Here is a 269,235-nt window from a genome sequence, read left to right as displayed (position 1 = left end):
AAATAGGAATATATCATGCCTCTTTAGGATGGACATTTTGGTTTGCGATCAAAACTGTTCATAAAGCGAGTCATCTATAATAACCAGTCATGAATAAAAACGAAAAGTATTTTATTGAGAAAACATATACAATTAATGGCCGCATTTTTAATTAAATTTGTTATTAAAAACTGCCGAGCTGCCGATGCTACCCCCTTCTCCATGAATCCGTCGACCCGGAATGTCATGTCTATTCTTAAATCTTGTCAGCCATCCTTTTCAGTAGCTGAAGTCAGTAATGCCTAGACAGAGCGTAAAATAATTTTTCTCAGTAAAAATCACCCTGTTTTACTGAACAAAACTTCCGTAAGTCATCACAGGTAAAACCTATCAAGACGGAGGAGAAGGAACGGTACGCACCCATAATGTTGCCTAGGCAGCGAGCCTTCTGTTCAAACATTTCGTCGCTCACGACAGCACCATTCGCACGCCCATTCCCGAAACACATTAACGAGGCTGACTCCATTCCTTCGAAATGTGCTGGGCGCTGTCGGACTGTGGCTGACGCTGCGATGCCGCCGTTGAGCCATTTATCGGAGTCCTGTAGTATCGATGCTACCGTCGACCTGGCGAGGCTGAGGCCTAGTTGAACTTTGGTCCAGTCCCTCACGGCTTGGATTGACTGAGATGACTTTTGCCGCGTGTATTCAAGCAGCATCCACGCCCACGTGTTTGCATTTCTCCAAAGCAGGTTCTACAATGGGATCGTTTAGGCCTGCAGTGGTAGGTGGACCGCATTTGTCAATGATTCCACGGACATGGGTTAACCACTTTTCTAATTGCTTTATATTATTAAAGTTTATTCCCTCTCTCAAAGTTTGTAAACATGAGGTACATTGGTAGCACCGACGTAAGCAGCCAACAGCTTCCGCGCACCTATAGAGGGCAATCGTCTAACAGCGATTGTACTGTTTTTAAATAAGCTCAGTTAGCAGCACGAGTATTAATAATGAGAAGCATTTTGAGCGTTCGGTGTACCGTACTGATTGATATTCGAAAATTTCAGAAGCCTAATCTAATATCCTTCTATTCGATTATTGGAATTAACCGAAATATATATATATATATATATATATATATATATATATATATATATATATATATATATATATATATATATATATATATATTGAAAGAAGTCTTGAAAGAAATACAGAGAACTGTTGTCGAGCACTGGGTATACAGGCTTCATATGTGTAGATGACTATTACAAGTACATGACCGCATTGTGTCTCACCAGCCGCCCCGTGAACCAACCTCACGGATACTCGAGAGCAAGGTGCGCGCCCCCGGCTCCGGTCAAACCCAAAATCTATCTGCCGCGATGGCGGGAGAGCACCACGCGCAACCCCCCGCCTGACCCCCCCCCCCCCCCCCCCATCCACACACACACACACACCCACATAGGTGAATGATTCCCAAGCCCCACTGACCGCGAGCATCAAGGGTTTCGTCAAAAAAGATTTGCGGGCATTGCTTTACCTCTCTCCCGAACGGCCCCGTCCCCAGTACCGTGTACACCGTTTAAACACAGTCACGGACGGCCAGCCGCAGCGCAGACCTACACGCACCCTCCAGGCACACAATATGCTGAAATACATTCCCAGACGCTGATGACATACGTGTGCGCAGGCACATAGCATTGTCTGTACCGCGGCACGCCGCGGGGTTCCGGCCTTGTCGAAGAAAAGAAGCTTTCGTTAACTGCTAACGCACCCTCCTCGGGCTTGACACTTCAAAGAAGACCGCGAAGCACGAATGTCGCCTTCCTCTCGCTCTGCATCGGACATCTGGGAGATCCAAATTGCGACCTCACTGCGACCGATCGACACAGCGCAATCTGCGACCGAGGGCCGGAACGCGACCGTCAAGGGACAAATGATCCTGTTCGTTCTTTTTGGCTCGTAAAAAAAAAAAAAAAAAACACTGTAACTATCTTTTTACAGAAACAACGAGTGCTGCCCGGACGAAGATGCCCGACACCCTCGCGACGCCGGTTAAAGCAGACACAGGCAAATGCACGACGCCAAACCTTAGAGCTCAAAGCGTGGACTACAAGCAGGCCTAATTCAGTGAACTCTGCCTTGATTCTCAGTTTTGGAGGTGAGGCTTAAATAACTATCTTCCTCCTGCTCCTTTTCTCGTACAACGTGACGTTCATATAGTCAACTTATTGAATTTGTGTTGCGGCCCGTTATTGGATATGTGTTGTGTCTTTTAAAAGATATAACAACCTTCGCTGTTTAGGCGGCGTAAACGCAGCGCTGCCGCTAAATATTCAGTGTTCAGCACTCACTCGTTTTGCATGAATAATCGCAAAGGTACAGCGAATATTAGAACAAATGTTCAATCCGATTCAGAGGAACGATGTTGGCTTTCGCGGATACAGTGACGATGCTCTTAATGATAAATAGCTTTATTTTTTTATGTTGCGTACAACACCGACTACGATGTCAAAGGGCCACGTTTTCATAAGAACAAAACGTCATTTACACCCTAGCTATAAGTAACAAAACAAGAACTGAAATTCGTAGAGGTTAAATCGATTATAGTGCGAAAACACAGGAAGCTACAGCTTCAGCTCTACCTCTGGCGCCATCTGGGAGCCTTCACGTCAAATGGCGGATGTTTAACCCTACTTATTAATGAACGAATACTTAAATTGCTTTCGGGACCGCCCTGTAGGCCATAGTACAAAAATGCGTTGCGATTTTTTACGCGCTCCAAGCTGAATTTCAGGAGTTTTGGGTCAGCGTCACCCACTCGCCCAATGATCCAAGGGGCGAAAGGGCTCTGCTCATGCACACTTGCACACTTCCACTCCTCTATTTTCCTATCCCCCTAATCGATAGCGTCTCCATATCCTAAAGCGCCTTATAAAAGAACAGACTCTCACTTGTTGCGTGGGGCTATGCTTTAGCAAGCCAATGCTGAGTATTGGGAGACAGCGAATAGTATATTTACTTGCCATAATAATATAACGCTTGCCAGGCACCTTCAGAAATTGTGAACAGATTTTCAGGCCAATTAATGCTTTCTGGGCGCTCGGCGTCTATACCAAGCCGAAGTTTTCGTCCCGACCATAACTACACAGCGGCTGTCCGAGCGCCACTCAAGCAAAGTAATATACTCCAGAGGGGACAATTCCATGGCCTTAGCAGTGTGGTTTGTCTTTTTTTGTTCTATGCTTTTGAGAGCATCCTAACTCTTAACCGCCGGCTCTAGTACACAGCACCTGAGTCGCAGGTCAACATGTCACTTTATTCAACCGTGATGGCACTTGAATTCACGTTCTAGAGTTGAGGTCCTGATAAAGTCACTGAGCCAATCAGACGAACAAAAAGTACCGATTCCTTCTGCGACATCTCTGGTTGTTGGTTGCCTTCTTGAAAAAAAAAAGGAGTTTTAGGCTCAATTTCCCCTCCCCCCCCCCCCCCCCCACACACACACACACTCGGTCCAGCTTGTCGGTATCCTTGTCTCATGATTGCTGCGTTCACCCAGAGCCACACGATGCTCGCTGTCTCCAGTCTCTTCCCATTCTCATTTCAGTCGCTCTTTTTTCGTTCTCGGGGGGGGCCAGCGGGTAAGTGGCTTGAGCTTTTCTCTTTCGGCTGGATCACCATCTTCGGTTCCTTCATTCACGGACTCTTGACCAGGCTCCACACGTGCTGGCCGGTTGACAATCTGCGCGCCACATTGGAAACAACTTTTGGTGGGAGCCAGACGAGCCGGTACTTCAGGATGTTTGTTTAGCTGAGCCACCGGCAGACTCTCCGTTAAGCGATCTTGTATTTCGAGGCTTTTAAACATGGCTACAAAATTCTCGTCACAACCATTGCCTGTCATTGAAGCGGTGAGATCAGGTAGGCCTCTACCAACACCAGTCATCGCAGTGCATCGGCTGCATCTCACTTTGGGAGGCATTGGAGTGCTCTCTAAGGCTTGCATTTCATTCTGAGCGTTGCCGTCAGGTTTTTCAGATTCTCGCTGAGATGTTGATTTCCGGATTGCACGGCCAGTGATAAGCAACTGCTCCAATTCTGGCGCTTGTACAGCCGTTTTGCGAGCTCGACCGGCTGCGCTGATCACCCGACGAAAAGCAAGCATGTCTTCCTCGGCGGAAAAAGCCACGTCGCCTCCGGCGTAGCTTTCGATGACTGTAGTTGGATAACAAAGACGGTGATCGTTGCAATGCTGCCAGGTATCTGGTCCACCGACATCCCCAAAAGTCAAGGGCCCTTCATACGGGCCTGTCGTGTTTTCGACTCGTGCGTGATCTCCAGGATGATGCATGCGCACAGTTGGTAGCGGACATGTGGAGTTTCCTCCAGTGGTCGTATCCGATGTGCCTTCAGAAGCCATACCAGTTGACATATACAATGCACCTCCTGCGGTGGCTCTGGGTACAGTTGTAATCCCATCTAATGGTTGGGAGCCGGCTGCGTTTGAAGTTGCCGTAGACAAGACATCTCCTGCGCTGAATTGAGGCGCAGTGGCAATCCCGGATAACGCTGTGGAAGCTATGTCAGAAGCGCTGTCATTGCTTGTTTGGTCTTTGCATGCCGTTTCTAATTGCCCTTCGTCCATACTGGCAATGTACGAAGCGTTCGATAAGCTCCTTCGGGAACAGGCCGACATGATATCTTCACCTTGAGTAGCTGTACTCCTCTTACTTTCAAGTAGCGTACCTTCGCATGTGGGCTACTCTGGGTGATGCTTCCTCCCCTCTTCGGAAGACGCAGTCACATCCTCAGCTGCGTCCCTTGGATGCTCTAGCTTCACAGACACGGTCACGGATGGCGGCGTCGAGATTTGACCGAGGCAAGCAGCCGCCGAGGCCTCCATGTCCGTAGCCTCGCAGCCTGTGCTGTCGGCGGGGGAAGTTGTAGGAGCAGGGGCCACGCCGACATGGCTTTGCGTAGGGTCAGAACTGGGCTGCTCAGCCATCTCAGCCACCAGATAACCGTCATTGGCCTCCTCTGATGTTTGTGAACTGCACTTTCTTTTTCCTTTCCCATGCCCTTCCAGTGAATGTGCATGGATATACGTTATGCCTGGGAACCAAAGATACACGTAAAGAAAAAAAAAAGGAAAGCGACCGGTTTTAAGAAAGAACTAATACATTATTGGCGACCGTGTGAAAAGCAAGCCTTTTACAGCATTTGTTCTTAGAGGCGGTCAGCGGAAACTAACCAACTCTTGGGTTCCTAATGACTCCAACTGTGGGCTTACAGGGAAGCAGCAGAATCACTGCTCCTCTTCCGAAGGTACGGTAAACGTTATTCAAGATAAGCGAGTCTGGGACCACATGAACAAGAATTAAACAAACTCGTGGCGAATTGTCTTATACGACGCCGATTATTGTGACGGTCCAGTTAATCTGTACATAGCTGTTGTTTATATCGTAGCAGCTGAGATAGTTCTTATGTACTACTCTATGCTCAAAGAGACATTTATGACAACTCTAATGACAATTGTTATATTAGCAAAATCCGACAGTATACAATATTTTGCGACATGTTTTCACACGTGCAGCAGCAAAAATGTATTTATGGCGTAGAAACTTTGCTTCAAAATTGAAGAAAGTTTTGTGTGATTCAACATCAATTTTCCTCTACGGAACCATGGGAGAAAATTTATGCAAACTCCGACATAAACGTGGACTCCGTGATCGCTGGTGCGCGGCTAGCGGTGCATTACAGCAGCAGACAAAAATAAAGCCACCGCTGGCCAGGGCTGTAGCGTCGTTTTCGCCAGTCATTGCACTTGTTCCCGAGGTTAAGAAACGCAACAACGTCTTGTACCGGCGAACGACTGCCTGTGCTGCAGTGACCTCCACCCACAGAGCGCACCATGCATGCTTTCTATAGGGCTGAGGCAGTATATCAAAAGTCTATCAAGAATGTCCGAGCGGCGATGAGGCAAGTGTCGGTTGCAAGTGAAGCTATGGGTGCGACCGCTGGCATCGTCGAACCAGTGTCAGTTCTAGCGAGTAAATACTGCTACGTACAGGCATTTCTAAATAGCAGAAAAGAGGTAAACCAAATGTTAGAACAGAAAAAAAAGAATGAGTACAAGACCTGTTTTGAGCAATTTCTTTCCTTTCCTTTTGCTGTTGCTGTTTATTAAATAGACAGTCTACTCACTTTTTCAACAATTTTTGCTTGCTTCATCCGCACGCTCCATCCCCCTATTAACGATTACCTGGCAGTGGAGCGGACAAACACGGCAGAAGTATTTAAAACAATGTTTCCATATGGTAGTCTATTTTTCTCAGTGGTAGCCCGCGTCTGCAAACATCGACGTCGAGGATATGATATACATTTAGTATAGTAACTCTATGTAGCTCTATGAACACAACTAGAGCCTCACCGCCTAAATGGCGTGCAGAACGTGTCATTAACAAAGATGGACAGATTTTCCTAAAACCGTAATTAAGAATGCTCAATTAGCTTTCAAAAGAATGAAATCAATAAATAAGGTAAGAAAACACGGATGAAATCTACCGCAGATATCAACAACCGTTTCTGCCTGTAGTAGCTCTGCTGCAGGCAGCGCCACTACAAGTTTTGCGGCATCTTGGTTGTGTGAATTTCTTTCTTGAACGCATTTTAAAAGCGAATCAAGCAAGAATAAAGTGTAAAACTAGCTGTAATTTATTAAAAGGGAACAATTTTGGCTTTCTTAAGTTGACATGAACCTGCCACAACATCATACTTGTCTGCATGACGCTGTTAGACATAGGTGGGCATTTTACCTAAAAAACCTCGACCTCACCTCAAGCTCAAAAAATATTCGGCGACCTCACTCAACCTGAACCTCATAATGAACGCATTTTAAAAGCGAATCAAGCAAGAATAAAGTGTAAAACTAGCTGTAATTTATTAAAAGGGAACAATTTTGGCTTTCTTAAGTTGACGTGAACCTGCCACAACATCATACTTGTCTGCATGACGCTGTTAGACATAGGTGGGCATTTTACCTAAAAAACCTCGACCTCACCTCAAGCTCAAAAAATATTCGGCGACCTCACTCAACCTGAACCTCATAAATTGAGGTTGAGGTCCCCCAAGCGCCCTCACCTCAGTTTTCAGGTGACCATTGGCAACCTCACTCAACCTCACCTCAAACGCAAAATGTGAAGTTGAGGTCGGGCGCTTGACCTAAAAAAAAAGAATCATTAAATTAAACCGTAACTTAAAGCAAATATGCATTTCTCGGTAATCCTGGTACATATGGGGAAGCCAGAATTTTGTCGTCTGAAGGTTGTATTTTACTTTTAATTTTATATAAAAATTTTTATCCCGGATAAAAACAGAAAAGCTCCGGAGACTTCATGTCTAACTCTGCACTAAACTAGTAATCCTCTCCCCCTCCTCGCCTACCCTTTTTTGGTCGGTTTCATTCTAAGGCCTACATGGGTACCGCATTACTACGCATATGCCTATAATCCAATACAAAGATTTTATATCCTATTCGACCCAAGTGAACAAGATTCGTATTAGAAATAAAACAAGCCAGTTCAGTTCAGTTCACTTTATTTTTTCCTTTCAAGGGAAAGTGGAAGACAAGGCAGAAGGCGTGTAACCTGACATGGCCTCGTCTCCCATGTGCAGCTCGCAACAGGCTATATACTGTATATAGTATTCTTACTATATACTGAAAGCACAAATGCTGCTGACCCTAGTGATGCTGATAACAATGACGATATGCTCTTTTACGTAATTCGAAAAAAAAAATTGATTGCCAAGTCTTTTTTAATGCACTGTACATTATCTTCCTACCGAATATATCAAATTAGGAAAAAAATAGAAATATAGTCGTGCCTTGTTAGTATGGACATTTTGGTTTGCGTTTAAAACTGTTCATAAAGCGAGTCATCTATAATAACGAGTCATGAATAAAAACGAAAAGTATTTTATTGAGAAAACATATACAATTAATGGCCGCATTTTTAATTAAATTTGTTATTAAAAATAGCCGAGCTGCCGATGCTACCCCCTTCTCCATGAATCCGTCGACCCGGAATGTCATGTCTATTCTTAAACCTTGTCAGCCAACCTCTTCAGTAGCTGAAGTCAGTAATGCCTAGACAGAGCGTAAAATAATTTTTCTCAGTAAACATCACCCTGTTTTACTGAACAAAAGTTGCGTAAGTGATCACAGGTAAAACCTATCAAGACGGAGGAGAAGGAACGATACGCACCCATAATATTGTCGAGGCAGCGAGCCTTCTCTTCAAGCATTTCATCGCTCACGACAGCACCATTCGCACGCCCATTCCCGAACCACATTAACGAGGCTGATTCCATTCCTTCGAAATGTGCTGGGCGCTGTTGGACTGTGGCTGACACTGCGGTGCCGCCGTTGAGCCATTTATCGGAGTCCTGTAGTATCGATGCTACCGTCGACCTGGCGAGGCTGAGGCCTAGTTGAACTTTGGTCCAGTGAGCGGGGAGTCGCGATGTGGCCGTCCCGTCGACGAGCGCCGCTCCCTCGCCGATCAGTGGGCTTGCCGAACAGCGGGCTGACCCCTGGAGTCAAGAAGTAGCAGGGTAGCACTTGATATCTCGCTTCAACACTCGTTGCAACACTGGCTAACTTGCCGAAGCGACGAGACCTCAATTTATAAAGGCGCGACGCGTCTGTCTGTTAGAATGGGACCATACTGTTAAGTCACGCCAAGGCAGGCGCGTACTGAAGACATCCATTGCTTCTCCGCCGGGTGAGTCGGGGTGATACCTCATGGTGAATTCCAATCGCAGAGCAGGAGCACTTCCAGAGCAACGTTTTCTGCTCCTTTCGGAGCAATTGTCTTCCAAACGCAGATCCGGAACACGGATCGCGTCTTCCAAACGCAGAACGGGAGCAATTGCCGAGCAAGGGTCGCTCCGCGGAGCAGTCAAAACTGCTCCGCCGAAATCGGGGGAACCGACCGGAAGTTTGCGTGACGTGATTTTCCGAGCGACGCTTGCGCATGCGCTAGCTAGCGCATCCATTTCCGGTGGTACCGGTGGCTCGCCGCGTTGGCTTCTGGTCTCTGCAACGCGCCACTCCATAGCAGACGATCAGTATTTGCCGCCGCCATGGATGGTGATTTGCGTCGCGCTCTTGCGCTCGCTGTGCTTGAGGACAGCGAGTCGGAGAGCAGCAGTTCCGACTCATCTGTCGAAGAATCAAGAATCAACTATTTATATGTCCATCGTCCGTGTAAACTCAAAGCCGCGCACGTTATAGCTCGGCTCTGGAAGACTGCAAACATTCGGTACGTGAACCGAAGTTTTCTTCCATATTAAAGTGCTGAAGGAGTCTTACCGTGTGTGTCCGCGCTCGGCTCTTCGAGCAAGGAGGATATAATTGCGTAAAGGGCTGGTGTAACCTCCATATCAAAGGGAAGAAAGGCTGCACGCTTGCAAAGCAGACGACGCGAGCACACGAAAAGCGCGAGCAAGTGCAAGGAATGATGGGTACTTTCTCCGTCTCCGTTTGCTCGCGAGCGCCACCTACTTGCTCCGGCCAGAGCAAGAGTATTCGAAACGCAGAGTCTGGGAGCGTGCTCTCCGGCGGATTGAGGCGTTCTGTGATGGAGCGTGCGCGCTGCTCCAGTTCTGCGATTGGAATTCGCCATCAGTCACACAAGCAAGTTCAGTGACACTTTCACGAAGTGCACTTACATAGGAAAATTGACACTTTCGGTGCTCGCTGTCACACGGCAAAATGAAGTGTCATTTTGAAATGACGGCAATGCCGATTCGGATGCTGCAGCCCTATGTGGAAATAATTGTTTTCATGAAAATATCTTAAAACTCAATTTTATTGCAAGCGCAATGACCCCAAGCTAATATTCAGTTTATTTGTGCATTTGAGTACGTCTTCACAGCGTTTGCTTGCCGTTCACAACTTCGAAAAAGGTCCGGTTTCCGCAGTATCACGAAAGTAGGCGACACGCTCGCAGCGTTAACAGCACTGGATGCTACTAGCTTTCCGCTGTAGTACCGCCCATCGAACGCCCGTGAACGGCAGAGCGCGCGGTGCAAGTAGCTCTTGGCCGTGCGCTGCTCCGTGGTCGTCGCTAGGCCTTTAGTTTGTTTCGTATCGAAGTATCAGTGGGCGGCGCTTTCGTATGGCCAGCTTAATAGAATATATGGCTCACTCGTGGCACTGCCTTATTGTCAACCTTGCTGTCTGTTCATAATAAGTGACAGGTGCAATTCAAATCGACGACTTAGATAGGGTAGCGTATACGTGTACTGCAAAGGTGAGCTGTGCCGCGCCGCCGGCGACGATGGATATATGAAGCTGTGAGCAGAAATTTGCTTGTGTCGCAGCAATTACACCCAGAGGTGGGCAACCTCATGAGGTTTCGACCTCAACCTCACGAAGTGAGGTGAGGTTGAGGTGAGGTCGGTGACAGCTTGAAATGTTTTGAGTGAGGTCACGAAATTGGACCTCAACCTCACGCGTGAGTTTGAGGTTGAGTGAGGTCGTCATTGTGTGAGGTCGAAATTGTGAGGTCCAGGCTTTTTGCTGTTGCCGCGGCTTTCTTTGAAGAGCGCCCCTTTTGACGCGGAGCTCGAGCGTACTGCCGCGGTGTGCCCGCCGACTCTCGGTGTTTGGTTACCCCCCAATCGGACGACCGGATGCGGCAGCCCCTGCCCAGCTTTCGGCATTCCACCGTAATGTCCGCAGCCCGAGACCGCTTCCCTCTGGTCTACTTGGAAGGAGATAGTTTTTTTTTTTACTTCACGAGCTCCTCATGCCCCCCGCCAGCCACCCCCGTTTTCTCTGACTTGTTTGTGCCGATGCTTGCCGCAGGCTCAAACACCCAGGAGCGCGCAAAGCACATAACTCACGTTGACCTGCGGTGCTTTTGTCAGAGGCCGCAAAGAAAGCAGCAAACTAAAAAGCGAAGCAAATTGTCTTTGCGCAGACGGCGCGGAGCAGAACTGTGTCTTGTGCATACCCGTTTCCAGGCGCTAACGTCACGGCTGCTGCCTTACATTCGATAAAGGACCCCGCTGTACATTACACGGAAACTTAACAGAAAATGGTGCAGCGAAATTGTTAGGGGACGTGATACTGAGAGATAAAAAAAAAAACATGAACAAACCAGAAAAACCGGCACAATACCATCTGGGCATTTTATCGAAGTCCTCCCTTTCGAATTGTACGTCATCGTTCTATATTTCGGTCCTGTAAATTTATATTCTAGTATTTTCCGGAACAACCTCTCATTGGTCTTGTGCTGCTTGTTTCTTATACAGATTCACAGGTGGCCCCGAACAACTGCAATGGGATGAAGGTGCTAGTGTAACGGTAAAACATGCAACAGGATGAAATGGACGGCACAGCTTATAAGACGCAACTGATATACAGGAAAAAGCCTGCGCATGTTAACCATTTGCCGAGATAGAAGAGGCAAAAAAATATATGGGGATGTATGCAGTCAAGCGCAATGAAAAAAAAAAAAATGATTTCGCTCCGCTAAGGCCCCTTATTTCTCTCTCAAATTCTATTGAAATCAAGCAATGCAGGAGGAAGGGGGAGAGTAAGGGATTCTACACTTCATAATATCAGGTTTCTCTTGAAATCTCTTATTCAGGCGCAGAAAAAAAAAAAGCGAACAGCATTCTCCTACATGTTTTTATGAGCTAGAAAGTATTGAGATGGTTTCCGGCTCGACATTTTGGTGTCTAGACGGGCGAATTGGTGTGGCGAACTGAACGTGTCTTTTGTGCTCCCTTCCGTCTGCTCGAGACGGACAAATCAATCGGATGAAAATTTTTGTGGCCAGATGTCGGAATAATTTTTTCAGATATTTGTTTTTTTCTTTAAAAATCAATTTTAATGTACGTGACATGAAGCCAATTACATGCTAGCACTGAGGAATGCCGTATTAAGTCGATGTTTCAAACCTTCTATAAGCTCTGGGAAGCGCAGTTCTCTTCTGTTTTTAGTGTGCGATATTTGTTATTACTTTCGTCAACATGGTATTTATTTATATATATTTTCTTGTATGTCAATTAAGTTCGTACACTGCCGAAAAGAGAACAGGCTTCTTCCCTCACATTAGGCTCTTTTTCAGAGGCCCATAGCCCAACCCTCCTTTCCACTTACCCGCGCGGTCATTTAGTTTTTTTTTTTCTTTTGCAAGTATTGGAAAGCGCGATCTAGTCTCTGAAAGTAGAGCTGGCACACATAGCCACTGCCGTTTGGTGTGTATTGGTGACAGTTGGGCATTCACCGCATGAGCAAAACCAGATGCCTACATAGTACAGACGGACGGCGAAGGGAGGAGCGCGTGCACAGCGGGGGGCGCGGTCCCTCCGGGCTGCTTGCTCGCCTCCTTTCTGTTGTTCTTGTCTTTATTTTACGTGTATGTGCTGTAACTACACGACACAAACGGGGAAAGGGTTTCTCTAGATTCACCTACGGTGCATGCGGCGAAGCAGCTTCGGAGACACCACCGTGAAATTTATTAGTTCAGTCTTCAAAGGAAAACAAGTGAATACCACAAAGAAGCTCGTCTCAGAATTGTTGGCGAAATGGCATCCAGTATTTGGTTCGGACGTACAAGTATTTATTTCGTGTGTGTGTGTGTGTGTGTGTGTGTGTGTGTGTGTGTGTGTGTGTGTGTGTGTGTGTGTGTGTGTGTGTGTGTGTGTGTGTGTGTGTGTGTGTGTGTGTGTGTGTGTGTGTGTGTGTGTGTGTGTGTGTGTGTGTGTGTGTGTGTGTGTGTGTGTGTGTGTGTGTGTGTGTGTGTGTGTGTGTGTGTGTGTGTGTGTGTGTGTGTGTGTGTGTGTGTGTGTGTGTGTGTGTGTGTGTGTGTGTGTGTGTGTGTGTGTGTGTGTGTGTGTGTGTGTGTGTGTGTGTGTGTGTGTGTGTGTGTGTGTGTGTGTGTGTGTGTGTGTGTGTGTGTGTGTGTGTGTGTGTGTGTGTGTGTGTGTGTGTGTGTGTGTGTGTGTGTGTGTGTGTGTGTGTGTGTGTGTGTGTGTGTGTGTGTGTGTGTGTGTGTGTGTGTGTGTGTGTGTGTGTGTGTGTGTGTGTGTGTGTGTGTGTGTGTGTGTGTGTGTGTGTGTGTGTGTGTGTGTGTGTGTGTGTGTGTGTGTGTGTGTGTGTGTGTGTGTGTGTGTGTGTGTGTGTGTGTGTGTGTGTGTGTGTGTGTGTGTGTGGGTGTGTGTGTGGGTGTGTGTGTGTGTGTGTGTGTGTGTGTGTGTGTGTGTGTGTGTGTGTGTGTGTGTGTGTGTGTGTGTGTGTGTGTGTGTGTGTGTGTGTGTGTGTGTGTGTGTGTGTGTGTGTGTGTGTGTGTGTGTGTGTGTGTGTGTGTGTGTGTGTGTGTGTGTGTGTGTGTGTGTGTGTGTGTGTGTGTGTGGGTGTGTGTGTGTGGGTGTGTGTGTGTGTGGGTGGGTGGGTGCGTGCGTGCGTGCGTGCGTGCGTGCGTGCGTGCGCGTGCGTGCGTGCGTGCGTGCGTGCGTGCGTGCGTGCGTGCGTGCGTGCGTGCGTGTGTGTGTGCGTGCGTGTGTGTGTGTGTGTGTGTGTGTGTGTGTGTGTGTGTGTGTGTGTGTGTGTGTGTGTGTGTGTGTGTGTGTGTGTGTGTGTGTGTGTGTGTGTGTGTGTGTTTTTTAGGTGGGTTGGAGTTGGACATTTTGCTCCGTCGAAGTTTGACGGGCGAGCCGATGTTCGCGACAGCAAAGGGGTTCACGTTTACCCTTTTTCCTAGCAGTTCCGACCCTTGTAATTTTTTAATTTAAGCGTGGTGTTCGAAGAAGCAATTTCGCCAATTCTTGCAATACGCCACGGGATCACAGAATTATAAACTAACGCCCAGGATTGGCCGGTTGGGACCTCATAAGATAAACAGCATTCCTCTTCGAAATTTTTTGAAGGTTTATGCGGCGTTGGCCGAGTTTTGTGATTAATTGGTGTTTTGCTGTCTTTTCCTCCTTTGTTTGTTTTGTTGGGGATTTAGTCTTCACAAGTCGTTTCATGAGTGGCTTTTATGGAAAATTTGTGCCCCGTTAATATGACATCCGTTAATATGGAGGACCCGAATTATGGACAGTTTTTCTAGGGGCGAAGATTTTGCAATGTATTTATGTCTCGTTAATATAGAAACTCGCTCTCTGAACAATGGAGATGGAATGAATGCACACAGCCTATTCTGCCCATGTATTTTTGTCTCGTTAATATGGACATCGTTTGAAAAAAGCAGAAGAGTCCGAACGCAAGTTAAAGAAGGGTGCGCAAGCCGGGAACCTATGCGACAGCCGATACTGTCGGATGCCTGAACGAGTCCTGTGGAGTTGGAAAGAACCAAAGCGGGCGTGTCGTCGTTTTAGGAGGGAGGGGGGGGGGGGGAAGCAAGAGCGGAAAGGAAGGGAGGAGGAGGAGAAAAGGAGGGTGGATGACAGGGACCGTACACAGCAAACCGAGGGTCAGCTAACTAAGAAAGACCCCAAACGGAGGGAACCGGGAGATTTCTGGGTGCAGCGGCAGCACCGCAACTAGAGGCCGCAGTCGGGAAAACAGCAACATGTGGTCGCAATAAATTCTGCTGAACGTGAACAGAAGAGAGGCCGGTAAAAGCGTAAGAAAGAAACAATAAGAGGAAAGACAAGCGCCAAAATTGGGGGTGGGAACTGAAGTTTTTCTATCCCAGAACACAAGGACAAAATGGGGGGGTTCCATGAAGCCGTTAACGCTTTTCGGTTAGGGTTAAGACACACTCACGAAGTAGAGCGACAAAAGAAACACGATGACCACGCAACCAGGACCGGGCGTCCCGTCCTGGACGCCCTTCCTTATGCTCCTGGTTTTCGTCACTGTTGCGCTGCCGAACTACCACATTTTGCACCACAGCGACCCGCATGGTGGCTTCGCCTTGAGTCAACGATGCGGCCTTGACAAGGTCTGAGCTCTTCGTAGTCGGCTAGTCGTCATTCTAAAGTGTACTTCAGCTTGCAGTGTTTGTTTCATAGGAACACATACAAACGGCACAGGAAAGGGCTGTTTGATAGCCCTGTGTATAGTAGCCTGCCAACTTGACTCCCTCGCTTCCTTACAAAAACAGTACAAGGAAAGAAAGAGAATCAGAAGAACGGAAAGTCAGGGAGGTTAACTAGGGAGAAAGAGTGCAAAGAAGCAGGAGCCTGTAACTCTCAACTTTAGTCTGACTTTTGGCATGGTTGGAGTTAAACGCAAAAGAATGGAGCTGAACTTAGGCGCGAAGCGGAAATTCTGTGAATACAAGCGGCAAAAGCAATCTAAGTCAATCCAAGCCGTGAAAGACTGGACCCAAGTTCAACTAGGCCTCAGCCTCGTCAGGTCGACGGTATACCATCTATATATACTACCGGACTCCGATAAATGGCTCAACGTCGGCATCACAGCGTAAGCCACAGTCCGACAGCGCCCAGCACAGTTCGAAGAAATGGAGTCAGCCTTGTTAATGTGGTTCCGAAATGTGCACGCGAATGGTGCTGTCGTGAGCGACGAAATGTTTCAAGAGAAGGCTCGCTGCCTTGGCAACATTATGGGCGCTTCTTCTCCTGCGTCTTGATAGGTTTTACCTGTGATGACTTACGGAATTTTTGTTCAGTAAAGCAGGGAGATGTTTACTGAGAAATATTATTCTACACTCTGTCTAGGCGTTACTGCCTTCAGCTGCTCAAGAGGATGGCTGACAAGGTTTAAGAAGAAGGTTTAAGAGGGTAGCATCGACATCTCGGCTGTGTTTATATACCCAAATTAATTAAAACAGCAGCCATTAATTATAAATTTTTTCTCAATTATATACTTTTCGTTTTTATTCATGACTCGTTATTATGGATGACTCGCTTTATTGACAGTTTTGGTCGGAAACCAAAGCGTCCATACTAACGAGGCACGACTGTATTCCTATTTTTTCTTAATTTAATGTATTCTGTCGCAAAACAATGTACAGTGTACTAAAAAAAAGCTCGGCAATCATCAATTTTTTTTTCGAATTAAGAAAAAGAGCAAGGATGAAAGCTTGGGCGCGTTGGTGTCGGTTTTCTTGCCTCATAGCGCTAAACAGACAGGGACACAGCCAGACATACGGGACGGGCGATAAAAAAAGTGCCCGTCCCGTGTGTCTCGCTGTATCCTTGTCTGTTTAGCGCTATGTGGCAAGAAAAGAAAAAGAGCATCGTCATTGTTGTCGTCGTCACTAGGGTCAACAGCATTTGTCTTTTCAATTTATAGTAAGAACTGGCTTGTTTTATTTCTAATACGAATCTTATTCACGTGGGTCAGATGGGATAAACTCTTTGTATTGCATTATGGGCCTATGCGTAGTAACGTGGTACCCATGTAGGCCTTAGATTAAAACCGACCACAAAAGAGTAGGCGAGGAGGGGGAGAAGATTGCCACTTTAGTGCAGAGTTGGACATGTAGTGTCCAGAGTTTCTCTGCTTTTATCCAGGATATTAATTGTAGTATAAAATTAGGAGTAAAATACAGCCTTCATACGACAAAATTCTGGCTAGCCTATATATACCCCAGGATTACCGAGAAATGTATATTTGCTTTAAGTTACGGTTTAATTTAATGATTCTTTTTTTTTTTTTTGAGGTCGAGCGCCCGACCTCAACCTCACATTTTGAGTTTGAGGTGAGGTTGAGTGAGGTCGCCAATGGTCACCTGAACAGTGAGGTGAGGTCGTCTGGGGGACCTCAACCTCAATTGATGAGGTTGAGGTTGAGTGAGGTCGCCAAATATTTTTTGAGTTTGAGGTGAGGTCGAAATTTTTGAGGTCAAATGCCCACCTCTGATTACACCTACTAGCGACTCGGTATAGGTCAACGATCCCCAAGAAGGATTAATTACTGACATTGCTTTACTTCAGGGATCATTACGGGAAAAACCAATTCTCGCACACTTTTCTGACGCCGGTGACAGCGGGGCAGGATGCGCCGTAAAGATGCTGGCGGTGCTGGCTTGGCGCTGGCGGCTTGCGGGAGGAAAAGCGGCGGTGTCTCCGGCCGGCGCTTGAGCGAAATGCTGCCTGTCAAGTGACGACTTTCTAGAGATTGGGTTACAAAGAACTCCAACTTCGTTGATGCAGCTTGAGATACCGCATACCATCAAAGTGCAGCAGCAGACGAACGCCTTCGCGTTAGCGCAAGCACTGAGAGCGAGGGTAGCTATTCATGTGTACGCATCGTTTTCAGTTGGTGACAGCTTAAATTTCTTGCCTATTAATAGATACGCTCATGAAATTACGATAAACATTTCAAAACATTGTAATTCTCAAAACATGTATGAGTGATATGTCACTGTCCTGCTGTCGAGACTACACACTCGCCTGCCGGACAAAGTGCAGTGAGTTCGCCAAACTCACTTCCCGCCGAGTGTGTTCGGCGGCGAGTGTCATTAAAGTTCATCGTGTGACACGATGCGAATGACACTAAACGCGAGTGCACTCGTTGAAAGTGACACTAAACTTGCTCGTCTGACCGGGGTATGAGTCATCGTCGCCGCCGAGTGATGAGGAGGGGTGACGCCGATGCACGCAAGGCTACGCGCTCTCCTCGCGGGAAAAGGAGACATTTCTCTATCTTTTGGAACACTCTACGCGACGCCACGCACGCGCTTCTTTCGCGCCGATTTCATTGCACCGGGATTCTGATGTGCGGTCTTATTTTCATGGAAGCAGGAGAGGAATGCATTAAGCATGGCGTGATCATGTAGCGATGAAGGTGGCGCTGATGAACTCTGGTAAGGTTCGGTTAAAATCAGCATTAGAAAGGTGAAGGTTGGACAGCCGTTGCAGCCGTCGCTGTAGCTCAGTTGATAAGAGCACCGGCCGCTATATTCAGAGTACGGATCATATACTAGTGGCGCGTTTTTTTTTCTGCTTTGAATTCAATTATCTCTCTTCCTAAGATGATTACAGTACTAACTCCAGAACGGAAACTAAAAAAATGCGAATAAACAATCCCTAAGCTTTCCTTGGGCTCACCGACTGTTGGCTTATTTCATTCCGCTGACACACCAAGTAATTCGCGATAGTCAGGGGGATTCGCCGCGGTGGAGATCAATGGAGAAATTACTGTTTAGCATCGCTAATACGAGCGTAGTCATATGGTAAAGTAAATTTAAGTTGCCCGATATTCTGAAAACCTTTGTAGATTACGTATGTTCTCGTGTCCGGGGCTCGAACGCAGGGTCCGTATTCCGAGTTTGCGTCGTTATCGAAAGTGTCGCTATCTCCCCGAACGCGTCATCTGATTGGTGGAAACGCCGGAACATGATGCTGCCACCTCCTCCGGTTTTGTAGTGGCAACACCCGGTTGCGGCGTTTCGACCAATCAAATGACTCGAGGTCGCGTGAGATAGCGACACTTCGATAACGACGCATACTCGGAATACGGGCCCAGGACAACCACTTTTCTGGCTCAGTCGCGGTAGCAACTGAGCTAAACAAGACGGCAAACAGATGGCAGGGCCTGAAACTATGTGGGGAATTTTCCCATGGGGAAAATGAACGGCAGTGCAACACGGGCACAGACAAGAAAAGGACACCACATGCGCACACTACCAACAATTTATTTAACGGAAAAGTGGCATATATACAAACGTACAGCTCAAGCATGAGACTCATTGCCAAATAACCGCTGCGAACCAAATAAGTGGAAGCCAGGCGGCAACATCAAGATACCAGACAAGATATCTCTAACCCCAGCAGATAAACTAACAGAAACTTAAAAAAAATTGAAACGGAAGGCAGGCCAGCTCTTAGCAAAAGCAGTGTGGACCATTCGTAGCAGCAGCAAAGTAAGACATGAGAAGCCAACCAGTCCAGACCCTAAAAAAACGAAAAAACAAAAACCCCCGAGAAAACAATCGTAAATCGTACCAAAAGCAGAGTCAAAAAGGTATGAGAAGCAAACCAGTCCAGACCCTAAAAAAACGAAAAAACAAAACCCCCGAGAAAACAATCGTCCCAAAAGCAGAGTCAAAAAGGTGAAGCAAAAGCAGTCAGAAACCTAAACAAACAGCAACACACGTACCTCAAGCAGATTCCACATGTTGGTTTCGCAACGATTATTTGGTGATGAATCTCATGCTTGAGCTAGACGTACATATATATATATATATATATATATATATATATATATGCCACATTTCTGTTCAATAAATTGTTGGTAGTGCGTGCATGTGGTGTCCCTTTCTTGCCTGTGTCCGTGTTGCGCCGCCGTTCATTTTTATTATGCACCAACTCGCCCCCCAGGCCGTTATTCCAATGTGGAGTGCATCTCTTTACGCATCCAAGGGGTACCGCTCGGGTAGAGTTCCCATGAGCACTCGTTCAGTTGCTTGGGAATTTCACTAATTAACCGGTTCTGGACTCATTTCGTCCTGGACATACACGGCTGCCCGCCACTTCAACGCGGATACCTGTTCTTTGATTTGGTGTAACGCTTTCACGTGCAGCGAGTTCAATGCCTTCCCCTCTTGCTCTGTGGTATGTCCGCAGCGTGGTGACTGGCGCCCATATCTCTCGCACATTCAAGAATGTGCCTTTCAGACTGATCGGCCGCACCGCTTGCATGCGCATGTCATCGTCATTGTCAGCTTCGTGTCTGGTGAGGTGCGTCAGGCAAAGCTCTGGTACTCTTTGTTTTTCTGAGCACTTTCGGGCTCCCGCGAGCTAGTCCCTTCGCGAGCATGCTTATCTAGTGCTGCATCGGCGCTCTTTCAGCGCATATCTTCTCTATGCCAGATAAACAACATCTTAAGAAAACGATAAAAGTAAAAAGGAGTTCATTGCTGAATTGTTTAAGCATTGGCATTAAAGTTGAAATGATTCAGTAAGGTACAGGTTACCCTGCAGTAAGGTAGAAAGTTGGGTCGGAGTTGGTACAGATACATGATTGAAATAATGCACTACGCTAAAACAGACGAAGACTAAAGACGTACTGTTCATTACGTGTTTAGTCTTCGTCTTTTTTAGCGCAGAGCGTTTTTCAAGCAGTTTACCTTGGCCACGCATATCTTGGAATAAGCAATTTTCGGGGCGATATTTTAGAGAAATTAGTACCATATGCCGCAAAACATTATCCGTGACTATATTCGTGCCATATGATATTAGCGGTTCGTGCCTGCCCGCAATCAAGCCCATCCAGGTGCGCTGATCTGCTCCACTCCTTTCCGGGAGAAAGGCGTACGGCTGCCCGGAGTAGCCTCCTTTAATTATCGACTACCTGTCGCACATATGGGCGACACTATTGCATAGGATGAAATAGGTTTAAGCTCCACATTCAGGAAGTGGTCGAAATTATTCCCACGCATCCCAGCTTCACGGATTTCGACACTTCAGCTTGAGACTCGGCGTCGGTCACGTGCCGAGTGCGGCAGCGTTGCAGAGTAAACTTGTGCACGCCGGCACAGCTACACTGTGTACCTACTACTGCGTACACTGTACTGTAGTATACTGTGTACAGTATCAAGTATACAGATATACGTAGACACCTGTGTAAGCCTGTAGATACCTACAGGCTTGCGCCTACCGACCACCAGCCCCCTATATCGGAGCTCTGCTTTGAGCTGAGCGCAAGACATGTTCACTGCAGAAAATAAAGAGAGCCCAAATAAAGTGCCGCGAGGGCAGTGTCCCCAACATTGAGCTCGCCATGCATCTCTCGAGAGTCCGGTACCTCACCTCGCAGGCTGCATTGGAGCTCTGCTCTGAAGTAGGCGACCAGCAGTACATCACGTCGTACTTTGTGTTATTACGTTCGGTTCTCGTCTTCTCTTTTCTTGCTTTTTTTTTTGTTTTCTTCAGGGAAAGCCTAGTTCAGCGTATAGTATACGCAAAGAAGGCACGAATGTTGTAACCGGCTCCATTTTTCACTTTGCCCGTAGGTTCCCAACACCAACGGGGAAACACAGCGGCGCGTCTATTCGGCTGTCCCCCTTGCACCTCCAGGGCGCACCGGCGAGGATGAGAAGGTGCGCCGACTCGTGCACACCGCGGCGCCCAGAGGACGACCACCGGGCGGGGTATTCCTTCGCTGTGCAGCAATCTTATGCAAGAAATACGGCCCGACAGTGGCGCGACAACCGCATACGCAGCTACAGCCGCCAACTTCGCGTGATAGGCATCGGCCCGGCAGCCGTGTTTTCTCCAGCCTTTTTGCCTGCGATTCAGACTCAAAAAAAGACAAGAAGCAAGGAAGCGAGACCCAATTATGATCCCGTGGGAAATCATGTTGTTCTTGCGAAATGTTCGTTCGGGGGCTTCCCCTCTCGAAAACTATAAGCGGCAGCCGGCGTGGTCAGTTTAAACGACCTGCTCTACCGACGAGACAGTACAAAAAAAAAAAAAGTAAGGTTGCGAGTCCGAGCGTGCTTCTTTACTTCCAAATTACGTACTGGTGGCGAGTGAGGATGAATGTCTATAGTATGCAGAATTGATGGTGCGTGGAATAAAAGCTCCCAGGCCCGGATGCGCGTGACGCTCGTGCCCTTCCGCACACCAGTGAATATATTAGAGGCATGGGCGGTACGGCGACTCCGCTGTTGTTCTTGTCACGAAGCAGCGCAAGCCTGCAACTTTCGTACCACGCCCATTTCTTGGACGGCCATCCAACTGCCGATATATCTCTGTCACGACGGATTGTCTCGCCTTTGACGGTCAAGTAACTAGACACAGCTTTCCGAACTCAGGCTGGAACGAGGCATTATTGCAGATGCGCCTATAGTATGAGCCTTAAATTTACTTATGTGTTTCGTTACCGGCAATTATGCCTTTTTCTGCTTAGCGTGCTAAGGGCCACACAATTTTTCCCACGAGGCTCCATTTGCACATATACCTGGCATGCTGAAACCCCTGAATGAATGAATGAATGAATGAATGAATGAATGAATGAATGAATGAATGAATGAATGAATGAATGAATGAATGAATGAATGAATGAATGAATGAATGAATGAGCGGTTGCTGGCCTCACATATGATCTCCTCTTACTGTGCGCGGGGCGAGGCACCACGCAAAGGCATGTCGAATCCTATTAGTAGCTTTCGGCAGGCGACATATCCTCGTCAAGTTCTGTTTCATAATTACCTTGTCTCCTGTAAATTTCGCCGCTACATATCAGAAGAGGATATCAACAAAACAATAAGAAAAAAAAAAAGGTTGCGGCTGGTTCTCAGGGAGCAATTACTCATTAGCATTCACTCAAGCGCAGCCTTGGTTGGATGCTAATGAGCAATTACTCCCTTACTACACATGTTCTCAACGTTAGGGGATTCCCCTAAATATTTAACCAAGATTAGGAGTGTAAAACCCTTATATCGTAGTGACGCAGTGAATATAAAATGTTATCTGTCCTTCTCGTACTGTCATGGACAAAACTCGAAAGAAGGTGAGATAATTTCTGGGTTCCGTCAAAGTGTCCCCACCGAGGAGCATCTTTGCTATCTCCTTCAGGGGCAGGTTCAAATTTCCTATTGCAGGAAGCTCATATGTACCATAAAATAAGTTGTGCACTAAAAAAGGAGGAGCAAGCTGCTATAATGCAGAAACTGGTCGCCCACTCCGCAAAAAAGCATATCCTAGCCATGATATATATTGAACTCAGATACATCAAACTGCGCCATGAACGAAACAAGTGTTTGAGGAAGTCAGGCTCAGCTTCCTTGGACGTTAAGCGGCTGCATCTACTTCGGAAGCGAATTGTTCTTAGTTTTATTAATTCTTCGCGATTTTAACATACTAAACCGACCTTTGGGGCGCTTGGCATCGTCTTCGTTCCCCAGCTGTGTGAGACCGTACTTTTTAGGCGATACAAGACTAGTATTTTAAAACATATAGCTCATTCATAACGCAACTGTCCCTTTTAAAAGCGAAAGACCAGTAGTCTTCTACTGGCGCTCGATTCATATGGACTGTGCCTAAAAGTAAAACCAACTACAGTCGCCAAATGCTGCGCCATACTCTTCCTTGTTTGCTAAATAGTGTATCGAACTGATGCATACCGAAGCATTACCAACACTGTTGTTTCACAGTGATTTGTATTCGTTGTGTGTGTGTGTGTGTGTGTGTGTGTGTGTGTGTGTGTGTGTGTGTGTGTGTGTGTGTGTGTGTGTGTGTGTGTGTGTGTGTGTGTGTGTGTGTGTGTGTGTGTGTGTGTGTGTGTGTGTGTGTGTGTGTGTGTGTGTGTGTGTGTGTGTGTGTGTGTGTGTGTGTGTGTGTGTGTGTGTGTGTGTGTGTGTGTGTGTGTGTGTGTGTGTGTGTGTGTGTGTGTGTGTGTGTGTGTGTGTGTGTGTGTGTGTGTGTGTGTGTGTGTGTGTGTGTGTGTGTGTGTGTGTGTGGTGTGTGGTGTGTGTGTGTGTGTGTGTGTGTGTGTGTGTGTGTGCGTGCGTGTGTGTGTGCGTGTGTGTGTGTGTGTGTGTGTGTGTGTGTGTGCGTGCGCGCGCGCGCGCGTGTGTGTGTGTGTGTGTGTGTGTGTGTGCGCGCGTTATTGATATTTTTAGTGTTTAGCGCGCTGTTTGATGCCGTATTCAAATATGCAATTGCTATTATTGTAATGAATAGACTGTTACTGCACATGTAACTAATATTATGATGAATTATTTATTCATACTGCTGTCAACTCTCTGTAGGGTGCGTCGACCTCTGTCAAGCCTTTCTGCTGGTTTTTTGTCGGCGCACCCAACATCTTCATGTTGAATAAACTGAATTGAATTGATATCAAGATTCACGTTATAAAGTTTGATCAGTGACTCTGTGGACGTCCAACAACTAGAGCCTTTTGTTCGCCACAAGCGGTTAACACCGATTAACTGAGAGAAAGAGAGAGAGAGAGAGACCTTTATTGAGAGCAGGCGTTAAATATTCGCCCCAGGTGGGCAGCCTATTCAGTCCAGGAAGCCGTGGATCCGAGCCATCTCTCTAATGGTAGAAGCTGTCAGGTTATTTAGTGGTGGTCATTGTGGTTGACAGCGTTTAGACACACGGACAGAGCAGAGAAAACTGAAATGACGACGGCAAAGGCGCTGACCAAGATACTTTGCCGTCGTCATTTTTGCTTTGATATGCTGACCATCAGCATATCAAAGGCGCTGAACTTCAATTTTATTCCAGAACTGCTGAAACACTGTTTATTTACCTCAAAACAGCACCGACTAGCAGCGATTGACGCTCGTGGCGACAAATAAGTGATATGACAAGTGCGCTTCTCTATTTTGTTCTTACCTTGTCCGGGTTTTTATCTCTTCCGGTTGTATATTTTTGGTTTTTTTAATTTTTACTTTTCCACTTGTCACGTCACTTTTTGTTGCCACGAGCGTCAAAAATCCCCGCTAGTCGGTGCTGTTTTTGGGTATATAAGCAGTGCTTCGGCGCTTCTGGAATAAAATTGAAGTTCAGCACCTGTGTCCTCGTCATTTCTGTTTTCGCTGCTCTGTCCGTGTGTCCTAAGCGCTTTCAACTACAATCCATCGCCCTAGCCCGGACGACGAGACTACACTGGTCATCCAGGGTGGGTATTGACGGCTGGGTCTCCCACTGCCCTTCCGTTAGGTCCCCGATGGTTGTGGTACCATTTGGTCCCTAGCAACATTATGGCTTTGCGGATGACTCCCTTCATGGGCAGCTTTTCTCGGGAACCAACATTTCTATTTAAGAGGCGGGAGTGTTTCAAGTCTCAACAGAGCTAAAATGTATGGAATGAACTACACTCCGCGGGCAGTATTTTCCGAGTTCCGACGATGACATTCGGAGTGTGAGACAGCTTTCGAACGCTTAATGATCACGGACGTGATCAGTGTCGTTCTAAAAAAATAAAAAAAAAAAATAAGTAGTTTGCACAACGCCCAGGGACCTGGCCTGGCATTCTTTTCGCAGCGAACTCGTTCCAGCTTTACTTCGTAGGAACCGATACGACTCTGCTCGACTTTTCATGGGCCCTCATTGTTCGAGAGGTGCGTCACCCTACTGGATGTCGATGTGAAGAAAGAGGGCAACTGTTTTGCTTGCCTCCCCCTTCCAGAGCTGCGATTTCGGTATAAACGAAACGAAATTTCTTGTTAACCACGTATTAAGAGTGGTTCATTTCTTAATGAAATTGAAATTTCTTTTATAGCACACTTTCTTCCTCTATTTCGGTTCAACGAAAAAAAGTCGACGGACGCACTTTCCTCCTTTTGTCACTTATTTTGCTGTCTGCCAGCATGGAGGTCCGCGGTGCCACGCTCGGCAGCCGCATATGACGTTTCTTCATAGAGCGAAACTCCGCAGAATTTTCGTTCAAAACAAACCTCGTTAATTTAACATTTTGTCGCTTTGTTGGCGTATGTCCGGCACCAAAACCCGTGTATATCGCCGAGAAGTTTAATACTTCAACTCGGAATATTTTTTCTCGACGTCAAACTTCCGTTTTCAGCAACTGTTGCCTCTGCCTCTAGAACGCGGCAATAAATCGTTGGACCAAGTTGAGCTTGTTCTCGGAGACCCTGCAAAACACACTGAGACGCAGGAATGCAGCCGCCGGGTACCGCAGCACGAGGCGCCGTGTTCGACGGAGCATGGAAGGAAGCCAGCTCACGGGGGCAGCTCGACGGGAGCACAATGCACCGTTTCTCGCTGTGACAGAGACAAGAAATAATGAAGGACTCGCGTCTTGACTCTGGCCAGGGCACAATAGAAGCGTTTATTCATTTAAATTAGAGCGTCACATGTACACTGCTTCGACACAACGTCAGATATTGTCTTTGAAGCTTTCGGCGCCACCGCGACAAGGGTGATAATACGTACGCTGTATTTTACACGCAATAATCGCACGGCCGGCGTCACGGAAGCTACGCGTCCCAAAGAGGGTGACTCGATGTGATCGGACTCCCTTGTTACTCTCGTGTCTGGACAGTATCTTCTTTTTTTTTTTTTTTACATGTGGATGATTTCAGTCGAGCCACTGACAGCGCGAATGCACAAAGTTACAACACAACTGTTGGAAATGTGGAGGCAGAAAGGAAGGAAACAACAAAAAAGCAACGATATGAGAAGCAGACATATCAATGTACAGCACCAAGAGATAGGGTCGAGGTAGACGGCGCGAGAGACAGAAAAAACAAAAACAAAAAAGAAAACAACGTGCGATCTGCAGAGGCCAATGCGGATGACGCTCTGAAAAAAAAAAAAAAAAAAAAAAAAAAAACTCGAAATGTGGCACTGTGATTCACGGACTCGGAGAACGTTCTGTCAGTTCGCCATGAGGTACTTGGAGAAATACACCACGAGGCACTCTGAAGGCTGTTCTCCGTGCATTTTTTTTTTTTTTTTGCGCTACAAGGGGCGAGCTCGGGAGCGCCCCACGGGGCAGGGTTCCCGAAGCGGACAACACATCAACTACACAAGGCGGAACAAAGCAAATATAAACGTACACACATACTAGGCGCGCACCCACTGCCGACATGAATTGACATGGCGATTCAAGCACTTGAGGGTCAATGCTTTGGTCAGTTGACTAAAACGCAGAAGACGAAAAAAATAACAAATGAGCACCACTCATGCGTCCAAACAGCAACTACACAATGCCAGCGAGGAAATATTCTTCTGTCGTGACAGTAGTTAGGCAAGGAGAAGGAGCATATATGCAAAGGTAACTCGGCCTAAAGCGTGTCTCATTTTTTTTTCTTCTTTTTATCAGCTTTAAAACTACTAAACTACGCGGAGATTCTGGCGGCAGTGACTTTCTTTCATAACAGTCGCCCGATCGACGCGCATGCATACAGAATGGTTGGCGATATCCTAAGCCAATAACTGCGGTTGACAGTCATCGCGAAACTAAAACGTTGTCGCGAAGCCAGTCACTGCAAGTACCACGGCTGTTTGCGGGTAATTATCAAGGCTTGAAAAATTATATCGACGAAACAACTTCAGTTAGAGGCAGACTCGGTGTTCAAGCAAAGTTGAAAGTTAAGACCGCCACATAGCCGAGCGTGTTCAAAAATGAAGCCAACACTGGAACGATGTTCGAACGTGGTGCCTCAAGTATGTGCAAGGAAAATTACGCTCCGAATATTAAAAAATATATATATATATATCTTTTTTTTTCTATTTCATTTTATAGGGTTTGTGTCACTACGCCGGTACTAGCTAATGTCGGTTATTTTTTTATTCTCATCCGCTGAAGGCTTCAGTGTGTGCACGTGTAACTACCTCTCCGAGGACTGTAGCCAATAGTTCGGCAATGATGAATATACAAATGAATAAACATAAAAAAGACGAAAAGCTTTCCCAAGTAATTTCAAAATTTCGGCGGCGCGTTCATCGCTTAACGTTGTTCTCGCAGGTTCCGGCTATCGTGCCAGCATATCTTAAATAAAGTCAAACTATACAGCTGCGAAGCGAGTTTGGTTGCCTGACACGAAGACAATATTCAAAGCAAACTGAATCCACGCCTAGCCTTTCACGTGCGCTGCTTCAAAGGCTGCATTTGAGAACGACATCTGGAACGGTATTCATGGGCGGTGCTGTGGTTTCCCCTTTTGGCTGGCGCTTTTGATTGCGACGCGATCAGACGTGACTAGAAATCGGCGTCCACACTGCCAGTTTCCCCCACGCGTGCGGCGGCCGACCGGCTGCAAGGGCAGGTGACTAGCACTGGGCGTAATTTCCCGCGCGTAACATTACAAGAGCGAGATAGGCAATCCTGGATTTGCTTTGCGTCGAAGCTGCGGTGCCACCGTCGAGACGCGCTGAGCGCACATCCGACTACGCGTGCTCACTGCCTCTGGTTACAGTGGCTAGATACTCTCGTGAAAAACGACTCGGTTATAACAGTGCCAATCAAACAGCAAAGGTATAGACTGCTGTTTCATATACCTGCTCTGAACGGCTTCGAAGCTCACCCTGTATCTGGCATGAAGAATATGTGGTCTCCTTCATTTAAAGAACAGTGCCTGAAACCAAAAATTTAAAAGGTAAACAATGCGCAATAAAGCTTTCTAGCAAGTTTTGTGCGAGTATGACCAATATAATCCAAAGCGACTAGAAAATGCAGTGATGCACTGAAAATATATTCAGGGCCCGTATTCCGAGTTTTCGTCGTTATTGAAGTGTCGCTATCTCACGTGATCTCGAGTCGTTTGATTGGTCGAAACGCCGGAATCGGATGTTGCCATTACGGAACCGGATAAGGTGGCAACATCATGTTCCGGCGTTTCCACCAATCAGATGACTCGCGGTCAGGAAGATAGCGACACTTTAGATAACGACGCAAACTCGGAATATGGACCTAGGTGACTGAATGCGGCTGTTAAAAGATCGCTAAAATGAAATGGTGCTGTCGCGAATGTGCTGCGAAACAATGCTATGGAGTCTGAGTACTACTGGCTGAAGCGTCACTGAGAGGGGAAATGCGGAAGCTGTACTGCAGTCAGAGCAAGTAATTTAAACGCCGGAAGTCGGTGCAGCATATATACGGCTTAACTGAAGTGGTGAAGGTAAGAGGACGCTCGATTTTTTTTTTGTGTGTTAATTTCCAATCTTAATGCTGTAATTTTGACGTGCGAGATCGTGGAAAAAATTAATAAAAAATAGAATAAATGTTGAACTAATGAGCGTGGCGAATTGAACGAACATTGAAGTGTATAAGCAATATGTCCTCTATAATGGGTTCCGCATGAAGGTTTTTTGGTATTTTGCTATGTGAAAGGAGACACGTCTGGTCAGAGTGATAACACGATACAGAGAGTATCCGGCCTAGGAATCAAGCTATGGACATTCACACTAGAACAGATTCACCTGTCTTTCACGGATGCGTTCACGGATGTGGTAAAAGGGAAAGGTACTGCGGGCTTCTCGGCCCGCTCGCCTGGCGCTACGCATCGACTAGTCTCGGCATCAGCGAGCGGTAGCCAAATCCCGCATCTTTCCACTAAACTCCCATAACAACTGCGTAAGGTGGTACTTGGGGAAAACCGTAATAAGCCGAGAGAGTCGGGGATGCAAAACCCACTAAACACTTGCTCTTTTTTTTTTTTTCCGCCATAGAAAACAGCAGCGGTATGCAAGAAACAAGGCTCCAAGCAGTTTAAAGTTTTGCGCAGTGAGGGCGAGCAAAGTGATGCAGTTGTACGCCTCGTCTTCCATTCTGAAGCACGCAGTGAGACTCTCGATCCACAGAAAACATCAAGGGCACACGTCAACAACTACGGGTAGAAGAATGAGCATCGCGCGGTGCTTACGCCGACGCGAATTTCGTACGTCTATGTGTATGTCTGTATATATATGTATATATATATATAATATATATATATTAGACATTCCCTCATTTCGCATCGGCCAGGCGCGCGCCCACTAAGACCTCAGGCGCTGCTCGTACAGGTAGGAAGCAGCGGCCAGGCTCAAATGTGAAACAAGCACAGTTCGGAGCGAAGGAACCGAGCAGGCACACCACAACAGGCGCCGGCGCACGTATGCACACACATCGGTTGACAGGCCAGCGCCAGCAGGCGGCGAAGTCTCAAGGAGAGCGGCGGCTTGCCAATGAGCGTCGCTAGCCGAGCAGAGCATCCACACCGACGAACGCAGTCACCCGCCGGATTCCACGGTACAAGTCGACGCGCTAGCGCTGACCGTCGTGCTTGAGGACGTCGTCCTCGCGCTTCAACCGGCCGGCCGCCGCCCACAGTGCGTGCAGACCGAAAGGGTTGGAAGCTTCTCGCGCTCAGTTCTGTCTTACGGCAGGACTCTGCAGATGACCACACACTGTCACCGGTCGCACTATAGGGCACAGGCTGACTGTTGAATCTCCTGACGTCCCAGAGAAGTAGCCAGAGTCCAGTGCTCAGCTATTTGTACAGCGTTCTTTTTTTTTTTTTTCTAGAAACAACTCTGTAAACAGATCCTTCGTATACAAGCTGGCACAGTGCGCATTCTTTCGGCCAGTGAAACGGGAAACATTCAATTGCACACCGCCGGTGGCACACAGCGGTGTTTCAGCGTTAGCCAGAAGAACCAACTGCCTCTCAAGCACCAGAAACACTATACTATACAGCACTGCATCGCACGTAGTAAACGTCAAAACTAATAATCTCGAAAGCAATCACATGTTCCATGCACCACAGACCACGCATATAAGATCTGGTCGCCAAAATCAAATTGTCTCGTTTCTAGCTAATTCGGCCTTATATATGCTGCTTCAGAATTGATTTAAAGTGACAAATAAAGCTTTTTAAGGGCGAAAGTGTATTACATTGATCTGAAAAGGGTGCACGACGATAGTACCCTGCTGACTACCCTGGTGGCTCTCCGGCCAGCTGTAGTCACCCTCTATCGAAGCAAACTTTTACACTCTGCATACCATTACAAGACAAGTCAGTGATGTGCGAAGGCTGATGTAGCTAGTGATGTGGTTGTCTAAGAAACTGCGCTCAAAGTAATGTAACTGCCTTTTTTTTTCTTTAATAATCAAGCACCTCTGAAAACATTCCTCGGTAACGCTCCGCCGCGGCAGCTGGGTGCTTATGGCGCTCAACTACTGAGCTTAGGCGGCCCGTATTCGATCCCGCGGCCGCGTTTCATTGGAGGCGAAACTCAAGGCGTCCGTGTGCTGTGCGGTGTCAGAGCACATTAAAGAGGTCGAGGCGGTTGAAATTATCCAGAGACCTTTACTTTAGCGCCCCTCATAACGCGAGTTAATTCGGAATGTTAAACCTCATAAAACCAAACATTCTTAGTAATAGTAATCACCGCTTGACTGCAATTTGTCCTGCCAGAAAGTTTCTCCTGAGGTCAATTCCATCCTGACTTCACACATACATTACATCTCGCTTGTCATACACATTTATTTTAATCAAGAAGTTGGTGTTGATACATGGTTATCAAAGATATGCTCATCACCTCGCGTCCACCATCTTATCTTGCAGGATACTGTGAAATAGAGGTGCATTAAATTGCATATTTTAGAGCTCTTTCTTCTCAATTACAATGAATTGCATGCAATATATTCTTGTCATGTAAAAGGAATTTTATTCAGGCTGCCTTTAATAGCACAATGCACATCATTAGCTATGATTGTGTCTGATGATGTGTAAAAGTGGTCATGCCATACTGCACAAGTCAAGCATGTGCAGGTCACTGTCATGTACTTAGCTTCTGCAAGTGTCGACAACCTTGGTGGCCCAGCATGAATATGCAAGTGGCTGAGAACACTGACACCTCCTGTACGGACCCTGCCGAATGACCGCATAAGGTTTACATAATAACCAAAGTAGAGAAACTATTTTGACGCTTAGTCACCCGTGACTTTCTGTCTACTTCGGAGCATGTCTCCTTAAAATACCCGCTAAAGAATCTGGGTTGTTGGGTTGTCAGTCTGCATTGAATGTGCTGCTAAGAGAAAACAACGTAGAGAGCCAGGTCTAATCTAAATCTAAAAAAGAAAGGACATTGCCTTAGCCTACTGGGCAGAATTCTTTAGGTATAGTTTCTTGTAAATCTTGTCTTACTAATACATATGGTGCAAAATGATGCACATCAGCTCCTAATGAGTCTCGTGCCAACGCTTCTTTCCTTGTGGGTCAAATGGAAAGCAGAAACGTTTGTCCTGTAGCGAAATGCGTGTCTTATGATGCAGGAAACTTGCGATGTTGCTTAAACATGACAATAAAATGATCAAAGTCAAGTAATATGCCAGGAATCTCAAGGCCGACTAGAATACACACGCACACATATCGGAACGAAGCATCGATGAAAATCTTCCCAGAGCCCATGGCCAAAGTCATCGCATTTTTCAGGCAAAAGTCATTTGTCAGCATATGCATTCCAGATTTCAAGTAAACTGAAAGAGGGAAATATGTCTTCCGCAACTCTAACAACAGCAACGTGCATGCTTTTACGCTGCCCCAAACATTGAACAATGTTTTATAATTACTTTCTTACTGGTCTGGACTAGATGAAGTGAATAAAAGAAAAGTTTGAAAAGAATGTGTTGCAGTAATTCTCTTCCAATCGTCGCCATTTCCTGTGCCGAAAGTGGAAGTCAGTAAGGACATAAGATCTTAGGCTGAAAATAAACTATATCACAATGCCCATGCTCCTATTTTATTTAAAACAGAAATGAGGAGATTGATATGGCTATAATTGAGTTCCTTAGGTGAGCATGGTAATCAATGTGGGATGCTAAAAGTGTCGCACACATAGCACTGAAAACATCCACATGCATTTTGAAGCAACACGAATGCGTAAGGTATTTGTAAGTGCACAGCAAAGGAAGAAAAAAAGGTGAAAAAGACAACAACTTGCAAAGATGTTTAGGGACTGCAGTGTATACATAACGTTACAACAAAAACGTGCTCTTTAAAGGTTCCTGAAAGCATCTGTAACAATCATGGCTGTGGTTTGACTAGCTCTCGTGTCTTTTTCGTGACGTAGATGTATTCGGGAACATGCAGACGAGGATGAGCGGGCGCAATGAACGAGTCTTGCTCCCAGCTCCACATTTACAATGCAACATTCTATGGCGCCGGCTCTCCCATTTGGCTCATGTATCACTGCGAGTAGGTGAAGTGTACAGATAACTAGCAGCAAATGCGGCATACTTTGCATAAACGTGTACCCAGATCATCATGAACAAGAGTGATCCCTGTACCAAAAGCGGCCTAGACATCAGTGGTAGCTGGTCGGGCAAGGTGGGGACAGGGGCGGAGGGGGGGTCTGCAAGCACATTTCAGGGCAGCTGGTGGAGGGGGGGGGGGGGGCAACCCCCGAACGCCGCGAGCAAAGCTGTTCTGAACAGTTCATGGTTCGCGATCACTGATGTGGGAAGGGCCTCAAGATGATGCATGGCAGACCTCAGCTAAACTGCCTTCACCCATCCTCTAGGTTCGAGTAGTGATGTAGAAGAGGGACACGCTGGCAGTCAGTGTATGCATGATGCTTCATGACGATAACAGAATAAACTTATTCACTGGTCGAGCAGCCGTTTCGCCGCACATCACCACAGCTTCCCCTCTCTTGTTGAATAGTAGTGGACTGTTGATGGTGGCAATTCGGTCAACTCAACAAACACATAAAACACTTGTCATGGCTACTCGAAACAGAATGTGCTTGCTTGATGCCGTTTTCGTCACGACAGCCGCGATGACCTTATCGCCGTTGAAGTGAAGGTCATGAGTGGTTTGATTAAAACAAGAAGGACCACTTTGAAATGCTACGACTGTTGCAGCATACTTGGTGTGCTTCCTGAAAATGAGATTCAGCAAATGTAGTGCACTAAAGGACCTAATTTCTTGCAATGTCAGCATTGTAATCAAGCAAAACGTTCCCCTGCATTGAGCTGACTTGGTGGCACTTTGGCAAAATGAAAAAAAAAAAAAACAATGTCTCAATCAATGCAAGCATGAGCACAGCTGTCTTTAGTTTGCAAACGTATATGAAGAATGGCAGAAAGGGTCACCAGTCTGCCAGCGCTGCACAGTCTTTTTCTTTTTTTTTTCTGCAGCGTTGGCAGCGGTCACTGGTATGCAGAGCACAGTTAATAGAACTGCCGAGGAGCAGACGATCCACACAAGATTCTCGAGGCAAGCCGGGCTCTTCAGCGTGTGCCCCGCTGGCGTCTTGGGTGCGATGGCTAGCTCGAAGCCGCGTGAGCCAGGAATATGGTGCGAACGACGAAGGACCAGATAGGTGCGGCTAGTGACGGGCGTCCACCTTGCCCTCTAGCCTTCGGGGAGGTGTGGGGCTGCGTTTGCCGACAGGGCCGCCGCTGCTGCTGGGGCTGGAGGATGGCTGGCCGCATACCCGGTGGTGGTTCTCCCAGTCCTTATGCTGGCAGAAAGCGCCGCAGTAGCGCGCCACGTTGCATCCACTGCAAGTCTCGTTGGCCTTGCGTCCGCAGTTCCAGCAGTTCTGCTTTAAGGGGGCGAGACACGAGTGGACCAGGTCAGAGAATTATTCCGAAGGAGTGTGCACGCGTCATTCAGCGGCGGCTCACCTCGGTGGAGTCCTCCTGGTGGTTGACAGCGGCCAGTGCCTCCTCGGCGGCCTGGCGTCGCGCCTCGCTCAGCAGCCGCTCCATCTTGGTGCGCTCGGCTGCCACAAGCTCGCTGGCCTTGGACTCTGCGGCGGATACGGCCTTCTGCAGCTCGGCCACCGCCTGCCGCTTCACCTCGTTCACCGCCTCCTCTGCGCGCGCGGCGGCAGCATTTTAAGTCTCATCCTTCCCGCTAAGCCTTCATTGTTTGCTCAATGAACGCCTGTCTGTCGCTATGCAAGTGGGCAATTATATAGTTGATCTAGCTACCGTAAAATTCCGAGCAAACGCCCCCCCCCCCCCTCACTCGTCAAAATTACCTGAGAAGTGGAGGGGGGTGCTTTTCTGAAACGGCACCGAAATTCAAGATGGCGACGACAAAACTTTTTCAGTCAGAAAAACATGCCGCGCAGTGCACATGGATTTAAAACTTTATCTCTGGTCGGGTCGATCGGGCTAATAAGTGTGCGCGCCGCCGCCAAATATTCTCGCTACGCCGCCGCCGCCTTTTTCTCTCTGCGCGCATTTAAATATGTTACCGACTGTCTTATTCCATTTCGACACCAGCTCCCGCCTAGAGAGCGGCCATATGATCTTAGGCTCGCGTACAAAGGATGTATCGCTTGCGGCGGTCATCCGACGTCAACCGTCACCCTTTGTATGTGCGCGTCCGGGCGAGTCAGCGCTGTGAGGGTGCCAGTTTTGTTTGTGATGTTTTTGAGAGCTAAGATTGGATTGAATTCTTCGACTGGATAGGGCTAGTAGTTCTGCATGGGTGAGGCGAATGCTGAAGGCAGGGAAAGTTATTGCGCGTTAGACGCGGAGGGAGGGGGGGAGGGGGGGGGGGCGCTTGCATGGGTGGTGCGTTTGGTCAGAATTTTATGGCAGCCATCCCGCATGACATGATTCTTGATTCTTTTCTTTTTTTTCTAGTAGGCAACAAATACGCCAAGCTGACCTGTTTTACAAATGTTACGGGGTAGGGAAACGTTGGCCTACAACAGTGAAGAACATGAACGATCAGTAAAAATTCAGATCGCTTTTAACGATTCACCGAGACTTGCCCGCTGCGACAAACGCGGACGCACTGGCTTATTACGCCCAACTTTTCTGTTTTAAAACCAGGCGGCACGTGCGGTCGCTACCGCAGATGTTTCATCCAAAGGAGGCGGAAAAGAGTTGCCTGTTTTAGCCTCAATTTGTGAAATTTAACAGTTCTTGAATATCTTCCAGTGGCCTACCCAGCTTTTGTGAATTAAAGCCTAGATCAACGCAACTGTAAGCCTAAAACCGGAGGCATACTCAGTGTTCCAAAGTCACAATTGTATGTTACTAACTTGTCATATAGGTTTCTTTGGTTTTGCAAACACCACACGTAAGCATGGACGAAGTGTCGAAATTATGTGTGCTTCAATGACATACCTCAAAGCTCTCATTCCAATGCCCGCTGCTCAACCACCAGATGCTATAGGTTCGTCACAAGCACTTTTACCTCGTAATGTCTGAGCGATGAAAACGGCCAAAAGTGTGTGAGCTTCCATCACTTTGTTTTAAAAGAACTCTGGATTACGAAAATATTGATATATCGTACATTTTATGAGAAAAAAAAGCAGGACTACTGCGAATTTAAAACGAGAAAATCGTGAAAATTTTTAAACGCCCAAGAATGATAAAACTGCGCATGCATACTGAACCTCATACGACAGATAATAGTAATTAATATACATTTTTGCATGAGTATTCAGTTTAGCAAAATCAGGTTCAGATTTTTGGTTTTGCCGTCGGGGATCGCTTTTGCAGCGACTCAACATCGCAGCAAGCCTCCGGCATCTTCGACAGAAAATGTTTTGGCTCCGCACTGAGAATGTGCTAGGAAATGTTGCTTGTGCAGTGCAGTGAGGTTCTGGTAGACTTATGCGAGCATAAGCGAAAACTGGTAGATTTCACAGTCCTTAGCACACGTGCAACGCCGGACATTACGGGATTAACGTGGAGTCTAGTGTTTTTAGGACAGACAATTACGAGGAGCTCCTATACAAATGTTCCACGAGAAGAAAACAGCCATGCAATCAGCTAGCATTAAAAAAAAAGCCTCATTTTCCTTAAAAAAGAATGAAAAGTACCGACGGTTTTGACTCAGAGACTCTTGAAGAGAATAGGAAAGCCGCAACAAAGCAGGAAAGGAGGGAGGCACGGGTCGAAAGAAACTTACATGTACAGGCACACTTGCGCTTGTGCAAGTTCGGAGAATCTCGTTTCGTATTTGCAAAACATGTCCCAACCTCGCTAATTATGTTAAGTGAACTCCACGCCTTTCAATCGTAAGAACAATCATACGGACTCTCGCCTCCCGTTGCCCTTTCTTTCGCATTTTGGCTTGCGTCCTACGCCCGACTTCTTTGCAACGAACACAGCCATTCTATCAAAAATGGCGCGTCCGTCAGCATGTCTAGTGTCTCGCAATCGGGTAATTTGTTGTAAGCAGCTCCCCAGTGTTATAATGCCATCCTTTGAAGCAATACTTGGGACATCGTCGGTGGAATGACGCCAAGTCGTCGGCCAACGATAGCCCGCGTTGTTTTAGGCACCGACGAGTACGATATACATTACGCCAATGAAAGCTCAATATGTCTCCGGCATCGAGCGCTTGCGAACGTCCTCTTTCCCTTTCCCGCGGCATGCGACCATCAAGCTCACGCGGCTTACCTGCACGACGCCGGACCTCGGAGACCCTGTCGATTTCAGCAGCCGACTTGTAGTGGGCCATGAGGTCCCGCTTCTTGAGGTCGTAGTCGACGTCCAGGTGGCGCCGGCTGCCCGTCCACACGGACGCCGAGAAGTCTGGTCGCTCCGCTTGACTGCGGTGCTGCAGAATGGCGATGGCGCGCTTCGTCTTCTCCACCATACCCAGGATGCAGTTCAGCATCTGGACAGCCAATAGCATTGCGAGAAAGTTGAGCAGGTCAGTCCGAAGAAATCGGACTTGCTTTAGTGCGTCTGCGTTGCTGCGGCCACGGTGTGTCCGGACAGCTCGTAAGAACAGAATGTAAAGAGAGTTGGTATTGAATGAATGTGAAAGTCACGAGTAATGATCGCTGGTTGCGCATTATTTCACCTGACTGTAAATATATTCGGGCAGTAAGCACTAAATAATAGATCGCTTTCTTCTTTTGGCAACTAATATGTTAAGTTGCGAAAGGCACACGGGACGAAGTACGCATGCAGAACAAGGGTTGCCGGAACAGAACCACTTTACGCTGTACCAGTTTACACTAATTCCCCATTACACAGTATCACTTTACAATCATAATTACACATCTTCAGTAAAAGCCCCTCCGAAGTGGCTGAGCAGTTACGGCGCCCGACTGCTGAATCCAAATAAAGACGCGGGATCAACTCCCGGCCGCAGTGGCCGCTTTTCCATGAAGGCGAAAAGCAGGCACCCGTGTGCTGTGCGATGTCAGTTCACGTTAAAGAATCCGAGACGGTCGAAATTTCCGGGGCCCTTCACTACGGCTTCCCGCGTAGCCCGAGTCGCTTTCCAAAGTTAAACCCTCTAAACTAAACGAAACCAAACCAGCATCTTTAGTAAAAGTTGTTAGACGTTAATAAAATCCGCGTGTTAGTACAGGCCGGGGAGGTGTGACGATATTTGATAAAATTCAAAACTTGCTTTTAGCTTTTATCCTTTTTGGAAGGAAGGAAGAAAAAACAAACAAATAAAAACATCGTTTGGCACGCACGAGGTTGCCACTATTGACAAAAATCGCGAATTGACCACGAAATTTTGAATTTTGCGCGGAAATACTTTCAAAGAAAAATTATGCAATCTTGAGAGGCACGATCACTCAACACTATTCGCCTTGAGAATGAAAGCAAAATGAAAAATTACGTTCACACTGAAGAACCGCATAAAAAAAAATAAAATGCGGTCAGAAAATTGCGAAATCCGCTTTGTTCACTGCTTGCGGTGCACGATTTATAACCCTTGTGAGCTCGGACGCACTGCTAGCCGAGCGTATATCAGTACAAAAATGAGGTACGCACGGTGTTGATGTTCTTCCACTCGTCTTCCATGTCTCGCTCCTCGGGGTAGTCCCTGTGCAGCATTCCTGTGAAAGAAGAGAGCGGGGCGATTCGCACGGCGACGATCGTCGGACACGGCTTATCGTGACAAATTCGCGACAACGGCTTATCGTGAAAGCGCAGGCGGCCTGTAATGGCGAAGCGAGAGCACGGTTTATTAAAGATGATGGGTCGCAGAGAATCCGTTGTATTCGTCGCCTGGAAGCTTCAACGGCCCGGAAGTTTGCAGTTTGATGACGATCAAACCAAGCGCACTTACAGCATCAGCACGTTTGCTCTAAGTAAACATTTAGGCTATATACAGAAAGAAATCAATAAAAGACGCAACCTCACAGTCGATAACAATAGTTTTGTAAAGAAGAGAACGCAAAACGTTGCCGCGATAGCCCACTGTTTGAGCAATCCTACCTTCCCTGCAATCCTACCTTCCCTAATTTTTTTTTTTTTTTTCCCCTTTGCCGTTTGGTCCGCTTTTGCAGCGCAAGGCCGAGGTCGCTCGCCAGATGGCGACGCCATTCAGCTGCAAAAGTATGCGCAGGCTCTGCTCGCTGTATAAGCGGCCACCGAGATTGCGGTGATTCGATGAAGCATTTTCGGGAACCCATTGATTCAAAAATAGTGCGTTCTAATATTCCACAGCATAGGTCTACTTAGCCGTCTAGCCGGGAAGCCGCCTTCTTGGGACGTGTTCTCTTTCCCCGCGAAGCTGTACAAGAGGACTGCTTCGACGTATTTAGACTTCCTTTAAAGGGCCACTGTCCAGGGAAGGCCCTTTTAAGCAAAGGAGCCCAGTGTTTCGATCAGGTACCGGAGATAGTCTGTGCAAAATGCTACAGTGACACGCGCGCAGCAAAGCATCGAAAATACAATTCAAAGCTCTCTCATGCTCTCCTCCGGGAAGCCAGCTTCCCCGTTTCCTGCGCTGGCCCGATGAGCCACAGTAATGACGTACGTACCGCGAACGACGTCCATTGGTCCGTCTCGCTGACTGACGGGAGAAGGATGGGTCGCTGCGCGCTTTTCCCTTGCCACGGCCAGACTGAATCCAGCGGCGCGCGCTCCCTCGGCCGTTGTTTTTTTTTTTTTTTTTTCTTTTTTTTTTTTTTTTTTTTGCGCTCGCGGAGAGCCACGCCCCACCTCCCGCCAAACGCGGAGGAGGAAGGGGAATTTGTATTGCGGAGGCTAGACGACCTCAGGCAGGAGAGTGAAAAACCTTTGCGAGGGAACGGAAGGAGAGAGGCATGACAGAATCGGGTGATTGCGGTGGCTATAACTGCGTTATCAGTTACTCTTTTCAAAAACATTTTGCGGCCTTGCGTTCTAGGGGCGAAGTCTCACAGTCACCGGGGAAGAAAATATTTTCGACCGGAGGGTGGACAGTGGGCCTTTAAGAGAGATGGTAAAACCGTGCTCTTCGCGGGTATTCTAGTTCACTATAGCGGGGGCCGAAGCACCACCCTCCAAATCTGTCTCATTCGTACGTAAAGTAGTGGCTAATTAACCAGTCTTTAGGGACGTGCGGCTCCTAGCACTGCAAACTCGTGAATCATGCAGAAGGAAAACCATGCGGTTACAAGCGTTGCTAAAGCTGTGGTGCTGTGCGTCCGTATAATGTAAGGTCTGTAGGTTCGTTTAATTTTACAGGCAAGTTCCAACATGTAGACGTCTATCCGTCTTCTATAGACGTCACAGTAGACGTCTGGACGTGGAGAAAATTTGAACGCGCCCGAAAGTAGTGGACATGGTGCGAGGTACGCACCGTAGCAGGGTCTGTAGAAGTCCCTGTCGAGCCTGTCGTAACGGTCGTATCGGTCCCTGAAGAGCGGCGCCGAGCTGTCCTCAAACCGGAAGGCGGCCGGAGGTGGGTGAGCTGAGTGTCCTCCCACTCCGGGACTCAGCCGTGCTGCTCCGGGGCTGCTGGAGAGCGGCTGATGGCGTTTGGCTGCCGGAGGACCGCCTTCGTCCAGGGCCACCGCTGCGCCGGCGACGACCGCGGATGTCGCGTGGCCGTTCTCCTTCGGCCGGCTGCGGCGAGACAACCCAGGTGTCAGACGCTGCGCTCGAATGCTACGAGCAGCTTGTCAGCCATAAGGCCAATCGGGCAACAAAGGGACGCGAGCAGGTGGTAGCTGGCAAGTTACGTAGCCGCGCATTGACTAATGGTTTGGTTGTATAACGTCACAGCCGCGTTGGTAACGACATGACCGCGTTGGTGGGCGCTGCCAACTTGGGTTTCGCCTTGGAGATAAGAGAGCGAGATCTGAATGTAGCAGGCCAGAACCCTTAGTCCTGGAGGGCTACATTCCAAGTCAGACACGCTGCAAGTAGGCCACGCAGACACGTTCGCACAGCTTGGTGAAAGTAGAGCTTATTACCTACGTCATGTGTATTTTGGATAATGTGGAAGCATACGACTGTGGACTAATCGATATGTGTTGGATAATAGAGACAAATTGTGAGACTAGTGATTAAGCGAGTATCAAAGTCATCATCACCATCATCAGCCTGACTATACCCACTGCAGGGCGAAGGCCTCTCCCATATTTCTCCAATTAACCCGGTTCTGTGCTAGCTGCATCCACTTGACCCCTGCGAACTTCTTAACCTCATCCGCCACCTAATTTTCTTCCGCCCCCTGCAACGCTTTCCTTCCCTTGGAATCCAGTTTGTTAACCTAGGCGACCGTCGGTTATCCTCTCTTCGCACTAAATGTCCTGCCCATGCCCATTTCTCCTTCTTAATTTCCACTAGAATGTCGGTAACTTGAGTTATTTCTCTGACCCACTCTGCACGCTTCCTAACTCCTAATGTTACCCCTACCATTTTTCGTTCCATAGCCCTTAGGGTTGTCCTCAACTTAAGTCGAACTCTTTCGGTTAGCCTCCACGTTTCAGCCCCATAGGTGATCACAGGTAAGATGCAACTGCTATATACTTTCCTCTTTAGTGATACCGGTAAGCTGCTAGTCATAGTCTGTGAGTGCTTGCCAAATGCACTCCATCCCCATCTTATTCTTCTTCTTGTTTCCTTTTCGTGGCCCGGATCTGCGGTTACTACCTGCCCTAAGTAGACATATTCGCCTACTACTTCCAGTGCTTCGCTATCTAACGTAAACTGCTGTTCCTTCCCGAGGCTGTTGAGCATTACCTTAGTCTTCTGCATATTGATTTTCAAGCCTACCTTTCTACTTTTTCTGTCTAGGTCATCAATCATTATTTGCAGTTCATCCCCCGAGTTGCTTAGCAAGGCAATGTCATCAGCAAATCGCAGATTACTGAGGTATTCCCCATCTACCCTTATCCCTAACTGCTCCCATACCAAGTCTCTGAATACTTCCTCTAAGCAAGCTGTGAATAGTACTGGGGAGATCGTGTCTCCTTGCCTAACACCTTTCTTTATAAGAAAGGGGTTAGGCAAGGTGTATCAAAGTGCATGTAGACAAATGAAGCTTTGTAAAGGGAAGCCCCTAAACGGGAGCCATTGCATGCTGTGCTGTCATAGCCTTAAAGTCGGAGCTTAAGTGTCCCTCGATGTTTTTTTCTTGTATTTTGCTTTGCAATCAACCATACTTGCTCATACCGGTCCCCGCTGAGTTGACTGCACGTTTCCACTGGCTGGTAGAGCACAGACTAGCACATTAGCTGCTCATGAAAAGTCTGCGTCACGCAACCAACCAACCAACCAACCAACCAGCCAACCAACCAATCGGGGGCGCATGTGGCGAAAGTTAAGGAGCCGTGCTGGCGAAAGCTGGCCTGAAACGTATTGACATGCGTGTATTGCTTGGTGCAGCCAACCGCGGAACAGAAGCCGGCCGGAACGAAATTCGAAGGACAGGGTGTCAACTAGTGCTTAGAGGGTTTTCAGATACTGCTTGTGTAATTCACTTTGCGAATTCGGGCCACCCGTTTTTCAGGATCTGCATGCCGCATTTTGTGGCAACATTTGCACACAAAAGCGTGTCTGGCTGACAATCGAGGCTCAGGTTCGTCTGAATAACACTTCGAGGCCGCTAATGCCGCTATAAGCGCGCACTGTGCAGGCAGTCGCGTGATAGACCGCCCATGTTTTTCTAGTGAGTAGCAAACGGAGAAGATGGCAGCCTAGAATCAATAAATGCGCTTCTTCTAAGGGCAAACGGTGGGAACACGCATCTGCAGTAGTTGTGCAGCCAGCGTTTCACGTGTGTGTTTATGTGCATAAAAACTTATTTTACTTATCTGCATAAATAAGCTTACGTGTATGTATTTTTCCTTTCATTAGAAAGGAAGGGAGGAGGGTTGGCCAACCTAACCAAGCACCAGCGTCGGAGCTCATCTGTACGCCTTTTCATAAGTGGTTTTCTTTGCATAGCAAATAGGCCGTCGGCGAAGACGAATTGCAAGTTCTCCGACCCACGATCTTTTGCCACTTCATTCTGAGTAGGTGTAGCAGGGAGAAAAAGCGACGCTTGCACGCAACAACCGGGGAGACTGCTTACCCGTCCGGGGGCGTCCTCCGCTTGAGGGGGGCGCCCTCCTTGGCGTCCGGCTGAAAGATCTCGAACGGCTCGCCACCCGGCTGATCCAGCACCATCTGCTCGTGCTGGCGCAGGTATTGCGCGGGGCTCTGCTTGGCAGCGCGCGCGTAGTGCACCAGCTCCGTCTGCAGCAGCGGAAGGTGCGACTGCGCGCACAAGCGGCCCGCTCAAACGCACGCCTCACGTGCACGGCTGTTGAGCGCCCTTCAACAGCTCATCAAAGAGTGAAATGGTTCGAACGTTAACTTCGTTTTTCGGCCGTCAGGAAAGGTGAGTTGGCCGCGATGCCGAAAAAGAGGCTCGATCGCTTACAATCGCAGCGAAAGTAGAGACTGGGTTGTCAGCATCGCAAGCCGTTGAGGGTGCAAGCGAGGTATCGCGAAGTTGTGTCTGCGGGTTGCCCCGCGTATATAACAAACAAGTGTATCATCATTCATAAAGCCCACTTTTACATTCTCACCCACTGCCAAACATTTTGAGCTCGAAGTGTTCTAAGACCAAAAATTACAATGGGAAACATTCGCATTTCTTAACCAGCACAGCGTCAAATGCATATGCCAGCGTTATATAGACCGATGACATTTACCCTTCCCATGAGGCAAGTGATCGCAGCGCCCCGACAGTCCAATTCTGTGGTCACTCCCGTGCGCCGACAGCGTATGCCGGGTGCGAGCACATGCTGGTCCAGCAAGTTCTCGCTTATCGTGCAAAGCTTCTAAACTGGACTGTTTAATACCGTGTGAGTGAGAAAGAAACACTTTCCAAATTATGTTTCATATTTGCTTGTAGAATCATGAGGTTTTGTGTGCAGCCTACAAAATTTTTTTTTCCAAATTTTGCTTACGATATTATAATTAATTTAAATTATCCAACCTGGACCAGTAATGTAAACAGTGGGATGTGCGAAACAGTCAGAGAAGAGAATGAGGTTCTGTTGGGCGGACTGGCCTTTTATGTGAACACACGGTTTCACGGCATAGTCTGTGCCCATCTTAAAGCACACAGCTCGACCACAGCCAGACCACGCATTTTGTTCGACATAATTTTTGCTACCTTCGAGACGTGTAGCAACGCATGCGTTCTTTATCCCGCCAAAACCGCGTGTAACGCTGATCCCGAGGTCTTATTTTTTAATCATTCCCGAAACAAACAACAGTGAACAATACACATCTCCGATCGCGCACTAACAATACGCAGGCACAAATGCCGCCAGCCACACAGGTGCGTTCCAAAGCGGTTGTAGACCTTGCCCGACCGGCTGTCAGGATTGCACACATAGCGTTTGTTTCGCGCAAAGAAAAAAGCGAACTTTGTTCTTTCGCACATAGTACGCCTGGCTTCCGTGAAAAAGCTGCGCTCGTTGCAACATGTAAATGATACAGACTTTCGTACAGGCGCGACCAGATACAGCAGCTGCAGCGGCATATTCACCCAAAATCGCAATGCCAGCAACGTTTGTGCGCATAATTATGAGCGTGGGCATACGCTTAAAACTTGAGAGAAAAAAAAGACGAATAACTATTGTTAATTAATCTTCATTCAGCAATGAACAAAAAGTAACGAACGATCAATGCGATTGGTGCGGGGACATATGCATTGGCATAGGCGGTTCCTACTGTATGATCAATTATTGCTGAATTGATTTCCCTCATTGAATTCATTTTAGAAGCTTCCCAGGGTTATCCCACAGCCGCTTTTTGTAGTTGAACAACGCGATCGGCTTCCTTCGTCCCTATTGGTAACGCACTAGAACGCCAGGACCTTTGCCACAGCGGAGCAGCGCGTTTTGGCGCCACCTTATCATCTTTGAGACGTTTTCTTCTATCGCGGCGCAGTTGATGTGTCCACTGAGACATACTGTGCCTGCCCTTTTCTCCCCCCGAGGCGTCAAGCAAACGATGGTCAATATTGCCACAGTGAAGGCAGTAATGCTAACTCATTAACAAAAAAGTGCGTATCCACGATGTGACACTTGTGCAGGCCCGGTGTAGTGTTTAAGCTTGAAACCAAATATGCTAGCACTGTTCTCAATTAGTCCTCAGTACACACGTACAAGCACGTTCGAAACGACGCGTAAAGCGCTACGGCATCACGTGAGTCATTTTTGTCGTGAAAACACTTGGGCGCCGATTAACGTCTTTGACACGTACTCCATCAACCGTTGACAATGCCCTAATACCCTCCAGTATTTCTTATATCTCCAGGAGAGCGGTGACGCGAGAACTTGATGTATGCCGTGACGTGATAATCCAGATGCTGAGCTGCGCGCTTACGCCAACTGGTATCTCCCTAGCGAAAAGAAGGCAGCACTCGAAGTTCGCGCAAGAAAAGTGGCTGCCCACGCACGAAACATGGCTCCAAATGTTGATGCTACTACGCAGATAAAAGTTTCTGCAAGGATATGCGGTTGCGTTGCCGCAGAAGCGATATTGCACAGCATCATAAAAAAAAAAAAAAGGTATCCGAACCCCCAACGTGGCTACCTAAATTAAGACAAGCAAGCAAGCATGGAAAGTTACCTTGAGGAACGGAACCACGAAGGGACGAAGTGGGTAGTTTGTGATGTCTTGGATGCTGTGATGGAAATCTTCGATGGATATTGTCGAACTCTGCGGGAAAAAGCAAGGACACCATGTTTCTTAGCGCATGCACAATCTTTACACAGAAAGCTTCGCTATTCAAGTTCGTTAACAGGATAAATGTAGAAGCCACTGGCTTCGCAAAAAAAAAAAAAAGAAAAAAAGAAGAACAAAATAGGCATCAAGGACCTCCTGTCAGTTACGCTGCTGTTGTATTGAAAGCACATTTTTGGTTTAGGAATTTATTTTCTTTTTTTTTTTTAGTAACGGCAAGAAAAGAATGAAGAGTGTGCGAGGCACGATAATGAAAGGCCAACTGGAAGCAGAAAACAGCCTGGTCCGGATGTGCCTCGTACAAAGTTAGAATCAATGACATCTTTACGATGAAGGAAAACGCTGAGGCTGTTTACATGGCTCGAGTTGCTCGAGCACTTCACTTACGACAAGTCCGAGAATGAGTCCGTGAACCCGCTCCCCAACGTCCGGTGAAACATCGCTCGCAAACTGCTGCAAAGTGGTCAGAAACCTTTTCACTTTGCTCAGCTGCCGTGCGCCTGGACAGAACAGAAAAAAAAAAAAAAAGAACGAAAGGGCATTAGCCGTACTCGTCCCGAACCTTTGCTCGCTTGCTCCTCCCCACCGCTCAGCATCTCTTTCCTTGTGTTCTCTACAATATTTATAATAACCCGCACGCGACCAGGACTGTGCTCTACTTGGAATGACTTTGGGTAAAAGCAGTTCAATTTTACGCCCTGTGAACGCAGCCTCCTTACCACGCTCACAAACCCGACGCGCTCATGCGCACGGATGGGTATTCGAGTCGCGCCTGAAACAATAGAAGCTTTTGGCATAGCGGAGTAGACGTATACCAGATTCCCCATTCCGGCACCCTATTCTCGCAACTGCACGTGCGCTTGTGTGTTCCCTCATTTGTGTCCTGGTCTTCTTTGCGCTATGTTTCCGTAATTCAAACGCACAACCTCGCCCATTTTAGCATTCTTGCGCGCAGGAGTCGACCGAGTCTACGCTGTGCTGAACGTGTCCAACGGCAGAACCTTACCTACTGCGCTCCGGAGCAATCATGCATAGAATGTCCGAGCTTTGAACCGGTCGCTGGTCATGTCATTCCAAACTACTGGAAGACGCGTGCTTTCTTGGAGCATTCGATAGACTGGTTTTCATGCTACAAACCTATCCTGCGAGCTTTGAGGCACGATCGAATAGAACAACGTCGGAGTAATTCCGACGACAGAGGGCTCTACACCAAAATGTTTCTGCACACGTGCGCTGCTTTGACGTCGCCTCAACCGAAATGCAGCCACAGCTACGAACCCGCGGCCTTGGGCTGAACGGGCGCCTGATATCCACGCAAGGGAATTTGCACGACTGAAAAACCGGAAATAACCTTCTTTCTGAAAGCAGACGAAAAGCCCCGCCACTCCGCACAGAAACCACCAGTTCTTGACACGAATTTCATGAAACGAAATGCGGCAACGCGTTGTGAACAGAGAACTCCGAGCCGGCTCGTGTGTGCTGGAACGCGCCTGTCACCCGAAGCGTTCCACTCAAAATTTATGGGCGCACTTACCGAGCACGACGCCAGATGGGGCTTCCACGAGGCCACTGACCGAAGCGATGTTGGCGGAGCCACCGGACACGTTGGATGCAGCCGTCGACGAGGAGACACCCGTGGAACCAGACCCGTGGTTCGAGTCAGACGGCGGTGACAGCGACCTCACGGCCGCCGGGTTTGGGCAAACCGGCACCGGGTTGCCAGCGTTGCAAGGCGGCGAATGGGCTCCGTTGACGCCTGAGAAACAGCGGGGAATCAACTCCACGGGCACAGAGCTCTCTCCTGATTTGCTCTTTGTTTTTAAACTAACTTCGTGACGGCAGCCCTATTTTCTTTATTTTTTTTTTGCACATATCCATGCTGAAAATATCAAAACCGAGTCAAATTGAATGTGAGGCAGAACCCAACCCCAAGTTCAGTACTACCGTTCAAGAAGCACAGTTTACGCTTCCTCCTTTAAACCGGAAAGCACGCGCAGCTTCCAGGACATCTAATGCTAATACGCAGTGCTGCGAAAATAATACCAGTGAAAACAACACGCTAGCCTTCTGTCGAAAGAGCGCGTTGCTTCGTTTCTCGACGCCTGATGGCGATCAGCAAAACTGAGCGATAGGTATCTCCTTCCGCAGGCTGCACGGACAGTGTCGGTCTCTTAGAGGCGGCGGCGAACGATGGTGAGTGTGAAAGATGCTGTGAAATGTAACCCTGGACTCATATCCTGACGAGTAATAAAGACAGCTGCCAATAAGAATGAATACGCCTGTGCTCACGCACCTGAACTGCTTCGATCTATTTGACTGCGAAAATGGCAGAGATCCTAGCGCACTCGCGTTTCAGCGTAGCCCCGCCCTTCCTCATGAGGCTCCCCTTGCAAGCGCACTATTCCCAGAGGCACCACGTGCGTACAGACGTGAAAAAAAAAAATATTTCACACAGCGAGTACTGCGCACGCGCAAAGCTTACCGGCAGTACTGCTAGGCAGTTGTATAGTAGTGACAAGTGCCATGTGCTCCCGTGTTCAACGTCAAGATAAGCTACAGACCGAAAACGAATACCTATAGGCACCTCATCTCCAAACCTATACATAAACCCGTCTGGCATGAGAGAGCAATTGAGCTCGTCTTTGTGCAGTTCGAGAAATGACCGCTTTACTCAGGCCGCAACAGATCCATCCCAGAATGGAAGTCTGTGTGCGGCTTCAGTGCAGGTTCTGTACACGTTGGCAATTAGGTCAACTGTCCACCTCAACTGATATTACAGCCAAGCGCACGGCTGGCTGCATGAACGCATTCATCTTGCAACTCGGCACCGCGCTATTTGAGGCTTTACTTAAGGAACGACTTCACACGTGCTCAAACAATCAAATTTCCCTTATCCCACGCGTACAATCATCAATATAAGTTCCGAGAAGTTTTGTATAATGTGAAGATCAAATTGCCAATAAAAAAAAAAAAAAAAACTCCAGCCGGCAGAACATCGCGGGGCGTCATGTAAAGTGACATGAAATAAATCCGCTTTATTGTTATCTTCAACGTACTTGTCGCAGAATGCGTGAACGAGCACGTGCGTTTATGTACTCAGCAGATGCTATAGGTTATTCGGAGCACGTGCGACTCAGCATATCACTTCTTCAGTGAGACTCACCACTCATGGGACAATGCAACTCAAAGCTACTGCCAAGCAGCAAAGCACTGATCATGACGTTAGCGCTCCATTATTCATTCTGACGGAAACGCACGACTAACGTATGCAGCTCACATTAGTCAGGCAAAACCAACTGTGATTAGGTCTGATATTTCTGGTTCCGTAAACTGCGCACAATATGCGTGACCGCCTGTAATTTCCTCATAATGGCTGACCTATACATTCCGTGCAGTGTCAGGTCAGGTACTATCCACACCTTCCCCTCGAGCTCGCGTCGCTCTCTCTAATTCCCCTTGTAACGCTTCATGCACTGACTGGCCCGCTCCAGGCTGCCAGCGCTGTGAAGCCCGCTTACAACAAAGCGATGAACGCGAGAAATGTTTGTGCGACTTGCCAAGAAGTCCGCTACAAGAGAAACCGCGCATAATAATCCTTTGGAAAGTTCGATAATCCGGTGTGCGCCGCATCACCCAAGATAAAGAATGTTCGCTAAAACGAAGCATTGAATGAGAATACACTAGACGTCTTTCACACTACTTCTGAGCCGCAGGTAATTTTTCCTTTCGTTTAAAGGAAGGGTGAAGCGAATGTAGGAGGGGGGGGGGGGGGGGGCGCAACCTGGAAAGAACTCAGATTAGAAGTAGCTTGGCCGCCACAGCAAAGCAGGTATATTGTCACTTATTCAGACAGCTTATGTAGGGTGTCACCGGGCCTGTTTCCTGGCACAGTTCGACGTGCCCAGTCACTAGTGTGGTGAGAGAAATATAGTGCACTGCATAAATTGCACAGACGCGGGTTTTTGATATTGGCATTTCTTTCGCTATATCCGAATTCGTTAAAAGCGGTTTCCGAGGTGCTTGTTTAGCTTTATATGCGTGCTTGCCAGCGCGAAAGGAGACAACGTAATTAACAGAAGATTAATTGGGCTGTCGCAAACTTTTCTAGACGTGCGTACTGCTGTTGTAGCAGCAGGCGCAAACAAAAATGTCTTAAGTCCGGCAGCGCACGTCTCGAGCCTACTGAACGCTACTTTCGTCCCAGGTTTGCTATAAATATACTGCGACATTAATGTCATTATTGCTACATTTTGTCGTCCGTGTCCTTGGGTAAGATGATAAGTCGATCCTTTCTAGACTCCTTCTCAGTGATGGTTAATGCTCCGCAATGTAAACAGTGTAACCTGGCAAAAAAAAATAATAAACAAGCCCCTCTCCACATCGAGAAAATTGCACGGTGGGGATATGCTGAGCCCTGATACCCAGAAATTTTTGGACAATGATATTTTCCAGCGGGAAGTTGTTTATGAATTGAATATTTTTTGGCTTATAGCGAAATTTTCCACGTAACAGTTATTACATGCGCTGTTCTATCCTCGGTAGGATCGTAGTTATTTTCTATTAACGCTTCTGCTACCGCCAAAAGCGCTTTCTATTGGTTTTCAATTGCATTCTCAAGTACTCGATGAGCGCGAAGGTCGAAGTTAAAGAAATTTTGCAGCGGATCCCCAAGATAATACTATTCCATGCAATATTCCCATAACAATATACTTTGTGATGTATTACGCAGTTTCCTGCCAATTAAAACTTACGTCTAAGAAAGCTGGACATGGACAGCCCGTTTGTTGGAGTGCGAGGGGCATTGCAGTCGAGGAGCATGTTAATAAGCCGGGCTCATTCTGGGGTCACTTCGGTGCGAAGCCAGCATGCACAGAAGCTGGAAAAGTTCCCTCTGCCGAGAGACAGACGCGAGTGCGTACACAGCTGATGCTGGGGCCTTGAGTGCGCGAGCGGCACCTGTTGAAACGAAGCGTGCAACTGGCGCCTGAGCGCTCGGAGTGGGAAAATGACATTTTCTACGGTGAAAACTTAATACTACAAGAAACAGCTGTCGTAGCTTCCGAAAGAAAAACAAAAGCAAAAGAAGAGAGTAAAAGAAAGCAGACTTCTTTCGCCCTTATCCACGATCTCTCCTGCGAAGTGAAGTTCGGTCGCGGTTCCGAGCTCGACGCAGAAGGCTTCAAAGAACAGCTGTGCAACTCGCCGCAGTGACTCCCGAGTCGTGAAAGAACTTCAACTTTTGAGAACATTCGACACGATACTCAACAGTCAGCTGTGCATTGGTTCTAAACCCGTGATGTTACATAGCATCCGTGGGTTGGCGCTAACATCCGGTGAAGGCGAAAACACAACGCTGTTGTATGAGAAGTCTTGCACTGGTTACTAGGCATAGCCTCATGTTGCACGTATTCACTGTGGTAGTTATTAAAGTGTCACGAGTCGCAGCTCCGCCTGCTTTGGTAAAGATGGACTGGATTAAGCGATATATACACTAGCTACTGTATATCATGTCTTCTGAGACATCATAAAAACTGAGATATCATATCGTCATGTTCACCAATGAACTTGAAGAAAACGTATCTCAACTTTGCCGAACTGGATTTTTCTTCCCGCTCTAAAGCTTCCGAATGGTCGCAATGGGAAGACGGCGTCAGGGGTTTTTAACCATAACAACCAATATTTGAATCCGAAGTAAATTTATTGCAGAGCTGTTTTCTGCACTCCTTGAAGATATCCGCATAAATGTGTGTTCTTGTTAGAAAAAGACGCACTAAGTTCAAAAATGACTTTTTCACAATAATTTAATGCCGTCATACTTCGAACGAAAGCTTCTTTTTTTTTTTTTTTCGTCATCACTGCTTTACATCGATGGGGCATGGACTCGCGCCAGAGCGTCGTCTGCTCGAGTGCTCCTACGGGATATGGTTTGCTAATACGCGTCCGGGAAACTGACGTCGAGTGCCACCCTACCAGCAGCCGGTCATACTTTTTGGTGTTGTTGGTTGCTTGTTCCCCCGACGACGCGCGAAGTGCATGCAAAGATTTTCACATCTATTATCCTTAGAAGACCGACTTGCCTATTAGATCAACCTTGCTCTATAGCCTCCATATCAGTTTCGCCGTTCTGTTTAAAAACATATCCAAAGCCCGTGTCCTTGGGTACTTATATAATCACAGCCTTTCCAAAACTCCTGTGGTCAATTTACTAGCTCATTTTACCTTGATTTACCGTAACGATACCATCTGTATCGTTTAATGAGGAAAGTTAATAATGAGGTTCATATAAAGCTCGTTGGAGCAACGTATACGACGAATTCAATCATCACCAGACGACAAAAACCTCGATTCGTCTAAGCAAATATTAACATTGGTATCCTATAGGGGGTATTCACTGACGCGCTGTGCGCAGTGCATTGTGGGTAATTGAGGCGCAGTCGGCCATTTTTGTGTCCACGGAACGAATAAGGCGAACGTACGTATCAAGTGCTGTCGTGCGGTTCTACAATCACTGGCATCCGCAGCAATATGTTGTTGATTGAGCTATCGTAGACTGTAAGAGACGCGCGCACAGTGTAAACAAAGGAAGCTGAAGAGCTGCGCGAACGACCTCGGCATTTTAAGGTTCCGGAAGTACACACGAACTCCACCCAAACGAGATACCTCACCGAGATGCGACGTCACGTTTGGCTGGCACGGCTCAACCGCACAAGTATCATGGAATATGAGAAATGTATGTCAAAATGGGCTGGACTGGAATCTTCCGGATGTGCCCCAACAGCCAGCTCTTGTCACTGTTCGTGCACGACTGTTCTTCACGTACTCGGAAGACACATTCCCGGTAAAAGAGCAGCGCGGTATCGCTTCTAGTCATGCGCATGCATGCGGCGCGCCGCCAACACCTCCTCGCCGTGTTTTGCTGCAATAAAATCCTTCAAAGACGGCTCGCTAAACTTTGTGTTTGTCGTGCTTGCCTCATTCGATCAGAAGAAGTCGGATGTTCGCATCGTCTGTGTCGTCTGCTAATCAAAGCAGACCGCATGCAGATTCGGCGAAGGAACGTAGGCGGGCAGAGTTGTTTGCAGAAGGTTTGAAGAACTTTGCAAACTTATTTATCTCTAATAACAAATCAAGTTTAGCTTGGCCAAAACTGCGCTGTATTTCAAGAGTTTTGTTGCAAAAAGATATTTCGAGCCCGTTAGGCAACAAGGTGGCGCCACCGGTGTCATCGCTGTGGCCTGTGGCAGCGGTTTCTTTTGCTTCCTTACCGCCACAGACGATGCAAACATCCGACTTCTTCTGATCAGTTGAGGCAAGTACACCAAACAAGCTTTGTATAAAAGATACTGACTACCAAATGTCATTTCTATGCAGAATATCAGCTACAAAAACTCAGCGGTTTAGTTGCTATAAACGTTGGACGGCACGCACGTAATTACACAAAGAGCGAGTTCGTCTGCTTCAACCGCGGTTCTTAACCCAGCCGCTTGTAACGTAGTTGCATTCTTCGAGTGGTCAGTAGGCTTGCGATTGGTTTCTTGTGACGAAGCTCGTCCGTAGGACAAGGAATTCATGAATGTCGCACATATCTATGCGTGGGCACAGGCCGACGCTTACCGTGCAGTTGCGCATATCGACTGCACACGGGTAGGTACCAAAGTTTTGTTTCGTACAGGTCTCTCTCCGCATCGCGCACACTTTGCTTATAAATCAAACTGTCACTCATAATACCGATTGAGTTTTCATAACAACGGTACTGGCATGAGGCAGAGTGGCAGAGCAAACGGACGCGCACGAACAGCTAAGCTAACCGCCGCCCCGTACCAGTACTAGTCCGAACAGGACACAAATATGGCATCGACTGCATACTGACGTCAGCTGTGACGTCACGTGAATACCCCCTATATCCACATCAGTTGTTCATTTGCCTAATTCATTCTTGAAGGCCAATTATTTCGTAGATGAGCGCGCATCTTTCTGGAATCCAGTCGTTCAGCTCAGCACATTCATTCAACAACATGAATCACGTTACAGTCATCGGCCATCTTCACTCGGTTCTGTGTTCAATCGGCTTGCCGCCCCGTGACAATATCACGGAAGCGCCGACCAGACGGTCGTTCAGCGTCCTATGCAGAAGCGCAGAGACAAACACGGGCGAGAGGAGGCGCATGCGCACGAAGCGTTTGTCAGTTGCAGTATCGTCTGCTCGAACGTTCTGCTGACGTGACACAACCCCTCTGGTCGCCTGCTCGCGTGCGCATGCGCGTACTCTCGTCTAATTCATCCCTGCGCTCCTGCCTGGAACGCATAACGACTGTTCCGGCTCTTTTGATAATTTTTTTTTTTTTTTTTTAGAATACCGCAGCCATAGAAAAGTGTCATTTCATGGAAGTCTAATCGCTCCGTCAAGGACTGAAGGGTGGGCCCTACACTTCGCTTCGAGAGCTGCGCAGTGTCTCCCTCATTTTCAGGTCACGTCTTCAAAAATTTGGCTTTTCGAAAGTCTCCGTTTTACCCAAACTTGTGTGCGTACAGTCGAGCGCGATTTGAAGGTTATCGCGCTAGCGCCGACTGAGAACATTAACAGCGCCATGGCACAGAATTCTCTGCCGAGGCGAGGATGGTATCAGGCCAGCTTCCCTTACTCTTTTTGCTGTTCCTTCAGCAGCCGTCACCCCATGTTGGGCTATCAGTTTCTTTCTTTTTTTTTTTTTATTCTGCGAACAGGCAGTGATCGTAGTGCGCACGACGTATTCTTTGGTATTAGTATCTGAAATTGGACACTTTATCGCAATAAATGGAAAGCTCAGAATAGAGAGAAAGGTCGGTGAGTTTGTCGCGGGGGTGAATATTGTTGTTTGGAACAGCAAACGAGGGAGAGAAGAGTGCGAAATCATGATTTTTTCTGTTCCGAACCCGGCCGCCAGGTGCCTGGAGTGCTAGGCTGGTCGACGCTCGCGCGATAACGTTCAAATCGCGCTCGACTGTACCTGTAAAGGGCCTGTCACACTAGCACGACATGACGCCGATTTGGTCTGCCAACAGCGCGTCTTCCTGATGTCTGCGTCTATGTCACACTGCGCCGACGGAAACAGTCGGCCGACAGTCGGTGTCGGCGCCGCGTCGCTCGCAAGACGGCTGTCGGCCGACGGTCGCCCAACTCCTATGTCACACTAGCCAGACAACGTGGGAAACCTCCCCACCGACCAGGCCCTCTCATTCTCACTCTCTTCTCGTGTCATTATACGTTCATTTTCTTAATCCTTTTATTTTTTTTTCTACCATGCAAAATTCTCCTTTCTGTAGCTACTCCCTATATTATTTTTCATGGTTTATTCTCGTAACAACTTAAGGAACGCTTAATTTTAATTCTATTTCATGTATTCGACCATACCAAAACATGCGTCTCAACAGTCGTGATTATGGGCCGAGACTGAATAGTGCCCAGTATTTTACGGCTCAGGTTGCTGGATCAGAACGACGTTAGTGTTCGAAAAACAAACGCTGTCCACGGCGAATAAGAGACAGTGTATATTAAAAGGTGAAAAAAAAAAAGGAAAAAAAAAACTCTACCCTTGGGATCGAACTCACGACCTCCTGTTTGATAGCCAGCTGCGCTAACCACTGCACCACGAAAGTTAAGCCTAACCGGCCCTTTCAGAGGCTGAGATATATGGTTCCAGCTAATACGCTGTCTTGCAGTGCGAAAGTCGCGAAGGTAGTAGGAGCGTTTACCGCTTAACTGACTGTCCAGCTTGCTGAGAGTAAACTGCAGATAGTTTGAATCATGCCATGTTGTGCAGTAAAAGGTAAAACTTTCGGCAGATTTTCTAAAACCTTAGGCGCATTTCACAGGGCCGGCCGCGGGACCACGACTGCTGTTGGTTCTGTTGTAAAGTTTAAACGCAAGTTCTGCGCTTTTTGCGCACACAATTCTTGAAACACATTGAATTATGCAACAAAAAATTATTGCGTGATGCGTAACATAGCGTTGAAATTGGGTTGCGAAGTAGCGACGCAGCGGCTAGACGTTAAACACAATGATCGAAGTGCGCAGGAGGATCGGCATCTCTGCTGGCTTCAGGAAAATAATCGCTTCTTTTCATCATTTCTTTGTCACGTACTATGTTCATTTTGCATTATTCTGTGCAGTTCGGAAAAGCGGAAAGATTGCTCACGGTCCCAACGAGCGCCACAAATCTATGCGCCCCGAATTCACTCGCCCCGAAAAGAAAACGCTGCCGTTGATATTCCACACGCATTCGGCGGCCTCGAGTATTTTGGCGGCTCACGCTCGCGTTTCGGTGACGGATTATGCATTGATTCTACTTTTTTTACGTATATTAGTGCTGAAAGGTATTCGCTGTCGACGAGGTGTACTGAGTCGGTTTTGCGTTTCGAGAAAGTTTTTGCTCGGCGGCCGATCTCTCGAAGACTCGGCCACCGACAGTCGGCAGACTGGTTTTGTCGGTGTCCCCGGCCTCAAAGCCTGTCACACTGGGAAGACATTTGGTTTTCGGTCGTGTTGGTGTCGTTGTCGGCCTAGTGTGACAGCTTGGTCGGCCGCAGACATGGTCGGCCGACGAGTTGGCCGACTGTCGGTGTCGTTGTCGGGTCTGCGTCGGTGTCGTGTCGTGCTAGTGTGACAGGCCCTTAAGTGCACGACGTTTCCGAACTCAAATGTGAAGTCGCTACAAGTCGGGCACACTTCTGGGCTGCAGTTGATGGAAGCAAGAGACCGATGAGTAGAGCGACAGTTTAGTCTGAGGTGAGACGCTGTCATTTTTCTGTCCTTTGCAGATTCGTATGTTCTGCTCAAAACATGTTTAGCGTCAACTATTCCTCGATAGCATTCGGGGTAATGATGCATGGTATCAGTCACCAAGATCTCGTGCGGGCAGTAAGCGTAGTGAATTTTAAGAGCAAATAGGTTAGGGGGGTACTTACACAGCCCCCTGCGTGCATGCTTTTTGGGAAAAGGCGGTGTCCGTTTTTTGCAGACGAAACCCTGAAGCACTTTCAATGGCCATATTGCACTCAATTCAGACTGAGGGCTTGCATGCAGAAACAACGACCGCTCCCAAGGAAAATAAAGATCCAGTTTGAGAGCGTTGGCTCAATAGTATTCGAACAGATGCTGTCAGATTGGCGATAATAGGAAAAAGGTAGAGACCACGAAGGCAGCAGAGAAGGCTTATAGGAAGTCTCCTGCGGAAGGCCTCGCCGGAAAGGAGGGCAGTTCATTTGCATGCTCTGTAGTATCCGGCAGCTACACACAATTATAGACAAAACACGGCCCGAGTGTCTTTCTTGTGAAGCCACCACGCGTCCTCCACAACAATCTCTTTATAACGGTATTCGATAGCGCCTCTTAGTGCAAATCTTCTTATTTGGCGGTACTGGAGTACTCACTGTATAGTAGTTAGGTGATGCCACAGTCTCAAAATGATGCGCCTTAGTGTTCATAAGGACCGTGGGACAAAAATCAGTGGCAGATGATGCTTTTTTCATCCGACTCAGGCTGCTGCGCGTCAAGGAGGCTCGCTTTGAGTAATGAAAAATAAAAATCGCTCACCTTGCATGGATGAGACTTTGGGCAGTTGAGTCGGGCTCAAGGGTTTGATGTCCTGAGGTGAGTCCGGCATTTTGCAGCCCTGGTGCTGCAACGACGGGCCGCCACTGCCCAGAGACGGCGTGGTGGCTGCGGCCAGATCTGCAAACACAATAGAGGGGTGCTTGTGACTAAAAATGTTATATATAGTGGGACGAAGACTTGGCCCCTTACACAATTCAGTGCAGCGCGACGAGGACGAAACGGTTAAGCCGGGAACCTGCGTAAATACTCTACTCAGCCCGTGGATCCGCGCAGTCGGCGTCAGCGCGTGTCGCGAGCGGACGCGGCGCAACAAAATGTTGTGCCGCTACAGGGTGATGACGTCTAATCGAATACGTCAGCCGCTACCAGATCATTACGAGACCGCACAGAGGTGCCGTCAGTAACTCCGCTAGTGCGCAAACTGTGTCAACCCGGGTTCAATCCAGCAAATATGGTTTGGTTTAGTTTATGGGGTTTAACGTCCCAAAGCGACCCAGGCTATTAGAGACGCCGTAGTGGAGGGCTCCGGATTAATTTCGACTACCTGGGAATCTTTAACGTGCACTGACTTCGCACAGCACACGGGCGCTTTGCTTTTCGCGTCTAGCGAAAAGCGGCCGCCGCGGCCGGGATGAGCAAATATGGATGCACGTCTGAAGTATACACCATACTATTCCAAGTTTTCGCTGTGGAAAAGGTACAACGCCGAAAGTGAAAGAAAAACAAACAAAAAAATACAGCAATAATAATTCGTCATTACATTATTTTCAACCAACAAAGCGAGAGGCTCATGTTTTGATGTTCAAGAACCACTATGGAGGTGTGCAGAGAAAGAAAGTGGACACTTGTTCACGAGTCAAGAAACACTGGCAGCTGACAAGCGAGGCGCTCCTACAGAATCTGCTCAGAGACGTTCACACGGGGCATGTGAGGTCGGGCAGCTTCTTAGATAGCGAAACGTGCGAGCATCACGCACAAGCGTGACAAGCGGCACGTCTCGCGCCATGGGGCGTACACACCGACCTAGCAGCAGACTCGATATTACGGCGGGATGAGGTTAAAGCAGAAAATATCGGGCACAAAATAGCGATAATCAAACGCGATGAAGGCCCATATGCCCGTCGGAGCAGGCCGAAAAACGCCATGCAATGTAAACAATTCCCAGCGCCTGCTTACCTCAAAAGCCAATCCGCAAATGAAATATGGAACGTGAAATGTAGAAAAGCGCAGTGCGGCATTGCGCCGATCTCGCAGTCTTGTGCCTTCCATGATGTAATATACTCAGGGTATATTAGGTAAATAAATAAATAGATAAATAAATAAAAATGAGAAGGGTTCAACGCTGCTGAACCGAATATGGAGCGAAAGCCTTAGCTGTGGGTGACCGAGCGTTCTTCTTCTTCTTCGCGGCTGTTCAAGGTCATTCGTGACTGCGGCCACAGACTACGCGACGGGTCGAAACCTGGCGTAGTATTGCTTTCTCAATAATAAACTTACCCGCTTCGGAAACTTTAGATCTGCAGATTAATGCAGCGATCTGAATTGCGTTATCGTCGGTGAATTCATAGCATCAACTGCGGCTTCACAAGATGCGGCCACATGTTCACACTCGTTCAAGTCATGTACATATGTAAAAAAAAAAAAATGAATACGCGTCCTGTCCGAAATATGATATGCAAATCGAAAATACCGCAACTTTCAACTTTATCCAGGAAGCACATGAAGTGAGAACGATCGACGACAACGCAGATGCTAAGCAATCATGTTTGCATTCCTTACCATGGTTTCGACCAAGCACCTCCGCAAACGTGACGCCGAAAGAGTGCTGTGTACCCGCAGATTTGCACGGGCGATGACGGTGTGATGTAGAGCATTTATGCTCAACACCCTCTCCCAGCGTGCTCCCGGTGAGAAGCATGTGCTTTCAACATAGTTTATCCCCGAATAAGCAACCCTGACAACAGACTTCAAGCAGAAAAAAGCCTGCAACAGAATTCCGAGAAATCTGTATCGGCCACCTGCGCGAAGGGAGATGTCGTGTCAATTGCATTTATCATTCAACAGCCCACTGTGAAGCCCGCGCGGCTGCGTGCCATTTGGTCCGACTTCCAAAGTCCATGCAAAGCAGGTTCTGGTCGCGTGCCAATAACTATACGGAACAATAGCGTAACTTGTCTCGCACGTATAGCGAGAAGTTTTGGACAATGAAAACTAAAGAGAGGGATTTTGTCCTTAAAAATAATGGCAAAAGCTCCTCACAGTTACACCTGTGAATGCGACCTAAAGCCACAACAGCTGCGTCTGCACAGCCATCTGGATATTGCTGCGATAAAAAAAAAATGAAAAAGGAGAAGACATCGTGCCGGCTGAGGCACCTTTATGTTACATCGTCGCTTCGCAGTTTCGTGCGAAGAAAGAAAAAAAAAAAACTAAATTTCAGCAAGACATTTCCTGAACAGACGTGGATGCGCTCTTTAAACAGTGGCGTCATTTTTTTTTTTTTCCGCGTGAGTATAGAATGGCCCACCACGCATTAACTGCGCCAGTAACCAGATATTTTTCACTTCATAAATGGAATTCGCAGCCGCACTTAGAAATCAGCTTCACGTATAGATTTGCTTTGCTGTACAGGCTAGAACCGATTATGCGCGCTAAGTTTCCTTTTATTTAGGATGTGGCAATTTTCCGCACAAAAATATTGTGTGACCGGCATTTGCAGCTTGTGATGCTGCAGCCACTTGCAAATAGCTCGGTGTTTTCGTGCATCTTCCAAAGCGTTCGCCTACTATATGGGAGCCTAGCTACTAGTACAAGTCGTGCAAAGGACAAAACGGCGCCAACGTTCCCCGTTTTGAACGCCACTGTGCAAATGTGAAGTGGCGATATGATTCCAGTCATGATTGAAGCCAATACCAGATTAGCTTTAGCACACGTGGTAGTGTGTGCATCTAAAAGCTCTCCGCTGCTTCTCCACCTCAGATACACTTTTTATGCCGACGATCTCATTCTGTGGTGCACGCAGGGCTCACAGGGTGAGATCTAGGGCATGCGTCCCCACAGTCGAATCTCGTCTCGCTGCTATGGACCTCATTCCTACTGCAGGCAAATCAATTATGTATGCTCTCCCGCCAAAAATATCAGCGCAACATATACACATCCACCCCGCAATGGAAGCTATCGAGATCGCTCGCGTACCCACATGTCGGCTGCTTGAAATTCAGTTGCACATATTAACCTTTCAGCGGACTGTCGCAGCAACCATAGAAGCCTGTCAGGACCTCACCAACATGGCCAGGTGCGTTGTAAAATGATATGCGGAGCTCCGTAATGGTCAGACGAAACGAATTATGCAGTACTAGCTAGATTTAAGCCAAACATCTGATGATGCCATCAGGCAGAGTACTCAAGCGGAATCAGTATTAAGCACGTTATACAAGGCATCACTTCACATGCCACTCCATACCTGTATACAACCGGACTTTTTCTTACAATTTCAGAATTCTTCAAACAACACTCGTAGCGACAGATTTCCCGCATCTCGCAGGGTTGCCGCAGGGTCGATGGCTTCTCGAGCTAGCGGGCTTTTCCCCTTTCGATCTCTCCTCTGTCGTATAGGCACGACCCGCCCTTTTCCCTACTTGCATTTCGCTCCTATACCGAACAATCTCGCCCGCCATCTAAAGAGACGCCGGCATTGGTACCCGGATAATCATCGTGCCATATCCGAACAGCACGTGATCATATTACTATCATATTAAACAGATGCGAGTCATGCGACACTTACAGAGGTTGGCCGTTATCTTTCTCTATCGCTTCACCTTGCAAGTCTCTAAAACAGGCCGTCATCTTCCAAACCTACTCTTCGACATCATGAACACCTACCCTGGCGATATTGCTAATAATGCTTGGCACGCAGCAGCTTGCGTTGATACTTCATGCTGCTATCACGTGCACTATCTTCACGGATTAGTTACTCTAGCCCTTCAGCACGACCAGCGATGAATCAGTACCATGTGTATTCCCTGCAACACCGCCATGATCAGGCGCGCTCCTGGCCCTGCCGGCAATGAACGCAACGAGTTGGTAGACCAGCCAGTCCAAGATACGCTGCAAAGGGCCCGTGAAATCCCCTTGTCATACCCCCGTCAGGGTGGATGCGATACAGTGCCTGTAGAGAAGGTATCTCCTTCCCTTTTGACAACTTCCGCGAAAACAAGATAACTGTTTGCGCTCATCGCTTCTCTCCACTCGCTCCGTCCATTGGGCTCCTTAAACATACTACGTCCCCTGCACAAAACAATTTCCCTGAACCATGCACCGGTTTTGGCCCGTTGCCTATAGAATGGCCCATAGCCATTATCAATCTCATCAGCACCCATTCAGTGAAGTACCCGAGTCACCTCGGATCAGATGTAAGACCAGCTATAGCTCTCGTGCGCCGGGCCCGCTGCTATCATGGTGCATGATTTTGAACGACCAGATAAAGTGATTCTACTGCTACTGATTCCATTGCTATACTTATGAGCGGAGAGATCGCCATGCGCTACGCGATACACCATTCCCCACTCCAGCCAACTGTTGCTGAACGTTGCGTTACACATGTGTGATAACAGTCGACGCGGGATATATATATCTTTTTGTCACTGTAAAACGCCTGCGTTCTGTAAAACATCTGTGTCTAAAAAATGAGGGGGGGGGGGGGGGGAGTCAAAGCGTTTCGTAGTTATGTGGTAACGACAGAGTTTTCTCCGGTATTTTGTTTTTATACGGTTCTGCCGCTACGCCGAGAAAAAAAAAAAATATTCTACAGAAAGTTCCTATTACTACAAATTCATGACCACAAATGATACAAAAATGTGTTGCAAGGACAGAAAATTTCCTGCTGTGTTTCATGATAAGGATGAAGGAGCACCACATGATCGATATTAATCGGGAGCCTCTCGGAATCCTTCGGGAAGCTTTGGGACGTTAAGCACCAGATCGGGTAATGCGATCAATGAAGCACTTAAAACTGAATTTGAAGGGTCCAGCTCTTTCCTGTTTTTCTAGCGCGTAACATTTCTGGCCGCATTTACGGAATTCGCTGGCGCCGGTCCGACGCCTGCTCTCTCACTCTCGCTCTGGCCAATTGTGTCACGTGAGTCACCCAGGAGTAAACGGTCCACGATTTTCCGTTCAAGTTAAAATCACGCATTCTGAACTGGAAATAAGAAAACAATAATTGTCCACGTAAAAGGGCACTGGCGCCTACTACCAGTTCGCCCATACCACGACTGCTGGTTTTAATTATTCAACGCATGAAAAATTTTAGAAGGAAGTGTGCTCCGTTTACTTTTGTCCGCAGGGGTACGTGCATGGAGGGTACGTGGTGCTCGCTACAGAGACGAGGAGAAGCTTGTAGCGGCATCCCAGCAGATGCACACGCCGGCGAGGAGAAAAGGGTAGTCACCGCACTGAGCATGCGCGCGCCTCCGTAGAGAGCTGACCGAGTGGAGCGGGAAAGCGTCTGTTGGCATCCCATGCGCAGGGCATAAAAGTAGGTTCTGCAGAGATCGCCGGTGAACTTCGATGCGTTCAACGGAACGTTGGTTGTGTTCGATGGAACGCTCGGTCGCCCAGAGCCAAAGCTTTAGCTCCACACTCGGTTCAGCAGCGCCGAATGCTTATGAAAGTATAATAGTGATTAACTATGCAAATCTGCTGTGTTTTTTTGTCTTTGCGGAACAGCAGAGAGCTTAGTATACAAATTCCTCAATTTCGCAGCGGTTTTATTACAAACACCGCCGATGATTTTTACTCAGAACATTTAGATCAATGTCCCGGTGCTAGAAATCATGATCGAGAGCGATTACACGGCGGTAAGAGTGGTTTATTAATTAGAAAAATACAGTCATCGGTCCAGACTAATCAGACACATTTAAAATAACGCAGCGTCCACTAATGCTGCATGTCGCAAACCTATTTTGGCACGCTCACATCGTTACCGCTTCTACTAAAAATGGAAAAAAAAAAAAAAAACTGCGGCGCCATTGATAGTTCAAACCACTTCATGGCCGCTTCGAAGAGAGCCTCACGGCCCCAATGGCAATGGGGTTCCATCTCCGGCAACGACACCGACTGCCCAACACGACGGGGCAATGCACATTGGCCACAATGATGCACCTTTTGTTTGTAGTGAAAGCTACACTTGGCTAGCAGAAGCACATTCGCCGTTACCATGACAACCGGTTGCGCCGAGTCGCGCCAATTTCCTCGCGGCGCCCGGGCGTGACGTCACGTTCCGCTATGCTCATCATCGTATTCATCGTGATCATCGTGATCGTGATGTGTCTTCTGCGCAGCTGACATTATAAGCCGCGGCGCGAGCGCTCTCTAGATAGACGCGCAATGGATCAAGAGGCGTCGACGTATCCAGAAATCATGTCCCGAGGCCGCCCGACAACATGCGAATGAAGCAAGGAAGGTTAAGCGAGCGTCGGAAAAGCCTGAAGAGCGGGAAGAACGTCTTGCTAAGCTGCGGCGCCACATTTCAGATCGGCAAAGACGCCGAGTCGCAGCCGAACTACAAGGAGAAAACCGTCCAGCGGTACAAAAAGAAGTCGAAGCTTAGCGAGTTTATGAAGGTGAAGTTCGACTTTAGTTTGGCGTCGGATCCTCACGTTCACATTACCCAATGGGGTTCACCATTGATCTTGTGTGTCAAAGAGAGACCATCACGTCTAAATACTGTGTATCCAAAATTGAGACGGTGGCAAACTACGGACCACCGATCGGTTATCGTGTCCACAAAGCGTAACATTGAATAAACATGTGTTTTTACACACATAAAAAACCGCGACAGTGTCTCCATTGTTTAACTGGTGCAGCCTAACATATCGGATAACCAAGCTCAGCCAATCCAGGGTTGGCGTAGCGGTCTCGAAACAATGGGTCGCGATCGCTATGGATACAGCCGTGGCATCAACACGGACGCTGCAACCCATACCAACCATTACCAAACAAATCTTGGACACAAGCATTTGACGATCACATAGGCCGAATTTGCCATTGAAAGACTTCCCCCACACGCCAGCAATTCAGCCATTACAAACACGCAACAAAAGATTTCCGCGCCTGACCGTCACCTGTTTTGAATCTCCTTACGCCCTCTCGGGTTTGCTTCGGGACCTGGCCCCAACGTTATCCCTCCGATCCCTTCGGGATCGACTAGCCCAAGCCCTCGTTCGCAAGGCGCTAGCCTCTTACGTACACACTGGACATCCAGAGTCGAACCAGGATCGGCTGCCTCAGCACTGCGACTTTCCGTGTCCTCTACACCACTGCCCTTTACAACAGACATACGGAGACCAGGCAGCCCCAGTGACGACGCCAAGCACGAGTTCAGTGCCAAAACGTTTTTCGATCCTGGCGCTCTTGCCTACACCTAACCTTCCATTTCCCCCGCTTAGATATCAGGTCATTCTTATCACCAAAAATGAATGGATGAATGAGAAGGTGCGCTGCTTTACACCACAGAGGCACAGGAGAGGGCGTAAACTATAAGAGAATATTACAAAAAAAAAAAAAGAGAAAGAATAAAAATGTACTTAACAAATCAAGAATATTTTAGTGTGATGTGATTTGGGGGGGGGGGGGATGTGGTGGGAGGCACTAATAATTGTAGAGTTTCACCGCAAAATGCCGCTTCAGCTTGTATTAAGCACTTATAAAAAAACAAACAAGTATGAATAGTCGTCTCTGAGAGACTAATTCTTATGATTACTCTGTGAAGTAAGATTTTTTTTTTTTTCTAATTCGCACCGCAATCTCTGGCGCATTTGGGTTAGCTGTCAGCCCTTCAGGGCTGAAATGCCCTTCTGAGAGTGACTTCAAATGTGTGCATATGCACAGAGACCTTCACTGAGCGTGCATGCCACACAGCATTCTTCGCAATCTAGAATCGTTCAGAATCACTGAGGTAGTGGTGCGATTACATGGCTGCGACAAAAGTCCATTCAGTGGTTGTTGCTTGGTTTGGTATAGAGTTTAACGTTCCAGAGCAACTCAGGCAAGGGCTGTAGTGGAGGGCTCCGGAAATTTCGACACCGTGCATTGACATCGCTCAGCCCACGGGAGCCTTGCTTTTCGCTTCCATCGAAAGCGGCCGCAGCGATAAGCCACTCGTTTTATATTGTGTAGCATCGTAACATCGTAACTCATGCAATAGTGGTTCTGCCCTGAATCGGAAAGTAGAAGTTGAGGCTTGGCCCCTTTCGCTCCAGGCTACAGCATTTTGAGGCCTCTCGCAGGCTTCGTCAGCTCACGCTTCAGAAAACTCCCACACCATTTTTTTTTTTTTTCGAAATAGCAGGGCCGTCTTAGCTGCAGGTGCAACGCCTCCGCAGCGGTTACCCAGCGAACTGAGCCGTCTACGTGGCCTCAACCTAGGAAAGTCAGCTTTGCTGAGACTCAGTCGCAACCACGCACCCTCCGTTGTGGTCAGCGATCAATTTTTTCGTGATCGGACAGGTGTATCAGGGAAGGGGGCGAAGGCGATGACCGGTTTTAATCACTGCTATTTTCAAGAGGTGCACGCGACAGTAAATACTTTAGATGGTCGACTGAATATATTATATGCTGCGCCTTCGAGGCGTCCTGCATTTGAAAGAGAAGAACGAGGTGGTTGTGCGAGGACTGGTGCTTGGACAAGCCTAACTGTGACTGTACCTGGCCTTCATGCTTTCCCCGCATATTTTGTAAATATTGCACATGTATGTATGTATGTATGTATGTATGTATGTATGTATGTATGTATGTATGTATGTATGTATGTATGTATGTATGTATGTATGTATGTATGTATGTATGTATGTATGTATGTATGTATGTATGTATGTATGTATGTATGTATGTATGTATGTATGTATGTATGTATGTATGTATGTATGTATGTATGTATGTATGTATGTATGTATGTATGTATGTATGTATGTATGTATGTATGTATGTATGTATGTATGTATGTATGTATGTATGTATGTATGTATGTATGTATGTATGTATGTATGTATGTATGTATGTATGTATTTCAGCATTATATTTCAGCATTAGTTACTCTAGGTTTACGCTATTTCAGGTAAGGGGGTATATCAATATTGAACATAAAGAACACGAGTTAGGCAATCAGAGGAGATGCAATCATCGAGCCAGTTTTCAGCTGCCCTAAGTGGGATTCTGGCATGGACACAATAAAGGAACGGTAACATACAGTTGATACAAGAAGGACTTTTTACTGGGCCAGTTGGTGCAGCATTTTTGAAAAAAAAAAAAAAAATCTAACATACAGTTGAGCCTACTTATAAAAATTAACCCAGCAGTTTCGCGTATTTCGTTCGTTGTATGAGAACTTCATAGTAGGTAGACTTTCCATATTTCAGACAAAAGTAGTAACAGCGACGATAAGAAAATTAATTCTATTAAATAGTCCGTTAGATCCAGCAGCTTGTTCAAAGCAGTCTGAACCAGCTAGGCCGCTTTCCAAGCTATACGGCGCAGTTACGTGCCCCTCGCCGAGACGACGACGATGAGCCGCTTTAGATGCAGGATATACGTAACAAGTGCGGTTAAAGCGGTTACGAAAATTAGTAGTTTGTCGGTTTCCTCACAGAAAATTTAGCGACTCTCAGTGCATTAAGCTCGCGGTCCTGCTGCACTCATTATCGTGTCATGTAATAGCACCCCATCTCGACCCTGCACCCTATGCGGTACTCAGCACTTGCGTCCCGGTATTGACACCTTTGTACCCTCGTCTCCAATCCAGGAAAAAAAATATCAAGATGTCGCGACGTAGTTCTGCCAAGCGGCAGCATTCAGCGCCGAAATAATCGAAGGCCTTTCTCAGCTCATGAGTGGCGTCAGCAGGATCTCCGCAGAAAGTGTCCGCTCACTTTAAGAAAAAAAAAAAAAAGATCTTCCTCCCCCGGAAATCGTGCTCCTACCCTTCCTATCCGAAGCCGAGCGTGCTAACCAACTACGCTGCGCCGGGCACGTGAGAAACATCTTAATTCTCCTTGTATAGCGTTCTGCCGTCTCCATGACAACGTAGGGGAAGCGACGACGACGGCTTCACTAAAGCCCATCAGGCTTCACTAGAAAGCCCGACGCCACGGCGCAACATGCCGTCTCCAGGTGCACGTGGGGAGCGTGGCCGGCCGAAGCCGCGCGTTGACTAAGGTCTAGGGTGCCTCGATGTAGTCATGGATATAGCGCTAGTAGCGCACCGCCATGGGCAGCGGCACGGTATGGAGGCACCATAGCATCGATTGGAATTACTATATAGGTTTAGCAAAGCCTATATAGTAACTCTAGCTTTGGCAACCGCCCTATACCATCTGCCGGCAGCTCTGAAATCAAGCGGCGCAACGAGCGCGCGCCATCACCGCCGAGTGGAGCTACTGATTTCGAATCCGGCACCGAAGAAGCCGCTCGCCTTTCCCTATCATCTGCGGGGTTTTGTAAAAATCACTACAGTAGAACTAGCTCCAAAGGCTTTCGCCTAAGTGCCTCCTACAATTTTGTTATCCAAGCTTCTCAAATTGCTGCCACTGGTTGATATCCGCCTATAAAACTGGTTTAGTTTGGTTCATGGATTTTAACGTCCCAAAACGACTAAGTATACAATATAAGCTGTAGTGGAAGGCTCTGGAAATTTCGATAACCTGGGGCTCTTCAACGTGCACTGACATCGCACAGCACACAGGCGCCTTGATTTTCGCCTCCATTGAAAAGCAGTTATCGCGGTCGGAGAGAGAGAGAGAGAGAGAGAGAGTAATTTAATGAGAAGCAAGGTGGAGAGGTCGGCCTGCTACTACACACTGGGGAAGGGGGAAGAGGAAGTTAGAGGAGAGTTAGGGTGTGAATGAAGGGTGATAATGTCAGTACAGTGAGGTTTCACTTGTGGTCGGAGTTATTGAGGAGCCCATGCACACACGGGATTCGACCTGCATCCTGGCACAGCACTCGAGCGCCCTAACCACTGCACCATTGCGGCAGGGCGCCTATAGAACTGTAGTTTCACTTTCAAGGCGGAGCTCCATCTACGCGAAAACTCACGCGAACGCGACGGCGGCAAGCGGCGCGTGAAGCCGCCGCGCGAAGAGTTTTCGCCTCGCCCCGATCTGCTGAAACAAAAAGTTTCACTCGCCGCCCGGAAGTGCACGCGCAATTAGTCAGACTGCCGCTGGCCGTTTCCGGTTTGTCACAGCTCTTTCCCTGAGTTTTGTCTTGGTCAGTGACGCTGCTGCTACACCGCTGCCGTAGAGAATTAGCATGAGCTGTGACACAGCCTCTAAAATGAAATAAAAAGAACAATCGACTTGCCGGCTCAAAATTTGGAATGAATTACAAGCCAGCGCTCCACGGCGATGCCGAGGCCGTAATAAGGAACTCGATTCCCATCGTCATTGCGCTCCAGCTGTACGTGCGCAACCATTTCGGGCGCATATTATGACTTGCATAGTTTGCTTTCTGATAACCCAGTTTATGGGTGTGCTTAATTAGCCAGAGTGCGCTCGCATCACACGATAGTGCACCTCCCCAGTGAATCCATGATCGACGTGTTCACCTCCGCAAGCGCCATCGCAGCTTGGCCGTCGCCGCTGTCGCTCACAGGTACACCGCATAGGAAAAGATTTTTTTTTGTCCAGGCTATAACCAGGCTAACATAACAGAGCCCGCTTGCGCAAGAGCTAACGAGGGCTAACAGGAGAGCAGGCTACGGAAATGTTTACGAAGCAGCGAAGTGGCTGTTACGTTTCTCCACCGAGAAGTGGGACAGCTGACGCGGCCACCGCATAGCAACAGGCAGAACCGCGAGCGGATCGGCCATTTCGACGCCGTTCATCGGCCGCGCAACGCTTCCTCCCGCCGACAAGTCTCAGCGTGTTCCTGTGCGTGCGTGTGTGTGCAAAAGCTGGCCAAGCCTGGAGCTCGAGGGAAAGTGCGTCGCCCTCTCCTGTCTGCAGGAGGTGGAGGAGATGAGATCGGAACACCTGCGATTGAGTCATTCGTCGTGAACCAACATGTTTGGCTCTCCCTTTCCTGTGAGGGTTTACCCTTTCCCTGTGAACTGGAAAAACTATAAAAAGCAGCGGCCGACTCCGCTGGGAGAGAGACTACGTTGACGCGCCGTTGTTACGACGTTAGACACCAGCTGTGTGAGAGTGTCTGTAATCTCTCCGGGTCAGCTTCACTGCCCGTTTCTTCATGATGTTGCAGTAAAGGTTGTTTCGTTAAAAGACGCCTCGTCTTTGCTGGCACCTTTGATGCCGTCCGCCGTCCACGGAGCCGCCAGGCCAACGCTACCAAGGGGCCGCGCGCCGAACCTAACAACTGGTGGCAGCGGTACGCTAACCCAGGCGCACGCGACCACCAAACGTAACAACTGGTGAACAGCGGTGGGACGACGACGACCAAACCGTAACCGTGGTTGGAGGGACGAGCCAGGCGATACCGTCGTCCAACAACTGGTGAACAGCGGAAAGCGGAGAGACGAGGACGACCAAGCAGTGACCGTGGTCGGTGAAACGAGCCAGGCCTGACCGAGGTGCAACATCTGGTGGGAAGAGCGGAGATGTCCGAGGCGTGACTCGTGAATCAAAGCAGCTCAGCGGAAAAGGCGGGAGCAGTGCAACGAGCCCTGTGTGATGACTGGTTGCCTGCAGCGGAACGACTGCGTTGGATTCTTGGCTGCGAGGTTTGGTGAGTGCGGGACTTTCTTCTACTGAGTTTTGCCAGGCTTTTGTTAAGTAGAGAACAGAGCTGGTAATTGTGTTGTCGTTGTTGCTGGGTTAATTGCAGCAAGGCAATAGTGGGCAGTAGAGAAGGCAGCACTCGGAACAGCCATGAATTTGGATTTGAAGTCGTTGCGCAAACCGAAATTGCTGGAGCTTGCGGAGGAGTTGGGTCTGAATTTGTCAGACAAACTCAGAAAACTAGAAGTGTTAAAGGCTATTCTTGAGTTGGAAGCTGAAGATGACGAGCTTTTGGAATGCCTTGAGATCATTGACGAACGTCAAGAGGAACGTGAACGTAGAGAACGTCACGAGAAAGAGGAACGTGAACGTCACGAGAAAGAGATTCGTGAACGTAGAGAACGTCACGAGAAAGAGATGCGTGAACGTAGAGAACGTCACGAGAAAGAGATGCGCGAACGTAGGGAACGTTTCGAGAAAGAGGACGCCCGCGTAAGGAAACTGATGCAGCTGGAGATATCAGCACATAGAATGAGCGTGGAAAGGATTAAAGCTTGCAATGCCATTCAGTGTAACGGTTCAATACCGCGAGATGGTCCGCCACCGTTCCTCATTGCCGAGGATGTGGCCGAGTATTTGGCAGACTTCGAGAATGTCTGCAGAAGTAAACGTTTCGAGCGAGATAGTTGGGCGCAGGTGTTGGTAGCTCTTCTCTCCGCTGAAGCGTCGGAAGAAATCAAGCGATTGGTTGGCGACCGCTTGAAAAATTACGATGAACTAAAAGAGTCATTGCTGATACGATATCAGATAACGCCTCAGGATCTTCGGAAGAGATATGAGAGCGAGAAACATTGTAACGAGGCATACTTTGATTTGGCCTATCAGTTGAAAGCCGCTGTAAGCGAATGGCTAGACAGTGCGGAAGTTCCGGAGCAAATCGAACTTGCATCGGACTGTGAGAAACAGCTTGGGGAAGCGGCCGAGCAATGTGACCGCAGTAGCGAGCCGACCGAGGCTGTAACAGAAGAGCATCGTGTTACCTTGGTCGAGCCACTAGCTGAGACGGTTAGCACAGGCTTAATCGGCGAGAAGTCCGAAGTGACGCCGTTAAGCGAGGTGAACTGCATGCCGACCCAAGTAGCTGTAGGAGATACAGTTCCATCACATGAGAGTGGGGAACTGGTAATAGCTGAACCGCCTCTCAGTGCAGAAGCTTGTGTAGAGCGTGGCGGAGAAGGAAACCAGCTAGGAAATGACAGAATTTCGGTTTCCGAAATCAGCTTCATCGTAGAGCAGGGCACGCAGAAAAACGAAGTGCCGATCAGGGAAACTGCGCAGCCCGCGAGTTGTGATCAGCCAGGGCAGACCGACGAGGAGTGTGCGTCCGCTGTAGAGAGCGAGACTTGCGAAGGCGACAGCGAGCGACCAGAGCAGAGTCAGAATCGTTCGTGCCCTGATACCACGCTAGGTTGTATTCGCGAAAGCAACCCCAGTGCGAACGCGGACGTGGCATACATGACCCTCACGCAATCCGAAGCGCCCCAGCTGTCGAAGGAGCTTGATCGTGCGCCGGTTAACGCTGAGCGATGCGGCTCATCGGAGGACCCGTGTAACGTGAGTGGCGAGCCGCCAGAGGAAATGCCTAGCTTGAGGGCTGGCATGAGCGGTTGTTCGGATTTGAATGAAAGTGAGTCAAGCGATGCAGCCGCGGCGCCGCCAGAGGAAATGCCTAGCTTGGGGACTGGCATTAGCCGTTGTTTTCGTTCGGACTTGACTGAAAGTGAGTCATGCGCTGCTGGCCGCGATGCAGACGCGGCGCCGCACTTTGACCACTTTGACGACACCGGTACCCTACTAGCTCCGGTTACCGCTAGAACGGTTACCGCTAGCTTGCCAGAGCTCGCGCCGAAAGAAAGTAGGACTAGAGTATTCAAGTCCTGCCACCGAAAAACGCGGAAAGGCAGGCGCGAGAAAGAATGCTGCCATCGTAAGGAGAGCAAACTCAAACGATTGCAGAAAGAAAGCAGAAGGCTAGTATTCCAGTGCTGCCGACGAAAAACGCGGAAAGGCAGGCGCGAGGAAGAATGCTACCATCGTAAGGAGAGCAAACTCCAAAGACTGCAAAAAGAAAGCAGAAAGCATGTGTTCCAGTACTGCCGCAGAAAAAAGCGGAAAGGCAGGCGCGAGAAAGAATGGAACAAGTTGAAGCTATCGCGAAAGAGAAAGCGACTATCCCAAAGGCAGAAATGCGCCCGTGCCCAGAAAATGCGTGACTGGTGCGCCAAGCGTAAGGAGAGGGATAGGTTGCTTAGCAAAGCTAGTGACTTATGCTCATGCGTTTCTTTGCACAGAAACAGGAAGGTACGGTTGTTCCGTGAAACGGACAGCCGAAGCTTTAGTGAAAAGGGTGATCTCAACGGTAATGCCGATGGCTTAAGTCGAAGCCCATAACTTGAGAAGAAGCCTTTATTCACTAGTTGGTGTTTTTCTTCCTGGCCTAGGATTTTAAACAGATTGCATTGTATTATTTTTGTTTGAGAATGACGTTTTTGAAAGCGCGATTTTCAAATTTGTGGACGCGTTCCAAGTGCTGCTGAGCTGCCCTTTAATGTAGATGGGGGCATAAGAGGGAAATAGTCTGGTAAAACTTAGTGAAGTTTGTGCCGTGCTTGCTGGCTGACCGGTTGAGTTTTTAGCGTGGTTGTGATGCTGTAGGTTGTCAGAAATCTCTCCTGAAGACAAGTTGCAGAGTGCCTTGGAAACCCGGACTTGCCAAGGACTTCTTCAGGCTGACTGGCTCAAGAGAAACAGAGTCGGACGACCCTGGCTAGCAGCAACATCCCGATCCCTCCGGACAGCGGATGCAGTCCCCTGCCCTTCGGGATCTCCCTTCCCCGGCGGGGCAGTCTGTTACGTTTCTCCACCGAGAAGTGGGACAGCTGACGCGGCCACCGCATAGCAACAGGCAGAACCGCGAGCGGATCGGCCATTTCGACGCCGTTCATCGGCCGCGCAACGCTTCCTCCCGCCGACAAGTCTCAGCGTGTTCCTGTGCGTGCGTGTGTGTGCAAAAGCTGGCCAAGCCTGGAGCTCGAGGGAAAGTGCGTCGCCCTCTCCTGTCTGCAGGAGGTGGAGGAGATGAGATCGGAACACCTGCGATTGAGTCATTCGTCGTGAACCAACATGTTTGGCTCTCCCTTTCCTGTGAGGGTTTACCCTTTCCCTGTGAACTGGAAAAACTATAAAAAGCAGCGGCCGACTCCGCTGGGAGAGAGACTACGTTGACGCGCCGTTGTTACGACGTTAGACACCAGCTGTGTGAGAGTGTCTGTAATCTCTCCGGGTCAGCTTCACTGCCCGTTTCTTCATGATGTTGCAGTAAAGGTTGTTTCGTTAAAAGACGCCTCGTCTTTGCTGGCACCTTTGATGCCGTCCGCCGTCCACGGAGCCGCCAGGCCAACGCTACCGAGAGGCCGCGCGCCGCAGCGGTACGCAACCCCGGCACTCGCGACCCAAACCTAACAACTGGCGTCAGCGGTGGGTTGAGCACGCGACCACCAAATGTAACATGGCGCAGACATCAAAACGACTGTGAATGTTGCTGTCGTTGAAGGTCTCTGCTGTCGCCTTCATTCGCATCACGGACCGAACGACGGCCGTCTTCGCCTCGACGCGTCTCCCCGCTTTTCGCGCACATGGAGGAGCTCACTCACCAACGTTGCTCGCGCGCACAATGCGTCTGCCCCACCCAGAGCACGCTGTCGTGACGCTGGGGCTATCTCGGCCTTCACTTGATAGCGTCCGGAGACTGCGGGTTGTGGAAGGACTGAAGCTTCGAAGTGGGTAAAACGAAAACAAGCAGGTTTAATTGCACGAGAAAACTTACGTACATGACGAAAAAGGTAGGAACAGCAAAACGGCAAGAGTTAGGAGTTCATTGCGAGAATCGTCTGGATGAGCCACTTACCCAGGGCTCAGAGCGTCATTTCGTGCTCTGCACCGCCCTTAAATCCCCATATGTCCAGCCCCTTTCTGAAGACGCTGACCAATCAATTCCAGGGTGCCATCCCTCAGATATCGGCAACCAATCGAACACATCATCGCACTGATGGTCTGATGCACTGACTGGTCCAGTATTGTTTCATTGGGCGTGGTCACTTGTTGTCGTGTAGAGCGTGGGAACGGCGAGGTGGTAACAAACTCCGCTTCTTCTGTAAAGATCCGCCATGACGATGCAGGTGTGTTTCCCTCTCAGAAGCACACGTATACGAGCGGCGCCACGGAGACGGCTCCCCACATCGTCGGGCTTTCAACTCTTTCCTGTGGTCACTGGTGTTGGCCTCTAATTGCCGTAATCCCCAGACTCCTTTCTTCTCCCGAACGTCTGCGAACATGGTAATTCCGATCGTCCCTCACTGACAATGGGCACCCCTCGACGGGAAGGGTCAACAGTCGAACGAAGCGTGGGGAAACACTTCGGGCCATTTCTCACGGGACGGCGTTTCTTTCTATTTTTCTTAACTTCACCTCGCCATACGAAACGTCGCCGAATTGGCAGTTGTACGGTTACAACAACGCACTGATCACCTTGCAGCCCATGGGCGCGCGCTTGGGTGGTGGTTATCTTCACTTGCAACACCATAGTTTTATGCCGGTTATTTATTTGGTCATCGCGTCTTTTAACGGGGTTGGAATCACGAGGGTGGTCTTTGGCCTGCGGGCTAGCGTGCGAGCTTACGGCGCCTCTTCAACTTGCACTAATCGAATCATTCGGTCACGGCTATTGTTCATGTAACTTACACGTATTGTTAGTGCCCTCGTTTCTGCATATTTTGACGGTAGCACCACCCTTGCTCGTAATGAACGAATGTTCGTTATAAGCGGAGTCGCCACGGGTGGGCTCGACGTGTTTCAGTACACCCAAAATACTGGGAAAGAGTCACCCACAGTATACGTACTGCTGTAGAGTACAGCTTCATAAAACCGAGTGACAACGCCAGGGTTGTAGCTCAAGTAGAGAGTTTTAGCATAGAACGCAGCCCGGATTACCGGACGTCCCCAACGAACGTAGCAGTGGAAGGAGCAAGACCACTGCGCGAACGCAGTTGATGTTCGGTAAAGAGAATACATCTGCGCGAGTAAGTCTTCACTATGCCACAGTTGGGTATAACTCCATAACGGAGCGGCAAATGCCCCTTGAAGGTGGTCCTCCAGCCGATGGCATCGACCGATTTTATTGCGAAAGCAATACTACTCGCACTTTCAAGCCTTCGCGTGACCCGGCCGCAGTTACGTCTTGCCCACGTGACGCTGTGACGTCACATCCCACGTGACACACGGGCTGGCAGGAGCTGCCAACTTGGATCTCTCGTTTCACATGGGACGGTCATGTAAGAATCAGTCTGCTAGGACCCCGGCATTCACGTTACTCCTAAAGGCCACTAAGGCACGTTCATACGGCTTTGTTAAAGCGGGGACTATGTGTGGGCTGAGGAAAAAGAAAAAGAGAAGAACAGGAACGCTCGGTCACCCGTAACTAATGCTTTCACTCAATATTTGCTTCAGCAGCGTTGAACCCTTGTAATTTTTTACGATGACACGTTAGTCCCATTAGCCGCGTGGTTAATATCTTCCATCTGCCACACCCTGCAATGTGACGCGATTGCATCCGAAAGGGTTAACCACGACAGGATGAAAATCGGTCGACGTCGGTGGATGGATAAAGAAGCATCTGCCGCTTTGTTCATGAAATTCAGCTTGACATAAAACGTCCGGGCAGACGCAGGTTACAACGACGGCTCAGGTGCAGGCACCTGGCGGCCGCTGTAAGCGATGATGGTAGACGGCATAATAAATGAAAAACCCCCTGCAGCCAGTGCTTTCTGCACGTGTTCAAACAATTCCTTCCGGCGTTGGCAGGCGGCGCAGCAGTGTAGTTAACATTAAGGACCAGCGTGACCATATGGTCACGCTAGTATGCATGCAAATCCAGTTGAGTGCCATGCGACAATTTCATGGTCGTATCATTCTGTCCGCGGCTATACATGCCAGGTGTAAGTATTTCGGAGGGATCAGTGTCAAGCCGCATGCCAGCATCGGCGGCACTACCGAAACTAACATATGGCGCTTGCATACCGATCGTTTGATGCACAGCAACTGAACAGTTTGACATGCATTAAAAAAAAAAAAAGTTAAACGTGTCCTTCGCTCATTTTTCCAATGCCAAGACAGGAGGAATTCAACATCGCATGAACACCCACATTCAGGTAATGAGTACATGCAGACTCGGGTTACATCAGAAAGCCTGAATGCACGGTCCTACACTACCTTTACCCTCGCTCGCTTCTAATCGTGGTAAAACGAAATTCAAGCTAAGCCAAGTAAAATAAGCTGCGCTATGAATGCTTGAGAAAGTAAGAGGCTTATAATAAAGCCTTGCATTGCTCCCAGCGTCCGGTACAGCAGATCAAATCAATGTCCTCAGACTATACAACCCATCCCCAAAATCCGAATCTTCACCCGTCATAGAGGAAAGAGGTTCTGCTTCCTTCCTCCATAAAATCACCTGATGCGAGAGAAGGCCACCATCTGGCACCAGCGTCAGTCGTACATACAGACATCTGAGCATTGCTACAGTGCCCCACGCAATACCTTACACCCACACTGCTAGGAGTTCCTTCCCCGCCTGCCTGCCAACGTCACCCAAGAGCTCCACTCAGCACTTTAGCGGCACTCAGCCATGAAGCCCTAGACCATATACTATCAGCTTATGTCAGGTAACAATGCTTACCGTGTAATGCAGTGATTGGCAGAACTGAATTCAACCAGGTGCTCTCTCTCTCTCTCTCGTTGAAGTAAACATCTTTCTCATGTGATGTATAGTTACAGGACATAGCCCCATTTCCTTAACCAAGAGGAACGATGAAAGCCTGGACAGGGATTCGGGCGCAGCTTATCGATACTTCTGGCGGTGTGCTGTCATTTTACTTCGAAACATAAAAGGCATGAATACACTGCAGGTGACCCAGATTTCGGCACTTGTGCATAACTGTCAACCTTTGGCTACCTTATACGAAGTGTGTAGAGATACGTCCTAAGTACGCAGTCGGCTTTCACTAAAAGCACGCTGGAATTGTTTTAAGCAAATTTGCTAGTAACGTCCAACCATATGCCCTTCTAGAAAAACAACAGATGTGTGGCGCTGGCCCGCCACGGTGCTTGCTACGCTCTTTTTTCACAAGGCGCGCGGAAGTTCACCGCTACATTCGAGACTTTCGAGGAAGAGAAGTGCACCGATTCTTTCACCTCCGCACTCCCATTAATGACACAGATCAGAGTTGACACCCAGTTGCGTGAAGCGAGCACCGCTCACACTCGCACCATGGTTGCGTATACGAACGACGGCGGCCGAGGTACGCACTCGCCCTTCAAGTGAACAGCCTCTAAAATGTCACCTCGATCTGCTCACGATTTCAGCGCGCTATCGCATTTGCGTCCTCAGCGGTTCTGAACAGCAGTCTGAAGCGCACTAGGGATCAAGCGCAGAACACCCGTCCTTACGTAATGAGCAGCAATCCGCAATGCTCCTCTTTACCGGCAAACGGAGCAAACAGGATGCTCGCCAAATAGATTTTTAAATTCGATACCTTACAGCCACGGCAAAAATCGGGGAACTGCCTGAAATCTATAACGCGATAACATTAAGGTTCCTTCAGGAGCATGGGCCCCCTTCGAATATCATTTCGAAGACTGGTGCGGACACTTGCTGCTACTATGCGGTATGGATTGAGTAGTTGCACAAAGCCCCATACTTGTCGCACTGAATGATCTTAACTCAGTTGTCGAAAGGCCTGCTCACGACCAACCCCCGAGTTCGAGTTCTGGCCCGACCGTTTTTCCTTTTAGCGCAATTACTTTTCTTTCCTCAGTGGCATTACGCAACGAAGGTGGAATGGCGTCACGACATTGTAGAACAACGAGGAATTGCCTAGTGATGTCCCCACTGTTTTACTGTCTATTTGTTGTGGAGTGTTGAATCACAAGCGCGAGGTCATGTGTCTGTGACGTCATGGCTACGTCGACAAATCTTGGATTAGTGCTACAATGCGCGCGGCTTTTCTTTCAAATGTCCGCTATAACGCTGGCGCGATAGATAACATATGTCGAATCTACTCGCGGCCTACCCTAGTACAGCGGCGACGACCCCACCGGTAGTGAAGGCATCCAACATAGCAATGAACAAGTGAACAACCGGAAAGCCTAAAGTGTGAATTGACGGTCAGCTTTCGGGTAAATAGCCAAATAGCCAAGTTTTGGAATCGGGGGGGGGGGGGGGGGGGAGGCAAGCGCCCAGCCCGTATATTTTCGCGAAGGTTTGCATTTACAGTGTTAAAACCTTCGCGGTTTCGTTAGCGTGTTAGCCGCCGAACCACCCGAGACTGGGCGTAGTAAACACCGACTGCACAATACAGCTCGCCTCAAGGAAAGCCCAAACTCTTACGAAGCGGACTATCAGCATACGGAAGGAAATAACATGTGCATCATGCTGGAATGTAAACAGCTAGGAGTCCTTGTGCAGTTCCAACCAACCGAGACACACGGTGTTTGTCATGCGCGTGGTAGCACAAACAGTTTATTGCTGGAGTCATCGAAGCATGCGCACCGAACGCCAATAACGCATTTCCGGACAGAAATATGTCACCTTGAGTTTACCTCGTTCAGTGGACGGAAACTGCCGTCGTACCCGGGATACCGAAACTATGAGAAAATTGTGATATGCTTCGTCGGACGTTGAAAACCACTGATTGGATTTTTTCTACATACCCGGAGAAAAAAATCTGCCCAATCTGCCTGACGTACGTAAAAAAAAAAAAAAAATAATAAAAAAAAAAACCTGACGGGACTGTCGATCGAGCCCAGTTTACCTTCTTTAAAGCTGTAAAACAGATTGGGAAGGCTTGCTTTCGCTGTTACTTACGTTGCGTGTTGCTCGTTATGGTATTGCGTATGTTGGTTCAATTGTTCATAACTCATGGCGCCTTCATTCATGCGTTCTATTTTCTTTTTTTTTAGTAACCTGTCCCTTCTACACATCAAGTTTCGTATGAACTGCAGTCTTCGACATCTCTCGGATATTTGTAGTACGTTAATGAATATCATAGGTCTATATGATGTGACAGGTAAAATGAATACGCGAAAAACTCCCTGTCGCTCGCATATCTCGCAATCGGGTCTCTGAGCTGCCCTAAATTCCGTAACTGTCAAAATCCTCTCTTTCTGGCCGGCCCGCACTTAATGACAATGAGTTTGACTCCAAGAACAGCGCTAAAGCTCCGCGGGGTCTCCGAAGTCTCCAAGTTCTCATCCTCTCCAGCTTCATCCGCACTGTGCGTTCGGCCCTAAAGCAAGAGCCGCGTCTTCACTTTGTAGGACCGAATTAGCGTCTAAACTCTAGACCGAATCTCAGTGTAGCGCCGCCTTTCGCTGAGAAGGCACGCCCGGACCGTGCCCGTCAGGATTTCCATTCATGGCCCGAGCAGCGCACATATGGCGGCTGCCTGGGCGGCCCCGCCTGGGAAACGCGTCGGCAACAGCGAGCGCGGATGGGGCCCAGCTGTAACTTCACTCGCCATGGGAATGCAGCTGCGCAGCTGTGCAGGCCGCAGACACAGGCGGCGCGGACAATGAGAGCGTCGGGCACGCACGCACGAGCGCAGCAGCCTCCGCTCGGCAGTGCAGAGTTTGAGACAAGCTGCCGCCGGAGAAGCACATTTCGCTGCCACGGTGTACGCTAACGGCGCAGACGCCTCTAGGCACGACGACGCTCGTTCAGTCGCGCGTTCACCAGCATCTTGCAGACACGCCGATGTGCGAACACGAGAAAGGTCTTTTGTACCGAATCTACATGTGCAGAAAAGGGGTAACCGTACGCTTCAGGCACTAGGCGACGGTTGACAGCGCTGACAATTAAAGCAGTCGTTTCTTTCACCGCAATGTTTCTATAACCTAGGCGTAAATGTGAGAGAGGCAAAGCGTGCTGAGAAAACGGGGCAAGATGTACCTGTATAGACAGGCCCCGCCGGGGTGGTGAAGTGGTAAGACACCTGACTACTGTGCCGGAGTACCCGGGTACGAACCCGACCTCGGCGGCTGCGTTTCGATGGAGGCGGAACAGAGTGGCGTCCGTGTGCTGTGCAATGTCAATGCACGTTAAAGAACCCCAGGTGGTCGAAATTTCCGGAGACCTCCACTACGGCGTCTCTCATAGCCTGAGTTGTATTGAGACTAAACCCTACAAACCAAACCAAACCTGTATAGACAGCGAGCAGCGAAGACAACGATACACTCTGGAACTGGACAGTCGAACAGTCGAAGAAACCGTGAGAATCGTGCAAGCGGATGCGTTTCGAGTCTGAGCGCCGCCAGCAAAGTAATTTTCACAGGTCAAAGTCCCCTCACCACTACTCTCTGCCACCACTTTTTTTTTTATAGCTGGTGGTGTGTGTGCGTCATCCTCGACAAGCTGGAAAAATGAATACAACTGGATTATTTTCTGTGCTGCAACCGCTATCCCGCGGAACCTTCGAACGTCACACTGAAATATATATACACTGTGGTGCACGGCAGCACCGGATTTCGAAACCCCCTTAAGACATCCCACGCTGAAAACACTTCAACAAAAGCCGCTGTTTCGGAAACCATTCACACATTTGTCCCTTCTTAGCGGTGACAGTACGTTTTTATTTATACGATTAAGCACCTTCATATATGTTAACATAGTGGGGCACGTTTAACCTGCCGCGGTGTCGTAGGGTCCAGGTTCAATAGAGATTTCGATGGAAGTGCGTCAAAAACGGCGCCAGTGCTCTGTGGAATGTCAGTGCGCGTCAAAGAATCCCGTTCCATAAGCTAATCCGCAGCCCTCCATTACCCAGCTTCGGGACGTTAAATCTCACAATTTACGATTTCGCTTATGTAGACTTTTATTTGGGAGAAGTTTTCTTTCTTTTTTTTTTTTTTTTCCCTGGCGCAGAAACGAAAACGACTGCTGATAAGTGAACTGACTGCAGTGGCTAGTGACGGTGCACGGGCTTTTCAAAAGTGCGAAAACACCAGCAAAAAAAGCGCGCGCCGCGAGAACACCCGGCCGGCACGTGTTTCCGCCACGCAATGAAGTGCCTTCCAAGTCATGAAATATGCGGCTTACATAGGTAACGTGGAAGCTCTGCACGTACCAAAGTCGCATGACATCACATGGTACGGAAGAGAATGAACAGAAGATGAGGGAGGTTATAATGAAGAACTCCCGAAATTTCGACCGCTCCTGGGGTTCTTTACCGTATGCACTGGCATTGCACAGTACACAGGCGCCTTGCCACAGTCGAAAGGCGGCCCCGAGGCCGGTGTCAAACCCGGGTTCTTCACGTCAGCAGTGAAGCGCCCTAACCACAGAACCACCGCGACGGGTTCGGTATGATACGATACGGCATACTATACCACAGTGACCACACCATACCGTAACTACAGGTTTCAGCACAGACAACTGCAATGTCAAAGGAAACAGTCAGTATGCACAGCATAATAAATCGCGCCGTTGTTTCTAAGCCCTGACATTAAAAATGCTTTGCGGGCATTACTTGTCCAAGCCAAAGCTGAATAAATATTTAAAAAAAAAAAAAAAAAAAACACGGAGACGGGCAGCCATGCTGACGGAGTAATCATTGGTTTAACACTCGAAATGTGTTCCCTTTCTTAATGCTACTACCTGTGCATAAAAAAGATATAACGTCTGGTAGCCATGAAAAGCTAAGGACTTACACGAATCCCAACATGACCTGCTCCCACTTGCCTACACATTTTTATACGCAGTTAACACACTTAGCCCTCAAATGTCACGCATACTGCCCTCCAAACATCTGCTCATGCATACATACCACATGAAGGACATTGTCTGCTAACGACAAAACACTTGTTAGCGTTTATATTTGATACCCTTCTTGGATTCGAGAGACCTTAAATTCCGCAAGCAGTTTGCCTTTGCTGATAATTATTCATTCCTTCTAACTGATCTAGCATCTAGAGTGTCGAAGGGTGGTGTCACTGGGCCGTTATATATAGCTCCAAACTACTACCTCGACCATAAGATTTTAGCGTGCTGAGAATTGCACTGCTAAGGCACCTCAAGTGGAGCGATTGAATTGCGTGTGCCGTTACTCCAATTGGTCAGGCTGTTTCGTAACGTCACAACCACGGCAGGTAATTCAAAGTCAGGCCGTTATAGCATATAGGCTATACGCCTAACGGCCTGACTGCTGCGGTTTACACCTAGCCACACGCTAGCTGTTACTGTGGCGGGCATGCCATGGGTATAATACCAGCAAAAGGCCTGGTTGTCTAGGGAGAGAGACTTGAAAAAAAGACATACTAAGAGGCATTCACGTTTTGTCCAGGAAATGACCGAGGAATTTAATTTGGAACTGATGAACTCAGACGTGCTATATCGACCCCGAATTTTGTTTCGTGTTTGGACATGGCCTTTGAAAATACAGACTGCGTTGCACATACGTATGCCACAAACCATATATGATCACCTTGGTCAATTTGAAAGTGCCTGACACTGCAATAAACGATGATTAGACGCTGAACAACCATGTCAGAAACAATAGAAGAATAAAGCTAAACCAGTACTTCTCAACACTCTGTCATTGGCGTAACCGAGTTAAGCATCCGCTAATTTTTTCTCTAACGATTGTATTGTATCTCGTTAAAACACGGTTAACAAACACACCATGCTTGAGGTTGGTTTAAATCGCGTTGATTACTAGTGCTCAACACCTAAGAACAATTGCGCACCATCAGCCGTAGAAAACAGGATTCACGTATCGGCTTAATAACGACACAGTCAACGCCGCGAATTCATAACGAGTACCTTGACGTTCATTTTCCCGTTATACTTAACAGTTATTTAGTCGTGTAATACCAGGAAGAAAGATAGCAAGCACAGGAATATGACGCACAGGCAAAGGTTCTCGGTCATTCATCTGCTCGAAGCGTAACCTTTCAGGCACGTCCACTCAACATATATGCTTGCGCCCACCCAGCTAGAATATGCATCCTGCACCTGCTCGTTTCAAGGGACAATTTGATTCATTGTCTTGACAACTTGATTAATTGCCTAGAAAGTAGATACAATCATGGCCCTTTTACAGCACTGCGAACTATAACCACTATTCCCTCGCTACCCGAATTAACTCGCCACTGTAATCATTACATCGATGACATTAGCACTTATCTGCCTCCTTCCAAAATTGTTTAAAACTAGTGAGCGTTAATTTTATCCCTCACTCAACTAACTCGCACGCGTCTCCCCTCCCATACTCGCCTGTTTTAAGCGACTTTTTGTTATATGCAGTCACAACTTCCAATTCTCCAGCCCTAACACGTGTCAATTAGTGCTGAATTGGTCTTTATCGCAGTGACGTCCAAGATTGCCTCTAGGAAACCGTATCACATTATCTAAATATTTTTTTCGCTGAATTTTCTTTTTCCGCTGCAGTTTCAAGCCCAATTACAGCGATGTCGAATTTGCACGTGTTCTGAGTTATTTATGCGACCCTCCTCACGGAATGCTCCAGCTGGAGTCTGTATGGTGTTCGAACAAATAACTAAGAGCGCCCAAAATATGATCGAGTTCCATCCAGTTCGTTCGCCTTCCATTCCGCCTCAATAGCACAACTACAGAAAAAGGTTGAAGTTTCGTTTCCGCATTATACCACCTACAGAATATGCGCCACAATGCAGTGTTTGAAATCGAGGTGCCGGGGACGCACCCACGTGCTGCTGCTTCTTTATGTTTGACACTCCAAACATGAATGAGCGAAATGCACCCGCATGCACTTCCTGCAACAGAAATCAAATTAATGCTCCAGCCGCGCGCTCCTTGCACCACCGTCCCTACCCTCACCCTTCGGACTAGAAATCTTCGAGCACGCATATGAACCCAGGCTTACGCCGGACACGTCGTTAAAACCTTTCACGCGCACCGGAGAGGCAAGCGGGGAGTGCTGCTCCCGCTCTTCCCGGGGCAAAAACGACGAGCAACAAGAAGCAGTGGAGCGAACGAGACCGCCATCTCCGGAAATATCACCGAACACGGATTGCTCAAGGTGTACGCGCCGCCATAAGAACTGCAAACAGCTGCGAGCGCTCCGAGAAATGATGGCTAGACGTAGAAAAGAAGAAGGCGCGGGCAGGAAGCGAAGAATGCGGCGCAAGGCAGCAGTCGGTTCATACGGGCCAGCTAAAAAAGCACGCAGCCCAACTGCAGCGCGCGCGCAGCGGCGGCGGGGGCCGGGCGCTAGCGACGCGGAGGTGACAGCTGGCTAGCATCTGTTGTCGACTGCAAAGATGTTTCCTGGCCAGGCGCTTCCCTCGCGCCTCCTCCCTTCCCGCCAACGGCATCAGCAGGCGCGCACCCCTCCCCCACGACGCTCTGATTATTTTTTTTTTCCTTTTTTTTTTTCTTCACCCAGCGCGCCCCCGCGCAGTGCGCGTTGGCCACGCTCAATCGCTGACGCGCGACCAGCGACGACGGCGCCAGGGCGCTGACGCTGCTCTCCCGCCCGCTGGACATGACCGCGGAGATGAAACTAAAAAAGGAGAAATGTTGCTCCACAATCCCGCCGAAGGTAGGCCTGAGGCATGAAAGCATTTTCAGCCGCTGCGGTTGTACGTCGGTAGTGTCCGACTAAAAAGACGCCAATAGCAAAACGCGCTTTTGAGTATGACGCTACTTTTTGTTGCCTCCATGCAAGGACGAAGGCATAATTTGCTGAAATTACGAGGGAAGAGGGTGCCGGCCTCTCATCAGCGACGGCTTTCCAAAAGTGCCCTATTATTAAGTTTGTAATTCATGCTATCAGGACTCAGGAGCATAAGAAACTACTAGCGCTGTTGTACAAAAAAAAAACAAACAAACATGAAACAAAAAAATTGTCTTTTCTCTGAACATGATATAGGAATACACACGCTCCAGGAACGCCATAATATTTTTAATAACACGAGTCGGCGTTTTATGCAATCGAAAATTTGACCAAGAGCAGGTTACAAAAAAGTGCTCCGATGAGACGTGTGCAAAAAAGGCTGCACTACTGAAGCTGGCTATTGACAAACAGATGGCAAATGGAAGCCAACTGCGTACGCACGAACCTTAAGGGCACCACTATCGGGCGCACTGTCATTTAAGCTCCGAGCAAGAATAATAATAATAAAAAAAAAGGCTCGCAGAATAAAAAAAAATCTTCAGTGCGATATCGCGGAAAACAATGCCATGCCACCACCATTTTGCAGACAAGTGATTATTTCCGTTACGGTTTAAATTAGTATTGCGAAAACCTTCCTGCCATGACATGAGCGCAGGCCAACCAGCCGCACCAGGTTAAGGCTCAGATGACACGTCCTGAACAGAGTTTCACGCCGGCCGCGCGCACGCGCAGTGGCCGGGGGCCGCGCACCTGCCATTGCCTAAGCGCAGCTGGTGCTCATTTATACTGTTCATCCAGTTCCCCACGCTATCCAGATTGTTTCCGCCGGCTGCAGATCAGGTGCACGAAGAATTAACGCCACTTTCCGCGGCCAACACCACTATTTTTGTTCCATTTATGAGAAAGTTTTAGCTAGTGGAAACGTATACTCATGGAGGAAGGAAAAACCCCTTCCTCCATGCGTATACTAGACGAGCCAGATACCATCCGCGCACGCCTAGTAGTGACAGGTGCGCACTTGCCCCTGGGCGCACGCAGTAGGCAGGATTGCAAGGAAATCATGATAGTGGCCCAAACCAAGGAGGCTATGCCCAAGCACATGCTTCCATTATGCTTTCACGAGGAAGGTAGCGATCAGCGGCTTAGATGGACGAACACACGTCCCCCGTGTTCGCGCTTTACCAATATGGACACGAGCGTCACGTCGTGCAAGTCGTGTATGCTGATACTTTCTGAAAACAAAACCAAGAACATGACCGTGGAAATTGCTAGGTCGTATATTTATCCGTGAACCATTGTGAGCAAAAGTCGTCATGAGACCTGCCTTGTGGTCGATGATCGGGGATCTTCTTTTTTTTCTTTACGCACATATACCGTTTTAAGGCGATATCCTTACTAGGCTATATCTAATAAAGTTGATTCCATCCACCCTATATGTCGGCAAGACGCTGTGCCGTTCTTAGAAGAGTTAGGATCAAACGAATGGTTGTGATAGTGGATGACGTGAGGAGGCTGCAGGAGGAAGAGGAAGATGAGGAAGAAAGGCAGGGAGGTTAACCCGCAAAAGAAACCGGTTTGCTACCCTGCACTGGGGGAAAGGGGCGAGTGCAGAAAAAAACTATACCAATAAGGTGATTGGTTAATTAATTAGAGCCAAAAAGGCAAAAGTAAGATCGATCAGACGTTGAAATAGCCATAGAATAATGTCGACGTCCAAGAGATGTGACGTCACGCCAACCGGAAGTGGATTTGTGTCTGATTTAATGATCCATATAATTGCGTGATAGCGATCAGAAGTGTGTAATGAGCATCAATTAATAAAAAATTGCGAGAGCACTGCAAAATCTGCACTGGAGAAATGCAGTAAGCCTGAGCGTCGCTGTGTTGTCCGCGAGATCAGATGTATCAGCGAGATACCGCGAGTGACAGATACTGCGCCATTCCTTTCCTGTAAACCAATTACAGAACGCCGGTGAACTTTGATGCGTTCAACGGAACACTGGTTGTGTTCAACAAGGGGTGCGTGATGTGCCATGTACAGTAGCAACGCTCAGGCTTTCGCGTTTCTCCACTGCATATTCTGCAGTGCTCTCGGATTTTATTGCGAAAGCAATACTACTCTAGGTTTCGAGCCTTCAGCGCAGCGCAGCGCGGCCGGTAGCCACGTCTTACCCACGTGACGCTGTGACGTCACACCCCACGTGCAACTAGGGTGAGAGCTGGGCTACCAACTCAAGCGAGCGCAGGAGCTGCCAACTTGGGTCTCTCAAGAGAACTTCTTTTTGGGCTAGTTGGTGTCCATTATAAGTCCCGCGCTCTGTCCCGTTCTTCTTTTCGTGTGTGTGTGGGTATCTCGTTTCACATGGGACGGTTATGTCAGAATCAGCCTGCTAGGACCCTGGCATTCACGTTACCCCTATAGGCCACAAAGGCACGTTCATACGGCTTGGTTAAAGCGGGGCTTTATATGTGGGCTGAGGAAGAAGAAAAAGAGAAAAAGAGGAACGTTCGGTCACCCGCAGCTGATGCTTTCGCTCAATATTTGGTTGAGCAGCGTTGAACCCTTGTAATGTTCTTTTTTTCTTTTTTTTTTTTTTTGTTCACGGGCGTTTTCGCATTTCTCGTGATGAGACGCATGCCGAAGTTTCAGGCAGCTTGCATGGCAGCCACGCGAGGTTCTGCGGAGACCCTATAGACCAAGCTTAGGATCCCGACGCTGAGATCCCAGCCGCAGCGCGCGCGCAAGTCTTCGATCGGGTGCCGGCCGCGGCTGTCACTACAGCGGTACTCGACCGCTGTTCAAACTCCCAAACAAGCCGTGGTACAAAGTCTAACCGAGAGCCTGACGCTGTTCAAATATACGCTGTGCTGGGTTGAATGAATTGCGGGCTGCAGAGGCGTCGCTGCCGACGAAGAGGAAACCAGGCGCTAAAGCTGCGCAAAGTGCGCCCGCAGCCCGGCCGCTCCGCCGGTGCGACACAGCGGCAGGTGCGAGCCGCGCTGTTGACAACGGACGCGCAGGAGCGCATTCTTTCCGCCAGGTGCCGCAAAAGCACACACACGTCACGTGATTAGACCAACGTTATACCGCTGTGGTCTACATCCGAGGAGACAGTGAGGTCACTAACGCCGACAACGCTCAATGCTGGCAACCGCAGTCACGCACGCGAGAAAATATCTGAAATCGTCTCCAATTTTGTTTCCTTTTATCCCATTTGTTTGAACAGAGGGTGGCGCCAAGTTGTTTCCCGAGAGACTTCACGCGCACGCGTAATGACTTTTTTGTACGTGGTAATTGTTCCCCTCGAGCTTCGGGAGCACTAAATGAAGAACTGTTGCTAGCGCGAATTGTCCCGTACCATGACTGCTTACACAAGGAAAGTTCTTTTTTTTTTTTTTTGTCCCAATGAGACCTCGGCGGTGTGTTCTCGTTAAACCTGACGCAGGCGGTGTACAGATACCTCTAGTCCTAAGGGCGACGCTACTGCAAAAGACCACGGCCGGTCTGAAGTCGCCCAAATACTTAGACACTCGTTTATATATACAGCACAGTACACATAGGCGCGATCAGCTAAACTGACTTTGGGCATGCCGCTCAAAACCACACTGTCGTCTTTGGCACGTTTTTCAAATGACACGTAACCGTTGCCGTATGTGAATGCATCAGTGAGTGCCAGTGAGAGAGAGAGAGAGAGAGAGAAACATTGCATTGACTTTACAAAATGTTAATAATGGCTTGTGTGCGGCATAACGAAAATAGCTGGTACGCCAGTTTCCTCCCTGCACTAATCGTTAAGAGCTTCCGCCTACCTTGTAACCTATGTAAGCCGAAGCAAATTGTGTGACGAACATGTTCCTGTGCACCGAATTCCTTGCTAAGATTTGCTCCCAAACATCGGGAAGGTTGCCAGTTTACTCGAATAATACTGAAAGTAATTCAGGACATAGCAATTACTCGACGACGGTTTTGCCATGCGACCTTAAGTTTCTGACAGCACAGTTTATTTAAAAGAAGAAGGCGCAATTATGCTCTATTGAGAACATTATAATGCGCAGCGCAACTATGCGTACGGTATAATTGTAAAAATGGGAATAAAGCACGGCGACCAAAATGCAAGAAGACTTCATTACTTTACAAGAAAGTCGTGAACGTTGGCACGACTATCAGGCAGGACGTTTTGACTTCTACCATGGCGGCTAGCTGACTTGTGTAGTGACGGCCACCGCGTGTGTTCTACTTTAAGCACCAAGTATGACGGCGAAGTTGCGAATACAACGCCTGCTTTTTTCCTAGAGGATTTAAACGCCACCTTCACCCAGAGAGAGCTGGACAAAGAATGTCCTGGAAATTTCATACATCTTCACGCTCAAATGTCCGCCTACTCACTTTTACCGTACAGGCACGCACACTTTAGCGTAGCTCAATCTTGCGAATTGTTCACTATCTGTGGAGAGTGAGGTGGAGTCTTATCCTCATCCCTGATGACCTTGGCAGACTGGCATGCGTTACAAGCGTTCGAATGCGCTGCTGAAAAGCGGGTCCTGCGGTCTTGCGGCCTCAGGATTTTTGGACATCCCTTACATATACGACCGTAACGAACACATCAAAGTGCGCGTGATCCGTTTTAAGGCCGACATTATTACAAAAGTTCCTCCTCCATTCGTTACATTCTACATTCCACTGTACGAATGAGAGCAAGTGTCCTCAAGTTTTTTTGGCCGCTGCTGGCCCTGACATGTTTTCAAATGTGTGCTCGTTCGGCACGTTGTATGCACTGCTCCTACATGAGCCATCATGCAAAAATCGACGCTCGCGTCTCGTTCTTGAGCTTGGTTTCGTTAAGTGAGCAACGGTGACGAGCGGCATGTTTATACTGGACGGCGTGACGTCCGATTTGCGCCCGAAGGGGGCGCTGTAGCGAGGTCAGGTATTGTTTCGCGCCGCCTGTCGCAGGTGGCCGGCGCCGAGCGCGGCTAATGGTGGAGCACGTGGGCGCGACTGACTCCACAATGCAGTCAGCGCGAGGCACAAACAATGTCAAGTGTGCGCTGCAAATGACGCAGCTGTGCGAGATGGGAGCCCAGTGCTTGCGCGCCGACCACCTGTCAGTCCCCCAGCGGCAGCTGCGGCGCCCTGGCGACGGCAGCGAGGACGCTGGCCCCGGGAGTCCGCGGGACACCGGAAAAATAGAGGAGACGCTGATGCGAATGCCGAGAACTGTTAACACGCGACGCATGCAGTGACGGGCCAGATAAGATCCGCGACCGCCCGCCCCGTTTCCTGCTATACATTCCGTCCGAAGCCCTCGCCGCAGCCTCGTGACATATGAGTGCTCTAGAGTCATTGTTTCGTTACCTGAGCGTAGCAATGCACCCAAGCGCTTCTGCTTGGCCCATGTAGTTCGCCTGTAAGTCGCGCCATTTATAGCAGTTGAAATACGTCGACGCCTCAGTGTTTCGGCCAGCATGTGTCGTCGGTGACTGCACGGTGATCTGTTCGATGAACACCTGAACTGTTAGATGAAACAACGAACTCGAAATGAAAGGGTGCTGCCGGACTCTCAAGTCGTAGGCAGAAGAAAAAAAAACTGTAGTGCGTAGGCAGGTGCGCGGCCACTAGGTTACCCGAGAAAAAACGCTTAATGCGGCGAGCCTGCCCAGAGACGACAGGCTAAACACACGCGGTGGGTCCGCTCATTGTGTACACATGCGAGCGCAGACTAAACCGACAAGGTACCTTCTGAAGCTATGGGCACGACTGGTTTGCAATCTTTACATTGTTTGATAGCCAAGAAAGAAAAAGAAAACGGAATATGGCTTTCTTGCCTTCAGACATGCATCAGCAAAAACGGCATGTGCAAAAAAAAAAAAATAAATAAATAACAAACAAACTTGCTGAGTGATTTCAGATTGAATAAAACAAAGTAATTTATACGGCGTGTTTAGAAATCGTCCGCACTGCAGTTAGACTATATATGAGCAAAGTGTTTCTAGAGGCAGTATATCACCTCCCGCTTCCAAAGAAAGTAATAATGTGCTGCCCAGTTTTCAAAACAACAGTGTCATGCACAACAATAAACACATTTTTCTAAGATCCGGGCAGAGACAACAACGAAAAGCTCGTCGAAAAAATTGCCACCAAACTTATGCTCTACTCCTCTCGGTAGCGTTTGTTTTGCTTGTTTAATGGTGGCTGCTTGTAGCTAGATGCTTGCGCTTGTCTATGAAAATCATAGAAGCAGGGAAGTACAAAAAAAAAACTAAAATTTAATCCGACGCAACTTGCACCGGCTGGTCCCACAGGTGGAAGCTTGGCCGTGCACTCGCGTTTCGAGTAGTTGACATGCTCTCAAGCGATCTCGCCACAAACAAAAGGGCCATTTGTCGGGGGCTGGTACACAGAGGGCCTCTATTTGCCTTTTCCGTTAACTTTCGTTCAACAAACTCGCCTCGCTTCGATCAAGGTGCGAGGAATTGTTGCTTCTTATTCTCGTCACCACTGCTCAGCGGGCCATTTGTGGCAACAGTTCTCGGTTTGTGAGGCACCGGCGGCGCGCTGCAGGGTCATCGCCACCGCTGCCTCGGAGAAGAGCGGTTCGTGCGAGCGCACGTGATATATACGTACAGCAGCGATCCGGACCCTTCCACCGAAAGATTCCCAGAGCGCCGTACATTGTCCCTCAGCGTCACATCCTCGGGGTCGAGCGCAGCTCGCCAACGACGCTTCCGGCCGTGGACGATGAGAAGATGGGCCGTCGTCAGAGCGCGGGGTCCTGCGCAGCGCAGGCCGGGTTTCTGGCTCGGTCCAGGCGAGCACGGCAACAGACACACAGAAAGAGACAGGCGACAGGGCGGCGCACAACAGCAGAGTGCGCTCGCTGTCGGCAAGGAGTGCTTGTACACACGCCAGCTGTCACGAGAGTGTACTGCGTACAGGGCCCAACTACAGGTGCGCGAAAGAGGGACAAAAGTAACGCGCAGTAACAGCCGCCCGGCTGACACGGGGTACCGACATCGAGAGCTGACTCAGAAGCGATATAACCCCGTTTAGAACCTATTAGATTCGCTTAGAGCTAATTATACGGAACACAAGCGAGTTACACGCGATCGTATACCCGTAATGTCCGTGCAAATATGGCTAACGATGAACGAAGCGAAGAAGCGAGAATGCCGATATGAAACATAGCTTCATAATTGCACTGTATACGAAACATAACGCTAGGAACACGATCTGTTAATTTGGATAGAATTTTTTTTTCTATAAAGCTCAAGTGAATTCGGCTAGTTACGTGGCTCGATTTAAAATAGCACTGAGGAGTACAACGCTGCAGTCATTACTAGAAAGCTGTTACGCACCGAAGGCGGTTTGTCGGGTCTGCACGTGCTGCAGTGTATCAGCTGCCTTAACCAGCGCGGTTATGCGTATACTAAGCAGACATGCGGCTTACTGCATAAACGTTTCCAGTATGTACGTTTTGCATTAGCATAAAAACTCGCTGTTCTGCTGCCGATACTCGCACATCACAGCCCATTGTGACGGCTGGACGCCCTTGTTTATAACACTTGAGTTTTCATCGCTTTTTTTTTTTTTTTTTTTTTTTTTGCGTAGAAAACAAGGTGCCTTTTCCTTTCCTGATAAAAGACGCCGTTACTAATACAGTTCGAGAAATCCCTTTTGAGGCATATGCTCTTAGCACATAAATGAAACGCGTTGAGTGCGAAACCTAGGGGTTATCGGAAGTTTGTAAAATAATTTTGCAGTACATCCTTTCTGTAGCAGGACTTTTCGTTTCCGGTTTTTGTAATACGCTCAATGCCGAAATTAAATATTCGGAGTTACTTTCTCAGCCTGAAATCAACTAGCAGCTACCCCCCCCCCCCTCCCCTCTTTTTTTTTTTTTGAAACCGTTCCAATATTTTGCTTTCTTCGAGCACATTAAGAGGAAAAGAACAAACCTCGAGTGTTCAGTGTCCTTTGACAGGCTGTTAAATCATTTACTAACCTAAGAAAACGTTTTCTATGGGGAACATTTCCTTATTTTCATTGTTTTCTGAAAAACTCTGCTCCGCTTTTGTTGAAATCAGTGTTCGAAGCATTTCCGTGCCCATTCGATCGTCCCATCTGCCAGGCCTCTACGCGTACTCTATACCTGCGAAAACAAGCTCGCAGTGCCTCAGCTGCCATCTGGCATGCCCAACAGCTTTAGAGCTGCGTAGACTAGCGAGAGGTAACATCTGATACAATAATGGCAAGCTGTGGCCCCAGGGCTAGCTGCAAACCGCTGTTGTCCGACAACGTCAGCGGAAGTGAACCTATGCTTTGGGTTGCATATACTAAAAGGGGATTGAATGAATGCTAGAATAATTTGATAACCAGCATTTCTGAAACGGATTTAGAATAACCACTGCTACCTTAGCTGTCCGCGAAAAAAAAAAAAAAAAAGACTTTGAAAGACACTTTTTCAGGCAAAAGAAGGCGTGTAACCCGTTTTTCCCGAGTCTGACTCAGCGCGGAGAAGTGGTGTAAAATCAGGTTCTGCACGAAAACGAAACGCCCTATTAAGCTAATTCCCAGGGAAACGATTTCACCTGCGTCCGCCGTGTGCAGGCAACGAAGGTGGAGCCTGCCCACGGCGTGAATATGTCAGTCCGAATTGAGGCCTTAAAAAATGAAAACAAAAATAGCATCACGGCGCTTGTTTCTCTTTCCTTTCTCTCTCTTCGTCTCGTGCGAAAATTGAAGGAGCACTGCGTAGCTAGAAACGAAGAAAGCGCCGCCTTGACCTTTCTCTCGGGCACTGAAGCTATGGACGCGGCGAAACTTGCTGCCTCCTTTGATGGACGCCTCACGCAACACACGACAAAGCACCCGCGAGCTACTGCCGGCGTGCGGGGGCGCTTAGCACAGACGCCGTGGCGCTGTCTCGAACATCCGACGAGGCGGCAGAGATCACATACCGACGGGCAAGAAAATCAAACGCTGGCACGAACTGCGCTACTCCGGGGCGCGCGAATTGCCTCTTGGGCGATTAGCGCTACCTACGCGAACCACACTGGCTTCTCGTCGACGTGCATCGCGATACTACTACGTCCGTTGCTTATAAATTCGTGGCACGTGCGAAAGGACACAACGGTAGAATGCTACGCTTGAAGGCTACTAAAGGCGCCACTCGGCTTGCTGCATTCTCCGGTCGCGTTCACGTGGAGGACCAGCACACTTGAGATCCCGGAAAATACTCCTCCCAGCCTGACCTAGCTTCCTAGAATACTACGCAAACCTTTCATATTGTCTATGCATACCACACGATCCCATCCCCCTTCCTTTATTCACGCAGTCTCACACGGAGTGCTTGGTTCATATTTGACCGGTTAGAGGATAAACTGGATAAACTGGGCCTTGTGGAAAAAACTCGTTCCTACATCAGCAAAGAAAACGAAGTTGCCAAAGCTTTCTCTCCTTGTTTCGTATTCTATGGCCGTAAGAAGCGGCGTCACATTGATTTAAATATGTGAGCTGTGCAGCACTAATGCGAGGATCTGCCCTGCACGTAATGAAAATCGCCCCCCCCCCCCCCCGCCCACGCACACACACACTCCCCCTTCTTTTGCGCGGGAACAGAAGCGGATGAATGTGATGGGTGCTCCAACAGACTGGCATAAGCCTGATCCGCTTTCCCATTTATTTGGTCACTGTGCTCGGGATTTTTTTTAGAGGTTGTCAGACTTAACACCCCGCCGCTCACTTCAGGAACCTTTCGCCATCGTTTTCGCTACTATAACTATTTTCTGTGCCAGAAACACTGTCGTCGCTTAAGATTTTGCCTATGGAAACGGGCTGACATCCTCCCGCTGGATGTGGCGCCCTCTAGAATGAAGAATGAGACAAGAGGAGACCAGGCTGTTCATATAGCGCCCTCGAGGCAATGGTCGACCGTTGCCGACGGTAGCTCTTCGCCCCTGAATGACAGAGGCTAGGGGCTACCTGCCCCATTCTCTTCGCACGCGCTCACACCGGGAAACCGAAAAGCGATACTTGTCACCTACCCTACGCGAGGACACAATTTCTCTTCGATGACGGCTAATAACATCTCAAAGAACGGCACCCGAAAGCTTTGTACGCTTGCGCAAGGACTTGGCTACACATGATCCTCTGCGAAGTGAACTGATTTCTGCTTTCATCTTACTCTCATTCCTCTAGGACAGAATACCTGTTATCGACACACGATGAGCACAGAGCGTTCGATCGCTATTTCCACTTCAGCTCAAATCGGGTGAATGTCTTGAGATGCCTCACCTACATGGCGATGTTCACTGACCATCATTATCCTCATAACTTAGGACAAATACACATCATGACAAATGACAGTCCGAGTGACTTTCACTACTGCACTGTCTTATGTTACCAGCCGTTCCTGTAAACGCCGTTGGCTCGTTTTTGGCTACCTAGTCATGTCTGTCCTACCCTCCTCTTCCCTTGGGCAGCGCTGTCGCCGGCTATCTGTTCAGCGCAACGCCACTACAAATGGCACGTGACTAAAGGTTGGCCGGTTAAACCTTGAGCTCACCACATACTAGCTGAGTGCGGGAAAATGGCATTTCACAGCAAACTCCAAATCGTTGCGTCAGGCTTTGGCAAACAAAGAGTACGGTGGCAGAAGCTAAAGGAGGCGTCCCTGCTCGCATATCTGACAAAGATTCCTTAGAAATGACAGAGTTCGTCAGCTCTGCTGAGCCGTGCGCAGGCCAAAGTACCCCCCCCCCCTCCCCCTCCTTTGTATTTTTTTTTTCAGGGCCCCCTCCCACTTTTTCCCTTTCTCTCGGGCTGCCACGGAGCTGTAGAGGCACATGGACAAATCACAGACGCAGTGACGATGAGTCTCTGGTGCGATTGACCGCATATTCCTATGTCGTTAAACCGCACGTGGGTCTGGCTTCTGACCGCTGTGAAATGCGACTGCCTCCCAGGGCGGTGACGACCCCACTGCATGCCACCGTCGTTCACGCAGGAAACGTCAATCGCACATGGCAACCGAACACAGTATTATATATTACTAGTGATCACGACGCCATCTATCAGCGAGCTGCGAAGTTATATGAGGCTGCCCACGATCGACAGCGACGGTCTGCTTTTCATTTACTGTGCTTAGCCAGGAGCCGCTGGCATTTCTCGCCTTCTCTGATTTGGCTGCGTGAATTTACGAATTGAAAGCGCTTCTACCTATATGCCGGAAGCGTTGGATCCTCGATTGAATTTTGCCATTTCACAAAAATGTTGGATCTATCCTTCCTTCTCTATTTTTGAGGTAGAAAAACATATTCCGGAATAGAGTAGTAGTGTAAACTACTTTATTTTAGCGGTTGTTTAGTTTTCACGTTGTTGTTTCACGAATCGTTTCCAACACACGGAAAACAGTTCTTCGCATTCAAAGCGCGAAAAATCACGACTTTCCGGAATACGTTACCAGCTCTCACCAGAATTTCGTTTCTTGTACCGATTATAAAAGGGAAATGTTGCACAAGTTCCCCCGGATGGGTATATCTCTGCTCCCGAAGAGAATTAATGCGCCCTCACTTTATGGAAACGACACACATAGCTGGTTGCTTGACTCGTTCAACGATGACAAAAAGTGAAATGTTTAAGCGGTAATCCTCAATACCGCTTACCGAGTTATGCATAAAAGGAATACATGCCTCCTTAAAAACGTATATGCACGCAGCCAGCAGCCTTTTGAATGCACTAGGAAACATCACTTCCTTCGCATGAGGATGTGCTGTCTCCCCTATTTTTCCAGCGGAGTCTCCCCGCCATTAGTGCAGACGATCGCAACCAATTCGTGCTAATTGGAAGGAAGTGCTTCTGCCAAAAGATATATTAACATGACCGCATATCACTATTTCATAATTAATCATAATTAAACAGCACGCAGCGAAAATAAACAAATAGCGGAATAATTACATGGTTAGTGATGCATAGCGCACGAATGTTAACGTTACGCCTGGCCCGAATAAAGCGTGTTTTGAGTGGCGGCAAATTTGCTCCACGTGTCGGGCGTCCATCGAGCCTGCACTATATGACGGTTTTTTTTGAGCTCGTGATGGCTCAGGTCTGCCGGCATCGAAGCGTGAGTTTCACAAGCAGAGCAAATTGGCGGGCGAAAAGCGCTCCATGCGGACCAGGCCTAAGTCGTGATCACAGCGACCGATCTGCGCTGCGCTTTGCAATACTCCACAGGAGTGTGGCAAGGCGCTATTCGCAGCGCGGGAAGTGCCAGCGGCATTTCACAGCGGAAGAAGCCAAACACTCGCGACAAACTTCTCACGGTTCAAAAAACGACGACATCGCGCGCGCGCTCCAGCGCGTAACCAGACGCTTACAAGTGGGGTCCTGGATCCCGTCGAGCGCGTTCACTCACAGAGGCAGACGCGGAGACGGGAACACCGTCGCAGGGGCAGCTAGTCCGAAACTTAACTCTTCTCACTCGGCATTCCCCTCGTGAAACTCAGCACAGGTAACGACTGGCAGCCCTCAATGAGAATGCCTAGGAAGGGAAGCCAAAATCTCACGAAGGACCGCAAAATCAAGCGAGTTAAACAAGAAAAAAAAAAAAAAGAAGGGAAGGGGGAGAGCAATTAAACAAGAGGAACAGCCAAATTCGGGGACAAATTTCCTTGGAATTGAAGGGAAAGAACGGCAGTGAGCCTTCAGTTTCCAGACCTGCAGTGTTGGCCTCGCGAGAACCGCGCACTGGTGGAAGGCGTCGCCTGACGCTATGCGAGCGCTTTTCCCTTCGCATCTGGGAAATGCTGTCCCCGAGAGCAGACACGTACAGCTCGAGGACGGACGAAAGGCGCCCACTCGGGCAGCGGGCGGGTACCTTGGGCCGGAGCCGTGCCGAGGGTCCCGGCGCGAACCGCAGGTGCATGCCGGGCCCGACGGTGCAGTCGCTGAGAGGCGGCCGGTCGCGTGAGCCACGGAGGCGGCGGCCCGTGCGTGTGTGCGCGAGCGGCGCGCGATGCCGCCGCCGTGTGTGCTTTGCGAGGGAGGAGAAGGCGCGGCGGCCAGATGCGTGCGTCTGTGTACCTGGAGCCCGGCGAGGCAGCTGCACGCGCTCGCAAGAACAGCTGGGCTTCGCGCTCGCCCGCCGACGCGTCAGCTGCGCCCGCGGCTCGCCGAGCACCCAACAGCGCTCAGGTGCTCGCGCCCGCGAGCTGAGCTCAGGTGCACCGCCACCCAGTGCGCCGCCCCTACTACCTTTGCCGCGCGCCCGGCGCGACAAAAGCGCGCGTTGCTCCGACCAACGCTGCGCGACGCTGACGGAGCGGCGCGCAATTGTCTCGTATCACTCAGCCGCTTTCCTTTTTCGCACCAAGAAAAACGTCCCCACAGAGGAGATTCTCCAGAAAGGCAGACGCCGCTGCTGCGAGGCGAGAAATGACGGGTATACCTTATGACAGGCACTGATTGGCGAGTAGGTTGTATGACGTTGCGAGGACACCTGACAAGGCCAGTTGGGTAGCCGCTGCCAACTCGGCCCGCTCTTTTGAGCTGAAAATGGAACCCTCCAGGACACTTGTATCCCGAGGCAGAGACGGTATGCGCAGGCCAGGCTAAATCGGCGCTTTACATACTTTACAACTGTATGCGAATGAGCACGTGTGAGATAACAAACAAGAATTTGTTATATAGGAGCAGGAAAGTGCATGAACGTGAGCGAGGACCCGCAGGAGGAGACGGAAGCCATTAAGTGGCAACTCATTATTTTTTTTTTGTTTTTTTTTTTCGAAGTTCGCTTAGACAAAGCTTTTACTGTACTGTACATATAATGTACTTTTACTTAGGCTTTTCTCTCCGTCCCGGCTCATTCCACCAAATTTGGGAGCCGTGTGAGAATTCATTCGTGCGCAAATTGATTTTTGAAAGCGCTTTTGCGAACTAAGTTTTGTCGATTTCTGCGGATAAAATCGCGTTTGTGACGTCATAAACATTACATCAGCGTTATTACCTGCTCCCCTTGTGAACCACAAATTTTTAGGCCTGCATTAACTCATATCTAGGCCATTTTAGTGAAGCGCGTAGTGATTTCCAGTCTCTATTTCCGCCATTCAATGCGCGTGCGAGTGTCTTTCCAATACTGTACGTGAGGCAATCGATTCGTCAGCCGCAACGTCGTTTCTGGCCATGAAACCAGTTTCGGCTTCGATTTGATCTTTTTCCTTTTTATAAACAGTTTCACATTGAATTTTCAAAAACGGTTTGTTGTGTAGGAGGCACCGAGCAATGCGATGTAGTCAATAACTCAAAATGATAAAAAAAAAAAAAGCCGGTGTTGCCTTTTGAATATCTCGCCTCATGCGGTTAAAGGATGAGCTAAGTGCCCTTAATTTATTTATTTTTTTAATTTCTTTCTCAGAGACATGGCACTGATGACCAATGGTTCATTCTAACCTACGATCGTGAATAAGACCCCGAATCTCATGATTCGATTCGAATCAACACTGAAGCACTCTTTTTCACTTCGCAGAGCCAGAAGATGCGATGCGATCGCATAAATAACTGTAATACGACATATAAGATTGGAAAGGTTGCCTCTGTAAATATTTTTTCTATCTTCTGTTTGTTCAAAGGAACAAAAGGTAGCAGTCGTAACTATTTTGAAGTATACGCTGAATAGATACCAGTGAACGACATTAAAGATACCCACTTGGACCAGTTTACGAAGAAAGAGAAACTGCAATAGACGTTTCTCAGCCTCATTTACATATGTACAGTTGCGAATTAAACAGCGTGAAAAAAGAGTCACAGAGAGGAAAAGCAAAACGGTTCCATGTGGTTGTCCTCCTTTCTCATAATTTTGCAAGTCCCGAAATATGTAACCAGATAGCACCATGGCGCGTTGAACGAATGAATCCTGCGGCGCATAAACACTTTGTCGATTGATGGATTTGAGGTAGTTTTTTCGAACGCGAGGAGGGAAGCCACGCATATATGCGGTAGTACATGTGCAGCAGCAAGCCCCAGCCCAAAATCGGCAATCAGCGTTACACTGCCGATCTCCCAGCTATGTCGTCCACGCGACCTAAAGTGGCTGCCCGTGACCCGTCACACAGGAGGAGCCAACGCTCGGAAGCAATCCCAATGATGATCCAAATTCTTTTAGAGAGAGCAGTTCACTCAATACGCAACAGAACAGTGAAACCACGCTCTAATTAGAAACGAGGGTCTTACGGACATGTCACAATGAAGACAGAAGCAGCTGAGTTATACTGAAGAATGCGATGAGCTAATCGGAGCAGCCCTAAACTAGTTTTCTTTAGTCCATTTCGTGCCGACATACGATCGACCGTATAGAGATTGTTCCGTTTTGCCGGACGTCCATTTGTGTTGGTTACTTTCTCGCTCTGCCGGCGGAGGCTCATGTCCACGGTGCAATCCGCGCAGATACTTTGTAGCATATACCTTTATACCCGTGTTCCTTTCACGGCCTGGCTGCGCACTGCCTGCATGGCAGCTGATATTCCCCACCTTTCCCTCTGACCTCGCTGAAGCCTTGAATATAACCAACTCTCCAGTACCAGTTTTCTCCGTCCATTCAAGATTAAAGTTATTCGGATCACATTAGCAGTCAACTTAGTGGACGCGTTTCAGTGGGTCAACGCTGCGTGAGAGATGACGGTTATCAAAGCTCCATTACGTTCCGGGCAAATCCCATGGGCATTTTTTTTTTTTTTGTTAGTGCGTACTGCGCATGAACTACTCATGAAGAAACGGTGGAGACGTAACGCGGTGTTTACAAAACGTGGCCAACTTGCGTTAAGTACAGAAAAAACATCAACATAATTTCCCAGCGGCACACCACAACGTATGCACTTCATCCAGATAAGGCCCGGATAAATGCTTCCTCTTTAACTGAACAATGGCGAAGAGGGCTGAAGCGACCCCGGGATGAGTTGAGCCGCGTGTTACCGCTCCACTGCTCTCGAGACAGACAATGAGAGCAGCGTCCGCGTTTGCTCACCCAAAACTTCGCCTCTGTTCCAATTCCTTCCCCGCCCCCATCCTCTCTCTCTCTCCCTTAAAATAGAAGATGCGCGTCTCAGCGGTTACAATGGCTTGCCCTGCAGCAGACGCTTTCCTGCTGTTCTGAATGCACGCGCTTTGCTGGATGGAGAGACAGACGTTCAGATCCATACTTTGTCCATGACGAAGCGATAGTGAAGTAGGCGGCCCCTCAATAACGACGCTTACATCGAAACTGCGCAGTGAAGCGTGCGCAAACTTCGTTATAATTGAAAAGCGAGTTAAAGAAAGAACAGACACGATGTATTTCGGCAGCAGGTAGATTAGTAGGACATTAGGAGCAGGTATAAATGATACACTGACAACGGCAACGTCGACACATCGACGTTTCGAAACCGGGCCGACACATAACTTAGTTTTATACGGTACTCTGCGCTGAACTAAATTCACATTTAGTTACGATATCATGTAACATTTCATCCGTCTTTTATTGGGAATGTGTACAGCACCAATAAAAGCAAAAGCGCCGAGAGAACAACGAGGACTTGCTTTGACTACAATACTGTGCCTAGAAAAGCCATTTCTTCCCGTGGATGCTGAACCGACTTAGTTCTTCCGCACCGATTTCTTGCTGCAGCAACGAAATTAACCTTAGTGACCTTCTTTTCCTCTGTTCTTTTTTTCTTTTTTTTTTTTTTTTTAGCGCTCCGTCTACGCGACAGCGTGCTTCGTTGGAAGGGCTTTGAACTGCAACAGATATAAATACCCAAACACGTTTCGGTCAGTTGTCTGTTTTGTTAGGTATTCTACACTAAACCTAGAAAGCGCAACGGGAGGTAAGGGCGTAGCAATGTCTGTCTCAGTCGTCGAATCCCTGGCCGAAATTCGCGATGCTGTTCTTATGCTAGAAGGTTTCATGAATGACGAGAGCCTTGGTTATCCGCCGCGAGGCCGTCTTCTGCCGCGGCCATGGCTTCAAGTCAGCCACAGCACCTTAGGCGTGAACACACTCGAAAAGTTCCTTTTTTTCTTTTTTTCAGGCATCAGCTAACAGCTTCCACGAGTGTGAAGTCCTCTGGATACGCCATTCGGTCTTACACGATTTTACAATGGTGTGAAGGGTGCTGCCATGTTGGGAAGCCGGGCTGCTCTCGTGGCGCAGGAAAGTGTTGACGTCCCCCAAGGGTCGTAAAATGTTGTACACCTGTCCCCGGTCACGGCGATTACCAATTTGGTGGAACCGCGGATGCAAGACCTGGAGGCTCGGTGGCTGCTCTATTGTTGCCCGCAGCACCCGCTGCTGCAGAGCACTCGTTCCCTCCTCGTCTTGCCTTCCTAACATAGCTGTCACTCCAGCACGCAGCTTTGTGCAGTATTCACATGCAGTGTTGAATCATGAATGTCATTTCTGTGACCAGCGGACGTTTTTTTTTTTTTTTTTATGCATTCTCGTTTCGCTACGTGTGCGTCATTCCCTCTGCTCATGTGCATATAATATAGGCTATTGTGCGGAAGCAGGTGTACAGTGGCTGGCCAGTGCGCGATGAGGCGCCGTTTGAGCTGCAAGTGCTCAGAAGTGCATGGTTAAGCTGGAGTTGGCACCGAGCGTTTGACCCTTAGCAGAAGCTGCCGTCTTCTTTTCATTTTTTTTTTTTTATGAAGGACATTCAGCAACTGTTCCTGCGGCATACTTGGGCCCGTGTGCGGAAAAGAAAACGTGGGGGAAGCAGAGGTTCGGAATGCAGTGACCTCAGTGCTGTTCCTATGTTTCCTTGGAACCTCTCCTTTCCAAAGTTTTTGATTAATATCCTTTCCACAGTCTTTGATTAGCTTACGGAAACTATTTTTTTTTCCCTATTCGTCGATTGGTGAGAAGCGTTGCCTTATTGTTTATTGGTTGCCGTCCTCGTCAAGGGCAGTGACAGAGGGCTTAAAAGTAAGCGTTCTGGGTTAAACCAGGGCTGATTTTGTCTTATCAACGGTTCAGTCGTGTAAATAGTTTTTTCCTTGCTTGTGTCTTCTTGTTTGTTTATGTGTAAATGAATAGTTAACCTTTCTGTCGTGCCATCAAGTAATGTGAATGTTTGCGAGTCCGAACAATCAATTTATCAAGAACATCGATATCATCATCATCAAGTACTTGCTCACATCGCCACATGAAGGGGAAACTCAACTATGAGGTTACTGCATTGCTGCAGAATATGAATTTCGCCCTTCTTCTGAAGCCTGCTCGACCAAGAAGACCTTGGAAGACTGTAACGTATATACATATATATATATATATATATATATATATATATATATATATATATATATATATATATATATATATATATATATATATATATATATATATATATATATAGATATATAGACATATATATATAGCTAGCACAGAACCGGGTTAATTGGAGAAATATGGGAGAGACCTTCGCCCTGCAGTGGGTATATAGTCAGGCTGATGATGATGATATATAGACCTTATAGCGAGGCTGCCGACCACTAATGAGAGCATCACTTTTCACAGGCCGGACTTTTATCACGCGAGGAGCTGTGCCCTCAGACCTTGAATGACACACAGAAGACGAACGCTTTGGTGCACTGCGCTATGTAGGTGTGACTCGACGAGACATTAACTTCCCTTGTCGAAGTGAAAGCACGTGCAAAACCGTCTTCGTTAATCTCGAGAGTTCCGTTGGAGTGCAAGGGGCGCAATGAGAACGACGTCGTCCTGAAGGAGTTTCCATCAGCGCGCGAAGAAAGCGAACAAAATGTACTATGCTTAGGTTTTTTGACAGATTGAATTCCGCAACTCAATTTCTAACTTTCATATTCCGCTTACGAGGGCTGCTGGCTGCTCGGACCACGTTACGAAGAGGAAACGGGGCTCAATACGGCGGCGTATTGAGAGCGTTGCATATCCCGACTCGTCATATCGAAGACTTTGTTCATAATGCTCCTGAAGCAGTAGACACATTTAATTTTAGTTGTATGATTTCCTTTCTATAATGATGCATAAGACATTAGAAATCGCCCGGAATCATCACATAGTACTCGCCAAAGAGCGCCAAATAATTTATAACAACTTTTTCTCCCTCATGCTGTTTCGGTTCGACCAACCGAACGATGGATGTAGCGTGCAAAGTAGCATTCGGTCAATGAGGCATGCAAAAAAATGCAATTGCAATGTAACCCCTCAGAATGATCCTGTACCACGCTTAAGTCATCCTACATCAACAACCAGAATGTAAATAAACGACGTGTCAACGATTGTATTGAAGGTTTGTTTGTTTTTGCTTGCCTTTGAGCTTCACAAGCACCAAAGTCGCCATAAAATGGGCTTTTTAGTCGCCGAGAGCCACCAACTCGAAGTCATCTAGTATAGTGCCCACATATGGCTCAATGGTGACAATAAAGGTTTCCCAATCCAATACGATTTAGATAGCTTCCAATACCTTTACCTGTGCCTCTTTTACAACCTGGTTACGCGATGCTTGCATGACTGCTCAGGGTTTCGACTCTATATTCTGCCCATTTCTCTAACGCCGTATCGATGGTGTGAATGTGGTCGATTTCGAATGACCTTTACGAAAACTGGCTTGGTTATTTGGTTGCGTGAAGTCTAAGACTGACCTCCTTGCATTAGTGATAAGCTTAGTAAATACCTTTCGCGAAGTTTATCGCGGTGAAATAACCAAAGGTCGCGATATCCTTTTTCAATAGCTGTCAGAAAACTGCGGCATTGCAGTGAACCACAGCGCGGACGAAACCGTCAGATCTGACCGTCATGTAAATATTTCCGTATCAAGAGTTGACTCAGAATGTATAGGTTTCGCAGGCTAGCTCCGGAGCTCACAAATGCTGCACGTAACACGGGCGAGTTTTCAACTGACGCCTGAATACCCCGGGTCCTGACTGCACCTTCACCTTACGCCTAACATACTGCAGTGCGATCTATAGCTTGATGTTGCTTTCCTAGAGCAATACTCATTTCGACGTGGTCATTTAGACATGGTTGACAGCCCAGTTTGCGACACATGTGGATGTGCATGGGGAGACAATTGGCCACAGCTATCGACGGCGATCGAGGCCTATACAAAGCACTAGTTACCTGAGAGCATCATGCTTGTGTGGCTATAGGCTTTCACGCATTCCTTCTTTCCCTCTTACATTCCCCTATCGCTCTCACCCAGTATAAAGTAATCAGTAGAAACTCCCTTTTGGTTAACATCCCTCCTTACCCTCTTCCGCTCTCTTATTTAAAGTTAATAAATTGTAATCAACAGATAAGTCTGACGTCCTCCTCCTTACGGATTAAGATGACATTCTTCCAAGATCCCCGTAAGCTCTAGTTCGTGAGGCATTGCGCATATAGGTTGGTATGTTTCCCTAGCACTATGTCCCTTCCATCCTTCATACAATCTCCGGCTGCCTGCTTGCCGCTATCCCTGTTTGCATTGTCGGAATAGCCTTACCTCAGTGTCTTTCGTTGCAGACGCGATGTCCTATTCTTCTACAGCGTTGGCGCTATCATTAGTATCCTGAATGTTTCGACTACAGTCTTAAATTTTAATCCATACTGGCGGTGACGCTGCCCGGCTTGTCTTTTAGAGGGAAAATAAATGGCCTGTGCCAATTACTATTTTCCTTTTGACCACTTTGAGGCTACCTCCGTTCTTCAGCCCTTGCTCGAGCTTCTCTATGTTACACTTTCTTATGTCGTTTACCTTACGCTTGCTGATAAGACTTGACAGTTCTGCCAGCTTTACGCTCTCTTTGGGACTAAACTTTTCACTCCGTCGTCTTTCTTAATAAAGTCTTACGTCTCCAGGGAGAGCTTGTCACTCTCGCGTCTAGCTGCCTATAGTTCTAGCCCGCGAGGTTATCGTTAATTCACTGAACATTGAGGTCAACCTTTTTCGTTAAAGCGGAATATATGTTCTCCAGCGAGACGATGAATTCCTCTGCGTTACCTCTTACTGTTAACTCGTTCTTGCACGTTTTCTCAGTTTCAGTTTAGTCGTTCAGTCGTGTCCGACTCTTCGTGATCCTATGGACCATGTCACGCCACGCCTTCCGGTCTCTCACTATCTTCCTAATATCATATAACTTCATCTGCAGCGCCTCGAGGATGCCATCTAACCAACGCGTTCGCTGCCTACCCCTTCTCCGGTGACCCTCAACCTTTCCCAACATCAAATCTTTCTCCAGCGACTCCTCTCTTCTCATCAGATGACCAAAGTAGCTGAGCTTTAACTTTAAAATTTGACCCTCCAATGAGCAGTCAGGGTTTATGGTCGACAATATCGACTGATTTGATCTTCTGGCAGTCCAAGGAACCCTCAAGAGTCTTCGCCAGCACCACAATTCAAACGCGTCAATTCTTCGGCGGTCAGCCTTTTTCACAGTCCAACTCTCGCATCCATACATCACAACTGGAAAGACCATAGCACGAGTTATACGGATCTTGGTTGGCAGACTAATGTCTCTCACGTTTTCTCATTCCCTGTTAAAAGCTAACCGTAGTTTTCCTTTACACTGTGGGTCTTACTCAAGTGCGAAAATATATGCTAGCTCGACCAGGAACAGGCCCCACAGCAAACACAAATGTTGTGTTTTCCTTCCTGCTACCAACTGTGGTCTACAACATTGCTGAAAGCTGCAGAGCCAGTTCGTTTGCTGCCGGGCCTTGTAATGGCGCACTTAGAACCCCAAAGCTTAGGAAGGTTGAGGGTGAGGGTTGATTGACCTGGAGGTAATATTTACTGGTTGACTCATCGATTTATCTATTTATTTTACGCACTGAAGTCATAGTGTTGCATAGAGAGCAGTGCACTAATGTGGTGCTCTTTACTAATTTCGACCATTTGTACGGAGATATTTAGCGTGTACCGAAACCTTAGTAAACCACTATCAGGCAGCTCTCCGAGCCAACATTTTTCATATAGTCTCGTGTACGATAGGCATACGTTGACGTCGTGGAGGCCAGAGAAAAAGTACTGCGTGAAAAATTCAAATGATGAATACGGACAAGAACAAATCAGCGATGGTTCTAATATATACGATCAGTAGCGTTCGAATGCCCCCCCCCCCCCCCCTCCTTTTTCTAGGCTGCTGACGCGTACTAGGACAAAACGTACGTTAACAACCGGCCAGTCAGAGATAACTCTCTTAGCTGCAAGTTGAACTGAAGAAATCCTACCAAAAATATGGATTTGAGCATTCGCGATTGCTGAGCAGGGCCTGCTTTATCGGGAGCCTGGATCGAGACGTAAATCCACCGAGACTTGCGGACAAGACGTGTGGGCTTCGTTTCCTGCCGGGCGAAAACTAACTGCGCGGCTGGTGGAGGACAGGGGGAACGCTGGTTCGCCCTCGTGCGGCGCTCGGCAGCTCGGCGCACACGGTGGCCGGCCGATGGCAGTCAGCATCCCGCTCCGTGCACTGTGCCCGACGCGGGCGACACACGCAGAAAGGGTCATTGAGCGCCGCCGACAAAGTAGCGGACAACGAAGGCGGGCGGAAGAGACCGCGCCGAAAGCCCCAGCAGTGCCAGCAGCGTGGGAGTTTACGCAGCAGCAGGGGGAAAGCATTCGGCAACGCTCCGACGCGTGAGAGCTGGAACACTTGCGCGTTCGACGCGGGGTAACAAGCGCGCGCTAGAGCAGCCCCCCCCCCCCCCCCTTTACACACACACACACACACACACACACACACACTTCGTACGCCTGCAACCAGCGCCCTCTGCGAGCGCGGCCCGAAAACAAAATCCCCAGCGCACAACAAACGGCCTCGCCGCGCGCCGCGGTTAACGCTCATATCCTAGTCACGCAAGCTTCGAGTGAAATGTAAAGCGAACTGAGTCCGCGGTTTTTAGCAAAGACGCACCGCGCCACCAACCTCGAAGCGAACAAACGGCAGCGCGCGCCCTTTTTCAACCTCTCTCTGTCTCCTCTGTTTCACCGTTGCCCATCCATAGCTAGCCCGTGCCTTCATTTACCCGCGCGCGCGAGTGCTCGTACCAGCGCATGAAGAGTGCCGTGGTCGGTCGGTTGCTGTGCCACGGTGGAAAACTCTGGCGTTGCGCCGAACAATTGAGCGTCCCTAATGAGTTACGCGCGCCAAGTAACTCGGGCGCGTTGCTCGAGTATCGCACAAGTGCGCTCTCCCTCGGCATGAAAGAAGAGCAAGCGCACGCCAAGGTTGTTTCTCACGTGCAGCACTAGTAAGAACGCGCACATGACGCATGGCGAGAGTGCAGGGGAAGAGTCTGCCAGCACTGAAGCCACCCTCCCCTTCATCCAGAAACACAGTGGGCCCAGTGTTAACTTCCTCGCAAACAAACGCACTCTCTCACTCAAGGTAGGGACAGATTTCACGCCCATCGTGAAATGAACCATGCCGACATGATAAGTGTCATCGCTAAACTGCAGATAAGCGTGCACTGTCTTGACACCCCATTTCTTTATAGAGCCGGGAGGAATGAATTAGATATTTTCCAGAAACGTTTAATTTTGACCTGCACTACGTCGCTCATAACTGGTTACTACACCGCGATTCCTCTGATATCGCCCTAAATACTCATTTCTCCAACAACGTTTGGTGTCGATTTCAAAATATTTCTGCGAGAAAACAAAACAAAACAGAAGCTTCATGACACTGGGTATAGCGGTTAGATTATTTTAACAGACATGCGCAAGTCATCTCCACTCCATCATTTTGATTTGCATATCTTCACAGTTCAGCAAAAATCATGGTCACTTGGCGCTCTGCACTTGGGAGCACTGCGGCAGTTCCTGCGAAGTAAAGGCCAAGACATGTAGGCCTAGGCTGTAGAGGTAAAGTGGGCGCAGAATGGTCGTCCCCAAAACGTCGTCTGTGAAGGCTGCAGGAATGTTGTGGATTTTTCGATGACGCGTGCGAAGGTAGTACAGCACTGTGACTCTTTGGTTGTTTACGCCGTTGACAAAAATAAGAATGGTGAACCATGGTTCCGAACTAACACTATTTCGTCCTGCATCGCAGAAATGAACAAACTGGCACAATTTTTAGAAACGTTTCGGTGCTTTGAAGTAAGCTGATTTGATGAATACAGCCGTGAGCGCTCTGAAAAATCGAGCGAATAATTAAATAAAAGTGATCGAATACTTTAATTACCCTCAAAGGCACGCTGCAATTTTGGGCACTTTTGATTATGCCTCGGTAAAATTATGGGGGCTCACTCAGGCTCTCTCACAAAATTTTGGTCAATCAGCCGTCTCACTGAAAATAACGCACACTCAGGCTCACAAAACTCATGAACTCAAACTCATTAGACTCAAACTCACTTGGACTTAAGCAACCTGTTGCTACTCACGACTCACTTTGCCTCTCAACTCATCTGGGCTCACTTATTTTTACTCACGACTAATTTTGACTCACGGCTAGTTTGGGCTCACGACTCAACTGGCTTACTCACTCATTTCGACTCGGGAGTCATTTGGACTCAATCATTCACTGAGCTATTTCGTTTGCCCAAGTGGCCTTGGCCAAAGTGATTAGCTTTAGGTGGGAGGCTTCAGATTTTTGTGCTTTTATTTAGTTGATCGATTTTCATGTGATTGAAACACCACATGCGATTTTTTACTTCGTTATCAAACGCAGTTAAGATACAGGCTGTCAGCCGAGATAAACAAAAACTCTGAAAGGGCTTGACTTTTACTGGGCCTCTGTGTATCAATGGCAACATTCATCGTGTGCCAAATGCACGAAATACGCCGATGAGCGCACACACCAAGGCATACCACACAATTCTCCGTCACCGAGGGACACAGCCAAGCCACCGCACACGCAAGCGCCCTTTGTAGCAGCAATAAATCTCTCCTACCCTCCGCTGAAGGGGAGAAAAGGCTCACACTGTCGTCACGAAGATCATGATCTGAGCCTGAGTTCGGGCTCTCTGAATTTGAGTCCGGACTCACAACTCAGATCATGATCTGAGCCCGAGTCCAGGCCCACCACGATTCAAATCATGATCTGAGCGTTAGTCAGGACTCACTCACTACTCAGATTCTGAACGAGTCCGGGCTTATCCATGATTCAGATCGTGATCTGAATGCGAGTACGTACTCACTTACGACTCAGATCACGATCACAATGTGAGCGTGAGTGAGCCCGAGTGAGTCGACTCATGAGTATACAGTTTGCGATAACACTAATGGCAATGGTGATTATACGATCTCTGATTTTGCGCCTTCTAGCGCAGCTGTGTTAGGCGCACTTAGCTAATTTTCTAGTATGCCTGGCTTGTCACGTACGTTCCTGACTGCACAATGTCAAGTAGATTTCATCACTGCTGGCAGAACAATGTCAAATTATCGCAGCATATTTCAGTAACCAAACTACCGAATAATACAGCATCGTCCTTGTCTCTCTGTGTGCGTCTTCTGTGTATCGTTGTCTGCTTAGCTGCGTTTTTCATCATATGTGCTAACTATCTAACCTCTCTTCCCGAAGTAAAATCAAAAGTGCCGACCTACAAAGGCTCACATGAAAGATACAGCAAAGTCAAAAGTCGGCGGAATCACTCATTTCACATTGTTCTGCCAGCAGTGGTGAAATCTACTTCACATTGTACAGTCAGCAACGTACGTGACAAGCCAGGCACACAAAAAAATTGGCTAAGTGCGCCTAACACAGCTTCGCTAGAAGACGCAAAATCAGAGACCGTATAATCACCATCACACCGTAGTCAATAACCGAGCCACATATATACCTGTAACCTGTTTACTAAAGTCACCGCAGTGTTATCGCAAACTGTGTGTGCGGCCTACTTGTGACCCCGTGACAGCTGCGGTCGCGCACTCGACGCCACTTGCACACTGCCGTTTCTTTCTCTTTCCCAGCCGGGGACTACAAAGGGAGCAGCTCTCACTTCGCGCATGCGCAGGCTCCCCGTGGCATGCAACATGCAGCATATGGCATATAGATGAAGCCGCATGGCGCAAACAGCGCCGATGTTTCGAGTGAACTGCGCGCACTGTGCATGACCTTCCACTGCATGGTGTGATGCGGGACCGCAACAAACTGTTTGAACACTTCATGCTGAAGCAAACCCAGATATCTCAAGCACCGTGGATTCTATTGTTCGTCTAGTACAGTGCGAACAGGGGACAGTCGCCAGATCCTGGCCAGGGTTACGCAATATGTGGCTTCAGCAAGGCCCAGAGATGGCTCCATAAAACAGCTCTAGCTGTAAAGTCATGTTTGTGGCGTCTAGAAACAGAAGAGAGCAGTTACAGCAGAGACTAATTCAAGCCAGCTGGTGTTAACGCCGTGCGTCAGTCACTGAGCATTCCGGAAGTTGACCAGCATAATAAGCCGCACTCGACAGCAGCATAACTGCGGCATTACACCAGGGTTATTGACTTGATAGCTAAAAGATCATCTACGGTGTATCTGCATTTTAAAACTGAAATTGTGCAGTGGACGCGAAAAAGTTTTTCATTATATGCTGAAGCTACCACATGCACTCATAGGATGAAGTAAAATCTTCCGGCTAGCTACGTTTAGGACACACTGGGGAGGGTCCTACGGAAATTAACTGTTGGATTGCCGCAGCAGTTCAACAAAGAGAGGGGAGAGAGAGAGAGAGAGAGAGAGAGAGAGAGAGAGAGAGAGAGAGAGAGAGAAAGAGAGAGAGAGGGGGGGGTGAATGTGAGGAGGACAAATCTTTTCGAGGGGGGGTACGAGCAGCGCGTGCGAGGGGACTGGCGGGTAACAGCAAGCGTAAGTGGTTGTTGTGTCTGCTTGTGCGCATTCATGGTGTTACGACAGGAATGCAGAAATTGTGCAACTTCATCACACAATGCAAGGCGCGCAAAGCTAACCTCCCCCCCTCCTTCCCCGGCGGTCTACCAATATCGCTCCGCGCAGACTTGCTTCAATTCTTGTCATGCACTAGCGATGACATGCACCATAAGAGAGAAATATGCTACAGAAACAATACTATACATCACCAACTTTAGCTGACGAAAATAATAATAAAAAAAACTGAGAAAGAGGCGGGGTGCAAAAACAAAAATGGCAGTTAGCAAAGGAAACCGCAGCCATTATGCAAATAGCTATTCTGGGGCTCGCGCCGACTCAGCTAGTCAAGAAAGAGCTCAGCGAGCTTTTCGCATTCGGCGCCGTGCTGCTATCGAGCTAACTACGCTGGCCTCCGAGCGCCCGGGACCACTAAATGCGGCGGGAAAGAGCGCGGCGGTCACCCTCTAACATCTTCCAGAAGCGTCGAACAAGAAATAAAGAAGAAGAAGATAGAGAGAGAGAGAAAAAAAAAAAAAAACCTGCAGCGCAGATTCGAAGCAAACGCCGCCTGGCAAGGATAGGGGGACGTCCTAGAACAGCGAGCGGCCGCAAAACAGTGAAAAGTGGTGGCGGGACGGCCGGCGGTTTTCGCGTATCGCCACGTTTTGCCGGCGCGCACGCACGAGCGACTTTTGCGGGAAGAGAGGTGCCATCAGGCTGGATAGGCAGCTTTCCAGCAAAACTGCGCACGCCTCTGCTCGCCTATGCTAATGCCGAAAGAGACGCGGGAATGCGTGCACGTAGACTGCCGTGTTCGAGGGCGGTTCTGAATTAGCGAGTATCGGCTGCGCGCGGTTTACGGGAACTGCGAGAGAGGTCGATGGTTAAAATGACCGCTCCTATCGGCGAGCACGAATCTTTTCTTCTCCGTGGCACCGGCACATTAAACTCGGGCCAGCACTGGTGGCAGAAAGAGATCAGCCTCATTTAATATTTCGTGCTCAGCATGTTAAGAGAAACGAAACATGGCTGTTAAGTTCTAGCGTGGGGTTGATACCCGCCCTCCCCGTACCTTCCCTCACAATAAAAAGCGAGACGCGTAGACGCATGCCCTTTGTTCTTGCCCAGTGAGTGAGTGTTAATGAGCCACCTTCCATGCATCTTTCCGCAAGAGGCTGTAGGTTAGAATGAAAGATTGACCATTAAGTTGTTAGCGACAACTGAATATCGCCCTAGAATTCGAATCCCGCCTAAGCGGAAAGGAGTTATCATTCGGTCATGTCTCTCAAGCACACGTTAGAGCAAAATAAGTAACCGATTGCAATTAAAATTGCTCCATCTTAAATGTAACTGATTACCGAGTGGTCAATTACAACTCCAAAAATAACTGATAATTAAAGAAGAGTAATCGATTACAGCCGCGTTACTGTTCACCGAACTTAAACTGCAATAAACTGCATGCGGCATTCTTAAACTTTTTGTTTTTTTTTTTTCGTTTTAGACGCAGTTAATTTTCAACAGGAGTTGTGTCTCAAAATTGTCGTCACTGATTTTGCAACGTTTCAGTGTGAAGACGTCGTCCGCTACACTGAACACTCCTCTACAAGCGAGTCCTAAACAGTAGGGCGGTGTTATACCGTATACGAACACCTTGCACACTCGGTCGTAGTTGCGCCTTGTTTCCGCGGCAGTTTCTACATCCTCTATGACTCTCCGAAGTAGCCCAACAGTTAGGGCGCTCGACTACTGAACGTAAGGACGCGGGATTGAATCGCGACCATGGTGGCAGCTTTTCGATGGAGACGGAGAGAGAGCATCCGCGCACTGTGCGATATCAGTGCACATTAAAAAAAAAAAAAAAAAAAAGGTGGGCGAAATTTCAGAAGCCCTCCACCTCAACCTCTTTCGTAGACTATACTTCGTCTCACAAGATGTTTGCAGCACTGCGAAAGGAGGCAGAGGCACCGCGGCCCAATCAGGATCACGCGCACTACAATAGGCAATTGTGCTCCTACGCGCCTCTCGCCCCCCAAATTGGAGGGGGTTGGAGCGCAATTTTCTATTATAGTGCGTAGGGGCGAAGGGCACTTAGGAGCACAATTGCAAGGGCTCCTCTGCCTTTTTGCAGTGCTGCAGATATCTTGTGAGACGAAGTATAATTTACTTTGCAATGTTAAACCCTGCCAACCAAATCAAACATATCCTCCATGAAGCGCCACGATTATTTGTTGGCGCTGTGAAAAGGCCCGTCAGGTAAAGTTGCTAATAAGCTGAAGAAAAAGTGTGTAAATGTTTAGTTTGGAACACCATGAGGCAGCCTCTCGTGTGTAAACGGAGCAAGGCCTGTTTAATTCTTCGGTCAAACGAAGTTGGAGCTCCTGACGTCATCCTTCACTAGACCCCAATTTGGCCTTAAATCGAGGAATTACAACAGATGCCAGTTATACCGAGAACCGTAAGACAGCGGAGAGCGCGTAACGTCAGGCAGCCTTGTGCATCAGCGTGGAGCTGAAAAATCTGACGCAATCGCGGAGTCCCGGACGCTCCGCCCTGTAGTCTTTTCCGTACAGAAGTAATTGGTAAATGGTAACCGAGAACCAAAAAAAAAAATAACTGAATTATCCGAAATGTTATACTGTTTGAAAAAGTAATCAAGTATATTACAAAATTACTAAAAAATGTAAATCATTACAAGCAATCAGTTACGCACAACTTTGCTGTCAAGTACAGAAGACGCCAATAATGTATACGGTTTGATCATGGAAGACAGTGGGGTACCTGTTCCGATGAAAGCTGAGCATTCGACAAAAGGCGATATTACGCGATAGCGTCTCGTTCGGTCGAAAAGACGTCTCCGTAACCCAGAATTGAGAAGAACGTGTCGCAAAAAATGCGCTCATGAATTCGTTAAAAACTGCGACGCAACTGCTCTTTGTGCGGTGTCCATGGTGACGTCAGTCAATTTCGCTTCACATTCAGCATCCATCGTCAACTCAAGCGGAAGGCTAGCTTCTACTCTTTGAAGGCTTCTACTCTTTGAAGGTGAAGTTTAAGCTTTGAAATTTTTGAAGTTGCGCAATTTAGCTATGACGGTGAGTTTGCCGAAGTAAAGCCACCATCACCCCTTGTAGCATAATACAACGGAAGCATAATAGCATAATAGCAATGTAGTATAATACACTCCACAACGCCTTTCTGTTGTTTCCCGCTCGATGTCTTGTCTACCCTCCAGGCGCAACCGAAATACGAGCCTGAAAAGTGGTCCGGCCTTTGTTTCCTGCTGGTTTTTGTGAGCCATTCTTCCCGCTAGGCCTACTTCAACGGCGTTCGTTTTACCCTGTGACACCTTCCTTCCTTCCTTCCTTCCTTCTTTTTTTATGTGTAATATTGTTGGGACTGAGCGCGCAGCAGGCAGTGGCAGGCAGCAGCAGCAGTGGCAGGCAGCAGCAGCAGCTGCAGCTGTGCGCTCATGCTGCGATCGCACACGTGCCGGCGGTTTTGGCGCAGCCGCTCGCAGCCCACCTGCAGCAACAGTCGACTGCGAAGCCACTCTTCTTCGTTTGATTCTTATAGCGATGAATTGTGATTTCCGGTCAGGCCAAAACATGATGTTTGGCAAACCTTCTACGTAGGCCTGCGATGACTGTCTTTTGAGCAGAGTGATCTATATATGCAAGCATCACGGGCCACAGCACAACACGCCGATTCCAAGCCAAACTGTACCACGAGGGAAATGGCTAGAAGCGGTGGGCGTTTTGGTTGGCGCCTAAATAGCTAACGTCACATTCATTGGCTCTGCAGAGAACAGTAATACTTCAGTCCTGGTCTCGTGCGCTTCGACTTCGAACATCATCCGGCTTTTAAGGTGTGGAGGGAGACCCGGCCCCTTCACATCAATCGAACGCCAGAAAGTCCTTATTCCGAGCGTCCAGAGAACGCAGATGTGTCCGACGGAGCGACATATTCATCGCACGGTTCAGTCTAACATGTTCTGCACCTAATCCAATTTGTTCATCTTCAAAACTGCGCATATAAAACAAGGACAGAGCAAAGACACACACAAAGCGCAGACTTCCACCTTTGTGCGTGATGCGTCTCTGCTTTGGCCTTGTTTTATTCGCGATTTTTTTGAAGGTCAACGAATTTCACACCAACCAGCCCGCCAGAAGACACTTCTGACCTAATTTAATCCAATTTCCGTTTTACGGCCAACTCTTCAACGCCGGCCGCAAGAAACACGCGAGATAACTGTTTCGCGAGCAATTAGTATATATATATTATATATATATATATATATATATATATATATATTATATATATATATATATATATATATATATATATATATATATATATATATATATATATATAGTGTGTGTGTGTGTGTGTGTGTGTGTGTGTGTGTGTGTGTGTGTGTGTGTGTGTGTGTGTGTGTGTGTGTGTGTGCGTAATGTGCGAAAGCAGGAGGCGAAGCTCCTAAGCGAACTTGCTGCCTCATGGTGGCCTCGATCAGAGTTTAAGCTCGTCTACAGCCAAACACGAGACCGGAGCTCGGGGTGCGGTAATAATCTGGCGCTATTATTAAGAAAGCGAGCGTGTGGTAATCCGCTGGCGGTCTTCTAGCGCCTCCATCGAAGCGAGCTTGGAGCGCAGTCGCGCGGCCCGTCCTGCCGTGCGGAAGACGAGGCGGTTGACGGGGGCGGCAGTCGCTCGCGGCGATCCCGTCTCAGCGGTGGCGCGGTAACCGGCGCGTGATCAATGCGCCGGCCTCATCAAGGAGCGCAGGTGTCCCCGGCCGGCCACCCCGCCCGGTGTGCGCGCCGCGGCTCCACCTCTTCCGTTCGCGGGCCTCACCCCGGGGCGTGAACTCGGCCGGCGGCCTGAGCCCCGGCTGGCGTGACTCGCCGGCGCTGCCGCCGGCGCTCTCCCGCGGACAGGTGGTCGCCGCGTCGCCCCCTTCTGACGCGGCCGCCCTGCTTTCCGCGATCGTTCGACGAAAGGGGAGGCCTGACAGGCGCATATATGCAGCTACACAACTTGATCGGCTCTGTTTCGCGCCCTTTTGGGTGGCACGAGGTTCGGAGAGTCGCGCTAAGGAAGTCCAACTGCCTTTTCTGCTATCTCTTTCCTCGCACTGTGGCAGGTCAGAGCTCTCCCAGTCGCCAAAGGTCGATTGAAAGTGGCTTTCGCGTAGTTTGAAAACGCAGGGCAGAAGTTCGATAAGGATCGAGGTCGCCATGTACTACATCTTTGTTTTTACGAAGAATTGGCAAGGCCTTGATATAAAGCGAGAGAGAGAAAATATACATTGTCGCAGCAGTTCTGGCAAATTGTATATTCTTGTGAGGAATTTCGGTGCTTCGATGAAAAGCTGTGCAGAGAATGGCGCAAAGGTACTGTGATAAAAACAAGGAAAATAATCAACCGACGTGTGCCTCCCCCCTGCCCCTAGAGAGCTATATTTTTTTTTTCATTTTGCTACGTCGCATGCAGTCACCGTATGTAATGTCCTCTTCTTCAAAGCTTATAATCCTTCATTTCGTCAGCTACCTTAGGCCTATGCGAGAAGCATTGTTATACAGCCATTTCTTATATCCGCCATTCGCGTATTGAATTGCGTTGGCAAGGTTAATGAGTGATAGTAAGATTCCGCACTTTATCCGACGCTTGCGAGGTCTTCCGAACGACGAGATGTGAAGCAAAAGCGAGAGCCAATCCTGCCTTACAACCATCATATTTGCAGCTTCCTCCGTACTTGGGCACTGATGGTGTTAGGTGCGCCGACTACAAGTCCACGATAATAATGATACTATATTAAAATGAACGAACTATTCCCAGGCCTTTGCGCACCATCTGCAAGCGCGGGTGGCGACATCTAGACGCACAGCACACACCTGCACTGGCGAATCCCCGCCCTTCCTTATCCCTCTTAAAGCAACCCTCCCTGTATGCTTTTTTTTTTCTTTTTTTTTTTTTGCGTGCGCAAATGGTGGCAACCTCTGACACTTTGGTCTGTCCCCAGGCGCGCCCAGCTTAACGCGCGCGCACACCTTCTGAGAGCTTGCCGGTAATGTCGTGACTGGCAATGTACACGCCACAGGGCGCTGGTCTGCACGACGTCCAAACACATCAACCCACTCACTGTCGTGATGGCATCCCCGCGAAATGAGTAATGCGCTCTCTGGAGAAGGAAGCACGAAAAAAGAGATAAAACGTGTTTCAGCATTAACCTGTAGAGCTAGTCATTTCAGCGCTGAATACGATATATCGAGCTAGAGGCTGCCCTCCTTCAAGGACAGAAACATGCTTCTATAGCCTTGTATACATGAGCCCGACGCAAGCGGGTCGGGTAGGGGGGAGCCGGTTGTCGAGCTGAGCCAGCCCGACCCGTCCGGGTTTACATGAGCTCGTTTCTGTCGGGCAAAGATCGCTGCTACACCGCGCGTCGAGCAAGAGAACCAGGCGCAGGCAGGAGAGGAGGAAAAAGAGGAATGCTCAGACGAACAGCTCACGGTCCCGTCCCCGACCAGCAAGGAGGCAAGAGAGGAGGCGCCTGCCCGACGCGTCGGAGTATACATGCCCCTCGCCCATCGGGTAGGGTCGAGCCAACCCACCCCCTGCAGTCGGGCTGGCGGGACCCGACCCGACGGTCCTTTAGCTCGACCCCCTAGCGTATACATGAGCCCGATAGCCGGTTTTCAGCCCGACAGGCCGACCCTGTCGGGCTGAAAACCGGCTATCGGGCTCATGTATACGCTAGGGGGTCGAGCTAAAGGACCGTCGGGTCGGGTCCCGCCCCTGTCGGGCTGAAAACCGGCTATCGGGCTCATGTATACGCTAGGGGGTCGAGCTAAAGGACCGTCGGGTCGGGTCCCGCCAGCCCGACTGCAGGGGGTGTGTTGGCTCGACCCTACCCGATGAGCGAGGGGCATGTATACGCTGACACGTCGGGCAGGCGCCTCCTCTCTTGCCTCCTCTCTGGTCGGGGACGGGACCGATAGCTGTTCGTCTGAACATTCCTCCTCTCCCGCCTGCCCCTGGTTCACTTGCTCGACGCACGGTGTAGCAGCGATCTTTGCCCGACAGAAACGAGCTCATGTAAACCCGGACTACCCGGACGGGTCGGGCTGGCTCAGCTCGACAACCGGCTTCTCCCTACCCGATCCGCTTGCGTCGGGCTCATGTATACTTATGTATACAAGGCTTATGACAGCGTTGCACATGTCGCGTATGACGAAAACCGGTTACAGAGTCGCCGCTGAAAAACTTGAGCCCATGTCAGGTGGCTGTATACGAATGACGCGCGAGCATCGAGTTGTAAATACATTAGTTGATCGAAAATACGGTACCACGAATGCCGACGCCGGGTAGAGGCATGCAACGCGTGCTCAAATCAATGCGTGTTTGGCTTTAAGGCAGTGATGGTTCAGATTTTGGTAAGACTCAGGCAATCTGCAATGAGCTGACCACGACCTAATACATTTCATCCTTCGTGAGGATTTGCAAACACGTCTCCGCAGTAAAGTTAGGTGAGAATGTATCTTTTTAGCATGACCACGGGCAGCTTAGGGGCACAACGAAACGAGAACATTTTCGGGGACGGCCTGCGATTCTTTACGCTATTCCCCTACGGCAAGCCCGATATCGCCAAGCAAGTAGGGAAGCGCTTTCGTCCGTCCGTGCATCTGTCTGTCTGTCTGCCGCCTGGACAGGGAAAAATGCTCAATTTCTGCCTCCTCCGCAACAGACGGATCGCTCACCTACAACGTACGGCGTACAACCCCTTTTCTGCTCTGTACCTGCGCCGGCCGCCACTCGCAGAGTCGAAGCGGTAGAAAATTTTATGGACAGGAACATATTGCCCTTCTTTCAGTACTTTTCTATCAATAAACCCCTATGCTACTACTACTGACTACGCCATGCCGACTCAACACACGAATTTATTTCCAAATAACGCTCAGAAAATTCTCCAGTTTTCTTTAAAGTTTTTCGGTGACTTGCCGTCACAAAACTGCCTCCTATAGGGAAGTGTGATGACCCGAGTTATTTAAAGTGGTTCTCGGTCCACACTGGGCATGAGGAGATGGAGGCACAGACTCGGAATATAATTTTAAACATATTTAATTAAGGCAACTGGCTTAGTCTCGCTTACGGCTCGCCGTCACTGGGCTGCGTCGCTGCGTTGGCGTGCTGCATGGGCTCCGAAGAAGGGCTGGGTGTTCATCATGACCAGGTAATGGATTGACGAGGGTGCCACTACTTCCTGGTTTCCACCTGGCGAGGGAAGATGAGTTGCCCGGCGTGGAGACAGGATGACAGGGGCCGAACTTTGAACGGCGGCTAGACCCCGGGCTCGCAAGTCGTGGTGCAGCCCCGGTCCTCTGCCCTGCTCGTCTGCTGTCCGACCGTCTCGCTCGCTGCTTGCAATCCTCTCTCCGCTCTCCCGTTCGCCTCCTCTTTTTAAGCCCTTTCGCTCCACGCCTTTTCACAGGTGGGGAGCAGTCGGTGGCTGTCCATAAGTCACTGACCGACGTCTCGCGCACGTGCACGAGCCGTCACAGAAGGCCTGCAGTTTCATCGCGGTCTGTTTTATCGCAATCAGTCGATCAGAGTGCGCTGCTCACTTAGCGCCACGCTGTTCAACATGAAAAGAGAGGCTGCGACACTCCGGCTAAATTTGCGTCAGAGAAGCCGACGTTTCGGTTCCGACTCGGCACCTTCATCGGGGTAGAATGGGTGTGCAAAAATGAAGTTGGTTATTCTCTCGACATTTCTCTTCTAGTTTTATTTTGCCGTCCAAAACAACTTGTGAATGTACCAACAGCGACTTCAAAGGCATGGCCAATGCTGACAGGATTCTCCTCCGAAAGTGCTGGTAACCCCAGTACTGTTGCTCCTATTGCTGCGCCGAAAGCCGATTTTTCTTTTTTTTTTTTTTCTTTCGCGTAATGATCTGTCTCTTGCTCTTGCCTGATCAACTGGGCGCGTGCGAGTTTTGAAGGCATAAACACCCTTGACAAGAAATTTGGTCGGGTGATGCAACATGTGTCTCGCGGATGTCGTCAAACGACCCTCCTGTGAAACGACGATAGCAGGACGCAGCTTACGAATCAAGAGTAAAAGAGAAAAAGGCCTTCAATATCGTTTTTTCCTTTTCCTTGCTCTCTAGCGGGCGTAAGGACTTCTGCTCTGTCGCCGCGGCTGCCGCCGCATCAGGGCCGGCAGAAGGCGGCGGATTCGGAGACGGGACATCACGGCAGCCCAAAAAGCAACGCAAAGAGCTAAAAATAAACTGAAAGAAAAGGCGGCACGACAGGAGGAGAGCCGCTGTGTGTGTGAGAGACGCAGATAACGAAGAGCAGAAAACAAAGCAAAAAGATGCCCCCTACTCTGCCGAGACCTGGGTGCGGCTACGTGCAAGCAAATTGCTGAAAAACGGGAGAGATGGGGAACTTGGAGCTGAGGGGGAGAGGAGGGTAGTGTGCTAGGGGGGGGGGGGGGGGCAGTGTGGGGTGGCGGGGGAGGGATTGCGCGCTTTGGCTGCGCCTGCACTACGTCTGCGGCCCTGTGATAAGGGGTCTGCCCCGCCGCCCACTCGTCTTCGCCGCACCCTAATCTTTTCCCACACAGCGCAGAGCTTTCCCTTCACTCCCGATGCTCTCACGCTCATCTGCGAGAGAGAGAGAGAGAGAGAGAGAGAGAGAGAGAGAAATAAACTGATTCTTCTGTCCCGAGAAAAATGAGAGCAGGACGCGGTCAACACACCTTAATTTCATCGAGATTTGCTCCATCGCAATCAATTTATGAGAAGCGCTCTACCCTTCCCGCCGCCCTTCAGAATTCACTGCTTTGTAATCACGGGGAAAACTATAGGAGCTTGAAAAATGAGAGCTTTGCAGAAACTTTCGATGTCGTGTAACTTGAACATTGTTTCCAATTATTAATGCCGTCTTTGTTTTCTTACGCGGCGACGTAAGCAGAAATTAGTACTTAGACATTGCTGCATGTCCATAATTCCCACGCAGCGACATAGACCCGTGCAAAGGAAAATAAAAGATTGAAGTAGCGCGCAAGTTCAAATGAACCCATACAGCTCCACAATTTTCGCTAATAATGTTTTAGGGTGATAAGGGCAGTGGGCAGTGCGATTACTTCTCTTAAGGCCAGAAGGATCACACTAATATAATCGAATATTTGTCTGTGATCGTTCGGCATGGAGTGTCGATCATGGCATATGGCTAAAAAACAAAATAAAAAATAAACAGCTCGAAAAGAACATGCAGTGTGACACATTACCACTATAGTTTCTATGCTTGCCGGTACAAAGAGATTATGTACACATTATTATTTTTTTTCAACTAGAAGCAAGTCCAGAAAACATATGGTTATACGCTATTATAAGCGAAGCGGAGAGCTACTAAGGCAGTGAACAATACTAGTGAGCCGCTTATTCAGCTGGCGATTGGGTGAGATATGAAGTGAGCAGACGTGTAAGCCAGTCATTAAAACGTCACGAAAAAAGAAAAACATGCACCTCCACCGCAAGCACGTTTGGATAAACCGCAAGTTGATGCGGCCGAAACATAAAAGCGAGTGAAGTTGCACGGAAATGAGAAACGGCCCGCCGAAGTTCTGCCCGGCGAGGTGACGTTATTTATGCTACTTCTTGCACAAGACGCGGGCGCACAACATGATATCGTATCACCCCCCCCCTCTCTCTCTCTCTCTCTCTGACTTTTTTTTTTTTTTCATGACAGAGCTCAGCCTCGTCTCTCGCAATACAAGCAGCAAAGCCGGCAGGTGGTACCAGCAGAACGACCGCAGTTGGTGCGGTGCGCTGTTAACGTCCTGAAACTCCCACTCAGCCTTTTGCACACCGTTTATGGGACAAAGCCTACCACAGGGGATAAGTCGTCACATAACACAGAGATCCGACGCACTGTATTTACGCTGAGCTTTACAGCAATTATCTAGAGCATCACCACGAACGCGAAAGCCGTCGTAACCTTTTTGCCTGTAAGTTGCTCTAATTTCGGCGACGGAAGTTTCAGAAGAAAAGATATGTCCAGGTCCCGGGCGGAGTCTCCGAAATTCACACGAATTACAACTCTCCTTCAAGAGGAACAGCCGTTAGAAGGTTTGTTTTTGCCTGCTGCCGAATTCTTACTACAATGCGTTCGTTGTGAGCGGGATACCGCGCAGCAGCAGGCCCCTAAGTTATGCCCTAAATCACAGGTCCACAAACGTTCTGACGCTGTAAAAGCGGGATGGCTCATTGGTGAGTTATGTACGCGCAGGCCGTATTGTACAGTCGTGGCACTGTCATTTTTACGTGCTTTGCGGAGGACATGCACAGTCACAGGCGACAAACGCACCCAGTATACTGCCAGTTGACACGCCGACAAAAAAAAAAAAAAAATATGCAGCCCGATCAATCACAGAGACCTGGCATCCCAGTCAGTGATGGAAAGCTTGCAGCTCGAAGGAACGCCGCGCCACTGGCATGAGTGAAATGCTGTGCATCGGGAACGACACACGTGTTGATTCGACTACGACCATCACTTCTTGCTGCCTGAATTCATCCTGCGGACTTATGCTCAGACTACCTGCACGGTTATCAAGCGTAGAATTTATCACAGGGAAACGGAAGAGCTGAATGAAAAGCGATGAAACACGGAGCTTGCAAAAAAGATGCGGGAGAGATAAGAGCCTGCCTCAGTGCTGTGAATATGAAAGAAGACGTCCCCTCGTCAACTATAAAGTATGAAGAGAAAACGACGGCATGTGACACGAAGAAAAGAGCGGCGGGAGGGAAGCGAATGCGATAATGGGTGCTAGAGCGCAGGAAGCTGTCGCTTACGGCCGTTCGTTTAATTAATGCTTGCTACAGCGCACGTTCAATGTTACAAAACAAGTAACGACGTAAATGAAGCGTACAACACACTACTATTGTCAGTACTGTCAGTACACGAGCTGACCGAAAACTTCGGCCGGTTTATGACGACAGTTTTCCATCTAATAGAGTCGCAATTACCGGACGCTTGACTGAACCGCATCCTCTTAAGCAGTCGTGTAAAGCACTTTGCTAACACAGACATGGCGCGCCTATGTCTGGCACGCCGGGAATATTGCTTCACGAGGTTGGGAACATTTAAATGCGTTGAAAAAAAAAAAGTCAGTAGTGGTTTAACTCTGGTTAACCCTAGTCGAATTGCGAAAGCAACGGCGGAAGCTTCTTTTGCCTGCTACGTTATTCTCCTATCACGCCCTATCAATGTAAGGTGCTACATTATTGGGGACACTTAAGCTCATCCTTTAAGGGTATGACGCGAGAGCGTGAGCTACCAGCTCACATATAAATGAGAAGGGTTCAATGCTGCTGAACCGAATGTGGAGCGAAAGCAATAGCTGCCGGTGACCGAGCGTTCTTATTCCTCCTCCTCCTCCTCCTCCTCTTCTTCGTGGCTGTTCAAGGTCAAACGTGGCCTTCCCGGGACGACGCGACGGGCCGAAACCTGGCGCAGTATTGCTATCACAATAAAAAAGATTGCATATATATTTCAGGTTACCAGCAGTGTTGCACGGCTAACGCATATTACTGTGCTATTGGCCATATCTTAAATATTGCTGGTCACTGGGCATACTCGCTAAAATACCATTCCAGAATAAGCGCAAACAAGGAGTCAGGCGTCATCAGTAGCAATGCATGCAAAAGGCACACTACTGGTTGTAAATTTGTTCTTGCGTCGTCTGATAACTTGCTAAAAGAATGAATTTTTTTTTTTTGAGCGACAGGAGAGAGGCCGTTTCTCCAGAAACTAACAGTAAAATCACATTATAGAAATCTGCAGGACGCCTTGTGCTGTTAGGGTTTTTATTCTGGTTTTTAATTGCTACGAAATGGATACCAACGAGCAAAAAGTTAGATAAAATCACCGCGGACAAAGCATTTACACGCAGCGTGCACGTACAAATGCGTGAGTAAAGATGGTGAAATAATAAACCACTAAAGAAATAAGACAGCAGCATTGAAGCTCAAACTTTAAACGGCACAGCAGGAAGTCTGAGGTCAGTGAAACTTCGGGAAAGAAACGATAAAAAAAAAAAAAAAAGAGAGACAGTGGAGGAGAAAGAAGAAAAAAAAATGCGTTACTGGTCATTTCCCTGAAAGAGAGGAAGTTTCGAAGGTAAAGAAGGAAGAAGGGTTGGGATAGAGAGCGGAGGGATGAATTGGGGCCGGCTAAGGGGGAAAAGAGGGAAGCGAGACTACAAAGAGCCCCCGGGGAGAAACAGCAGCAGCAGCAAAAAGAAAGAGGCAGCTGAAAGTGAGGAGGTTATAGAAGAGGAAGGGGACGGGTGAGCCATGTGTTATTTAAGACGCTCAATGGCCGTCCCGTCGCCGATCCCCAGACGCGCACCTGCTACCAGCAGCAGAGCGCCGGGTTCTCGGCAGATTCCGCCCGCCTCCGGATGGCTCTCTGGTCTCGTGGGCCGGCGGCCTCCCTTCTTCACCTCCTGTCTCTCCCCCGTTGATATGCATCCGCGTCCATGCTGCCGGCGGTCCGCTTGCGCCGCCGCCTCCATGCCGCCGCCTTCTCGCAGCTAATGCAACCGCTCTCCTTTCTGGCTTGTTTCTCTTGGCTGTTCCTTCTGTCCCGCTTTTTCCTCGGCACTTGGTGCGTTCGGTCTGTTCTCGTCCATCATTCTTCGCACGCACGCTTTACGTCCTCTCTAGCAGCCGCCTCCGTTTTCCGAAGCCACTGGTAGAGTTCAGGCGTCTTTATTTTATTTCTCTATTCCTGCGTGTTATTTAGTTCTTAATTCTTTTATAGGCTTCACTTAATGGTCCTCATCTGGCTGCTGTCCGGAATTGAGAAAAGGCATGAGCCGAACAGTTTCCAGTATCCCGCCTATACTCTGGGGAACCCTTTACTAAACCGGCATTTTTTTTTCTTTCTATAGAAAACGTTGCACTGCCATTTTTCTTCAGTAAAGCACTAATTTAGGACTGCCTCTAAGAAGAAAGACGCACTGATCACCAGAGAGCAACTGACCCAGTGCCTAGAGTTAGTTTTGGTCGTGCTGCCGTAACTTAGCGAAGACAGCCGGTTTATAGTAACGCCGGATCGGGTACATACAATGTCTGTCACCCTACTGTTCGGACGTTTACCTTCTGTACTCCACATGGTCACAGTACCAGCGCCGTCGAGTCAATCATGTGCCGATCACCAAATGTAGCCATATCTTTAGCCGTGGTTAATTTGCCTATATCCCCTTGAGACAAAGTTTTAGTTCGAATTGAACCGTCATACTGCGGCGTTACACATAAAAACACCGTCCACCACAGTGACACTTCGCCTCAGGCCGCACGCTGACAGCAAGGGCATGTGTCCACTAATGCTAATGAGTGCCACATCACTGCTTTTCAAGAAACGCAAATAAGAGATTCCGTAGGTAAAACTGAGCCTTAATAGTCACATAGAGCTAAACTCCCAGGCGGGATAGGACAACTAAAAGACAATGAACTGCGCTTGCAGTTCATTGTCTTCGTCACTGTCTTTTCAGGAAGAACTTCGTCTTCCTGAAAAGACGAAGTTCTTCACAGACGCCGCGGTCTACTTCACCTCTTCATTGCAAAGCCCACGCTCTCTAAGCGGGCAAAACGAACAGTAGTTCTGATAGCGACGAAAATAAACAGTCGATGAGATGATTGAAAACGTTCGAGGGCGCAGCCCTCTCTTGTGATTGTCATTCACACTGCACCGAACTGCATGAAACACGAAGCAAAGCCTTTCATTTTCTGTAAAAGTGAAGTGAACATCTTCCCTTTGAAGATAGAGACAAGGTGGTCGTGGGTAGAAGAGTGGCTGTCCGTCGTAACGATTCTTCATACGATTTATGCTTTGAGCCACGTGTCATAAGAGGTGATGTAGATAGCAAATATACAGCAAACCGACAGTGCTGATATCAAAGCTTATGCAAAGATAAAGAGGCAGAATAATGAATTGAGGAAGGAGTCATTACAAGATTCGCAAGCAGCAACCCTATCTTTACTCTAAATTAGGTCACACAAGTAGAGACACTCAGGCGAGTCGCTTCAATAAATCGTCAATAAAACTGGTTGCCCGCAGAGAAAACGTTTACCAAGACCGGAATAGAAATTTTCATGAAAAAGTATTGCCTTGGCGAAACACATTTATGAATATAGATAACTCAGTTTGAAACGAAACTTTGGCCCGTACGAGCCAAATTAGTGTGAACAGAATGTCTCTTTCTTGTTCTTCCTCAAATCGAGCGATTGTCGCCAAATCAGTGACCATACTTCCCAGCTCTTACAAGGTTAAACCACGATCCTTTGATAATCAAAGCACCCTAGTCAAAATAAGCAAGCCTGCGGCCCCCGGAGAATGGCGTCGCTCGAACGTGCGCACATGCGGGCCAGCTAATTGAATGCCCAACTTTCTATCTTGACGAGCAACTGCGAGCCGTACTCCTTCAACCCGCTCGTCACGAATAATCTGGAGACGCGAAGGAGAAGCAACGGCGCAAGCGGGGAGAGGGGAATCGGGTGGCAGAGGAGGTGGCTGCTGCCACCGGAATTCAACCACCGCGAGCTCCACAGCGAAGCACACAGGCAAGCTTCCTCGGAATGGGGGTGGGCCAGGCGCGAAGCACGTCGGGCTTGTTTGCAGGATAATATAGGGGCCACTCAGGTCCGAGGCGTACAAACAAGTCGGGCAGTACCGGCGCTCAGAGTTGTTCCCTGCCCCGGAGAACTACTTGGCCGTAACGAAGAAGACGAGCCTTCTTAGGCCGCAGGAAAGCGACGCATTAACGCTACACGGTGCACCATGAGGGCTCGGCATGAGGGCAGGGACGGAGCCGTCGCGGCGTCCTTTGAGCTGCACTTCCGCGCAGGCGCAATGGAGCCCGCATGGCGTCGGCCACGTGCGCCGTGGGCGACGCCGGCCTTGGACTATCACGCCAATGCGATGCCTTCCGCTGCTGGTACCGGCATGGCCGCGACCAAGCGCGTCCGCTACCCGCGAATCTACAGCGTTATTCCCCCCGCCCCTTTCTCTCTCAGATTCCTAGACCTGTATTTACTCTTTGCAAAGACGCAATCGGTCTTCGTTAGGTGCGACGTACGACCTTCGCGTCGCGACCCTTTTCCGCGGTTATGCTCGACGCAGTGCACGCATGGCGACAAAAGATATCGCGATCATTTCCCACTCATTTCAATCGCCGTATTTTGCGCACAAAATTCATTCCAACCTCTACCAGCCCGACCGTACCACGTGCCAGGCACCACACGCCGACCTATTCCACTACATAAGACCTTTGCAACCAGTGCTCCTGGGCTACATTGTTTGCTAAGCTGTTGTGTGCGCACGACGTTGCTGTTGTGTGCGCACGAAGTTGATGGAAGCGGCAGCGGAACCGGCTTGAAAAAGTCCAGAGAGCAGACGGTTCGACATCCTACTCCCCTGATACAAAGGTCTATGCGGGCATGCTCACGCCCCACGGTAGTGTCACCCATCTCATCTCCTTCCCGCCCGCCATGGGAAAAAGCTCTGCTAACGCCAGTAGACCGAATCCGTTGCAAGGTGACAGCAAGAGGACTCCTGAACTGAGGTGCCCTCCAAGTAATGCGCGATCGGCTTCCGCCACGTTATAATAAAGTTTATTCCTCCTCCTGTGCTTTCCGCAATTAGCCTTGCCAACCTTCCTGTAAATGAGTTTTTTCTGCACTACTTCGGTGAGTTGGGCGAAGTATCCTTGTCAGTGAAAGACAGCAGGGATGTGGGCATACATATTGCTCGGCTGGATTAGGAAGCTGGTTTAATCGAATTCAAGCAAAATGAAACTTGGAGGATTTTCTGCGGTGTACAAATAACGACAACAACGCAACAAAAATTATGGGAACGTCATGTTTGACCCGCAGTGCAATGTGAACTTCTAAAAAAGGATCACATCGTCGTCCAAGAAAATAAATCCAACCGTGGACGTCAAACATGAACGCAAGTGTAGTGTTATAAAAGCGCATTGAACATAAAATGGCGTTTTTCCTTTTCCTTTCTTTGAACGGGAGGGGGGGGGGGGGGTGAGAGAGCTAGGGTGAGGAGGTTGTTAAAGGCGAAATATTCAGGCGCATAACTCTGTCTACATGAACCGCAGCGCAAAAGCTCTGATACCTCAAAGCCTCCTAACGGAACGTCTGTATTTCAGTAAATTAAAGAAGTATATCATCGTTTTGCTGTATCCTCGTGGTTGAAGTTGCGCACCACTTTATGCCAGTAGATGCAAAGTTGTCTGAAGTTATTCCGCCTTGTACTGACGGCATTTTTAAAGAAAGCAACGAGACCCTGCTAGGTTACGCAACTCGTACAACCAGCCGTGCGGGTGATGCGTGCGAATGACGATAATTTTTTCTCTGTAGAACACAAGCGAACAGAATAATTTTTTTCGCGACTACGCGAACTCCGGAGTCGATAACGTATGCGTGTGTTCGCGAGAGGGGTTAAGTTGACGCATAAAGAACGCACTTCTATAGGCTAGCCACGAAAGGAGGCGACAGCAGCAGCTGCTATCATAGAGGTTCGTCCTTGTCATCAAATGCTAGGGAAGTTCCTAAACGCCTCTAGTACCTCTGGAAAATAAAGAAAAAGAAGCGACGCTAGCGCAAAATTACGTGGGAATATGTCATGTTTTTATTTTTAGTGCCAGCATGCTAAGCACAGTGTTAGCATTCGAAACCATCGCAACGAACTTCTTATATTAAACCTAGTAAGCGTTAAAAGAAAGAAAGAACGAAAGAAAGAAAGAGAAAAAGCAAGGAAGAAAGAAAAAAGAAAGGAAAAGAGAGAGAGAGAGAAATAAGGAAAAGTGGATTCACTTTATGCTGATTGTTTTGAAACCATGCGCAGCACATCATGAGGACGTAACCTAGGGTCTGCAACCGGCACGCCACCAGTATGCGGCGAGAGTTGCAGCGGCCGACTGTAGGTAGTACAACTCCGCAAAGCTCGAAGTTCGCGGTGGGATCGCCAACAACACTCGACATCGGCATCTCTCGCGAAACGCTTTTTCCAGTCTGTTTTCCCACGCTGAGAAAGAAAGCAAATGGAAGAGGCAGATAACCCTTTGCGACCACGCCGTAATAAGAAGGCCACTTTTTTTTTCTCTCTCTCTCTCTCGGCAACTACGAGGGCCACCGCAGTCGGTCGCCCGGATGGGCACGCAGCAGCGTCAGCCATTCGTCAGCGCCCCAAGTGCCGCAGTGTGCACGCGCAGGCCTAGCTAGCGCAGCAGGATGGGACCGAGACGGTCTGCTGCAAAAGGACACCTGCGCCTTCCGCGTTCAAACTGAGCGCGCCCTTCCTGGAGCACGGTGCGAAGGAAGAAACGAAAGCAGCAAAGCAAAAGGGATGCGCAAACGATGCGCCCTAGAATGAAAGGAAGCCAGATTGTTAGACCAGGGTCGACTCCCCGAAGACAAAAGGGAGAAGTGAGGGAAGTAGCGGCGGGCTAAACGACACACTTCGGATGAAGCAGAGGAGATAAAAATGAGAGGGGGAATTGCGGCGAGAGCGTGCGCGCCGCGGCGAAGCCAAAGCGCGCACAGACAGAGCCCCGGACGCGTGAGGAAAGCGGCCGACCAGATAAAGCGAGAGCCGAGGAAGCTCATCGAAGGGGGGAACTCGCAGGTGGCGTTCCATTCGATCCGTCGCCGCGCACCTGCTCGCCACGGTTAGACGGCGTCATTTTATGAGCTCTGTTTCAACCCCGTTGCCATGGTAACTGCTGTTGCTCTGTGAATTTATGTGTGCTTCTTTTCTTTCTGAGAGAAAGCTTGCCGTCCTCACAGCTACTCCTCCTCTTTTGCAACACCCCTCCCCCCTTCTCCTTCACCTTCTCGTGAACTTTTCTCCAAACTTTAAGAACAGTTTGACTTAACTCTTAGAAGAAAACGTACAGCACAATTCGATGTCATCGCATCTTGTAAAACTTCCTAGTGGAGTAAACATGCGTCCTGAATAACGACAGAGGGCGAAAGTACGCTGCGACACACCTCCGATACCTTATTAGTTGTCCATTGGTTAGTCGGACGGACAATAGCTCGCTGCACCATCGGTTATTTTGTAGCAACAATACAGTCAACCAACTCGCGCTACGGCTGCTAACTGAATTTTTTTTTTTATTCCCGAGAGAAGAAGACATGGACTATGCGCACAGCTGCGTGTTCCACTGCCAGTCGCGGCGGGAAACGCGAAATTCGGTAAAACTCTGTGCACCGTGCATACGAAAGCACGAAGGAGTAAAGAAAAACTCCCCTGCCCGACCTTATGCGCGGAATCAACGGTGGGTTACGCATATTGCGCGCGCTATTACATATCAAATGCTTGATGCATAGCCTTCAGTACAAATTCCTTTCGTTGCCGCTTTTTCTTTCAAATGTTTTTTTTTTCTTTACGGAAATAAAGTTTTCACCACCACCTTTCCCTTTTCGCCCTTTGTTCCTTTCCCCATGTGTAAGACCTCCCTGCATTTCCATTTCTCTCTCTCTCTCTCTTCGGTGAAAATGTGATTAATAAAGGTCGACGAACGTTCACGTGGAAAAACTGAAGTAGAAAAAATTTTAAGTATGATTACGATACAAGCGCAGCTGTTTACGCGTTTTTGAGACATACTGAGACAAAGAATTCGAGGGATACTTGCATGTACATATGTCATCATCATCATCATCAGCCTGACTATACCCACTGCAGGGCGAAGGCCTCTCCCATATTTCTCCAATTAACCCGGTTTTGTGCTAGCTGCATCTGCTTGACCCTTGCAAACTCCTTAACCTCATCCGCCCACCTAACTTTCTGCCGCCCCCTGCTACGCTTTCCTTCCCCTGGAATCCAGTTTGTTACCCTAAGCGACCATCGGTTATCCTCTCTTCGCACTACATATCCTGCCCATGCTCATTTCTTCTTCTTAATTTCGACTAGAATGTCGCTAACTTGGGTTATTTCTTTGACCCACTCTGCACGCTTCCTATCTCTTAATGTTACCCCTACCATTTTTCGTTTCATAGCCCTCTGGGTTGTCCTCAACTTAAGTAGAACTCTGTTGGTTAGCCTCCACGTTTCAGCCCTATAGGTGAGTACAGGTAAGATGCAACTGTTGTGTACTTTCCTCTTGAGCGATACCGGTAAGCTGCTAGTCATAATCTGCGAGTGCTTGCCAAATGCGCTCCACCCAATCTCATTCTTCTTGTTATTTCCTTTTCATGGTCCGGATCTGCGGTTACTACCTGTCCTAAGTAGACATATTCGCTACTACTTCCAGTGCTTCGCTACCTAACGTAAACTGCTGTTCCTTCCCGAGACTGTTGAACATTGCCTTAGTCTTCTGCATATTGATTTTTAAGCCTACCTTTCAACTTATCCTGTCAAGGTCATCAATCATTATTTGCAGTTCATCCCCCGAGTTACTTAGCAAGGCAATGTCATCAGCAAATCGCAGATTACTGAGGTATTTTCCATCTACTCTTATCCCTAATTGCTCCCATTCCAAGTCCCTGAATACTTCCTCTAAGCAAGCTGTGAATAGTAGTGGGGAGATTGTGTCTCCTTGCCTAACACCTGTCTTTATGGGAATTTTGCTACTTTCTTTATGCAGAACTATGGTTGCTGTGCAGCCACTATATATATCTTCCAGCACTTGCACGCACGGCTCGTCTACTCCCTGATTTCACAATGTCTGCATCGCCGCCGAGGTTTCAACTGAGTCAAATGCTTTTTCGTAATTAATGAATGCTATGTATAAGGGCTGGCTATATTTCGAGCATTTTTCTATCACCTGGTTGATGGTATGGATATGATCTATAGTAGAGTACCGTTTCCGAAAACCTGCTTGATCCTTTGCTTGATTGCAGACTAAGGTTTTCCTCATTCTATTAGCGATTACCTTAGTAAATACCTTATACGTAACAGACAGTAAGCTGATTGGTCTAATTTTTAAGGTCCTTAGAGTCCGCTTTCTTATGAATCAGGATAATGTTTGCATTCTTCCATGGTTCCGGTACCGTCGATGACACCAGGCACTGCGTATACAGGGTGGCCAGTTTTTCTAGCACGATATCCCCCCTGTCCTTCAGCAAATCTGTAGTTATCTGATCCTCTCCAGCTGATTTCTCCCTTGTCATAGTGTCTAATGCTTTTCGCCCTTCGTTATTGGTGTAACGTCTGACTGTTTTTCCCTACCGCCAATCTCATTACGGTTCTGACTACTTTGGATACTGTAGAGATCTGTATAGAACTCCTCGGCTACTTTAACTATCTTGTCCATATTCGTGATGACGTTGCCCGCCTTGTCACTTATCGCATACATCTGGTTTTTGCCTATGCCCAATTTCTTCTTTACCGCTTTAAGGCTTCCCCCGTTCTTTACAGCATGCTCAATTTTCTCCATGTTATACTTCCTTATATCGGCCACTTTGCGCTTATTGATTAGCTTTGATATCTCGGTCAATTCTGTCTGGTCTGTTGGATTAGAAGCTTTCATACTCTGGCGTTTCTTAATCAAATCTTTCGTCTCCTTAGCTTACCGATATCCTTTCTAACTATCCTGCCGCCTACTTCTACCGCGCACTCAGTAATGATATCTTTGAAATTATTGTTTATTGCTTCTAGGGTAATGTCGCCATCCTCGGTTAGAGCTGGATATCTATCTATTCTGTAGCGAGATCCTGAACTTCTCTGCCCTCCCCTTCACCGCTAATTCGTTGATGGGTTTCTTTCTTACTAATATGTTGCGTTCCTTCTTCAGATTTAGGCTAATTCGGGACCTCACCATCCTGTGGTCACTGCATCGCACTTTCCCGATTACCTCTACATCTTAAATAATGGCGGGGGTTGAACACATTATGAAGTCAATTTCATTTTTAGTCTCACCGTTAGGACTTTTCCATGCCCATTTCCGGTTCTTCCGTTTGCTGAAGAAGGTATTCATGATTCTTAAGTTATTGCGCTCTGCAAACTCAACTAGTAACTCCCCTCTGCTATTCCTAGAACCAATGCCATAGTCACCTACTGCCTGGTCTCCTGCCTGCTTTTTCCCTACCTTGGCATTGAAGTCGCCCATTAGTACAGTATACTGCGTCTTTACTTTTCGCATTGCCGATTCTACATCTTCGTAGAAGCTTTAAACTGCCTGGTCATCATAACTGCATGTAGGTGCATAGGCCTGTACAACCTTCAGTTTACACCGCTTATTAAGCCTAATTACGATGACTGCCACGCTCTCATTAATACTATAGAATTCATCTATATTATCCGCTATATACTTATTGACAAGGAAACCTACTCCTAGTTGTCGCCTCTCTGGTAAGCCTCGATAACACAGTACACGCCCATCCTTCAGTACAGTATATGCCTCATTCGGCCTCCTAACCTCACTAAGCCCTATGACATCCCATTTCATACCCTCTGGTTCCTAGTGTACGTATGTAAGGTGTTGCAAAAAACTGTTTTTCTCACGAGCGAAATAGAAAGCAGAGACGGGCTCTACGCCGCTCATTCGTGGCTCTTCTTTCCTTCTTCTGAGAAATTCTTTTCCTCGGTTACATCAACGACGGCACGAGGTCACGCGGCTCAACCACCGAATGAGCGCTTAAGATATGCGCTGTAAAACAAAGCTGGAAAATAGGGAGCAAAGGGAGGGGGGGGGGGGGGGGGATGCGCACCAAAAGCACTCGGCGTTATATGACACATGGCTATGCTAAAATTGCATACACCAAAGCGTATGGAGCAACAAACCTGCTCTGTTACGGTCCATTAGCCCAGAAAACAAGGGCCTGAAATAGAGGGACAATTGACTCAGTCGCAGTCATCACTCAGCGCGCCCTATATGAGCGCTAAGCGACTATATACAGCGACGTTCCGAAAGAAAGAAAAATCATTTTTAGATAACGATGACACTGCGCTTGAAACCAAATTTTGTGTAAAGGAAATCGAGTTCAAACTTTCAAACTGTTTATCGGAAAACAGCAGAACGTGGCCCACTGTACCTTGATCTGTCGTCTCATGATATGTAATGGTTACCAACAAGGTTGCTTAGGCGCTTTTTGACAAGCAGTGGTACACTTGTCCTATACGTGAAGAACACAGTGCTAGCTGCGTCGCGCAAGCGTTCGAATCTCTGATCATCGAAGTGCCGCAGTCCTCGAAATGTCGGCAAGCCGAACACGCTGCGTGTAATCTTCGCTTTTAGTCTCGTAGCTCGTTAGAGCTGCCTGATCCAGGCAGCGTGTGGTGCAACCTTGCCGGTAACGCAGGTGGCCGTCACGTGTTACGCAGATATCGCTAGCATCGCGAGCCCTTGATTTCATGATTATATTAGCGATCTGCACATAAGAAGCCCCGAGTGGTATTGGGAACGCAAAGTTAACGCTCAAAAACCCAATTAACTCTTATTTACGCGTCGAACTTGAAAATCCATTACGAGAGATCAGATGTCTAGGAATGTGCTTATATACTTCTGCAGTCGGTCGGAAAAGTTTAGAGGTCCCGTGAATTGGCAGAAACCCATGCCGGAATTTGGTGATGATGCAGCAGCTATTTTTGAGCTATGCATAGGGCGCCCCCTCTTATATGCTTGCCTGTTCACCCGAGCATTTCATACGCAAAAAAAAAAAAAAAAAAAAAAAAAAAAGAAAAAAGGAAGCGGTTCGTCTGGTCTCTCCGCTTTCGGGCGCGACTGCACCTGCAATGATGGTATACATCAAAGCAGTAGCGCACGCTGAAAGCACGAATTACTTCGCTCAAACCCTAGCGACAGTGAAAGGTCGCTCCACGCGTGATCGTGGACAGAGATGCGACTCCACCCCTGCGTTACTTAAGACGTTCTTTTCCATAAAGCGCTATATCCCTAAGGATGAAGGAGCCAACCGGCTGGTCATGGAATGACGACGCTTCTCTCTGCTTCCGTTTATATCCGATGCCCAAGACGCTTGGAGGCAGTGTCCTCACTCGACGTGCGGTTCCTCTGAACAGCAAGTTACCGATGTGCTTGCCAACACCCAGTTTTCCAAATTGGGACTTTGTTCCCCTCTCTATAACATTTGGCGTCGTTTAAAGAATTGGCTACAAGAGGACTCGCGTCAAAACCGTGATGCTCAAGTTCGGCCCATAAGCCTGACTTTTGCCGGCATCAAAACGGGCTCATTTCATACATGTATCAGAGTCTCGTGAGCGAAACCTTAGGACGATCTAAAAGTCTATGCCGAAGTCCGCCCAACAGACCGGCTGTCACACGAGGTCGCCGTCCCGCGGTGGCGCCGAGGCCTTCCCAGTAGTGAACGTCCGCCGGAAGCGAGCTCCTTGTGCCTCGCCCAGCGTCGTTTCCGTCCAGTTGGAGGCTGCAGGAGCACGTGCTCGGGAGCAGCTGGCCGCGTGCATCGATTGGCCCATTAATAGCGCCTGCCACGGGCACCAGACGCCGTCCGGCCCTGCCGGCCGCCACCACCGCGGCCCGTCTGTCGCAGCCTCGCCGCCGGCCCGCCTTCGTCAGGGGAGCAAGCAGCGGCCTAATTGGGCGGCCAGCGCCACGAGGCCCGCCAGGCGCGGATGACAGCCGCGTTTCCGCACGCGCTTCGCAAGCGGAAGCAGCGCCGTCCTTTTTCCATCCGACCTTCCCATTCACGATTTCATAATGGGGTCACGAGGTTCTGACACCCGCGAGCAGCGATTCCCTCAAGTTACACGCGCCGGTTTGTTACACACTGCTGGTCGGCACAGGCGCCGCGCTTGAGAACTTACTTTACCGTGGCAATTAGAGCGGCTTCTATACGGCTAAAATGGCGAGAATTGGGCCTAGTTGTTATTTGTACTTATTAATTCTAATAATATTCATTCTAATAATAAAACCGAAAGAGAAATTACAGAAGCGTTCTAAATAAAATCCGTCGGGGCCGATATATGTGTATCAGCAACGTATCGCTGTCGTTGTCTGCGAAGGAAATTGACCTGCTTAGATTATCGCGATGAGTGTGTCTAGATTTGTGCCTTTGTTGCCTGCGATGATTTCTTTCTTCAGGTTTCCTCGTGTCTTTATGTTTGTCTGATGATGATCACGTTTTTGTGTATAAAATGACTCCGTTTCTTCCATTAAAACCAGTTGTTAGTTCGCGCTCCGTGGTGTTGTCTTTATTGTCGTTCTATGTGTTAGCGCGGTGAAACCACTATACGGCCGTAAACATTCACGCAGCCTCAGGCGACGCTGCCTTCCTCGGGGCTGTACAGAGCGGGCAAATGTCACTGTTGGCAAGGGCCTCATTTTCAGGCTGGGGCCTGAGGCCCTAAACCGAGCCCGGCCGAGGCCTGAAGCTCGAACTTTGGGTCTAGCCCCTACCCGCTAAATCACTATTGTAGTTAACCCGGACCAGCTCGTGAAGCTGGTCTTGAGGCCTGGCCCTGGCACGGCCTGAGCATGTTCAGCGTTTGAGGTGAACTGCTTTCTGCGTCCAAGCACATATTCCTATCTGCCTATCTGCACAAGTTGAGAAATAGCCGGCGAAAGCGGTCCCGTTTGGTAAACCAATAAGCAATAAAAGATAAGCCGGGTGTCGGCCGTTCGGCTTGTGAAACAGTGACCTCATCTGTGAGTAGCTCCAAATGAAAAAGCTGCGTACACGGGTAATGAATTGCTTAGTGTTACCTCTAGATTTTTATTCACAGCAGTTTTAAAGGGCCGGCGATACCTATCTTATAAAGGGCTTTCTCAAATCGCGAGCGAAGACCGTCTTCTCTTTTTTAATGCGCACAATTTTTCGGGCTGATCTCACGGACACGTACACCTGTGGTGTCCCCTTCTTGTCTGTGTCCGTTTCCGTGTTGCGCAGCCGTTCAATTCCATCATGCACCAATTCGCCCCCCAGGCCGTTATTCTGCCCAGTAATTGCCAAGAAGACTTAAACCAATGCGCCTGATCGCTATGTAGCAGGTTTAATTGGAATACACCAAGTTCCTCGTAGCGTACGGGTGAGGTTTGGGGAGGTGATCAAGACACGCAATCAAAGTTCGATCTCAGAGCAAACGACATCCCTTCATGCAATCGCATGAAGAACCTTCACTAGCCGATGAGTCGAATGTTCAGTCGCGAGAGGTAACACAAAGTTGAACGGGTGCGAAAAGTTTTTTTGTGCTGCCGACGGCGTTACCCCGGTGATAGCTGAAACAGCCCACGCCAGTGGCGTTCCGTTCCTTAGAAGGCAAATGCACTCATGCAAGAGGCGTGTTTCAGGCTTTACAACGTTCCACTAAGTACGTTGCAGTATGCAGACTGCTGCTGGATTTTGAGCTTTACAGTAGTTACTAGGTAATGCCATTTCACGTCTCTTGTATCGTACAACGTGTCCAGGCGTAAGCGTTCTAAGTCATTTGCACATGGCAACTGCGAGTGACGCTGATGAAATTCTGACTACTGAATAGCACAGTTAAGCTTTCTCTCATTCCGCATCAGCGAAGACCTCCCAGTGCGTATTGTAGGGTCGGGAATATTTTCTAGGCATTCCGTGGCAGCAAGAACATATATTTGTAATATCTCTAGTGCGGATAAATGTAAATTTAGCACACACCCCCTTCCACCCCTCCCCAAAAGCAGAAAAAAAAAAAAGAAAAGTAAGCAAGTGTTGAGCAATCTTTTTTTTTTTTTTTTCTCGGTCAATAACATGACCTTGTTTCCTCCGTCCCGCTACTAGAACGCACTGATAATTTTTCAGCATGACGTAAAAAATAAAAGGCTGGGTCCCGCCGTGGTCGTGCAGCGGCTATGGCGGACTGCTGTACCTAAGTATGCGGGATCGAATCCCGGCCGTGGCGGCCGCTGTTCGACGGAGACTAAAAGCAAAGCGATGTCACTGTGCGATGCCAGTGCACAGTACACGCATACATTGCAACGTTAAAAAAACCCAGATGGTCGAAATTTCCCAGCCCTCCATTACGGCGCGCCTCTCATATAGCCCGAGTCGCTTTTGGACGTTAAACTCCATAAACGAAACCAGTCAAAAGCCGGAGCTTGGGCCTTTGTGTACGGGTCAGAGCTCGGCCCAGGCCCGGTGAAACAGCAGTTTATGGTCCGGCCTGGCCCTGGCCTGCGCATTGCTTTAATCATCGTCACTTTCCCCAGCTTCTTTTATTAGCTTGATAAAGTAGCTTCAAGTAATTGGAATACACCTCCATAATACCAGGACTGTAATTTGAGAAGGCTTGAGAATTTCGCAAATATTAGGAGAGCCAAACTGATTTGGACAGTTGGCTTCCTTAACACACACTCATCTCGTGGACGGGCTCCATATGTTATAGCTCGCGAATGCAGCAATGCCACCTTTGACGCTTCAAGAGCGCTCATGAGCGCTTTTCTCATGAAGTTGCTAACAACATCAAATCCGACAATATTTTCAGCAACGACGGCGGTGTTGCGACCGGCAGGCTGCTGACTTTAGGCCCTAGAATGCCACTACTATAGTGAGCGATCTCGATGAGCAGGAAAAAATAAGAAAAAAAAAATGAGCGGCCTGGGAAGTGGTAAGAGACGAAGCGGTTTTCCCCAAAAAGACCCCAGCTACTTAGTCATGACATAACAAGTCAGGTTCACAATGTCATGAGCTGGTGCCACGTCGGCATTTCTATAAGCGGTACCAATCTAAGTAATCCAGATTTGTATGGATTTATATCTGCACTCCTGCCATGTGTGCAACATGTTATATAGGCGTGCGAATAAGCTGAGGTTGATATCGAACTGAAACAATTATTTGAAAACTTGGCAGAGGTTGGTTGGTTTGTGGGCTTTAACGTCCCAAAGCAACTCAGGCTATGATAGACGCCGTAGTGGAGGACTCCGGAAATTTCGACCACCTGGGGTTCTTTAACGTGCGCTGACATCGCACAGCACACGGACGCCTTGCTTTTCGCCTAAAAAAACCTATAACGCAGAAAATTTTGGTGGAGCATTCTGCGGCCATTGCAGTTTGTTCTTCCTTCAAGTAGGCGGGTAGCGCCTATAGATGCGAGTTATTGCCGTGGCCTGCTTAACTCAAGCATGTAAGCTGAGGCCGCATTTCATAAGCTTCCGTTTTGCACATCCTTTGCCCGGTTGTAAGCCTGACGGCAGCATCGGACGAAAGCAACGAGCGGCCGGTCACAGACATCTGAAATCGCAAAAAAAAAAAAAAAGGTAGGATCCGCCGTCAACGACAGCCATCGCCGCACGCACCGGCAACCACTGCATTTGTAATGTAGCCAACACAGGTGACGAACGGGCCAGTGCGCTTGCCACGGACGCTTGAAGACAGCAGATTTCTCACTTAGCTTATGTCAGAATGAATAGGACCCGTGCGTCCAACCACGCGTGATCTATGGCGCATTTTGTGGCAAACTGAAGAAACATTCAATTACAATGGAGCGGCTGACGTCCTAGCGCACGAAGCTTTACCGTTTACCAACAACGTGGATATAACTCCGCTCAAGGATGCAAAACTGGGCGAATTTGCGTCGTTGCATGTTGGAAAAGTACGCAAGAGAACACTGGCTCCATCGCTGAGAGAAACTGTACGTTTTCCAATATAAAAACACTAACAATTTCAGAAACGCAGTGCGAGAGCAAGGTAATGGTATAAACAACGCGTACACACGGATCCCAACGAGGGCTGAAAATATATCTCACCCACGCCACACATGGCGTCCAGATTGCGACTCCAATGTGGCTGCCATATGGTACCTCTCGTATGGTGCGCACGCCCTTTATTCAGCTATCTGGCTCGAGGCAGACCCAATCTCGTACCTGTCTGACCGTTAAGATTCCTATCGTCATTGGCCAGAGCAAACTAAAAATAAGATGAAACGAATGGTCAATTGTGCTGGCCAAGTTTTCCGTAGCCCCCCCCCCCCCCCCTCCCCCCTTCCATTTCTCTTCCCCTGAGGACAAGCGAAAAAAAAAACGAAAGATCAATATATAGTAACAATAACGAAAGATCAATATCATGTAACCTCTACAAATTCTGTGCAGCGCATTCTCGCTACCCGTCAGAAAAAGATTGGGACTGGTTTCCTTTAAACAAAGCTGTTAACATTTGTATATTGAATTCAGAAGTCTGTAAACTCTGAAGGGACAGTATTGGGAGAGAGAAGTACCGCACGTGGCGAATGTTGTCAGCTCAATACCTGCAAAAAAGTTGTCGCTGAATGCTCGGGCACTTTGAGCAGGTGCTAAAATGGAAACTTTAATTCCCTTTGCATTCTCCACGAGGATAGTGATGCAATGTAGAAGAATTAGATGAGAGAATCGGAACACGAGGTACTGAATCTCAGTTTTCTGTATCCCTCCTTGTGAGCAGGCACGCCATATTCCACATCTATTGCCACAAGGCGTGTTTTGCGTTGATTTGAGAAGACGGATAGCTTTTCCCTGTTAATTGTATTTTTTATCCGCGGTCCGGCTTCGTATTAATGCTGCTAATAGCGTTAAGAAAATGAACTCTAGAAACACGACCTCGCTGAGCTGGAGCGCTTCCCTTCCCTCACTTCTTCCTCCTGAGCAGTCCAGACTGGTGCTGGCAGTGCGACCATAGTTCGGAACACTGTCTGTGGCCCCACTCCCTCGCGTCGTCTTTTCTCATCAAAAGCAGCCACGGCCCACCGAGTGCGCTCCTGTGTGTGGCGATATTGACGAGCGAGCCACGAATCGATAAATCTGCCATAGTCCACAACAGAGACAACTTGAGTCTTTCCCACGCCTGAACAGCTCCAGGTCGGCCCTACCGTCTTTCCGTTAGCGGTGTCTCTCTCTCTCTCTCCATACTGCAGCTCTTTCTGTCTGGGACGGATTTCCTTTCCCTTACTCCTCACTTCTTTTTGTCCCCACCTGCCCTTTCTTTCGGCCGCGCGTTGCAGTCTTGATCGATTTATTATTACCGCGGTCGGCTATTCAGCGGGGAAGACCAGTGCCGTTTTCGTCACACTGACCCACGGGCAGCCACGCACACTGGTCGTCCATTCTTGCGCTGTGGCCAAGAATAGTGCGCCACTGCAGTGGACCCACGTCGAGCGACACTCAGGGATCCAACCGTTTGGCGCGCGTCGCTCGCTCGAGCTGAAAGAGCAACGTGAACCAAGCGCATATATATGCACAAATATTGCGCCATACGCCCAATTGTATACATAGAAAAACTATATACCCACAAAGACAACTGCAAATTACTTCCGTGGCCGACTGTAGCGAGTAGGAACAAGCAAGAAAAGACACTCGACAACTACACTGCCGCTCGCAACAACAGCCCCCCCCTCCCGCGACCGCTACGAGAGAGAAAGGTATTTGCGATAGCTGGACACAGAAAAGTCATAGGGAATCGCATCGTCCGCCGTTATCACGCGACCTGTTTAAGAGGAGGCGGCAAACGATAGAGCGCCACGCACCAGCACACATCGGCTCTTCCAAGGTGATGAAGGGCGCCAAGAGATGAGTCGATCAGAGATAGTGCGTTCAGAAGTACAAGTGCGAGCAGCAGGCGGTGAACGTAATCGTGCATGCAAGACATTACGGCGCCAGCACGCGGAGGTGCGCGATTGTGCAGCAAATTGTAGATGATTTGCCGGCGACGAAGATGAACACTGTCAAACTTGTGACCATGGATTCATGAGAAAACGATGCAAAAAGTCCCGAGGTTCTCACTCGCAATATGCCAAAGGATCTAAAGTGTAAAAAAAAAAAAAAAACGCACCCGCATAAGAACGAACTTCCAGTTATTTGCGTATTTCAGCTGTATCAGCACGATGAACATAGCATCGTTCTAACAAATTATAACCACCGCGGTGGCTCAGTGGCTTGGGTATTCTGCTGCTGATGCCAAGGTCGCGGGGTCGAATCTCAGCTCTAACTGCTGCATTTCAACAACGATGCAAAAATGTCCCTGTGCTGTGTAATGTCAGCGCGCTTTGAGAACCCTAGGAAGTGAAATTGATCCGAAACCCTCCACTGAGGAATCCCTCATGCCCAAAATGCTGCTTCGCGACGTTGAACATTATGTAGCAATATAAATAACGTCACATTAAATAGAGCTCGAGCTTTATCGATGAAATTGCATCATTAGTGGTCACCTAGCAACCTTGTAAGCATTTGAAGGCACAAGTGTAATTTATCAAACTATAATTAAGACAGAAAAAGAAAGCAGCTACCACCTATAGTACTGTTCTAAATACTAAGAGTCAGTACAGTGCTGTCGCCGCTGCTGCCTTCCTCTGGGTTCCAAGTCGTCATTTTTGGCGTTCCAAACGCGTCGTTTGAAATGTGCGTTTACACGCCTCTACGCGTGTACATGAACAACTTTCGATTACTCATTGAGTACTGAATCATTTTCGGTTTCTGTTGGTTGAATTGTTGCTTCCTCACTACAGATTATCTTTTTTTTTTTTTTTTAACCGTTTAAGGCCAGTACAAAAGGCACAGTTGGCCAAAAACAATTAGCACACCACTCCGAATAGTCAGTCATTGGTTCTCTAACCTACGCACAAATCATACAAAGCAATTTCCAACATTGTCAAGTGAATGAAATCTTGCCCCCCCCCCCCCCCCCTCCCCTCCCATTTTTCAAAGCGCCTTCTACTCATCGGCTGTGAATTTCTTTTTCAGATTCGAAGGCAACGGAAGCCTGTTAGGAAAGACTAACATGGCTCTCTCTCTCCCTGGTGCATAAGTGTGTGTGTGTGGGGGGGGGGGGAGTGAGTGAGTGATTGTGTGTGTGTGTGTGTGTGTGTGTGTGTGTGTGTGTGTGTGTGTGTGTGCGTGTGCGTGTGCGTGTGTGTGTGTGTGTGTGTGTGTGTGTGTGTGTGTGTGTGTGTGTGTGTGTGTGTGTGTGTGTGTGTGTGTGTGTGTGTGTGTGTGTGTGTGTGTGTGTGTGTGTGTGTGTGTGTGTGTGAAAGAGAGAGAGAAAGAGAGCCATTTCAAAAACGACACAATGCCATTTTGACTGCTGTGCGGTGCCGGACTTGAAAAAAAAAAGGAAAAACATGGGTACTTCGTTTTGCCTTCGCAACAAGGATGGTGATAACAGCGTTCGCCTGTTTTATTTGAAGCTTAATAGACCATTTTCGAAGCAGCTAGGTATCCATGATGTAGTTTCCCTGCGTCTGTGTCTTTCTAACTGAGCCGGCGAAACAAGCAGGAGAGACCAGGTTCGGAGAGCACTGCCAGCGAAAGAGAGGAACGGGGAAACAGCAAAAGAAAAAAGCGCAAGCTGCGCTCGTGTGGCCGACGCGGTTCTCTCGCCGCAGCACGTGGGCAACAAAAACGGAGCGCGATCAAACAGCGCTAAGAGGGCGAGCGAATAGAAGAAACAAGTCCATTAAATTAATTACAGGGGCGCCCTGGTGGTCGTTGGAAGCCGGTAATTATCGCATAAGCGATCACACAGTACCATTAGTCAGGCATGTAATAGAACACCTTCGCCCCCCTTCTCCCCCCCCCCTTTCTCTCTCTTCGAGCCTTTGGTTTTGGCTCCCTGCGCCAGGCTTTCCCTGCTGTTCCCCCTCTTTTCCCTGATCCGATTCCCGAGGGTAGAAGCCTCAGCAACACGGCGCTCTGATTGAATTACGTGAAATCATCTGGTCCTGTTGCTTCGACGCGCATATTCGTTTAGCAGAGGTACTCCTCCCGAGGCATGCACGCATTGCCCGGCTGTGAGCAGTGCGCCTTGCGAAAGGAAACGAGGGGGAAAAAAAGCAGAAAGAGGGAAAGGATCTAAAAAACAAAGCAGCGACGGTCTGGAGCTGCTGCGATGCTCCCTGTTTGGAAGGGAATGCGAATAGACGGACCCCGCGGCGCGCGTAACAATTTTGGCATCCGTAACCATCTGCCCGAAGCGTGCTCCTTCTCAGAGCCCACCGGGCCATGCATACAGGCCTGCAGTCGCGTACGGCTCGGCCCGTACGCGTGGCCCGCGCGTGAGCGAGTAGCGTGGCGAAGTTCTACGTGCACGCGGTGTTACGTCGAGACGCAGACACATGCTGAACGCCGCCACACCTCCACGAGACGAGCTTGCGGATCAGCGCGAAAAGATGGCGAGTACTTTGCCAAAAGAGTGTGAGCTGCAAGTCAGGCGCTCCTTGGCGTGCCTGATTAAAATTGCATAAGTGCGCTTTCCCACTTAGCACTGCTGACCTATTCAAGGTGGCGGAGCTCTCGCTAGGAGGCAGGGACGTAAAATTTTAAGATATCAGGAATATAACAAAAAAGAAAAAAACGAGGACAGAGAGTATTTTTTTAAGTGAAAGCTTTACGAGCCCCATTACGCGAAAATCAGGTCGCGCCAGCGTGTGGACTCGATGTATACCCCAAAAAGACTTCAGGCGTCCACAAAAACAAGTGCGACCCATACTGCGCTTTTCCCTTGCTGTAAACCAATTCTTAAGGCTAGGCTCAGGGTGAAAATTTCGCGTCGGCGAGATTTGTCCGCGAGATGTGTCAGCAAGATGCCGCGCGTGACAGATACTACGCCTTTCGTTTCCTGCAAACCAATTATAGAACGCCGGTGAACTTTGATGCGCTAAATCGAACGCTGGTTGCGCATGTGTTCGACAAAGAGCGCGTGATGTACTGTGTGCGGCAGCAACGCTCAGGCTTTCACATTTCTCCTCTGCATATTCTGCAGTGCCCTCGAAACTTTTGTTCTTTTTTTTTTTTTCAGAAACACTCGAAAAATGCTCAGAACAGCGCTATGCACTCCGTTGGTTACCAAGTACGTCCGGAGCTTGGCACCGATAAATATATTTTTACGGTTCCTTGGCGATGTATACACTCAATACCGCCTCGTGCTTTGATTTTCCAAAACCTGCTTTTTACTGGCGTGCGCCGTCGCTAGGGGATGCGTTTGTCTGCTCTCACAGACATGGTTAGACACGGAACGTGCATGCGGTGCAACATTGCAAGTTGCCACAAGTGCCCGCCGCCGAACATTGTCACCAGTTGAATTTCTACAAGATAGCTATTCAAGAATTGGGGCCGCGATTAGAGCAAGTCGGTACCTATTCGTGGTTTAAACGCGGGAAGCCACAACAAAAAGAACCCACGCAACACGAGCACTGACACCAAATGGCTTTTTCATTGAAGGAAACAGTACTTATATGTTGTTGTTTTTGTTTACATCGCGTGCAGCAGCACTGAAAGTAAAAGGGTGTGCCGTGTCAATCCTTTTTGTCGTCTCTCGCCGCACTGTTGAACTATGAACGCATTTCAAGCATACCATCTGGTTACAGTTGTTCCAAGTACCAATCTTACGAAGTTGAAAGTCGAAGAATAATGAAGACGCTCAAAGGCAAGTCGGTCAGAAAACCTGTGTTGAGCAATTTGAACCACAGTGACGGGACAAGTTTGGTGAGGCGCTGCCACAAATCATTCAGACTAGTAAAGGCGCTTTAATACTTGTTTACAGCGTATATATGCCAGCTGGAAGTATTCAAGCTTCCAAGGGCCGAATTCGTGCCGCCCTCTGAAGGTTGAACACCACGCGGTGGTGATGAGGCGTGCTCGCAAAAACCCTGTGCTCTGAGTGTCCTCGCACACTGACAACAGGCTGCGGCATCAAACCGGACGGAATGACCGTGATGACATTTGTCTTGGCAACGCGGGTGTGAGTCGCCAACACTATCGCGAAAACTGATGATCCGTCGCCCCCCCCCCCTCCCCCCCTTCCCCTCCCTCCTGCGCAGGAAAACAGGATAAATTATTTCTGTAAAGTGAAAGAGTCTGCCATGCAGCTAGAGAAAATTCGAGCAGCTCGAGTGCTGTACATGAGCCGTCATATGAGCCAGCGTTATCCTATATCAAAATGCGGTGCTGCTGCGCCACCGCGATTACCTCTATATAGACCCTATTCACTATCAGATTTAGCAGGCGGCGGTTGTGGCAACCCTGTATTGCGGAGACGCCATAATGTTGTACGGTTCGAAACTGAAAAGCGTCTACCAGCGTCTTCCCTGCTGCGCGTCGCTCATTTGTCGGATACTTGAAACGGCTTTTGGAATGCCGTCCAACCAGAGCTCGGATTTCACCGACGCCGTGTCATGATTCGCCGTAAGTCCTCTCTCTCTCTCTCTCTCTTCCTCTCTCCCATTGCGTTATGCGTTCCATGGTTGCCAGGAAGGCTGCAATGACGTCACGTGAATAAGCTCTATAGGCTTTTTACGCCGAAATGTTAAGGGTCCTCTTGAGCTGGAAACCTGAAGTCGTCATCGTCGTGGTGAGCGAAAATTATTGGATTGGTTAGAGGGTCGTGGCTTGTGACGTCACAACCGCACTGACTCCCCGCGGGTCATTCAAACACTCGCAACGATCCCGCAGAATACTAAAATGATGTTCCACTTCGTCACTGGTATACAGGATCGTAGCGTTGAACGGAATCGAAATTGATTAAAATGTCAGATAATTGTGATCGTAAGGTAACAACATTGCTCAAACATAATTAATTCGTGCAGGAATGTGAAATAGATTGCACACATTCATTCCACTTGGTCAAAGGGATGCCTCGAGTGTTTCGTGGTAAATAAAAAATACGCAGTGCGAAATGATATGCAAAAGAGGAGCACAGGCCACTGAAGGGACCCGTTAAAGCTATTGCGTGATGCTTTAAGGCGGAGCCTAAGTGTCCTACGAATTTTAGCCCGAAGTATTTCAGCCAATGACGTCATAAAAACTTCGAGTCAAAATATGTTAGCAGGCATCTGAAGAGCTCTTATGTAACTATGTTGAGTTTGCAAGGCAGGAAAGTGTCCCTGAGGCGACAGCTCTTCACTATTTTCAGCGCTCTAAGCAGTCAACGGCTAAGAATTTTTCAAGTAATTAAAAATAGAAGTGCCGCAGTGTTTCCGGGAACAGAAAGGACACAAAGTTTCTTATTTAAGAATAAAATACTAATCCATAGATAATATGTAGGTAGTAAATTGCAACTGATTAAAAAAATCCTCTTTTAAACTCTTCACCGCAGCCGCGTCCTCACGCAAAACAAAACCACGCCATAGTTCTAGAGCCATCATCCGTAACCATCAAAAGCTGGAACCATCATCTTGGCTTCAGCTTGGTTAGAACGGAAGGCGAAATGCGCAGTACGAGAATACAGCATGCGAGTACTTCGTGCCACAGTGAGAAGTTAGCATGACGTAATGGCTAAACCAAAAATTAATTTGCATTTGAACAATGCTGCTAAACGATGCGTGCCGTCTACCAGATTTTTTTTTTTACTTCGCCAATGATCGCATTTTCAATATTGTCTGAAATAATTATTGATTGTTCTTCAAGAGTCCTCAGTCCTTGTCCGTTTTCTTGTTTCAACATTCATTTCCTCGCGAAAGAAACCAGAAAACGCAGGATTTTTTTTTTAATTTCTATGTGCCTTTTTTTTTTTTTTTTTTTTTCGAGCTTCAGTACAAACGAGTACTTCGGGAAGAGTACTGGGGATGTTAATGGCAAAAATTCAAAGGGTGCACTAGCTTCCCATGCGCGGAGAATGCGTAAGATGCCAACTTTTGCGGACGGAGAACCTAAATTTGTAAGTCACCTCTGAGTTGACCATAGTGAAATTTGGTAGGACACCGATTTTGGTCGAATTCGGGCGAGGTCAAATTTCGGGTGTCTGGTGGGCCAAATTTGGGGGCGGTCCACCTAAACTTGGAGGTCACTGTAGAGTTGGTCATAGTCAAATTAGGTTATACATTAATTTTGGTCTAATTAACGAGGTCTTTTGTGGGTCGGGAGAGCCAAAGTTTGGGGGCGTGCCACCTAAATTTGAATGTCCCCACATAGTAGGCCATACCAAAGTTAGGTGAGACACCAGTTCTGATCAAATTTGGACGAAGTCAAATTTCGGGGTCAATGGGCCAAATTCTTGGAGTGGCACACCTTAATTCGAAGGCCACCATTAATTGCGTTGGCTCGGACGAGGTCTTTCGTAAGTTGAGAGGGCCAAATCCTTCGCGTAGTGATTGGCAAAGCATGTCTTCGTTGGATCAACTGATAATATGTGGAAGCCTGCCTGCGGAGTTTTGAATAAGGTCAGTGATCTGACGATACGAAGCACTCGACCACAGCCTTCGGCACTTTTCAACGGCACTGCGCCGTCCCTAATGTCTTATTGGTAAGGTTATATACTTGGATATTCGGCGCCAAGAACGACCGAAATCCGTGACCGCGGATCACTTTCGTCCGGAACACGCGCAAGCGCGACTGCTGTATGCAGCCGAATTCAGCCGGTGAAAAAAGCAGCTATTCACTGCTAGCATCGCGTCCAGTTGTTTTCGCGCCGGCAGAAATCAGTTCAGTTATGACCGTCCACAATGCCGGACTTTCCGCCAGAAAGTGGGCCGTGGCTGCGGATTTGATCGCCCTTGACGACGAATACCAAACTCGTGAACATATAGCGGTAAGCGTTGTATCGCTCCAGTGACGCCCACCATCGCCACAGAACGTTTCTTGGCGCGTGTTGGGTGCACTGACTCCGTTTTTTGCCGTTTTGTATCCGATAATAGCCATTTCCCCCGCACCCCACTCCCAGCCAGAGACAATTAAAGCAATGGGCAGAAGCAGAGACGCGCCATGCCTACTGCGGCATTGCCCATCACCGCTTTCCCCCTGAGCTAAAACCAGAGCCCCTGGTGAGTCGCGACTAATAGACCGCAGTGAAATTGGAGACCACTGGAACGCATCTCTTACGTCAGTGCACTCTGCACACACTCGCAAACAGGCTAGCGCGAAGGAAAAGGCCACCGGGAGGTGTCTCAGACGCACGGCGGAGAACGGCGACCTATTCAGAAATCCGCAAGCAGGCTTTCCCCCACATCTTGCTTGACTCAAACTATAGATGGCCGACCATGCTCTTCGAGCACTGAGATCTCAAGAGCATATAATATATACTTTTCCTTTGATCCTTTCAAAATACTTTTCGTATTTCTCGTCCGCATCCCAACGCATGCCTTCACAATTTTAAGGAGAGCTGTCACCTTGTATTATGTGGGAAAGCGCACTTAGTGCTTCCACGGCTAGGTGTGTCTTCCAAAATGAGAGAGTCACGCGAAAGCAGAAGTAAAAACCCGCCACTTCCGAAGGCGTACTCGTTCAAGTGCGATCTTTTGCTTCTGCCTAAACGCCCCACTACAAGGAAGCAACACAAGTGCGTGAGATACTAATATTTTTGGTGGACGTACGAAGCGTAAAGACGCTGCATTGTGGATGTAGAGTGTAGACCTAGACGGTCAGCCGCGATATTGCGTACCGGTGATCTGCTATTACACTTTAGAAAAGACATCAGCTTTCCGACTTTACTGTTCTGCAGAGGAAACTTCACAGTGCGTGCACTGCCACATAGACGATAGTTATCTCCTTTACATCAAATCGGCCCCGTGAGCTACTGTGCGCCTTTAGTCTCTTCGTTCGAATAAATAAGTCGCTGATTTTGACCGGAAAACTGGTTTCACCGTGATGCAGCTTCTTTACACTGTAAAAAAAGAAAGTCACAGTCGATGAACTAACCTAAAAAGCGGTCGGTGTTCTTTGTTCATTTTCCTGATCGTAAATTTTGGAAACGTATTCGCATCCACAAGTTTTGTTTCTTAGCAATGAGGGCAACTTCGTTTCTGTATACTCTGCAAATTATGCAGGCGTCCGATAGCCTACTATGCCTCTCATTTCTGCGTTGTCAGATTCCAAGGTTGACGCCTAGAAAGGTAGTGAACTCTTAGCCAACTTATAGGCCAGAAGATCAGCTAGAATCCCTCAATATCTGAACTTGAAGAACCGTGTTGAACCCGCTCACCTTACTTGTCGCAGACCTGTGTAGCCTATCGTTCCCATGACATTAACGGGGGGCGCTGACCGGAAATGCCGCGCCGAGTCCTGAACAACGCGCAGGTATACACCGCCGAAGCTGCCCGAAGTGACGTAAACCAGAGTACACAATCACCTCACTTCGATCCAACAATAGGACACCGCGCGTTCTCCGCATAGGCACCTACTTTACGCATCATCCCCGCATTCCTTTCCTTCCGCCTATCCTGCCTCACTTAGGCGACGTGTCGTCGTAATTTGCAAAGCGACAGCAACGCGAATCCGCTGTCAATTTGTGCCAATAAGTGGCAATGGCAAGTATAACTTAAAGGCGTATGCCTCTAGCAATGAATTCCATGTGCTGCACAACATCTCCTGCTATTCCTTGACAAACCGAACCTCAGTATTCTAGCAGCTACACCTGCACGGCACCTTAATAGATATTGGTGACATCACGCCGAAATGTTGTTTGACAAAATGCTAATTCAAGTAAAATACGAAATACAATTGTTTATGAAGAGGAAGTAAGCGTTGAAGAAACCGGTTGAATTAAACTGCCTTGTATCAGATCATGAACAAGCTGCCGTTTGACCAAGTGGTGGCTAGCGCAGCTTTGCCGTCAAAATACTTGTTCGAGCTCGAAAGTTATACGCCATATATAGGAGACCGAAACAGCAGCCCAAATGTCAAACGGCATTTTCTTTCTCTCGCCCTGAACTATATGTTATCGCGAAAGCGCCTACAAAATGCTGGAAATTTGACTTTCGAACCAATCGTTACGTTTGAATGCACAGCGGCTCGATCGGGAAAGGTGCACGCGCATAAGGCGAGCAACTTATGAGGCCGTTCTCCACTGTGCCGAGCACCATAACAGCCGACGGGGGCTTACGAGCAAAAGACAATCCGCGCAATAACAGGACGACGTTTACACCCGCTTTCGGTCGTTTCGTCGCCCCACCTCTCGCTCTGCATCTTCTCAAACTGCGCCAACGACAGCCGCCGATAGGGCCCCGCTTGTGCGGCGCTTTTCCAGGGGCACGCAACTAGCGGGGGCCAGCGAGTGGAGGAGAGAGGCGCGAGCGATGCCAGGCGCGCGTTGCCGTATCAAGGCGAGCCAGGACAAGGCGAGCCCATTATCCGCGCCGAGCGCACTTTGTCAAGCCGATCTGTGGCGGCGCATGGAATGGCGACGGCGATGACGGCGTGGGGAGAGAGGGCACAGCAAAGCACGGCGTTCAGCTTAGCGGGCCACTGAGTACGCGCGCCCGAACGGCCTCCGCGAGAGCGGCGCCGATCCCAAGCGCCAATATTTGGCCCGGCTTCGAACTCGTCCTGCGCCCGCGGCCGGAAGTCGACCCCGGGTCGGCAGCACGTGCTTGGCGGACCCGGGCCCGCAGCTGCGACCCCGTTGCCTTCTTCGCCCGAAGTTGTAAGGCTAACGCGCAAGGGACCATGATGTAACAACCGGATAGACGCGCAAAGGTGCCACGGGGCTGATTCAGCAATAAACGCTCCATCGCGTATAAAGTACAAGGCTGTTCTGTTCTCATTGGCACCCGACTGGTTTAGAAACGCTTTACATCCCGTAATATACGAGAATGGCACCCGGTACCTTGTCACTTTGAGAGCCTGCGATTAGTGTAGAGAAACCGAGAGGTTATGAATGGCATCATATTGTAAACTTCGTAATCTTCGCGATTTGTAGTTCCGTACGCTCACACATAAAAAAAAAAAGAAACATATATTGCTTCTTCAACAGCCTTTCACCGACTGAAACACGCACTGCCAGACAAGGGGACTGAGGTCTATATAGCCCTCTGATTTAATCAACTCCCTCTGAGTACAAAAACGAGCAAAACGGAAAACAGAGGGGAAAGTAAACCAACATATTAGAACAACCCTTCCTGAATTTACTTAACACACCTGCCTAACTTCGCTACCAACTATTGTATGACCAGTCATGATGAATGGAAGTGACCAAGGAACGGTGGCCTCGAGCTTAAATCAGCTTTTTACAGTTACCAACAGCCTTCGTCACTGCACGTCGTAGACACTTAGTAGAAACTGTATGCTTAGGGCACGTTTGCTTTTCTTCACAGCCTGCACTGTAGTCAGGAGAACAAAGAACGTACAAGAAGCCGTCTTGGGCCACCATGTTACTATAGTTCCGGTTTCATTTGACCCAATTGCTGGCCATTGAATCGATCGGCATTTCAAAAACGCTGGTTCTATAGCTCAGAGCGGCATTCCGGCAGGCGGATAAATGTGAAAAGAAGCGGAAAGAAATAGGATTGGAATTAAATGGCTATAATGTGCCGGACGTTTAGAAACGCTGGACATCGATGCAGAAATGCTTCTTTGCGACAGACATGATCGAACCACCACGCAGTAGTCGGACTGCGCCCGAGAAAACGTGTCATGACCACAATGACATGTGTGGAAGTAGCGGAGGGTTTCAGATTCATTTTTGGCCATCCGATTTCTACAGCCCAACGAAAACCACACCCGAGCACTATCGCATTTCGGGTCCACCAAAATACGGACGATGCAGCTGGAAAATGAGCCCGTGACCTCCTGTTCAGCAGCCGAACGATACAGGTGCTGAAGCATAACCGCCAGTTTTGGTTCTGAAGAACTACCGCAAGTATCCCAAAGCGGGCCATCTGGTGAATTCATCTCTTCCCAAAAGACTTTAGCAGAAAGTAAGTTCTATAACAGACTCTCACTTTTTTGTCGGTTCTTGCTTCCTAGCGTTCTCATACGAATCCACTAGCTCGACTGCGCGTCCAGTGTTGCTGCCGTTCGTTTTTGCCAGAAGGCTCGTCGCAAAACTAAGATACAAAAGAAGGAAAAAAGAGAGAAAAACTCCTTACAAGCGCCACCCGCGAGCAGGTCGACCGTTTCCTGAGGCCGGCATTTTGCCATCTTTCGCGACAACTTCCGCGCCGTCTGTCGGCCTGCAGCCGGCGTCACCTGGTCGAGTGCGCGCGGGGCCGGTCTCGCCTCCGGCGGCAGCGCGCGGCCCGCGCCTGCGGGCGACAGCTCGGCGACGCCCCGCTCCTCCGCCTGGCCAGGCAGCGACGCGAACCCGACAGCCGGGGGAGCGATCGCCGGAGCACCACCCGTTGTTGGACGCTGTCGCCATGTTGGCTGGCTGCGGCCAAGTAAGCAAATAGCTCGTTCCCATCGCGCCACCCGGTCCCCCCCGCACCATTCCCAGGCCCGCGTTGACGACGGCAACGAAAACCGGCTATAAATCTTTTCCCAAACTCTGCCCGAGAAACACTCTCATGGTCAGGCAACGCAATAAAGAAACGCAAGGAGCGCACAGCGAAAGCCGTCGAGATGCGGGACGAAGGAAAAAGAGTTGGCACTCAAAGAAAACGGAAAGACTGGTGCGGGGTTGATATGAAGAGGGAAGAGGCAGGGGGAGCGCAATACAGGACAGAAAAGAAGAAGAACGCGTTCTGCCGGTGGCGTTCGCTGGGCGCAATGAAGGATAGCGCTGTCTGCAGGCGCTCTCATGTCGCAGCGGAAGAGAGGGAAAGAGAGCCTGATTACCGAGAGTTCGCTAAAAAGCGCAGAATTACTTTGCACGGGCGCTGGTCCTCAGCTCTGCTAAGTTTGCGAGACATCCAGAAGAGAGGTTTTCATGTCGGGGCCTGCAAGCCAGTTGATATAAAGGCGAGGCTACTTCTCGTTGCCGGCGGTCATCCGTTTATTTTGTTTTGGATTGTAGTACTACTCGCATTTCAAATGAAAAAAAAAAAAAAAAAAGGACGCACCCTGCAAAATGCCTTATTTACAAGGAAGAATGGTGCTCCTACTTTCCTTGCAACAGCAAAGGCATATGTACAGCCGTCTGTCCCTGAAGCTATCTCGACCGGGCCAGGGGTGCCTCCTTTCTCTTCAATTTATTTATTTCACATGTGACTGTGCCTAAAACGCCGGTATATAGCAAAGCGATCTGCCCCCCCCCCCTCCTATCACTCCCCCTCCCCTATCAGCCATAGCCACAGATTTGCCACTCATTCCAAGCATTTGATGAAAGATTGATGGCCGAAGACATGCTGGCAGGAATTCAATATGTGGAAAAGGGACAGAAGGTGGAAGAAAGGCTGCCCCTCAGCAAGAAATTTTCAGTGGAAAAACCATTAAGTAACATTTCCTTATGAAAGCAGTCATATAATTTTAGTTATTTAATTAGTTAGTTAGTTAGTGTGCTTACATATACTGCAGGCCCGTCTTGGACCCATGCACGAGCCTTCTTAAATCCGCTCAGGGCTGAAGACTACGATGTAGACACATGCAAGTAATTGACAACACTCAGTGGAAAAGTGATTAAACAATTAAAAATCAATGCAACAGATTTCATAACAATTGTCTGTATGTAAGGTGGAGACCTTGTGTCCGACTTAACGCGGGCAACTGAGACTTTCTGGACTTGGACTTACCAAACTGGTAGCCCTAGGTCACCACCGGAAATTGCTGTCCCAGCGAAAATAGTCTTTTTAATGGTCCGTGCAGAGAGAGGGTTTGCGCATATTCCCTTAGTGCTATAGTATACATGCGCCCTAGTTGCTTACTCTTTGCGTAGTTTGTACAATATTTTTGAACATTGGTGGAGTCAAGTTAAACTGCACGTGCGTTAGTAACAGCTGCGATGCTTATAAACACATTAGAACAATACGCTACGTAGGATTACTCGTGTGCAATATCGATCCCGCGCCTTGGCAGACGTGAAATGTACGAGTCTCGGACGATATGCAACGCTACGAGAAAAACTCTTGGTGTCTTCTTCGCACGGTATCATGTTATTAGGTGTCCACACGTGAGAAGAAGCAAGAAAGAAAACAAAGTTTGCCTAGCTTTTCACGACCTGAAACTATACGCGAAGAGCTTCTCCCCAGAAGTTATCCCTGCCAATTCCTTGTCCAAGCTGCTGGATCCTTCGCTTTCTTGGTTTTGCAACTGTATTGCTCGTGCATGTAGCCAGCCCTCAGTATCTGTAATTACGCGCGTTACTGCGCTCTCAGAACAAATGTAGTAATTTGCATCTCGCTTTTCATTGTTTGTTTCTTAAGGAATCGAAACTGCCGCACCATTCACCGCGCACCTCTGCAACCTGAATTCGAAATCGCGCTGTGCCACACTCGCGCGCAACTAAAGCATTCACCGAGCCATTGGTCAGCCGTTCCAACTCGGCGAAAATCCCTGCGGGGCACGAGAGAGGTTCCCGAGCGCATCGGCTGCCCTGAGGCTACGACGCGTGCAGAGGATGAGGAGCAGGGAGCCCATTCGCAGAAGGGATGCGGACATTAAGCGGCGCGGATGGATGGAAGAGCGGCGCAAACGAGCTCCCTCCATCTTTATCATATTTTTTTTTTCTTGCGCGGCCGTCGAAAAATGTGGAAGTGCGCGTAAATGGCGCGCCTATCAGTCAAGCAAAGGGCGCGTGCGTTCTCCGGGACCCTTCAGGAGCAGGCGTCGTGGCGCAAAAGACCCGGGGGCTGGCGCGCGCCGGCGACGGGGCGCGGGGGAGGTGGTGTCCTTTGGAGGAGAACAGAGCCTGTCCGCGACAGGCCTGCGGCAGAGAAGCCCCGCGCCTCGAAGAACAGCGGCCCGCGGCAAAGACAAAGAAAACCGCCGCCGGCAGCCGCCCCCGGGGGGAAAAAAACGTTTAACACTGAATTTTGAGCACTGCGTGTACGCCTCCGCGCCGGAGGAGAGGAAGATGTTCTTCCCGGCTGCAGTTGCGGATGCGCCAGCGCGGTACATAGGCGGTGTCAGCTAGGCTTGACAGCCCAATTAATTTCACGAGAGATCACTTTAATCTTGCCGCCGCCCGCTCCCTTCTCTTTTGCCGCGCGCCCTGCGCGAACGCTGGATTGCGAGCATTCGCATATTCGGAGTCTGCACGCGCGCGCTTCAAATGTAGTCTCCTTAATTACTTAACTTTGTTAACTTCCACCGCGCGGTTCGAAGTAAACGTCTCTCTCCACTTGCCCTGACGGTGTAAACGCGAAAACCAGCAGATCAACGTGTTCCACTTGGATTCCGCACAAACGGCACCGGGAGTAAGAAAAGAAATGTCGGATAAAAAGCCGCTTCTGCCCCAAGTTTCCTAATTCGCCGCTGGAGACCGCGTTAGAAGAAAAGAAAGACTGCGGGTCTACCTCCTGGCCGCTTTTCGCTTATAAAGCGACCGCCGAAACGCCGAGCCCGGGTTAAGCAAGAGCCTCGTACTGCCACGAGGTCTCGCCGACCGGAAATTAGACAGTCTTGTTGTTTTTATTCCAGCTGGCGCGAAGGCGAAAAATCTCCGCCAGTGAGCAACTTGTTCTCCCCAATAATACAATAAATGATCCAAGGAAATGTGACGATGTTGAGAGCGCTTAAGTAAGATTCATATCATTTACTCAAACACGTCTAGAATAAAGGGGTGCATTTTAATACCTTTCTGTTACAGTTAAAAACAATACATGCCCGAAAGAACTATGATGGCGGCGAGCTAATGAGGTGAGTTGGAATATATGCTGCAACATGTTGCCCTACTCAGCTCGTCAGATGCCGTCCTACATCTTACGGGAGTAATTACACTGCACTATACAATTCATCGCGTGCTCAGTATGCGCTACCTTCCAGCCTAAACGTATTTTTTCATGCTGATTCCGCACACTGCGAAGCAGTAGAACGACTTTAAGTGGAATTCAGCGAGTGTGGTTTCACCCTTATCGGAGCCGACAAAAGAGTTGCGCAGGCTACAGGGCGTGGATGGGAAACGTTCAACATGTTTTGGAAGGGTCATACAAACAAAAACAATCGAACGTTCCCGAGTTGTGGTCGCTTCAAGCGCATGGCCACCCGTGTTGTTTGCTTAAAGCAAATATTGTGGAAAAGCGATCATGTTCTCCGTAGACATCGGAAACTGCTCAAAAAGCGTCTTCTATCCACAGTGGCCGCACGTCGAAAAGAATATGCAGTCGCAATATTTGTATGACAGTATGATGCACGCCCCTCTATAGACGGCTAACGACGGAGAGGTATGAAGGCCGAGCCCTGTGGTCGTGAAAGACCGTGCGACCCGGGAATTTCATCGCTGCTCGCAGCATAAATGCAGAGCGGGAGGTGCTGCACTGCATAGCAAACTTCGTGTGCAGAGCAGCCTAACGCGCGCTATGCACAAAGCGCTATCTTCGACCAATTCGGCCGAGAGAGAACTTGCCATCGGAGAATAGTGGGCCCTTAGGGGAGAAGCATCGAGATGAGAAACCACAGGCAGCGATGAGCCCGCTGCGATTTCATCGAATTTTCAGCCACTTGCGCCGTAAACATTTCCGCGCCGAAGTTCAGACGCACTTGCTGTCGTCCAAGGCTACTCTGGTGCAACCGGCCAAAACCCCCTGACTATCGCAAATGCCGCCACGTTATCACAGGAACGCCTTCAGGCGATTATTGATCTCTTCCTATAATCTCGAACGCCGCGTGAGAAAATTTCGGAATTCGTTGCGATAAGCATGCAAGCCCGCTTTTATTTGTGTGTGTGTGTGTGTGGGGGGGGGGGTGTAGTAATGTATATTTTATATTGTACGGTAAATATAAAGAACAGAAAGCGCTTGCGGCTATCTTTCATGAAACGTTGCAACCCCCCCCCCCCCCCCCCCCCAGGTAGGCGCTTAATCCGAGTCAGGGAAAAACAGTGGCTAAGTATGGCGTCCCTTAAATGCCAGATTTAGAGAGAGAGAAAAAAAAATGAAAACGAGAAGAACCAAGAGGGCCAGCCTCGAGGCTAACACGGGCCCGCGCTGCCGTCGCGTAATTAAAAATCCGATCCCTCGCCAGCCGTCGATCGCATCAGACCACCGGACGCTAATGCGTTTCGCCGCGTCAACACGTCACGTGCTGGCCTCCCGAGTCGCGGCGGACCAATTAGCGGGCTATTAATCTTGACAGTGGGCGCGCGAATCCCCCGCGCTCCCTGCCCAGAGAAGGGAGCTGCCGTTCGCGACGGCGGGCGGATTGGCACTTGTTACGGCGCTCGACGAAAGGAGCGGGGAAGCCAACGACGCAGGTTCGGACGGCAGCGGCTGCGCGGTGAATTGGTCCGTTCGTTGCTCGGCGAGTGGTTTTAGAGGAGCGCTGAATCTGATTCGGTGCGGGGGAAGGAGAGAGCAGAGTTGGGGAATAGCAAGGAGCCTTCGTAGAAACTGCCTGTAAATCGCTTGCTACTAGGTCAGGCGTTGCACCCGGGATCATCATGAACAGAACGAAATGGCCCTTGCCATTTCGTGCTTCCCTGTTCACAGTAATCATGCGAAATTTGCACCGAAAGTCATGGTTTAAACGTGTAATGAAAACTCTTCCCGTTCTCAACTCTGACACGTGGCCCCGGGTTAACTGTGATACTAGCGCGCGATCGAAGCGTTACTTACGTAATGCCGCGGAGCGAAAGGGAAGACCCGGACGACGCGCAACTGAAGCGCTGTGTGTCGTCCAAACCAATTAAACTAACCAGCCCAACAACTAGTGCAATTCTAGCTACTCCCCGCTTGCGTATATAGAAATAATTAGCCAGCTTCGCCACAGTGTTTGGCGCCCTACTGAAGGGAAAGTAAATTTTTAAAACGCAATATATATTAAAAAAAAAAAGGCGCAAGAAGACGAATGACGAAAACAGAATAAACAGCACAAGCACTAACTCCAATATATGGAGACGTGTAGCTTGCAGGAGACGTACTGACATAGACGTATACCGGTTTACCGTACTCTTCCCACGCAGGCGCAGTGGCCGCGATTGCACTCACCCCTGTCAATGCGCGTGCTCAGGAGGGGTCCGACAAGCCGGTTTACGTCTACGTCAGTACGTCTCCGGCAAGCTGGATCTCTCTTATATCTCTCGTTCGTGCGTCTTATGAAGCGGCGCACGTCCCAGGAACACTACCATGTGCAGCGACCAAACACCAGCGCGTGTATTATGCAATTCATTCTTGTCTTACTTACGACGAGTGACACCATTATTGAGTCCGAATGTGACATAGAAAAGCCACCTTGACGAATCACGAAAAACAATTATTTAAAGTCACAAAAAGACTTCATAAATCCAAGGTATAACTCCTGCCGGAAAACTGGGGGTTGACACACCTCCCAAAGAGCTTGTTCAGTGTAAGCGCTGGAAGATGACAAGCTGGGTCCACGGGATGCACTTTTGGCATTTTGCTAGTAAGCCTATGCCGAGCAGCGCTATATAGGGAAGCCATCCGGGGCGCATACGTGCTGTATTGCCGAGACTGGGGGCGCGAACAGCACGGCGTATAAAAAGCGACAAAAGTCCAAGTTACGCAGCTTCAGTCGACAGCTAGCGCCCTCTGCTGAACCAGTTCTTGAGCCCATCTGACATTTGAGAGCACTCAGGACTTTTAGAGGGATGCCTTGGTCAAAAGCTCCCAGGATGTTTTGGATGAGGGAGGACAACTTGTTCCTCTCGCCGCGCGATGGTTCCGGACATTAGAGGTAAATGACGCACTACATGTGGTAGCCGCAAATCGTGTAACCTAAAGACTTTTGGCCAAGACAGCGCATAGCAGTTTAAACTGTGAGCCTTTTCACGCCCTATAATTATACGGAAAAGTCACGAATGCAGCGGTAATTAAATGCCCCTCGAAGGGGCACCACCGGCCAGTGGCGTTGACCGACTGTCATGACGACTACGACGTCACGAGAATCGGTCGACGCCATTGGCTGGAGGAAATCTTTCCTCTGAGGAACATTGGCCGCCGCGTTTCTTAGTTGTACCCGACGACTATAGACATGGACTCTTGAAGAGCGAACTGCGCTGCTATGGATGCCGTGAACTCTGTACTTGTGCATTGTTTCGCCGGGGTGAGTGTAGGTGCACTGGTGCTTTGCGCATAGACTGTAATAGTGACACTTCATTGCTAGTGCTTAAGAGCTCTGCAAGGCAGCGGCGAAGTTATTTTAGTATAAGGAAGCCTTCACACACCGAAGATTGATACAAAGGTGTGATTCCGCTTCTTTTCATCTCCTTTATGGGCTGTTGACGTCCTTAGTGCAGTTCCATCTAGCCATTTACCTATTAATTTCTATCCTGGAACATTACAACTGCACTCACGTGCACGACCCACACACCTATGTTCTCGCACTTACAAGACACCCACTCTGTTACCCAGCTGAAACGCACGGCAGGGACACGCATTGTGCGCTTGACGACCTCGCACTTGGCGTGTGTTAGAGCAAGTCGTGGTTGTTGTTCGCGCACTGCAGGCATCTGTGACCATTTGAAGCAGCGCACAATTTGTGCTGTCTGCACTCACTTGATCTGCGTTTGTTGTTGTTGTCCCTTCTGAGCTTCCTAGAAGCAAGCCTCCTGCGTTACCAGCCCGTTTGTGACGACGGCAAACGCCTCTCTCATTCGGCTTCGTCACATTTCGAGTACAAACTAGCAAAATAATGTTTCAAGCCAGGCTCCGATCTTAGATGAGAGACTCCGCATGAAAGACTCTCTCCGCAGCATGCATAGGCATCGCAGCGTTCCGCGACTGAAATCTGGCGTTCACCTCCCAGATGGTCCTGTGACAGTATAGTCATCATACCACCGGAGGCACGCATCTTCGAATGTGCGGTCACGTCACTGACTGTGCAGTCAAGTGGTCGAAGAACAGTGACAAAAAGATAAGGGAAAAATAATAATAACCCAACTGTATAAAATATGGGACAGAAAACAATTGTGAAGGCCAACTCTTTTCAACATTGGAGTAATGCTACAAGCCATCTATAGCTTCACCCGCAGTAACTTTAACTTTTTCGTCGTGCTAGAAAAGAGTTCGCGCTCAAGGTCGTCATGATAAGGCCAATTACACTGACTTGAGCTATGCTTTATATGACAGTAGAAAGTGGAAGAAATACGACTTCATGAACACGATAGGAAAAGCACTCATTAAAGCCTTCCATTCATGATGACATACTATAGACTAGTAAAAAGGGGGCGGACGCAAGTGGTTTCATTTCGGGTTTTTATGGCGCATCATGAAGGTGGACAAGAACAGGTAGCACCTCAGCCCGAGCGCAGCCGGCCGATGAGAAGATCTGCTGTTAATTAAAATTATTGTTTCCGTTATTATGAAGCGTTTATCAAAGGAGAAACTAGCATCATGTGAAAAAAGTTGCCCCCTTCATCCCCCCCCTTCCCCCCTATGGTCGATATGTGTGGCACCGGCGCAGTGATTGTTACACCAAAGTATTGAGTAGGGAGGGGGAATTCGGAAGTTGTCTGTTGGGAGCTTAGTTTTATCTAGTCTCTGGAGCATCGTGATGCGACAAGTGTTCCATAGGAAGCGGAAAGCCAAATGGTTGAATCTTGATTCGGAGTCAACATGAGGTCAGACTTTGCCGGGCTGCAAACCAAAGGCTTTCGACTTCCATAGGAGCTCATCCCCAACGCATGCTGAAACCATCCACCAGTGATCTGAAAAAGAAGGTTGGCGCTATTTTGTCCGTCGCGTACTTACCTGACCATCCCTTGAAGTGCGCACGCTGAAATTGTCTGTGCCGATGAGTGCGCTGCGCCAACTCGCTAGGTGGCGCTGGACCACAACGCAGCGGAGGCCGTTAAAACAGCTAAACGAGTCAGTGTCGCCTTCACTGAACCATCTTGCATTTCTCCCGTACTACCATAGACTGAGTGAAAAGTCATTTCCGCAAAGTTAAACAAACAACGAAAGGTGCGCGAACGCGGCATAGTGCGTTCGTTACTGTGCAACGTTTTAGTTTTGGATTGTTGCGCGCACGTGCAGCTTCTGGGAACATTCGTCGCCTGAAAATCAACACAACGCATATGTAAGGAGTACTGCACGACCCGTGTTCCCTTTAGCGATGAAACACGTGATATGGCTGCGCCACAAAGTGATAAAGGCGAGCGCCGCTCGACAAACTATACATACACGGCCGACCCTGTCGCAAGTGCGAACGCAATGGTAGCAATGTGACAGACGCAGCCGCCAGATTGTGAAGCGACAGATGGCGCTAGCTAGCCTTCACCGGTAGCGCTAAGGTGCTTCAGAGCGAGGTAGCGCGCACGCCACAGGGCGCGTGAAGCGAGCGGAAGCTTTCGTCACGGCGCACGCGCTGCTGCCTGGCGCTTCGCGTCTATCGTACAGCGCCTCCGCGTGGTCTGCGGCGTTAGCGATGGTGCTAACGTAAACGGCGTTACAAAAACGCGTCAACCACCGGTGTGAGCATACTAGTTTACTTAACAAAGAGCGCAAGTAGGCCAGACAGTTGCGCTCTATACTCGTCTTGATCCAACGAACTTTACTGAGACGCTTCATTTCTCTTCTGTCCTTTGTTCCAGTAAAGTTTCAAAAAACAGACGTTGCCAATGCACGGTGTGAGAGTACGCATGCTTTCTTGAAGAGTTTGCTTTACTTGCACTTCCCCTTTATACAGTCTTAGAGTACTCAGAACGTCATTTCTCTCTGCCAGTATTTGAGATGCACATGTGTGAAATCACTATAATTAAGTGATTACGCACTAAATCAGTGTGTCAAGAATCAACCTCACTGAATTGACGTTAACTTTTAGTTGATACATCGACACGCGAAGATACCAGCGATATGATGAGCTTGAAAGTAACGAAAGGCAAGCAAGGTGCCTGGACACTGCTGTACGCGAACCAAGCACCTGCAATAGAACCGCAGGATAATGAGCAAAGCAGAAAAACTTCACGACGATGCTAATGACCAAAGAAACAGAAAGAAACAACACAGGTTGACGCGTCACCTGTGTTGTTGCCAAACAGATATATCAGCGAAACCGCATGCACCTCCAACCTCCTGCTACAAAACACTTAAATCGCATCCCAAGGGTGTCGTGAAGACTAATTTAAAAAAGTTTTATGGAGTTAGCATTATTTGCGACGTGGAACGATCGGCGAAAACTAAGGTTGTGGTTTCTATACGTTTGCACATGTGGTTCGAGTAGTGTAGGCGTTTTTATCCACGGTTTAGGGAAGTAAAAGCGTACAAGAACAAAAAATACGAAAATGTACAAAACCACGAAAGAATTGTGACTCCGTTATTATAAATGTTTCTTTTTTGCAGGGGAAGTGAGGCAGAGTGGTAAATTTTCTAGGACGATCTCGATACGGACTTCAAGTCTATTATTGCACAGGAACAACTTGTGCCTTACCTCGTCGCTTTACCGGCCAAAGACGGGCAGACGGCTTCGAAGCCGGGGCACCAGCAGGCACGTCACTCGCTGCAGCGGCTCAGTCCCAATTACAGTCCGGGAAGAACACGGCAAATTCGCTGCGCACAGCCGAGGAACAATGCATGGCATCACGGCGCCGCACATAGTCCGCTCATCGCGCTGGGTGCCCGGCCGGGGGGCGCCGGCGGCCGCTCGATCAAGCGTCCCGTTCCGAGATGCACGCGAGAAGCGGCCGCTCGATGACGCGGAGTTCCCAAACACAAGGTAACAACGTGGACCTTAATGTGACCCTCTACCGATCGACGGCGCTCCGAGGCCCCGGGTACAGCTCAACGGCACCTCGAGACGACTGGACACTGTGTAACTAAGTAGAGCTCAGTGACATGGGATTTCCTAGTAAACAAGGCCGCCGGATAAGCACACAAGGAACACGAATCGAGGAAACTTTGTCAAATGGTGAACGCGAAGTTTTCCGTGTAGATCTCACATGTGGAACGCTTCGGTGTCTGACGAGAGAGCTTCACAAGTGGAATGGGAGAAGCGAATGTAAGACTGTCAAGCTGTGGGAGAGAGCGGCGCAGCCTCAGCGTGGGAAAAACGCCCGGTCGTCGGCGTCGTCCGCGGGCACGAGCTGCGCGCACACACACCACGCTCAGGGGCCGGTCGATGCCCGACCGCGGGCGCGAACACGACTGCGGCCGATCGCGGGGTTCGGTGCGGGCTGTTTGGGCTTGCGCCGGGTTACGGCCTCCTGTCGGGGGGCCGCCTTGGGGGAGAAGCGGCCGCCAGATGGCGGGGGTGGCGTCGGCCGCGCATGCGCCTGGCGCGGCGCCACCGCCGTGCGGCCATCTCTCGCGGCTGGCGCTAACTACGCCTCGTTGCGTCGGCGTGGATGAGAGGAGGGTCTGGGTTCAAGCCGCGCGTGTTTTCTTTTCCCGAATGCGCTTTCGTCGTCGTCAGGCTTTCCCCTCAGTAACGTCGCGACAGGGGAGCGGGGGAAACGCTCGCTGCGCGCTAGAGGCCTCTTCCGTGCTTGCCGCTGCTGGCGCGAGTGTTCTAAGAAACGGTTCAGCTGTAAGAGTATGCTCTCTGTAGACGTTGAGGCCGGAATCTTTAGAGACCCATTTACGTCACCGGCGCCTAGGGGACCGAAGTGCCTTTCCATTCGAGCGTTTCTTGTTTTTTGTTTGTTTGTTTGTTTGTTTGTTTGTTTAAAACAACTGTTTCTTTTCGGCGACGTTTTCATTTCTTCGTTTTTTTTTTATCTGTTGTATTGAAGACCCATAAACCGAAGGTTGAGCACTTTCTGGCATCGTATTTTCTTTTCTACACGCAAAAAGAAGACAGTCTCCAACCTCCGGTCCGACTTCGCAAAAAAAAAAAAAAAAAACTTTAAATTTCGGTTCGTGCTTCGACGTTTTCTCGTTCTCTTCGTTCTCGATCAGAACGTGAATCTTAAATGAAGTATGGCAGTTTCAAAACGGCTGTTCCCCAAGTGCGAGCAATGCATGTGCCATCGGAGTATATGCAATCAAACTATTCCCACAGAGCGGGCACGCTGTGTTTGAGACGATCCATCATTCACGCACCTTAGTATAGCGAAATGAAACGAAAGAACTAGAAGCATAATGGAATATATCTGGCCTCTAATGTGAAGTACGCTATTCATGCTCCTAACGATCCCATCGTTTCCGCGAGAGTAAATCACGATTTCCTACTTCATGGTGGGGCAGAATGCGAGCCTACTTTTTCTGATTGAGAGGCGAAAGCTACCTCACTAAATAGACGCAGGATAAGTAATTATCATCATCAATCACCACCACCATCTGAGTCGAGTCCGGTCCCCCAGAACAAAGCTCCCTTTCAGTGGCCCAGAACCAGGGAAGAGGCAGGTCAAAGAAAAAATACCACGACAAACGTCACTGACGGCACAACAAGCGTTGCTTCAAAGTGAGAGGCACAAACGCGTGAAACAAGATCCACATACGGAATGTGCGGTTGCATTGCTCTACCCTCAAACACTGTTATTTCATGTAAGAAAACCACGCCAAACCCCTGTATTCGATGCAAACAGACCAAAGAATACGTGGCTCAATTAAAAGCGACTCCCCCCCCCCCCCCCCCCCGTCCAACCGCCTCCCCCAGAAATACACCTTTGATCCCAAACTGGCAGGCGCCTGAAACTTCATCGTTTTTGTTGTCTTCGAGATTCTTTTTACGATATAAAAGCTATAACATAAAATCATCGTTTCGCGGACAGTCCGGCGATGGCGTTGTTGTGGTAGTACGCGAAAGTCAGTAGAAAGCATAGAAGAAAAAAGAAAAACATTTTTCAGACTCATGGAACCGACCTCGTTTGTGACCCAACCGTTTTTTGCGCATCATTCAGGGTGGTGTCACATCATTTCACTTCCCATTTAGCCTAATCCATCTTCAAGCCAAGTCGGAGGCTAGTTTACGATGGGGATCCGAACCGACGACACATTTCGAGTGCATGTCGTTAATTGTGACTCTAAGCGCAGGTGTCCAACGAGAAGTACGAAAGATACTGCTCCCTTCCTTTCCCCAAAAACCAACTTAAAAAAAAAAATATATATATATATATATATATATATATATATATATATATATATATATATATATATATATATATATATATATATATATATATATATATATATAGTATTTAAAGAATCGCCCAATGAAAAGGCGGCGTTAAAGGCGCTGTCGCGTGTATACTTTTAAGCGTGAGCGTCGCCCTAATTTGTTTAAAAAAAAAAAAAAAAAAACAAATGAGTCCCTGAGCAGAACCGCAGCATACCGACATTTTGGAAGTACGCCACGACCGCAATCTTTTCGTCCGGACAACAACGCGACAAGCGGCGAAGTCGCATATGTACTACGTCCTGCTTGTCATGTGATACGGTGCGAGTGTTCGTGATACACGGCCAGACAACGGCCATGCCTCAAAAACATCCGCACACGTGGCACTCAATCGGCGGGGTAGTTTTTCACCAGCTATAGGAAGTGGGAATAGAAATCCCGGTTTTCTCATGACGGGCCGAAGTTCGATGGCCTATAGGTTTGTATAAGTAGCTTTAGGCGCCAAGATTTCATTACAGGCGATCGCGCCAAACGCCCTCGCTCGGGCGACGAAGGAACCCGTGCGTGTCGCGGCCATTTCTACTTCGAGCAACGCCTGCTAACGACGTCGACCTTGCTGCACTCTTAATCTGGTTCGACATAGGTTCCAATTATAAGCGGAGCTTTTAAAAAAGTTCCGCTTCTAACTGTTTTAAAATTTCCATTTATAACCGAAACGTATGTAGAACCAGATTAAGAATGTACTTAAACTTACAGCCAAGATTAATTTGTAGGACTGAAAATCTTGGCCACCGCTGGGAATCAAACTTACCAAATAGGATTACTGAAGCCAGATTCCTTTAGCGACCCTGGATCCAGACGATACGCGAAGGCTCTATTCCAGTTTAATTTTTCCTCGCCTTTGGTCATTTGCTGAGGAAGGGCCGCGTCCCCAGAGCCGGATTTTAAAAAATAGAGACCCTGGCTTAAAGGCATTCTCGCTCCCATACTGCACCTCTGCAATATTCCATTTTAACTACAAAAAAACTAAGACTAAGATGTGATCACTGTAATTAGTGTGAGAGTGATGCAGTATTTTGTTTAACACAGAACACAAGCCCGCTCATTAACGCTCAGATGAGGAGATAACGATTAAGGGAATGCTCCGGGACTCACTCTGACGCGGGCTATTCTCCTCTCTTAAGCGGGAGAAACTAAGTGACGGAACTATTTGAAATATGTAGGGTGATGGTGGCGGTGGAAAAATACTTTCCGCCTTATCTCATCTATTGTTCCAATCACATTTTCTGAATATTGTCCCAAGACAAAGGACGGAGGGATCTTCAGAAAACCATTAAATACTCTTCTGCAACCCGTAAGCAATCACCTCACAAGAAAGGGAGCTCCCAAACTGGTGGTGCGGGGAAATTCCTGTTTTTGCAGCTCGACATGGTCTCCCAACTGCTAAACAATGTCAGATTAGGCGGGGCCCTAATCTTAGATTAGGCCCTGTCCCCTCGTTCTAATTTTTTCTCCTTCATACCTGTTGCTCGAAGTTCCGCTATTTTTGGTTCCATGCATGACTTAGTATAGATGGGCCCCCTTTTCCTATAAACTCAGAGACGAGGCCCTGGGCTGCAGCCTCTTTAGCCCCCTTAATCCAGCACTGCACGTTCTTGTTATCGCTTTGTTCGTCCGTTCGGCACATGAATGATAAGAACGATATAGAAGTCACTGAAAAGAAATGACACATAGCACCGGTCATATACTCTGTAATGGCTCCCGATATACAGAGTGCGGAATGATGCTCAGACCGGAGCTTTGCCCACACAAGCGGGGTGTGGTGGATGGAGCCGATATGAATTACTTTTAAACCGTATCTAAAACAAAGAACTGCTACTTTCTCGATGTCGACATTCCGGCATATTAAGGCGAAAGCCTTTAATGGCATATACTCGCGGCCTTGACCCTGTCCGTCCAACCACGAGAAGTGTCGCACTTCTTCGCGAGGTTAATTTCGGCAGTATACCGCGGGACTGTGACGTCATCACCCGATGAGGTCATCAGCCAACCGTAAATGACGTCATAATGAAGTCACCAGGCGATTCACGCATATACGAAGCTGACCCCGCCGGGCGTTCGATCCAGGTGTTCGTGCGGCGCTTTTCACTTGGCGCTTCCGCGAACGCCGCACCGCACAGCATACAGATTTCGCAGGATACCGCGGAATTCCACTTTTCAATCATCCTGGTGACATTATTAGCAAAATAAAAATCCTGACTCCACCGCGGGTATCGAACCTGCATCCCTCGGAGCCCCAGAAGAGCGCTTTAACCAATTGCCCGTTTTTTTTTTCTTTATTGCCGGTCAACAAAGTACATACAGGCATAAAAATTGATCATGCATCATCATGCATGTTCGATCACGCATTGGCTGTAGCTAATGCTTATGCAGAAGAGCATAGCCACAAGTACCGTGCACGAGTCGGGAAAAATAGAACGGTCCTTAATAAAAATAAAAAGGGGGAGAGGGTGAAGGAGGGCATGGAGTTCCGTAGAAAAGCCAGTCTGTCACTTTTTCGCTGCTGAAGAGAGGAGGATTGCAGGTCAGTTCACACGCAAGAGATCGAGCGAACTCTGCGGCGAGCGGCAGCGACAGAGCGAAACGTTTTCAACTGCGTCGCTCATGCTGCAGCCGCCGCGAAAGCTCAAAACAGGTTTTTGCGTCGCCGCGGCAGAAATCACTAGTTTTCGTTTGCATGTGAAACAGCTTTACATTTAATTAGGACTGTGCTCTGGAAAGTTGATGCGTTCTAATTAAGGAAAAACATAGCACAAAAAGACGTGGACAGCACCTGGCCTCTGCTGTGTGTGCGCTCTTTCTAATCCACGCTCGTTCGCGCCGGATTTTCCGTTAATGCAAGAAAAAAGCCAGGGAGACTTCCGTGACAGTCACCATTTATTGTAACACATTACCTGCCGCCTGAGGGCGGTCGCTGGGCGCACGGTCTAGGGTGGCTTGTCAGTACCCGAAATTTTTAGACCTTGAGAGACACGACAGTTCGGCCCCCTTTGAACAGGGCCGGATTAATAAGAAGGTGACCCTGCGCTAACGTAAATGTAGGTCCCCTTCCCCTCCCTTGAATATCCCTCCCCATCCGGACAAGTACAACTTCAAGTGCACTAATCCTTTTGAAAAGCACAAAATGCGATCAGTGGGATTCACGCGACCGTAATCATGGGCATCAGTTTAACAGAAGAAAAAAGCAACCACTAACGCTGAACAAATAAGATAATCAATAAAGGTACTTGTCCGGGAGGCACTGTGGCGCGCCTTATTTCCCCTTTTGAATGCAGGAGAAAGGGCGCAATGACACCATTTAAGAGATGGAAAGCAGCGGTAGTCATGGCAGAGAAGAAGGAAGATTTTCCTCCTAATAAGACGACAAGAAATCGTCTGGAGGAAACTAGAGATCAAATCCTTCCTCAACTCTGTAGCTTACGCAAACATATTTCCCGACAGCACAAGCTCATTCTGCAGGTGCGAGATAAAAGGCTACCTTAAACACATCCTAAGGGATTGCTCAGAGGACCCTCTGAAGGCTCTCATAGAAACTCCCTCTCGTGAATCATTGGATGAAGTGCTGAACAACGCGAACACCGATGTACTATTGGGTGTCGTAAACCACGCTGAAAAAGTCGCCGCAAGCCACCAGCTCACGGACACTTGTCTCTTCCACTATAAGAAGACCCAGTAAATCTACTTCCGACAAAAAAAAAAAAAAAAAAAAAAGTTTCCTTTCTCTATTTTTCCTCATTTCACGTATTGTCCTCGTTAAACTTTAGTTAAAGACCTGTGTATGCTACAGAACATCTGGTGGTATCAGGTTTTTCATGAAAGATCATGGGCACGGCTTTGGCAGATTATAGATGGCAGATGACGTGGCTGAGTCGACAGGTTGTAAGACGTCAGTAGACCACATGACAAGGCAGGAACTACCAACCTGGATTTCTCTGTTGAGCTGGGTGGGGGAGACGTGAATCGAACCTTCCAGAACCCTAGACGATAAAGTCAGACACGCTACTCTTAGACCACACAGTATCCGTGCGGCTTGGGTTAAATCGGGGCTTTATAGATATTGCTGTCAAATGGTCTTTCACGTAACCGAGTAGCTTACGACTGCTTGTCAATAAATACGTTAGATATAACGTATACACGAATTACGGGATTAGCAATGGGGACGTGATACACATGAGCGAGAATACGCAAGAAGAGCATGCAGGCGGAAGCCAATAACGCCATCGCGTAATACCCTTAAAAGCGGAGTCAACGCGATACAGTGAAAGGCCACATTCTGGAGAAAATGCTGTGCTGACGTCTTGAGCATACGTGCCGAAATTGCTTTTCAGAGGGATAAAATTACATTACCAATTGCACTGCGAAAACGCGCGCAACAGTAATTGAATCACATTACAAGTTACCGATTGCAAAAAATAATGCCATTACATTACAATTACCTCCCAAAAGTAGTACAATTACTCTAAATGTATAAAAAGCTAAGAAGACAGTGAACGAAACTGCAACCACTCTCCGGGTACTCTGACGCACGCATCCTAAGTTCGTCTTCATGCCAAGTTATGTCCCAGACAACTATTCTCTCCCTATTCTTTCCTATAGCACGCGTCATTAGAAAGATAAGACAGTGACAACAAAACAACGAAAATATTAGCATGGACGAACGTTCGTCACATTCATTTCTCTCAAAACAGAAACGGGCAGCGAGCTCAGCGCATTTGCTGGCCGGAGCTGTCTCGACTCTCCACCGTCTGAAGCCGTCGGGGCAGGTTGTTTATTACTTCGTTGGTCCCAGGAATCGACCTCCTCAGCTTCCGCCGGTAATATTAGCGCCATGGGCATTTCTGTCTGTTCCCTCCCCCGTTCACCACTCAAGGACCAATGTAACTAGGCACCACTCAGTCCCTGGCCGGCGCAACCTATACATACAGAGTGCCACAGACGCTCCTATCTTTCAACGCCGTCCTACGCCATCTGCCCAGGGGCAGATGGCGTAGGACAGGTAGCAGAACAATGTGGTGCCTTAGGGTTGTATGCTAATGGGAATGTGAGAGATGTTAATGGCACATGCTAAGGGACTAGTAATTAAGCGAACAGAAGCTACATGTGCGCAAACGAGGAACCGCAAGGGGAGCTACAGACGGGAGCCGTTAACTGTCGCTTCGTACTATTAAACGTGGAGCTTGAGTGCCCCCCATAACTTTTTTTTTTTATCATTTCCTCCACCGCCACTGAACAGAGAGGGTTGGATGGCAAACTACGAAAAAAATTAAGGGGGTTTAACTCTTCTAAACCTAGATACAGAGCGAGAGCTCTGTTTGGCTCGGTTACGCTCGTTGTAGGTGAAGGCCGTTTTTGGCTTCAAGGTCAAACTGTTCCACCCAATGACCCGAAACATGGCGTAATAGTAGAGCTCTCGCTTTAAAACGCTCCCCAATCCTTAAGCAAACGCAGACTGTCTCATAAAGAAGGCGCCCAGTGCTTGACGGGAAATTCATTTTTACAGGAGTCTTCCAACCTGATCGTGCTAAGCATAGTTGTATTAGGCAGGTAGGCAGGACCACACCGGATTTCTCGCTTCACATCTGTCACTAGAAGTACCGGTATTTGTGCTTCCATATATTTCGGAAGCAGGTTAGAATAAATGTACCCCTTTCCCCCCCACTCTCAAAGATGGGGCTCTGGGCTTCAGCCTCCTTATCCCTACCCTTAATCCAACACTGCCTTGGAACGCTGACATTGAGCATTCCAAGGTGCTGAGCGTCCAGTGTGCAACACGGCAGTCACGCGACTAAGAACCACAATGCCGAGACGGTCCCGGCCAGAGCTCTCGCTGCGGCACAGCCTACCCTCCGCACCCGAGCACCGATGATATACGCCGGCTCCGGTATTGTAGGTCGACGTAACGAAAAATTTTGGAGAAACTGAGCAACTCCCCTTCACGCTGTCAAGTCGTAAGCGCTATGTCGAGACTTGCGACAACGCTTTACGCCTTACCGGACGATTCTCGCGAGAGATGCAGCCGTGGTTCAGACAGATCATGCTTCCGTTAATGACGCGCTCTTCGTAATGCCCAACACACTGGTGTTCTTAAGCAGAGAGGGGACTTTCATTGTAGTGCGCTGTCTTCAGCTTCGTTTAAGTCTGGTGCTCTTGATTGTCCTTGGAAATGATGGGACCTTCGCGGGAGTGATTTTGTGCTGAGTGGGTCCCCGCTCGCCGATCGTTGGCCCTCCGTTCGGGGAAACGACGGTCGCGAGGTGGCTCTTGGAAATCGCACGTGGCGCAGCGCGCAGGCTTGAGAACGCCCAGCACCCGAGTGCTGCTGCCCTCGCGTCGCCGTTTATTTTTCTTTTTTTCTTTGTTTTCCGCGGTGCCGGTGCTCTCGTTCTTGGGAGTAAGGGCACCAGGGTCGCCGCGGCCTGTGTGGAAACGGCGCAGGGGGGGGGGGGGGGGGGGGGGGGGGCAACCAGACCGCTCCCGTTGGGACGCTGTCCAATGTCAGCGTCACGTGACGCGAGATGATTTGCTCGCGGGAGCGGTGACAGTGCGCGGGGCCTGGTTCGGCGCGGCTATCACCCTTTGGCAGCGCGTCCACTCGGGCCTGGCCCGTCTTCTGTCAACGCGCGCGCGCGCGCGCGGGGAATCAAATCGCGAGACACAAGCCAGAGCCCCATCGCGCCGTTCCCGCAGCACCCCAGCACCCGCCTGCGCTCGAGAGTGCAGACTTGAAAAACACACGCGTGCGGCCCTTTTCGCGCAGATGCATCGCAGTCACGCGTGGCAGTCGGCAGCACCGCGTGAAGATACTTCCCCCCCCTCCTCGAACGGCACACAGACCCCTTGCACTCGCTTGAGGAGACTCAGGAAAGAGCACCGCGCCTACATTTCACACTGCCGCCGCTGTCCGCTTCTTCTCGTTCCTTCTGCGTTCCATGCGCTGAAGTTACAGACGTTACGATACCGTTCGATGGCATTCCGCGGCGCGTTCACTGCAGTTCCTTCATATCGTTAACAATTTATCTCTCACGTTTCTAGTTTCAATTGCTTCACCTTCCGCCTGCGCAGATGATGATAAGCTGCGCTGTTTCTCACGTTGGGCGACGCACCGCCATACTTCGGCGTTTTTTTTTTTTTCTTGTTGCTATCACCTTTCGATTTGCTCATGCCAAAGACACAATAAGGGCTATGAAAATGTGGCGTAGTTTCAAATTATGCCCCTGGGAACTTTTCTACCAGGGCGCACCCGGGCAATGACAAAGTCATTGATGAACAAAATGACACAGATTTCACGTCTTAATCTTTTCATGCATACGCTTCGTTTGTACTACACAACTGGGATGCTGAGCCACTTTCTTTTTTTTTTTTTTTTGTAGTTGCAGGCATAGTTATCCGCGAATAAAAAGGGCGAAATTTAGAGTCAGTGAGGTATTAGACTGATAGCTCTACTTCTCCAGGTACAAACCCTAGGACGGAGACCGCTTCGGTATCTTCAGTTAACCGCAAGCTCGGCAGAGGTTATACTGGGAATTGTCTCGCTTATTACGGTGTGCTATGGTGAACCGGTGCATGACCACATGGCTCGAAGACCGCTTATGACCACATTACTAATTGACAGCTTTATAATTACGCATTGTCATTAGAGTGTATGCTTATCGTGATTTAAAATTGACCTCTACGGTAAATGATCAAGTCGTACATCGTTGAACAGCGTGCGTGGAGTGTAATTACACCGGACTAACTGTAGGCTTTAAGATTTCAGGTAATTGTGAAAATAGAACATTTCTCTACAAAATCAAGTAATATGTATTTGAATACCATACGTTGAGTATAGCTGCACTGGCCTAATTGCAGGCCTTAATGAATTTCAGTTAACTATTTGTGATTAAACATTGAGCTTTATGCTTCAACGGTCAAGTCATATATCGTTGAAAAGCTTTCGACGAGCAGAAACCGAAATCATCGTACAGCTATCGCCGTATCTTGGGTGTAACCAGGTTTAAACCTATACGAGTTTTCCGTTGCAGAGCGAAGCTGAACCAAAACAGTTTATTGGCCGGAACATGCCAAGAATAGCGCTTTCTTGTTTTGTCGTAACGAGAGATTATTTTTTCCTGTAACAATGTAATTTTGTTAGTACACCGGTATTCAGCTATATTTCTGTCGCTACGACTGGGGGCAACGGAATATTTCAGAAAATTTTGTTGTTTGCCCGAATTTTTCAGCTGAAAATACAAATTTGCGGGTGAAAATACCTTAACATTTCTATTGCAAAAACAGAAAATTTTCTTTTCTGTTTTTGTTTTCAAAGAACGCATTCGAATTGTGCCCCCCCCCCCCCCCCTCCACAAAAAAAATTGTCAGATGCACGAAATGTCATTCATTCAAAAATTTCGCCCACAGCTAGATTAAAATTTTAGAAAGGTAACGAGACCCCGCCTTCAAAAGATATTTTTCATTATGCAAACTAAGAAATTTTGGAGAAATTCCGCGAAATAGTTCATCAACACAATATTTTCACACACTGCATAACTGCAGCATAACAATCAATATATCCACCAATCCATCCTCAACATGCTTGTAGTTGGCTTTTTTTTATTTCAAAACCTTTCCTCCATTGGTTTTTATGGCAGATTGAGTTGCTCTCTGTGAGCGCAGGACAAACCTCAGAAGAAAACTTTTTGCTGCGCATTAACACGTTCATACAGTATCTTACATTATCCTACACTTGCCTCATAAGTGAAAAGAACCGCAGAAAGGTTTACTTGATTACACAGACAGCCCAAACATAAAATTCATGAACTGTCTACTGAAGCGTTTCGAAAGAGCGCTTAGCTAGGAGGGCTCACAGTTGAGCGAATCTGAACTTTTGTACACTCAATAAATTTGCCTGATGAACTCGATACCCACTGAACATATGCAGGAAAACAACTGATGCGAAAACAAAGACCGGCATAGATGCTCTGCAGGCGGAGAGTGCACAGAAAACAAAGCCACGTCATACACAATGGCAGGCCCACAAAGAGTTCGTGTATACTGCCGACTTCATGGCGAGAGCAGCACACGGACTCCGTTCTGTGGCGATCGGAACGGAACAGCGTCAGTTATGCGCACTCCTCGGGCCCTGTTTCGCTGTTCATCGCTTTCCGTCGCCCAAAGCGAAGATTACGACCGCGGTTCCCGGGACTAGCGTGCTTTGTACAACTCTTTACCAGCTTTGGGCCGGGGCGCATGTTTCGCGTCACGGTCTGATGGGAGAAATTACTCGCTTCCTCTGTTCGGCCCCGCGGGTTTCCAGCCTTTGCGTTTATTTTCCGAGCGCTCGCATGGCCGTGTCGAGCGTGCGTGATAAGGGCCCTGACAAGCTCCATGAAGGCCGGCGAGCAGCTACACGGCACAAGACGCGGTCCGCGGGCCAACCGGCGGCGGAGCAAAACCCTTTTCGGATTAAGCAGGCGCGAGACAAGCCAGGCGAAGGCAAGACAAGCCCCAGAGGAACCGACAGCCCAGCAGACAGCGCAGGCAGGACCCAATCCACCCCCCCCCCCTCCCCCTTTCCCCTTACAAAACAAGCGCAAGAAGAGCGTGCGCGCTCACGACCGGCAGAGTCGAAGCAGCCAGGGCCACGCTGTAGTCGAGTCAAGTCAAAGCTACTGCGCGCGCAGGCCTGCCGACTGTATGCAGACCGCAGCAGACAGGAAACAGTGGCGCGCCTGCGGCCCTCCTCCCATGCCGCGGTCCGTGGCTCAACGCCTGTTCGAACCAGCGGCCTGTGCGCCGCAGATGGGCAGTTCTTTCCGCGCGGCATCTGGCAGAGCGTCCGGCCGCCTTCTCGAGGCCGTGCGAGTGGCCCCCGCACGGCCAGACTCTGTCAGGTACTCGTGAAGCTTTGTCAAACTCTGGAGCACCTATTCGGCGCCCAGCTGCCGGCGTTGCTCGCGAACGAGAAGGGTCGGTTACGTGGAAGCGTGGTGCTCAGCCGACGATGCGATGGGAAGTGAACTGAGGGCGAACCGAACGCTGCAAGGATCGTCTATTGCGGTAAATAAAATAAGGAAGAAATAATTCCCATCGACGAGCCACACATGTGCCCATGTCAGTTTAGGTAGAAATGGGGAAGGTGGTGCTGCTGTACTGAACAATTTCCGAAAATTCAACGGCACACTACTGGAGCGCGCATGCAGGCAAATTCTACAAAGCGAAAAGCAGCCCTGTCATTGAGCGGAGATGGATCCTTATTTCCCGCTGTCTCCTTCTTCGGACTTACGTGTTTTACGGAAACTCGAGAGAGATCAGAGAGAAATCACTTATAAGCAGGATATGTCCACAAAGTATTGACAACGACTTGCAATAGACAAACTTTCTGTCCTTCCCGCCGACCCTATCTGAGGCTATTGGAGCGCGGAGTTTGTCCATTTAGCTCCACAAACGTTCACCCACGAAAAATTGTGCGGTGGAAATAAAATAGGAAAATATCATTCCCATCTACGCACATTAAAGTACAGAGATCTCCCCTTGACATCAGTTTGAAGATTTCCAATTCTTAAAGAGTGATGTTAGAGACTCTCCTTGTACGGATACCCGCGGAATGCGTAATACAATAATACTTGCTGGGGGGGGGGGGGGGGGGGGGGGTTGGTGCAAGTTCCTTTGAAAAAAATGTAGCGCCAAAACGGACGACACTCAGAAAGAGACATACAGGACAGGCGTAATACAATGTATCACACGTGCAACCCTCCACTAAGACCGATGCGATGGATACGAACCTTCGCGTTTCCAAACAGACCGGATGCTAGCTGCCACCACATGAGAATCTCACACCTTTGCCGCGTTCAAGGGCACATGCGATAGTTCACTTCCTATGATGCCCGTGCTGCTCACAGTAAGCATGATAGAATTAGCTCTGCACATAGCCGCAGTGTGAAAATAAGGTCTGGGTGACTGTCCGACTTGCTAACAATTCTACAATGAATAATAAAAGGTATAAGAGGAGAACAACGCGTCGAATCTTAGCACCAGTTTCGTGTCTCGTGAGACGGCATTTCCTATGTTCTAAAAGCCAGCTGCCGAAGTTCAGCTCATCACTACTGAAACTTCATACCTTCAGCTATAGTCCTCATCGCAATTAGTATTAGAAAGGATGCAGTAAAAGAAAAGTATCTTTTTTTTTTTCATTCGCAGCATTTTTGTTGACTCTCCCCATGATGACATTGACCTGGAGCAGTGGGTGATGCGTGCAGTTCTTTGACGCAGGACTTCTAAAACTTGTTCGTCATTAGTTTTTGAAACATATACTTTATTCTCCGAAACCATGCCAGTTACACAGAAACGAAAAAGTAAAATATTGTTCGTGTGCATCTCTTGCACGTCTAGTTCGATATCAACACTGAGGGAACATATGCCCCTTTTGCACTTTAACGATACCCTGACCCGCCAAAGAAGCGGTTTATCGTCTCTGCTGCGCGAAGCGCGCTTTTCTCGCTCCCAGCGGATGGAGACATACATGCTTCAATACAACTTGTTGCCAGGCTAATTGGACTAGTTGTTTGTGGTTTCTTTCCTCTGTGGTCGTCCGTATTGCGCTACCTTTTTATTCTAAGACATGCATACGGGTGCGCGAACATAACTTGCCGTATGAGGTTGTCGTGCAGCACACCTGTCTGCAAGTCGCCGCAAGTGGAATGGGCCACCTGGGACGAATTGCATTCAAGCACCCGCGCACACCCCGACCCCGACCCGGAGCAGCCGAGGGCGCATACTCACATTCGCCGACGTTGTACAGGGGGTATCCCATGGCCATGGCAGTCTGTTGAGCTGTGCAGGGCGCCGTATATCCGTCGGGGCCCGCAATCATGGCAGGACAGCTGAGCGGCTCACGCACACAAGCCCGCCATCTCCAAGCGTCCGACGTGTGCCTCGTAGCTTAAGCCCGGCACCAGCACTCTCTCGTCGGCTCAGATAGTCTCCTGCGTAGAGGTGGTTCGTTGGTCAGAGAAACAAATTAGCTGCTCCATTTTCTTTCTTATTTTTGCGCGTGCGTCTGCTGGCGGTAACCGTTATTGTCGGCTTTGACGAGTAGCCTGCCTAACCTCGTGGATATCGAGGCCGGACAGCAGTGATGAAGCGGCAACTCACTTATAACCCCTTTCGTCTAAGTTGCGGGGACACGGCCTATGACTCGTACCTTTAAAGCGTAAAAAAGAAAAAAAAAAATGAACTGGCTGATTATACTAAATACGCTACATGGGACTGATGGCGAGGGTGTAGCAAGTGGGGGGCAGTAAACTTCTTTTCGATGGTTCTTGAAGTTCCTTTTTTTTTTTTCTTCTTCTTCTTGTTGGTAATGGTCCCGTCTCCTTGCTTCGTCGAAAGAATTTCAATGGGCCGAATTAAATTAACAAACTGATTTAATTAAACTAATAGGTTGAATGGATGAACAAACACAGCACAGTTGAGAGGAAGAACAAATAAAACACAGAGTTGGGTCGCCCTCCGGCTTAGGACAGTCCGTCGTCCCAAGCGAGCGTACGGGAGAACGTCCGTCTTCTTCCTCGCTCGGGCCGCAACTCCCCGGGCCGCAACTCCCCGGGCCACCCATCGCACCTCGTCGTTTTCGCGCGCTTTCCGTTTCCGTGAAAACGTCCTTGGTGTCCCCCCCGTTCACACAGATTCGTGGAACACCGTAGCCGAGGTCCAGTTCGCCGAAGCGTCCCAACCCCGGCCTTTCCACCACTGGCATTCCACTCTCGAGGACGCGCACGAGATTTACGACTGCGCTTTACACATACAAAATAAGAAAAACAACACCCAACGGACGCTCGACGGGGTCCGCCGACGGCGTTCGGAGCCTCGCGCGCTAGCCACCAGGCCAAACACCGAACGGCAGAGTGCCCTTCAATGCGCGAAACCCCTCGCCCCTCAAGAAAGACACAAAACAGATAACGCGCACAAGCAGGGACACTTCACACTGTAACCCAAAACAAGAAAAGGTCCCCCCTCCCTGGGTACGGGCGCCGCTCCGCCCGCGCGCCTCGCGGGCCGGCTGCCCGAAACGGCAGGAAACACAAACACACACAAAAAGAAAACTCGAGAAAACATGCACTGTTGACGACCTTACACGCCCCTCCTAAGATCGTTGCAACAACCTCACTGGTTGTTGCACACGATAAATAACATAAAGGTCGTCACAACTTCATTACAACGCACAAAAAAAAAAAAAAAAAAAAAAGAAACAAAACCGCCAGTACAATCTGGCGCCGAGTTACAGAACCCTAAATACAATCACCTCACGGGGGGCGTAGAACAAGACGCCATGCAAATACACTTCACACAAAGAGTCGCATGAGTGGCCCGACCGCATTGTCCCCGAAACCCACTGGTGGCAAAAGCGGTGTTGGGCGCTAAATCGGCTCGCTACCTCCCCGTGCGCGAGGCAAGCGTGACAGTGCGTCAGCATTTGCGTGAGCGGTGCCCCTTCGGTGGGTTACAGTCACATTGTATCGCTGCAGCGCCAAAGCCCAACGCGCCAGTTTTGCCCCGGCTGGCTGGCTGGCCGTGATGTAGGCCAAAGGATTATGGTCGGATACGACATGCACCCGCGCCCCATATACCCAAGTGTCAAATCTGCGTAGAGCCCACATCACTGCGAAGGCCTCTCGCTCAATTGTGGCCCATCTCATCTGCGTTTCGTTGAACCGGTGGCTCGCGAACGATATGGGAAGCTCTCTGCCTGATCCATCCATCTGGGCCAGGCAGGCGCCGGCCGCAAAAGCGGATGCGTCCGTAAATAGCCAGTATGGCTTGTCAGGATCCGGAGTTGAGAGCATCGCCGCTCTACAAAGTGCTGCCTTTAGTTTCTTAAAAGCCTCTTCCGCCTCTGGATTCCACGGAATGCAATTTGGCACTTTCTTTCCCGTCAGCGCTGTGAGGGGTCTAGCAATTTCCGCATAGTTTTCAACATAGTCTCTATAGTAACCGCAGAGACCGAGAGCACTCCTGAGCTCGCGTTTTGTGCCAGGCGTCGCCAACTCATTGATGGCGTCAACTTTCTCAGGGTCAGGTCCATGCTGCCCCGATCCCACGACGTGTCCCAGGTACCGGATGTGCGGTGCCGCGACCTGACATTTCTGTAGGTTGGCTTTAAATTCCGCCTCGCGTACAGCACTGAGCACCGCCCTAAGGTGATCAAGGTGTTCCTCCCAAGCTCCGGAGAATACTGCTATATCGTCCAAGTACGCGCAAGCGTACTCTTGGTGTGCCCTTAGCAGCTCGTTCATGGCTCTTTGAAATGTCGCGGCCGCGTTTTTCAGTCCGAAGGGCATGACCCGCCACGCAAATTGCCCGACGTGGGTAACAAAGGCCGTTTTCTCCTGGCTTTCTTCTTCCAGAGGAATTTGCCAGTACCCTCGTTTTAGGTCTATTAGGGTAATGAATTTCGCGCCACCCACGCGAAAGATTAGTTCCTGCTGGCGGGCCATAGGGAAAGCGTCGTCCACAGTACCGGCGTTCAAGGCCCTGTAATCCACACAAAGCCTGAGTGAGCCGTCCTTCTTAGTTACACACACCACTGGATGGGCGAACGCGCTCGAAGCCGGATATACGAGCCCTGAATCTAGCAGCTCGTCCACCTGTCTGGCTACCTCCTTTTTGAGGAGTTGAGGCACGCGATAGGTATACCGCTTTTTCGGGATGAACCCCTCTTTCAGTACTATCCTGTGTTCTCCGATGCGCGCCGCTCCCGGCCGTCCCTGAAATACATCTCCGTATGACCCAAACAACTGGCGTATCTGCTCATCCCGGGACGGAGTCAGATGCTCTGTCGCACTGGACGGCAAACAACCATCCAGCTGCTCATCGGACGGCGGGGCGCACTCGACTTCCCCGAATTCGGCATCCTCGCCAAAAATCACGCTTGTGTGGCTTACTCTCGCATGATATGGGCGCAGGTGATTTGCATGTACCACCTTTCTCTTTCCGTCTTCCACCTCAATTTCGTATGAGTTCTGGCGGGGCCTCGAACTGACCCTATAGGGGCCGCACCACCTTGCACCGAGCTTTCCGTGACTGTCCGTGCGAAACAAAATTACGTCCTCTCCAACGTTGAATGTTTTTGGTCGGGCACGGCGGTTGTAGTGCGCGGCATAAGCTCCCTGCTTCGCGGTGGCGGTGAGCCCCGCCATCTCGGCCGCCAATTGCAACTGCTCCCTCAACTTCTCCAAGTATCGGGCCGCTGGTTCTCTAAGATTATTGGGGATATCTACCTCTCCTGACCAAGTTTTCTTTAGTATGGACAAGGGTCCCGTCGGGTGTCTCCCGTAGAGCATCTGGAATGGAGAGACTCCCGTTGTATCATGCGGCACTTCTCTGTATGCCCAGAGCAGGAAAGGTACACATTTGTCCCAGTTACGCCTGTCACTTTCAATTACATGATAAATCATGTTTTTGAAAACGCGGTTCCATCTCTCGACGGAGCCGTTACTCTCAGGATGCTCCGGAGTGGAAAACCGCGGCGAACTGCCGATTTTCTCGCAGAGTAGCTGCGTCATCTGAGCGGCGAAATTAGTACCCTGATCACTGCATATCGTTTCCGGGACGCCGGTGCGCGAGAAAATCTCAAGAAGCGCGTCGCACGTCTTCCCCGCTGTAAGCGACGTTAGGCAGACGACTTCTGGCCAGCGCGTATGTAGGTCGGTGACGCAAAGCGCGTACCTGTGTCCCCTTGCTGACGGGGGGTTAAGCGGCCCGATAACATCGATGTTCACCACCTGAAAGGGGTAACTAGGCCGCGTGAGCGGGGCGATAGGAATTCTATCTGCTGTTCGGCGGTCTGATCTCATTTGACATCCATGGCAGGTCCTGCAATGTTCGTTGATGTCTGCGTTAACACCCGGCCAGTAGAAGCTCATCTTTACTCTGTTCATTGTTTTCCTCTTTCCCAGGTGCCCTCCCCACGGGGACTCATGCGCCAGCATCAGTACTTCGCCTCTTCTCTCCCTAGGCAGCACTAGCTGCTCATACAGTATGCCGGCAATTTTGTCTTTGTGGTAGAGCAAGCCATCGCGTACGAACATCCCGTGGCTACTCGCTTTCCCCTGGCGCCAAGCATCGGCGAGGCCCGGGTCCGACCGCTGCGCCTCACGGAATACATGATTCTCTTGCGCTCTCGTCGCCTCGAGGTGTGTCTCGTTAGCGGCCACTAGTACCTCATCCGTACTCCGATCTGCCTCGTTGTTTCCCAACGGCCGAAGTTCTTGCTCTCCCCAGCTGCCAGTGCCCAGGGTCCCGGCTTCCACTAGTTTCATGTCGGGCATCTCACAAGCTCTGCTGCGTGCCTGCTTAAGCATGTCCCAAGCCTCTGCAGAGAGTAAGCAGTCTGCTTCCCTGGACGCCAGCTCACTCGTTACGGCGCACAACAGCGACGCACTCTCTCTGATCTGCCGATCCCGATCTACTGCTAAGCTTAGCGGCACTCTAGCGAGCTTGGCTACCACTCTAGCACCAAAAGCTCCCACTAGTGGTATATTGCCCACCACCTCCACCTGGTCGCTGGGTATGGCGCCCTCTTTAATCACCGTTATCTCTGCACCCGTGTCGATCAGGGCCCTCAGACCCGTCTCGCCGCATCTCAAGTCGACGTATTCTAGTGACGCGAGGCCATCCTTCCCCGATGGCTCCCCGCAAGGCGGAAAGTGGCGGGTCGTTCCCCGTCCGACCGCTCCGCTGTCATGGTTGTCGACAGCGTTAAGTCTTTCTTGCGCTACTCTGTTCACGCTTTTCTTATGCGCGTCACCAGTTGCTGGTTTTTTAGGGCAAGAGCGAGCGAAATGTGGTCCGTCGCAAATGAAGCATGTTGAGGATCTCGAGGAGAGTGGCTGTTCCTGCGCAGCTAGGCCGGACTTTTGCAAAGTTGCTTGTTTGCCAGAGGGGATTCTGCCTGCAACTGTTTGCTTCCTTCCCGACCCCTTACCTTCGCAATCCTCGTAAGCCTCCACCAACCTCGCTATCTCATGTAGCCTCACCCAACCGTCCCCCTCCTCTCGTTTCACGTACTTATACGCCTCAGTGCTCAGTGTCTGCTTCATCTGGTCAGCCACGTGGAGAGCAATCAGGCCCTCTAGCGTTTTGATCCCCCGCGCCGCCATGTAAAAAGCATAGTAGCTCTCAATTCGCGACGCGAAGTGCTGCCAGGTCTCGTCACGAGCCGGAAGCGCATTGCGGAACTGCCTGAGGTAGTCACCTGGCGACAGACGCAACTCGGACAGAATCGTCTTTTTTACCAGATCGTAACTGTCGAGCTCCTCGGTTGAAAGTTTAGAAAAGAGGTGTGGGATTCTCGCGGTCACCAGAGGCAAAACTAAATGGCTTCTAACCTCTTCAGGCACCCTATAGGAACGAAAAATGCCCTCGATTCCCTCGAGCCACACTGGAACCTCTGGATCTGAGGGAATTGCGGTCAGTAAACTCTTAAGCCGTTTTGCGAAATGCGCTAGTGATTCCTCGCGCGTCGGCTTACCATCTGTTAGCGAGCCCTGTGGTCCACCACTTCGCAGCTCTAACTGACGTGTTTTTTCCCGCTCAATGAGCAGCGTGGTCTTCCTAAGCTCCAGCTCCATTTCTAGCCGTCGCATAGCTGAATCGGGAGCCTCGCCACCGCTTTTATCTGCTCCTGCTGATCCTATTGTTTCCATCATTTCGCCTGCCCCCGTCGCCTCCTCTGCTCTTGAAACTCCGCTATCACTTCCGCTCCCCTCCGCACTCATTTTCGTGACCCTTGCACCGCTACGAAGAATCATGCACAATTCCTGTTATTCGTTACAAAACGCACAGCACCAGTGGGTTCCGAGGACCAGCATAAGGGCCACTCACCTTTCCGCTGGCGTAGCCACCCTACTTTCCCCGACTACCGCGTCGTCTGCCGTTCTTGCGCCCGGGCTTTGCTTCTCTCCGCTGCCAATGCGCGATGTACCCCTTGGAAAACACACGAAAGTCCACCGCTAGTCCATTAGCGGCTGACCCCTTGGCCGGTGCGCTGGAAGTCAGTTTCGTGATGCGCTGAGCACCGCTGGCTCGGTCCGTTGGCCGTGCGCGCTGGTGCGCGGCTCGCACCTTACGCGCACTGATGGCTCAGTCCGTTGGCCACAATGCTGGGCGTCTCTCGATGCTAAGCCGCTAGCTCCTTAGCCTCAGTGTCGGTCCGTCGATCTGAAGTGATGGCTCTGTCCGTCGGCCACAATGTTGCTGTGTTCTCGCCCTGTCCTCTCTCGACGGAGACTTCCTTCTCAAGCGCTGTCCATCGGCCTGGAAGTCTTCTTGCTGAACAAGTTTTTTTTTTTTTTTTTTGTGATCGCCGAAGCCTGACGGGAGACGGTGATCCTGTATTCGGCTGCGCCAGTAAACTTCTTTTCGATGGTTCTTGAAGTTCCTTTTTTTTTTCTTCTTCTTCTTGTTGGTAATGGTCCCGTCTCCTTGCTTCGTCGAAAGAATTTCAATGGGCCGAATTAAATTAACAAACTGATTTAATTAAACTAATAGGTTGAATGGATGAACAAACACAGCACAGTTGAGAGGAAGAACAAATAAAACACAGAGTTGGGTCGCCCTCCGGCTTAGGACAGTCCGTCGTCCCAAGCGAGCGTACGGGAGAACGTCCGTCTTCTTCCTCGCTCGGGCCGCAACTCCCCGGGCCGCAACTCCCCGGGCCACCCATCGCACCTCGTCGTTTTCGCGCGCTTTCCGTTTCCGTGAAAACGTCCTTGGTGTCCCCCCCGTTCACACAGATTCGTGGAACACCGTAGCCGAGGTCCAGTTCGCCGAAGCGTCCCAACCCCGGCCTTTCCACCACTGGCATTCCACTCTCGAGGACGCGCACGAGATTTACGACTGCGCTTTACACATACAAAATAAGAAAAACAACACCCAACGGACGCTCGACGGGGTCCGCCGACGGCGTTCGGAGCCTCGCGCGCTAGCCACCAGGCCAAACACCGAACGGCAGAGTGCCCTTCAATGCGCGAAACCCCTCGCCCCTCAAGAAAGACACAAAACAGATAACGCGCACAAGCAGGGACACTTCACACTGTAACCCAAAACAAGAAAAGGTCCCCCCTCCCTGGGTACGGGCGCCGCTCCGCCCGCGCGCCTCGCGGGCCGGCTGCCCGAAACGGCAGGAAACACAAACACACACAAAAAGAAAACTCGAGAAAACATGCACTGTTGACGACCTTACAGGGGCCTTTCGCTATTCTGAAGCTAAGCAAAAAAAATAATAATCTGTGCCAGGACAACTTGGCACATGCATTGATATTATTCCCAGACTTGTTAGCTTTCACTTGTTTCTTTTAGATCGATCTCCTCACATACCGGTTGTTTCAACCAATACTTTCAAAAATTCCTAACTACAGGCAGTTTTAAATGGACAGAGAAATTTTCAAGAACGAACAATCAGCTGCGACTGACGTAAATTGTTTTGAAAGTCGCCGTGGTTAGCCGCTAATTAACCAGAAATCAATAATTAGCTTTTTTTTTTATGTTTACATAGTCCGGTGACTATTCCCAAGGAAGAGTTCGAAGCCCTGGACAAGATGATGCCGTATCAGTTTTTCGTACGGAGACTGCAAAAGCGAATATTACAAAACATCTGCTTCAAATACTAGCGATTTACATTAAATCGCTCAAAGGCAGATGAGGGCTGCGGCTGTATATGATTTAAAGACGGCAGAAAATTCTACGCATATAACGCGATCATAGACAGCAATGGCGCTTGCCGTTTTTTCTTTTTTTTTTGTCGCCATAGAAAACGGGTCCACATACCCACTTTGTGGACACTTCCAGACTATACGGGCAGGTTCTTGCACGCAGACATGATAGAGGGAACAAACGAAAGAAAATTCTCTAACTGGGCGTGGAATGTCCCGAGTTCCCACTCAAACCGGAATAACTCCAAAATTCGACCAATAGACTATTTGAAAACTCATTTCTAAGAGCAGTCCATAATGCAACTCGAAGTCGTATATTCAGGCGTGTCTTTGACCGTGACCTCGTCATCAAATGCATTTACTATGTAAGGGATGAACGATATATGTGCCTACGCTCGTATAGCTACAAGTTCCCTATATAAAAACTGGTAGTTTCGTTAACTGAGGTAAACGTGGGCAATTAAAAAGAAATAAATATAACGTTGTCCTGCCTCCCGCACCGCCAAAAGCACAACGGGCTTAAACCAGTACAAAATATAAGTTGGGCAAAAAAGAAAAATTTTGGATTGCAGAAAACAATAAAAAAAAAAATCAGAACAAAAAAAAAGGGGGGGGGGGGGGGTGCATGTAAAAGCTTTGGAGGTGTTTGAAAGCAGCGATAAAATTTCTTTTCGTTTTTCTTGTACATATTTACCCTCTCTCTTTTCGCATATCTTGGTTGCCTGCCCATTTGTTAATTTTATTATTCCTTGATAATTTGCCCTTGGTATGTTCTGCAAAGATGGACTGTGATCGATTTAATAATATCAATGTAGAACTAATATATTCGTATGCTAGTTGACTACTACTGAATGGAGGAGAGGCGATGGTCTAGTTATACATTCAGCATTTAATTATCCCATAATGTCTTGTTGCTTCCTTTTAATTGTACGACAAGAGGTTCTCGGTAGTTACTCTATTGCTCAAAGTTACTTTGGACAGTATAACTGCATTTTCACAAAGATGATGACGCAAAATTTTTTTTTTTTTTTTTTTTTTTTAAGTGTTGTGACTTAGATATATTGATATTTACTGAGCAAGAAACGTGCCTGCCTCGTGGGTTACGACACATATTCATCCGCCCTGTAAGTCCAGGGGGTGTTTGGTAACAGTTGCCGCAACGAAGTTCGCTCGACCAAAGGGGAGCGAGATGATAGCGACCAGTGATTTGATAACCCACGTTGGGAAGCAAAATAATTCGTTGATTCGCTCTTGGGGGAGAATCCTGACTGGAGCAAGTGAAGTCAGTTAACTGACTTTGCTGTTTGCGTTTCTTTCTCTTTTTTTTTTTATGCTCAACCCATTGGTGAGCGTTATAAAATAAACTTGCATAGCAAAATACGGGAAGGGTTCAACGAAATGGGAGCAGATGAATAAAAACACTCAATCCATAGGGAGCCTTGGGGCACATTGCCCATAAGAACAAAATCCAGTGTTGCCCACTTAGTGGGCTTGCGTATGCTAAGTTGGCAGCCTGCTAACGGCCGCCTTCGGTTGATGTTCCCTATTTTTTCTGTTAATTAAATAATTACTGTTATAAGGGTTACGTAATCTCTCTAAGGTTGAAAAACTGCCTGTTAACATTGAATGGTGTTTTGCCTGATTGTGACCTCTAATATAATTTATTACTTCTTTAATTGCTAGTGTTCCTACTACAAAATTATTGCTATATGAGGAAAGTGTAAATTTTGCTGAGTGGGTAACATTCCCGCCTTTGTCGAAGACTACAAATGCTGTTCCCACTGTGTTTTCAGATTCCGATCCATCTGTGTATATTTGGAAGTCATAGTAAATAAAATTCTAGTTACATGAGATACTAGTTTGCTTAGCTGGGTGCACGGTCCGCCTGTTCGCTTGAGTAACAATTTTGTTACTGTAATGTCTCTTCCTTCCAATTTGAAGATGCTGAAGAATTATCCTGATCAAAAAGGAAATCCACATGATTACATAGGTCGCCGAGCCAGCAACGATTTGACGTCAAAAACTTGATCTTTGCCACGGTATCTAGCTGTGGTAGCGCAAAAAAAGAAAAAAAAAAGAAAAAAAAAACAGACTCAGTTAGGTTAGGACATTTTGCTAAGCTAGTTGGTACATGATCGATTGAAGATTACAGACAGCGCTGAGGACACCGGCATCCCTCTCGTGTCAGAGGGATGCTGCAGCGCCTGTAGTTCCACGTTGGGATACCACCGTTGCTGGTCGTGGGCTCTGTGGATGCAGCGATCACCATTTCGCGTAGGCGTTTCGAGAACGCTCAGACTATCGGTATCCGCTGCAGCTTCTCGGTCTACGTACGCGCGTTCATTGCCTGGCCTGAGACGCGCACGCAATGTGTTACTCACCGCGCCGTGGCCAGGTATAGTGCGAGAGTAAGATATCAAATCAGACGAGAGAAAGGAGAGAGAAGTAAGATGTGTACATCATTGGCTGTATTGACGTTTTCTGGGGAAGGGCTGCTCGAAGGTTGCGCAGGTGCTTCAGGGCAACTGAAAACAAAGAGCAAATCGGGCCCAGTTGCTCACAAAGCGAAGAGCGGTGCACGCAGTCGGGGAGAGGACACGGTGTGAAAGAGGAGGAGAGAGGGCGAGCCCTGGAACAGGAAGCAGCAGGCGCAAGCGCGGCCAGGCGGAAGGCGGCCATCTGCGCCCAAGGGAAGCGCCCGACGGAGACGAAACAAAAAACACCGGCGCACACAAGCCGAAGCAAAAGAGACAAGGGGGAGCTTATAAATAACAGACGCGAAAAAAAGCAAGAGAGAAGATGAAACAGAGGGGAGGGGAAAGTGAACGAGCAGTCGCAGATGTTCGCGGCCTTCTCCAGGCAAACTGCCACCAATGCCTGCTGCCGCCGGTCGGCCGTTATCAAACGGGGATGCAAACTTCACAGCGAGTACACGACAATGCTTCATACTAAAAGGAGGTGGGTGGGGGTCTTCCATTGAATTCCTACGCGCGGTAGCTCGATGTGGCTGCCACACACATGAACTGAACGGTAGGGATGTACTTCACGAAGGACGTCAGAGTACAGCAGTGCTGACGTTTATACGTGTTGTGAACAGTTCCGTTTCCTTCGCCTCAGCACTACTTGATGGCCACTTTTGAGGATTATCAATTTCCTTCAGTTAACAGAAAAGCGCTGAAGACGGGGACAAGAAAGAACACGAACAAGTGCTTGTCCACGTTCTTTATTGTCCCCGTGTTCAGCGCATTTGTGTTCGCTATATTTTACCAACAAGCCCAGACCCACATTTTACTATTCCTTCAGTTCTTTATTCCGGGACACTCCACGCGACTTAATGAAAATGTAGTAATGTGATCATTGCTTAAAAACACGCACCACAACGGAAAAAGAAAAGGTTAGAAATAATAAACACCCAAGACACAATCGAACAAATAAAAGAGACGGCGAAGATTTCTCACATCCCGTACGAGTATACAGCAGGCCTGTTCTGCCTCTCGAAATCCCTCCTGTTTACCCCAAGGCAACGAGCTAGCATATATATGCTATTAACGCGGCATTACGCGGGTAGGAAGCAGAATTACAGATGCTGAGCGCACACAAACGTTTGCTGGAAAATAAAGCAAACCTTATACACGCCGGAAAACATCGATAGGCAGCTAGTACCATACCTCGACTTTGGGTCACGCAGCCCCTAATCGCTTAATGTTCTTATCGGAAGTCTCCGACTGCCGGAACAGGATTAAAACATCCAATATTTTGACAAGTCAGCCTCTAATTGTTGCTGCTGTAAAAAATAACCGGAATGATAAGAACTTCAGAATTTCTCCATTTGAATAACCAGCCGCATTGAGGTAAATATAGGACAACCAGCACCACATAGCGTATAACTACTCTTTCATATCGGCAAACCCGGCCAGCCAATATATCTTTCAAGATTAGCAGTCCACCACCTGAAAACTACCCGGAATCTTAATTTTCAAAGTGAACGAAGCAAAGTGAAAAGAGGGAGAAGAGGGAAAAAAAAATGATTACACCCCGAGCAAAGACCATGTTCCCTTTGCTGGGGCAGCTGGTGGATTCTGTTCTTCCATTTCCTCCTTGACTCCTGCTCGCCCCAGCCCCTTTCATGTATTTTTTGATCCCCTTTCGTCACAACGCCGTATGGGATATGTCGTGAAATTGCTTGCACCTCATCAGGGCACGGCCTGGCTCACGCGGCAGCGGCGGCGCGCCGCCGCCACTCGAGTCCAGCCGTGATCCGAGATACTTAGTGGACGGGCGAGGCCTTTCTTCATAAACCTCACAGTGTTCGCGTAACAGAGAATTTTCCCAAGTTAAAACACCGTTGCGTCGTTGTACATTACCAGAAACCCCGTGGCCAATTACAAAGCCCACGCTGAACACGTGGTAAGGGGAGAAGGCGGTCATAAGCAACGTTGGCGAAGGAAAGACACTTCGGGGAGAAAACATTAACATCTTCCTTCTTCATCCCGCTAGAAATTGAAAGGTCCTGCCCTTTTTAACACGAATGTCAGGCTTTTACAAAGTACCGTGCTGCTGTACAGTGCAGACTACAGTGCCGCCGGGGCTTTGTGAAATATTCTTGCACATTATCCAAGCCTGTCGACACCATTGAATTTATCACCTGCCAATCGCAGTTGTTCTATTTTTTTATTTTCAGTTTGGAATCTCTCGAAGGGAAGGAACTTTACTCGAACGAGGTTTTCAGATGCTGAACTTTTGCGAAATCCTCCCAGAAACGCCATCCTACCCGGTGCTAATGAATATTCAGACGAAAGACCCTCAGCGAAATGATACTTTCAGGCTAGCGAACATTTTGGAATACTTGCACTAAACCACTGATTCCCGATCGGAATTTGTTATTTCGGCACATATGCAGGAATTCTCCTTGGCTAAACTGAGCTTTAGCTTTCGTCATTTCAGAGGCTTAGTGCGGGTAACAACTCTGGGTAGCACTGTGGTTTTCGAAGAATATGCAGGATATGACTAAGGAGCGCACAAGACTGTTACGCTCAGAATCTCTTAAGGTGCAGAGAAAATGACAAGACACTAGAGGGTGGTCTCTGAGTCGCAGAAAACAGATCACTGCTTAAGGCTCTCTTGATAAAATTTGTCGGACGGTGGCAAAAAGTGTATCAAGTTCTATACCGGTTCGAGAAATCTGGTTAAGTATTTTAAGGCAAACGCCTTTAGGCGCTCATACTCGCTGTGACAGTCCGTCCGTTACATCCCAAGGCTGGAACAAGTAGTGGTAGTAGTGTAATGGGCAATTGCCTGTACCGGAACTTGGCATTCGGGTTGTGCGGTGATCCGGGAGCCACCGACCTCTCCACAATTTTGCCTGCTCGTGTCACCTTTGTCTGAAAATCGAGTGCGAAGAAAGGTCGCTGAACGACCCGCCGGAATGCGGGGACGGCGTGCTAATGATGGCTACACGCTGTTGCGAGGATGGCGAAGTTTCTGAGAACGGGAAGAAAGGACCCGAGGTGACAAGGAAAGTGGCGGAAGGACGGCGGGGCAGAGAGGAATTAGGGACGCGCTAGAACAGGTCGACCCAGCCTCGTCTCCCGAGGGACGACTGCCTCAAATACGACGACGGCTTGCTAGTCCTGCCGGCGCGTATGTTGATCCCGCCGTGTAAACCGTCATCATCAGCACGGCCTGCAGCTATTGTCATCATCTCCCACCTCAAGCACCGGGAGGGTGATATCAGAACCAGTCTGCCAAGACCCTTGCTTTCACGTTATCCCTAGGCCACGCAGGCACGTTCATACGGCTCGGCTAAAGCGGGGCTTTATATGTCGGCTGGTAGCTTACGCTATCGCGTCATCGCGAAGGTGGGAGTGAAAACAGAGAGAAAGAGGTGCCGTAGTGGAGGGCTTCGAATCGCCGCGCGATAGAGGCTTTCGCCTCATAGCAGTTTAGTGATTCAAAATGGCCCCTAGAATTATTTTTTGACCTTAATTTCAATCGACCTAACAGGCATGGCAACACAGTCAGGAAAACTGGTGGAGTTCCCTGAACGATCTGTTTAGACATGCGGTCGGGGTCCATGCCTATAGCGTATAGACCTTTGCAACAAGGGCCACCTGGGCGTCACCATATTGCTCACTGGACTTTTGTGTGATCTTGACTTCAACGCGGTGGAGGCGGCAGCGGATCCAGTTTGCAACAGCCCAGAGAGGAGGCATTTCGGCAACCTCTTCATTCGATGCAAAGGTCTATACATAAAGTATAAAGCGATCGGTTCTTACGAGGAGGGCGGAAAATTTGCTTTCTTTCCAAGGCCGGGCTTAGAGAGCTGCACATGAAAATGACGCAGGATCCATAAGGAAGATCGCAGTCTTAACGAAAGTGCAGATTGACAAGGGGAGCATGGCCGTAATTAATCTTGCAGTCGCGTCCTCATAGCAGCAAGGTGTCGAACACGGTGTTAGGAGTAGGTGTCGAACATGTGAACATGTCTAGGGCTGTTCGTTTTCGGATTGTATATTTCTTCAAATTCGGGGGTTAAAAATTGGACGCTGTTCTCCAGCGCGATAATAGGGGATTAATCGGGGACGGACATTCCGAAATTCGTTTCTTTCTTTTTAATTCGGGGGGGGGGGGGGGGGGGGTAAATGTTCAAGCTGTCATAATTTCGGAGGGGAGCAATTGGAGATATGTCTCAGGATGGCAAACGGGAAAAATCGGAGTTCTCAAGAAACTATTCTTCACGATGAATAATTACTGGCAGTAAAAAGTCTGGAGCTGTTTTGGGACATGAAATATTTTATTCACACCAGCATGATCATAGACTTTTTACACGTCTTTGTTAGCACGCATAACAGCAGCGCAGCGTTTCGGTTTCCACGCGAGACCTGTCCGCTCATTGGAGGTATCTCAGCTGAGTGAAAGTTCTCTCAACATCACATCTACTATTAGCTAAGCATAACGATGTCAAAGCGGCCTTTGGTAACCCGCTGTGTAGGGCGTAGGTGCCAACAGTTCATCACTTCAGTACCGGTATTAGCGGAGCTTGCTCCCAGCAAGTATGCTGGTTGAACTCCGCGCGAAGCAAGCCTCGGAAATCGGTCACGGAAATCAAGCCTTCGGTCACGGAAATCAAGAGAGGTCGGTAGTCATCAAATGATTAATTTGGCGGCCGCTTGTGAAATGGATCCAGTACAGCGCCCAATTTAGAGTAGTTCCACTGGTACAGTTTTGACAGAAATCGTCGGAAAATCGGTTTTTACCCAATTTTTCAGGAACGTGTTTGGGGTGCAATAATCAGGTTAACGCCGAGTTTCACCCGAAAACTAACGACCCTAAATATGCGCTTTGAAGGTCGTCTACCGAGATACAGTAAGTGATGAGATTCTCTGGGGAGGTGAGAACTGTTGGCGCCGTACAGGCGCATTGTCTAATCCTAAGCGCGTTCGGAAAGCAGCAAGCAAGGAACAACCTAATCGAGGACCCATAATGAAATATTCTTCTTTTTGCCGCACTACATTTAAACGGCTGGCACGTATTTTGTTCTCTGGAGATTTCGTTTCCCGCAGCACGGCGCCTTAATCTCTTCGCTGGGGCTACTTATCACGGGGTCACAAGCTCGGTCATTTGGCGCCACTTTTGGATACTGGCGCTGATAGCCAAAATGACAGTCCTTTGAAACTTCATAGCGCACACAATAACGCTGCTCAGATTGCCGCGTTCTTTGACATCCATTGTGAAGTCATAGGTTTTCGAGTTACCACACTTGAATTTTTCTTGCGGTGGGTGTTCTATCCCTCGTCGTCGTCATTTAGGCTGAGTCGGCACCATACTACATGTCTCTCCCTACGACCCTCCACTTATATATTTTCATTCATTCAGATAAGACCACGTTACTCCAGCAAATTTCGCATATTGTCACTCCTACCACTCCCGTTCCGTATTGGCAACGTTTTCTATCCAAGTTGCTACCGATTCTGACAGCCCGAAAGAACATCAATAGTCATAAGACGATGCGTGCCGGAAGGTTGCTGTCACGGGAAGAGCACAGCGGGCGGCCGGCTGCCGTGGATAGAGGGATAACTGATGCGATCGGAGGATGCGGAACCTGAAGGCGCTTGCCACGAAAGCAACCTAGCCGGTGGCTGCCGTGGAAGAGGAGGCTAGGGAGGAAAGTGATCTGAGAAGAGCGCGCTTGCCACTCTTCCGTTGAAGTGGTTGGACGCAAGAAGCTTTCCTTGATGTTTTTAACCACGCTTCGTGCACTGCTTACGTGTGTGTCTCATACAAACGGGACCTTCAATGAGCTGCGATCTAGGACAGCCGAACAGCAACGCATTTGCAAAGCGCGTCAGTTACAGAGAGAAGATACCATTGTCGACGGGAAGACAAGTATAGGAGCGTGCAGGTGCAAAGCAGTGCCAATAAAACTAACCGTACAAGAAAGTTATGGTGTAAAGAAAGGTGTGTGTGTGTGTGTGTGTGTGCTGTGGTGCGATGCAAAGCGATGGATTCTACTCATTTCCGTCGGATCGGCCCATCGACCGCCTGTGAAATGTTTCTCTCCGCGACCTGAAGTAACTTCGATGGGAGTGCTACTATTCGCAGCTCTTCTGGGCCCGAGCTGCCAAAGCAAAAATAAAATTACGTTACGGGTAGCTCCAACTCACAACTTTTTTCCTTTCCTACAGGGACACTGGTTCCGTGCTCAACTTTTTGGGCTGCTGTGCGCTAATCCAGAGAGGCGATGCTGCGAACGCGTCCCACATTATGCAAAAAGCGCTGCTCATTCCGCGCACTTCGATCCGAGAGACTACATCAAGGGCGCGCTTCGGCGCTTCGCGCGGCTTGGCGCACGCACGAGTGCACGGGCTGCGAGGCACGCCGCAAGTGCCCCGGATGCATATTTGTGAAGTAAATTTATTCAGCGCTCTTGAGAACATTGCGCAAGAACGAATGATAAAAAAGAGCATTCACACGTGAATTAGCCTACACTTAGGGTCGACAGCATTTCATTCTTGCTATGCTTCTTCGTTAGTTTTTTTTTTTTTCTTCTTCTCTGGAATGCAGAAAACCGTTTGGGAAGAGCGGGAGAAAAGAACGACAAGCTGACCGAGACGTTTTCCTCTCTTTCAGCGCAATTTCCTCCCAATTTGTTCTTCCTTTTTTGTTTCTCGCGATGCGCGCGAACCGATTTGCATTGGCACGCCGCTCATCGGCGGCCGCCCACGCCGACACAGCCCAAGATGCGCTACGCGGCGCGCCACCGCAGCCCAGCAGAGACAATGAAAAACGCCGCTTTATGAGGAGGCGCCGCACGCCGCCGCGGCGGGGCTTTCTGTTCTGCTCGTTTTTTTTTCTCTCTCTCTTTTTTTTTTACAGAAATGCTCGGTGCACCGCGCGCGGCCCTAAACGTGGGAATCTCGCCGCGTGTCAAAGCGAAGCGCGCGCTGCGCGAGGGCGTGCTTCTTCGAAGGCGTGCAGTAGCAGGGACGCCGATCGGAGCGGCGATGCGCGCCCGCTCACCACGACGTGCGCGCGCTCTCGCCAAGCCAGCTGGTTCAGCGGCACTCCGAGCACCCCTTTCTCCCAACATCTTCCTTTCCTTTCCCGTAGCCCCTCCCGAAGCGAACCCCTTTGGCGCTCATCAGCAAAGCGCCCGCTCAGCGCCACCTCTCCCGATCGAGCCCGCGGGCTCCTCCAGCCGCGCTGGCTGAACGCCCTTTCCTGGCCTCTCTCTCTCGTGTCCACTTCGCTCTCCTGCTTCTTTGCCCGCCGAATGAAACTGCACGCAAGAAACAAGTAACTCTGTCTTTCGCTCGATTCGGACTGGAATTTACTAGCGTAGTTATGCCTCGATTGAAGCATCACCAGTGCAGAGCACCCGGCGATCCGCATAACTGACCGCACTGAAACTCACTCAACCGCTGAAGTACTGAGTCGGATGGCTGTTGCGAATCGCCGAAGAGCAGCTGGTACGCACCATCTAGATTTCATCGTTTGATTTCTTCATTTTTTCTATTTTCTTGCCTCCGGCAAGACTTTGCTGACAGATGTTCCGGGCTTCAATCACCGAGTGAAACACACATAACTGCACCCAGCCGTTCCCACTTCAGGTTTCACACGACACCATCCTCGATTAAGCTTGTTATAATCGTTGAACTCATTTCAAGCGCCCGACTTTTGGCGCAATTGTAACCGCTGAACTGCTGCCGTTTCCAATACGGAAGAAAAAGTTGGTTAGCACTTTAGAGTCTGTTACTTCTACACAATTCCCGAAAAGGTAGTGAAAGGATACTACACTCAACAGGAAAAGTATTAAAGAAAAACAAGAAGTACGGTTCCCAATTATAGTTTAGGAGAGAGTAACCGTTGTCTCCATGCTGTTGACGCGTTGCCTTGAAGACTACTTCAACCTATACTATATAATATGCGGCATTTCTGCAGCACCCGACAGCTAAATGCAGCAGGGAGGAAGTAGGCGAGCTACGTTATCACTCCGCCGCACCGAGAGGAACGTTTTTCTTATTTCTTATATAGTTATTGCTTTCATGCGCAAGATTCCCGCAGGCTGTGTGGGCACTCGAGCGTAAGAGCAGAACCTTCGTAACGAACCACTGTTACGAAGCCCAAGTCATAGCTTACGATTACTTCAACGTATTACGTTTTCTTTTACACACTGAAAACTTAGGCATATAGTGAAGTAGCAGTTATAAGGCAATATATGATGGCAAGTGGCCCGGATACTGCAGCCAGGGACCCCTACGGTATGTAACCATGTATAGACTGAAATGCTCCTTGAACAGAATTTCAAGGTCAATTTTAGCAGAATCTCGTTCACCGAAACTCCGTTCTATTATATATATTTTTTTCTTTTTTAGGGAAGCGTTAATGACTTTCCGGCTCAGAACGCGTATCTTCAGATCTTCAGCAGACATACAGCGGTTACCGTACGCTGAATGTTGGAGGCTAAAATTCTGAACAAGCCCTGGAAACTCAAAAGTGTCATACTTCACGATACTGTCTCTATCAGATTGGTATAGCAGCCTAGCTAATGCCGAAAGTGCGTACTAGCACGCTGACCTCAACTGAGATATTTACCTTGCTGGAGGTGTACTAGCGGAGACATACACCGCTTTACACGACACCTCTTGCGCACGGGCAGTGAGTGATAGGGGAGGGTGCAGAAGGCGTCCGGCGAACCGATATACCGTTATTACGTCTTCGGCAAGCTAAATGAGAGATGTATCTTGCCGGAGACGTACTATTAGGGAGTTTTAGAATAGCGGAACCCAAGGCTTGAGGCCCCCAAGAAAATAGCGTGCCGTGGCGCAACGTTCGAGCCGACCGGCGAGTTTTAGAATAGGGTTTTACCGACGCAGCGGAGCGAGGCTAGCGTTTGTCGATTGCAGCGCCCAGACGGTAAACCGTGAAAAGCATATAAATATATAAAAGCCAACCAATGCTATTTTATTAAAAAGAAACTGCTGTCATTGTACAAAGCTATCTTAAAAATACCAGTTATATAAACTCATTTCTTCAGACAAGACGAAATCGGCCAATGTTTACCAACCTCATTTGAACCTTCCGCGCTTTCCGACGCCTGGTCCCCATGGCAACCAAACGAGGCGAACTCGCTAAGCCTAGCGGCTCGGTAAATCCGGAAGCAATCAGAAAATATGGGGAGTTTTATCGCTTAAATTTGGTGATGCGGGCATCATGAGATATAGCACAAGCTTCGTTGGCCTTTCGTTTGTCGTGAACGCGTGGCACCATGGAGCGGGAACGACGAATGTGTGCCAAGGCGAGCGGCCGCCGCTTGGCCGGACGCCGCCATGTTCCCCGACCCTATCCGGCGATAGGGTCCACGCTATTTCGCCGAGATAGGGTGACCGTCGTCCGCTGACCCAAAAACCCAAAGCACGCTTGGGTTCTGCGCATGCGCACTCGCGCCCCGCTATTACCCTATCCCCCTAACCGATAGGGTCCCCCTATTCTAAAACTCCCTATTGTTGACGTATACAGGTTGATCGGACCCTTTCTACGCAGGCGCAGAGGCCGCGATTGCACCCCCCCCCCTCCTTCCGTGTCAATGCGCGTCCGCAGAAGGGGCCCAGCAAACCGGCACATGTCTACGTTGTTATGACCGTGCATGGTCCGCACTTGCGCGCTCTATTGTTCGCCTGTGGGCATGGATATGTGCTGTGGATATGTGCTGTTGGTGCAAGGGCGCTAAGTGAGCCTGTTTCCATGAATCCTTTTGTGTGAGACTGTTTTGCTTTGTGGAGACCCTGCAAATGACAAATTGGCCCTGTCAAGGGAACGTCTAGAAAAATACCAAGAAACGTCGCCCTGTGAGAAATAGCCGGATGTGCTTTTGTTCAATTGTTCACCCTTCCTGTCGAGAAGCGCTATTGTCAAGTGAGGAATGTCTATTGTCCAAAGGAGACGACAGAGTGACACGTCCGCTGACGTACAGGACAAGAAAGGAGCAAGGTGATTACGGCGATTAGAGGATTTCCCGGGAATGCAGGAAAGATTTGCAATTGTCGGAAAGGGACAATGCTGGGAGCAGTATGTGGCGCGCACGTGCACTTGGGTTTCTGAGAAGGAAATCCACTTGCCAGAACCAGCATATCGGATCTTTGCTGAAGAATAGAAATGTACCTCCTCGCCGTTCCCAAGCTCTACCCGCCAACAAGTGACCACGCCCAACGAAAGAATACCGGACCAGTCAGTGCGTCAGACCATCAGTGCAGTGATGTGCTCGATTGGATGCCGATATCTGAGGGGCGTGCCCTGGAACTGGTTGGTCAGCATCTTCAGAGAGGGGCTGGACATAGGGGGTTTTAAGGACATTGCAGAGCACGAAATGTCGCTCTGAGCCCTGGGTAAACGGCTCATCCAGACGCTTCTCTCTATGAACTCTTAACGCTTTCCATTTTGATAAAATACCCTTCTTTTTCATGTAAATACGTTTTCTCGAAGTGCCATTAAACCTGCTCGTATATATTTTACCAACTTCGAAGATTCAATCCTTCATCAACCCGGAGTCTCTGCACGCTACCAAGTGAAGGCCGGGTCGACTTAGCCCCAGCGTCACGACAATGTCAGTAGACATATATATGCCTACGTCTATATATATATATATATATATATATATATATATATATATATATATATATATATATATATATATACAGTTGAATCCCGCCACAACGAAATTTCCGCGACAACGAATAATTTTTTATTCCCCGCGAGTATCCTATAAGAACTAATGGCCTAAATTTCTCTGCACAACGAACCATTTTTGCAGAGCGTTTCTGCTTCAACGAAATTTTCGCGTTCAAAATCGAAACCGAAACTAGTTTATTGGCGAGAAGTCCAAGTCAAATCCAAAGCCACATTAAGCATGAAATCACGTGATTGCAGTTCCGCCATTTTGGCTTTGTGTCGTGGTCGCGTTGTTCACTCGCTGCCTTTCTCTTCGACAACGACGAGTTTTCATCCGCAGGACACGATGGCAACGCAAGTGAAAAAACGCAAAACTCTTTCCCTTGAGCAAAAAGCTCAAATAATCGCCCAAGCAGAAAGCGGAAGGAAGAAAGCGGTAATTGCTGAAGACTTCGGAATTCCTGCAAGTTCGCTGTCAACGATTCTAGGCAATAAGGACAGCGTGAGAATGGCACTTGCTTCAGGCACATCCTCGAAGCACAAAAAGGTGACGCGGCCCCTCCATGAAGAGTTGGACAAAGCAGTGCATGCGTGGTTTGTGGAAGCACGAGCCAGCAACGTCCCCCTGTCCGGAAGCATCGTCCAGCAGAAAGCCTTGAACTATGCATGCCTACTTGGCATTGATGATTTTAAAGCCAGCATTGGCTGGCTAAACCGTTTCAAGGCCCGCCATAACATCGTTGGAAAAGTGTTGTGCGGCGAGTCAATGTCAGCAGACGTGGACGGAGCAGCTGCTTGGAAGGCGAGTAACATGGCCGGAATTTTAAGCAACTTCGCGCCTGCAGACATTTACAACGCCGACGAGACCGGGCTATTCTACGAGATGTTGCCGGCTAGGACGCTGACTTCAAGGGGCAGCGCTGTCACGGCGGCAAACACAGCAAAAAAACGCATCACAGTGCTGCTTTGCACAAACATGGATGGCTCGGACAAGCGTCCGCCGTTAGTCATAGGCAAAAGTGCCAAGCCACGCTGTTTTAAGGGAACTCGTAGCCTACCTGTGCAGTACAAGGCGAACAACAAGTCATGGATGACCCGCGCTATTTTCACCGAGTGGATGATGGCATTCGACCGCGACATGAAGCGGCAGGGCCGTAAAGTTTGCTTGCTTTTGGACAATTGTTCAGCGCATCACTCCGACGAAGTCAAGCTCACTAACACGGAGCTGAGGTTTTTCCCTCCCAATTGCACGTCTGTCTTACAGCCTCTCGATCAGGGCGTGATTCTTAGCCTGAAGCGCGCTTACCGCGGGAGGTTAATTCAGCGGCTGCTTTTTAACACTGAAACCGGCCGAGACACGAAGGTGGACTTGTACGTGGCACTGCAGATTATGTCTGCTGCCTGGAGCACACTGGGGCGCTCAGTAATTGTGAACTGTTTCAGGCACGCCGGATTTGCCGAAGGTCGACCCGTACACTCTGCTGGCCTAACACCAGGCGTTACAGACGACGACGAAGAGGCGTCACCGGCTCCGGGGATCGCGGCCGCCTGGAAAACGCTGGGAGAAATAGGAACCGTGCCGCCTAATCTCGAGCTCGACGAGTACATCGGCGCTGACGCTTGTGTTGTTGTTCACGAAGATGTGAGTGATGAGCAGATCATAAAAGCTGCCCGGAATGATAAGGACTCTTCCGATGAAGAAGACGACGACGTACAGGAAGCGCCGGCTGCGGCAACCGCCGTACAGGTGATGGACGCTTTTGATGTCATCAGGAATTTCGTTGCTGTCCGAGACGACGATGTTGCAATGGGTTTGCTGACCGAGTGCGAAAATCGCGTGACGGCGTTGCTCGCCGTGAAGCGTAAGCAAACCAAGCTTACAGATTTTTGGCATTAAACGCCTTTGCTGCTGCTTGGGCAATTCTTTCTGCGTTTCACGTCAAATTTTTGCGATAACGAAGTTCCGCGAGAACGAATTTTTTTTCGTGCACCGTGAATTTCGTTATAGCGGGATTCAACTGTATATATATATATATATATATATATATATATATATATATATATATATATATATATATATATATATATATATATATATATATATATATATATATATATATATATATGTCTACGTATATGTCTACGTCTTCGGAAAGCTAAATCTCTCTAGTATCTATCCCAGAAAGAAGCCAAGGAAAAGTGTGTTTGAAAACAAAGAAATGCCACAACATTACACCACGGCAAGCATGCGTTCGTAGAAGGTGGAAGCATATGACGACACTGGAGAAATTCGTGACAGAAAACGCGCATGAAAGAATAGACAAACTTCAGGCTGCACGAAATTGCTGCGTTTCATGAAAAAAATCAAGCAGCCCATGCGTGGCGTTGTTCAGTTATATGAGATGAATGACTTTGGAATGTTTTAAAGCGTCATCGGTTCGTTAAAATGAATGGCAATGTATTCATTTAAAGTCAGCGATGTTTCACCTTGTCTTTCACTTCCTTTGGGGTCACGTGAATTTTTTAAAGATGTATTTATCTTCGAGAAATAGGAAAAGGCTTCGAATCACTGCACCTACTGCACATAGATTGATTTGTAGGATTTAACGTCTCAAAGCGGCTCAAGTTACGAGGGGCGCCGTAGTGGAAGGCTCCGGATATTTCGACCACCTGGGGTTCTTGAACGTGCACTGACATCACACAGCACAGGGGCGCCTTGCTTTTCGTTTCCTTCGAAATGCGGCCGCCGCGACATGGCATCGATCTCGCGTCCTTGGGAACAGTAGTCGAGCGCACCGAGCCACCGCGGCAGGGACCTAGTGCAATTAAAATTCGGTAACTTGGAACTCGCGCTTCTTCCATAAACATGCGAAGGGCGTAGTAAGCCAGTTAACCAGCTACACGAAACACTTGGTAACCATTTACCGCTGGAACGCCCATGCTGCAGCAAAGGTTGCGGTATGAAACTGTTTTATAGTTATCTCAGTAAGCGACTGAATATATTCCCTATCACGTCAGCCTGTCTTAAAACTGTCGTCACAAACAAACTACACCCCTGCTACAGACTGCCTTCTCGAAATACCTTCCCACAGTTTAACTCAGTACCGAGTTCCTTTATCCAGCCAAAGCGTCGAGCGATGGAAGGGAAGTGGAAAACACGATTGCACGTACCAGTGTCGCATGATGCGCTCGTAGCGCGTCACGAAGGGTCTGAACTCGAGGCAGTTCTGCTTGCGAAACGGTCCGAGCGACGTCCCCAAGACGAACGTCCCCTGACACCGGGACAACTCGTAGCTTCGAAGCAAGCCGGGATGTGACAACGTTGCACACGGAGCACTCACAATGCGCACTCTGGTATCCGACGCGTTCCGCCGATGCCGGCGTGGAGACTTCCGTGGTAGTGTGCAGCAGCAGTGTCAGCTGAGTCTCCGGTGTAGCCGTTACACTCCGCTAGCGAGCGTCGTCGGTCCAATTAATGAAGCGGAGGATGCAAGACGAGCGGACGGGGTCGGATGCGGCGTCGTCCTCGCTGCTGCCGAACACGACACGCCGCCGCCGCCGCCGCAGTAGCTGCAGCACGTGAGCCAGACGCCGTTTCAATGCCGGCGTAGTAGTAAGCGGCTCGCGAGAGGCTTCCACGCGGTCGCCTCTTTCCACGGGCTTCTTTTCACGCGGCCGGGAAAGGGGAGTCGCAGTCCTCCGCTGCCAGGGCCTTCCATCGGAGCGCGAGAGCGGACGTGCCCTCTCCCATAGACACCGGCCGTATTTTGTCTGTTATTTATTTGCGTAGTAACAGAAGGCGGGAGAGAGCGCGGCGGTGCCTTCTATTCCTCGGAACGCGCAAAAAACGTTGTCTCCGCTGACAAGACTCTGTGGGCATAGCATTCACCGGCAAAGATACATGATAGATGCACGTGATCGCGCTGTTGTTCTGCTAGCCGTAAGCCGGCGCCAACAGTATTTTCCTTCTCAGCAGCCTTGTATGAACGGACCCGACAGATTGCGGGTCGAGTTGATTATTCGAGAGAAAGAGCGAGAGTGAAAATTTTCAGAAGACGCACGGTAGGCAACATGCTTATTTGTTGTCTGTCTCCTGCAGACCCGATAGGAGAGGTACCTTGATCAGGTTACAATGCACATAGCAGCCAAATTGTAAGCCATGCTCTCTAAGCAGAGAATTTGTTCTGGGAAAGTTTCCACTTTTGTTCACTCGCTTAACGGTAAAAGAAAACGAATACTTTGCCATTTTTACCACAAGGTGGGCGTGTGACACATGAAAGCCCGCACGCACGCTCGTCTACTCGCTTGCTCTATGTTTTCACCCTGTCTGTCTAAAAGGGAATTCGACTCTTCTCGAGTTCACGTAAACCTCATTACTCACGCAGGTTAGGTTACGGCTTCATTAGACGCGATTTGCTTCGAAGGAAAAATGATTTTACTTTCTTCAAGGGAAAGGAGCGCATGCCTCGGTCCGCCACGATGCGTAAGCTGCCGAGTTGTGTTTATGCAGCAGTATCACAAAACAATAATAAAAAAAGGAAAGTTTTTTTTTTATTTTTTTGGGGGGGGGGGGGGGGGGGAGAGGGCACTGTAAGATGAGCCTTTAACGGAACGATGTGAAAGCCTTGATGGCGTCTGTCTACTGCCCCCATTGCGGATCTCCGTCCGCGTACGTGAACTATGCGACTCCTTTAATCACTAATCCTTTAATTTGTGTCTCTATTACCTCACACGTACGCATTAGGATACAGTCGCAAGCTGCCGCACTATATAAAAGACCCCCCGACATAGACATATAATAAAAAATCAGTTTTAACCAAGCCGCTTAAAAGTGCATACGTGAGTTAGAAGTAGAGCTATATGACTCGGGATCCAAGAGTCACGGATTCGAATCGCAACTTGGCCTTGTCATGTGACCCCGTGACGTCACAAAGCCTGGCGACCAATCAGAGCTGGTCGTATCACCGGTCAACTACCATGCACCTGCCAGGGGCATGCTCGCGAACACTGACGAAGGAGAAGGGGCGAACGGACAGTGCGCCAGATTTCGCGAGTATACTCCGCCATCGTTCGAGTGCGCTATCAAAGCATAATGTTCTCTGAGAAATGCAAGGGTAGGTTATTGATGACGTCATTCAAATAGCGAAACTTTTCGCCGCTGCGCTTAGCTGACGTGATCTTGATTGCGCCTCGCACTCCTAAGTCATCAAACCTGGCAATGGTCGAAAGAGTTCAGTACCTGGGTCACGTCGCGTGGTTGTATGCGCGAAGGCAGTCCATTATCTGGCCACTGTTCGAAACTGCTACCTCCGCTGTGAAACGGTGCTGGGTCGTGAGTGCAACTGGAACCGCATGCAGGCTGGTGTCGCGTTCCTGCGATGGGAAGGTCGCATTGGCTCACTCAAAATGATCTTCAAACCGAAGGAAGTAGGTAGTGCGGGAAAACAAAAAGTAATGCTAACAAGAACCGAGTGAAGACAATGTGCGAAATGAAAATCACTTCATGGGATATCCGAAGCCGTGCTATGCCTGGAAATCAGCAAAATAATTTGTCCCAGGAACGAGTGATCGCGTTCTATCGCTGAACGTGAAAGGCTGTCCCAACGAATTAACTTAAGCCCTGAAGGAAGACTCGTCGGGCTCTTATGAAGGAAGAGACGGCCACATATGCTCTTGCTGCTTTGATCCCGAGTTCAGTCAGCTTCGTCTCTTCCCTCACGGCGCCGTTAAGATGCCCGCCCAACATGAGGCAGACAAAGCGTATTTTAATCTTCTCTTCTTCAACTCGCTTGTCAAGCGTCAGCTACACGGAAGCCTGTGTTTCGCGAGCATGCAGCGGTTCCGCGATTTAGCAAGGATAGGACTTTTCAAAACGATTCTCTGTCGTTGAGTAAACGATCATGATCACCGATAGTGTATGTTCCAACAAATAAAACAACACCCTGACATGAGATCAGAAACCAGCGTTTCGACCACCTTCTAAAGCACTGTAACTGTCTGTGTTTCCGTCTTCAGATTGAAATAATGTTATCTTAAACAGGTCTTCGCAGGTCGCGGTTTGACTCGTCGGTGTCAGTCCACCGTTACTGCATGCTTTGTCCTGATACTGACGAAGTCCTTGTGGAATTGGAGGCTATCAGCTGAGTGATTTTTTTTTTTTTTTATAATATCTTCAGTGTCTGCGAGCTGATCATGTCGGCACCAAAACCAACACTTTCGCACTTGGCTCCTTAAATGCTGATCAGGCACTGACTGTCCGGTCAAATTTTGAAAGTATAGTCTCAAACAGGTCCTGAATGCGGATGCACACGCCCAGTCTGGGCACGTGCCCGCCGCACGCGTATACCACTTTTGTCTGGCAACCATCGATGTGCGCCCTGGACCCTGGCAACATATTTCGGTGTGCAGGCTTATCCGCTTGCTTTTAACAGGTGGTTATAGTTAGCTCGCGCATGCTGCATCCGGCTTTTGAAGCAGTGGCTGTCATTATGACATCCCCCCCCCCCCCCCCCCTTTATTTCACTGACCCATTGACGATGACACCGAAAGCGATGTCTTCTGTGGCTGTTTTCACTTGTGAGGAAGTCCCCTACTGATGTACTACGAATGGAACAAGTCGATTTAGGGAGTTACTGGTGGCTGGCTTTCCGCAGCTGCGCCAGAATAGTGACTAATCTCCTCAAGACGTCACCCCTACGCAACTGCAGCAATCTCAAAAACACATGGAGAGTTCGAAAAACAAGAGCGGAGGACGCAGAGATCGCTAAAGAATTCCAGGTGTTTTTGTACACTCACAACAAACACATGTCAATCCTCTGTGGTGTCGCAGACGCTTTCGCCGACTTTCCAGTTACAGGCGCCATTAATAACAGCTCGTCTATTCGACAGGTGGGAAGTGTGATCAGGATGAGTACTCAATTAAAAGCCACTTGGTCGCAGTCACTGCGGAGCCGAGATCGACGGACACATTATGGATCGATCTCTCAACAGCACACTGCACGCACAAGTGAGTCGCTGCTTGATGAAACGATGGGAAGTATGCAGCATACAGGGCGTGGACGCACAGGCTGATAGATCGGACGCCACTTTGAGAGGTGGGTGGCGTTAAAGTGCGTATCTGCGTGTACGCGCACCTGTACGTCTGTATGTGGGCGTCTGGGTACGTTTTTGAGCCGTATTTCTCAACGTACTCGCTTTTACCTATCACAAATTAAATTTGCCAGTAACGCTTCTACTGGCCTATACTGATCCGGGGAGTAGCAGTGACTTCACAAAAACGGCCAGTGCAAGTCCAAGCAGTGGTTTTGCTCGGCAAACAATTAATTCTGTAGATGTCTCTCGGTTTGTTCCTGTTTGCCTCGGCAGAAAAAAGAAAGAAATGTGCATTTTAAAAATGTTCCCGCCACTGAATTCAAATACGAGACGTATATATATATATATATATATATATATATATATACAGAGCAACGAACTCCGCGATTATATGCTGCTTTGAACTGAATGGCGGTGGCATCTAGCCTCTGGAATCTGCACTAGAAAAAAGCAACGTTGAAGTTTTATTTGCGAAATTCGACGGTAATAGCGACACCGGCATTTCATTCATTCTTTTGGATTTCCAGTCCCATAAAAGCTCCATTTTTTTTTTTTTTTTTGCCTTTCTCAGAGTAGAATCTTCGCAAACAGAATGCTGTATTCTAACGATGTATACCAACATGAGAGAATTGCTTTCTAAGGCACGAAAAGAAAATGAAAAAAAAAAAAAAACAAACAAAAAAACTCTTACATAAACAGTGGAATGGCGCAAACAATTCGTGTTTTTCAAGACTATACCTACAACTTTTCATGATACCGTTGCTGGAGTAAACCATTAAAAAATCAGCTTATAGATACGTTAATAAAATTTGGAAAATGAAAAAAAAAATTACCGCACACTACGCCAGGCGACTCCGAAGAGGCCTTCTTTGGTTTCGCTGGGCCAGGTCTTTTTTTTTTTTTATGTCTTAGTTATATTTAGCCGCAATGCCTGGTATATATATTTGTTAACCAATTACTCTTGCAGCGGACGTACAAAATATCCCCAACCGAACGACGCAGTGTGCATCCTCCCCTTGTTGTAAGGCAAGCAATAAAAAAAAGGAAGGCACAGAACATCAGCCCGACTGATAGAAACAAAAACAGCTAAATTCGCCCAGGTAGAGGGCCATCCCACAGCGAGCAGAGCTATCAGTCGTTCGCTATTTAAGAGGTAGCCTTCATTGTAAACCGTTTTTCTGGGCCCACGCGGTGCGTAACATTGAGTCGCTGCGCCCGCCAAGCGCCCTGCGCGCAGCCGTCCAAGAGCGACGCAAAAGAAAAGCGCAGAAGGCCGACAAAAGACCGGGAGGAGGGGTGGCACACTGCCGAACCCGTGGGTCGCCGGAGCCGGATGGTCGTAACCGTTGCTCCCTGCGCCGGCAGAGAACAGGCGACCGCAGAGGTGAGAACACATCGACGGGGACGCTGCGGCCCGCCGCAATGGCCCGGGCCCTTGCCCCGCTTTGGATGGCGACATGCGAAGATCCCAGTGATCCCGAGAGAAAAGCCACTAAAGCTTTTCATCGAAATGCTCTCTTTATTCGCACAATCGAGCATTAATCCTGGATGGCAGCGTGTATCTTTGCGTTGTGTATTGACATTCGTTACCAGGAGGAATTTAAAGAGATGGTTCATTTTGAGCGGCACTTTAGCAACACTGGGAGCATAAGTTGAGTGGTTGATGAGGCACGCCACTGGAGGATTCCGGAATAAATTCGATTGCCCGAAATTTTTCAACATGCATCGAAACTTCGATGTGCGGGACCATTTCATCGCCTTCGCAATGCGACAGCCGCGGACGAGCGGCCGGGATACAGAACACGTTACCGCGGGATCACCTGTACTTACGCATAGCGCCATAGTAGCCATAGCGACTGTGCCATCGCGACAAATTTTCTGCTTTAATGTTTTCGGGAAGAGAGCCTCACTCGCGGCGGCCCGGCGCAGGTCTGGTACGCCTCAGGATCAACAGCGGAATCGATAAGCGAGCAGCGTCCTCGACTGTTTATCTCAACGTCCTAACGCGAGGCCCTTCGAGCCCGTCGAGTGACATGCACCAGGCAACGCGGGGCGCAGGACGGCCTCGCACGGACGCGACATCGGAAGAGCGCTCGCATCTTTCTGTCACATCTTTGTTTTCATTACTGGCCGCATAGACGCAGCAGGGAGCCGATGTGGGGCAGGCGCATCGCGGTCGCACGCCCGCTTGCGCCAACTCCCGAGCGGTAACGAAGCGTGGCCGGTGTATAGAGACGCGGATTCCGATCAGCGCCGGCCGCGCTTCACTTGCCGCATATTTAGCAACGCGACGGCAGTGACGCGATGCAAAGCGCACTGTTCCGCCTTTTCAGCGACAGTTCACACTTTGGACCTTCCTTATGTGTAGAAATGGAGTCGTCTTGGGTGGGCTCGAATACATAGCTGTATAGATAGCACAACGAAGTATTTCATTTCACTTATTTATTCTCAGGACCGTTCGGCGTTACAGAGAGGAGTCGGTAGTACATAACTAAACAGCAAACCCAAGAATAGAGGTTTACTGGGCAGGTTAATGAAGGTGATCAAATACAGCGCACTTGAGGCAGTCTGGTGCCGTGATGAACACGACGGAGGCGGGAAGGTGGTTGCAGTCCGTGCTATAGTCATAGGAACAAAGGATTCAAAATAAAGATTAGTTGTGCGGCTTGGCACGCCAACTTTGAATCTCTGGTCTACGTGGGATGAGAAACAAGTAGGAGTACTAAAAAGAGATTTTTTCAGCGTTTCATTGGTGAAATAAAGTTTGTGAAAAAGACATAAACGACAAAATACGACGGCGTAAAGAAAGCTCAGGAATATTTGTCTTGGGGAAAGGGGCCTTTTCATTTAGCGGCGTTTTGAGCCGTCTATGGCGATGTAGTACACCATAGTTCAGCCTTCGCCGTTCGGTCGCTGAGCGTTACGCGGTTAATTGTCATTGGTATAGATCCAGAAGTAGGGGAGTTTTCTTCTGGATAGCGCGAGCTGCCGAAAGCAGGATTCTCTGGTTTTTGAGTCGCCGTCCACGACCACGGGGTGGTCACAGGTGCGGAGCAGGAGAAGAGGAGTGGCCATCCGACGGCACAGCTGCAAGACGAGCGAAGCGCCGATGTGGCAAGTCAGGTGTGTTCAGAGCATATGCACGGATAATCCACGCTCATAATCGAGGTGGACCCGGCGTTGAGAGTAGCCCGTGGTCAGGACTTAGCGGGTATGCGAGAGGCCAAAGACCGGAAATGTGCTGCGCAGCACGTCCCCGGTTCAGGAGGCCCTTGTTTCTTGACGCGATGCCGACAAAAGTAACGACGTAGGCAGATCAATTTTGGGGGACGCTAGCTACGGCATCCTTTAGCTATCATTCGGTTGAACATTCACTTAAATGATACTTTGTTAGTATTTCGCGCACGCAGCTAGCGCTCATATTCGCAGCATCGTTTGAGTAAGCGCTTGGTAATTTTTCTAGGTGCGAATAACTAGGGAAATTTTAATTAGGTAGCTGCGGACAGGTAAAAAAGGGGACCTCTTTTAGTTTCAGAAAGTCCCCCCGTAAAACTTGCTTCTTTTTAGCCTTTATAAGCGTGATTCGCGGTTGGTACTGTTGCCGGCGCCTGATAACGCGGATACAGCCGATTGTTCTAGCGCTTAATCTTACCCGGACTCTCGAGGTTAAGGCCCAGGTTGTGGATGTTCATGTTTTTACTCGCAGCTTTGTTGCTCCATAGCGCAGATATTTAATGTCGAACTCAGCTCTTGGGTCAAGAGAAATGGTTTTCACCCTCGAATGGTAACGCTCGTTGCGGGACTGCCTTTTTCATCGAAGAGGCTCAAGCATGCCATGCCCCATGCAAGCATATCCTGGATTCAGTATAGTTCTCCACGGCGTGTTTCTGCATGTCAGGCTTTCGGCGATTCTCGACGAAATTGCACGGGCTCTCAGTTCCGGAGTGCGCAACCAAATAGCTCGGAGCTAACTTTTCTACATTGATGCTTCTCTGCATGTCTCTGTGAAGTATATACTATAGCCGTCAAAATGAGAGCACACGTCTTCAGGTCGTAGTACTGATCTAAGTTTTTACCGAATGAATGGACAATTGGGCGCTTATTTTATTTCAGAAAAATTCGTCAATGCGCCCCATATCAAACTTATGCTTAAAGAACCGCTTATACCAAACTGATAAAGGGCCTTTACCAAGGTTAGTGCTCAACTCCCATCCCCTCTCTAGCCTAGAATTTGCCGTGTGAAAGACGTCAGCGCATCGGCCCTATTAAGAAGGGTAAACAGTGCGGTACGGAACTGTCGTAACGTTTTCGCGGAACGCCGCAAACATGCACGTCCGCCGACTTTGGCTTTATATACATCCGTCAATATTACAATTTAAACAGCAAAGTGACAAGGTCTAGCCTTTGTTTTGAACGACGTGTCCGGATCGCGGCTTTCCAGTCCCCGTTTACCGCCAGTAGCCGCTGCCTATGACTTTCGTCGTTGTCGTCTCTTTTCACAAGTCCAGGCGATATGACCGATTGCGGTATTTACCACGTTCCGAAGTACAGAGAGGTCCTCTTCGAAGCCGGGCCTGACCCGGTCGTCACTGCATGCCTGCTCTGCGGATTCGTAATCGAACCCAACGTCTTAAGAGGAAAATACAAGAAAAAGAAATTCGAGAGCACTGTGAAATTTACACTGCAGAAATGTGAAAGCCTAAGCGTTGCTGGCGCATCACATTTGCTCTCATTATCATTATCAACTAAATGCACCGTCATCATCATTGCTAATGACATCATTGTCATTATCGCTAATCGCAGCGTCATTGCCATCGCTACTATCACCCTCGCGGTAGACAAGGAGAATTATGATGTGCGTTTCACGATGGGGATGCAAGAGATGGTAATTCGATTACCGGTGGAGGCAGGATTTTTATTTTTCTGATGACATCATCATGGTGCCATTTGATTAACAGCTATAGTGTGATCGGACGAACGAACACCGACAGTATGAGCCATTAAAGCCTTTCGCCGTAAGACTGAAACCAAAGCCGAAAAAAAACTCCCCGAAAGGGCTGCATTCCTGCACCAGCCACACAGGACACGAACACCGCAACGACCGACGAATCTAAACGAAAAGAGCGGTCGTCGGCTCAGGGGCACAACAGCCAAGAAAGAAAATACGCACAACGTGTTAGACGCGGGGGGTCTGTAGAGGGGGCGCCGGGTGCTTGATTGGGGGAGGACAGGGCCCGAACGGGCGGTGGCTCGCGCACGTGTGAGGCCACGTAGACAGGGGGGGAAGCCAGGCGCGCCAGATGCGTGTCCTCGCGTTGCCGGCAGCCGGCTGCGGGGCAGCTGGCGCGCGCATCTTCTGGGGGAGCACCCTCGACGCCTGGAATTCCGCGCCGCCTGCGTGGTTCGCCGCGGCCCGCGCTGCGGTCTCGGGTTCCACGCACGGGTCCGCTACGCCGCCGGCGCCGCAGGTGAAAACGGCACCTTGGCCGTCAGCTGCGCACTGCCACTCGGCCGTCGCTGCGAGACCGAATCATTAGTGCCGACGATACGTCTGTATAAGCGTGTCGCGTGTTTCTCTCGACCAGAAAGTTGCGTAAAGGGTGTCCGTGAATGAAAGCAGTCCCGCGGGGAAAATCTCTGACGGGGCCCTAAGGAGGCCGTCTGGGCGCCGCCGGTGTGCCGCGAATGTTGTTCGCTCGGCAGCCGTTTGAGCCGGGCCACCGTCACTGCTAACGAGGATGCAAAACATGAAGACCGCAAAAGATCGGAAAGTTAATTTACCCGCCAGGTAGGCTCCAGCAGAGAAGAGACGGAAGGTAAAAACAGACTCAGGGGCTGCTTTGTGGACGGGAGGAAAAAGGGCGTCGCTCTCTCCCACCCTCTATCGAGATATTTACATGGGAATACTATGCTTAACCACCCAGCCTTCTTCGTCGAAAAGTGCGAGAAAGCCATGGTTCAAATTGGACCGCCTTCTCCCTCCGCCCACCCGCACACTTCAAGACTGACCCATAAATCATCTACGTCGTGATTAATGGTGAATAATAGTTGCATTGCCGAATGCTAATTTGCAACGCAGGTGATAAGCTAAATTGAACGATTCAGTGTGGCAGTGTATAGAGTAGTTCAAGTAACAAAGTGCGCATTTTTGGTGACTCCGAGGTTAAAAGGACCACAGGTAATCGCCGTGTTTGAAGTAAAAAAGGACGAAATGAACTCCTTGCAGACTCAACAGATACAGCCAGATACTGTAGCACCTTAACTCTAGTTAAAAATAAACCGAGATTTTTTCTTTTAAAGAATGAAGAGAACTTCCCACTGAACAGAAACGCAATCGCCTACAAAACTTATAACGCACAAACCGCACTCTCTAGCTAGGTACTGCACTACACGTCACACACTATACACACATGGTAAGCAGGAAGGTAACATTTACTTTAAATAATGATTTGCGTCCAGGCTTCTTTTGATCACAAACCAATTTGTTAACTTGCAGCATTAGGCCACTATTTTGCTTTTGCTCGAAAACACTGCTTTAAACAAAAAATAACAGTTTCCTTCTTAAAGATATACCGAATAAAAAAACTGCCGCCGAGATTTCCAGCGCAGATGGTAGCTATCGCATTGGGAGTGACCAAAACAATCCACTTTATGAACAGAAATGAGCGGAAATTTAAGTATTGTAATGAATATTTCTCAAATCGCCGCACCTAGCGGGCTCCTGTGAAAGCTCTGACAAAACCGGATATTACGTCACAACTACCCCCATCGCGGCCGGTCGCACTGCTCATTTCTCCTTTCCCCCGTGGCAGTCACAAAGTGCAAGGACGGACGGGCTTTTTTTTTTTTTTTTTTTTTTTTTTGTCTTTGCTGCCCGTGTTTCTGCGCACAATTCATTGTTCCGTCATTGTGCACGGCGCGACGCGGGGGAACCGATACTGCGTGTAGCCGGTCAACCAACTTCAGGTGCGGGGGCGGCGGGATCGCGGGGGGGGGCCATGACGTTGCTGAGGGTAGTTGTGACGTCAAACCCGCCGGCTCACAGTCGGGAGCGCGCTTCCTCTGAACCGGCGGCCGCTCAGAAAACGTCAAAAAATACAGCCATCCGTTCAACACTAACCCGAATTATATGTCTGTACTAGTGTAATCGTGTCTTAAGAATGTAGTTGTGGTGCTTTCTCAATATTCTTGGATATTTGTTCAGTATACCTTTAACGTAACTGGAGTCCAGCTCATTACTTTCCTTCTCAAGAACATGAGTTCACATCATTATATTTCAGGCGCAAGTCAGACCCGCCTATATGGTACGAGTGAGCCGACGATCAGAGCAACCTCAGATGAAAAAAAAAAAAAAAAAAAAAAAGCAAGAAAAAAACGCCGTTGAACCAAATCAAGCCACAAAGCATTGCGATAACACTTCGCTTTGAGGGTCGGCTTCGCACGCGGCCAGGGTGATGTAGAGGGACCTAGACTTCCGGGCTAGTTCCTCAGTGCGCCCAAGGCTTGTCCCTAGGAAACGAGTCGCATCCTCGTAGTATGACCGTATAATTGGGTAAAAGCTAGCGATTAGAGGAAAATCACACCCCCGTGCAACCTCGCATCGAAGAGGCGTGCCTACCGCGCATCCTAACCGAGTGTGCATGCGGCATGGCTAAATATGGCTGCCGTGAGTGCGACCCGTCAAAGGCAGGACAGATGCTGGCTGTTCCTCGAGCGGGACTCTTTCAGCCTGGCTCGGCTCAGTCGGGCTTCCAGGACAAGCTGTTCACAGGTCTTGACGACTGATGAACGATCAAGATATCCCCCATTATTTATTTCTTAAGGTTATAATTGCACAATAAGCTGGGTCCGATAGCATATAAACTAAAAAAAAAAAAAAACGTGAGTGCAGAGACATAGAACATAAAAGAATTGAGAAATTTGAACCATGTGATGCACTATACCGGTTTTTTTTTTTTTTTGAAGGCCCAAAATTATTAAAAGAAGACCATCTGCCTTTAGATTAATTTTAGCCCTGGGGCTGTATTCAAAGCTCCGGCGGACACCAGGTAAGTAGTAGAAGGCTTCAGTTAGTTCACTAATTGACTATATATGCTAATTAGCTTTTAACATTATTGATCACAGGGGGTATGTTGCATTCGCAGAATTGGAGCTCGTAGATTAGAGAGTTTCTTTGAAAAAATTATAGCCGGTGTTACAAGGGCCGCAAAATGTGACCCTGATAGGCGGTTTCTCCCAATAACACACAGGGCCAGCGGCGCGTCCGGCGTAGGTCGCTCGGCCAATGCGCGCTTTGAGGCTGGAGTACAAGCGCTATGACTGCGTGCATTGGGCACCGACGCGGCGGCTATCACGAGGCCGCTGTGGAAACGAAATTGACAACGAATCGTCGTGCGCCCGTCTGGCTCTTTAGGCGATGCCAGTAGAATGACGAAATCTCTGGGTGGAGTGATCTACGTTGCAGGCGCTGTGCTAGCGTGTAAAACTGCCTTTCAGGGTGACATTTGTGGGCCTTGTAACGTGTGCTATAATGTCTTTAAAGAAAAGTTGCTTTCACGGCTATACTATTTAGAGAATACAACGTACCCGCCAAAATGAACATTTATAAATTTTATGATTGTAATGAGTTAATTAGTGCACTGAATTGAAGCAGTTTGCCGAGCCCCGAATATAGCCCCAGAGGTAACATAAACATTAAGCCAGTTGCCTTTGTCTTAAAGTTTTGGAACTTCTAGAAAAAGAAAAAGACAGTCGGTATAAATGCAAGGCGGTCGCATTGCGCACGGGCGTAGTACAAAAGAATATTGGTAACGGTAGCTGCGAAATGTTAAGCGGCACCGTGAATTCGGGTTACTACTGCGGAAAGGAGATTTGGGTTTTCTTGTGGGAATGCGCTGCTAAGCATTCACAGCATTGTATCGCAGTGTAGAAAAACGTGTTTTAGATATTGCCTGATAGCAACTGCTTGGATTATGAGCAAGCTCGTTAGTAACGTGTCCGGAACCTTTCTAATGCATTAACCTCGATTTTCATAAACCGCGCGAGTCGCCGCTATGCTCTGGAATCCATTGTGAATATATCTTCTCCTTTTAGTGCGAAAGCATTTCTACCTATACCCTTCAAGAGTTCGCGGATACCTAGGCTTCAGCAGGGCTCAGTGGGGGAATGCGTAGGCATGGCAAAGCAACAAGCAATGCGCACTTTGGTAGTGATGGCCCTGAGGGGTATATGAATGGCAGTACATGGTGTAATACATTGTGCATGTCTAGGACATGCCGTGGCCAACTTGAAATTTGTCCTTGGAGTGACCTTGGTTGAATTTGAGCGTTGATAAGTTTAGTTAGGCTCGGTTCAGAATTGGCTTGGGATGCTTTCAATCCTCCTTGGGGAATTCCAAAAATGAACTTGTCCCCCAAAATTGAGTTGACTCAGTTCGAGCCCACCTGGGCTCACCTCCAAAATAGACTTGCCCAGTACCAAAATTTGGGTCACTCACACATAAAAAAGGTCGGAAATTCCTTAAATGTGGATGCACAGTCGGGGTTTGGACCAGTCTTGTGCAACTTATACAGAAAATAAGTAATCGATTATAGCAGTTAAATTCGCGAAAGGCCTCAGTCGAACGATGTTGACGTAGATCGTATAGGTCATCGGTCGAACGAAGAGCGCCAAGCTCCGTCGTCCGCTCGTCCGGCGACACGTTGCAAGTATGTCAAGGCCGTTTATTGAAGACAGGGCCAAAGACGTACAGGGCAGATGGAGAAAGGTGGCTACAAAGAGGGCAGTCCAAGACGGCCGAGACCCGGTGCGCTTCCCCATTTCGCGCCAAAACGTCCCCTTATATCTGTTGATATTGGGGCACATCCTACACATCAATCACGGTCCACATTCTGGTGGCCAATCCGAAAATTGTAGACCAACTTAAACGGGCCAATGGAGTGTCGAGGCTAATAAAGGTTTTTTTTTTCTTTTTTTGTTTTCCCGCACCACGAGTTTCTTCGAAACCGTTGAGCATCTCAATACATGGCTACAGCCCCGCGGACCGACACGAAAAAGCACTCAACGAACAAAAGCAGCGCGCAGCAGGAAACACACGTGCGGTCCGAGGAGCAGTAGCGGTAGTAGCGATCCCCATCCCGTCTCCATTTCTGGCGCATCCGTGCGCCGCGTCGTCAAAGGGCCGTAAAACACAATTCTCAGAAACAGAAGGACTTGCGAGAGCGGCCAGCTTGTCTTCATCCGGGTTGCACACCTCGACACAAAAAACGTAGCGCTCCGGCGATGGCCAGTCTGCACCGCGGGGTGTCCCGTCGGACGCACACAAAAGAGGGGGCCCAAGTCAGCGAGCAGGAAGGGGGGGGGGGGGGGGGGGGGTGAGGACAGCCCGGCAGGCTATTAGGCCCCGGTGGCTCCTAACCTAACAGGCTAACATAGGCTAACAGCTACACTTACTCCATCTGCAACCAGTCTTGTACACCTTACAGAGCATAAGTAATCGATTACACTTATTACTGCATCTGAAATGTGACTGATTAAAGTGGTTTCTTGCAGCCCCAGAAATAATAATAATATTTGGTTCACAGGAAGGGAAAGGCGCAGTATCTGTCACACTTGTTTCTGTGGACACTTGAACCGCGCCCTAAGGGAAGGGATGAAGGTGGGAGTGAAAGTGGAAAGAGAGAAAGGGGAGCCGTAGTGGAGGGCTATAGAGTAATTTCGACCACCTGGGGATCTTTAAGGTGCGCTGACATCGCACAGCACACGACGCCTCTTCGTTTCGCCTCCATCGAAACGCAGCCGCCGAGGTCGGGTTCGAACCCGGGTACTCCGGCACAGTAGTCGGGCGTCTTACCACTGCACTACCCCGAAAAGGTAACCGAATTATTACAGAAGAGTAATCGATTACTATTGCGTTACTTTCACTTCGAATATTATTGACCAGCCAGAAATTCACTCAAACTGCAACAAACTAGTGCAGCTTGCTTTAACTCTTTTTACACGCAAATAATTTTCAGTAGGAGCTGTTTTTGAAATTTGCCGTCAGCGATTTGTGAACGTTTCCATGCGAAGACATCAGGCGCAACATTAAACAGTCTTTACAAGTACGCACTAAAGTTTGTGGCGGTGTTTTAACGTATACGAACTCTTCGCACAGCCACTCATAGTTGCGCAACGCTTCGATGCCAGTTTCTACGTCGTTGATGCCAGTGCTTCGTTGATGGCGCTGCGAAAAGGTGCTGTCTGTGGGTAAGGCAGCTGCTAAACTCGTCTGTATTTTCTCAGGAACATCAGACGCGGTTTCTGGTGTGGGACCATAGCAAGGCCAGTTCACTTCTTCGGTCAAAATCTGGTGGAGCACCCCTGACGCCAGACAACCATGGATGCGCACCCTCGTGCGGTCTAACAATTTGACGTAATTACGCTGTCACAGATGCTGTTTCGCCCCCGTAGCCTCTTTTTTTACAACGAAGTAATTGACTACCGGTCGGAAATTGCACAAAAATAAATTGAATGACAATGAACGTTATCACGTGAAGAATGTAACGAATTGTTAAAAAAATTACACAAAATGTCACTAATCACGAGTAATCATTTACGTATAAATCTGATTTGAAAGCTTCGTATCAACGATACTAAACGTTCGTTGGCGAAGTCAAACCGCCTCTCATTTCTTCTTCTTTTTATCATTATTATTATATTTTTAGATTTGTCTCACTCGTCTCTCTCCCATGCTCTGATTGTCCAAGAGCTAGATGGGGTGAATGGCGGATAGAGAGCGTGTGCTATAAACATTCAATTTGAACGAGCCTTGTTTGAATTATTTGAATTATCGCAGAAGTTATATATTTGCGCATTTCACAAGCATTATCCCCACTCCATGCATGACTTGGGTTTACGCAAGCGTATACAGTCGGCTGAAAAGGTTGCTCAGTGCAAAGTCGGTGCAGTTTAACATATATAAGTCGCCTAACAATGTCGACACGTTAGGCATGAAGCACGTTCTCGGAATCTGTTAATTCCGTCACTTGTCTTACCTCTAAAATAAAATGTTATGTCCACCTAACCAGAAACAAAGTCATTCAATACCTCGGCCGGAATCAGCCAATTCTGTAACGGAAAAGAAAAATTAAAATCGAATGTCGTTACCTTTCAAGGGCGTTACATCCTCTAAAAACGAGGCCATAAGTTATAAGGCTGCTATTAATTTTTTTTTTTACATCCGGCGGGCTTTTTTCAGTCTTTGTTTTGAGAACCCTGTTGTGCAGTTTTGGTGAATTAGGCTTAAATTACCGGCGCTTTTGTGTTTCATGCGCGGTCAAAACTCATTCAGAGTTTGTTCTGTGTTTTTGTTCTGTCGGCAGCTGTGCATGAAAAATGAAATGCTATCACCAGTGAATATGGAACCTAAATTATAGGACCGTTGAAGAAAATTTAAGTGGATGTTAATTTCTGAAGTTCTGACGTCTTACCTGGACTGTTGCGCTAACTTCAGAGGCCAGGGAATCACGTCGTTTGCGTCCCGATGATGCTTTTTCGTTGCAAGTATGCGCGATTTTGAAGTGTGCGTGCAGTGGAGATCTACCCTATGCAGATGGTGGTGGCTGTGACTGGTGCCGCGATAGCAGACGTCGTATGGCGTAGCCTTCCAGACTTCCAGACGGGCAAGGGAACGAAGGGATACCATCCGCAATTTCTGAATTCTTCTCCTTCACTAACTGCAATTGCTACCCCCATGGCTAGCTGGATGCGGCGTACATGTAAAAGATGGTGACCTGTTTAAGTTAAAATCAAAATTGAAAAATTAAAGTTCGCGTAATTTTGCCTTGTTTTTCTTTGATCAGAGAGGGGGGGGGGGGGGGCTAAATTGGAAAAACGTAAAAAAATACCTTATCCCGTTTGAGCTTTTTCTTGGATGTTTTGCGCCGGACGTTTAAGAGAGGATTTTATAATCTTGTAAAGCGTACGGTATACCTCAAAGGCCTTTTCAGGAAGGTCATCTCATCCACCAAAAGAGGAAAACCTCCAAGCAGCAGAGGCACAGCTACAGGCTGCAGTTCTGGCCGTGGAACTCGCTGTGCCCAAGTTTCGGAAATGAAAGTTTCAAATTAGACTAGGCGAAAAATATTCATTCGCTCAGCTTAGACATCAATTTCATCTTAATTCTACAAGTGACAGCTTGTCTCATCGGCAGGGGAAGATTTACATCATCATCGCGCTCGGCCACAAACTGGTGCACGCTGTTGCTACTGCACATTCAGTCTGAAGATCTGTGACCAAAATACGGACGCTGGTCTAAAAACGTAAATTTCACAGATTTTTTTTTTTTTTTTTTTTCATATAATATAAAGCACGTTTTTTCAAACGTGGTGCGCTGCTTCAAGGAATATAGACATTAAAGTTTTGGTTGCCTCTTTTAGCCCGAAAGCCCCGGCGGGGTGGTGCAGTGGTTACGGCGCTCGACTACTGTGCCCAAGGACGCGGGATCGAATCCCGTCCTCGGCAGCCGCTTTTCGGTGGAGGCGAAAAGCAAGGCGCCTGTGTGCTGTGCGATGTCAGTGCACGTTAAAGAACCCCAGGTGGTCGAAATTTCCCGAGTCCTCTACTACGGCGTCTCTCATAGCCCCCGAGTCGCTTTGGGATGTTAAACCCCACAAACCAAACCAACCCAATCTTTCAGTGCGAAAGCATTAATACGGAGCCTACAATTACGAGCAAAATGTTACCTTGCTTGTCAGCTATGCTCGCGCTAGATCCACGCCCGTGCATAGCAACTATATAACAACCAAGCATATATAACCATCAAATTTGAAAAAAATTGAATCTCGCGTAGTTTTGTCGTGTTTTTCTTTCTTCGAAAGGGGGGGGGGGGGGGGGGGGGAGCTAAATTGAAAGACCTTAAAAAATGCCTTATCATTTTTTACCTTTTCACACTGACACTGTGCTCTCTGACACTGTGTGTATACATGATAGGCATGACCAGGGTTAGTCATTCCTTCACATTTGACCTGGACCTTGACATTTACATAGAAATCGCCTCTGATGCTATAGCGTCGGCCTACAGCGTGGCCCTCCAGTCGCGCTGCCAATCAATAAAACCAGAGATTAAATTGGTGACAAATTTGTCTCATTTCAGCCATATACACAAGCGTGACAGAAGAGCAAAACCTGTGCGATGCCGCTTTCGTACGATTATAAAGTTGTAGCCAAAATTCGCAGCATTTTTTTTCTCTCTTTGTAATGGCCCGAATGAATCAATAGTACATGTGCTTCACCACGTGGTATCCCGACTACCACTAAAGTGTTTATAATTCAGTTTTAACTCTACTGCTCTTTCGATGTCAGTTTCAGCAACCGAATGCCAGAAAAATACTGTAACTGTTTCCTCGTTTTAATTCTCCACAGCGCTAAAACAACTCTGCCTAAAGAGCCGGAGTGACGACGAGTGAAGAAGCAGCAATTACCCCGCAGCATGCCTCACATCACCTGTACCTCCGACGCAATCGAAAGCGACGCAAATGAGGATATGTCCAATTATAGACTATTTACCGGCCTCAGACGAATATCACGCGGTGATGCATGTATAAGTACTAACGTCTTACGCATTGATACAAAGAACAAAACACGAAAATGGAATATGGTGTCTGCACTAATTTGCTCATCGCTTTACTGCCCTTCGCTTCCTGTCCAACTGAACAGTTTGCGACTGTCGTCTATCGATATTCCGCCTGATGTTCATTACCGCATGTAGCTTGAACATAAAATTAAATGTGGGCTCAGGAGCCATTTCTTTTCGAGTAAAATGTTTAGTTTCAGTGCTAGCAAGCTGCGTGAACAAAGCCGGGGGCGCAAATGTGCGACTTCCACCCAGCTTCTCTGACACTTAACGACAAATGTCGAGGAGAAAATAGCAAGATCTTTGTTTGATACGATACTGTTGAGTCACAAATGACCACGTAACGAGCATTGCGACTCGCCGGTTCGAGTATCAAAACTGAGGCTGACGACCGAAGAGGAAGCGAAAGAATGAAACCACGAAGACAATCTCAGCAAAACGGGCGAGCGGATGCGCGTTCGAGCCGGTATGTCGCTTCTTCTTAACACGTTTGACGAAATGCCATGAGGTGGCGCCGTTATTTGCGTTCGAATGCACGCTCCGACCTCGCGATCATCTGTAGCCCGTGTGGTCGTCATGTATCCTGCGGCTGACGAGGCAACGTCCTCCCAGTTACGCCACCGGTAGCTGCGCAACGGCACTCGGAGCCGATGGGGCGCAAGCAAATACCAGCGCAAGCGCCACAGGGGACGCGGGAAGGGAGAGGGAGGGGGGGGGGGGAGCTAATGAAGGGGCGCCTACGCGGAGGGCCCCACAAAAGAAGGAAGCAACAAAAGCGCCGGGAGGGGGGTGGGGACGGGGAAGCGCCAGATGTGACCAGGCCGCCGGCAGCTGCAGCGGGTTGCGCCGGCTGCTACTTGCTGTACACTTCGCGCACGCGCAGACGGGTGCGCTCGCACGCGCCGGCTTTCACGGTGACATCTGTCGGTGACGCGCGGAAACGCCGTCTCCTGGCGTTACCGAAACTGTTTTTGATTGATCGATGGCCATTATCGCTGTAATGTCTCGGTGCCCCACGGGGGGAAGGAAGCCAAGAGGGGGAGGTGAATTAAAGGAAATGTTTTCTAGAGGTCTGATATTTGAGGAGCAAAGAAATAGCTTTAGGTGCTGCAAAATGGGGACTTCTGTGGCATCCGCGATCTTTCAGAAGTTATTTGCGGCTCCAGAAGTGAGCTCCTGAACCGCAGCCTCACGATCAAGACCGACCTAGGTAGCACGGAGACAGCGAGACGACTTGTCGGGTCTCCGTCGTGGTGTAGCCTTAGAAAAAAAAAAAAAAAAGAAAAAAAAATCTAACGGTGACAAAAGCGCTCTTGCTTCCTTCAGCTAGAAGGAATACTAGGGTGATTTCACAGAAAAAAACGTTGATATTCCAAGGGCCGCGTGCACAAGTGAAATGTGACGAGAAATGGTTGTGCCCTTTGAGTTCGAATTATGAACGCAAGGAGGGAATGACGGGCATGTGAGGTCGCGGGTGCTGAATGTTGCGAAAGCGTAATCATCGTCATTTAACACATTTCCCAATCGACGATTCTAATTTTTCTTGCAACCAATGCCTGCTTTGTCAGCTGACTCCGAAGCAAAGCTAGGTTGCATTTAGCTTTCTTAGGTTTCTTTAAAAAGCCCGTTGGAGGTTAAAAAACAAGCGCACAACGAGGAATAGAGAGCAAGAAGACGTCCTGTTTATTGTATTATGCCCTGTGTAGCCGCCAGTCAGAGCCCGTAGCTGCGCATCTCCCGCTTCCCGATCGGCGGAGCCTCTGGACCGAAATGGTTTCCATCGCCCACACGCGGTGTGTTTATATCTTCCTGTGGCAGCATGCCTCGCGTTTTCTTTATCGTGCCCCTCTTTACCGGGCCTGCTGTTCATCATCATTGGGATGCGCGGCAGGCGCTCTTGCCGGCGGTCACACGTCGTCCGGCTATTGGAAATTGTTTTAGCCGTTTCTGCGCAGAATGTTTGGTTTTCTTTCGTTTCTACACCAGCGAAGCGGCATAATTTACATGTATTTAATGATGAATACATTTGTTTCAACTTAAACAGCGTGCTTTTTATTGAATAAGTCAAAAGCGTTCGGCGGAATTTAATTGATAATGAACTGAAAGAGAAAATATGCGCTTATTTGAGGCTCGTAGAAACCGATGCGAGGGTCACGCAGCAACGTGAGTCAGTTTCGAAAAACTGGGCTCACGGAAGACAAAAAAAAAAAAAAAAGGACGTGAAAGATGTTACGTATAACTAAACTGACGCCCAGAAGTAGGTCTATCTAACTTGTCTATAGTTTTTTTTTTTTTTTAACGCAAGCTTGCCATAAGGCATATTATAAAAACCCGTGTAAATTATTATCCGGAAGGTACCGGAGAAGGCTCCTGCTTTTATTGTTGTCGGTGAGCCATTTAGAGAAGTCCTCTTCCCTTGTTGCGGTTAGTCCCACATACATACATACATACATACATACATACATACATACATACATACATACATACATACATACATACATACATACATACATACATACATACATACATACATACATACATACATACATACATACATACATACATACATACATACATACATACATACATACATACATACATACATACATACATACATACATACATACATACATACATACATACATACATACATACATACATACATACATACATACATACATACATACATACATACATACATACATACGTGCGTACATACATACATACATACGTGCGTACATACATACATACATACGTGCGTACATACATACATACATACGTGCGTACATACATACATACATACGTACATACATACATACATACATACATACATACATACATACATACATACATACATACATACATACATACATACATACATACATACATACATACATACATACATACATACATACATACATACATACATACATACATACGTACGTACGTACGTGCACACGTGCACACGTGCACACGTGCACACGTGCACACATGCATACATGCATACATGCATACATGCATACATGCATGCATGCATACATACATAGCAAAATCTATTACCACCCTGATTTGTCTTCACTGCGATATTCTTGAAAGCACACCCTTCAGAAAGACGAATGAGGCATGAACAAAGTCGCAGCAGTGTTCCGGCCACCACTGACGGTCAACGTCGATCTTGGGACATTTGGGAGGCAAGGCTTATACCGAATGAATGGCGACCCTTCAAATCACGTCAACAATGCTTCCTCTTCAATGCGACCTCAAGGAACGTTATCGTGCCAGTCTTCTATGCAGCACTGCTAATAGGGCCGTCCTGCGCTATGTTTGGAAAAATTAGATTCTGAATTATGGAGAAAAAAAAATGAAGTGCTTGCTCGTTCCGACTGCGAAGCTAAATAATAAGGTGCTGCTGCTACAGTGCATGGTGTACAGTAAAAATCCCCTTTCTCTTAAGTAATCAAACTGATCGGAACGAGCAAACAATTCCATCTAGAGCACCGTTTGCACTTCACGACGAGCACAACAATCAGTTTGTAATCTCTATGAAATACATTCACTAGCGTTTTCAATGACTCACTAACCGCAAATGCACATATGCGCACCGTAATAATATTTGTCCCTTTTCTGATTGATTTGACTTGATTTCCTATCGTCGTTATATCAAAATATTCCTACCTGGTGTAGGGCTCTCGGTCCTGTGCATCCTTCTCCCATAGCCGCACTGCATTTAAAACGAAGGCGACTGGACTAGATGTGCAAAATGTGAGGATTTCTCGCACGAAATATGGGGATCTTTAGCACAGTGAAGATGGGTTCTGGCAATGTGTGGCCACTGCGCGTGCTTATAATAGGCGCCCGCTAACCTCGTCTACTTCCCGCTGGTACGTCTCCACTACGCCGAATGTCTCTGAGGTTTGGGCAAATCAACGATAACACGGTGCCGACGAAGATGTCAAGCAAGAAGAAAATCTCACGGCAGAGAATAGACGAAACATTTAGTTTTGCTAAGCTGGCTTCTCCCGCCATCTACTCGTGTTGCGGCGAAGCCAATACCATGCCCTTCGAAAAACTTTAATAGCGTTGATGTCCCTTGTCGCTGTCAAAAATTAAACAACGTTAAATAAAGTTGAACAACACATAATTCTCAATATTAAACATTGTCATCTACCTCTCATACTGCTTCTAGCGTCAGCAAACATATTGTCAACGATTATGTGGACATGATTCTGCCCTTTTCAGATGAAAAATATTGGAATATTTCCTTTTTTTCTTCCAAATTCTTCCTCGAAAGTTCAAGACTTTGCTTCCACACGTAAGCGCTACCTATTCTTTCATCGCTACCCGTTAGCAAATTTACTGGTACCGTTAGTTACCCGCTAAGACAGCTGCGGTATAAATTGTTTACAACGTCAATTTTATTGAAACAACCACTATACATGTAAATAATTATTCTTCTATGTGTTTAGCTACGTCCTATTCCTCTGGGGTGCCTGCCTAGATAACTGAGCATTAGTGTGAAAACACTCGTATGATCTTCAGAGCCGAGCAAAAAAAAAAAAAAATGCTTGTGCCTCGTTGATTGCCATATCAACAGCGACGCCAGCCGTTGTGGAGCTACCAAAACGGCGATTGGGACGACGGCATGTACAATGGTACTCCTGTGCCAGGGCTCTTCCCACCTTATTTCCTCTGGCACGCCATTTGCTCTTAAGGCATCATTAACAGATGTCCATGTGGCGCCATATCTCCCTCATTTCATATAAAAAAAAATGACGCAGCCGTTCGTTGAGCAGTATTGAGGGTTACATCGTTTCACTTTGAAGTTAGCATCAACCTGCTAGTCAACTTAGAGATTAGATTGGAATTGATTACATATGTACTTAGTCTTTTCAATAACGTTTATGGCCTCACGGAATAAATACGTAAAAAGAAAAAAAAAGTAAAAGGGTCTCTTAGATGTTTCTTAAATGGAGAATGGCGAAAGCTTGCCTTTCCTCTCCTATCATTTGCCTCTCATCGTTTGTCTCTTATCAGCGTTCGTTGAAGTGCTACATATAATTATAATTGGAATTACAGGAAAGGAAATGTGCAGTATATGTCACACTTTCTCCGGCAGTTGTGAGTTTGGACGATATACACCATTGTTCTTGTCGCGTGGCGTTCCTTGGCGCGCGTTCAGGTGTGGGACTGCAGATGGCAGGAATGCCAGGCAAGGAGAGTACGTCTCGCGGAATATCGCGCACAGATCCAACGCCTCCTGTTGACTGATCTCGCACACAAATTTCGCGCACAAATCTCGCGCACGGGGTTTCATTCCATGAGCCTAGAATGGCTTTCGCCTTAAAAAGAGAGATATTAAATGAAATAAAAAAGGTTGGCAGTTCTAATAAAGTTCAAGAGGGAATGAGGATCAGACCCCTGCGTCCAAGCAGTGTAAGAAGATGGGTTGTTAGTTTTATATCGTGAAATAAAGACGTCTAACATTTTGCCAAACTCTGCGCCAGTCTCTGTGTTAAACCGCTAAGTAAAACTATGCCGAACCGTGCCGAATGAGGCTTGCGCGCGTCTCTATCTGTGTAAGCGGAATTAAACCTCGACTATTTCTGAGGCAAATAAAAAATGACCGAATTTTATTGTTCGAAATTTAAACACACTGCTAAATAATTTGAATAAAATACTCATTACAGCAAATTTATTCCTGCTGTGGTCACAACAGATTGCCTCGCCTTTGTTGAAAGTATACATTGCAGGCAAAATTTGCGCGTTTATACTGCTCTACTTTCTTTTGGGCAATTCCCTCCCAATCAACCATGCACAAAAAGGTAGAAACTACTTTTCGTCCTACGACAACGATCAATCTTTCACTCCATCAACTCCCCAGGACAAAAAGCGCCTTCCATGATCGAAGACCTCCATTGTTGATCGCCGACACTTTCGAATCGCATTAACAATTATTGTGCAACTGGTAAAGTACCGATGTTTCTGAAAAGCTTTAGCAGACAGACTATACATGGGAAGCAATGTATGAAAGAATGTTATGCTTTTTTTGATCATTTGCACGCGACTATTCCTTTGTCATGACTTTCGCTTTTTTTCTTCTTGAAAGCAGAAAAAAAAAGGGGGGGGGGGGGGGAGGGCAGCGCAAAGAATACATCTAAATAAATAAACTTTATGCACTTTATTGCGCAGTCGCAAATAGCAGAAAAGCAATAGCGATAATGCGAACGAGCACAATTGGAGAATTCCCGCATGGCGGCTATGCACGCACATTCCTCGGGATTCACAGCGCATGGCGTGGCTCAAACCCCACCACAACCTTCATTGGATATGCTTCTTGTGGTGGTGACCGGCTGGCAGGTATTACACAGGAAGAAACACGCATAAGGTCGAGCTTTCTCTATTAATATCACGCTTCCTTTGTTCATTAACGACCACACGTTACGGCACACCACTGCGGGGAAGCAGCAGCTTTGGCTCTCGGCTGCTGATCCGAAGGTCGTGGGTTCGGTCTCGGCGGCGGCGTCCGCATTTAAGTGGAAGCGCAATGCAAAAACGCCCACGTGCCGTGCGATGCCATAGAACGTGTAAGAACCCCGAGTGGTGTAAGTTAATTTCAGGAAATTATTAAGCCCAAGCCGAAAGTGCAGAGCGAAATATATAAGAAAAAGCAAACGGAAAGTACTGATGAAACTAAGTGTGCACGTGGACTCATAGGTCGATTTCTAGTGCCACTAATTCCCATGAACACTGCTACTTTCACCTAATTGTAAATCAAGAACGCTGTTTTGTGATTTCAGCGCTGAAAAATAGAATGCCTATGAAACTGCAAAACACGCATGTACCAGAGAAGGCAATCAGCCGAGACTTATTACGTGCTGTTCACCGAATAGAATACGCTCCCATACCAATGTATTTGTGAGGACTTAATTCATAGCGGGCACTGAAACACAGCTATTATTTTCCCAACTCGAAAAAAAAAAAAAAAACCATTGGTTGCATTTTGAAACACGATACAGCACGCTGACCCTTTCTCTTTTTATAGTTCTCCATCATATTGTCCTATCCCTCTGAGCGGGGCACTTAGCTGTTGAAATTAAACTCGACGCCCAAAATCTATTTTTCGTAGCGGGTCAAACGTGTGTCGGTGAAACCGATCGCAGTATTCGTTTCCAATCACTTGCTGGCGCCTAATGCGGAGGCTTCCAGGGCTCTCAACGAAACTCGTCTACTATATATATATATATATATATATATATATATATATATATATATATATATATAGCGGCATAGAAAACTGCGCTTTAAACTGCAGTTTCTCTCTCTCTCTCTCTCTCAGGCCGTCCTTATTCTCAAATCAACACAAAAAGAGCACCCAAGACACGTTACACCGCGAGATTTCTAGGAATCTTCGCTGCGCACCTCTCACTGGTGTATTATTACCCGTTGAGGACGCTCGGCCGCGCCGAAAAATGCGCGTAAGCGCGAGCGCGATGTTTGCTCAGCGTGGGCGCAACTCTTCCAGCCGATCGAATGTATACGAGTGAGCCACGGGCACAGAAACGCGAGCTAACGTGGCCAGCCATATGAGTGGCAGGCAGGCCGGAGGGCCGCTCATTTACAATGTGGCGCATCCCGTTCAAATCGCCATCAATTTTCGCGTCGGCCGCGCCGCTTCGGAGTATGACGACGATGGAGAAGAAGCCAAAATGAACGGAGCAGATAGACACGTTCCGGCAGACAGCGCATGCGAGATGAGAGGGCCATACGGTGAATAACGAAGATGCACGATTTGTGCCCTATCTCCTCGTCCTTGCCTGGCAGCCCCAACCGGGCGGCGGGCGCCTCTTCGCCGCGGGTGGGCGCAAACAGAAACGCGACGCGGCCGCGCAGCCTTCGCAGGTCGTGGTGGCCGCGAGCAAAAAAGTGGCGGCAGCACGCGCAATCGCGCTCTGCCGGGGGGGGGGGGGGGGGGGGGGGGGGGGGATGCCGGCGAAATTGCGGGGCCCCGCCGGCGGCGCCGCGTTTCCTAAACTTTTGCAAATCGTTATTAATCACTCGGGGGAGGTAGGCGCTTAGGCGCGGCCGTGACGTCGATTCGACGCAGGCCTCCGCAGTGTGCGGTGCTAACTTGGCGCTCGCGTTCCTGGGGCTCAACGGCCTGCGGGTGTCGGTCAGCAACGGGCGCGGGCGGCTGCGGCCGAGCTCCGGTAACAAATGGAGTCACCGAGCGACCCTGACATCGGACCGACACCAACTTCTTCGGCACGCTATACACGGGTGCGCGGGGCCGGGAGTGAAGCGGCAAACTCGCGTAGCCCTCCCGCACGGCCGAGGCACGCCCCGCGCGAGACTCTCTATTGTTATAGTTCAGTTTTGGACGTGCGAGGCAGGTCGGTGTTGTTTGTTTGGGGAGGCGGAGCAGAAGCTTTAAGATTTGCTCATCGTAGGCCGCTACTTTCGCTGTTCAGAAGAGGCAGGTAATGCGCTAATACTCAAACGGAAATTTAACGCCTGCTTCGAGTTTGCGCTATTTACGGTTCTCATTTCTTTTATGCTGCGGCAAAATAATAATAATATCAATGAGAGAGAGAGGGAGAGCACCTATCGAGGGCCTCTCTTATCGGTGAACCTCTATTTCACTTTCAATCATTGATGAATGTTTTTTTTTTTTGTTTTTTTTTAAGACTGCCACGATTTACTGAAAGCTTCATTCCCATCTTTCCTCATTTTTAAGTTAGACTGCCGGGCTTAATCTTCTCTCTACAGTGTTGAGAAGGGTACTTGTTTGCATGTCGCTACGTGGTGGTGACTATGATGAAGGGGAAGGGATACTGGACGCGACTTGTGCTGGTCTGTAAGAAGGCTATTTGGTTCTACGCTTACTTGGACATGATCCGCCCTCGCAGGGCTTGAGCAAGAAACATTTTCATGCAGGTCCAATGCGGAGAACAGCTATGCATTAATTTATCACAGACAGGTTCAAGCAATTGCTCTGTAGCGGGCAAAACACTATTTTAATGGCTAGTAGTATCTTTTATTCGGCAAATTTCTTCAACAAGATTCACATTCTCTTGTTGTTTCTAGTATAGTTCGGAAGATAAAAAAAAGGGGGGGGGGGGCAGGGAGAACTAATTAATACCTTCTTTGGACGAGGAGGAGGAAGATGAGGAGGAAAGACAGGGAGGTTAACCCGTAAAAGAAACCGGTTTGCTACCCTGCACTGGGGGAAAGGGGTGAGTGGATATTAAAGTTGTAAGAGAGGGATGGGTGAAGTTAGTACAGCCACATTCGAGACATGTCAAATCACATCACGTCACAGTCATATTACGTAACGTAACAGCAAAATCATAGCCTTTCGATTAGGTCTGTACTTTTCATAAAACGGAGCAGTGCCTGGAGGCCTTCACCGCAGACGATTTCCGTGGCCAGGGACCTAAAATCGTAATTTCAGTCAATGGGCGTCCATCTAGACACTCCAGCTCACGGCATAGACAATGGCTTTCCTCACTGTAAGTGGGGCACTCACAAAGAATGTGGCCTATAGTCTCGTCGCACCCACAGTTTGTATACATGCAGGGCTGTTTGCCATACCTATCATAAAAGAATAAGAGTTTGTGAATGCTACACCAACACACAGGACCTTCTTTGGAACTGTTCAACACCTTGCGTCGCCCGCACCTTAAACCCCCATAGCTTTATTTGGAGGGTGCGTGGCTAGATATGGCCCCTCTTGGAATACAGAAACGCTACTTCCCAGATTTTCTTGCATGCTTATATAAACATGGACGCTGCTCTATATGGACCTTATCTTCTGCTGTGCTGGGCTCTGCATTAAGATCGCGGAGTAGCGTGTGTGAGACTGTATAGCGCTGTGCCTATGATGGCAGCTCCGTAAGGATGCGTTAAAAAAGCACGCATTCACGCCACTAGACACTGTCGCGCAGCTACACTTCCGTGGTGTCCATGTTGCTCGTAGTTCCACCGAGTTGAGTGGCTGATATACAACCAATAGAATCGCGCCGGAAGCGGTTTTGAAGTCAGTGCACGAGCCGCTGTGAGGCATCAAAACCTGTAAATCAAAACCAAACCCAATCAATGGGTCGATGTCAGTCATGCTGTATCGAAGCCGATGGTTTTGTTCAGTGATGCGCAGGATAAAATAAACGCGTTAAAGCCTGCTAACGACTCAGAGGCATTCGCCTAGTGGTGCCCGGATTAAGCATGTATACTGTGGAGACAACTGCGCTCTTTAGAGCAGAAACCTCGACGCTTTCATTCATTCATTCATTCATTCATTCATTCATTCATTCATTCATTCATTCATTCATTCATTCATTCATTCATTCATTCAAATATGCTGCGAACGTCGCCAAGACATTCAAATCTTACGGAAAACAAGCCAGAAACAGCTCGTTCGTTTTTTATTTTCCTGCCAGCGTTTAGTTATCATGCTCCGGCAGACAACAGCGCGTTCCTACGCGGCTGTAGACAAAAGGGCAACGCTCATCAACGCCAGCTGCGGCCCATGTTTTATTTTGGTGCCCCGCTGTTGAGCTCGCCGCTGCTCGCCCGAGATAGCCGGGCCGCGCGCCGTTCCGTCCACAGCCGACTCCGCGGGGCGCCATTCATTCCATTTTCGAGGGCGTTGCGCTTCGGCGGTAGTCCCTTCCTTTCGCTGCGCTCCCTTCGCGACCGCTTTCTCGCGGACCGGACGACTTTCCGACTTTGCGTCCCTATCCCAGAACTCCATCAGCCATCGTGCGCGGTCATCAGCGTCATTACCACCTATCAGGCGTAGCGCGCGCCACAGCCGTGCAAGCGGATGCCCAGAAAGTTCAGCCATCGCAGTTTTCGTTTGGCTTGTTTTTTTTTTTTCTTCTTTGCATTCTTATCACTGGGTAACCGCCTTGTCTCGGTAGCTGACGAAACGAGAGAAAGAAGGGGAACCGTGACAAAAGTCTCGGCGCTCCAAGCCCAGCTCAGCTGTGCGCGCCTTTCTTCGCACCTCTCCTTTTCGTTTTTCACTCGCATCCGTGACGGCGGCAGGCGAGGTTCCATCCGGTGTGCTCAAGCCAGCTCGGGGCTAAGATTAACGACCGCCGGCATATTGCGCGCGCAGAAAAGAGCGCGCGCGCGCGCGCGAGCCCGAGCGCCCCATCCGCGGCCTTCATTCCCTCCGAAACGCTCTCGCCCAACCCGCTACCCTTTCCTCATCGGGCACCGTTAGCCGAGGCAGGGCTGCGTTATTGGCGCGCCGGCTCCGTCCAGCGCGAACCAGGCTGGACGCAAGGAAAGAACACCGTCTCCTTTTGTTTTTCTCTCGCGTTTTTTCCTCGGGATTTTTGCATTAGTTGCTTCGTCTCGGGCAATTGCCCGCCTTTCGCGAAAGGTATATCCCCTGCTCCCTACTTTTATCTTTTTACTCAACTCCTTCTGACACGCACGCACAGCCACGCGTATATATCCACTCTGCCCATATTGTTTCCTTATTGCACCGAAAAAGCTATCAAACCATCGTTTGAGCGCTCCACGTCTTTAATTTATGAAATCTTCTCACAAGTTTTCTCTTTTGGTCTCTTTATTGCTTTCTGGGAGAGCACTTTTTGGCAGGGCTTATGTCCGTCACCGGCTCTCGCACGTCTCATTTCTTTCTCGACTCCGCCTCTTTTGCACGTCCTAGATATATTCCGAGAGGACCTACGGCTTAGTTTCTGTTGTGCCGTCAGTGGTGTACGCTAGAACGGCAGGCCACGCACACAGATGAAATTACGGACTTCGCATTGCCACCGTATTCCTTCAAGTATAGTATCCGGGCTGGTTGCGCTACTGTCGAGAACCGAGGCAAAGAAAAATATACTTTTTTTTTTCTCACTGCAATGCAACTATGGGGAGAGCCTCTTTGTTGGTGCCCGATGCTACAACACCAAATACAAAAAAAAAAGAAAAAAGAAAAAAGAAAGATGAGCAGTGCATAACGACGACCGACTAAAAAACGTCATTGCAGGTATAGTCAGTTTTAAGGCGAGTTTTATATGATTGTTTCGAAGGTATCTCGTGCGACGCGATAAGCCCGAGACAGATGTTATCGCTGGAACGAGATCGACGTTGCTAGAAAGGAGGGCACAGCATTCGGCTATAAATTGAGTTTCGAATCGGTGACGTAACTGCCCGTTTTCATCCATACAAACTCAGTCATGAAGCTGCAAAGAAAAGCTGTGCGGCTTTCTTTGATGTGTATCTACAAAGCTCGAAAAGGAATCTAGCTATTTCAATCCTTCCCTTCAAGGAATTCCAATCCCGTCTTTTTGAGCTCTCTTTTATTGAAACTTATTACTGGATAGGGGAATTCCATTGAACACGTCGGGCCCACATCGTTTCTGTTTAAAATTCATGAATTGCGCTCTCTCCTTGCATCAACTAATCATGCCAGTTGCCCTATAGCTGACAGGGTGACTGCATCAAACAGGTGATGATCTCTGTTTAGAGTCATGGACCAAAGCAAATTTTCCTTTAGTTGGGAAATCTCAAAGCAAGCTGTGTAGCTTTCCCACGCAGCCGTAAGTTTAATCTCACGTGGATGCTAATGATCTATATCTTCCTTGTTTCATAAATCTATTAGATCTGTTGCTATTGAGGGACCGCCTGAACACGATAGATAAAAAATTAGAGGCCTCATAGATGACTCTTGAGAGGAGAATAGCGAAAGCTATACAATTCCTCTCCTATCATTTGATTCTCATCGGTTGCCTCTTATCAGCGTTCGTTGCAGTGCTACATATAATTATAATTGGTTTACAGGAAAGGTAAGGCGCAGTATATATCCCACTTTCTCGGGCAAGTGTTTGTTTGGACGGTACGCCATCACTCCTATCGCGTGGCGCTCCTTGGCGCGCGTTCAAGTGTGGCATTGCAGATGGCAGGCAGGAACGCTAGACAAGATCTAATCTCGTAGAATCTCGCGGAATATGACAGATCTCGAGCACAGATCCCGTGCACAAATCTCGCGTACAACTCTCGCACACGGGAGTAGAAAGGCTTTAGCCTTAGAACACGCATCGTGAGCCAAATTAACAACTATCTCTGATCGCGTAACTTCAGCTTCCACTTGTGATGACAAGAATTCTATCTTACGTGAGTAATCAGATGCTGAACAAGGTCTCCACGGATGCTGGTGCTGCTATGCAGCTATTATGCCCATCCGGGACTCTTATAGGGATCTTTGCGAGCGGAACGGGGTGGTCACGCTGCTTGTCCCTCTAAATTGGGAAGCTGAGGGAAAGAAGGAAAAGCGGTCGTGTTATTTTTTTTTTCTGGAGGAAAATTGGTCTGTTGCGGGCTTTCCTTGAAGGCCTCTTTTCTTCGTCATTATAAATAAATAAATAAATAAATAAATAAATAAATAAATAAATAAATAAATAAATAAATAAATAAATAAATAAATAAATAAATAAATAAATAAATAAATAAATAAATAAATAAATAAATAAATAAATAAATAAAAATATATATCAGTACTCACCTATGGGGCTGAAACGTGGAGGCTAACCAAGAGAGTTCTACTTAAGTTGAGGACAACCCAGAGGGCTATGGAACGAAAAATGGTAGGGGTAACATTAAGAGATAGAAAGCGTGCAGAGTGGGTCATAGAAATAACTCAAGTTACCTACGTTCTAGCGGAAATTAAGAAGAAGAAATGGACATGGGCAGAACATGTAGTGCGAAGAGAGGATAACCGATGGTCGCTTAGGGTAACAAACTGGATTCCAAGGGAAGGAAAGCGTAGCAAGGGGCGGCAGAAAATTAGGTGGGTGGATGAGGTTAAGAAGTTCGCAGGGGTCAAGTGGATGCAGCTAGCGCAGAACCGGGTTAAGTGGAGAAATATAGGAGAGGCCTTCGCACTGCAGTGGGTATAGTCAGGGTGATGATGATGATAAAATAAACAAATAAATAAATAAATAAAAATAACTAACTAACTAATTAACTAACTAACTAAATAAATAAATAAATTATAGCTTATTCTCATAAATGAGCATCCTAATGTCTGTACCTTAGATGTCCCCTATATACTGAGGCTGCAGGAGCATCAGCACAGCACCTCAGCACTGATCAGTAGCGATCCCAACGGCTTCTTTGAACGATGCGGATGGTTAAAAAACAAGGCTCTGAATCGGTTGTTGAGTACAGTATTCGTTTATTAAGGAGAAAGTCTTTTTTTGCTCATGGTGAAAATCTCGAGTGCGCGAGATCTGTTCGCAGGACCTGTTCGCGAGATTCCACGAGATGTGTTCTCCGTGTCTAGCGTTTCTGTCGTCTCTATGACAACGTATAGGGGGCTCTGCGACGAACGTGCTAAGGAACGCCACCACGAGACAGGAGCGACGGTGTTCTACCCAATCCCACACTTGAAGCACTGCAACGAACTCGAGCCAAGGAAAGGAAATTTCCACTGTGTGGCAAGAGCCCCGGCTCTGCTAGCAAAAGCTATACAAGGGGTGCGCGATGTGCAACAGCAACTCAGGCTTTCGCCTTTCTCCTGTGCAGATTATGCATGCAGTGCTCTCGGAAGTTTTTTATCTTAAATGCTAAATATACCGTTGATAAATGAGAGCAATAACATATGGCCAAGGGCAGGTACCATACCTGGGGAACGCCTATATAGTAACGGCATTGGTTTAGGAGGAAAAGTTGGTGTAGGCTTTAAAGATACGTTTTTACGCGCTAAAGTGGCTAATTTACTGCGCGATGTATAAAATGCGAGAACCTATCAAACGCTTTTCGGCAGTCCACGAATATAGCGTCTGTTTTTTTTTTTTTTCGCATATTAAACGTATGAGTAAACTAGAGCCCCTCCCCTAGCAATTCCGGAGCAGTCCAGGACGCCGTAACGTTGAGCTGCAACTAACTGCCTGCTTCATTCTGTGCAGCCTGTCATCGGGAAAAAAATCCTCAAGCCATCGCCTGAAACCCTGCTTATTGCCTACATCGAGCGTCCACGTGCTGCGTCTGCCAGATACCTGTTGTGCCTGCGCTTTGCTGTTGGACTGTTGGAGGGCCGTCGGCGACACTTTATCATCCGGCAGTCAGCTGCGCTTGCGCAGCTCGAAGTGCCATCGACGTCACAGGAAGGCTATAAAATCCGCTGTCTAGCCCACCCTCAGCACCATTCCGGAGCAGTCCAGGACGCCGTAACGTTGAGCTGCAACTAACTGCCTGCTTCATTCTGTGCAGGTACGTGTGTGAGCCTTCTTTTACTTAAGGTGCTTGTTGCTATATAGCGGCTCTTGGACTGCTCCGTCCGTCTGTACATGATATTATGGGAGACAAGGCACCTTCGACTATAAAGGAAGTCGTGAAAGCACTTGCTGACATGTCAGCACACTTTGAGACAAATCAGCTAGAGCTGAAAGAGGCCCTCAAAAAGGTAATTGAAAATGAGCTTGAGCCAGTGCGGAAATCCATGGAGTTCATTAACACAATTTTTGAGGAGCTTAAGGCAGAAATAGCTGAAATGAAAAAGGAACTGAAATATGTGAAAGCTGAAAGCGTAGAAATAAAGAAAGACAACGATCGCCTCTCAAAAGAACTAGAAGACGTGAAGAAAGAGGTGATTGACTTGCAGCAGTACAGCAGGAGAAGTAATCTGGAGATCAAGGGGCTTCCTGTAGTCCAGGGTGAAAACCTTGTCGCTACTTTGACAGATATATCACGCCATTTGCAAATTGAAATCAGTGAGAGTGACATTGATGTCGTTTACCGAGTGCCATCGATGAACAAAAAAGAGTCAAATGTGGTGGTCAAATTTCATTCCCATGCCGCTAGAGACAAAATGCTGAAAGCTGCCAAAAAACAAAGACTAAACACATTTCACCTGGGTTTCAACAGCTCAGAAGAAAAGAGTTCACCAGTCTATGTAAACGAGCATTTGTGCCCGGCAAAGAAAGTGCTGCTGGGCCACGCTTTGAAGGCAAAAAAAGAGAAGGGTTGGAAGTATGCCTGGGTCATAGAAGGTAAAATCTTGATGCGCAAGACAGACAACTCGCACGTACTGCAGGTGACGCGAATGGCTGACCTCGCCCAGGTACAGTAATAAATAGGCTACCCTGTAATCGCTGTATCTCCGAATGACTTACACTTCTGCTCAAATCGAAGACAAATGGCTTGGGCGCGGTCAGGTATCTGTGTTACACTGCAACATCCGGAGTGCTAGGAAAAACCTCGATCATTTGGTTGCTTATCTGTCACATTACTCGTATCGTTTTGATGTTATTGCGCTGACAGAAACATGGCTCAAGCAAGGTGAAACTGTTGAAATTCCTGGGTACAATTTCCTCTCGCGACCGCGGGATAGTGTATCACGTGGTGGTGGCCTCGCACTTTTTGTTCGAAAAGGGATCGACTACTGCTGTAAATGCAATGCTAGTTATGAAGCAGGTGTAGTTGAAACACTGTTCATTGAAATGAAGTGTGGCATCATTATAGGTGTTGTTTACCGCCCACCTAGCGCTTGTCTAAACAAATTCTATTCCGTAATGGAAACTACGCTATTATCACTTGCGACGGGTAAATCGTCTTTGATTGTCTGTGGTGATTTCAACATTGATTTGTTGAAAGATGATTGCCGTGATTACCTCTTGCTGATACAGTCCTTTAACTTGACAAATGTTATAGATGAGCCAACTCGAGTCACTAACCAATCCGCCTCTCTGATTGACCATGTGCTTTGCAACAAGGACATAAATGTGTTTGCTGGTGTGTGCGACATTGCCATCTCAGACCACAATCCCATCTTTATTCTTTATCCCTGTGATCCTTTGCTTTATCCTCCCAAGCAGTTTAAAAAACGTGCCACCCGAATCGATTACGCTCAAGTGCGATCGCTGCTTCAGTGCACAGATTTCGACGGTGTGCATGATGATGACATAGATATTGAGTATCAATACCTGGTAAGGAAAATCACAGACGTCATTCACCGATCCACTTATACACTAGGCGTAACTACGACCATGGTATATGCCCTTGGATGACAAAAGCTATACTTGAAGTCCCGAAAAAGAAAGATTCATACTATCATAAGTGGAAAAACAATCGGACTAATAGGTATTACCGGGAACAGTTTCGATGCTACAGAAACAAATCGGTTGCCATGATGAGGAACTCAAAGAAACAATACTACACTAATCTAATTATGAGACGGGAAGGAAATTCCAAAAAGATATGGGGAATTGTGAGCGATGTTGTTGGATTAGAGAAAAAAGAACACATCCTTCCAGACTTAATCTCAGAGGAGATGGCTGATACCTTCAATAATAATTTCGTCGATCGAGGAAGAAAACTGGTTAATGGCTTTCCTTCAACAACGCCTCACCTAGGAAGACCTATTGCAACAAATAATACCTTCGCTTTCCGGGAGATAACTGAAGAAGAAATGAGGTCAGTAGTTAAAACTCTGCGAGAAAACAAAGCTTGTGGTTATGACGGAATACCATCGAAGGTGCTAAAAGACAATATCGACATTCTTTGCACCCCCTTATGCAACATAATTAACCATGCGATGGTTAGCTCTCAGTATCCAATAAGCTTGAAGATTGCGAAAGTTGTGCCAGTCTACAAGACAGGAGATCCCAATGACCCCAGTAGTTACAGACCCATATCTGTGCTTAGTATAATCAATACTGTTTTTGAAAAATTAATATCCTTACAATTGAACAAGTTTCTGCTTGATAATAATGTAATTTGTGCTGAGCAGCATGGCTTTATCTCAGCCAAATCAACAACCACTGCTGTCACATCACTTTCTCACCATATTAACACTGCTCTTCACAAAAAATCAAATTGCAATAGTAATATTCCTCGACATAAAAAAGGCATTTGAGTGCGTCTGTCACTCAGAGTTATTGGAAAAATTAAAATCGTGTGGTATTACTAATGCATCTCTCCAGTTTTTTGATAGCTACCTTTCCGCTAGAAAACAAAAAGTAGTGCTGAGTGACAGACACTCCACACTACTACCCGTGACTTGCGGGGTCCCGCAAGGATCTGTATTGGGTCCTGTTTTGTTTTCCATTTTCGTGAACGACCTACCGCAGGCCGTTCAATTTTCAAAAGTCTTTATGTATGCAGATGACACTGCTCTTTTGTTCACATCTAAGTCACTCTTGGGCCTAGAAAATACGATAACGTCCGAACTGTTTAATGTTTCAGAATGGTTTCGTGCTAATAAACTAACAATAAATGTAGATAAAACTAAATATGTAGTATTCCACTCCAAGAGAAGAAACATTGACCCTAGTACGATTCACATATCTCTAAACAACGATTGTGTGCAGCAAGTTTGTTCTTTCAAATACCTTGGTATCATCTTTGACCAACACTTGCACTGACAAGAGCAGATAGATAGGTTATCTAAAAAGCTAGCTTTCAGTTGCTACGCGCTTACCAAGGCGAAAAGGTATTTCCCGTACACCATACTACGTTCCCTGTATTTTTCGTTATTTCACTGCCACATCAGCTACTGCTGTGAATCTTGGGGACAAACGTACAAAACTTATCTACTTCCCTTACAGAGACTGCAGAAGAGAGCATTGCGTATAATATACCGCGTATCTTTCAACTGCAGCAACAATAATTTATTTCTAGAAAATCGAGTGCTTTCTTTAGAATCCATGCTTAAATACAAAATCTGTGTATTGGTAAATAACATCATTTTTACTAGTATTCCTTTACCACTTGATATTTTCTTGTTGCCATCTCGCAATACAAGACACGCATTAAATGGCAATTTCAACCTCCCTGCCTGCCACAATGTGTACGGAGAACGTTTAGCGCAATTTTCTGGAGCAAAACATTGGAACACGTTGCCTATTAATGTGAAACTTGCAGGTAACTTTAAAATGAGTTGTAAAATGTTCTTTATTAACAGCCAAGAAGAGTTATGATCCCCTCCCCGCCCTCCCCCCTCCCTTTTTTTTTTTGTGTGTGCGCTTGCGTTTTGTATTAATTGCCTATGAATTGCTTGCTGAAAAGTATTTTCCTCCGTGCCTGTTGATTCTTTTTGCCTGTCTGTTTTAGTCGTTTTTTTTTTTGTGTGTGTGTGTGTGTTTGTATGCGCTCATTACGGCTGCCTGACCAAGTTTATTCTGTACTGGACCGTCTACTAGCCCCGCGACTATCGGTCCAAATATTCTTTATGTATTTCGTTTCCTACAAATAAAGATCACTTTGAAAAAAAAAAATTGTGTAACAGTTGAACACCCCCGTAGAACCTAAGCTGAGCATTTCTGGTAGCATAAAAGGGATGTTTACGAATAACGTTCTCGAGCTCTGAAAATAAAATGTGTCACCGGATGACATCGTGCTCATTCCTGAAGGTTAACAGCGATTTGAGCGACGCTGTCAGCAAAGCTTTTCCCGAATTTCATTAGAGGGCATTGTTCCCAGTGGTCGGAGGTATTGATCCTCACCGCGTACGTAATATCTTCATTTTTACCCCCATAAAAATGTGGTGGTGGCAGTGTGTGTGTGTGTGTGTGTGTGTGTGTGTGTGTGTGTGTGTGTGTGTGTGTGTGTGTGTGTGTGTGTGTGTGTGTGTGTGTGTGTGTGTGTGTGTGTGTGTGTGTGTGTGTGTGTGTGTGTGTGTGTGTGTGTGTGTGTGTGTGTGTGTGTGTGTGTGTGTGTGTGTGTGTGTGTGTGTGTGTGTGTGTGTGTGTGTGTGTGTGTGTGTGTGTGTGTGTGTGTGTGTGTGTGTGTGTGTGTGTGTGTGTGTGTGTGTGTGTGTGTGTGTGTGTGTGTGTGTGTGTGTGTGTGTGTGTGTGTGTGTGTGTGTGTGTGTGTGTGTGTGTGTGTGTGTGTGTGTGTGTGTGTGTGTGTGTGTGTGTGTGTGTGTGTGTGTGTGTGTGTGTGTGTGTGTGTGTGTGTGTGTGTGTGTGTGTGTGTGTGTGTGTGTGTGTGTGTGTGTGTGTGTGTGTGTGTGTGTGTGTGTGTGTGTGTGTGTGTGTGTGTGTGTGTGTGTGTGTGTGTGTGTGTGTGTGTGTGTGTGTGTGTGTGTGTGTGTGTGTGTGTGTGTGTGTGTGTGTGTGTGTGTGTGTGTGTGTGTGTGTGTGTGTGTGTGTGTGTGTGTGTGTGTGTGTGTGTGTGTGTGTGTGTGTGTGTGTGTGTGTGTGTGTGTGTGTGTGTGTGTGTGTGTGTGTGTGTGTGTGTGTGTGTGTGTGTGTGTGTGTGTGTGTGTGTGTGTGTGTGTTAGGGATATCAAACGTTTTCAAGGTAACTGATTAAAAGTAGTATGTTCAAAGAGTTACATTGAAAAACTTAAAACTTATTTATTTGGACGAAACATGTGTGTTTCGGATGGGATGATGGCTCTTACAAGCACACGCACACAAGTAAACTCGGAGGTCGTGGAGGAGGTGGTGGATATAGAGGTCGCGGGTTCAAGTCGCATCGGATTGGTGATGCCCAACTATTTGAAAATTTTGAACAGCGAGTCGAATCTCCTTCGATTCATTCAACGAATCAAATAGTGCATGTTCAATATTATCAGAAACTAATCGAGTAGGCCTTGAAGTTTTCAAATACTTGTAGAATAAGTGACACAAAGTACGTATAGGGCCCCCTGTATTTTTATTCCCCGACTATTCCGAAAATTGGGAGCCTGGGACCACGTACACGAAGCGTTCCGCGCTGGCACGATCGGTATCCACGAGCTGGGGGATACTCGTACATGCATGCCAACAGAGGTTGGACTAGTCGGCAGGTTTCAGCAAACCCGGCCTTGATGCCCGATCTCAGAGGCCATACATCTCATTCATTGCTTTTGCCTGTCTCTTGCATTGATTACTCCCTTCCGCCATCAGCAGTAAGGGGTACTCTTCCTATGCGTACAGCTTGATGATCAAGTGACTTCGTGTTGTGACCTTCGTGGTGATACATCCCGATAGAGACCTATGTTAATGTTATCTAAAAAAAAAACACAAATCTGTAGCTGTAACTATATCTAAAAATGTCGTATACACTGCAGCTCCGCCTCTTGCGCTTTGATGTTCTGAATGATTGTTCGCTGAATGTACCCGCAAGTAACGAATATCAGCACATATATTCGATTTGTATTCGCTTCAACTTTAGTTAAAGGTTTTCCCAATTGATTAGGTAGGAAAGCGAAACTTCCATTCGGTCTGGATAAACAACTGTTGAAGCACCTCAAATGTGGTTGTCTTCTACGTTCTTTATAATTATCTTTCTCCTAAAATTACTGCGCCCAAATTTTACGCTTTAATCGGCGTCCAAGAAAAAAAAAAAATCCCCTTTGCTTTCCCGGCTTCAGTGAGTGCTCGCTTAGTTCACGTTGAGTGTCGAAGGCCCCGTGCTTCCATTCGCGATTAATTTCGCTGTTAGGGCACAGACAGTATTGACCCGTTATCTAAGGCGAGAAGAGACATTCGTTTACTGCACGACTGGAACGAAGAAAGAGCGGGGTGCCTATGCGCCCACGTTGCTCCAGCTGTGGGTGCGCGATGTCTCCTGCATATAGCGCAATACTTGTGAGAAATAAACCAAAAACAAAAACAACATACGTGCCTCGTCAGCTTGCCAGTTGGTTAAATGAGAGACCAGGCACTGAAAAAAAAAATATCAAAGTTCTCCGAGCAAGCTGCCAAAGCGTGGCAGCCGACGGCTCGATTACGAAGTCCCCCGTCAGAATCAGATTATCCTTTTACCAGGAACAGCAAACCAGCGGCCCACTGAAAGGCTTGTAAATTACTGGCAAGAAAACGTGAAGGGGTATACGAAAAAAGAAATAGGATTCGTTCAGCGAGAAAGCAAAGACAACACCACCGCCCACCCGCGCATAATTTCATATACATACACGCGCACGGGCTCGCAGGGAGAAAAGTAAATGCAGAACGATGAAGGAAAACGAAAAATGAACACGGAAAAACCTATCGTTGGTTTTATTTCGTTGTTTGCGCAGGAAGAAAACAAACGGGTAAAGTAATATTGATGACTAGAAAGCGCGTCTTGGGGCGAAACCGCAGAGGAAGACGGGGGGAGAGAATAAAGGGAAAAGAGGAACCCGCGGACGGAGGAGAGAAAGGCGCGGCGGTGGGAAAGACAGGCTAGATTGGAAGAAGCATGGGCACCGACCGGGAGAGCGCGTGGGTTGGCGTTCAAGCCCAGCTGTCGAAAACAGTGGGGCCAGGCACGCCCCGAGGGCAAAATGGGGACGCCGACGACCAGGCCGCCGAGCACGTCAGCAGCACGCATGGGCTGCCGCCGCTGCTGCTGCTGCGGCTGCGCGGCTGCCGCACCGATGGGCGGCCGACTAACCTGCGTCGTCCGCACATCTCCTAGCCGAAGCTTTTCTCGCGCCGCGAGGCCAATGCTAAAACACGGACGAACCTGGAGGAACGCAGTCAGTCACCGTGCGCGATGTCTTGATGCGTATAACCAGCAAGAGAGCTTAAAGGAGCTACGCTGGAAGCGCCACCACGCACTTGTCTTGACATCATGCATGCTAAAGTGGCTGTAGTTATCGAAGTGCATGTGGTCACACCTATCAAATATATTTAATATATTTGATAGGAAAACAAAGTTGGACAGCTAACATGTTGAAGCGGGACCAAGATGGCGGGTGTCCACAGCCACAAAATTAATTTATCAGCGAAAAGCAAATTGAGTGTTGACGCCTTGCAAGGATAGCCCATAGGAACCACGATGTGATGCGCTACACTTGCGAAAGAGCGCCTCTCGCAAGAACGCTATCCTCCGACTGCGTACACGGAAATCTACAGGGTGCCGTCTTCTCCGAAATTATCCAGGCTGCATGGTTTGCCACTCCTTCGTATAGTAAAGCTTCGCTTCCCAATAAAATCAAAGTGTCTTAAAAAGTGAGTATGAGGGTTCTCCTGGTATCCCTGGTCTTGCAGAGATGTAGAGCTCGGGGGCCTGCATACGGGCCTGTATACGGCTCAGAAGTACATTATGCTGCGTGGTTACTCTACACTGACGGTACCTTAGGCAGTATTTGAACAACGCCTCGGGAATGCCAGCTGCTATAAGCAATTGCGAATTCGACCGGTTGGTTTAATGTGCGATGCCTAACCGTATCAGAGCAACCCTGTCCTGGTTGTATAGTGAAAAAATTATGGGGGACATTAAGTTCCACCCTCAAGGGTATGACGCGATAGTGTAGGTTACCAGCCCACATATAAACCCCCCTTTAACCAAGCCAAAACAAACACTGTAATATGTGCCTTCATTGCGGACTGTTGACGAACAAAATAATTAATTTGGCATAAACGTGCCTTAAAAAAAACTCAATTTTGTTTCAATAAATTTATAAGCTACAACTCCGTAAGCGTTAAAGTGTGCGCCTTGCACTAATCCTTAAATACATTGAGCCATCCAATTCACTTTTGTTAAATCGTGGTTTCCAAAGATAAGCACACAAATTTTCAAAAATTTCCCGACAGTAGAACATATAGTGCACATCTGAAGGAGATAAACGTTCTTCCGGGCAATTACGTACCTAATTGTCGCCTGTCCCGATGAGGGACAAAAGCATAAAAAAAAAGGCCCGTGGTCATCCGACAATATTTGAGCCCATCTAGAGAGAGCTAATTGCTCCGAAGCGATTATGGAACTCATGAATCCAATCCAGGCCGAGTAATAGCACAGTTAGTTTCTCGGAGCTGGAGAACACCCTCCGGATCGACCAGAGGAACGCGCCACGAGGGAAACCATTGCCACGCGCACGCCAAACCCAGAGAGCTAGAGCCAATCCAGAGGTGGCGCTTCATACACGCAGAAAGATTTCTTTCTCGCTAACGGCTCAATATGACAAGTGCAGTTATATATACGAATCATGAGTAAATGATTTGATAGAATGCCACATTTGTAGGTCTGCACTGCAAACATTGCTCAACCTATGGACACATAAGAAGCGTGAAACGACATGGTTCGAGCGCGTTAAAAAAAAAAAAAAAAAAAAAAAAAAAAAAAAAAAAAAACGACGAAAAAGCTCGGTGTCTAAATTCTTCGTGTTCGCATGGCACACTTCCCTCATGCCACTGAGTATAGTGGAAAGGAATTCTTTCTCATAGTAAACTGAGGCTTATCGCGCCACCGCACTGAATCATATTTCAGCCTCACCGTTACGTGCCTATCTGTGAGGCTCAGTGTTCAGTGTTGACTTATTCGTATTTGTTAACCGAAGCGGTCGCGGTTAACTAGTCATTAAAAAGACGCTGAGGCTCTACGCGCATACAGGTCATCGTAGAGATTACAATGAAGTGTCAACGTTTAATATTTCATTTATATGCCAACTATTTCTGCTACCTCGAAGTATCAGTGCTTCGTAGCGAGAGGCGATAATATTTTGCTCTCAATGGCAATAACACCTAAATGCTCTTCACGGCATCGTTAGCAAAAGCAGACCCACGTTTCCAGGCGTTGCGTAAAAGAAAAAGCTTTGCATGCTTAGTTCAGTGATGCTCAAAAAGACCAGATGGCTCAGATGATAATTAGGGTGCTTTATTTCCGTACGAAAATATATTATTCACGCCATTCAATTTCGTGACAACGAGAGTAAAACTCCGGTGATATCGCGATGTTAAGCGATAAGTTACAAATTTTTGGTTTAGTTTTTGAAAACGAACAAAATAATCAGTTAATGTATAGGGTGGACGTTTTAAGGTCACTGATGGTCTACTACCCAATGGGTGGGTAAGCTCGCCTCTCTGACGCGTTGTTTGCTCAATTAGATGAAAATGGGTGGAACGCATGCACTTTCCAGAGAGTGAGATATCCTCCAACTTTCAGGGGCTCATGATGCAGAATACGCCACAGTGGTTTTCTCGGCAATATTAGATGCACTTGCCAATCACTACTGCACGTAATCGGAATTTTGTTCTTGTCTGACTCAAGGGCAGTCATTTATTTATTTTTTAGTTACAAATACTCTTAATTACCGGCGGGATTTTGCAGACAGGGCACAAAACACATAGAAAAGTCAGACAATATTTGAAATAATGTTTAGCAGCAAAAACTGTTATATATAAATAGAAACAAAATTGTAGTAATAAAATAAATAAAGAAAATGTTCAGTGTGCAGTAGTAACTATAATGAAGTGCTTTTAGATAAGAAAATGCAACATCGATAATGACGCAAAGAAAACTGTTGATAAATATAAAAAATGCGTCTGAGCGAAAACGCACAAAGTGCGCATGACAATGAAAGAAGGGTTTATTACAATTTCCAAGCTTTAATTTTATACTGATGAGGATGCGATTATTGATTGTTGGCATGATCTTTCAAGTGTGCAAAAAATCCTCCATTAGCTTTATAAATTCTTCGTGTGTTGAACTTTGTGTTATTAATGAATTTAAGCTGTTCCACTCTCTAATTGCAAGGTGAAAAAAAAAAAAAGTGTTTAAAGCAGTCAGAATGGCAAGAAAATTAATTTGCACTCAGATAATGTTTATGGCTCGCGGGTCTTTTATCTGCAAAGATGATGTATTTTGATGTATCTATATTAAAGTGATGGTGCATGAGTAGGTGGAGGAAACCTAGGCGAAGCCAGTGAGGCACGTTTTTCCAGACTTAGCATACCAGCTTTCTTAAGCAGGTGAGATGGCGAGTCAATAATTTTATATTTGTTGTAAAAATACGCACCTTATTGCCTTTCTTTGTATCCCTTCTAATTTGTTTATGTTTTTTATGAACTTAACAATTACAACAGAGGCCCATGCTGTCTTTATGTAGAAATAGTGTTGACTGTGAGGCTTTTAGTAGCTAGAACGCAACATAAAATGGACTATATAAAACATTTGACGACTTACAAAAATTACTGACTCATGGAGGCTCAAAGGCATTACAGTGACGTGGGAATGGGGAGTATTTTGAAAATACAGAAGATACGACGCCCGCTGACAGCGGCAGCACAATACTGCTTCATCTCAGATAGTGCAATGACGTTATAGACATGAAACATTGAACAGACGCCGCCGCAAGCAAATATTGACGCTATAGGGGTAGACTTGGGTAGCTGCATTGGCGTTATGATCAGTTGGTCTCGCCTGAGTATTCAAGAAACCCTGCGAGAAATTGGCACCTAAGCTGGTTATTTTTTATTTTATTTTTTACGACAGAACAAGAGTGAGACTATAATAAAATTGGACACCCCCGTTGTGGGGCTTTCTGTTTCGGTTTTAAATGCTTTCTGTTATAGAAAAGAAAACACGTGGGTCTGCTCCTAAGCCCAAGAAAACAATCTGGAAATGCGCGCCACACGCGCTACTCAACAAGCTGTGCTCTCGTGAATTACGCGACACACTTGACAAAGCGGCGAGTTCATAGGACCAAGTTTGTGCAAAAGCAGCAGCCGATAAACATCGTCAGCAGGCGATTCCGGCCGTCTGCTCGTTTAGTTCCCTGACGACGGCCAGGCGCTCCGGCTCGGTGTCCAAAACAGACGTACCTACTTGCTGGAGTTGTGCCTAACTTGGAATCTTTTTCCGCTAGCGCAAAAGGAGAGAAATCCGACAACCTTGCGATAAAACTGAACTTGCGTCTTTGACTGTTCCTGGTTAGAGCCCATTATGAATGATGAATTGCTAGTAAGACATCGCAATGACTTGCGCCAGTATTCTGTGCATGGGAGCCCTCGCTGTCTGCGCTAGTATGGGGAGATTGCGTATGTCGGAGGAGGTCCCTAACCTACACGTCCACGCCTATATCTAAGGACATCCTATACTCGTTACTAGTACGTGAGTGCTTGAATAGCATTTTGGAGTGATCTGAGAGTATGTTTCGTATACAATGCATCAGGAGCGGACCTATGTAACTTCTTGACCATATTCAACGATTGAAAGTGCTCAAGAAGTTACGCAGGTCGACACCGCATTTGGCTGCTTCCTTCAAGTCGTCTGGACAGTGACAGATCTAAGCCATGGACACTACTGTGTCACAAACCCTCGCCTTTACGGTCAACATAGGCGCGGGATCCCTTTTATGGTTATCCGTCGTTCCTCTTAAGAGGTTTGAGAATACATTTAAAAGTTAGGCCGGTCAACCCGTGAAGTACGTGTGTCAGTGTGTGTTTGGGGAATAAATCCAAAAAGGTCACTTTCTTTTACAAACAATTGAATATTTATAGATAGTAGTCCAAATTACATTGCATAATAATAGTGTACAATAAAAAAATAAAACGCCACGACACGAATGTGATAAAAAACAACTCGGTAAAACCCGACAATCAACAAAACACTGCGATAAAAACAAGACTATAAAGATAACAAAGCAAGTATTCCAGATATAGTAAGTATGGGCAAGGGTTACATAGAAAACACAGCGTAAAAAAAATATACAGGTCAGGTAAACGTTAGCAAAGGCGAAAACAATGCTCGATTAAACAACAGTCTGTGGCAAAAGGAATTCTCACGGCTTTCTTGTTAGTTGAGGCATCGAAGGCTGAGTTGATTGGTAGCGGCGACCGTACAGAGGAGGAGAACGATGCGTCGATCGCGGAACCGGTTAAACACAATACGCTTTCCCAGAGCGGCCACGAGAAAGGCCCGGAAGACTGAATGTTCCCAGAGCGCGCTGCCGCGGCCGTGCTGTGGTATGCGTTTTTATACTCTAGGCTGGCTACGCAGTACCCACGTCAAGGACGCGCGGTCGCTGCCCCGCCGTCATGTCGAAGCCTGCTCAGAGGAGCGGTGAGGTCCCGTGAGTTTCGCTCTATATCTGAGGCAGAAGATCCCGCAACTTCCGTCGTATAGGTGAGGCAGCTTGTGACATACTGTCAAAGCAACCTCTCTTTTTTTCGGACCATATACCTTTAAAGAAACACTGCCACTTGTAGATTGAATCTGGATGTATAATCAATGGCTGCCGCAGTACTCGTCTTGGTTTGGAGGCGCCCTTTGAACTAAACAGAGATGGCTGGTAGCGCAGTTCCGATATAGCCGTATACCCAGACAATCAATCATATATATATATATATATATATATATATATATATATATATATATATATATATATATATATATATATATAGCGGACACAGACAGTCACTCCCGAACACCTGTTCCATCCTTCTCTTCTTTCTTATCTATCCATGTGATTTCCCCCGCACGCTCGCACCGCGCTTTCTTTTCTTCCATACCGTAACAATATATTGTCACGAAGACAGGGATTTATGGGTATCGGCAACAGGGGCAGATACACACAGTCAATACAGAGGTTCCCGGGAAACGGTAACACGAAGACACAAGCTCAAGAGTTCACAGTCCCAGCTAGCCGAAGCGCGCGAGAGTCTCCAACTTCTTCGTCGTTCAAGCGCTACCTCGAACCGTCAGGTGGCATTATTCCCCCCCTCGAAAAAAAAAAAAAAACCACAAGCTCGCAGAAACAAAAACAGATCCGGATGGCAAATACGGCTTTCAGTGCGTAAAATACGGCTTCATGCGAAGCACATGCACCAGGTCAGACGAGCACTGACGACTAGAACTCGGTACGGTTCCGTCTGGAATAACCTCGTACGTAACTTCTGAGAGGCGACGCGACACTCTGTAGGGTCCAAAGTAACGATTGAGAAGTTTTTCTGACAGGCCTGGGCGCCGGACAGGTGTCCACACCCAGACTTTGTCACCAGGCTGGAACACGACATAGCGATGGCGGTCGTTATATCGGCGTGCATCTGTTGCTTGCTGTTTTGTAATGTGATTACGGGCGAGTTGACGAGCTTCCTCAGCGTAGTTGGTGAATTCTTCTGCGTCAGCGGTAAGCAGCTGGTCGTCAGCCGCACATGGCAGCATAGCGTCGAGCATGGTCTGTACATCGCGTCCGTATACTAGGCGAAACGGAGTGAATCGAGTTGTTTCTCGGACGGCCGTGTTATATGCAAATGTGACATAAGGCAATATCTCGTCCCATGTTTTATGCCGGACATCGACATACATGGCGAGCATGTCCGCTATTGTTTTGTTTAGTCGCTCAGTAAGGCCATTAGACTGGGGATGGTAAGCAGTAGTCTTTCGGTGATGTGTCTGGCTTAGTTGGAAAACTTCTTCAAGAAGACGTGCTGTAAATGCCTTGCCACGATCAGTGATGACGTATGAAGGGGCGCCATGGCGAAGGACAATCTGCGTCATGAAAAATTGTGCCACTTCGGAGGATGTTGCACGTGGCACCGCCATAGTTTCCGCGTAACGTGTCAGATAATCTGTAGCCACGATAATCCACTTATTGCCAGCTGACGATAGAGGAAAAGGGCCAAGAAAGTCCATACCAATTTGGTCGAATGGTACTAGCGGTGGGGGAATAGGCTGCAGAAAACCCGCTGGCTTCAATGGCGGTGTCTTGCGTCGCTGGCACTCGCGGCAACCTCTAACGTATCGATGAACGCTGGCGGCAAGTTTGGGCCAGTAGTAGGCCTGGCGCACTCTGGTAAGAGTGCGTGCAAAGCCCAAGTGTCCAGCGGTGGGTTCATCATGGCAAGCATGAAGGATTTCATTGCGGAGATCTGCAGGGATGACTAGAAGATAGGCTCGGTCACTGTTGCCGGCGCTTTTCTTATAGAGGATTCCGTCGCGCGTACAGAAGGATGACAAGTTCTTAGAAAACAGTCGAGATACTGTAGAATCGAAACCCTCCAGATGATCGATCACAGTTTTGAGGTCTGGATCAGCCCGTTGCCTGGCCTTTAAATCAGAGGAACTGATAATGCCAAGAAAATGGGCGTCTTCATCCGTACTGTCATGGGCCAACTCCACGGGTGATCGAGACAGTGTGTCAGCATCTTCGTGTTTACGTCCGGATTTATAAACGATAGAATAATCAAACTCCTGCATACGAAGGCTCCACCGTGCAAGACGTCCTGATGGATCTCGAAGACTAGCTAGCCAACACAAAGCATGATGGTCCGTCACAACTTTAAATTTACGGCCGTAGAGGTAAGGTCGGAATTTCATTGTGGCCCAAACGACGGCGAGACACTCCTTTTCAGAAGTTGAATAGTTTGATTCTGCCCGAGAAAGGGTGCGGCTGGCATAAGCGATCACTTTTTCCTCGCCTTGCTGGAGCTGGATCAGAACAGCACCCAGACCGACATTGCTGGCGTCGGTGTGAATTTCGGTCGCAGCGTCCTCATCAAAGTGTGCAAGAACGGGAGGGTTGTGCAGCCGTTGGCGCAGCTCGGTGAATGCCTCCTGCTGCTCGGAAGACCAGACATACGGGACGTCATCACGTGTCAGGCGCGTCAAAGGTTCTGCATTCTTGGCAAAATCGGCAATGAAACGGCGATAGTACGCGCACAGGCCCAAGAAACGTCGGACTGCTTTCTTCGTGGTAGGGATGGGAAAATTGGCTACAGCGGCTGTTTTATCAGGATCAGGCCGGACACCGTCAGCGCTAACCACATGACCGAGAAATTTTAGCTGCTGATATCCAAAGTGACATTTTTCCGGTTTGAGTGTCAAATCGGCCGAGCGAAGAGCGTCCAATACCGTTCGCAGCCGCCTAAGATGTTGGTCAAACGTTTCTGAAAACACGATGACGTCGTCCAAATAAACCAAACAGGTTTGCCATTTAAGACCAGCAAGTACGGTGTCCATCATTCTCTGGAACGTCGCTGGCGCTGAACACAGACCGAAAGGCAATACTTTAAATTCATATAAGCCATCGGGTGTCACAAAGGCAGTCTTTTCCCGATCGCGCTCATCCACTTCTATCTGCCAATAACCACTTTTTAAATCAATGGAGGAAAAGAACTTGGCATTGCGAAGTCGATCGAGTGAATCGTCGATACGGGGCAACGGATATACATCTTTTTTTGTGATGTCATTCAGTTTCCTGTAATCAACGCAAAAGCGCAGCGTGCCATCCTTTTTCTTAACCAACACGACTGGCGACGACCACGGACTTTTAGACGGCTGAATAACATCATCATTAAGCATTTCCTGGACTTGTGTCCGAATTGCCTCACGTTCTTTGGCCGAAATACGGTACGGCTGCTGTCGAATAGGTCGGGCATCGTCAGACGTTAAGATGCGATGCTTGGTGAAAGAAGTTTGCCGGACTTTCGATGATGAGGCAAAGCACGGGGCGTACTCCAGCAGTAAGGCACGTAGGGCGCGTTGTTGACAGAAAGAAAGGTCACTGCTAACATCGACGTGGTCTAGAACACTGGGAGTATCAATAATGTCAGATGCAAAACATTCAGAAACTTCCTTTAACAGTTCGCCGAAAGCGATGGCAGTAGAGCGATAGAGGTGGCGAGGTTCATTCGTGAAGTTCGTGACGAGAAGCTCAGAGTGACCATTGCTGAGAATAATTAAGCTTCGAGCTGAGCAGATGCCATGAGAAAATAAAAGCGAACGGTTGCCTTCAGCTATTATCGGCCCGTCACGAAGCCCGTCGCACACAACACTCACAAACACGCTGGAGCGGGGAGGCACTGAAACACACTCGGCTGAAACCCGTAGGGCGCACGTACGTTGGCCATCGGTGGGGCTGGCAGCCGCTTTCTCCGTTGAGAACGAGACCGTTCGCTGTCGGAGATCGATGATGGCGCCATATTCCCGCAGGAAATCCACACCGAGAATCAAATCACGAGAACATTCCCGGAGAACGACGCAGCTGACAACGAACGTTGACGTACGAATCTGGATTCTAGCCGTGCACTGTCCAATAGGAGTAATTACATGCCCCCCAGCCGTGCGTATTTGCGTGCTACACCATGGTGTCATAACCTTCCTAAGGCTCGCTGCCGGTTTCCCACTCAAAATCGAAAAGTCTGCTCCGGTATCCACTTAAGCGCTGACATTATGACCATCGATGCACACAGGGATGTCCAGCGATAGCCGGTCTCGTGAACCAAACGCTGTCGTTTCTGCTCCAAAATCCATATCTCTTCTCATTGGGGGGACTTCTTTGTGCTGACATTTAGCGGCCCCGCCCCCTGAGGTCGCTCTACTCAGTTTTCCCGGTGGGGGCTTGGCGAGCGACCAGGCGGTGCTCGCGGGAAGTCACCAGTTGCTGAAGGGGTTTGCCGACGTGGGGATGGAGACCTGGATTGTCGGCGCGCCATCCGGAGGCTCTCTTGTGCGAGGTTGTCTCCAATGTCACGAGGTAGTTGTCCGAACGTGCGTCTAGGTGCGTTAGTGTAAAAACCTTCCGGTCCGAGTTCCCGATAAGGGCACCACCGGAAAATGTGACCAGGTTCTCCACAGTGGTAGCAAAGGCGGCGGCTCCGAGGGGCCCGCCAGACGTCCGTTCGTTGAATGTTTGACCGCGGTGCCCGCACGTACCGCGTTGGCTGCTGTACAGGAATGTATTGCGTTGGCTGCTGGACGGGCATGCACTGGGTTGGTGGTAACGTAGACAACGGAGCTTGGACGGGAACTGGGCGTCGGAGAATGTCAGCGTAAGTCGGACGAGAATAATCAGGCACAGGGGTACTTTGAGCTTCAGCAACATGCAGAGATGGCTGCGTGACTTGCTGAATCTCTTCGCGGATCATATGTGCGAGAGAATCACCCCTGGGTTGGAACGTGCCACAAACCTTCTGCAGTTCCTCGCGTACAATTGCACGAATAAGATCGCGGAGGTGTTCAGTATTGCTTACAGCAGCTGTAATAGGCTCGGCAGCAGTCGTAGCGAGGATTGGGCTGTCGTAGACCGCCGAGCGGCGCTGGTGTAGGATCTTTTCCATGGTGACAGCCTCTGTTAAAAATGAGGTAACTGTAGTTGGTGGGCTACGTACAAGACCAGCAAAAAGCTGTTCTTTAACCCCATGCATCAGGTGGCGCAGCTTTCTCTCTTCAGACATGTTGGGATCCGCACGTCGAAATAGTTTCGTCATGTCCTCAACATACATCATGACAGACTCGTTTGGCATCTGTTTCCGAGATTGTAGAGCACGTTCTGCTCGTTCGCGCCTATCCAGGCTGACATACGCCTCTACGATAAGACGGCGGAACTGAGGCCATGATGTTATTGTGCCTTCCCGGTTCTCATACCATGTCAAGGCATGGTCTTCCAGGCAGAAAATGGCGTTCCGTAGCTTTAAGTTCTCGTCCCACTGATTAAAGGATGCGACTCGTTCGAACTGAGTTAGCCAATCCTCAACGTCTTCATGCGCAGTGCCATGGAACGATTTCGGCACTCGGGGGTTTTGAAGGTAAACAGGAGTACCTTGCATGACCGACGTAGTGCTTTGCGTGGCTGGCCGGAGGTTCGTTGTTGAAGTGGACTCCAAGGGCCCGTGTTCGGGAGGAAGTCCCAGGTTCCTCCGGCTGACGCGATGAACTGGCGTGTCCACAGGCAAAAGCTCGGTGTCGTTGGTTCGCGGAGGGGTGTGAGACATTGAGAGGACAATTACCCAGCGGCTCCACCAAAACTGTCACGAAGACAGGGATTTATGGGTATCGGCAACAGGGGCAGATACACACAGTCAATACAGAGGTTCCCGGGAAACGGTAACACGAAGACACAAGCTCAAGAGTTCACAGTCCTAGCTAGCCGAAGCGCGCGAGAGTCTCCAACTTCTTCGTCGTTCAAGCGCTACCTCGAACCGTCAGGTGGCAATATATATAGGTAACCGTGTACGAGTTTATGAAAAGGTACGCAAGTTGAGGCTGCCTGTGTCCATCCATGTGTGTATACCCACACACACACACACACACACACACACACACACACACACACACACACACACACACACACACACACACACACACACACACACACACACACACACACACACACACACACACACACACACACACACACACACACACACACACACACACACACACACACACACACACACACACACACACACACACACACACACACACACACACACACACACACACACACACACACACACACACACACACACACACACACACACACACACACACACACACACACACACACACACACACACACACACACACACACACACACACACACACACACACACACACACACACACACACACACACACACACACACACACACACACACACACACACACACACACACACACACACACACACACACACACACACACACACACACACACACACACACACACACACACACACACACACACACACACACACACACACACGCGCGCACGCGCACGCGCACACGCACACGCACGCACACACGCACGCACGCACACACGCACACGTACACGCACGCACGCACGCACGCACGCGCACACACGCACACACGCACATCGTGTGTTCGGTTCCCACCCTCGGCACGTTGCTTTTCCTTCCACTTTGTGTTTAATTATCTTTCCCATAAACAGACTACATTACTAATTTTTGGGATTATCGAAGTAAAACTTAAAAGAAAAAAGACAAAGTACAATCCGCAATGCTTTTTCCTTCATATATCTATATATATATATATATATATATATATATATATATATATATATATATATATATATATATATATATATATTCGGTGCCGAGTGAGGCATGCTATACTCCTAAGGCCATGCAGACACGCTCATGCTGCTTGGTTAAGAAGAGCCACTATATTTATGTCTGGCTCGCTCGCAACTGGAAGCTAGATAGCGTGGTAATCTAGGACTTCATGCTAATAAGAGCCGCAGACGTGAACAATTAATGCTATTGCGTCATTCCCTTTAAGCATGGAGCCTAAGTGCCCCCAAAACTTTAACCCGGCCATTGCACGCACAAACTTGTGCTTCTCCCGAACAGTTTGAGCGAGCTGCCACATATTACTCTGAAAGAGGCTGGCTTCTGTAATGTTATGATCCGCCAAATGAGGCGGAATGCCTTGCTCAATATTTAGTTGCCCTCGCATTACTGCTCTCTATGAGTGTGTGAGGCACGCAGCACAAAGCGAAGAGCCCGCATATTTCGACCCCACGAGGTCGGCTTACATGTACCAGAGTCTATTGCTCGCCAGGCGTACTTCCTGTACAGCAGGTACACCTGACAGGAGGTACGCCTGAATCCCCCAACTTGTATTTCCCCTGTGAGAGGGGAGGGTGGAGGTCGAAATCCAGACTTTCAGGACCCTTGTATACCGACTTAGATACGCTTTCCCTGTAATCCACGTGCAGAAATTTTGTGCGGATTGGTTAAAATGGGGCGTTATATTGTTACGTCTCTATACACAGGGATAGGGTGGCAGCAAATACCTCAGGTCAGCAGGGAAACGGGGAAAATCAGCCCATAATTCAGGTGAGCCCAGATCGCTAGCGAAAGTCCCAGCAGCAGCGTCGGGAGGCAGTGTAGCACCCGAAGACGACGGTGCTGCTGGGATTAGCGCGCACGATATGTATGTATTCCCCTGCTGTTGGACTGGTTCCCCCCCCTTTACCCTCAGGTCCCTGCTGCAGTCCTGTGTGTCAAGACGTGACAGTATCCATATCGCTCCTGTCTCTGGCAGATTGGCAGGTGACATTGCCGGGTAGTGATTGTTCGGTGGTTTCTGTGACTTCGTCGGTCTTCAAATTACTTGTCTTTGTGTTTTTTTTACGTTAAACACGTGTGTGACGTCAGCAGTGACGTACCTGTATGTGTCGCGTGCTTTAGGCGCATAAACTCGTGTGATAAGCCGGCTGAATTCGGTCCGCTTTGAAACGGATAGCGAGCTTGGTCCTCCCCGGCTGTTCTCGCCTTGTTGGCGGTTGAGATAAGCCGCGCCAAGCGGTTAAAACAACATAAGACGAGAATACAGTAACAACGTCACCTATATCTGCCATATGCCAAAATAAATTGCGCTAGACCAGTGTGTTTACAGGTTATACTAAGTTTGGCCACGTTAAACCTCTTCAATATTTTTTTGAATTTCGCCTAAAAACGAAATTTAGATGAGGGAGATGGGATTGAACCCGCAAACATCGGCTCAGTAGCCATATTAGATCAAATCCGCCTCATTTCCATACCTCTCTTCACCTCCAAGAAAGATTTAAAAAAAAGCCGAAATGTCGGCTGACACATGAGAAGGTAGCGTGCGGAACGACAGAAAAGACACACACTTGAAAGGACGCACACAAACAATGGATAGAAGGGAAACAAAACGACTAGATGCTCGGAGAGGAGTAGTGGGGGAACAAAGAAGATGCGCTGCAGGCTCGTCGCATGGAGAGCCACTTGACGCCCAGAGCAGTTGGGCCGGGCGACAAATGGCCTCGGCCATCGATCACCCTGCTGCGCTAATCGCTGTCAGGGGGATAGCGGCTAAACCGAATCAGACCGTGATTCCCCCGCTGCCGTCTTCCTCCCGCTTTCCCCAGCCTTTTATGTTTCCTTTTTAGTTTGCCTACAAAACACGCCAAAAATGCCCTTGGATTGTCGACAGCTCTGCTGCTTTTTTGGGGTCGTCAATCACTGATGGAGGTGCTAGCTACCCGATTTGCTTTCTCGTTTGTGGCTTTCGAGTTTCCTTTGGTGAGGCGGGGCTTTTCAGCGGGCAACAGGAACAAGAAGTTCTGCTAACGCAGTTCATACTGCGTCGCACTAGAACTTTCAGCGCGGCGGTTAAAGAAAGCGCGCGTATATTTCCACAGGCTTGTGGATGTGAGATTGCCACGGAGATGATCAGCAAGACAGAAAAAAAGAAAAGGTGGAGAGGGGAGATGCAAGACAGTGTTCAGAAGGAGTCAGAGCCATGGTTCTGTGCTTCACATTATAAGGCCTCTGGACTGTTTCTTGAACTCTCTCTTCTCTGGTGCGGTTAGAAGTCTAGTGAAAGAATGGGTTGTGAATTTGTTGGAGTCCGTGTGAATGCAACTAGTTTATTTGTAATGTTTATGTCGAAAAGTCACCCTGTGTTAAATCGTGTAATGCTTTATATGCTGAATAATTCTGTATTCGCCACTACTTTTAATCAGTTACCTTGAAAACGTTTGATATCGCTAATATATAAAAGGAAGGAAGGAAGGAAGGAAGGAAGGAAGGAAGGAAGGAAGGAAGGAAGGAAGGAAGGAAGGAAGGAAGGAAGGAAGGAAGGAAGGAAGGAAGGAAGGAAGGAAGGAAGGAAGGAAGGAAGGAAGGAAGGAAGGAAGGAAGGAAGGAAGGAAGGAAGGAAGGAAGGAAGGAAGGAAGGAAGGAAGGAAGGAAGGAAGGAAGGAAGGAAGGAAGGAAGGAAGGAAGGAAGGAAGGAAGGAAGGAAGGAAGGAAGGAAGGAAGGAAGGAAGGAAGGAAGGAAGGAAGGAAGGAAGGAAGGAAGGAAGGAAGGAAGGAAGGAAGGAAGGAAGGAAGGAAGGAAGGAAGGAAGGAAGGAAGGAAGGAAGGAAGGAAGGAAGGAAGGAAGGAAGGAAGGAAGGAAAGGAAGGAAGGAAGGAAGGAAGGAAGGAAGGAAGGAAGGAAGGAAGGAAGGAAGGAAGGAAGGAAGGAAGGAAGGAAGGAAGGAAGGAAGGAAGGAAGGAAGGAAGGAAGGAAGGAAGGAAGGAAGGAAGGAAGGAAGGAAGGAAGGAAGGAAGGAAGGAAGGAAGGAAGGAAGGAAGGAAGGAAGGAAGGAAGGAAGGAAGGAAGGAAGGAAGGAAATTTAAACTGGCTCGTTTTTAAAGATTCTTCTTCCTTTGCATACGCCCAGAGTCGTCTCTGTCGATCTCGCCCGTCGATTGGGCCCAGTTTATGGCTCTGCTGGCCACTGCCGCACGTTGAGTTCGCTGTACCAGATAAGGTTGGTTTTCGCACCGTTCTTTGGACAGCAGATTCTGCCAGTGCTCTCTACACTCGTGGTTTTGTATTTTGGGGACAACGTCTATGATAACGTCAATGTGATTTGGCATATTGTGGGTTTATCATTGCACCAGTTGTCCGATTTTATCACAGGGAGAATTGTATTTGGTATGTGAAGGCTCAAATTAGTAGAAACCTGTCTTTAATTATCTCCAAGGGACAGTTCCTTTTAGCTGAGAGATTTGTGTGGCAGGGATATCAGTTTTTTCTACCGTTATTGCTTTGTAGTATGCCCGAGAATTCTCTGGATGTTGGCGTGAGTTCTTCGGCCTCGACGAATGCTTTGAAAGTAGCGTAATATACTGTCGTCCTCTTGGTTTCCTGCCACCCCGCGTGTTCCGGTACTCAGACGATATTGTGTGTAATCTTTTCGGCTTCTCTCTAGAGATGTTTAAGTTTAAGTCACTCACAGTGATGAGCATACGGAACTAGTGACGACATATTCTGTTATTCAAATAAATTCAGCAGCCTGTTTAAGTATGTGCGAGAATAATCAACGGCTACTTCCTAGACCTCTGCTACAGCGAGCAATCTCGCATGAACGCGCTGGTCGTTACGTGCAGAGATGAATCGATCACCCCTAGTGTGAACGCGGTCATGTCTTGAGGAGCCTATGCCTTCTGGATGAGTTCGGCCATCGCTTCTCTTCTGTCACGGTATAAGTACACGTTCTTTGGTGTTGGTGGTACCCTGAGTTCATAATTGCGATAGTCGTCGGAGATCGTCTCCGTCCTCGCCATTTCTTGCGTCTGCTAGCGGTATCGGAGTCTGTGTAAAACCGCTATGCCTGTCGTTCCCTGCAACAGCCGGAGTTTTTACGACTCAATAAGCTCCGCCTCTAGCTCTTTGAAGATGTTTTGCTACCTCTGGGCCAGTAGTTTTTTTCCACGGACATGTTGTGTGGTAGTCGGAGCGCCGTCTTATATGATGTGCGTAGAAGGACATCAGGATGTACATTTCGCTCTTGTTGAGGCACTGGTAAGGTAGGCTGCACTTTCATAGGATAACCACCAGCCTTCTGACAAGCTTTAGAGTGTCCTCTTCGCGCATGCCGTGCTGCCTGTTCGCAATGCGGATGATCATGTGTGTGACTAGTAGCGTTGTTGCTTCGATCATGGCGCAAGTGTGAGTATTCCATCGGTTATATCGAACCCACATGCTTAAAACTCTCATGGTTACCTTTGCCGGTATGGGCGTTCCTTCCAGGGAGACCTTAAGGTGCAAGCCCTCGCTGGTTGGGACGGTCAGGCTTTTCTCGCCTCTCCAGGGCGGCAGAAATTCTAATTTATCTGTCCAGTACCGCCTATAGTGGTATGACGGTGCATATCTCTAATTGTTAACTGCTGTTGCTCCCCTTGTGAATCCTCATTCGCATACATGCATTTCGCTACTAGTTTTATCACTAATCTCTTAATTTATGCCCATTGCACGTTCCATTAGCATACACTCGCGAGCTACCACATCACGTGAAACATGCCCAGACGTGGATACCAAGTCCCGCTTTAACCAAGCCGCACAAACGCGCCTGCATGGCCTGGAGTATAGGATGTTTGGGATCCAAGAGGCCTGGATGGTTTATTCCAATCCCATACCAAATAAGATACCCTAGTTGGAAACTCCTGCTATGTTATGCGGCCTCATGTGGGTCACACAATCTACCCGCCGGTCATGTCAAAAATCTATAGTACTGGCACATTTGAAAACGGCTGCAGTGTCCCTTTTAAGCTCGACTTTTCGCTACGGCGTGCCTAAAAGGGTGGACTGGTGTGACCGCGGGGCTCATGTGAACTTTACTGGACAGTCCTCACTAGAGATCCTTAGGAACACGAACTTAATAAAACACCAGTAACCGATGCATTCAACGCAAATAAAATGTTTAGGGAAATTCCCCGAGGTGGAATAAGTGTGTAATAAGTTAGTTATTACTCATTAGCGTACACACAAGCACAGCCATAGGCTACGAAGAGAAGCTACACAGCTTTCACAGAAACGGCGCAGTTGAAGAAAATTCGTCCGAGATTCGAACCCTGGATCACCGCCTTTCCGTACAGTAGACTATACTCTATCTGTTCAATCTGTGTGCACATCATGTGGATTCCAGTTTGCTTCATCATATAAATTATTCGCTAGACTACACTCCCGGCCTGATGGAAGCGACCGACCACTCGGACCGATGATCCCTCCAGTGACATCCGAGCCCCGCCTCAACCTGGTGGTCCAGATGTATATTCACATGATTACATACGTGTTGCGAGACCTCAACTGCACTGTTCGTCATACCGGGCACTTCGGCAGTGATGTCTAGCATTCAGGCTGGTAGGAAGAAAGCATCCTGCGAAGTAATACACAAAATGCCCTAATTGTTCCCCAAAAATGTGAAATTTACTACAAGGAATGCAGCTTATCCCGGCGCCTGAAGGGCTGAGCGAACCGGAGTCGGCAAGTGGCAAACGTGGCCTTACTTCGGTTTTCAAGATTTCGCCGAAGTAGAGGTGCGGACATAAGTAAACGGAGCACGCTTTTCCGATCAACTTAAAATCACGCCTTCTGCAATAGAGATAAGGAAACAATATTTGTCCAAGTGAAAGGGCTCTGGCGTTTACAACCGATTCAGACATACCATGACTTCCAGTTCAATTAAGCAACGCGTGAAAAAATTTAGAAGGAAATAGCGTGCTTTGTTTACTTTTGCCCGCACCGGTACATCTTACTGGCACGTCGGTGCCATGGTGGGAAGCAAGACACGGGTGGATCGCGATTCTATCTAGCGATGAGTTCCAAGACGGTTTGCGCCCGGCTTCTTAAGTAGCCGCTAGCAGCTATAATGGCAACTGCCTCTTCGTACTTTCTTTCCTTCCCTTTCCTTTTTTACTTTTTTTCGCGCGAAGCGAGAAGGGGGAGGGGCAGAAAACAAAGAGGCAAGTGTCGTCCCAACTCTCGGCAGGCTCAGACGGTGAAGGCAAAGCAGCCGGGCAGCGACGACGCGGCGCGGGACGGCGGCGGCCCCCGGCATCCGTCAGCGGTTGTTACAAGCGCCTCCCAAACGAGGTAGACGGCTGGCAACCTCCAGACGGCGCGAGCGCCCACAAGCCAGAAACGCGCCACGGAATCCGCGACGCAATCCAGAAACCCGCGCGGGCGCCAGGCCATCGGAGCCCAGTGATTAGCTGCCGAGATATACAGCCAGCCGGCGCGCCTCTGCGCACCGTAAATACCGCTCGAGAATGCTGCAACCCGAGCGGGGTGAAAAAAGAGGGTTGGTTTGGTGGGTTGGGGGGCCGATGTGATATTCCTCGCTGGTGGCTCGAGCACGGAGCTGCACACTCAGCTACTGGTGCCGTGTGATGCGTCCCTCAGTTTCGAGTGTACAGCTGCAATATTTTGAAGGCGATGACCTTAGAAGAAAAAAAAAAGCATATCGCAATTAAGCCTCTCAACTATGCTCATTTCAGGGAGCTCTTCGCATTTCTTTTTTTTTTTTTTTTACTACATAGACTTTCTCACTAGCAATCATTCAACACCCGACTGTTGGTGGATTGCTCAGAGCGATATACAGGTATGCGCCATTCGACACAACCAGAACATCATTGGAAGTGCCCGCAAGAAGGAGATAACCGCATACCACGGCCGGTCTCGGGGGAGAGCGCGCGCGAAGAGAAGCGCACTCTCCCTCGAGACCGGCCGTACCACATACATTGTAGGTACAGCGACGGAGTGGAAGGATGCAATAGATAAGACAATACAATACACTATGGGTTGGAATTTCGGCTGAGGCCTCATACATTCGCGGGTTTTTATGATTTTTGTTTTATCACGAAAAAAAAAAAGATAGCAGCCTACAATCTGTTAAGAATCGATTGCTTCGTATATTCTCCACTCCACCCGAAAAACATTGTAAAATGCTGTCACAAGGTTCTGCGTATAGTGTAACTTCACTTGAACGGACTTCAAGGGACCTTAAGAAAATTAAAGAGCACTGCAGAATCGGCATTGGAGTAATGCGAAAGCTGCTGTTGGTTGCTTCTGCTTGCTTCTAGTTGCTTAATTCACTTCTTGTTTACCAATTTTAGTCTTTGGTACTTTCAAATTGCTTGCCAATCCCTTCCTACGCAATTTTTCGGCTCTACTTCTAGTTGTGTGACGTCACATCCTTGACGTCACATTAACTGATTACCTAATTAACTTATTGGACTAATTATTTTTTTCGGACACAACACTACGTCACGCTCTATCGATTGACACCACTCATTAACTTCTACCACTTCTCAATGACTCACAACTGCTGCGGACAACTTTAACATTTTTGCCTGTGATTAATTACCTAATAAACTTATTGGCCGAATTATTTGAACACAAAATTACGTCACCCTCTATCAATTGACATCACTCGTTAACCTCTATCATTTCTCAATTACTCACAACTGCTGCAGACACGATTTTGCGGACGCGGTCTGCGGACGTGTTCGGCGGACAGAAATCTGTGAACATAGCGAAGTAATGCTTTCGCAATAAAAAAGTTTGCTATAGTGAAAGTTCCCTGAACTGAAATAAGTGCGTGGAAGCTTGTTTCTATTAGCTCCAAGCAACATAGAGTGTTCAAATCATAGCCAAACCATTTATTTGTCACTGTGAGCTCATTCGCAAATGAAGTATGCAGTAACCATTTTCAGCACTTCTGCACTTCGGACTGCAGTGGTCTTGATTCTTGTAATCAGTCACTGTGTGCAAGCTTCCGTAAAAATTGTCCGGCACGAAGGTCTGCTGGGTAGCATAGGCCTACATTTTATCCAAGCAGATCAATGCTTCAGCAGACCACGGTTAACCAGCAGCAAGAATACGTATGCCACTTGGAGCTGAAAGGCGTAGTAAGGGCATGCATGGTTGTGGTCATAGATGGCAAAATTACTTTTGAAAAGGAATTAAATTACATTACTAATTGCTTTGCTGAAAATCGCAGAAAAGTAATTAAATTACATTACTCATTACTGCTCCCCAAAGAATGAAATTACATTACAAATACTTCTACTGAGTAATTCAATTACTTTGAAATTACTTTCTAGTTTCCATAAATGCAAAAACTAAGTAAAGCTATTAAAGTAAACAACAACTTGTTCTCCAGAGTATTCTAGTTGACTATAGTTCTGCTATATTCTGTCTCCTTTTGTCAATCCGTTACGCTGGCTTCGGATTACAGCACGTCGTTCCTGCTTTCGCGCACTCTACTTTGCTGTCTATTGAAAGAGTGATGGCGCACTTTAGTAAAAGTAATTTCGAGAGGAATTCATTACTTTGCTGCGAAACTACTACCAAAAAGTAATTCACGACATTACTAAATTACCAAACCGAAAAAATAATTCATTACATTACAAATTACCGAACAAAGTAATTAAATTACAGTAATTTCATTACTGTAATTCAATTACTGCCATGTCTGGTTGTGGTAAGGCTGAAGCTCTGACTATGGCTGGCTATACTGTGGAGCCAAATAAGTGTACAAAGCCAACTATGAATTCAACTGGCTGCGAGCTTGTTTAGATAGCAAATTTAGTTTAAAGCTAAATGACGGCCACTTTTCATCACGCGGTAATAAAATGTGGTTCTCACCATACAAATATGCAACAAAAAGTGGGGGTTGTGCTTGTTGAAGTGCTTAGTATGACGTGACAAACACAGGATATGACACCGCAGAAAATGTTCGCAGAAATGAAATGAGCAATAACTGAATTTCGTTAAAATGACGGATGTTTGCATAGCGTTCAAAGAGCTTCGGTGGAGGGATTTAATAAAGTTAGTAGAATACTTTGTCTAAACGACGTTCGTTCAAGTGGTATTCTGCTGTATACGTTGCACATTCCTCACCACTAAAACAACCCTGCTTTAAGTTGGTACTACCTGTGTTTACGACCGTCATGTCGGAGTTTAGTAGAAGTAAACAGAAATCTAAAACGTTTTAACCATCTTTCTTGATTTCTTGATGACACTTTGCTGATTGTCCAGTTCATGTTGTTTCCCTCTCCAACCTCCCCCTTGTTTTACCGAGGCTCATGACAGAAATCTCCCGTCCGCGGGATTTCAATTTCTGTGGAAACCTTTGCGTATGCATTTCGACATACGTGCGATACAGGTTTCAAAAATAAGGTAAATATAATGACTGAGGTGAGGCTTCATGTCTACACAGGTGAAATGGAGAGGCGTTAAGTGTACTGTGCGATAGCATCAACATCATACTCAACATCGTCGTCGGCAGCGGCGGCAGCGGCAGCGGCAGCTGCTGCTGCTGCCTGCCTGCCTGCCTGCCTACCTGCCTACTTGCCTACCTACCTACCTACCTACCTGCCTGCATACCTGCCTGCCTGCCTGCCTGCCTATCTACCTACCTAACCTACTTGCCTAACCTACCTATCTACCTCACTATCTACATACCTATCCATCTATCTACCCATCCAACTCACTATCTACATACCTACCTATCTATCTACCTGTCTATAACTACCTCACTATCTACATACCTACCTATCTATCTACCTGTCTTCCTACTTACCTCTTTATCTACCTACCTTACCTATCTACCTTAGCCACCTAGCCTTACCTACTTTATCTTACCTATTTTTGCTACCTACTTACCGATCTTGCCTTACCTGCCTACCTATCTATCTACCTACCTACCAACCTTACCTACCTTACCTTACCTACCTACCTTACCTTACCTACCTAACCTACCTTACCTACCTAACCTACCCACCTTACCTATCTTACCTACCTACCTTACCTTCCTAACCTACCTACCTACCTACCTACCTTACCTTACCTTACCTACCTACCTTACCTACATACCTTACCCACCTACCTTACCTTACCTACCTTTCCTAACCTACCTTACCTACATACCTTACCTACCTTACCCACCTACCTTACCTTACCCACCTTACCTTACCTTACCTACCTTGCCTAACCTACCTTACCTATCTTACCTACCTTCCTAACCAACATAACCTTCCTAACCTACCTACCTTACCTACCTTACCCACCTTATCCTATCTTACCTACCTTGCCTTACCTACCTTACCTTACCTACACCTACCTAGCCTACCTAACCTACCTTCGTAACCAACATAACCTACCTTACCTACCTACCTTACCTAACCTACCCACCTTATCTTACCTACCTTACCTAACCTACCAACCTTATCTTACCTACCTACCTACCTTACCTACCAACCTATCTTACCTACCTACCTTACCTACCTAATTTACCTTACCTACCTTAACCACCTTACCCTATCTTACCTACCTTGCCTTACCTACCTTACCTAACCTACCTACCTACCTTACCTTACCTTACCTACCTACCTTACCTTACCTACCTTACCTACCTACCTACCTTACCTACATACCTTACCTACCTCACCTTACCTACCTTACCCACCTTACCTTATCTTACCCACCTTACCTTACCTTACCTAGCTAACCTACCTTCCCTACCTTCGTAACCAACATAACCTACCTAACCTACCTTACCTACCTACCTTACCTAGCCTACCTTATCTATCTACCTTATCTTACCTACCTACCTTACCTACCTACCAACCTATCTTACCTACCTACCTTACCTACCTTGCCTTACCTACCTTACCGACCTACCTTACCTACCTAATTTACCTACCTTACCCACCTTACCCTATCTTAACTACCTAACCTATCTAACTTACCTTACTTACCTTACCTACCTAACCTACCTTACCTTACCTACCTACCTACTTTACCTACCTTACCCACCTTACCCTACCTTACCCACCTTGCCTTACCTACCTAACCTACCTTACCTACTTTACCTACCTAACCAACCTTACCTTACCTACCTTACCTTACCTATCTAACCTACCTACCTTACTTTACCTACCTACCTTACCTACCTTACTTTACCTACCTACCTTACCTTACCTACCTACCTACCTTGCCTTACCTACCTAGCCTACCTGCCTAAACTACCTTACCTACCAACCTCACATAACCTATCTTACCTAACCTACCTTACCTACCTAACATTACCTACCTTACCTTATCTACCTTACCTACCTACCTTCCCTACCTTGCCTACCTACCCACCTACCTTGCCTACCCACCCACCTATCTATCTACACATCATCCTAATTAACTTCACTATACCCACTGCAGGGCGAAGGCCTCTCCATATTTCGCCAATTAACCCGGTTCTGCGCTAGCTGCATCCACTTGACCCTGAGAACTTCTTAACCTCATCCACCCACCCAACTTTCTACCGCCCCTGATATGCTTTCCTTCCCTTGGAATCCAGTTTGTTATCCTAAGCGACCATCGGTTATCCTCTCTTCGCACTACATGTCCTGCCCATGCCCATTTCTTCTTGATTTCCACTAGAATGTCAGTGACTTGAGTTATTTCTTTGACCCACTCTGCACGCTTCCTATCTCTTAATGTTACCCCTACCATCTATCTATATGCCTACCTATATATTACCACCTGGCGTTCCTGATGTTCTTAGGTGACACCTGGAAGAAGAGGACACTGAAGTCGGCTCGCGTGCTGTGCTCAGAACTGAGCTTGTCCCTACAGCTTAGCCCTGTCGTTCGCGTCTTGCCCTGTTGTCCGCGACATATTTAGCCGAAGGAATCAAGGCCTGCCCCCTGAGCACGGGCCGTTCTAGTTCAACACCGCAGTCGCCCCTCGACCGGCTATACAAGCTCCAACTTACTACGCCCTGCAAAATCCATGATTGCCTCAGCCCTTCCACGGCAGTCAGAGCGAAGACGTCGAATACTGGCTTATCTAATTTGAACGGGTTGCCTCGTTTAATCAGTGGGATGACGCCGCCAAGCTACGAAACGTCTTCTTTAGTATGGAAGATGGCGCTCGTACTTGATACGAGAACCGAGAAGACGCCCTAACATCATGGCGCGAGTTCTGCCGACGCATTCGTGAGACCCATACCAGCGCGGATCGACGAGAACGCACAGAAAGGGCTCTACAGACTCGTATGCAGATGCCGAATGGGACTGACCATGTATGTGGAGGACATGACCTAAACTGCGCCACCTCATGCGCGGTATCAAAGAGCAACTGTTCGCTGGCCTCGTGCGTAATCCACCAAGAACGGTTGCCGAGTTTCTTGCGGAAGCTGTCACAATGGAGAGGATGCTCCAGCAGTGGTCTACCACCTACAACAGGCCAGTGGTCCCCGCTTCGGTTGTGGAGCCGTTTTCAGCCTTCGGGGCTACTCCGAACCTACGCGATATCATCCGCTCAGTTGTACGAGAAGAGCTCCAGAGCGATCGCGATTTTACGGCACCGACGAAAGTTCCTACGCATTAACATCGTTTCTCGCTGGACATACCCGTGGTTCTCGATGTCCATAAGGTTAGCGCATTGGTGGACACTGGTGCTGATTTTTCGATTATAAGCGGGAAGCTAGCAGCGCTTCTTAAAAAAGTAATGACACCATGGTCTGGTACGCAGATTCGCACCGCTGGTGGACATGTCGTAACTTCTTGTGGCATGTGCACGGCACGAGTTCAAATTCGCAGCTCCACATTCGTTATAAGCAGCCTCGTTATACCTGACTACTCCCGTGACTTTATCCTTGGGGTTGATTTTCTCCGGGAGTATGGAGCTATTATTGATCTCCGAAAGCACACAGTGACATTTTCAACCGAGAAAGCTGCTAATACTGACACCAAGAATCGCCAACTCCTCGCCGCCCTTCGAATTTTCGCCGACAGTGTTTCGATTCCGCCACGCGCCAGTATGTTTGTGACTGTTACTTGCGACGAACTACGTGACGGGCATGCGGTCGCGGAAGGCAACCAGTCTCTTTTGCTCATCCACGGCATCTGTACCGCGCGCAGTCTCATCCACCTCCGCGACAGCCGGTCTGAGCTTCTGGTGACTAACTTCACCAACGAACCCCGAGATCTTTTTCTTGCTACTGCCATCGCGTTTGCTGACTCCTTAGCGGATGTTTCAGAATGTTTTACGTTTGGGGCTGTTAGTACTGTGCACCCTCCACTTGACCGTCTTGATATTAGTCCGGATCTCTCGGACACACAGAACCGTGAGCTACGTGCCCTTCTACTAGAGTACAGCACGTGTTTTGCGTCCTCATCGAAAGTACGACAAACGCCTCTCGTGAAGCACAGCATAATTACTCCTGACGACGCCCGGCCTATCCGCCAGCAGCCGTACCGTATCTCAACGACGGAACGTGAAGCCATTCAGACACAAGTTCAGGAGATGCTGTGTGAGGGTGTCATACAACCATCCAACAGCCTGTGGTCATCCCCTGTCGTGCAGGTAAAGAAAAAGGATGAGACCCTTCGGTTCTGTGTTGATTATCGAACGTTGAATGCCATCACTAAAAAAGACGTTTACCGACTGCCCCGTGTCGACTATTCGCTCGACAAGCTTCGTCACACCCAGTACTTCTCCTCCATTGACTTGAAGAGCGAATGCTGGCAAACTGAGGTCGATGAGCGGGACCGCGAAAAAACTGCTTTTGTCACCCCAGATGGACTGTTCAGCGCCGGCTACACCGTTCTTGCCGGCCTCAAATGGCAAATCTGCTTGGTCTATCTCGACGACGTTGTCGTGTTCTCTGAAACTTTCGAAGAACACCTCGAACGCCTGCGCGCAGTATCACATGCCCTCCGGTCAGCTGACTTCACGTTCAAGCCCGAGAAGTGCCACTTTGGCTACAAAAAGTTAAAGTTCCTCGGTCATCTTGTGAGTGCCGCAGGCGTTAGGCCAGACCCCGACAAAACTGCCGCTGTCGCCGATTTTCCCGTCCCTGAGGAATTTGAAACGTTTCCTAGGTCTACGTGCGTACTACCGCCACTTCATCACAGACTTTTCCAAGATAGCAGCACCCCTGACCCGCCTCACGTGGGATAACACAGTTTCTGTGGGCCGCCGAGCAACAGGAGGCTTTTACGGAGCTGCGCAGACGACTGCAAACTACCCCTGGTCTTGCACACATTGATGATG

At 48.3% G+C, this 269,235-nt stretch overlaps 1 protein-coding gene across 6 annotated transcripts; it reads right to left on the bottom strand.

The window, feature by feature from the left end:
- Nucleotides 1–29,880: 29,880 nt before the first annotated feature.
- Nucleotides 29,881–202,387, bottom strand: nvy (CBFA2/RUNX1 partner transcriptional co-repressor nervy). 6 transcript variants are annotated; one of them, XM_084587740.1, is made up of 12 exons: nt 201,948–202,387; nt 177,679–177,881; nt 56,861–56,998; nt 46,823–47,044; nt 45,676–45,788; nt 45,175–45,264; nt 42,617–42,801; nt 39,896–40,161; nt 38,098–38,162; nt 36,757–36,976; nt 34,012–34,202; nt 29,881–33,929 (listed from the first exon to the last, which is right to left on the bottom strand). In XM_084587740.1, exons 2-12 carry the CDS (start codon nt 177,767–177,769, stop codon nt 33,711–33,713), a joined length of 1,800 nt encoding a protein of 599 aa, XP_084443866.1. In that variant the 5' UTR covers nt 177,770–177,881; nt 201,948–202,387; the 3' UTR covers nt 29,881–33,710. The 6 variants fall into 6 exon arrangements, with proteins under 6 accessions (XP_084443866.1, XP_084443867.1, XP_084443869.1 ...); XM_084587741.1 differs by lacking the exons at nt 177,679–177,881; nt 201,948–202,387 and adding exons at nt 91,000–91,147; nt 97,250–97,390; XM_084587743.1 differs by lacking the exons at nt 177,679–177,881; nt 201,948–202,387 and adding an exon at nt 97,250–97,415.
- Between the last annotated feature and the right edge of the window lie 66,848 nt (nt 202,388–269,235).

The sequence above is a fragment of the Amblyomma maculatum genome, chromosome 1, assembly GCF_055883805.1.
Source record: "Amblyomma maculatum isolate TAMU_Amacu chromosome 1, ASM5588380v1, whole genome shotgun sequence".
In the NCBI taxonomy this organism is placed as follows: Eukaryota; Metazoa; Arthropoda; class Arachnida; order Ixodida; family Ixodidae; genus Amblyomma; species Amblyomma maculatum.
This window is presented reverse-complemented; position numbering and strand designations above follow the sequence as displayed.

Bases quoted from the DNA above. Each gene is read 5' to 3' on its own strand.
- nvy (XM_084587738.1), bottom strand. From the start codon at position 58,799: ATGCTTCTCACCGGGAGCACGCTGGGAGAGGGTGTTGAGCATAAATGC. The intron at 45,265-45,675 runs GTAAGTGAAGTG...TTTTTCCCGCAG, and splicing joins GACTCATTCTCGGACTTGTC to AGTTCGACAATATCCATCGA. The intron at 38,163-39,895 runs GTGCGTACCTCG...CTTCTTTCACAG, and splicing joins CTTCTACAGACCCTGCTACG to GAATGCTGCACAGGGACTAC.